Genomic DNA, 284,175 nt, shown 5'->3' with positions numbered 1-284,175 from the left:
AAGAAAAAGTTGTTCTTATACTGAAATTAGAAGGATTGTAAAAGGAAATTATTATGTGCTAGAGAACCACTTTGACGTGTTTTGAAATACCCACAATGATGTATGAAATGTTATTTGTCAATCAGAAATAATAAAAATAACTTATTTTTATTATTTAAGGAATGAGTTTAGTACACTTCATGTCCTTTGACTCATTGGTTCCTGTGCCTGGGTTGGTTATGGGTTGAACCAGGAGGGTACAATACAGATTTTTAAATAAATATTTAACCATTTTTTTAAGCTTTATATTTCTCCCCATTAATTTATTTTGGTGGGGAAAGCTAGGGATTATAACTAGAATATCTCAATTTTTCTAATAAAATTGAATGTTGAAAAAACCCTACTATGTCTGTATGTAATGCTGATCCTATTTTCCAGAGATTTCTAGATTTCTGATGAAAGCTGTATACTCTATTGGTGGAAAATACACACACACACACACACACACACACACACACATTTGTATACAATCTCATTGGGTTGAGGATGAACTCCTTAGTTAAGCAATCTGTGTTCTTGATAGAGACCCCTGGGGTGGAGCATTTACTCTCCCATGTCATAAATACAACCAGAAAACCCCCCATCCCCTGCTCTGGGCTTCAAAGAGTACATGGCCAAAATTCAGAGGTACAATATCCAGCAACAGCAGGCAGGCTCTGTGGTCCCCATTTACATTCGTATGAGCCTCTATAAATAATCTCTTACTCTGGAAAACTTATTTGGGACAAAAGACATAAATGGGAAAGGGGCAAAGATAGGGCAGGAAATCTGTTGAGAAGTTCAAAGGTTGACACCTTTAGGACAAGCAATTTTAGGATGACGGGTAGTTCGAACCTTCTCAGAGATGAAAGGGCACAGGCAGAACAGAAGAGACAAGTCTCTATGACTCCAGGAGGGCCTTCAGAGAAAAGGAGGTTCTGTTTTTCCATGTGTCTGACTGTTCTTTTCTAAGCCTAGACACTTAAGTGCAGACCGTCCACTTGGTCTGATGATGCTCTGCTTCTGCCAATTGTTAATGAATCTCTCCCACTTTCTAGAGGACACTTTAGCAAGTGCTTGGGGAAACACTGCGTGGAGGTTGTCATCACAGAGTCTCCTACAGCCCGCTAGCCACACCTTTCGATTTATCTTTCCCCGACCACTTGTGCTCCTCATAGATCCCAGATGTCAACCCAAACCAGCACTGAACATGACTCTGGGGCACCCATCAGGGTTGGTGGCCAGTCACCATGTGTGGTGAATGGACTAGGCTTTGCCCACAAGGAATAATGGGACAATGGGCTGGTCCTCCTGGCTCTTCAGGTCTTGGTTTCCCAGGTGTAAGATGAGGGTGTTCCCTTTTGATGTTAAAAGTCAATGATTTCTAATCATAAAGAAAACATTAAATTCTGTCTATGGATAAAACTACCCGCAACATTGTGAATTACCTTATTAAAAAGCAATAAAACAGTAATGGGAGAGAATGAGAGCCTTTGAGAGATTGCTCCCGTTTTTCTTTTCATTGATCGTACTCTGAATAGGGCAGGAGTTTATATCAAGAATCCACAAATAAAAGGAAAAGGAGAGAATGTGAACTGCATCCTAAGAAGATACAGACATGTGCAAAAGAGGGCAATTATTCAAATCCCACCAGTGCTTCAGGGTTCAGCTGGAACTTCCTTCTTCCTATGCAAAACCTGCTCCAACTGAATTACACTGACCACGCATTTCTCTGAGCACCCATGACTTACATTTTGTCTTTATTTTTCAAATCTGGATATGGAACCTGGGTATCTTCCCCTGCTATTTCCTCTTTCAGATTCTGACTCCCTGATTATATGAACAGCTTCTTTTTCTCATTATTTTCTCCACAGAGAACCTCGATAAAACATATCACTTAAAAAAATATATAGAAAAAACTTAAATTGAAAAGCAAAAAATAATTGGACACATGGCTAGAATTTTTGGTGGCAGCAGAGACAGAAGGGATTCTGCTGATCTGGCTGTCTCCTTTCTATGCATATCTAGGTGACTTCTGAAAAAGAGCAGAAATTCAAACCCTCCAATGATTTTGCAGATACTTATCGAAACCTCTTCCTGTGCTGAATGGAACACACAGAGAAGAATTCTGCCTACCCCAGTCCAAACAGCTCCATCTTATTCATAAAGAAGAGGAAGCTGCCCTTGGGAACATGAAAAATCACTTCTGACCCCATTTACTGCAAGAAAATGCCAGTCCAAAGCATGACCCTGGAGAGACAACACCCATGAGACAAATCTGAGCACAAAAATGCAGATGCAAAAATAATTTATTGTAAATGTTTTTAAAGTCATTCTCCATTAAAATTCTTCATTATATTCCAAAAAGTACAAATACACTAAAAGATTCATGTTTGACATGTAAAAAATAAAGAGGAAGAAGAAAAATTCACTAATTTAAGGAACTATCCTTATAATGAAACAATGAGTTGTAATACATGTGTCTTCTAGTTAAATAAAAAAGCAAATTCACATTATCCAGAATCCTGGCTCATAACAAGCTCAAGTCACTCTGGCACGCACCCATACATAGCTGCCTCTCACAGACTTCCACCTGTGGCAGCTAAGACACTGAGATACTGCAGCTAAAATATCTCCTTATAGGACCACACAACTGTTTCTCCTGGAAAATGTGTACAAAGGTATTTTTCTCCCAAAACAAATATTCTATACCTTCACAACAGGCAATTCTATATCCATTAAAGACTGATACAGTCCCTAACATTCCTCCTGCCCTCAAATGACAGACATAAGCTCTCAACAATTTATGCCAAAGGGACATTAGTTCTTCCTGTTTCACAGCCATTGGAGATAAGACACACCATCAATGCCTCAAGACACTGAGTCCCGCAAGAAGGCCAGTAACACAGGTACTACAAAGCACATGTGTGGTATCCACAGCAGAAGTTAAGCAATCTTGACGGTTATTTGATGGAAGTTTATAAAAATATAAAGGAGTGACAATGCAAAATGATGGTCACATGTTCAAAACCCACAAGGACTCATGTTTCCAAAAGAGGTGTTTAGGAGTCACAGGAAGAAGGAGATGTCAAATAATTAGTAATCCCTATCGTATTTCTGTGACTGTGTATGTAAAAGTAACACTGGATGATGTGCTTAAGGCTGGTCTGCTAAGATACCCAGATATTCTGTAATGGTGGGAAGAGTTGGAGATTTCAAAGAGCAATTGGTTGAGTCCTCCCTTGCCTGGATGCTCGCTTCTCCCTGCCCCAACACAGGCTGACAGGAACCTGTCTAAAACAAAGCACTACACCACCCTTGTGCTAAAGAGAAAGTATCCACACATGGGTAAAGAGAGCCAGAGCCTCAAGAACTGCAGCGCCCACACATCAAGTGACCTGCCTCCCCCCAACCCTCCCACCCATCTGACTTCCTGCTTTGTCAAGACTTGACCCAAGTGGGTCAGCGCTTGGGAGCTGCCTTGCTGGGTGTGGAGTCAGACTTCCTATCTGTGCAGAATCAGGAGGAAGGACAGTCTGGTCATTGTCACAGGATCTTTCCTGTAAAAGAGAATGAGTTCTTTTCTCTCCAAAAACTCAGAGGAGCACCTTCTGATGCAGACCAGTCTCAACCACTTCACTCTGAAAAGAAAACAACAGAAGAACAAGTCGTTACTTCTAAAAAAACAAGATTATTTTAAACAGTAATGGTTTTTTTTTTCCCCTTCTGGTTTCATTGAGTTTGAAAATAAAATTTTAGGTAAAATTGAAATGTGTGTCAGTTCTGAACAGAGAATGTTCACTCTCCAGTCGGCACACATGCGTGTGTGTCCACACACACCACCCTGGACACTTTCCCAAAGGTAAACAACATTTATTGTCTGCTTTTTTGGTTTTGGTATAAATCATGATAAATAAATTTTGAAGCAACATTTTGGATACTGAAGATATCTTACCATTTGGCTGTTCTAACCATAAGAACATCTCTAAAGGGTCAACGTTTTGAATCATGTTCCAGAGAGGGAAAAGATGGGACTTGGCTGAGCTGGGGGTGCTGATGGAGACCCTGGCAGAATACACAGACAGCTCCTTGCTCAACAGCATGGTTCTCTTCATGGTTTATTTTTTCTGTAACTTTTTCCAACTATGCTGTCAGCTTATGGAGGGCAGGGACTGACCTCCATCCACAATGTGGAACATTCCCACACAGAAGCAATACCGGCTGCGTGGAGGAGTGCATGGGTGGTTGGTTTGTACACTACAAGCTACTACAATGGCCAAACCAAATTCACCTGGCCCCCAAACTGTTCACCTACCATCCAGATTCTGACTTCTTTTCTACTTACCATAGAGCAAGAGAGATGCTGGATCAAGCCCCAGACTCTCACAATGAGGTACACTCTGATCATAGAAATCCTGTAGCAAAACTCCCAGTACAAGCTCCTCACTCATCCTGTACTTCATAAAGCCGTCATCTTCCCACGGAACCCCAAACTGCAGGTGATAGGTTGCTGTGGCGTTTTCACCACTGAAAGCCAAACCAGAGTCAGTCAGACACAAGCAGAATCATACTGAAATTCAGGAAATCCATCTTATCAACAATATGTGTTTAGTTCTTCATCTTCTTCCTCTAAACAATAGCAAAGGCTGTACTGTCCTGAGAGGATGTACTATCCTAGAAAAATCTTCCCTAGACCCATCACAGAAAGTGTGATACCCAAAGGACTTAAAATCAGCATACTACAGGGACACAGCTACATCAATGTTTACAGCAGCTCGATTCACAATAGCTAAACTGTGGAAGCAACCTAGATGCCCTTCAGTAGATGAATGGATAAAGAAACTGTGGTATATATACACAAAGGAATATTATTCAACATTAAAGAGAATAAAATTATGACATTTGGTAAATGGATTAGGTAAATCGATGGAGTTGGAGAATATCATGCTAAGCAAAGTAAGCCAATCCCCCAAAACCAAAAGGCGGAATGTTCTCTCTGATAAGTGAATGCTGAACCATAATGGTGGGGGGGGGGGGCGGGTATTGGGTGTGGAATGGAACTTTGACTGGGCAAAGGGGAGGGAGAGGAGGGGAGTAGGCATGGGGGTAGGAAAGATGGTGGAATGAAATGAACATCATTACCCTAAGCACATGTATGACTGCTCATATGGTGTGACTCTACATTGTGTACAACCAGAGAAATGAAAAGCTGTGCTCCATTTGTGTACAATGAATCAAAATGCATTCTGCTGTCATGTATAACTAATTAGAACAAATTTAAAAAAAAAAGAAAAAGAAAAAGAAAATGTGATCACAGCCTCCCCCCTCCACCTAGTACTCATCCCTCAGAGTTCACTGGCAGAGGCCATTGAAGGGAGAGACACGACCCACAGTTAAAGAATATGGCATGCTGGCATGTCCTCTGTCCCAACAGCAGCCTTCCACCCTCTGAGGCAAGTCAGGAAGCCTGGTCTCCGCTCCTTGCGTTTTTCCACCTGCCCATTCTCAATGCTACCCCCGCAAGTGAGGGTTAGAGTTATTCAGTTTAACATGCTCTTTATTAAACTTATAAAAGTGTTTAAGGTAAGGCCCATAGCTACCTACCATTGGCTGAGTGCAGGACCCCTGAACCACTAGGCTGCCTTGTGCACCAGCAGAGAACCACACCGCCTGTGTTTGTCCCCAAAGTTGGATTATTTTTTTCTGTTCCTTTTTCAGTTCCAGAGACCCCCCTAAAGCAAGATGACCAAGATTTCCTGAGGAAACTCCAATGAAGAAGAAATCCTAATTCTCTCATCTTCCTAGAACATATTTTTCCCATTTTCAGAATAAAATTAATCATAGGTCTATCCTCAGTTAATTAGTAGCTTATGCTGCTCTTTGACTCTGATTCAACATTTAGGGTTTTCACAGTTATTCTAATTGTTTGGTTCACGATGACCTACATTATGCAATAAAATAATTAGTAGGTGGTCACAGCTGAGACTACTACTCTAGTGCAAGTTTAAAGACATTTGAGTCCCACCAGCATGAATCAGCCACCGTCCTTGCTAAGCACATGCAGAGAGCTCCCTCTTGTGGACAGAGGTTAAACCAGCCAATAATTGAAACATTTCACAAAGTGGCTGACAATTCAGTCTGTAAACTCTACTATGGCCAAGTAGAGCGCCAAACCCTGTAGATGAAATGAATAAGACAGAATTGGAACTCTGAAGAAGCACAGTTTCAAGAGTGTCACTCAACTCAGGCTGAAATATGCACTTGCAAACTCTAATCCATCTACCCTAATTTGCAGGTGCCATTACTTATCCTCTGATCTCTGCCCTTTAATTATGATTAATGGTGGTCAGTCAGCACCTTGACAGAAAGCCACCCTGCATGCCGTGGGCAAGGACTTGGGAGGGCTAATGAAAAGGTCCAGAGGCGGAATTTCAGAAGACCAGCTGAATGAAAATTTGGACTGCCTAAACCAGCCTGGCTAGCCCATCCTTGTCCCCCATGTCAGGTAACTAGGTGAACTTACACTAGGCTGCATTTTGAGGGGAGAATTTTCAAGGAAGCAGTGAATCCTGTGAGCTCGGTCCCAGCAGCCCACCCACCTCTGGAGTGCGTCTAGCAGCTGATAAGCCAAAGGGCATTTTCCAGATGCCTGCTGGATCAACCTTGACTGAGGTCAGAAAACCCCAGAGACATGAATACATAAGGCAGGGAAGTGCTGTCTCTTGCCCGTGTGCAATAGTGTCCTTTTAGAAGCAATGGCTCTTGTGTCTCATTTCAACATTTTAGAAACTTTTCCTGGCTTTAGAAAAAACAAACATGTTTTTCAAAGATAATTTTTAAATCTAAAATACAAAAATACTTAAGTTTTTTTTCCCCCCAAACAACTTTATTTCTTTTTCTTTTTTTTTTCAAATTAGTTATACCCCAGATGATGTTCAATGACAGATTCTCTAACACCAAGTCTTGGCTAGATTTCAGGTCATGTTTTACTGGATTTTTTGACGGGTTTTTCCCACTGTCTATCTTTACTCTGATTATATGGTCCCAGCTCCTCTGGACCCATAACCTAGAGCTAGATTCCTGAAGGCTGTGTGAGGGTCTTTTCTCTCCCAGCGTTGCTTCGATCTTTGAATTGCAAGTGGGGTCAAGGGGATGGAGGAAAGCATGCTGGGTCTGATTATATATCTCTCCCTTTTCTATTGGCATTTAGTACCAGTGGTTTATGATTAAAGGGAACAATGTCAAGGATGGCAACATTAAGCAGCATGTGACTTGGGGGACAATTAAGAAAGAGAGAAGGCAGTCTGACACCACCTAGGTTTGCATACTTCAGATCCATTTCGGCCCAACCCCATGGTGTTACCACTGGCTTTAGATGCTTCCTCTCCCAGGTATCCTAATATCACAGTTTGGAAAATGTCTGGTTTTAGAGGGAGATCTCAATATGTAATATATCCTTTGATGGTCACATCCCAGAGACATCTCAGGAACAGAAGACAATAAAGCTTTGCCATGTAAATCTTCTTCAAATTATTTCCAATAGTCTTAATGATATAAAGTCCTAGTAAAATGACCTCTACAAACCTAGACCCTTTTGACTACATTCTAAGCATATTAAAGATCAGCGGGAAATTGAAAAATTAAAAAAAAGTGTATACACATGTGTAGTATATGTAATAAATACACAAGCATAAGAAATCACAACAAACTATTAATAGTGGCTAATTTCGTAGAAGGGGGTATGATTAATTATTGGTAGTAGTGCAGGAGAAAAGAGGCATAGGTTGACTTATCCTGTAAAAGTTACCTTTTTAAATTACACAAGAAGAATCTAATCCTGTATTGTGCTCTTCAAAGGAGAAATCCAGCATATGGATTATATCATTTCCATCACATCACTGAGATCTATTTCTCTTTCCACTCTTAATTTACTTGTGCATCCATATTTAAGTAGAAATGGTTTACCTGGGACTGGTTTTTCCCCTCTCCATGTGACCTAGTTGAGTTACATAATTAATCTGGGCTTCCTTTCTCTCGTTTGTAAAATTAAAGAATTGAGCTAGTTGATGCCCAAGGAAGTTGTGACACTTGGAAATTCTGTTATTGGTTCCCTTCCTGCTCTGAGGCTCAGGGAAGTCCTCGTAGGTACAGGATACCTGGGGTGAGCCAGAGAGGCAAGAGAAAGAGATCATAATGTTATGCTGCACACTCTTACCTGAAGTCCACTATTTCAACTGATGTGAAATAACGACTCAGAGATGGAGATTTACTGTACACATCTTCAAGCTAATCAAACAGAAAAAAAAAATAACATTATTGATGATTATCTTCCGCATCACTGGACAAAACAAAACTACCTCTAGATGAGAGATTCCACCCTAGGAATCAACCTATCTGGGCTGAGAAAGGGAAGGTGTTAGCCTATCACGAACAAAGGCTGAAGTTAGCACTCACTTAAAAGAGCCTCGTTGACAAGGCCCAAGTGACTCCACTGGAATTCTCAACTCCTCTCATGAGCAGTGATGACATCCTATGGCCTGAGTGATGAGGATGGCCAGTGGTCACAGCAGGAGCCCACACAGTCCCCAAGGACCATGGGAAAGAGAGAAAATCCCAAGGTGGGATTGGGGGTGCATCAGCATGGGCCACTCAGCACTGGGAATGTCACTGGCCAAGGGCTTCTTTCTCCCTTCTGCAGAGCTACATTGCAAGGAGCAATGGCTGTGATGGGCCACAGGTGTAGCACTGCCCCCTGCACAAAGGGATAAATCGGGGAGTGGCAAAGATTCGGAGATTTTATTTTATACATGAAATACTGCAAACATGAGAAAAAATTCTGACCTGTGTTCCACCTCCTAGATCTTATGCCTTATATTGTGCTACACAGATGCCCCTTAATTTATGATGGGACTTCTATCCTGATAAAATCCATTGTAAGCTGAAAATATAAAAAGTAAAAAATGCATTTAGTACACCTATACAATACAAAGCTGAGCCTTGTCTACCTGCACTGTTCTCAGAACACTCAGATTGGCCTGCAGTTGGGCAGAATCATCTAACACATGTCTATTGTATAAGAAAGTGTTGAATGTCTCATAGAATTAATTGAATACTATTCTGAGAGTGAAAAACAGAATGGGTGTATGAGCGTGCTTGCACACCATCATAGAGTAATCGGAAGAGAAACCATTGTAAATTAGGGACTGTTATTATTGAGTTCAGGCCTTTATTTTGGGAAACAAAATAGGGCTAAAGTGACTTCTACACCCTATTCAATTTTTCCCTCCTCTCTCCCCTAGTGCTAAAGACAATCCTGACAATTTTTCCTTGCATGTTTCTTTAAATTAGTACTTCCTTACATCCTTATGTAATAAGAATATATGATTTAATTTGTGCTTTTATTCAAATAAGAAGAGGAACCATATTCTACACAATCTTCTAAGATCTGATTCCTCCCACCCCTTTGTTGGTATGGAACTCAGGGCCTCATGCAAATGCTCTGCCACTGAGCTACACCCCAGCCCTGATTTGTTTTTGTTTTTTTGTTTGTTTGTTTTTGTTTGCTTGCTTGTTTTAAGATGTGTTCTCTCTCTATTGCCCAGTCTGATCTCAAACTCAAGTGATCCTCCTACTTCAGTTCCAGAGTAGCTGGAACTACAGGTGTGTACCACCACACCTAGCTTAAAACTTGCTTTTTCTTTTCTTCTTTTATTTTTTTCCACAAAAAATTACATTTGAGATTTATTTGTCAGGTACATCTCAATGAAGGCATTTAGTCTAACTCCTAGGTAGATTCCATCACAGGATTATACCAATGTATCTGTTCTACTGATGGTCTTGTGCATTGCTTCTGATTTTTTCCCTTATTACAAAGTATGCTGAAGCAATTGTCCTTAAACATTTCTGTTCATCTCTATTTGTACATGTAAGGCATGCCCAGCTGTACATGTAATAGTTTCTCTGGGCTACATACCAAGAAATGGAATTGCTGGATCGAAATAAATCTTGCCAAATTGCTTTCATTTTACTCTTCTCCCCACAATGTATACATGATTCCTTTCCCACATTCTTTCCAAACTTTTAAATTTTTCCAATTTAAGGAATAAAAAAATTGTGTTTCATATTGTGTATTCTGCTTTTCTTACTAATGAGTCTATTTTCCTGTGTTTCACTCTGAATTGCTCATTAGTCAGTTTCTTTTCCTATCTTTTTCTTGTCTCCCTAAAGTGGTTAGTTTTATGTTATGGATAAGTGCTGTTGATAGTATGTTACAGAATCTTTTCCCAGGCTTTGATTAGTCTTTTCATCACGTATCAGAGATACTAATCCTAACCTCACAATTAGGAGAACATGCAGCTGAACCCATGTACCTTGCATTCCTTCTAAATTTACACTGGAAGGTTAAACACCTTGGTCTCTAGCAGATTAGTTTTAACATAAATCAGGACTGTACTGAAGTCTGGCTACACTCCTGGCAGGCACCTGCCCCTGGGGTTGGAGTGAGACTACAGCCAAGTATCTAAGAGCACCACCAGACCCTCTTCTCCCAGCCTGATTTCAGCACAGGCATTGTTTGGGAAATCTCGACAGCATCTAGTGGTACATCTGTGCTGAACAAGGCTTGCCCAGCTGCACTGTTAAGGCTCAGTACCTGTTACTTTATCCAATAACAAGCATCAGAAGACACAAAGCAGCTGTGCCCAATCGGGAGCTCACCTGTCTCCTATCCAATTCCGGTGGGATCACACGGAGGCTGTGCTTCACAGCACTCTCCCATCTAATTCACACGGTGACAACTCAGTCGCTCATTAAGCACAGATCAGAACATTTGCAATGTGTTGTTTTAAATTTTTTTTAATTAGAGCTTAATGGTTATACACAGCAGTTGGGTTCATCCCATCAAACTCATGGAAATGGATTTCAGCTCATGATCCTCCCTTTTCCCTCCCCCTTTTCCTTCCGTCCCCCTTCTTTTGTTTCTCTCACTAGACTTCCTTTCGCTCATGTATTAATTTGTCTTTGATTGGTTCCTTATGTGATCTTACTCTTCCATCCCGCTTTCCTTTATTTTACTCCAGCTTCTGCATATGAGAGAAAACATTCAACCTTTGATTTTCTGAGTTTGGCTTAGCGTGATAGTCTCTATTTCTGTCCCTTTATGGGAAAATGCCATAATTTCATTCTTTTTATGGCTGAGTAGAGCTCCATTGTGTGCAGAGCTCAACACAATTTCTTAATCCGTTCACCTAATGATGGGCATCTGGGTTGATTCCATAATTTAGCTATTGCAAACATTGACTATTTGTACCTTTCTAATCTTGCTAATACTGTCTAATGGTCACATCCCAGAGACATCTCAGGAACAGAAGACAATAAAGCTTTGCCATGTAAATCTTCTTCAAATTATTTCCAAATTATTTATAAGAACCTGACTTAATAGACATTAATACATCTCCCCTTTTTGCAGGTTAAGAAACCAGCCTTCCAAGATATTAAGAAACCAATAGTACCTTCTTACTCTGCTAGCGAATGGTAAAGGCAAAATTCAATTGTATGGGCAGACACAAAATCTCAGCTTTACCACATTTGACCTCACTACTTAGAGAGGCTGAAGCAATGTAGGAGAGTGGCTCCTGAATATCAGGGTGGGAAGAAACGATGCCCTAGTGACACTAGGGGAATGGTTCTGGAGCTCACAGGAGATGGCTGTTGAGCCAGTCACCAGAAAACTCGGGAACTAGGAAAGCAGCTTTAGCAGGGATGCTAAATAGAATGAAAGACAGGAGGAAAGTGAGGATGCTATAAAGCATTAATAATATTAGCAATATTAAACAATTATAATATTTCTTCCTTTTGGATTGAGTTTCCTATTGAGAAGGGTTACGTCTATCATTTCTTCCAATTTTCTCTGTTCTCTCTCCCCACCACCTCCTTCTTATGCTAATTTCTAGAGTCTAGTACTATGCTTTGTTCTAGTAGACTGACTCCTACAATTTTTTTGTACTGGGAATTGAACCCAGGGGCTCTTTACCACTGAGCTACATCCCCAGTCCTTTTTTTATTTTGAGATAGTCTTACTAAGTTGCTTACTAAGTGAGGCTGACCTCCAACTTTTTTCTCAGCTTCCCAAGTTGCTAGAATTACAGGTGTGCACCACTGCAAAAATTTTTAAGTGTTCTAGCCATCTATTGCTAGTGTTCACACTAAGATTCTTTTTGCCGAGTACAGTCTCCTTCTATATTTAGGGCATATTTACATTTGAGGAGTTGTTAGTTACACTGTCCAATCTGGGCCCAAAGAAATGGAATAGGGGCTTCCCCAGCCTTTATTCGAGTGTCCCCCACTTTGTTCCTATGAGGCTTGGTACCAACAGAACTAGGAGACCAGTGAGCTAATTAGGAGAGTCTGACTCCATGGCTAAGAGGAATCACCCCTGGGTGCCTTCTCTAGGTTATTAGAGCACCATTGCTATTCCCAACCACGCCCAGGAGGATGCAGTGCACCACATGAGCAGCAGGTGGCCTTAAGCAGCATAACAGCCCCAGCTTTGAGGGAAGAAAACCAGCAATGGGATATTAGAAGGCCCAGAAAAACTGTTAAGAAAAGCAAGGGCAATGACATCACTTTCCAACATACTGGGGCATAATAAAGAATGCAAGTGTGGCATCTGTCCCCAGTTCCTGGCACAGAGTTCCTAAAACCCCATGATGACCTGGTAATAGGGATCCTGGTACATCTCTTATTCTAATCTTTGTTCTTCAGTCTCAGCTCCTAAACACCTTGGAATCTCCTGGGTGGTAGGAGCATCTTCTGTTCTAGTGAGGTGACTCTTGGTGAGCATCTGATTGGAGGCAGGTCACCAGAAACACCAAGCCAGGGTAAAAGCTTGGAACTCTCAGTACCTTCCCCACCACATGGACAGAGTAGGTCTAAAGAGTGATTAAATAATCCATTATGCCTGTGGGTCAAAGACTCCATAAAGATCCCTAAAGCCCAGGGTTGGAGAACTTTTGGTCAGTTAAACATCCACATTCTGGGAGGGTGGCATGCAGGAGAGGAGGGTTCCGCACCTCCTCCCACATAGCTGCCCTCCTCTGGCTTTTAATCTGTATTCTTTATAAAAACCAGTAAACTGAACTCGCTGAGTTCTGTGAGTTTTTCCAGAAAGGAGGAGTAGTGGGAACCTCTGAGTTATAGCCAGTTGATCAGAAGCCCAGATGACAAGCCCTGGATGCGTGATTGGCATCTGAAATAAGGGAAGTCTTAAGATTGAGTACTTAATATGTGGGGCCTATCCTAATTTCAGGTAGATAGTGGAGGATAGTTTGGTGTTGGAAAAAGCTCCCAGAGAAGTGTTCTGCACTGAATGGGAGGATAGAGAAAAAGTTCATTTTTCCTGTACAAATACTCACTTCCGTTTACTATCCATATTTAGGGACTTCTGGAATTTGGCCTAATGGAAGAGACAGGTTATAGACCTGACAATAAGCCAGTAATATCTTAAAGTTCCTAATTTTTGTTCCTGAGTCTTTTGGTTGGAAAGCGGGGGCAGGAGTCTTTTACCTCCCTATATGTTACTTCTGTCATCTGTAAATCAGATAAATCTAGAAAGAAAGTTTTTTGGAGTTCTTTTTGTGCAATTTCATTTTATACCTTTGAGACACGGCAAGTGTGGTGATTTTCATTTTTCAGAGGGAACTGGCTCAAAGCAATCTATATTTGCCTCCGCTCTGAGTGCCAAGCGCTATTTCCTTGCCAATGCATGATGATGAGCTAAAAGCATCTGGAGAATTTACTGATTTTTTGGGGCTCTGTACAGGAGATTCAGATCTAAAGTGCAAAAGTAACATCTAAAAGTTGCCTTTGACACAGAGTCCAGTCTATATCATGTGGTTGCTGACATTTTATTTCTGCTAGGCAAACGCAAAGCCACTCCATGAAAATAGGAAGCCAGGGGAAAGTAGCAAGAAGCTATTCACTCAATAACTGCTCTGGGAAGAATGTGGGAAGAAAAGACAAAAGGGAACCACAGACAACAGATATTAACATGGAAGAGAAGGAGAAAAAGAAACCTGGAATAATCATCACACACACACAGAAACTCCTGTGATAAAAGAAGCAATTCAATCTCATGCAGTTGTTCTGACACAATCTAGATGGAGTTGCCTCTTCAGAAGCTTCTGTAGGAATCAAATGGAAAACAGATAAAGAGGACTCTCTCCATTCCATGTAGCCATGGTAGAGCAGAATCATGGAGGGCAGGTTGATCTTGATTGGATTTTTTTAAATCAAAAAACTTCCAGAAGACATTTATTCTGTTTTATGGAATAAAATGTGGCCTAATACAAGAAGTGAAAATACAGCCAATTGAGATCTTAAACTAAATTGTTGCGATTTTGTCCTTTGACAGATCTAGCAACTATAAAACGGAACCAGAAGGAAAGTGTTGATAACTCTCGAAACCCCTTGAGGAATGCAGAAAGGTACCACTGGTGTCCTGGGGGTGCTCTCTACCTTCCTCTCAGACCAGATTCTGCTCTTTTTGTCATGGACCTCCTTTGGCTCTTAGGGTGCCAGGGTTAGTTTGTGTTGTGAGAGAGCCTTTAAGTTTTCATTTGTAGTGACTGGCCAAGAAGTCACTGGAGAAAGTTCCAGTTTTAAAGGTAACTAGTAAAAATTCAGACTTAAGGAAACTTTTTCTTTTAGGCTATCTATAGTTTATTGCAACCTGGCAAAGATTCGTTTTATGAACAAATATTGAAACATTTGCTTTTCTCCAGACTCTGGAAACTATTCGTGAATGTTCTTACATTTATGAGAACATGGCTATGTTATAAGTTCAATAAAAATTTAATCTCTTTATGACAGGATACAATTGGAAATACTGGCTTTGACCAGGATGTCATATTTAGGAATGTGCTTGGAATGCCTGGCTTCAAGGGTCCCCAGACTTACAGTGTGTGAGTAAAAGCTGTCACTCACTGACAAGCCCAGGATCCTCAAGATACTATGTGCTACTGTTAGGTACAGATAGTCTGAAGTCTTCCTTGGTTGGGCTTCCTAACCTGGAGGTTTTTAAAAGTCCAATCAGATATTCCTCGTCAAATGTACAATAAAACCAATTGTAAAAGAGCCTCTATGGTTATTCTAGATATATTTATACAAACAATTAGACTAGGCCCATTCTGCAAACAAATTGGTCCTACCTCAATTGTCTTTGATTAAAAAGACATTGAGGGTGATTATATAGAAAAAAAGTTACATTTCAGGAGAAAATCATAACAGACCTGTTATTTGATTGTAGTCCTGCTCACTGCTTTTTATGATCTACTTGTAGACTGGACTGGATTCTGAATTTTCCTAGGTTTCTGTAGGATTTAGCTATCACTCTCCAACTAAGAACAAAATGAAACTTGGGAGCTTGGCGCTGGGCAACTTGATATAAATTTCAAGGGACAAGTCTTGTGTCTGATATATAGGCCACTGCTATGGTATGTCCCCCAAGGCCCAGGTGTTAAAGGTTTTAATCACTGCCTATAGCATTACAGAGAGGCGGAGGAGGTACCTTATGGTGGGACCTAGTGGAAGGAAGTTAGGTAATTGAGGACGTGTTCTTGAGGGGGACTTGGGTGCCCCTTTTCTCTCCCTCCCTTTCCCCTGCCCCCCTCCTTTCTGCCACACACTCCTTATAATGGTATACTGTATAGCCACAGGCCCAAAAGCAATGGGCTAAAACCTCTGAAACTGTGGACCAGAATAAACCTTGCCTTCTTTTAAGTTGATTATCTCAAGTATCTGGCTATAGTAACACAAAGTAGACTAACACAGCCACACAGAGTTCACCAAAACATCCGATGTTCCCAATCAGAGACAATCAGACTGCAAAGTGGGAGTAGAAGTTGATATCATGCTGTAGGCAAGTTTTCCCAAGATATTTCAAGACCCTCTTAATTTCTCCTTGTTCATGTCAATCTCTTTCACTTTGCAGGATAATGTTATGGTCTGAATTTCATAATCAGTAGCTTTATGAGTAACTTGACAATGTCGGATCTGCCATCTCAAACACAAACCCAGGTCTTAAAAGATTCTTTGTCTACCAAACGAGGAACTTTAGCAACATCCCTAATGCAACCATTTGTTCAAATTGTCCTAGTGGTCTCTCTTAGAGTTGGCACTCTCTGCTATAATGTAACCCATCCTGGGATGCTAGGTGACAGAATTGCTGCTACCGCCTGAGCAAACAGGAATCTGTACAGTTACTTATACTTCCTGATACACATAGATACACATTGGATATCAAAGAGATGCAGTTGCAAAACTGAACAAATAGGCTAACTTGATTTAGACAGATAGGTAGATTCCTCCCCTGTCTCATTCTTTGATCTACTTTATTTTAATTGGTTTGGTTTACCTGGACCCTGGCTAAGGAGCATACTTCAAACTCACGGATTATCTTTCTGATAGTCCTAATGGCAGTCCTTCTGATGTTTTATATCATCTCAAAAGTTTAAAATATTTGCATACGGTCATCTGTTGAACACCAAATGCTTTCTCTTTGGCTGGAATGACAAAAATTTAAAGAACTCTGTGATCATGAGATTACCATAATCAATAGATGGTGTGTTGAGACCAGAGCACAAAATGATGATAGCTGAGAGTGCTCATGCCCTCAGTTTTTATCACACTCTCATTTAGGTGTAACCCTGACAACAGAGGGGAATTCTTAAATAAAGTTACAGGACGCCATTGTTTTGAGCTAAGCTCCTGCATATACCAGGCTAAAATCAAAATAGTGTGTCATTCAGGTCACCAAGCCGAAACTAGACTGTTCATATCTGACCTTAAGTGAAATCCAGATTACAGAGATAATTAAATTTCCCAAACAGACCAGTTTCAATTAACATAATAATGAAGTTCCCTCCACCTTAGCATTAATCCTAACCCACACACAAAAAAGGTAACTTAAAGTAACCTAATGCTAACCAATCAGATATTTTCCTATTGTTCTACCTCTGTGTCCTCACCTTATCAGGAAAGTAACTTTGAAATGATAGATCCACTTTTGTTTTTGGTTTCTTCAAGCCCTTGTCTGTTTATAAAACCTACCACCTTTGCTCAGACCATTAGAGCACTTATTCTAGTTTTTATGGAATGAAATCTTTCCTATGGGAGACCAACTTCGCACATGACTGAGTTAACTCCCCTGCTTGGCGATGTGATGTAAGGCACCCATGCTGTAGACTGTCCCGCTTGGTGGAGCTAAGCTCACCTATTCCTTTGTATTATTACCCCTTGCGCTGTTTAGGGTAGAATCTTCCATGGAAGTGCCTTGTGTGTGTCCCCTTCTCTTACTCTGCCCTTGGGTGTGACCTACCCACATGTGTCAACCTGCTGACAGTGGACATCATGAAGATAGACTCGGCCCCCTGAAACCTGACCCCTTGCCTCATTTGAATAGCTTCTCCTCAATAAAAGGGGTCAGCTCGTGCTCTAGCTCTCTCTCTTCTTGCAGACCCTTAAGGTCAGAGGAGCTGTCACAGCGACCCCCGAGAAAAGGTATTTGTGTCTCTTATGTGGTTATTTTGCACAGCCCAGTCAGCCCAGTTTACCTGGAGTGACCCCTGAGCCTTTTAGTTGCGAACAGATACCCAGCACTTTCCCAATGCTAGAATTAAAAATAAAGCCAATTAACATCTTTAAAAAAAAAAAAAACTGTGGGTCAGACTGTGAACTGCGGGTCTTTGACAGGATGGCCGAGAATGCCCCAACCAACCCTGGTGATCTGGCTGCAGAGCCCCATCTTACACAGAAGGCTCGTCCTCTGGCATTCCTACCCCATAAATGAAGCCGCCATCCATCTACCCAACCTCCCAACCAGGAGATGGGAATCAGCTCCCCCCACTCCCATCTAATCCATTCAGTCTTGTTAAGTGAGGATACCTCTTAGATCTCTCTGGAATCCTCCTCATTCCTCCTCACACTGCCCTAACTCAAACCTCCCTCATTTCTCAGCTGACTGGCTACAAGACCTTCTCACTGTTCTCTTCCTGGAATCTTTCTCCCTCATCACACAGAAAGACTAGAATGAAAATCTGACCAAGTCAGTCTGCTGATTGACGTCTTTCAGTGCCTTACAAAGGACCAGGAAAAGTTCGTGATCTGACCCCTACCTTCCTCCTCAGCTTCTCCCCGAGTCCTCTGCACGCAGCAGACACAGTAACCACTGTGCAGATTCTCAAGGTCCTGAGCTCTTCTAACTAGAACATTCCTACCTTGTATTTCAAAACTCATCCTGAGAATCACCTTCTCCAAGAGGCTTACACACCTCTAACCTCTCCTCAGGTGGTATACCTGCCCCTCCTTTGTGGTACTAAAGCACACTGTGCATATCTCAATAATAGAACATACCTCAGGATTTTATGTTGATGTAATGGCTTCCTCTGCTTAGACTGTGAGCCCATTGAGGGCACAGACCACGTGGCCCTGGCACGTTATATATTGCGAGCACATATCAAACTTCCCAAACAGACCAGTTTCAACTAATATACAAATTGGATCTTCAATGAACACTACAAATTGGACTAGAACTGTTCTCCACTGTTCTCCACTGTTCTCCAGGACTAGAACTGTTCTCCACTGTTCTCCAAGATGCAGCTGGAGGCTAGCTAGATCTCTGCCCTTTGGCTTTTCACCATAGAAAATGCATTTCTAAGCATCCTTTTCTACCAAAATTCAAAGAATAATAGCTCCTTACTCTAAAGTTCTATGCCATTTTCTAGCAGAGTTCAGACTCTAGTGTTAAGAATTCAGTGAGCAATGTGTAAGACATAATTACCCTTTTAGTGAGCAGGTGAGGCAATTCCTCTTCTGCAATGCACTCTTCTGGAATCTTGAGCATGATGAAGAATGTTTTGTTTGATGATATCTCAAATATTTCATTTTCATCTTCATCAATATAAGTTACTAAAAAGTGGAGGGGATGAAAATTTTAAAAAGAGAAGTAAATACTTGACTAAAATAATAAACACTGATTCTGTTGCCTGCTATACTTAAACATAACAATGAATACTCATCAAGGATAAAGCTAAACACCAGAAATGCTTTCTCTGAAGAATAAAAAACAAGAGCTTGCTTCTGTTACGATTAAAGGTTGATTTGTTTTATGCCCAAAGAGGTTTAAGAGGCCATCAAATTCAGACTGGAGGAAGAGCCAGCGGAAAGAAGTGGAAAGAATGTAAACTTCATTAGGTACAGAGATGTAGGCTGGTGCTGGGAGATGGCAAGGGGTGCTGGGACACAGGAAGTCATAGCAACCAACTTCATTGAACCCTCATCCAGTGCTGTGTTATCAAAGATCAAGAAGTGATATCAGGCACAAGAATGGAGGAGACACTAGAAAATGAGCGTGTGAGCCCAAGCCTTAAAGTCTTCCCAGCAGACAGTGCCCATGAAGTCATTGCTCTAGCTTGGGTCCCACAGGAGAGGAATGTTGACGCACTCTATTTGCAGAAGCCAAGCCAAACTGAGCCCTGGGGCCAACAGGAGTTAAGTTTCTGGGACAATGAGCTCTGTGTTGCCTGTGTCCTAATGAAGGCTAACTAATTGATTTTTAAGTAGAGCCGAAGGAAAAAAAAAAAAGCACACAAAATCAGGAGCCAAAAGTTGGCACTCAGGTAGTCATTACGCTATGCACGGAATCCATGCCAGCCTCACCAGCTGGCCCCACACAAGGGACCACCACTCTGCCCTGAGAAAGGCGTGGGTGGGAAGAACCAGGTGCTCGTAAATGCTCCCCTCAAACCCCATGCTTCAAACATAACAAAATGAGTCTCTTTTACTGGACTTGGAAAAGCTATCGTGGAAGAAGTTCAGTGTTTATGAGACAGCAGGTAAGAAGCAAGAATCCTGGGACTTGTTCCCTGATGGAATTTAAAAACTGTAATGCCTCAGGAGCAAGGGACGTGAAGAGTTAACACAGCAGGCCTGAAGTGGCTCCCTGCCAAGGAATGCTTGGAGTTGGCTCCTGGCTGGTGTCTGGAAACTAAGATTTGGGGAAGGTTCCTACATCCTGGCTAAGAGCGGCCCACTGTGCCTCAAATGTTTGTATAAACAATGTGGCTGACGTCTCTTTTCTTTCTGGAGTCTGGAGATTTTGCACATGCATGCTAGACTGCCTATGTGATTAACTCTTAGTGAAAACTCTGGGCACTGAATGTCTAACGAGACCCAGGCGGTCTAAGTAGACCAGACTTCACATGCGTACATAACCTATTGCTCTAAGTAAGCAGGTCCCGTGCAACACAACTGGGGGAGAAATCTTTCCGGCTTGCACCTAGCTTCCTCTAGAGTTCACTGTAATAAATCTTTTTAATTCAAGGTACCATGTTGCTATACTAAATCATAGTCATTAGTTTAACTATATGCTGAGTCCTGTGAAATCCTAAAAAAAAAAAAAAAAAAAAAAGTCACTGAATCCAGGAATTAATTTTGGCAACTCCAAACAGAATTATCCCCGCATCTTTATTTGTTATAAACCATGTTTTATTTTACTTGACAATAAAAGTTGGGCCCTCATAATGGAAAATTTGCAAATAATAGGAAATTTTTGTAAAAAGGTAATTAAAAAAAAAGACTAGTTATCTAATCCCCACATTTTCTATTGTATATTTGAGGTTTTAATGAGTAGGTCATTTATATCCTGCTTTTTGTTGTGTGTGCTATTGTTGCTCATTTGTCTTGGTTCTTCTGTGGTTGCTAACATTGGCAAAGTCATTCCCCATGTGCATGAAAGTCCTTGCAAAGACTATTTTAATGGCTTCATAATGCTCAGAATAGGGTCATGCACTTTCTTAAATATGACATTTGGTGTTTTCAGCTCTCACTGTTATAAACACTTCCTCATGCAGTAGATAGCTCTGTACCTATCACATAGATTTCTGTAGCAGATATCAGTGCCTCAGAAAGGAACTAGGTGACACTGGAGGATAGATCAGAGATTCTAATAACTGCCAAACTCGGGACATGAAAAAGAGAAGCCAAGTTCAAAAAGAGGTCTCCAATATTAGCTCTTAGGACATATACTTAACTTGTAGCACCTAAATAATGAATCTGCATCAGGACCTGGCTAAATAGTTGTGTTTGTCAAAATTCAAATACTAACAACAACAACAACAACAGACTTACCCAGTCAGTAGAGTTTTTAATGTCACTAATGAGACTTAAGCTGGACAGTACTGTCCATGTACAGAAAATAGGTTTAAAAAATTCATAAAAACATACACAAGTATGTGGGAGAAGCATGTCAGCTCTTCAGTGGGAATATAAAACATGAAGCTGGAGGGGAGGCCTTAAATATCCGATGACATCAGGGAGTAATAGAGGGTTGTTAGAAGTCTCCCATGAAGAAAGTAGAGACTAGCATTTGCAAGAGGTTAATGTGGTGGTTACTGGTGGGATGAAATGGAACTGGGAGAGACTGGAAGCAGAGAGGCCAGTAGGCACTGATTTTGACTGAGAGTGGTAGGAAAAGGCAGGAAAGCAGGAAGTCAGAAAGGAGGGAGAAAAGCAAGGAAGGAGTTGGCTTTACAGGTGGCCAGACTCTATTTGAACCCCAGCCCCATTATTTATTAGTCCAGTGAATAATTCACTTAAATCTCTAAAGCTGTTTTTTCAACAAAAATATCAACCCCTGCATTGCAGGTGATGGTAAAGATGAGAACCAATGCCAATAAAATATCCAGCAGAGTGCCTGGCAGGATGCAGGACAATTGCTAGCATGATACTATCAAGAATGACAAATAAGATTTGGTCATTGTCTAGACATGTAGTAGAAGATATGAAAAAATGGTTCCAAGATATCCAGCCTAGATACCTGGAAGAAAAATAGCTACTGTATTAAGAATTAAGTGCAAACTCTCTGCTCTACATTTTATAGATATTACCTCATGTAATCTTCACATCAATCCAACAGATTAAATATTATTTTTTAAATTTTTTATTCTAATTTGTTATGTATGACAGCAGAATGCATTACAATTTATATTACACATATAGAGCACAATTTTTCATATCTCTGGTTGTATACAAAGTATATTCACACTAATTCTTGTCTTCATACATGTACTTTGGATGTTAATGCCCATCACATTCCACCATCATTTCTAAACCCCCCCTCCCCTCCCTTCCTCTCCCACCTCTTTGCCTTATCTAGAGTTCATCTATTCTTATCATGCTCCCCCTCCCTATCCCACTATGAATCAGCCTCCTTAATCAGAGAAAACATTTGGCATTTGTTTTTTTGGGATTGGCTAACTTCACTTGGCATTATCTTCTCCAACACCATCATTTACCTGAAAATGTCATGATTCTATTCTCTTTTATTGCTGAGTAATATTCCATTGCGTATATATGCCACACGAAAAAATAGCTAGTGTATTAAGCATTAAGTGCAAACACTCTGCTATATATTTTATAGGTATTACCTCATGTAATCCTCACATGAATCCAATGAGTTAAATATCATTATTTTTAATTTTAAATGAAGACTTTGGGGCTTACGGAAAATGCATATTTTGTTCAGGTCAATGAGCTAGAATGTCATAGGGTATAGGTAGATCTATAGACTCGGGTTCGGAGATCATTCTGCTTTATGAATATGAAAGTGGATCCAGAGGATTGAAGACTTGGCCTAAAGTTACACACCTTGGTGGGAGCATAGCTGAAGGAAACCTGGTCTCCTGATTCACCTTACAACTAACAGGCGAACTGGGGAGGAGCACATGCTCTGGTCTGAATGTTTGTGTCCCCTCAAAATTTAAATGTTGAAACCTAATCACCAATGTGATAATCACGAGTGATTAGTACTCCTATAAATGATGCCCCAAAGCCCTGTCCCATCCCTTCCACCAGGAGGTACACAGCTGGAAGGTGCCACCTAAAAAGTGGGCTCTCACCAGACACCACATCTATCCACTGACACTTTCACTTTAGATGACTCCTCACCCTCCAGAACTGTGAGCCATAAACTTCTGTTGTTTACAAGTTCATGGTATTTTATTATAGCACCCAACACTGACTGAGAAAGGAACAAAACTAGTAGTTTCATATGGATAATGATTGAGAAGATGGTAGTTACATCAAGGTAGAGATCTCTAGTAAAAATATCTCCAAAACTGAAGAAAATTGTGCAGATGTACACCTAGGAGTTTCCTCCTAAAGAGGAGATTGGTGATGCCCTGGGATTTCCAAGAGAAAGAATAAAAAGTATGAGAATCAAAAACAGTTGAAGATAAACCTCATGGACCCATAAGGCAGAGAGACCAAAAGCAAAAATAGCAAAAAAGAACTAAAGTCCAGGTGTTCTGAAGATTCAGAGGAATATAACGTAGTTGCCAGAACTGAAGGCTTCAGCCAGGACGGAAGAAAATGAAAAGGTTGGATTTTGTGTTCAGACAACTGCTAGTGACCTTGGGAAGAACAATTTGGGACCAATGGATAGAAGAGGTTTAGGAGTAAGCAGGAGACGGTATCCAACTACAGAGAATCTCTTTCTAGAAGTTCGCCAGTGCAAGAAGAGAGAAAAAATATATATATTTAAACCCAGTAGTAAGAAGCCTGTAGAAGATTGCTTTGAAGGAGAGATAAAGAGTAGAAAGGAACCTGACAAGGTGGAAATATCTACAGGTCTTTGGGAGAGAAGCCAGGCGTATTCTGTGAAGATAACAGGCAAAGAATTCGGTTTTGATAAGGTGAAAAAAAAAACAGAGATTTGAAGACAGCTGGAAAAGCAAAGAAATGTCAAGGTCGTGGGTCTACAGAGATGCTATCATGTTCCCGCCCCAAAGGACATTTGCATCTCAGAGCTTGCTAAAGCTGTCTGCCTAGGATTTCCTCATGAGTCACCAGACTCCAGGGGGAACTGCCCTGTGAAGACTGTCAGTCTTCAGACAGGCCAGGACCACGTGATAGCAAAATATACAGCTCTTATTCTCAACTGAAAGGTAAAATGAATCCATTCAACACAGAGTCACTTAGAAAGTCCCTGCTTACAACTCAGTACCACAGCATTTCTTCCCCTGGAAGGGCCTATAAATTAAGAGATCTAAAGGATCAGATAGGAATCTGTCATGCTGGGAGGGATTACCTGAAGGCTCCAAGAGTGCTGTAACTTGTTATCCTATTTTTAAACATCCATCTAAGTTTTGTATTAGTAAAAAGTTGCTCAGGGTCTCTCTCTGCCTAAAGAAAGGAGAACTCACCACCCCCCAGCCCCCACCACTTGAGGATGCTTAACTGGTTCTCCAAATTATCCAGAAACAAAATTACTTTGAGAGAAAGAGGAAGGTTTTAAAAAAAAAAAAAAAAAAAAAACTTTACCCTTGACACGAAGAAATTTTAATACCTGGGGGGAGAAGGAGAGAGTCCATTAATATTTTTTCCCTACCATGCTGGTCTAAAACAGGCCTCCACACTCAACAGGATAACCTGGGCTCTGACCATAAAATTGGCTGTTTAAAAAAATGTCAGCATCAGCTCAGTATGGAGGAGCACTGGCCTCTTTTCCCCAGTGTGTACACAACAGGTACTCCATGCCTGAGTTAAGCCATGACCCTGAATCTGCCATCCCAATGGCGGGAGTGGGGAGCCCAGCCCAGTGTAAGCAATAGAGGTGCACAGTCTGTAGATGATCAGCAACAGTAATAAGACTGGCTAAGGTCTTATTGCTTACTTAATTTCTTAAGGTCACCTCCCCACTAAATACTGTGCCCTAGGTACCCCACTGTCCCCTCCCCAACTAGTTACCCTTCTGTTCTGGGGTGCATTTAATGCCGTGTTCTGTGTCAGCACAGTTATCACCAGCTCTGTCTGCCAGTCTGTTGGGGGATTACAGGGCCTAGAGACAGGAGATTAAGGGGTTTGGAGGAGGAAAAGCAGGAGGCCAGTGGCAAATAGAGTTGCAGAGGAATCTCAGTCTCTTAATGAATCCAGACAGCCAGAGGCACAGCCCTCTACCTTCCCAACACTGACCCTTTCCCAGACAACATATTCCTCCCAGTACCGGGGAATTCTGCAAGTATTTGATTCATATCCATGGATTGGCAATTAGACAGCAGCTGAGTATTGCAGATTATCATCCCAGAACTCCCAGAGAGCTGCTTTTTAGGGGAGGCTGGGACTATCACAGAGGGGAGCCTCTGTTCCACCACTTGTTAAGGTATTGCATCTATCCTCTCCCCACTAAAATTTCTTCCCTGAATTTTGACTGAGTGGCAAAGTGACCTCAATATAATCTTGAAATCCTAAAAGTAGGTTACAAGACTATTTTTTAAAAAATGATCTCAAATTATTTTTTAAATGCAAGAAAGCAAAAGACTTCAAGAAAATATAACAAAATATTACTAATATAAATGGGTTTTATGGGTAACTGAAAAGGTTTATTGTTTATTGTTGTTGCTGTTGTTAATTCAAAGCCTTTTAGATATGATTTTTTTTTTTTAGTCTGCCATGACTCTCTCTGCAGGCCTGAACACCTGAAGGTTGAGATGGCAAGTAAAACTCACACAGCATTAACATATGTTAAAAGACAAATTTACAATCAAACTAAAAAGAAAGTTCGCATTACAAGTGTTCAAACATTCTTCTCTGAATACTATCCTATGATCTTTCATGTCTCCAGAAAAATTGAGGGAAATGTAATATCTATCTTTGCAGATTATTCTTTACGAGTTGAAGAGATCAGACAATTTTAAGAATTGAAGACAAATTTTTGGATGTTATGTTTTAGAATCCTAAATAGTAAATCACCAAGATCTGCCTTGTTTTAGGACAGGGATGCTACCGGATAAAATTAGTAAACTTCCAAGGTTGCACCAACTAGTTGGGATAGGACAGGACTGAGTGACTCAACCTCAGTTTCAACATCCACACATGGGAGCCCATGTGAAGAGAGAAGGCCAAAGATTACATCCAGACTATGGTCCTCAGCATGACAGAGGAGATTTGGCACCTCTTATTAACTCTTCCAACTTAAAGCCAGCTCAAGGCCTAGAAGAATCATCCATCCCACCTAAAGAATGCCTTAAATAACTAAGTAGACAAGGAGCCTGCCTGAGAAACTCAGATGTGGGAAGTTGGCTGATGTCATCAAAGTTTTATTATTCCTTCAGGGACTATGAAACCTTGGGCAGAAGATTAAGGGGACAACAGGAGGTTGAATGGCAAATGTACCTCCTGAGGAAAATTCCTAACAAGCCCCTGGGAAGAGACTCAGGAGCTCTCTCTCCACTTTTGCTCTCATTCCATAGCTTGACTCCACCCGATTGCTGGCAGAGGCCAGATCCCACAAAGGTAGATTCCAGGTCTAGATGTGCCCCTCAGAACTGTCACCCCATGTATAAAAAAACAAAACTATTGACTTCTTTCCTATTTTGAAAAAGAATTAATTGCCCATTGGACATATTTATGCATCATAAAAATTTTAATAATATCATTAACCATATCAATTTGGTAATGCCCTCACAGGCTTTAAAATGGTGTAGAAGACTATATCATGAACCATTTAAAAAACATGATGCTAACAGAAAATTTCTAATGACTTGCCAAAATTATCTTAATATTACTATTAAAATTCTAAAGGTACGCCATGAACTTTAAAAAACTTGATCTTAAATTATTTTAAAAATGCAAGTAATAAAAAGACTAGAAGAAAATATAACTATTATTAATATGAATGGGTTTTATCAGTAATTGAACACGTATTATTTTTTAATTCAAAATAAATAATAAAATAAGAAAAAATATGTAAAGCATATCATTCACAAGATATAATTTCTTTTATACATGCATAAAACAAATATAAAGTTATTTCTAAAATAAGTTAAAATGACAGCTCATAGACATATAGATCCATAGTTCTTTTAAAACTCAAATTCATTACTCAATATATTATCATTATAAAAATATATCAAATATACCCAGTGAACTTGATAATCATTTTTATTGGACACATTATAAGAACAAAAAGAACTTTCAAACAAGCAAATACTGAGATGCAAAAACATGTAAATTAGTGTAAGTTAAAAACATAAGAAACGTCTTCAAGATCTAATGGTCAGAATTCAAAGCAAAATACTGCTCTCCATACTCCTTCTGGAGTTTATGAAACAAACCAACAAAATATAATAAAAAACAAAAGCATGCATATCTTCCACCAACTCAATCCAAACCAATTTTCAACTCATGTCTTAAGTAGTGAAATAGCAATGAATACAGTTTCCATTTCAGATTAGGTCACAAGCATTAAGCAAAAATGTGTCAACTTAGTCACGTTGAAATCCTCTTACCTCCACTAAGACATAAACCAATGATGATCACTATAATGAGACCCAGGAAGATGGAGGTGATGACCATCCACAGTTTACACTTGCCAACCAACTTCTTATTGCAGGAGCTCCAGGGACTTTCCTTCTTGGCCTAGAAAGCAAAGTGAGACTGTGAGGCAGTCATCTGATTCAAACAAATATTCTCCAATACCTGTTAGGGTCAGCAACACAGAAATGAAGGCAGCAGGATCCTGACCTCAGGACCTACACTCTACTGAATCAAGTTTATGAAAAGATATATAGGAGGCAGAATGGAACCTCACAAAGAAGTTAGCAAGAAAATACTCTGGGGACTCTTGAGACACGGAGGATAGGCAGGATTTTGAAAGGTGAATTTTTTGTTTTTACAGTTTTTTAAAATATATTTTTAGTTGATCCATAATAATTATAAATATTGATAGGGTTCAATGAGATAGTTCAGAACCTGTGTACAATATGTAATGATCAAATCAGAGTAAATGATGTATCATATTAATCATTTATCACTTCTTTGGGTGGGTATGTTGGGAATACTGAAAATTCTCTCTGCTAACTATTTTGAAATATACAATAAATTGTTATCAACTGTAGTTATCCTACTGTGTCATACAGAACATTAGAAAGTTATTCCTCTGGTCCAACTGCATTCCTCCTGCACCTGATAACCACCCTCTCTCCCCTGCACCTTTCTCAAGCTCCAATAATCATTATTCTACTCTCTACTTCTATGAAATCATTTTTAAGCTTCCACATATAAGTAAGAATGTGCAATATTTGTCTGTGTGAAAGATGGACTTTTGAAGGCATTCCAAAGGCAAGGAAGAGCAACCATGGTGTTGATTCGTAATGGAACTGGCCAACATATTCCAAGGCTTGGGATTAAATTAGAGATAGTGAAGGGCTGGAGGCTATGCCAGAGGATTTGATTGCTGCCAGAACAAATTGTATTTGATTTGGTATGCACTGGTGACCTGTTGAAGGTTTTGGAACCCAGAGCTGAGTTGAAAATTAAGAGGAAAATCATGTATCATTGAATTGGATACACCAAGAAAAAACTAAAAGGTTACTCCTGTAGTCCAGATGCTACACAAAAAAAATAAATAAAAATTTAAATAATTTTTAAAAAAAGGTCTGTGAAGGAAAATAAGGATCAGACAGAAAAGGTACAGAGGAAATAATCTGCAACGTGTAAGGCAGAATGTAGGGTCAGAGAAAATAATCACAGCTGCTTTGGTTTACTGAGCACCTGTGTCATTTCACTTAATCCTAACAACCCTTCAAGGTATGCATTGGCCTGTTTCAAACATGCAGTTCAAGGAGATTAGGCAAAATTAATCCCTGGGGAGTGTCACAGCAACACTCTGGCACCCTCCCCTTTGTGTGCAGCCTCCTAGCATGGCTGAGTGGAGCTTCAGATCAGGAGCATGCCAGGCTGCCCTAGAGGGGCCCATCTGCCCCTCTACCTGCCCCTAAATGGTTCTGTGAGTCTTCTGCTTCCCACTGCACCATTAGGGAATTTCTACATGGAAACCATGGGAAATGATAGAATATAGACAGGAGAAAATGTGTTTCTGCATTTCACGCACTTGGATTTCAATCTGAGGAACACCACTTACAGGCAGGGGGCGGATACTTTGAGCAAGCCCAGGAAACCTGCAGGCCCCAATGTCCTCCACCTTAAAATACAGACGCTTCTCCATTGATGATGAGGATACACCCCACCAAACCTATCATAAATTGAAAACACTGTAAAAAACACATCTAATACATCTAACCTAGCTGAGTACCACAGGACTCTGTAAGTATGAGTTATTCATCATCATGATTGTGATCGTGTGGCCGACAGAGAGCTGCCGCTGCCCAACTTCACAACAGAGTATGATCCTTGCATATCATACCAAGAAAAGATCAAAAGTCTAGTTCATGTTCCCACCACCAACATATAGGATTCCTTTTTCTCCACATTTTTGTCAGCATTTGCTATTCGTTATTTTAATAGTGATCATTCTGACAGGCATGAGGTGGAATCTCAATGCAGTTTTGATTTATAATTTCCCAATGCCTGAAGATGTTGCAATATATTTTCATGTATTTACTGGCCTCTTGTACTTCTTTTGAGAAGTGTCTGTTAAGATCATTTGCCCACTTTTTGAAATCGGTTTACTTGTTCTTTGGATGTTAAATTATTTTAATTCTTTACATATTTTGGATATTAATCTTCTGTCAGATGATTAGCTGACAAAGATTTTCTCCCATTCCAGAGGTTGTCTCTCCATTCTGTTGATTGTGTCTGTGTGGAAGCTTTTTATTTGATGTCATTCCATTTGTTAATTTTTGCTTTTTATTTCCTGAATTATTGAAGTTCTATTCAGGAAACTCCTGCCTGTGCCTAGATCTTGTTTTCCCTTGGTAGTTTCAATGTTTCAGGTCTTACATTAGTTCTTCAGTCCATTTTGAGTTGATTTCTACACAGAGTAAGAGAGAGACCATTATGGAAAACAGTATGCAAGTTCCTCAAAAAGTTAAAACTAGAACCATATGATTCAGCTAAACCTACTCCTGGGTATACACCCAAAGGAAATGAAATCAGCATACAAAAGAGACACCTGTTTATGTATCTTTATTGTGGCAATATTCACAATAGTAAGTTACAGTATAAACCTAGGTGCTCAGCAACAGATGAGTAGATAAAGATAATATGGTACATGCAAACAATGGAATATTATTCAGCCATAAAAAGGAATGAAATCATATCCCTTTTTGAGAAAATTAATGGAACTGGAGGTCATCACATTAAGCAAAACAATCCAGACCCAGAAAGACAAGTATCTCATGTTTTCCCTCAATATGGAAACTATAACAAAGAAAAACCAAACAAAAAAATAATGATCTGAAAATAGGAAAGTAGAAAAGGGACTATTAGGGAAGGGTAAGGAGATGGGTTGGTAGGAGTAGGAGTGGGGAGGTCCAGAGAAGGTAATAGGGAGGGTGGATATTATTAAAGCACAACGTATACACATATGAAAATGTCACCATGAAACCCATTGATTTGTTTAATTAACATGACTTACTATTTATAATATTTTTAAAAAAGGTCAAAAGTCTAAATATAAAACCCAGTTTCCGCCGAAAAATCCTAAGTGTAATATTAAGTCAGATAATGTTTTGTATGTAAATACAAAATTTAGCTCACAAATCTGAAAACTAAAGATAAAATACACAAAACATATGCTAGACCAATATTAAGCTTTTATTTATGATTTGGATCTGGAATGTTCCCCAAAGTCTCATGTGCTGAAGGCTTAGTCTGCAATGCAGCAGTGTTCAGAGGTGGGGCTTTTAGGAAGCAATTAAATCGGGAGGGCTCTGACCTCATCAGTGGATTAACCCATGGATAGCTGAATGGACTTCTGAGAGTTGGTATTAACTACAGGCCGATGGGCCACAGTTAGAGAAAGTAGGTCGCTGGGGGCATGCCCCGATGGACTAAATTTTCTTTCTCTCTGTCTCTCCTTCCTGCTGCCTTCCGCCATGATGTTTCTGCCTTGCAGCAAGTTGATCAAGAACTAAAACCTCTAAAACCATGAGCCAAAATAAACCTTTCCTCCCTGAGTTGTTCTTGTCAGGTATTTTGGTCACACAGTACTCAACCAAGGGGAGCAATCCCCTCTCAGAGTGCCCACCTGTTCTACAAAGCAGCAGCAGGCACTCCAGGAGGCTTACGCCTGAACTGACACTTGTTTATATTCACTCTTATCCTTATTTTAATGATGGCCATCACAAAGGAAACCGTTGGTCCTCATTAGGAAGGACTACATATCAAACGTCCTTACTGAGAGGTCCCCCAGCCTGGCTGCACACTAGAATCACATGGGGAAGATTTTCACTGACACATACCCAGGCACCAAGCAGATTGGACTGTCATTTTAAACCTTCCATAGTGAATCAACTGTTTTAACAGAATTGAGACCCCCCCACCCCTGGTCTGAAACTTCCTACCCACTATTAGGAACACTTCCCAGAACACGTGCTGTCCCCATACCTCATCTGATGCTGCCGCTGATTGTGCTGTGTGGTTTCATGTTCAATTGCAAGCAGGATGCCCTTATCTTCCTAGGTAAACCACATAAAGGGAGGGGCAGTTCTTGAACTTCCCCATTCTTATGTTCCACAGTGTACCTCCTACAGGTAACAGGCACTTAATAAATGTGTGCAAAAAATTTAAGAATGTACTTTGAGAAATTCTAGAAGAAAGGTCAAATGGCAGACTCCTAAGCACTGGTTCTTGAACCCAGTGTGTCCTAGGAGGATGAGGGCAATGAAGGCCCTGGGAATCTGGACAGAGGAATAGCTCTTTAGCTAAGTGTTTGTGGAGTCCAGGGTTAGGGCCACCTCTCACCCTGACTCAAGTCTGAAGAATTTCTCCAAAGCCATCAAAGAAAGGGCTCAAAAAGGCACACGGAGCCAAGAAGTCCTGGTATAAGGAATCCTTGACCTCTTGGGACAGAAACATATCTTCCTAGTTACAGAGCTCTAGAATTATCCCAAGCTGTGTTTTTTTTATTTTAACAAGAGGCAACCAGGCCATAAAGATTAGCACAACAGGAAATGACCTCAAATGAGCTAAAAATGAGTGCTAATCATTCTTGACACCCACATTTGCCTTCACTGTGCTGTTCCTTAGAGGTCATAAATTGGGACTCTGGCAGTTTAAAAGACCAAATACTCTGCCTTCCTGGAGGAACTTAGCTAAAAATTACACAGCCCTCCTCTGTAGGAAACTCCTATTACTGCCCAGCCCAAAGCTGCCTTCCTACAGCCTAGCACTCTTCCTTGTCCTCTCCACAGCCCTGATAAGGGGACCACTGATGGCTCTCCCCTGCATGAGTGATCTTCACAAGCTTGAAGTCATTAAAAAACAATGGTGTATCAGCCACTTCCAACCAAACAATAGAGTGCAGTGCTTCTTGACTGTTTGCACATTAAAATCGACCCAGGGATCAACATCTGTTAGAAGTGCCCCTGGAAGTTTGCAGAAGAACGTGTGATACAGTAGGTACCATCCTACATATGCTCAGTCTCTGCCCTGAAAAGGGGATCCCAAGGTCATACTGCCTCCTTCTCTGGCTTTTCATTCTCTCCTCACCAAATTCTAGGTCATGAGAGGTCACAGGCAGATTCTCCACAGGTGCCTTCCCAAGATGCTTACAAATGACACCTTGCATTCTATTTGCATTATATGGCTCCAAAATTTGGGCATCTTTCCTCTGAACACTCTCCCAGATATTCACATCCCTCTTCCTGTAAAAGTCTAAATATGTGGCACTGGATTCTGGAAAATGGCAGGACTACCTATCTCTTTGATCCAAAAAGCTCTTCTTTTTTGCTCAAGCAGAAGCAGATACATAAATCAGGGAAATTTTTCTTAGTACATAGGAAAATTATGCTTATTTGGGTGGGGAGTTACTGAGGATTGAACTCAGGGGCACTCAGCCACTGAGCCACATCCCCAGCCCTATTTTGTATTTTATTTAGAGACAGGGTCTCACTGAGTTGCTTAGCACCTTGCTTTTGCTGAGACTGGCTTTGAACTCATGATCCTTCTGTCTCAGCCTCCGGAGTCACTGGGATTACAGTGTAGACACCATACCTGGTAGAAAATTGTGCTTTTAATCTTCATTGTGACATTTAATCTACTTTTTTTTTAATCTGAACACAAAAGAGTCATTTGATTTTTGTCCTTCAATGAACAGATTATAGTAATGGGACTGTCAGCTAACCCAAGTAAGTATGGCTTGCTTGCCTCAAGACTATCAATGTACTGGCTTATTATTATTCTAATGATGCTACCTCACTAATAATGTCTGAGATTTCTCAGTCAGAACTCCTCTAGTGAGCTATGCAAGAAAACCAGTGTCACTCTGTTACCTACAATCTATTTTTCACTTTTGTCCCAATGATACTGACATGTTTATAGAGACAAGAGACAAAGTGAAGTTCAATGGCTAATATTCCTTTTCCCCAAGCACCAGACTAAGAGAAAGTTCTTTATACTGCCTCTGTATAGTCCCCTAGTCCGGCTCTTCCAAGTAGAAAGATACCCATGATATAGAATGTCCTCCTCCCAGGGATTCCTGAACTGTTCTTTACTCCCAAATCCACTCACCCATCCACCTGCAATTCCCTCATCCATCAGACATACCACTCAGCTCCTCATATTTTACTTAAATTACTTAATTATGAGGGATCTAACTTATAGAAATGAGTAACACTATGATTTATAATTTTGGCAACTATAATTGAGTATAAACCATGTTATATTTATACATTTAAATTCTGGATAAATAAATGTGATAGAAACAACATATATCTGACACCTCAAAAACCTCAGAAATGTCAGAAACACCACTGAGTGAGCCTGAGTGTTTTGGTAACTTCTCCGAATCTCCATTTCTTCACTCAGTTCCTTTATCTGTCAAATCAAAATGCTGACACATGCTTCTTAAGTTTTGTTGTGATAATCAAATACATTCATGTCACAAGTATTTTGTACATAAGAGTTGTAGAACATATGCTTAATGAAAATACATGGATTTCAGCTACAGCTCAAAACTGGAAATCTTAATACAGAATGTAAACGCCTACACACAAAATCTTAAGTGTGTGAACTTTTCACTGTGCTAGCCAACATTTAATGACCCCACATGAATTGACTTTTCTAGTTGAAATACACTTCAATTTATTTTATTCTATAGAACCTGATTAACTAAAACACTCTAGGGTTTTTTTTTTTCTTTTTTCTGTCCTTTCTAAAGTTTTAGCTGTTTAAGTATTTCTAGAATGCCTTCCAAGTTCCCATATAACACTTCACCTGCACTCCATTCTGTCAGTCAATGTGGTGTTCCTATTTGGTGACCTACAAAGCTAAATTACAAAGAGGTCTAGGATATCTGTATATACCTGACTAACAAGGAAGCCATTAAAACATGAAAAGGCAATCTCTACAAGGTGGGTGTAAGTGCTGATGGCCTACATGGATCGGGCAGGTTCTACTCCTCAGGGGTTGTTCACAGACACACCAGGTTTCCAGAAGCATGGATATTACCATCATTTGACAGTCCTGCTACATATCTTCTATTGGTGAAGTTGCCACCAGAGCAATCTCAAACCAGGAAATCTTTGGGGTGAGCTGGGTCTAATCAACATAAGACAAGTATTCCCAATTCCCTGCCCTCAAGGATTCTTATACCAAGTCCACCCTTGTGGCCACTTAGGCTAAAATTAAGCCATCTTTTCCAAACTTCATTCTTTTGTGGTCCCATTTCATTTAAACACATGCTACCAACTTCCTCTCCAGGGTACCTATAAAAGCAGTCCTTCAGTGCACAGAACTTCCAGGAATCAGTGCGGCACAAAAGCAATGCTTTCAACTTCTGAATTTCCTATGTATCCCTAAACTCAACAGTTGGGTAGCCTCAGGGGTGGAGGTGGAGGAGTGGAGCCTAGGAAGTTCAGTTTTAAGCTATATATATGGGGAATTCCCTGCATGGTGTAAAACACAAGCCAATCTCAGGGGTTAATCAGAAGATTCAGAATTCAAACTGATGCTTTAGAGTATTTGACGTGAATGAATAATGTTCCCATTGCTACTAAGGTTGAATCACCAGGAGATTAAAAGAGGCAAAACCAAATGAGGCTAGTCTAGTCCTTTGGGACAAGAACTTTGAAATTATTTCCCTATAACTAAAATTATTTCATCCCCACCCCATCTCCAGGCCAGCCCCAGCCCTTCTTGCTCTTGCTGCTTTGCCCCTTCCCCCTCCCCCTTATCTGTCTTCCTGTGGAATCAAAAGGCCGGCTGAGCTGGGAGAAAATACACAGTGTGTGGGGGATGGTAAGCCTGAATGGGAATGTGAGGAGATTTGGGAGGGAGAGGGGGAAATGATGAGATGGGAGCCCTGGAAGGAGTTAGGAGGGAGACGGAAGAGAATCTGGGGGTTAAAAAAACAAACAAAAAAACACCTAGAACTCATTCTCCCTCATTGAAAAAAGAAGGGGTAAAAACTAAATTAAAACTTGCATAACTTTTTAAAACCACCTATATCTCTGGAAATGCTCTCCTTGAAGAGAGAATTCGTAAAGTGCCATCTGGGTCGCAAAGGCCCACCTGGGTCACAGGTGTCAGAGGGGCCTAAGGGTCGCGGAGCAGGCGGCGCGCACCCACCAAAGGCCATTGGTGCCGTGGCGCCCCATTCAGAATATTCCAGTGCGCGTGACTCCGGTTCCTCGTCGGGGACGCCCGGGAGCTCTCTGGAACCCTGACACTGGGCGGTTGCCAGGCTACTCTCCCGCGATCACGCCGCCGGCGCGTTAAGGGGACCTCACCTGGTCTGGGCTGGTGTCCTCGGCCGAAGCAGCCAGGACCTGGAGGGCTCCATTGAGAGGCGTCTGCTCGTCCCGCTGCTCCTGGAGCACCGAGAGCTCCAGGTCTTCTTCTGAGGATGCGGGCTTGGCCCCTTCCATGGGCCGGCTGAGAAGAGCTGAGCGGCTCCGCTGGGAGGCCAGACCGACACACCTGCGGGTGCAGAGTCCGCGGTGGCCTCCCGGGTTCACACTCCACCCAGCAGGCGGGGAGCGCCCGCCAGACCTCAGGCACCGGGAGGGCAGGGAAGGGGAGGGAAGGGGAGGGAAGGGGAGGGGCGAGGCCGGAGAGTGGCGGCACTGGGGCCTCGGGAGGCTTTCCTCGCTCCTGCAGGGCAGAGCAGCTCTGGGACTGTGCCCTGCTGTGGGCTCCCGAGCAGAGGAGGGCAGTTTTTCTGGTTTGTTCAGGGCGCTGTCTGCTGCACCTTTCCCTGTTAGAGCCAATGATTAGGAACCGATGGACTGGCAGCGCAGTTGGGTGAAAAAAGTTTGCCTTCTCCCCCTAGGAGTGGCCGTTGCTGGGGCTTACACCAGCCCTGGCTGCCTAGCAAAAGTTCATTCATTGAATTAAGAAACAACTATTGAAGCACCTACGTGGTGCTAGGTTGAGAGCATAGGAAGACGAATAATACACACACTTCCTCCTACAAGTTCAGAGTCAGGCATAGAAACATTGTAGAAAGAGTGGTAGTGAGGACTACTGACTCCAAAACCAGTTGGCTGAGTTATTTCCAACTCAGAGGGCTCCCAACAAGGAGATCCCAGTGCCAGAGTGTCCTTATTTGGAAAGTGGCATATTAGTTCCTGCCAAAAGGAATGAATGAGTGAATATAAGTAAAATACTCAAAAAATCTTCAGAATGGCGGCTGCACACAGCAAGCACTCAAAAATGTTGGAGATTATTCTTTATCTTTGATGTGGGAAGCCACAGACGCCCCCCCCCAAGCCTGTGAAATAAGCAAATGCACACATGTACAAATGTATGCACAACCTCCTCCACACCCAAGGTATAGTGCAAGACTTCCAGCTGGAATTATGTTTGCTAAGCATTGGGTGTTTGTCCAAAGACCCCATCTCTCAACTTCTGTCAGACCCACTTCGCTTCCTCCTCCATGCTACCCCCACACAGGGAATCAGAAACCATCTATGTCAGAAGATATTTATTTGTGTTCAGAAGTCTGACACCCTTAATGCCTATGTTCAGACACTTTGCCTCAATGTCCTGTTTATAGTGGTCTGGCGCCTACTGCCAGAGCACCTGGACTTTGGACTCTACCAGCCTGCTGAAGTGGGGCCTGCTAGCTGCAGGGAATTCAGGCTAACCTGCTCTGACTTGGTTGTCTGCTTTAACAGGCAGATACCAAGGAAGCAGTCTGAATTTTTCAGACAGGGATTTTGAATAGGCTTTTTAGAAGAAAAGTTGAGGAGAAAACTGAGGCACCCAGGGACTAGCAATAGCAATTCTTCTGGTTGTACATAATGTAGAACCAGTTGTGTAATCATATATGCACATAGGTAATAGTGTCCAATTCATTACACTATCCTTCTTACCTCCATACCCCCACCCCTCCTTTCACTACCCTTAGTCTAATCCAAAGTACCTCTGTTTTTCCTTAGCCTCTCATCCTGCCATTGTAAATTAATATCCACATATCAGAGAAAGCATTTGGCCTTTGGTTCTTTGGCATTGGCTTATTTCACTTAGCATGATATTCTCTAGCTCCATCCATTTACTGGCAAATGCCATAATTTCATTCTTCTTTAAGGTTGAGTAATATTCCACTATGTATATATGCACCACAGTTTCTTTATCCATTCATCTGTTGAAGGGCACCCAGGTTGGTTTCATAGTTTAGCTATTATGAATTGAGCTGCTATGAACATTGATGTGGCTGCATTACTGTAGTATGCTGATTTTGAGTCCTTTGGTGCTAGGGTGAAGTTTGCATTTTCAGCCAGTTTTTTTTTATTCTAATTTGGTATACATGACAGCAGAATGCATTTCAATTCATATTACACATATATAGCATAATTTTTTTATGTCTCTATTTGTACACAATGTCTTACCATTGGTGTCTTCATACACTTAGAGTAATGATGTCCATCTCATTCCACTGCCTTTCCTACCCCCATGCCCCCTCCCTTCCCCTTCCTCCCCTTTCTCATATCTAGAATTTGTCTATCCTTCCAGGCTCCCCACCATCCCCATTATGCATCAGCATCCTTATATCAGAGAAGACATTCGGCCTTTGGTTTTGGGGGATTGGCTTACTACGCTTAGCATGATATTCTCCAACTCCATCCATTTACCTGCAAATGCCATTATTTTATTCTCTTTTAATGATGAGTAATACTCTATTGTGTACATATACCACAGTTTCTTTATCCATTCATTTATTGAAGGGCATCTAGGGAGGTTCTGCAGTTTAGCTATTGTGAATTGAGCTGCTATGAACATTAATGTGGCTGCATCACTGTAGTATGCTAATTTTAAGTCCTTTGGGTATAAACCAAGGAGTGGGATAGCTGGGTCAAATGGTGGTTCCATTCCCAGTTTTCCAAGGAATCTCCATATTGCTTTCCATATTGGCTACACCAATTTGCAGTCCCACCAGCAATGTATGAGTGTATGAGTGTGCCTTCCCCCCCCCCCCCGCCCCGCACATCTTCGCCAACACTAATTGTTGTTTGTATCCTTAATAGCTGCCATTCTGACTGGAGTGAGACAAAATATTAAGAGTAGTTTTGATTTGCATTTCTCTAATTTCTAGAGATGTTGAACTGTATTTTTGTTAGATTGTATATCTTCTTCTGAGAAGTGTCTGTTCAGTTCCTTGGCCCATTTATTGTGTTACTATTTTTTTTTAAAGAAGGTTTTTAGTTAGAATCCATCCCATTTATTGATTCTTGATTTTAATTCTTGAGTTATAGGAGTCTTATTAAGGAAGTCTAGGCCTAATCTGACATGATTGAGATTTGGGCTTACTTTTTCTTCTATTAGGCACAATGTCTCTGGTTGAATTCCTAGGTCCTTGATCTACTTTGAGTTGCATATGGATTTTCAGTTTTCCCAGCACCATTTATTGAAGAGGCTATCTTTTCTCCAATATATATTTTTGGCTCCTTTGTCTAATATCATGTAACTGTAATTATGTAGGTTTGTCTCTGTGTCCTCTATTCTGTACCATTGGTCTACAAGTCTATTTTGGTGCCAATACCATGCTGTTTTTGTTACTATAAGTATAGTATAGTTTAAGGTCTGGTGTAGTGATGCCACCTGCTTTACTCTTTTTGCTAAGAATTGCTTTAGCTATTCTGGATCTCTTATTTTTCCAGATGAATTTCATGACTGCTTTTGCTATTTCTATGAGGAATGTCTTTGGGATTTTGATTAGCATTGCATTAAATCTGTATAGTTCAGCCAGGGTTTTTGAATAGGCTTTTTAGAGGGAAAAGTTAAGGGAAAAACTGAGGTACCCAGGGACTAAGAATAGCAGAATATACCTTTGGGTATAAACCAAGGAGTGGGATAACTGGGTCAGATGTGGTTGATTCTATTCCAAATTTCTGAGGAATCTCCATACTACTTTCCATAGTTGTTGCACCAGTTTGCAGTCCCCTGGCACTGTATGTGTGTACCTTTTCCTCACATCCTCGCCAACATTTATTGTTGCTTTTATTCTGGAGTACAGGTTTTGAAGGCAAGCAAAACAAGGATCAAATTTATACTCCCACTATCTATGTGTTCTTGGGCAGGTTGTTTAGTATCTATCAGCATCTTTCCTTATTGTAAAATGATCCTTACCTAGTGGAGTTTAGAGGATTAAGTGAAATTATTAAAGCAAAGCATTTATTCCTGCACCTAAAAATAGCAGTCTTTATAAATTCTCTCTTACTTTTCATGACTTTAAGTACTTTTTAATTAATAATACCCACTAACAGCCAATCCTTAGCACCCAGCACTAACCCTTGATTCAATATATTTTCTTTCAATATTGATTTATCTTCCTGTCCTGGATATTTCCCTGGTCACCTAACACTTGCCGACACCTCCCAATATTACCTGAACTACTTAAGCTATTATTTGAAACCAGATCCTGTTTCTGGTAAATGCCAATTTCTTAATCTCAGACAACTGACCTACAATGCAAATGAGTGTTTCAACCTCTCCCTAAGGATTTTTTCCATCCTGCCAGCTTGACTCCAAACTAAACATTTAGAATGAGCTAGAAAGAAGATACAACTGGGTTTAGATTAAAGAATTCTTGGTGAAAGTTAAGCATTTGTGAATGAAGAACCAAGATTGTTTTCGCAATTTTTCCAGAATTTATTTCTATGGGGAAGATTTTTAAAATGTATTGTTACTTCACAAATATTTATCTTTAATATAGTTTGCAATTAATGTTGATTTAATTGCTTTAGGTATTCAAGTTTCAAATTTAAATGAAATTAAAAAGTATACTTTTCAAGATTTGATAACCAATGTAAGATTTTCAGTTTTGGTTTTTTTTTTTTTTTTTTTTTTTTGTCATAGTACTCTGCCTTCTTTCTTTATCTCCTTTTGGAGGGAATAATTTCCCAGATAGTTAATACATATAACAAAAAATAAAGTAACATCAAAATAGTAACATGAATGCTCCAAAGCATCTCATTTATTTTAAATAGATCTATACCTCCTGCAAACACAATAGACCACACCCATATATTGAAGATGGCAAATAGTATTACTCTGAACATGGACAATTGGATCAATCACTCAGACCAATCAAGCCAAAGACAATTGAGAAATAATTGGCTGTTTTATGATGGTTCATTTTATAATTTTCAAGGCACTGGAAAGGAGGGCTTTGGTACCTACATATTCTCCCCTATAATATGGCACAAAATGTTCCTGTCTTTGCTTATGGGGGACATTCCACTCTGCAAACAAAATCAGTCTTGAGTTCTGCCTCAGTCCACATCTTTGCAAGAATGAAGTGGATAGTGCCATATCTTTCAGGTTCTAATGACACCTATTTTGGCATGAACTATTCAAGTAAATTAGGTTAGTGTTTATCAACCTTCCCACCCACACACACACACACACACACACACACACACACACACGGTGAGGAACACATACACTCACATTGAATCAGTAAGTGCCCATATTAGTAGTACATATCCCTGATTTGAAAAACTCCCCCTGATGAATCTGATAGATCATGATAGATCATGCTGGCCCTCCTCCACACCCAGATCGAGATCACAGATTTAGACAAGTTTTTGATTATTTTGTGAATAGCAATTCTGTACCTTAGAAATGATCATAAAGTAAAAAGTACAACTTGCCTTATATACAGGTAATAGCCATACCAGGCAAAATAAACCTACATTATGGGAAATGTAAGCCTAATTGCTATCTTTGCAGTGGATTCAATAGCTAAGTCCCTCACTGTGGATTCAGTGCACACTTGAGCCTAGGAATTGCACTTTCCCATAGCCAGTATACTGAAGCCTTAGGGACCTATTCAGAAAGGTATCACCAAGATGCTTTATCCATAATCTCAGTAAAATAGTTCTTTGACAAATAAAAATATGTTGTGTGAGCTGGGAAATATTCATGTTTCAGAGAAATCATATTCATATTTCAGTCTTTTATCTGATTTGGGGATGACACATTTTGCTCTCTCTCCTTTAGCTGTTGCATTAAGATTTTCTAAGGTTCTCAAAACTCCCTTTGACGATAGGATTGTTATTCCTCCTTTGAACTTGTCCCAGGATAAACAAATCATATCATTCTTCTTTTTTTCTGCTGTTTCACCTGTTTGGTGGTACTATTAACTATGGTCTCTATTAGTGGAAAGATTATTATGAGATAAAATATGGAACCCTCTACATCAAAATAAATCAAATTGAGAAGGTATTGAGAGTGTACTGTAGACTTAAGACTATACAAGGTATTATAAGGCTTTGAAAGTAAAAGAAAGTCTTGACCATTGAGTTTTATGAAATAACCACAAGCTAGATGATGATTCTTCTGAAAACTTCCACATGTACAACCAACATCCAAAAATCCCTTTTGCTTTTCACTATTGACCAACTTCCCACAATCTCTTTGAATTCCATATAAGTGCTTTCAACCCAACTACCACAATACTTTATTCCATCATTTTTGTAAAGTTTTCTAACCATCAGTTTTGTTTGTACACAACAATGCCATGTGCCATGGCTGGAATATGTCTGTTATTATATGGTTAGACAAAACTGAATTGGATAGCAATAATATAGGTACTTATTCTGTCAATAACAGCTTTGTTTATATTTATGTTTAAAAAGGATATATTTTTCTGTGCATTTAATTTCATGGGATTGCTAATGATCAAGTGTGGGGTTTTTTACAGGAATTCCTTATTTCAGCAAATCATGTTTACCTCAATACTTGTAAACATTTGTACTTGAACAGGAACATAAAATAAAGTATGGACAACTAGAGATCTCCCTCATTTCTTACTTTATTTTAGAGACTTGGTATGTGACAATACTTTAGGTTTCTCTCAACCTTGAATCAATGATGTCTTGATGCCTTAGGATGAATATTTTATATGCTTGGGGTAATTTTTATGGAACACATACTATATATCTGTCTTTCAATAAATATCAGATGTGTGCAATCTAACATTTTCAGTTGAAAAATTGCATGACATTTTATTGATAATTATTGCATTGTTTTAAAGAATCTATCACATAAATCACAGGTAAAAATACAACTAGTACAATTATGAAAGAGAAGGGACATATTTATGAATCCAGGGAACAAAATTCGACACTCTTGTATAAACTCCAGGAAAGTTTGCTCTTCCACATCCATGACCCCAGCTAACAATGCCAGTCAAAATCCATTTTCCATCACTTTGTCTTCGACAAGATAAAGGTCCACCGGAGTCTCCCTAAGTCAAAAATAATGTTAAGTATGAAGACATTTGTCTCATGATCATCAAGTTCATTGTTACTATGTCTAATAGATTGTGTTCAGAATTCCCATTCTGATATGTTTTGTTTGGCTGGTCACTATGCAGCCTAGGAACCATCAAGAAATAATGTGTAGTGCTCGCTTCAGGAGCACATACACTAAAACTGGAGTGATACAGAGAAGATTAGTATGGCCCCTGCACAAGGACAACAGGCAAATTAGTAAAGCATTCCTTATTTTGGGCTAAGGAGCTGAACAGACATTTCTCAGAGGGAGATATACAATCAATCAACCAGTATATGAAAAAATGTTCAAAATCTCTAATAATGAGAGAAATGAAATAAAAACTACTCTAAGATTTTATCTTATACCAGTCAGAATGACAGTTATCAAGAATACAAGCAACAATAGGTGTTGGCGAGGATGTGGGGGGAAAAGGCACACTCATACATTGCTGGTGGGACTGCAAGTTGGTGCAACCAATCTGGAAAGCTGTATGGATATTCTTTAGAAAACTTGGAATGGAACCACCATTTGACCCAGCTATCCCACTCCTTGGTCTATACCCAGAGGACTTAAAATCAGCATACTACAGTGATGCAGCCACATCAATGTTTATAGCAGCTCAATTCACAGTAGCTAAACTGTGGAAACAACCTAGATGCCCTTCAATAGATGAATGGATAAAGAAACTGTGATTTTTATACACAATGGAATATTATTCAGCATTAAAAGAGAATAAAATTATGGCATTTCAGATAAATGGACGGAGTTGGAAAATATCATGCTAAGCAAAGTAAGCCAATCCCCAAAACCCAAAGGCTGAATGTTCTCTCTGATAAGTGGATGATGATGCATAATGGGGGAGGGGGAGGGAGAAAATGGAGGAACTGTGATTAGGCCAAAGGAAGGGAGGGGAAGGGAGGGAGCATAGGAGTAGGAAAGGGAATGAGATGGACATCATTACCCTAGGTACATATATGACTGTGCATATGTTGGGATGGTACATCATGTACAACCAGATAAATGAAAAGTTATGTTGCAATTGTGTAAAATAAATCAAAATGCATTCTGCTATTATATATACCTAATTAGAATAAATATTTTTTCTTTATTTATTTTACATGACAATAGTGGAATGCATTACACTCATTATTACCCATTTACAGCACAATTTTTCATAACTCTGTATGTAAAGTATGTTCACGCCAAATTATGCCATTGTACATGTACTCTCTCTTTTTTTTGCATTATAATTCTTAATACACATATATACCACAATTTATCATATCTCTGTATATAAGGTATGTTGACACTTGAAACTGCTAATGTCATTGAATAAGTTTAGATATCTTCTTATAATAAAAATACTACATTCATTTTTTAAAAACTTGATTTTTAAGTCTGAGAATAACATTATAAGATTCTTGCACATGCTCCATACAAAGAATAGGTGGCAGTAGCATTAAGGGCTAACATTTATTTAGTGTTCTCTATATTCCAGGCACTGTTTTGGGTCATTTGATCCTCACAACCACCTTATGGTTATCTTTGAAGGGTGACTTCTATCTCTGGGCCATGCAACTTCAGCAGCTGGATCATGGCCACAGAAGAAACACAAAGCCTGTTTTGTTTGGCAAGTCCAATGCAGCAACCCTAAGAGCCACTGTTAGACAGTTTTCATAGAGAAAATACTTCCTTTTGAGAGTCCCTTCTGATATCTCAACTTCATAAAGTCAGGACTCAAATAACTAAAGATTTAAACATAATTCCTACAGTTTAAATCCTTTAGTATAATGTCTGACTTTTATTTTTCTATTTTAGGGAGGGTGGGAAAGTTACAACTTGCTTAAACAGCAGTCTAAATGTGCCCCTACATCCCAACTTCACAATTTTACACCTGATTAGGTAAATTCTGACAGGTTAATAAACTGGGATCTTTATTTTAATTGATGCAATACCAGATCTACTAATACAAATTTAGTGCATAAGCTTGATGACTGTCTGGAACAGGGATATGTAACTGACCAGCTAAACCCTAAAACGGTAACTTTAGCATTAGAGAGCCATGGGTTCAAATCCCAGCCCAGATATCTGTACTTGTTAGCTATATGACCTTGGGTCATCTATTTATCCTCTCTGCCCCCAGTTTCCTCCTCTGTAAAATGGAAGTAAAAGAATGAATTGAATGAATTTACGTAAATGATGTACCATGGTTGCTAGTCACAAAGTAGAATCTCAAAAGATAGAAGTCAGTATTATAATGAGTTTTGTGGCATCATGGCTGAAGTTGTGGAAAGATATGGGAACCGATCCTGCTGTCATCCTTACTCTCTTAATCGTCTTTGGTGATCATGGACATAGATTTGAAATCATAGGTTCAGAGAAATATCCCCTCCCTTGCAAGGTGACCTCCAGCTGAACCACGGCTAGAGGTGGCTACCCAGAGGGCTGCATATAAGTGTTCTTGTCACCTCTCCTATTCCTCTTCTCTTCCCACTGCCACCTGCCTATGCTTTAGATGCATGAGTAAATTAAATCCTTGTAATTTCAGAAGTTGAACAGCTCCTGCTCCTAAGGAAATAGGCAGTAATCCTGAAACATAGTGTGCATGTGTGTGTCATTTTTTGCTTTGCTTTTTAATTATAAAGAAATTGTGACAGACTTATGGAGGCTGACCTCACCAAGTGAATGCTGGAAGAAGATATGCAGGGATTACAAACTGATTCTATAAAACCAGTTTTTTCGGCACCTTTCCCTGATCTTAGGCAACTAGGTCATAATTAATACCTCAGATGAGGTAAGGGGAATACCTGCCCTAGTTATTCCCCAGAGTTGCATGGATTAAATGTGAAAGCATTTATGGAAAACACATGTTGAGCAAGAGGAAGGTAGGAGGACTTACTTTGCAGGCATCTCTTTTGCCAGACATCACTCCTGCACAGAGCATCCGTGAAGTGATGATCCCGTAGGTGGAAACACAGAGAGTCTGATCAATGAGCTCTACCTCTGCTTGCTGCAAAACAGGGGAGCCTTTACTATCTGGAAAACACGTTGGAGTTGGAAATCACGGTAATGGTAATGACTACATCTCTTCAAGGTTTCATTTGAATGATAACTCAGATTATCTCCTTTAACCCTCAGAGCTATTCTCGGAGATGAACTCTATTATTATCCCTATTTTGTGATGAGGAAAAGGAATCTAAGGAGATAAAAGGACTTGCCCAGTGGCATATAGCTAGCAAATACCAACAGGATTTAGACCCAAGATCTGCCTCCCCCACCTAAACCACTGTCCCATACTCCTTCATCTCCTGCATTTAGAACGACCGTGAGTCAACAAAGCTTAGTACCAATATTTACTGTTCAAGAGAGCTCCTTAAGTAAAGGAGCACAACTGACATATGGAAGTCTCTGAAGAATCATAAAAACAACTGTTTCTATATAGCTCTTTCACTTCCCTTTAAACCTGTTTGGCTAAGATGATACACACACATACACACACACACACACACACACACACACACATACACACACATGCTTATAAAAAAAATGGGTATACAATTCCCTTTCTGATATTGAAACTGAAGCATGGAGCATAGTAGCCTATCAGAGTTATAAGTATTCAAACACCTAGCTGCCTTCTCTCTCAGGACTCTGAGGCCTCAGCAAATAAAATGAAGGTGAATCTTACTACTTCAGTAACTAACTGAGGACAGTGAGCATTTGAGAAGCTGCTCACAGTGAATCTTTAAACAGTGTCAAAGCAAGCATTCAGGGAAAATTCAAGAATCACAGACACTGTCCTAAACCCTTGGATAGGCTGCAAGGGAATCCCAGATGACTGGGAGGTCAAAGGAAAGTTCTAGCGGTAACCTCTGGGGACATGTACATGAAGCTTTGTATTTTTCTTCTCATAATATATTCAGAATCAACCATGAATCCTAGTTCATGGAAAAATCATGGCAGGATGAACATACAGCCTTCCCTAGCATACTCCCTGACTTGGGTACATATTGGAAAATGATGCTTTTTTTCTGGGTGGAAAGGCACAAAAAGGTATCCCCTCTGAGTGGACCAATTCTAGGTTGGTGTAATGCCCAATCCTGGATTAGCTAAGGGCAGGCTGGATTTCTTTCTTCACTTTTATCCCTTGGCCAAGAGTCCTGGTGCAGGACATACCTGCAAAATCTTCTACATGGCTGTCTGAGTTGACAGTGGAGTGTGCATACATAAAGGTCCTCTCCTTTATAAAAATGAATCACATCTTGGAATAAAAGAGAAGCCAAGGAGGAACTGTTCTTATCTAGTGGAAATCACAGCATCTCTTCAGAGTTTGAAAAGAGCCCATGCTATCTAGTCAATTCTGCTTTTGTTTTAAGATTCCCTCTGTCTCCCTGCTTCTTCTAGAGCAGATGGAAAGAATCATAAGACGGGGATGAAAATAGTCTCCTCCAACCCAAACTTTCAGAGTTGTCAGGAGGCCCAAAGAAGATGATATATACAGATCCTCTCTGGGAACCCCAAAGCACAGCATCAGCACAAGTTACTCTCATCCGTGTGGAAGGCCAAGCCCATTCATTCACACACGGACCTGCCTCATGCCTTCGCCCCCAGCCGGTAACCCAGCACTTCTCCCCACTGCGCACTTTCTGGCCAACAGGAGGAATACAGATTGGCTGAATGAGCTGTTTCAGGGTCTCAGGCCAGGCGACACTGAGCTGTAGCAAAGCAATATCATAGTCGAAGGTCTGACTGTTGTAGTACTCGTGGACCACAATCCTTCTCAATGGGGATATAAACTTGGCATTCCCCTGCACATACATCCCAAGGTGAGCCGTCCACGGTGTGGGGTCTGACAACCTGGTAGAGAAGGAATGAAGCACCAAGTTAGCAGTCTGAAGAGTCCTACACAGTTTAGAAACAAGCACTAGACAGAGAGATGAGGCTGAGGAAAGGAGGTCCTGACTTTCAGTGGCTTTATCTTAGCCCCTGACTCTGTCCAGAAGCATGGCAAGAAGCACAACTTCTCTGCACCTTCTTTGTGTAAAACCAGAGATTAAAAACAACAAAACAAACAAATAAAAAAACGGTCCCAGGAGTGGCCAATTATAACTATGTTTCAGAAACATTCTAAGAAAATTTTCTTGCTACTGGTATTTCACAGGTCATACACAGGTCAATAATGTTTATAACTAGAGTTAATTGGTAAAATTCTTCCTATTCATTCTAACAATGGCATCTGATGGAAACAAACAGGGCCAGTAATATGGTGATCTGGGGGCCTTTCTACCCAATTCAAATGATATCAATTTCAAGACAGATTAGAAAATGAAGTGTTTACCAGTACAATGAGAAGAATGGGAAGTTATATTCCATGTACGTATAATATATCAAACTACAGTCTACCATCATTTATAACTAAAAAGAACAAATAAAAAGTCAATGTAAAAAAATTAAGTGCTTTAAGCAGAAATTTAATGAAATTCCTTCTTGCTGCAAGCTACCAGAACCTCATAGCTGCTGTAGCTGCTTAAATATGACAGTCAAAGGTACCAAACTCCACCCCCATGATCAGTCCTTCCAGAATTCTAATGTTCACCCTGCCCCCTACCCTGCACAGAGTCACAGAGGGGATTGTAGTCTCCATGTGTGGCTTTGATCTCACCCTGGGGCAGCCAAAGAGAAGTTCAAAGTGAAAAGAATATGAAAACTCTTGGAAAGAAATAAGAACACAGCAGTTTCACAGCATTTAAGATTAATGATCAGAGGTGAAGCTATTTCAGTAATTAACATGATTCCTGTAATTTATTGGAAGAGTATATACTCAAATTGTATAACTTAGTCGAAATCTCTTAAAATTCAGAATATGAAATTAGTTTTGTACCTAAGGTCCAGTAGATTTAAATAAGTTTAAATTTCAAGTTAGATCACTTTTTAAGCTTCTCTTTCACCCTTAGCTGGAAGATCTTCTGTCTCATAATAATCCCACTGGCAAAGATAGACAGAGCCCCTCCAATGCCAACCCTAACAGACCTTCCCAGGATCACCCCCAATGCAAACAGGGATCCCCATATTCCAGCCACCCTCCTCCACATTCTCCACACAGCCTATTAGGTCTGCCCATCTGACTTGAAAGCCCTCTCTTTATTTCCTCAGTCTAGTAAAAACTATTCATTCTTGATCTTTCCTTTGTGTTCTTTCTTTATCTCAATAATACCTAAAATAAATAAAAACTATTTGACACGTAACCAGTGCCCCCATCCCACCAAAACAAACAAAAAGGTAGCCCGATTGAATTGATTGGTTTTATTTTTTTTCCTAGTAGGGGCTTCTTCTCATATTCAGGGCAGATGTATGGTCTGTTGTCAGAATGTGCCACTCAAGAGTAAGGTTTGGGATACCCTACCTGTTTCCATGGAAACAGTGGGCCGCAGAGAGAAGCCACTCCCTGGAGATGACGGAGGCGCCACAGTAGGCAGATCCAACAAAGTGGAGGCTGACCTGCCATGGCCAAGCCCCCTCCTGGGAGTCAGTGCCCCCGACGACTCGGTGGACAGTGGACGAACGCCTGCTACAGCCTTTGGTAGAGAGGAAGGGTCATGCGATTTAAGGCTGACTTGAAGAAAAACTGGAAATTAGGTCAGGTTCAGTGCTGGGTTGGGAACTGAGTCACCAAGTAAGCAATTTAAAATCGCCTGCTTATCTAGAAAGGAATTTTATGGGTCTGTCTGAAACCAGCACCAGCAGACCACTCCTTCCTTCCAGAAAACAAGCCCTAACAGGAAGTCTCCATACAGTAATGCATGCGGAGGCAGAGGGATCCATAGTAACAGCTGTACTGATACAAACAACAGCCCTGGTGTTAGGTGGCTAGATGGGGACGAAAAAGGTAAGTTCTGATATAACAGAATTGATAATGTGTTTGAAGCTGTGCTAATCTAAGAGAAAAATTTGTAAAACAAAGATAAATTAAAGCCTAAGACAAACTAGTTATCAGAGCAATTACTTTTAGTGTAATTTACTTTTTGTGTAAATAGTATCGATAATGATATATAATTAACCTGCTGCCACATGGCCAATTAGAAGCCACATGACTAAAAAGAACACATGGCACAGAACAGTTAGTGGGTTTTGAATCAACAAAGAACCAACAATTGATATTGTTCACAAAGTAAGATATAAGCAAAAATCCTCCAGAAGCCCACTTTTTCATTTGTCACAGGCTATTTTACTTAAGACCTTCTTCCTTCATTAGTGTTACTAGAAATTGAAAGCTCTCTTTGGAAACATCTAGTGTAGTGATGCTTAGTATCAAGAAAGAAGATGGAGAAATAATTTCAGACTCAGCTCACCAAGATTTACTATTATTTCCTGGTCTGTGGTAACATCTGCCAGGGGAATTCCATGAGGAAGAGAATAAAAATGGAAAATGGGCAAACCAGGTGGGAAGACAGGAATCAGAAGGAGCAGCTTTTCTACTCACTGCAACCGACTTCATCACTTCCATCTGAACAATCCACGATCCCATCACATTTTGCATTCTGTTTCCTAAAGCAAATATTATTGCCACACTTAAAAGTTCTGTTGGTGCACGGAATGCCTAAAAACGAGTGAAAGAAAAAGCAGTTTTTTTCTAGCCAGAAACATCTGAGTAAATGACACTGATCTTTACAAAGGATGGATTAGCCACAAAATCTCTATTTGCTGCTCTGGGAAAAACTAGCAGAGAAATGGAACAAACCCACAGTGACCTTTCAGAGCCGCTGAAGAAGGCAGGCAGGCAAGCACTTCAGCTGAGAGTCAATCCAACTACCTGGCCTTCTTCCCCTGTAGGTGAGTGAGATGCAAAGGCATTGGCTTTTGTAGGCCACAGCCTCTTTGTTATTGTGTCTTATTCTCCAAGGAAGGTCTTTGGGCATAAATCACTACCACATCCGTCTTTTTATGTCATCCAAGAAAAGAAAAATAGACAGATGGCATGAATTCCCACACATTTGTTCACAACTCAGGAGGTTTGCATTTCTGTAGTAATTACAATTTGCATTTCTGTCCCTTCATGGTCTCTGGCAAGTTCCTCTACATCAGATCCTCAGTATCCTGCAACTTAAGTAGCATTAAAAACAAGGAAGTAGCTGAGTACAGTGGTGTACGCCTGTAATCCCAGTGGTTTGGGAGGCTGAGGCAGGAGAATCACAAGTTTAAAGCCAGACTCAGCAATTTAGTGAGGCCCTAAGCAACTTAGCGAGACCCTGTCTCAAAATAAAAATATTTTTAAAAAGAGCTGGAGATGTGGCTGATTAGTTGAGCATCTCTAGGTTCAATCACTGGTACCAAAAAAAAAAAAAAAAAAAAAAAACAGCAGGTAAGCAATGAAAATCTGCCAGTATTCACACAGTAACACACACACACACACACACACACACACATAGCACAAGTCCACTCCTGTTAAAGTCACCAACTTTAGTCACTCATTTTTTCTAGGACTGAGGAGCTTCCCCAGACAAGGGATTTTCAGTGCCAAATCTGGAAAAGTTTTGGGGACTCTGGGACTAATGATTGCCCTGACTCAGCAAAGGCATTTTGGTTCTGATTTAGGAAGCACAACAGAGCACGGGTCCCTTCTCACTCCGAGTGCAGTTCTGCTCATCCTGGCCATTCTCACAGTCCTTGAAGCCATCGCAGACCAGAGGGCCGTGCTGCCTGGAGGAGCTGGTGTTGCAGGCAGGTTTAACAGGCACTGGAAAGAGAAAAGACACAAGGCTTGTGAGCCTGGGACATCATCTGCCTTCTCCCATGACCAGGAGTGTCCCTCTACAAGGACAAAATATTAAGATGACAAACTAGAGAGTGATTTTTCCTCAACAGCAGCATCTTCATGAGGAAAAGCTGATGTTTAAACTTTGGAGCAAATCCTAGCACTTGAGTTTGTCAGATCTGATTTTTGCAATTGTGTTGAACTCTGATGGTTTGTTTATTTAATTACAATTAAATGCATCTGAAGTAATCTATTTTCAGAAAACAACAGAAAAGAAGGAGGAGGAGGAGGAGGTGAAGGAAAAAAAGAAGGAGGAGGACAAGGAGGAGGAGGACAAGGAATGACTGTTTTAAGTCACTGAGTTTTTTTTTTTGTGTGTGTGTGTGTGTTGGCAATAGTTTATTTATTGACCTAATCATGGGGCTTTAATGGGTATACATGCAGAACTTCTTCAAGTCACAACAATTAGGTTGTATACTGCATTTGTTCTATGTGCTTCCCTGTATTTGCATTATATTTTTCAATATAATGCTGAAGAAAAAATGAATATGTTCTTTTTGTGTTTTAACAACTTGTTTCTCATAACTTCCTATATTTTTAATATTAATACCAACTATTAATAAGCAGAAGTAATAAATTGCCCTCAATAGCTTTTTGAAAATTATTTTTTCCTATTAGATACCAATAACAGTAGAGTATATTTTGATATATACATAACATGGAGTATAACTTATTCTAATTATGACTCCATTCTTTTTTTTTAATTGGTTATTCAAAACATTACAAAGATTGCAGAATCACATCGGTTACACACATTTTTACATAATGCCATAATAGTAACTGTTGTATTCTGCTACCTTAAGAGCAGGAGGAAAAGATTAACATTATACAGAGTCATGAGGTGGGAGGAAAAGGGAAATTGCATGGAAATGGAAGGAGACTCTCATTGTTATACAAAATTACATATAAGAGGTTGTGAGGGGAATGGGAAAAAAAAACAAGGAGAGAAATGAATTACAGTAGATGGGGTAGAGAGAGAAGATGGGAGGGGAGGGGAGGGGGGATAGTAGAGGATAGGAAAGGTAGCAGAATAAGTCACTGAGTTTTGGCATAGTTTGTTAGGTAGTGATAGATAACACTATTTACACTACACAGACTGTAGGTGGACACTAGCAGCAACAATGGCCCTGACAAGTTACGTCTAAGAAAGTCATATTCAAAGCCTGAATACCCACCACAGAAAAGTTCATCACTTTCATCAAAGCAGTCATTTACTCCATCACAGCGCTGAGCCTGAGGGACACACAAACCAGAGGAGCATCTAAAAGATCCAACAGGACAAGCTATAAGCAATAAAAAAAAAAAAAAGAAAAGAAAGAAAAAAGAATATGTCATGTGGGTCCTGAAAAATCCCCAGACCACATTAGCAAAGAAACATGAAGCTTTAAATGATTAGGGATTTGACAAGGTAGCAGGAGTAATTATATAATATGTCCATCTAAATAAGGCTGTGGGTAATGACAAGCCAAAAAAGCAGAACCCAAGTGAACAAAAAAAGAAAATTAATTAAACAGGAGGTCTGAGTAACCACTGCATCCAAGTCACCTTCAAAATCAAGTGCTTTCCTTGCATGCAAAAAGGCCTGGATTCAATCTCCAGCACCACAAAAAAAAAAAAAAAAAAAAAAGAAAAAAGAAAAAGAAAAAGAAAAAAAAACCTCTGCCTTGACTTAGCTCCACAGCACTAATACAGACTTGAAGCATGGGAAAGCTGGAAGACATATTAGAGGCCAGCATTCTTAATGTGCAGGCTTTAGACTTTCTGGGGGATTACAAATGGGATGCTGCTTTCTCCAAATTGTCTGTGATCAAAAGCATTATTCTTCCTCTTTAATTGCATTTTCAGGTGATCTGTGTTCCAAAATATAAGAGTAACCACTGATCTACTCAAGTTGACCCAGAGAGATTAGTGCCAGGCCTCAAAGCCAAGACTCCTGCCTCCTACTTCACTATCCACTATTCTTTCCTTTTCAATCAGGCTGCTCATAAAAGATCCACTCCCTCTGTTGGCTTAAATCACATTCTAAGCTAGTATATGAATATTGCTGAAATAATAAATCCTTCCTCCCTTGTGTAAAAGAACAGTGGGAGAGTGCATTATAGGTCCACCTCTGTCTCAATGGCACGTGGTGGAGCCGGTGAGTCAGGGGGAATAGTCATAGTTTGAAAACACAGAAATGAAATGACTAGCTCTTCTTGAGACCCTGCTGGAGATTGTAGTATTCTGAGCATAATATTCCAAATAAAAGCAGGATATTGGGGATTGTCAGAGAACAACAAGGTCTAAGTTCCTTTCGCTTATGTCATATCTTCATAAGTTCCTCAACGAATAACTTTTATACTTCCCCATTTTAAATGGGTCTAGAATTTCTTGAACATGTCCTTATCTACACTCCAGCTCCAATACTTCCCTCAAATGTTTTCTTTTCTATTAGCCACTTCCTGGTGGCTGTTCCAGCAGCTCTACCTTCTGAGTGCTGTTATTTGAATCCTTTCAATCAAACAGCTACCCTTGTGCACCATAGACCAAAATGAATCAAACTGTAGGTCTCAGATCCTCTATATGTTGATATGAACACAAAAATCAGAAAAATAACAAGCCAAAAAACGGACTTGTCCTGTATTTCAGGAATAATGTAAGAAGTTATACTTCAGTTATAAATCAGTAATGTCAAAAATATTAAATGATTTCTCTGCAACTTAAAATAAAGCAGTAAAACATAATTTATGTGTGTGTGTGTGTGTGTGTGTGTGTGTATATATATATATATATATAAAATTTGTTTTTAAAAATACATATATAAAAGGAAATAACAAAAAAAGAAGCTATACTCATTCCTGAAATATTTGAGGTTATAAGTTATAAAGCATTGGTGACCATATAATAACTTTTTTTCTTTGAGTACTGGGGATTGAACCCAGGGGCACTTACCCACTGAGCCACATCCAGCACTTTTTCTTGAGACAGGGTCTCACTGAGCTCCTTAGGACCTCTCTGATTACTGAAGCTGGACTTGAACTTATAATCCTCCTGCCTTAGCCTCCTAAGTTGCTGGAATCACGGGCATGTGCCACCATGCCCAGCTCACCATGTGATGACTTATTGAGGTTTTCTAAGGATCTCGTTGACAACCAGGCTTACGTTGACTGATGTTGTAACTGCCGTATTCTACCAACAGTGGCTTGTCCGAAAGCCTTGAACTGCACTGGAACTGAATGTGAACCAGAGGGCTGGGCACTCGGAAAATCGTGTGATGATCCATGTAGGTGCCACAGTACCTGAGGAGACAGGAGTAGGAGAGGACACACAGCTTGAGGTTTCATCAACTGCCTTCCTGTTGACAGTAAATTCATCTGTACTGTGGTCACTGGATTTCCTAAGCAGAGATGCACTAATGGTAGTATCGAATCCATCCTATGCTATGTGGCCACAATCTAGTAACTTCTCCCCAATTTTATCTTCTGCTAAATAGAGCAGTAAGAGTACTACCAACACTCACAAGCAAACTATGAATTTAATTCTTCTAGGCCCATCTCCTTTCAGTGAAAAACAAAAATAAAACATGAAATAAGAAGGTCTTGCCCACAGACCTCTGTGCAGAGCAGAGTGGAATCTCTGAGTTCAGGTTGAAAATATGCAAAGAACTTCATCAACACTTGAAGCAAACGACTATGCTATTTCCATCTAAATCAAAATATGATATGCACCTCTGTGTTTGTCCTTGGTAGAATTTCCAAGAAGTAATGTCTCTACACAATATTTCCCTCCCTTGATTTTTTTCTTACCTCTCATTACTTAATGCCACCAGGGTTCCCAAAATTCTTTTGGGAAAATAATCCCTCTGGTTAGTAATTTTGCTACATGAGCTCTGTGACCAATGGAGTAGGAACATTATTATACAGAAGGCCTGTGAGAAGTCCACTGCCCTGTTTGGGCAAGGCGTTTTCCAGTGTGAAACCTCTAGGGTCTCCATGGGAGCAGCCTCAAGATTTGGGGTAGTACTGTCCCCTGGAACTTGTGAATGCCAATCACTCTAGGCCCTCAAATCAGTTGGGAACCTCGAAAGCCCTTTGAATCAGACACCTGCATTCTAAAGCACAGATAATCTGTGATTTTAGGGAGGAAAGCATTCTCATGTCATTCAGGAAGAGTCTCTTGCAATTGGCTGAAGTTGAGGAACTGATGGACTGATAAGCCAGTCCCTGTTATATAAGGAAGAGATAGCAGGTGTAGGTGGCCACCTGGCCAAGTCGGAGCCAGGTCTGAAAGGTTCCTGAAAGCCAAGCCAAGCTTTGGGGATCAGAATCTACTCTAATTGATCATCTTGAGATGGTCACACCATGATCTAAAGACATGATGTGTTTTGTGTGTGTTCTCCACTAACATCTAGGGTTTTCTTCCAAAGATGAGTCCTACTTAGGCATCTTAAAAGGGAATTAAGATGAAGGATGTTGGCCTCCATAGTTGGGCTGGAGCTTAAAGGGAGATCCTATGCAATGGATCATGATTAAGGCTTAGAGACTTAGAGCTCAAAAAGTGAGAGATTGGAGAAACACAACAAGAGTCAATTTATGTATCCAGACATATAACAAGTCAGGAACAGACATAAGTGAAATAATTTGTTAAAGTTCAAAAGCAAGTAAGTAGAACCAGGATTTGAACACAGTTGGCCTGAGGTTATACTCTGGCCACTTTCTAGAACATCCAGTGGCCTTCTCCTTGGGCTTTGCTCTGCTTTTCCTCTCTAAAGGCATCCAACTTGTAGGGTGACCATTATTTCTTTGAGGTTAGGTTCTCTGAACTATTTGAGGAAATCCTTAGTCTTTCCCCATTCCTTATGACTCTTTCCACCTTTCTCTTTACAGCCCCAATTCCCTTAGGCTAACTTCTCAGCAACGGGTCTTATTAATTCAATTAGAGCCTTCCCTTTCCAGTGAGAAGAAAGGATAAGGAAAGGGCTGGCATTTTAAATCCTGAGGGTATAACTAACATGAAATAAATCTGATAGGATTTCAGCCAGCCTACAGACTACAGGAAGAACTGGCCTTTCAGGAGAAGCATTGGGGCAGAGTGCTTTCCTGGTATTGCTTGGGAGAAGACCCTGCTCCTACCTGCAGTCACACATCCTGGACTGTTTCTGCTGTGACTTGGGAGGAAAAAAAATAATAATATTTCTTATTCAAAGCAGTTTAGTCACAGGCTTATCATACAAAAGATGTGTAAAGATTTCTATATTTATTAAGCAGCAAAAAGCAGTACCTGTGAAGCCTTGGGGCATGTTCTATAGTGCTTATTCATTAATATAATTTCCAAAAAAATCTCGTTATTTATATTAACATAAATCATATTTTTGGTCTGTTGTATGCACTATGTCCTTGAATGCTTGCCCAAACACAAACCCTTATTGAGAATTATCATCTTATTTACAAACTGAAAATCAAAGATATTAAGTAATTTGCCCTACTTAATATAGCTACTAAATGACAGGGCTGGAATTTGAAGCCAGGTCTCCTGTCTCCTACAGAACAAACCCTTCATTCAGTTACACTCCCAAAAGGAATACTGGCTACATTTTAAGAATGGATACAAGAACATTTTTTAATCTGATAGGGCCTACTCCTCTGAAGACAGGATAGATGACTATTTTGCAATTTGTGTAAAGGAACTGAAAGAAGGTGATTAAGGAAAAGCACTTAGGGAAGGTTTCATTTATGAAATAATAATGAGCAAAAAATTAGCAGGCAAAGCCTTCAAACTCACAGGATGCTTCTCTGAAAAGTGAAATGAGAAGCCATTCTACTGCCAAAGCAGGGTGTCCTGTATTTTGAATGCTAATTCAATTAAATGGCTATTAAATACCTATTATAGTTTCAGAAGCAAATAAACAACACTAACAAGCAAGGAATAAATCAGAGCATGTACCTCAGGGAGAGCATATGCTTAGCTTGCATAGGCCCTGGGTTCAATCCCCAGCCCAAGGGAAGGAGACAGTGACCGTGGGGACTACTAGGTTGGTTCAGGAAGCCAAACCACCTACATTTCTTTGAGATTTTTTTCTGGTTAGCCTCAACCCATTAGCTAGCCTTCAGACCAAGCCAGGTCAATCAGGCCTCTATGAACAAAAGGAATTGGCTATCTTTTGTACCACCAGAACCCCTATTTATTATTTTCTCCAGTAGCTCTAGAATTTGAATATTTTATCTGCCAAATACTTTTGTAAAGCATGCACTATACACATGGAAAGTCCACAGAGTGGAGGTGAGGCAGAAGCCATGTCTTTAGATCAACTTTGCCCTGAATCCTGATTCAGTCCCTCAGGAGTGACAGTCCTTGTGCAAGTTTCTTGATTTCTCTGTCTCTCAGTTGCCCTCTGTCAACAGTAAAGTGGAAACTCTTTAGAGATAGACAAATCCTCTCTAGCACAGAGGCCACCAAGGATTCATCAGATTCCTCACATACGAAAATCACTTACATGTGCTCGTTGATTTCCCACCATCCATGCTCGCAGCCTTTCATACTCTTCTTGGTGATTGAATAGTTATGGAATCTCAGGGCTATGCCAAGAGTTGACAGAGGGGTCTGTGAAAAACAACATCAAGTCAAAAAATGCTTTAGGCAAAGGACGAATCTCAGGCTAACATTTCCTTGCTGGCTGGGTATTTATTGTTTCAGGGGTGTTCTACTCCTGTGCCCTGTGGCCCCTGGTGTGGTACACCAGCTCCCCTGAACAACCAGGATGGGAAGAAGTACAGGTGGAGAACAAAGAGGATAGCCACCAGGTGCTCAAGACTCAGCTTCTGGGCCCATGAGGTGGGACACCATAGGCAGTGTCTCTGGGTTTCAGCCTGCTCCAGTTGGATGAGCTTAATTTTGCAGACATTCACCAGTTACTGAGTGTAAAGAATGTCCTCTGTTGATGAAAACAATGACGTGGCTTATTAAAGTTTCATTCAGATCCTGTAGATAAAAGAGAAATGAATCAGCTTCCTCTTCATATTACCTGGGTATTCCTAAAGACTGTCACTGAATCATCTGGGTATTTTCTGAAAAGGTCAAGGGAGCCAGACTGCCTGCTTGTGAGCAAACATGCACATACTATGCCACGACACAACTGGCCTTTTTATTGTACTGTGTAGTGTACGTACACCTTATGTCTGATATGCCAACGTTTTAGTTTTCACTTTCACTTTGACCCAGGAATTATGGAAGAGAGGATTTTTATGTTTCTAGAGAGTTGAATTTTGGCTTACCCATTTTCAAGTTTTCTAATTCCATCTTAATTAGAAGAGAGATTACAGTTTATACTGTTTTTTAATTTTTTTTAAATTTCTTAAGGATTTGATTGTGATCCAATTATGAATGTTCCGTGGTCCCTCTGCTTATTTTTATTTCCAAACTCACTGGTATGGCCTAATAGCTTTCCTGGCCCTATTTACTGTTGTGCACTATGTCTGAATCATGCAAGGAAAGTGAATTAAAATCTCTTACTTAAGCCTTGCCCACTTCTCTTTGTCTTTCCTATACTTCTTGGCTTGTGTGTATTGATGCTATATCATTCACTGCATAAATAATCATCATAATTAGATTTTGTGGATCACCCTTTTTATCTTATAAGTTGCCCTTCTCCTTACTTTCAAACCAGGAAATGTTGTGGCCCTGGTTTCAGTGTTGCCAGGTACTAAGAATGAATACTGTTTTCTTTTTACTTATCCATACCTGGTACAATCTTGCCCATCCTTTCTGTTCAGTTTTTTTGAGTCATTTTTTTTTCTTTTATCTTTTGAAAATGACGAAGTTAAGTTTTTAGGTAGTACTCTTGCAATTCAATCCTACTGCCTTTTTCTTTACCCATTGACAGTTATTACCGTGACAGAGTTTTTAGTCATGCCATTATTTTGTGTTGCTCTTTCATGTGTGTGTATGCATGTCTGTGCGTGTGCATGTGTGTCTCTTTGTTTCTGAAGTACATTTAAATGCAGGAAGCCGCCCTTCACCTCCCACATTTGAGAGGGAATGAATCAGGCACTTCGTTGATCTCAATTAAACACCACAACAACTCTGTTAGGCAAAGAAGGTTGATTTCCATTTTAAAGAAAAAGAAAAAATAAATAAACCCACATAACTAATCAAAGATAAGTAACTTTCCCAAAGTGAGAAAAAGCAGACCAGAGATCCAAACCAGTCCAGCATTTCTTCAAGGGTCACTCTGTTCACAGTCTCTCAAGCTCTAGGAAACCAATGTGGGGGACACACAAGGAATAGGACTGTCTCATGTTCACCAAAAGCCCAGGGCTCATGAGAACACATGTCAAATTTTTTTTTTCCAGCCTTATCATTTGTTTGTTTATTCACACACATAAAAATGCAAATTGACAGATAATAAGCATTTTAAGTAACAGGTGTAGTATCTGCATATAACCTAGCCAAATCCTCTAATGTACTTTAAATCATCTCCAGATTACTTATAATATCTAATACTATGTAAATGCTATATAAATAACTATTATACTATTCTATAATAGTAGAGAATAATGACAAAGATAAAGTCTGTCTATGGTCAATAAAGATGTGGATTCTCTCTGCCGTTGGTTGAATCCACAGATCTGAACCCAGACATGGCTGCTCACTGTGTATATGACCAGTTTGTTGGTAGGTTGTTTACTTATCTTCCCTAACTGAAAGGTAGTTTCCATAAGAGCAGAACTTTTTTAAAAAAAAATTTTATCCAGTTTCATAGGTCCTCAAAGTTTAAAATAGCCTGAGAACTTGACCCAGAGAAGTCATTCAATAATGTATTGACAAATGCAAACCACATATATTTACCACTTACATCTAATTGCTATGCTATATAATAATGATTTTATATACACTGACTGAGCAAAGGTAACAACACTCTGCCCTGTCTCCATGATACTATAAAAATAAAAAAGAAAAATAATTTTTTTTTAAGATTTAAAAAATATTGTGGGGTTGGGGGGAAGAAATGTCCCACCTAGCACAAGAGGGGAGTTATATGCACTTCATATAAATTTGCTGTTTGTTTTGCTTACACAAGTGAACTATATATTGCCTAATCTAATTTTTTATTTTTATTAATTACTATTCTGATGAAGTAATTAATAATTGCTCCACAATCTCTGTTATAATAAAATAATTGTTTGATCCTACAAGCAGGTCTTTACATTTTTAATGAAAATTAAAAAAAAATAAATTGGAAAAATAGCCCACATTTGTTAATAGTATGTACTTTGTATAAAAAGTGGGCTGAAATTACAGGAAAATTTAGTTTTCTAGATAATATATTTCAGTGCAGTTAAATTTTATAAAATTAAGTGATATTATTCTGTAATTTAAAAAGAAAATAAAGGAAATGAAATTCTACTAAAAATAGGATAGGAATATTTTTCTAATATACAGGCAAACTAGGCTACCTGAAATTTCCAGGTACACTTGCATTTTGGAGGATAGTAGCTCGGGTAGTATGGACTTGAAATTTTCCCTTCAAAGCCAGTGGTTTCTCTGACCAACACTGTGTTTTCACACTCTGAAAAAGATGTCCACACACAGTGATTTGCAGCTGTGAGGCAATGGGAAAACGTACTACATTAATTTATCTAATTACAAATACAAATGCACAATTCTTTGATTAAAACTATGGTATATTTTTTGAACTTTTTTTTTTAAAAAAAGAAATAGCACCCCGCAGATTTAGTTAAAACACTTATTGTCAAATTCCAAAGTCCATGTTGGTTGCCAAATCCTACATTTTGACTACAGATCTGTAGGATGCTGTTACTTTCTTTAAGAACATACTTCTGCAATTGGAGGTAGCAGCAGCACCAGCAGCTGCAGCAGCAATCCCTCCTAAGAAAACCAGAGTTTCATTCCACACTCGGGCTTTTTCCAAGCTCTAAATGGTAATACTTTCAACATCTTTCCTTCGCTATTTCAGCCATAGAGGAGGTGGTTGCTCCCTGAGTGTGTTACCTCTATGATATCTTTCAGTTTTCTTGTGTCCTTTTTGCCTTTTTTGAGTTGCCTAATTAACACCTTAATGCTAAGCTGACAGTTCACTCTGTCCTCTTCTGACTGGGCCCCAATTCAGGGTTCCTAATTCAACCAGCATTATAACAGCCTCAGGAAGGATAAGACAGCATCATAACAAATGTTTCCAAAAGCAACTTTTTTTTTTTTTTAATTAGAAAACACTTACTTTGTTCTGGAATGACCTCAAAATACGCCCGGATTCCTGATAGCCTCCGTATATAAGGAGACTTCAGTGTCACCAACATGAGATTGTTTGTAGAAACAAATGACATCAGTGTTTTTGTGGGTTCACAAATTCTGAAACCAGATAACAAAACAAAAACACATGAATAGCAGACTATTGGAAGTGTGGGACTCCACCCAACAGTAACTGCACACATTTCCAGAGTCATTCACAAGGTTTTTGTGAATTAGTCCACCAGGCGGGTCTTCATTAACCAGTGGCCACAGGATACTACAGATGGAACCAAGCTGAAAAAAGATACAGATTGTTTGTCTACAAACTACTACCAAAGAACTCTCCTAGATGGCCCTCCCTGAGCTGTCCTTGAGAACAACTTAGTGTAGAGGCCATATATATAATGGCTATGGTCATGGGCTCTGCCCCAGGAAAAATGGATTCAAAACAGCTCCATCAACTAACTGGATGAAAGATGCCAGGAAATCAAGCAACTCTATCCATGTGTGTACCATTTTTCCTTCCATGAAATCGTAATAGTAATAATAATAGTATATTCCCCATAGCACTGTGCTGAGGAGTGGAAGAGATAACAACCAAAAATATTTGGAAGATGAAAAGAAACTAACAATGATTGAGGAATGAGAACCAGTGGCAAACTTATTCTTGCATAGAGTTTGAACTTCTAATGGAAACATTCATTACCAAATATAAATACTAATACATACATAAAGCACTGTGACATATATTTTTTAAAATAATGAGAATCATGTACCCAGTGAGTAATGAATAATAATTTGTTAATAAAGCTTGTCATTATTAGTCTTTCAAATATTAAGTACCCTTAAGCAGGTATCTACTATTAAGTGAAAAATATTAGGATACGGGTAAGTACATGGATATATAATTATAAACATATATTAACTAAAGGATTTATGCTAAAATGTAACAGAAATTTGATCTGGGTAATGAGATCATGAAGTACTTGATATTATTTTCTCTGGTCTCATTTTTCTACAATGAACATCTGGAATAAGAAAAAAATTTGTTTAGCTATGTAATCATAGAATATTTATTGTCATACTTGATTGAAACAATAGACTTCACTGTTAGTATAATAAAAATAAAATTAAACAAATATCTTATATTTCAGATATTGACTGAAGTTCTTGCTGTACTGATTTTGAGAGTCTCGTGTGCTACAAGTAAAAAATATTGAGTCTGATAGACTCTAGCAAGGATACTACTAAAGTATCAGGAATACTAAACAGACAGTCTTTGACTTCATGAGTCTACACAAAAATGTTCTTTGTAAAATTTCCAGGGGAGCCCATAGAAACCAAGATTGTGGAAAATCTTTTTGGCTGCCAACAAGAGTACCTGCATTAAAGAGGTGGGGGTGAGAGGGAGAGGGAGGGAGGGGTTGGAGGGAGAGAGAGAGAGAGAGAGGGATAGAGACAGCCTGCGTGATACCTGTACAAGATGGTGCTCCGAATTGGCAAGAGGGAGTCATAAATGGTCAGGGAGTCGGTGACACAGTTGTCAGCTTCGAGTTGGATAGACTCAATCGAGAGACGAATCAGACAGCCCACTATGGCCACCAGTTTGAAATGACACATGAGCCTCCCTGAGGTGGCAGAAATCTCCAGAGGGTAGCGGAGAGACAGATGATCTGCATACAAGTCCTGAGAGCAGCCTTTGTCTGTGGAGACAGTACTTTCCTTCTTTCTTTTCCTTTTCTGACTTTCTCTCTTTCTTTCTTTTTACTTGTTTTTTAGGAATGACTTTTCTAGAAATTTTTATAGAAGAGCAGAGAGCAAAAGAGGTCATGGTGGAGGACATCTGCTGTCCTTGTCAGCAGAGTCCACTCTCCTATCTTCTGGTAACACCACCCAGATTTTGCTCTGAGAAACTGTCTCTGCATTTCCTGTACAGTTTGGTTGGGGTTAAACTCACCCCTAGCTCCAGAGATGGGTACGTGACCCAGACTGGCCAATCAAAGAAATTGCTTCAGGAATGGGCATATCAGCCAATCTAGATAATGAGCTTCAACCCCAGGACTTCTTGCAGGAACTGCAAGGAAATAAGTGTGAAGGAATTTTCCACCACCATTGAGAAAATGATAAATTATAAGCTTGATCTACTGGTGATCTCATTTTTGCTACTACAATGAAGAACATGCTTATTAAAGAAGCCTCCACAGAGGAAGGCAGAGATGGAGTCCTGGTGTTTTATTGTAATCTGGACCAAACCATGCCTAAAGTCAATATATTCCACATTTGTCCCAGTTATATAAGCCAGTCAAGTTACTTTTCTGTTTAATCCAGTTGAAATATACTTCTGTCACTTGCAATTTAAAAAGTACTAACAAACACCTCATTTGAAAAGGAAAATTATGGTCAAAAAAGATACTAATCTGGGGGACAAGGAGGTACCACATGAAAAAATTTACCAGATCCTATGGTTGAAGAATAATCTGACCGAAGCCCAGCTGCATTGAAAAAGAGAATAGAAAGAGACTATTAGTCCCAGAACTTTGTTTTATTAGAATTTTGCTCAGGAAAATTTATTTTCAGTACTTCTTGAGAACATTCAAACCCATTTAGGATTGTGCTTGAAAATAATCTGGTAGGGGATGGGTAAATTGTAAATAGGTATTTTAGATTAAATAGGGTAGACAAGAATTGATAGTTGTTGAAGCTAAGGATGTATGAGAATTCATTTTTCCATTCTCTTTACTTCTGTATATTTGGACTAATTTAGTTATAAGTCTTAAACATTTTTTAACGGTTAAGAAAGCAACCAAATAATACTTAATCTTATGACTGAAATAGTAAATGCAGTGTAGAATTATCCACTAGAGATTTTTTATGTAACAAACTTTTCATTTATCAGCAACTTATCATATGCCTAGCATACATATATTTGTATATGTGTGTATACATATGTGTGTGTGGGGGGGTGTGGTGTACGATGTATACTTTGGAAACTTAATTGCTATATGTTTTGTTCCCAGTTCTATTGTTGAATCGCTGTACTATACATAATATTTGGCAACTTCTTTAACCAACATAGCTCTGATGCCTTTGGCTAATCCTGTGCCACTGGGATTGTAGAAGAGACTACTTCATTACATCTCTGGCTATGATAATGGTCCTAAGGAATGCTATGGGAAGCAATGCTTAAACACAAATTACCCAACAATCACCATTTAGTACCACAGAGTCCATGTCCACAGCCAGCCCCTGCAAGCTCCCCACAGAAGTTCGGTTTATAATGCTCGTCTGGATGGAGTCCTTCAAGATGGCTGCCACACAGTCCTCACAGAAGATGTGGCCCTTGGCATGAGGCATGACAAACACAACCCAAAAGTGGACAAGGAGGCCACCTTTGTTGTTGCTGCTACAGGGGAAAAAGAGAGATGTTCAAGGATATCTCTTAGGAAGTAGACTTTCTTAGGAAAGAGACCCAACTGACAGATTCAAAGACAATAAGCACATCCTTCAACTGAACCTAACTCCCTTCTTTAGGTAGTCATTGGCTCCTATTATGGGGATTAGAAAGAGAAAGCATCCCATTATATATTCTAATTATTATGTTAGAATTCAAATCTAGAACCATTACTATACTATTTCTGTGGATATGAATCAGTATTTGCTGCCGTTAAAAATAACAGTTTTAACATGTTTGGCACCTGGCCACATTTGATACAGTGCCAAATCTGCTTTATCTCATTTAATCTTATGAAAAAAGTCTTAGTGTTTTTCCAGTTTGACAGATGAGGAAATTGAAGCCAAATACAATTCACAACCACACAGCTAGTTAATAGTAGTAGAGAAATTAAGCCCATTTTTATTTTCAAACTGACCCCAGAGCTTGAGTTTCTAATTGGATAAAGACTGGATATTTTATAAAATAAACATAAGAGAATTTAAATAACTTGGTAAATGAAAAGTTAAGGAAAATGAGCTGCTTCACTCCAAGATTCCTCAGTTCCTTTGTGTGTCAGAGTGGACTGTGAATCTCTGTAGATATTTTGTAAGTGGTAGGAGATGGGATATAGTATATGTCTCACAATTACTCCTAAAAATTATTGTACATAAAATCTTTTAAAATTTTTTTCTCAGGGCCCTGAGTTCAATCCCTGGTACAAAAAAAAAAAAAACACTCTAATAATCATTTTTTCACTGAAAATATTTTCAGAAATAGGGTCCATGCTTTATTCTTGCCCCCACCATCCACTTAATATTGTAGCCATGTTCAGGGCTATTTTGCCTGGAGACACTGACATAGGGATTCCAGCCCTGAGGGGAATGTGAAATTTGGTAGATAAGGAGCAGGGCAGAGGCTGGGTCCTTAGTTGTGATCATGGTAAGAACATACAATTGCCCCTGAGAAGTTGCTTGAGAACAGTAAAATCCCAATCCTTCCACAGAGTTGAGGGGAACTTAAAACATTGAAAGTTGAAATCCCCAAACAGAAGACATAAATTACCTGACATCTGCAACCACAGACTGCTTATAAAATTTGGAGAAGGCAGATGTTGTGTAAACAAAGTTTACCTGAAAAATAAAATAAAAATAAAATGAAAGTATCCTAATTCTTTCAAGCTTGGCTTCCTATCACAGTACTCTGTGTGTTGCAGGGCCACACTCTGACAGCTAGCAAGGAGAAAAGCAAGCCTCAAACTAGTGGTCTCTAATTCCAAACTCAGACATTATCAAAATTAATCAAGACAAATCCCTACGTCCTGCAGCAATCCTTGGATTACCTACTTTTATTCTGCTGTTTAAGAATAATCGGTTATGCCCATTTATTTCTCTATTTAAAGAATCTAGTCAAGTTTAACACCCGTTATTGTTTCCAGAGTTAACAAACCAAACTCATTTAAGTACATTTTTCATAGATTTGATGAAACCTCTTTTCAGTATTTGATTATTCTTTAAGGACACATTTTCATATTAGCCACTAGAGGGCGAAGCACACCATTCCCCTTCAGAACCGTCTCTCTTTAAATGCGCAGCCCCTTTAAATCAATCTTTTTGCTCTCTTAGCATTTCTAAAACCAGGCTCATTCTCTTCTCCCAAGTTTTCTCCTCTGTTGCCTCTCCTACATAATAGCAAAACCACCTACTTAGTCGCCCAAGGCTGGAAAAAAGTACCTCAAAAAATTATATGGCACAATGGTAAAAATAAGAGCTCTGAAGTTTAAAGTCACTATGCAACACATTACCTAAATCTGCTGGACCACCGTTGCTCTTTGTTTTGTTTGTTTTTCCCTTTGTAAAGGAGCGATCAAAATGCCTGCCTCCTTGGGATAATTTGAGGAATAATTGGTGCACAAGTACCAGAGATGAAGCAATTGGTAAAGTACCCAGTGTCCAGAAGGCAGTCAGTAAATAAGGGCCACTGTGGCTGCTTGCTGTCTCTCTCTCCCCCTTCCTCATCCTACACTACACCGTGGCTGTGCATTGCCTCTGCTGGGCAACCCCCTCCATTTTGTAGAAATAAAATTGGCAGAAACTTTCTACGTGGCAACGTGTGCCATAAGCCCTGAATTTCTATTGAACAAGGAATTACCCTTTGAAGAAATCACCTAAGAAAGTAATTAGAGATGCACACAATTTATGTAGCATAAAAAATGCTGTATTTTCCATTGTAGCAAAAAATGGAAACAGCTTAAACACCCAATAAAAAAGGATTTGGTAACTCAGAGGCAATTAGAACATGTGTTTTAAAAAGAATATTTACTAACACAGAAACATGCAAAGTAATGTTAAGAGAAAAAAAGTCAAACTGTAAAACTGAATTGTCATTAAAACTGCAGTATGTGTTATCCTCTATGTCTATGTAGTCCAGAATAAAAAGGGGCTTTATCTCTAGTAAGGACATTAAAGGTTTTAATGTTCTTTTTACACTTTTCTGGATCTTTCAGGTTTTTACAATAAATATTTATTAATTCTATAATGAGAAAGGTTTTTTTTTTGTTTGGTTTGGGTACCAGGGATTGAACTCACTGAACCACATACCCAGCCTTTTTTTTTTTTTTTTTTTTTTTTTTTAAGGAGAGAGAATTTTTTAATATTTATTTTTCAGTTTTCAGTGGATACAACATCTTTATTTTATTTTATGTGGTACTGAGGATAGAACCCAGCACCCCACGCATGCCAGGCGAGCGTGCTACCACTTGAGCCACATCCTCAGCCCAGAAATAAGATCTTGTTGAGTTATTTACGGCTTCGCTAAGTTGCTGAGGCTGGCTTGAACTTGCGATCCTCCAGCCTCAGCCTCCTAAGCCACTGGGATTCCAAGCCTGCACCACTGTCTCTGGCAGTTTTGCTTTTGTTTTTGGTTTTTTGTTTGCTTGTTTTTTGTTTTTTTAAAGTGAAGGGATTGCTAATGCACCATGGTGGCATAAATGTGTAAATGATAGCATTAACTAATATGTGCATAACCTCAGATATGGAAGGCATTTCAAAGATTACTTGATCCAATTTCTTTATTTTGCAGATGAGAAAAATAAAAATTGAGAGAGCCACTTCTTTTTACATTAATCAGAGGGGAAATGATTCTATTTTATAGAAAAAATGCCCATGTTTCCCTCTGACAGCTTCCTTCACCCCCTGTCCTCTACTTCCCTTAACCCAGCTCACCTGTGACACTGATGACCCCTACCCTATCCCTCAACCCACCTACTCCACTGCCTTCCCCACCCCCAGCACCTCACCACTTGCTGGACGGTCCCCGCCACGGAGAGAAATTCCCTGGACTCCTTCTGCCGGTACTCAGGAAGAAACTCAATGTTGGTGATACGAAACATCCCAACAAAATAAAAAGCATCTTTGCTTTCTGTCTTACCTATGAGAGGAGAGAAGGCAATTAGGAGGCTTTCCAATCAGTGTGGCCACAGGCATCATTTGATGGATGTCAGTATGAGGCTTCCAAATGACCTCATTTTAAGAAGCTGCATGCATTACTGGTTCATAGCCTGTGATGCTCTAAATGTACTTAATGACACCTCTTCTATCAGCAGCAAATCAACAGACCTCTTAGGATGCTCCATTTTTAGAATCTGCTTCTGGAAAATACTTAATGACTTAAAGATTGAAATCTATACATCTTGGAGTCTCTAAAGTGTTGAAAAGCACATAGAAAATTTTCATGCGCCCCAAGTCTGGGGAATGTAGGGAGGTTAAAAGTTGACACCATCAAGCTCGTGGTGAAAAGAAGGGAAAGAACTCCAGTCACTGATCTCTGGAGCTCTCTCATTTGTCCCCCAAGTGACTTGTGTAGCCCGACATTCTAGGTGCTGGGCCAGTCTTCAGCTCTATCCAATACATGGGAATTCATCCTTCCCACAAGCCACCCAGTGTGGCCTTCAGCCCAGTGTGGCAGGTCACTCCTGCTCCAATCTTCTGCCCAGTGAGGACTGTGGAACTGGTATTCTGCCAGGCCAGAAACTGCAGGCAGGAGGGGCAAAGGCAAAGCTGTTGCCTCTGTGTTGCTTTAGGGCAGCTAATAAAGAGCAGAGGCTGGGGGCCATGAACACCTCTCCTTTCTTCCTTTCCTCTTTGCTTCCCAGGTTTTGCTCCTCCTGGGCAACCTTGCAAGCTCCCGGGCCCTGGCACTTTTCTTTCCTATGGCATAATTCACACTGCAGCAGAGCTGCTGCCTGCTTGTCTGCCTCCCTTTGTGAGCTCTGAGGGAATGCACAGTAACCTGTGTATTTTCCTCTGCCCCCGTCATGCAGTCAGTGCCTGGCTTGGCCTTGGTGTCCAACAAAAGTTTGCTTTTGGAAGGGTGGTGGGGAGGGAGGTGCTGGGTAGAAGAAGAGAGAAAGAGAACATCCCTGTTAGCACAAGGCCCACCACACCACAATGCTAAGCAAATGATGGCTGAATTAAAAAGAAGATGATATCTACAGAGTGGCAACGAGCAACCTTCCTTGTAGGACCCACCTGGGGTCACTTTGGACCCAAGCAGAATAGTGAGGCTGTGGAGGGGTATTCAAGCACAGGGCAAGGGCAGGAAGCCTGAAATCCTGCCTCAGATTTGTTCTTTTGGGTTATTGACCTTGGGGGATCATCTTGTTTCAGTCGGTCTCCCACAAAAAGCAAAAAAATGTCTTTGGGTTCGTTTTATTTTTATCAAGAACTTGCTTCTTAGAAGTTTTTTTTTTTCTTTTTTTCTAGTTGCAGATTCTTTAAATTTGAGTTAAAACTATGAATTTTTAAAATTCACAATATCACCTTCAACCCCAAATGTGGTGTTGTTTCCTCCACACACACACCTATCAATGCTCCAGTTCTGTGCAAACACCAACTGGGCATCCAATAATTCATTTAATTCCTACACTAGCTATCCAACGAGAGTGTCAGACCCCACAGGTTATGGGCTCATTCCCACAGGACTGACACCACTTTAGATGCCAACACAGCTTCTACAAGTTAGGGTTTCCCATGACCCCCTCAGGTGTGATAATTTGCTTTAATGACTCACAGAAATCAGGGGGAAACTCTACTTATTACTGTTGGTTTGTTATACAGGATATTATTTAAAAAATGTAAATAAGTAGCCAGGTCAACAGGTACAGCACAGGTGCTTCTGTCTCTGTGGAGCTGGGGCACGCCTCTCTCCCAGCAAGAGGACTTTTACCAATCCAGCTGCTCTCTGCACTGCCTTTTGGTGTTGTTATGGAGGTTGCATGCTGTAGTCATGATTGAGTAAATCATTGACCATTAGTGACTCCATCTCCAGTCCCTCTCCCTGTCCCATCTTTGAGGGGACAGAAAACTATAGGCCCCTACTCACACTTTTGGTTCCTCTGGCTTTCTAAGGGCTTTTCAGCCATGAGTCATCTCATCAACACAATAAAGACTCTTAGAAGCTCTGTGTTAGGAACTGGGGACTAAGATCAAATATTATATATATATATGTAAAAAAGATGCTCTGATCCTACCTAACACTCAGAAAATTACAAGAGTGTTGGAAACTCCGAGCCAGATACCAGGGGCAGAGGTCAAATACATGCCTTTCATTTTATGTCATTATGCATGTTCATTTTATGAATCTTCTATCAACTATAGAATGGGAACTTTAAGACAAGTCAATACATGCTATAATCACTGAGCTGCATGAGTAAATAGAAGAAAGAGCTGTTGCCACATCTGTCCAAAAGGATCAGATTGACAAAAACACAATAGGGAGAAAAAGATGCGTGTATAAAATGGAGCTCAGGAAGCTGCAAATTTAAGGTTGCCTAGAAACAGGCAGTGGGTGGTACGAGGAAATGAAACAGCTTGCATTCCATTCGTTTTTTAAAAGCAATAAATGCATTGTATTTTTTAACTACTCGAAATCTCCTCAGCTTCCTCCTCAGCCTTTCCCATCCTATCTCCCATCTCCCCTCTTGCTTGTGCATGGGAGGAAAGAGGTGGTGGTAAAAGAAGAAATGGGTTTCAGTTCTGGTTTCTTTCTCCTTAAAAATTCTCCACATCAGCTTTGGAAATAGTGTGTCAGTTTAGGAAAGAGGAAAATTCCATCAGAAACCCCGAGGGCAGGTTAGGCCTGCTTGGCTGAGCAGAACTCACATCACAAGCTTAATCCCAGAGGGATACAGACTTTCACTTACTGATGTACAGCCACAGAAGTGTCCAGGCTATGACTGCTAGGACAAATAAAAATACTGTGAAGAGAATGATTTTATTTTGGACATTCCAAAAAGGCGCTCTCTTCTTGGCTGGCTTGTTGGGTTTGGCTTTGCCAACCGGCTTTCGTGGTGGGCGTCTCCCTGGCAGCTTCCCTGGGACACTGATCACCTGAACTGATATGTTGGATATCTAAAAAAGAAAAGAAAAAGAAAGATATATTTTCAGTTAGAGGTAGTCGAGAGCGTAAATGGAATTCCCCAGTCAGGAGATCTAGGTGCTAAGAGGCCTAACTGTATTCAGGCAAATTATTCCTGTAAGTGTAATAAGTGGATTTGTACCCAGTCACAGGATGAAGATGAGAAAAACTAGATCTGGGTGTGGCAGCCCACACCTGCAATCCCTGCTATTTGGGAGGCTGATGCAGGAGGATGGCAGATTTCTCAAAAAACAAAAGGGACTGTGCTGAGGGCCATTGCCAAGTAGGAATGATGCATCGAAATTTCTTGCCAGCGTACCCCATGTTAAATGGACTTGCCTTGGAAATCCGCTGTGACCTTGCATGTGTGTTTGAGAAAGGTGACCCTGCTCAAGGACGAGGGTGGATCCAGGTTTAAGGTGTATCCTGCAGGTTTGAGGAAGTATCCCGCTCCTTGGGTTTAGGGCATTCCCTGTTTAAGACAATCTGGGCTTAGGGAAGTTCCAGGTTTAAGGTTATTGCTGCTGGGAATAGGGCGTTCCTGCTGCCTGAGTTCCTGTTGAGTTCTCGTGGAATTCAGAAAGTAATTGGGACGTGAATTGTGCGGGAGAACTTGGATTTCCCCAGAACGTGTGTAGAGGCCGGTGTGAGTTCGGGAATAAAGAACTGCTGTTTGAATCTACAAGGTGTGTGGTGGCTCGTGATTCTGTGCCCAGCCAAGACTGCGGCAGGACTGGAGACATATAGTTCAGTGGTAGAGAGACCCTGAGTTCCATTCTCAGTATCATACCTCTAAAAAGACCAAAATAAATAAATAAATAAATAAATAAATAAATAAATAAATAAAACAGAAAAACTAGACATTATACAACCCTGGTACAATGGCTTCCAGATCCTTTCCCCAGCTCTCCAGCTACATTGAACAGCTGCTGTGGAACCAAAGCCTGAATATCATGGAGCAAAGCAACTAAGGGATCTAAAGTTCAGGGGTGAAGATAAAGATTCTGTGTGGGTAGATTCATGTGCATGCACAGCTCTCTGTAAGACCTTTAAATGTCTATATTATATTGCTTTTCTCTCATAACTAAGTTCTTTCTGGATGGAGGCAGGATTGAAAATAGTAATATAAGTGAGATCCTCACAGAAATAAACGGATTTCCTGTCTATGGCTTCGTGACTGAGAGGTAGGCATGAAAAGTAGAGAGGATGCCGTGGTTGGGTAGGGTTGTGGAAGAATATGCGTGTCTTACCGTCACCAGGGCTGAACTGGTTGGTGACTCAGTGTTTCAGTCATAAACAGAAGAATGATTTTAAAATACAGCAAAGAATGAAACAAAGAACTTGTTAGAAATAAAAATTATTGGTTTAGATGTCCTGATGTGCATGAGGGACAAAATGCATCATTTAACTGTCCCCTCCTCCTCCTCTTTTATTTTCTCCTCTACCTTCTGTCATCTGATGCTGTGAATTTGTTAATAATGTAGAAGAAAGTTTAGCTTCTTTGACAAAGAGATTTATACATGTCAGGGTAACTAAACGCCAGCGATGAAATAACTTTTAACCACACATTCTTTTAGAGGCAACAGTCTAGAACATCAATGCTGAAGAGATAACCCCTCTTTTGCACTGCCTTTAGTTCTCTCCTTTTTTTTTTCTTACTCTTCCTCACTCTTCCCTTTAGAACTTATGTCTTCCAATCTTATTCTTTTCAATTAATGGGATAATATGTGGCCAAGTACACTCTGAATTATTCATGGCTCCCTCATTCTATTTGCCAAACACTCTTGTCAACCCTTGCAGTGAAAATGTTGCTTGAATCCCTCCTGGAGAAATTGACCTAGACCAAACTTGCTTCACTGTGCTGCAGGAGTGAGGTGGAATTTCCACAGAGAAAAAAATATTCCCTTGAAAGATGAGTTGACTCTGGTATCAAGCTACTTTCAATCATTCCTCCAAAGAAGTAAAAGACAGAGGTGCAGAGAAATGTCGGTGCACGTAGAACTCTCAAGGCCGAAGTTGGATCATTAAGTGCAAGAACACATTATAGATAGTCTCAGTTAGCCCTGATTAAATTTTAAAGTGGAATTTGTATAGAGATCAGTACCATTTCCCTGGAGTTTTAGAAAAACAGCTGCTAATCGATTGCTGAGTACAGTACTTTAAAACAAGCTCACATTTGTAAAATCCATTACGTACCATAAAGAGATAAAGGATTGTCTTTTTGTCCCCTTTATCTTTAGAAAGTCACACAACCTCATTTCACTAACAGGGTCAACAGTAAAGGGCATTTAAGGCTGAGGGAAAGCTTCCCACACTCTACTTACTTTCAGGTCAGCTGGTTTGGATGAAGCATCACCGTTTTCTTTGTCCATTTTTAGGTGCATGAATGTGACCATCTAGCAGGGGTGTCTGCAAGCCAGCTTTTACCCTCTCCTGTGCTCAATAAGAAGAACGGACAGGAACTGTCACCTCAGTCAAGCTAGCTTTCAGAGGAAAGGAATCAATTTACCTCCACCAGGTCTAGTTCAGAAACTGAAGCAGCTTCAAGGCCACATTGTGAATGTTAAAGGGACCTAGCACTCGTCTTTCCACCCCAAACCAAACATGTTAATGTAACTCCAGTATGAGTAAGGACTCTCAGAGGCCAGCCCCAAGGCAAAGTTTCCTTACTAGAAACCCAGTCCAACAATGGCAAAATATTGAAAGATCATTGAAATTATTACTGGTACCTCCTACAATCTGCCAAGAGGTCTAATTTGTGATCCTCAGCACCTGATAGTTCTTGCCTGCTCCAGAGGCTGCCCTCTCCCACCTGTTCTCCATGCTCCAGCCACTTTCTTAGAAAACTTTCTTAGCAGGCTTTTCCTCCATTTTTCTCACTTTGGTTATGCAGTCCTCAGTAAACCCAGAGACCCTTTCTTATACAAATCCCCTATTCCCATCTCTCCCATTCTTCCCATTATCAGTCTGAATTACATCCAAAGATAGGAAAAGTAATCCTCAGGGGCAATGTGGGATTTTCCCTTATTGCTAGTACATTAACACATCATTCCCTGTGGGCACTGGGCATCAGTGGAAAGCCGATCAGTCGCCCTTTAAAGTGCACACACTGGTCTGCTAATCAGGGCACCAATTTGAGTATCAAGAGCTGTGTATAAGGAAGCAAGGAAGAAACTGGCTTAAAGTGGTAAAGACTAGGTGAGCTGCCTGAAATTGGATCTAACTTAGAGGAGAAAAGAAAAACAAAAGAATTATGACATGCAGTGACATACTTTTTCTTCTTGGGTTTTGTTATTTATTAGTGACATTTGACAGAATGACTAAGAATGATTCAGAAAATTAGAAAATATAAAAGTAAAGTTTCTTTAATGACTCACCATTTCAGTATTATTTCCCTGCTACTACAAAAACAAACTCACATTCTATTAATTTAGCAAAATATGTGTACTAAGCAGTGGTTCCTAGCCAAGACTCTCCTTAATCCAAGTTTAGTCAGGAACCTCTGAGCCCTCTTTTCAACTAGACTTCATCCTTGGGCCTCCTCCTCAGCCAGCTTATCCAGGTATTAGCAAGAATCCTGTAAAGTCAGTTTAGCAAGAATCCCCCTCCCTTGATATCTTCTCTTAGACTTTCCATTTCTGATCCCTCACTTTTCCATTTCTGATCCCCTCACTCTGCTTATTGGCACTAAGTCCCCAGGTGTCTTTGCTGTATTTGCAAATGAGCTCAGCTCTATACTGAAGTCTCTTTCCTGTATTGCAATCATACTGAATATAATTTATCTTTACAGCCTATAACTGGTGTTCTGTTCTGTTTCTCTTTGACACAACCAAGAGTGGGAAGTGGCAACAAATAATAGGAAATTGTACTATATGTACTAAAGGTAAAAACAATTATAAAAACAATTATAGCCTCCTTTTTATTATCATGCCCACAATTCAAAATAATGTGAACAACAAAATACTCCTCCATAGAGGGGAAAAGGCTTTGATTAGTGTAAGTAAGTTCTAAACAACAGTGCCATTATAACTGGGGGCTTTTTGGTTGGTTTGTTTGCTTTGTGGTACTGGGGATTGAACACACAAAGCCTCAAGCATGTTAGAGAACTGTTCTATCTCCAAGCCAGAGCCCCAGCATTTTCTTAATACATATATAAGCTTCAAATGAGCACATTCTTATACTACTGTTATTTTAATAAATAATGAATGTCATATAGAAGTTAATTTGGAGAACTCCGAGTTGTGCAGTTTTTCTCCAATGAAAGAAGACTCTATAATACCTGTTCATTTCAAGAGCAAGCTTCTAACAGTCTAGAATCATTGGCATCATTTGAACTTACTTAAGGCTGAGTCCTTGTCTCCATAAGTCCCCATAGGATTCCATATTCCTGCATTTCAACAGAAGACTCGAAATAAACAATCACAGCACAACCCTTGTGAAGACAAACAGAATTTTGACCTTCCTTTTCTGTCTTCCATGTGCCCATTCAGTGTTAATTTGTATTTAAAATTTAATACAGTTTTACAGAGCATGAAGTGCAAGGCTTACTGGTTTTATATGTAATATTTATTTTGTTAATTTTACTTTTAACAGCATAACTATATATACAAAGTTGAGTAAAAAATATCATTGTTTCTTTCTACCTATTATAATCATTCATTTTATTTTGTGATTCTTGCTGAACATAATTTTACTATAGAGAGGAAGAGGTTGTTGAAAAGTTAAACCAGTAGAAAGGAATGGCTCTATAACAAAGCAAGTATAACATATAATGGTAGAATTTAAGTGTTGGTAGAAGCATTTATTCTAGAAAATCCTTTCAACAGTATGTTTGATTTTCTTCATAATATGTTGGTGGAAAACTGATCACCTCTGAAAGTCAAATATTCTAGATAAGTCATTGATTTTAAGAGATGATGGTAAAGAAAGCTGGGATGTGAGATAAGAAAGCTTGTAAAAGCTTGTTGGGCAAGCATGCATTGACCTCCTTGTTGATTTTACTGGTCTGGAAGTTTTTGTACAGATCCCTTTAATCCCAGAACAGATGACCAAAGACAATCACAATAGCCAGAAATATAGGTTGGTGTTTCCCATCATAAGCAGCTCGAACGTCAGTGGAGAGCTTTTTATTCCTTTTTCAGGAGCAAAGGCCCCTGTGTTGAAGGAAGTGGGGCAGGTGTCTGCCAGTGGGCTGGTTAAGCAGATTACGTGCAGTGACCTGGATCAAAGGAGAAATCTCTCTCCACTGGATTCAGCAGTGGTCACTGAATCAAGACATTTAATTCAACCTATGAAAACATTGAACATACTTGACCTTCTGTACTGAGGCTAGTAAAATGTGAAGACCTGGAGGGAGGTCCAAGTTTGCATCTAATATAAGCAAGGCTCTAAGCTCTTGCACAGAAGGCACTTAGCAGTGGGGAGTGACATACCCTGCCTTGCTGCAAAAGAGGCCAGCCCTAAAGACACTGGTAGGTGCATCTCTGCTGCTCAGGATTTGCTTCTCCCTATGATGATAAATAACCGCCTGAAAAGTTGCCATCTGGTCACTACTCACCAAAGCTCTCTATAGAACAAATCCTGAGGAATCACAAGATTCTGCAGGTTATCCTTGGTGTTCTACCATAAACTGGCACACAACTATCCTAGCTTCTCTTTCCCTATTGACTCACAGGAGCATGATGTTAATCTTTTGTGTCAAAATACATGGATCTTTTTAAAAAGCAAAATTACAATAGGGCATCTTAGATCTGGACAATTGTCATATGGCCTTACAAAGCTTTCCTCCTCTGTATCTGACCCACATGCCCATTGCTGCTAAATAACTCTTTCTGAAATGACTCTAATGTCATCTCTGTCCTTTACTAACAATTCCCCTATCCTGGCATTTGAGATCTTTCCCCAGTATGGCACATAGGTAAAATGTTCCGTCAAATTATGCACTTCTGATCTTCATTCCTCCATGTATTCATCAATCTATCTGTTTACACACTTACTACATGCTTACTATGTGACAGATGTCAAAGATCTTTTTAAGTAAATAAAATATATCACTCCCCTTAAAAAGCTCTCCAAGACAGGGGCAGACATGTAAGCTGCTGATTTTAACCTTATATAATGAATACTATCATACAGATGTGAACAAATATCCTGGAATCATAAAGGAATGTGATAACAATAGCCCTTTCTCCTGAATCCTGTGCCTCCTATCAATGCTACTGTCTAAATTGAAGCCAAATTCCACATCTTAATTGTAGCTCTCCTGCAAGGTTTTGAACCCCAGCCCACAGCATTCTGTTTTCCCTGCTAACTCACAACCTTTATGGCATATCCTTGAACTTGGGATTTGAATAATATTGTAGTAATGTTATAATAATTCTTCAACCACTATTTGCAGCATCTTATTTGGCTTATCCTGTGTATATGCAATCTCCAAACATAGTGCAGAGCTCCTTGATAACAGATCCCTGTAAAATCCTTTCACTAAAACACCCTTGGGAAGTGGGTCAGGAATGAGATTCTTTTCAAGAATTTGTTGTGCCTAGGATTTGATTTTACTTTATTTACAAGCAAATAAGTTAGTCCTTTACTATTCCGTAGGTGGTAGCTAAAGATAACCATCACAGGGAATGAGGATATGGCTCAGTGGTAGAATACTTTCCTGTCATTTGTGATGCCCTTAATTGGAGCCCCAGCACTGAAAAAAAAAAAAAAAAAGAAGATGACAAGAGTCGTGAGTCTCAGCTTGTGTTGGCTCCCTTCTCGCCTTAAGTCCCATGGGGGCAGCATGATATAGTCCAAATGCTGCTGCACATATAGTGGGTCCACTTCACAGCTGAGGAACTCTGAATTTAGGAAATCCACCATTTTTATAATGAACAATAAGCAAGCAGGCCCATTGTCCAGGATGGAGATACTAGCTCATCCCCAAATGATGTTCCCTACTAACACATCCCAAGAAACAAACAGGAAGGATAAGCCAGGGTACCACATTCTTGGCATGCACAGTGTATTAATTTCTCAGGGATGCCATAACAATGTAGCACAAACTGGGGACTTAAAGCAGCAAAAGGGGACTGTCCCACAGTCTTAGAGGCTAGAGGTCTATGACCAAAGATGTTGTCAGGGCCGTGGTCCCTCTGAAACCTCTGAATCCTTCCTTCCTCTTCCTTGCTTCTGGTAGTTTGTAGCAAGTCACAGTGTTCCTGGGTTTGCAGCTGCTGCACTTCCATCTCTTCCTGTGTCCCCACAGGCTATCATCACTTGGTGTCTGGTTTCTTCTTATAAGAACATCAGCCACATTGGAGCAAAGGCCCCTCTTCTCTAGTATGACCTCACCTTAACCAGTTACATCCGCAATGACCCTATTTCCAAATAAGATCACATTCAGAGATAGTAGCAATTAGGTTTTTAATGTATCCTTTTTGGAAAACACAATTTTAAACCCATACTCCCTGCCCACAGCCAGCCCTCTGGGAGTGTGACAGACCATTGCAGGATTGTCTTTCTCGTCTTTCTGGACAGAGTGAACTTGCTTCCAATGGATTGCACTGCAGACATTGTAAAACCTGGTCACAGACTGGGGTGACTACAGTAGCATTGTGACTATTTTATCCAGATGTTATCCTGAAATCCCACCCTATCTTTCTGACTCTTTCTTTCTGTGATGGGGAGGGGAGAGGATGTTGCAGTATGCCTTAGTCATGGTCCAGGAGGAGTCATGAGTCCATGGTCAATCATATTAAAGGACAGGACAAGTTAGTCCTGTTAGACCAGTAAAGGCAGAATAAAAAGTTTGATAGCTAAGTGCCATTTTCTTTATGATTCAGTTGACCTCCTAAAAAGCTCTCTTTTTCTTTTTTAATTGTTTGATATGGGAAGTGTATAAATAGTTGGCTGGGTTAAGGGACATTGGGGCAAACTATCCCAGAGCAATTCTACCTCATATCCATAACCAGACAAACCCTAGGAGGCCCAGATTGACCCTAAGTACACAGTAGTCTCACGGAAAGCCATCAGCGCACTGGGCCCCTACAGCCTCTGGCATGCAGCAGGAGCTGAGCTGGATCAGTGCTCGATGAAGGAGTATCTGATGCTTGGATTGCACTGACTGCAAAGGCCACCAGATTACAAAGGCATATTTTTTGAAAATCAGACTAATAAGAAAGGCAGAATAGCGCTGGGAAAGCAACATAATGAGAGTATGACAGTTTTATTTTATCCTTTCTGCTTATGTCAGAAAGGATAAAATAAAACTGATGAATGAAAATGAACCTAGCATAGAGAAATGTGGAGAAAACTCAGGAAGAAAAATGAGAGGAGGAGAAAACAAAGGGGCAGGACTCAGTCAATCATTGTCAATGTGCAATCTATAGCTTGCATTGTCCTGGAGAGCAGGCCACTTCTCAGCAGTCGGGAGTCTAGGGCTGCTGTGCTTGGCAGGTACATCTCCAGCAAGCCCAGCTCAGTCTTGCTTTCAGGGCTCTGAGCTTCTTTGGAGGTCAATGCCTCTTCATACCAACTTTTCCACAGACTATGTGCATGTTTTAGAATCTGAAATAAATACTATTCAACTGCTTGCTCGTGACCCCAAATCACCCCAATTAGAGATCTCAACAGCCTTGATGGAATTCACAAACAGCAAATCAGATAAATGCCTGAATATGTTTCCATCATTTCTATCAAAAACTCAGATGCTTGAGATTAAAATCCAGATAAGAACATCAGTGGTGAGGAAATGGTATTCTGACTCTATCCTTCCCCTCTCTACAAGATAAAAGTATTTCAGAATTGAATTAGTTTTTTTCTACTAACAATGGTTTTGGCTTTGCTACCTTACCCACCTTGATTGGAGAGTTATATAGTGCTAAGTTATTGGGGGTGGTTGTTGTTGTTGTTTGTTTCACTTTGTAACTATAGCCTCAGTTTTGTTCCAGCCAACACATATAGTGTCTGTGTGCAGTTTGTGTAACATTAGCTACTAATTTATTTTTTATCTATTTCCATGCGCATCTCTATTTAATCAGGCTTACTTAAAACCTTCAGGTATCTGAGACAGGTACTGATCTGAAGAGGGTCTCCTGACTGTCTCCTTACTACTGACCTCATGAAAATGATAAAATGTGATTGGTTAAGTTCACAGACCTAGCGCCAAGAAAAAGGCTCCTTCCCTGGAATTTTACCGCTTGCCCAACAGGTTGAGTAACTGACTTTTGGAAGGTGTCTGCTGACATCCTCTCACTTTCTTCTCAAGCATAAAGGGCATATGAGTAGATGTTCCTGCTAAGTGATCGCCCAGTGCATCAATTTGCTCCAATGAACTGGAAAAAGTTTTATCTTAAAAGGTGTTTTTGCAATTCCATCAGTTGAATCTCACTAAAAAGTCTGCGATAGCATCCGCCCACAGTTAGCCACAGCTGCTAAATCCCCTTACTCAGAAATGAAGGCTTTTTAGACTCACCCATAAAATGCCTTAATGTTCCAGCAAAATAGTAGAACTTGGAATCGGTCCACAGCACTGGTATCAGACTGTGGGAGTCATATGCCAAAGCCAGGCAGCATGCATGCAAAGTTAGTGGGGTTTTGCTTCCTGACTCCTCTTATGACAAACCTACACCAGCTGAGGGAATCTCTGTTTCTTCCAATAACCTAAGGGAAGGACAATGCCTGGAATATAGCAGGTGTTCAGTAAATCTTAGTTGGGGTATATTAATTAGGTTATTAAGTAATAATAACCATCCATTTTACTATGAATTAATGAATGAAACATTGCCAAAGACCTCTAGTGTCACCATCCTTCTTCCTTTTAATATAAAAGGGAGAATTACAGACTGATTTGCTTCTCACAATTAAATTTTGTGCCCAAGGAGAATACTTTGTTCATCCTACCCTAATCTTGGTCCTAGTTAAAAGATCTCAAAGACAGAAAGATTTCTGTAATATCTACACAGCAATGCAGAGATAATTTTGATCCAGAACCATATGCTAAACATTCAAATCTAAATAAACTATATTAAATATTGATTTATATCTATCTATCTATCTATAGACACCACACACACACACACACACACACACACACACACACACATACACACACAGGTGCTCTGAATCCAGAAAAGAATTAAATTCATTCTTTGAGCTGGGTCCAGAGAAACACACACATCTGTATTTTCCTGAATGATAGACAAGCAAACTCTTCACCATAAGTTCTTACTGGGAAAGATAAAGTTCTATGTGTCTTTACCTGTGTATCTCCCAGAACCCTACAGTATGTCTAAGGTGCAGAAGGCAGCATTGTGTAGAATTCATAAAGTCTTGGGATGATGATGTTCAGAGCTCAAATCCTACTTCTCCCTCTTACTAGCTATGAGACCTCAAACAATCCTTTAACCTCTTTGATCCTTACTTTTCTTACCTAGAAAATTATGTAAATACTCATCTTGCAGGAGTGCTATAAACATTTAATGATAAGTATTAGTCATGAGGGTCCTATTTTTAAGGGAACTAATATCCTTTAAAAGAAATTTCAGACAGTTGTCTGGTCCCTCCTTTTCTTCCACCCTGTGAGCACAAAACATTAGTTGCCTCTAAAGGACATAGCAACAGGGCAGCTTCTTGGTGGAAAAGAGCCACTCTCATCAGACACAGAGTCTTCTGGTACCTTGACCTTGGACTCCTCAGCCTCCACATCTGTGGGAAATAAATGTCTTTTATTTACAAATTACCCAGATGAAGGTATTTTGTTATAGCAGTCCAAAGTGAAATTCCCAAGTCATTGTTTTTCCCTGTAGTTTGTTATGAAACAGGATTTCTTCACAGGCAGATTGTTATTTTGCAGTCTGAGTGAGAGAAGATCATGCCATTATAAGACTGTTCCAATGTTCTCTCAAAGAATTATTGATCCAAGACTGTGAGGCCAGAATGGATCTTTAACTTTATCTTACAGAAGGCCATCCAATATCTGTTTCATTAAAATAAAGGTCAGTAGGACAATATTTGCTCTAAACCTATTTGAATCATAGAGAGATTTATCCTTGCCCTTCAAAGTAGCTTTACCTTCTTAGCTCAGGGCTATAAAAGTCGTCATATTTATTTTGATAATATATTGTAGGCTCAGAACCCCATTAGAGCTTTGATTTCTGTGATACATCAATTAACCATGTTACCCTTCAGCTTTCTTATCTAAAATATTTAAGTTGAATTCTGGAAACAATATTTCTGTTCTGGTGCCATAACTTACAATCTTTGTTTTTCTTTACTAGTCAACCCTTCTGTCTTTACCAACCCTATTGACTTCATAGACTTGTTAATGAGCATGAGTTGCTCACAGATTTAATGTATGCTGTGGTAGACATAAAAAGTACTAGAATTTGTGGCAACCATCATAAAATTCTTTTGAAGTGACACCCAAATCCATTAACATCCCAATATGCACAGTGTCTTTCAAAATATTCACAATTTTTTTAGAGTGATAATTCTGATGAGAGTATAGAGAAATGGCCACACTTATACTTTGCAGGAGAAACTGTAAATTAGTAGTGTGAATGACAATTTGATAATATTAATAAAAAATGTATGTTCAGAAACTATGAAACTATCCTGAGGTGATTATTACAGATACACATCTGTAAGAATAATTCTCAGGGCCTTAATTTTAGAGGTAAAACTTGGAAACATTCTAACACACAACAATGAGGGATTAATTACATGAAAGATGATACAACCATTCAATGGATTTTTCAAGGAAAAAACATTCAATCCCTTCCACAACATAGAATTTTCCCTGTAGAAGGGATCAGCTTCTCTTTTGATCTTGTCAGAATATCCCCACAAGTCATCTCTCATTTCATGAGAAGATGTATGCTCCTCCCTTTCCCAGAAGCTTTAATGGTATACAGGTTGTGCCTGAGAGAAACTATCACACTTCCAAGAGATCATAACAATGGAGATGTTCTAAATAGGTCATGCTGATAACATATGCATTCTAATATGCTAGGATGATACACACTAAATGGTGGAAAGTGGTTATCCTGGAGGATGGAGTTTAAAAGGGTCTTTCATATTTCCTGAACTGTTAGAATATTTGTAAAAGTTATCAAGGGGCAAAACATCTTTTTGCAAAATTTTTTAAAGGGAAGAAATTATCACTGTCCCATTATACAAATACCTGAAACTAGAGTTACTGTTCATACATTAAGCATGCTAAATGTCATATCTGTGTTATTAATAAAGTGGCAGGAAGATAATGGGTACAAACCAACATCTATAATCACCATTTGCGTTCCAAAGGAGAATTGCCTCAGAGACCAACCTACTGTAGACCTATGTCACAGCTATTTATTGCAATACAAGGAGATTTCAAGTTGATCATATACCAAGAAAGAATTGATGTTAAGAAATACTCAGTTATCTTTCTTTTGTTTGTTGGGTGCCCATGTTAGCAAAGAACTGTTTTGACATGAAAATTTCAATTTCTGAGAAAGACTGACCACTGGAGGCGTAAGAGAATCTACTCAGTTGGCCTCTAGTCTGTGGCTTTATTGGCCACCAGAGGTGCATTACTGAGGACATTCAGGAATTACATGATGGCTGTTCAAGGTTTGCTCTCCTGTAATCACCACCACTTGCAATTAGAAAGGACACATAGCATGCTAAGTAGGTCTGTAATTTGAGGAGAAAGATTGCTGTTCTTAAAAAAAAAAAAAAAAAAAAAGGACTTGACGATAGTTTGAAATCCAATGAAACTATTATTTGGGGGGGGACTAAAATAGGTAAATAACCTATTTCAAGGACTGTCACCTGCCATTTGAAGTGGTTCAAATGCTAGAATGTTGGGGTCAGAGAATTTTATGTAAGGGGTCATGATGTAATTGATCTCATTCATCATGTGTACACTGTGAGCCAAACCCATTTGAAAGATGGCCCAGGATCTACGTTATTCTAGAGGCTGACCTTGACCTGTTTGAATATGGAAAATTAAGCTTAAAAATGTTTGAGGGAGGTAAGCACAAAAAAACTCTCAAAAGAATGATGTGTTTATTTCTGGCAATAATGCTACCATAATTCAAAGCTTTCTTTGTGCTTTACAGTTACTGTAGCATTGAACAATTTACAGTCAATGGGATTATTTCAATTTTAATGACTAATTGAATTAAGTTTTGCTAATTTGAGGCCATTCAATTAAATGTACTATCAACAATAGAGCTGTGATCTATTATGCCACTAAAACTTTCTGTAAATGGTAACTAAAGAGACAGAAGACCTGCAAATAGAAAACAAGACCTTCTGAAAAGTGAGCTCTTTGTTCCCCTTAATAAAAGACTCATTTCAGTGGCAGTTGTTAGTGGGAGGGATGAGATGCAAAGTGGAGAATTCTAACTACCTTCTCAGCCTAGTGTTTGATGGTGTCTTCATCTTTCTGCCTGACTTATCAAAGAACTAGAAATGGGACATTCCCACTGCAGCTGGTACAACCCTACAGAAGTCGCTAGCTATAAACAAGTATTTCTGGTTCTGTGATGTACAGGAGCCTTGATCTTGATCCCTGGGTTGAGAAGTCGATGTATAAAGCTGAGAGCTTGATTTCATGATGTGATGGCAGACCTACAACCATACCACAAAAGCTTTTGTGTGTAAACATCAAGGTGAACTCTAACCAAGCTTTTGGCACAAATGCTGATAGAATTTGGTCTTTAAAAAGAAAGTAACAAATAATTTTTATGCTTTCTGTTAAGATCCTGACATTTAAGCCTCCCTTCTAGAGATTCAGGATGCAACAAGACCTCCAGACATGAAAGCCAATGTTTCTTGCTCAACTCTACCCAGGAAAAATTTACTTTTTTTCATTAGTTCAAAGGTCCAGGCAGCTTGGGAAAAATGGTACAGAAACCAGATACATTTCCATGATGACCCAGGGTTCTTGAGTCCCGTATATTCCACCAGACATTCCCTGACCATCCCATGGCAGAGAACTTTGCCTTTGGAAGGTTCAAGTGAATGTTGCTTTCATTAGGCCCTTAAACTTAAACAAGCAATTAATGATACAAGAAACCATCAAGGATATTCTTTCTATTCAACTAGACTATACATTCATTCAATGAAGAACCATGTCAGGTATTTTTTGTGTCTCCCAGTTTATCATATAATTCCCTAAACATAGTAGGAACTCAATAAATTCTTACTGATTGATTGACAGGGATGATTTTATAGTCAGTTTCATATCTTTTTTTTTTAAGAGAGAGAGAGAGAGAGAGAGAGAGAGAGAGAGAATTTTTTTTTAAGATATTTTATTTTTTAGTTATTGGCGGACACAACATCTTTGTTGGTATGTGGTGCTGAGGATCGAACCCGGGCCGCACACATGCCAGGTGAGCGCGCTACCGCTGAGCCACATCCCCAGCCCCAGTTTCATATCTTTAACTTATAGATGGTTTTTGCTGATACCAAAAGAGTTTTTAAATAACTAAATAACTAATAATGCCTTAGGAAGAATTAATTCGAGGATTTGCAGAAAGGTCACACACATATAAAGAAATAAGCACCGCTCCGCAAGTCTGAAAACAATTGAATTTAAATCCTGTTCCAAAAATTAATTAGCTAAATATTCTTGGGTATGTCATTTCACTTCTGGTCACTAGAATATTATAAATAAAGCTCAGGACTTGGAATTGGCAGTCTCTCCATGTCTTTAAAATAGGAAAGATCATTCTCATTCCCCAGCAACTTCCCTCTCCCTCCCACTTTTCTCTCCCAATATACTTGCTCTACTCTATACTGATCTTCCTTCTGTTATTACTATTACTATTTTAGTTTGTGCATTATAATTATGTGTGTGTGTGTATATGTGTATAAGTGGGAGTCATTGTATATTCATACATGGACATAGCATAATTTGGTAGATTTTGTCAAATTATGTTAAGTGCACATACAAATATGGCATAATATTATTGTGTATAATTATAATGCACCAATAACAATAATAATAAATAACAAAATAAAAGAGGAAAAGATAAATGGGACACAGTTTTCAGTTTTAATAAGGGCTTACTTCGTAAAAAAAAAAAAAAAATGAGTTCCCAAAGAGCTCATTCAGTTCAAAGAAGCAAAATAAGAGAAAAATTCTTCATTTGAACTGATTTTCAAAATATATCATTGGAGTTGGTTAGCTGCTATTTTATTTAGATTTTTTTCCATCTATGGTCCCAAATGAAATAGATCTATACTTTTCTTGTCCTTATTGGGTTTTCTAATCAATGCCAAATTATCCCCATAAAGTGAGATGTATTTAATACAACCTCTATTTTCTAAACAGTTACTTGAACTTACAGTATCTTTTCTTCCAAATAAGATAATTTGCTTAACATACCTTCACTTTTTCTTTAGATTATTTCACATGTGACACATATACCATATTGTTATTTTCTAGAATTTTAGTTTTGTGTTCCTACAGATATGATTTTTATCTTTATTTTTTTAGTCCTTATGTATTTAAACAGGAGTGAAATTTTTGACTCATTTTCTTATCCTCACTTCCTACATCAAATAACATCTTTCTGATCATAAGTTTTCTTATAGGAATACTTAATCTAATTGTGTTTTAAAGAAGATCATTGTTAATATTTCTGCTTCATTTTTGAGCTTAAAGAATTAATTAAACAGAAAATCCTGTGTTTTATTTTTTTTCACCTTTAATGCCTTGAAAATATTACTCCACAAGCCCAGGGTTACTGTTTAGAATTCCAAAGTCAATCTGATTCTTTCTTCTTATATGTGGTAGCCTTTACTCTTTAAAAGCTTTGGGAGTTTTCTATTCACTTTTTTTTTTAAATATTTGTTCTTTTTTGATATACATGGCAGTAGGGTATATTTTGAGATACTATATTTACATGGCATATAACCTATTCTAATTAGGATCCTGTTGTGGTTGTACATGATGTGGAGTTTCATTGGTAGTGTACTCATATATGAACACAGGAAAGTTATATCAGATTCATTCCACTGTCTTTTCTATTCCCATCCTCCCTCCTTTCCCTTCATTCCCCTTTGTCTAATCCGATGAACTTCTATTCTTCCCTTCTCCCCACCTTGTTGTGTGTTAGCATCTGCATATCAGAAAGAATTCAAACTTTGGTGTTTTGGGATTGGCTATTTCACTCAGCATGAGAGTCTCCAGTTCCATTCATTTGCTGGAAAAAGTCATTCTCTTTTATGGCTGAGTAATATAGTCCATTTGTGTGTGCGTGTGTGTGTGTGTGTGTGTGTGTGTGTGTATGTATAATAAAGATAAAAATCATATATAGAGAGAGTTTTAAAAAACTGTTCTTGCCTCTCTCTTTTTATTCTAGGAAAGTCTCAAAATTATTTCTTTAAATTTTTCCTCCCCTAATTGATTTTTCCTCTCTTCCTAGATCCCAATTATATGATTATTAACTCCTATTTCTAATATTTCTTTTTTGTTTACTCTTTGTGCCTGTTATCATCATTATTAATATTTTTGGCTGCTGGGGATCAAACCCAACCTCATGCATGATAGGCAAACACTGTATCACTTGGCTACACGCCCCCATCCCTGTGCCTATTATCTTTTGTAACATGCTTTGTTTGGGTGCTTCAACTTACTAACTTATTCTTTGCATCTTTCTGCTACCAATCCTAACTATTTGTTTTATTTTTGTTGAAGTTTCTCATCTCTGGTTGACTTTTTCTTTGTAATGGATTGTTTCATGTTTCTAATATTTTCCCTTCTCATTATTTGAATGTTATTAGGTTTATTAGGTTGACTCTAAGTGATTCTTTCATCTGATCATGACAGTGCTTTCACTCTTCAAGGGTCTTCAGTTGCTACCCGTGAACTCGTATTTCCCTGAGGTCATCTGCAAGCGCAAAGTGAAGAGAAAGGAGAAGAATCTCAGGCCCAAGTTCGGATCAATTATGGTGATCTGGGAGAGCTGAAAAAATATTGAGGCAGGGATTCTTTGAAATTACAAACTGGGCTCTTTACTCTCTGTTTATCGGCTGTCCACCACTCACAGTAAGCCTTTGCCCTGGGGCTTCAAATTTGTCCAAAGCCCATCTCTAGGATGCAGTTTTCAAATAGGAATGAAGGGGTGGGAACTGGAGTGGCAGGTGGGATCATGTTGGGAGGATTAAGTGTCCAAGTGCTGGCAAGTCTACCAATGTTCTATTACCTGCTCCTCACTCCAGCTGGGCTCCAGCTCTGCCCTGGATTTGGCAGGCTGCTTCCTACTGGGTCTGAACTGTTTGGGCTGTTTTCCTGACTCTCAGTGTCTCTGGTATACCAATGGGGGAGCCAGGGCAGTGTGGAAGACAGGACAAAGGATAGCGGGAATGTTTCCCTAAACCTGTCTCCTCCTTGATGGTGGCTCTCCCAGACCTCCTACCCTCATCCCAAACCTTAGCACCTTCTCTCTCTCTAGGAATGTCCTCCCAGTGTTATTTCATTTTGGTATCCATCAACCTCATTTTCTTACTTTTTGGCAACACCAAGGTAAGGTTTGAGGAAAGAATTGGCCACCATGTTGGGGTGATGTGTTGGACCATTCACCAGCAGCTATCAAAGGGTCTCAGGGACTCCTCGAGGATACATTGAGAGGCATCTCATGGAAGCCTAAGGAAACTTAGGACTGTGAAGAACAGTCTGAAAAACTACTACTGCCCAAACATTTAAAGAGTAACAATGTCTCTAGTCTTATTTATATGCTAACTCATGACTCATTATATGAATAAAATTATAAATTATTGCATTAGTTTCTAATAAGTTTATTTTGTAGGAAAGGACAATATAAATCAAAAGTCCACAGCTTATCTGCCCTCTTAATTTTCCTATTCATGAACAACAACAAAAAAAAACCTTGAAAACTTTCCCATCATAAGCAGATCTCAATATTAGGCAATATTCAAGAGTGTTAGGGGTTTAGACCCTATAGATGACTTTAGGAGAGCAAACTACATAGCCCATAACTCTTAGATGACGAAAAAACTATAAATGTCAGCTCAGACCCAAGATATTATCTGTAGCAGGAATATTAATGAAGTGAAAACTGCTCATCCATTTCACCATTTATCCACTCATCATTCAATAAAAATCATCCATCCATCTGTCCATCAGCCACTCAGCAGGTGTTTCCTGGGCACCTGTATAAGAGATCCTTAAGAACTGGGGCTTTGCCATGTTCATTCCTGCATCCTCTACAAGGTCTAGCATAATAAGCACGAAGTAGGTACTCAAAAAAATATGTGGGGGCCAAAGACCTTGTTCTTGAACTCACAGCTTTAAGCTCTGTGGTGGGCAAAACTATTTCTAAATTTTCTGCTGCAATTGCCAATATAAACAGTATACTGGAGAGCTTCCTCATAGCTAAGCATATTTCTACAGCTAAAGCTTAATTCCATCCTAGGTGTCTCTTGAATTTAAGAGAAATCAACCCAGTCTGCAAAGTCCCAAAGACACAGAGTGAACCGAACACGTTAAGACACAAGACTAATTTGTTTATTAGGTGTGTTCTATAAGTTGACCAGGGAGATTTTTGGCAAATAAATAAATAAATAATCAAATGGGGACTTCAGGGCACAGAAAGAGCTCAGTAGGAGGAAGGAAGCGAAGTCCTTGCATAGTTCTAAAAAGAACAGAAGGTGGCAGCAGTAGGCAACGTGGATTCTTGGCAGAAATGCAGCACTTGCAGAAACCAGGGAGAGGAGGCTTTGAGAAAGAGGAGAAGGTCAGAAGGTGACTGACTACCTATTTCTTTTTCATAGAGACTGTGGGGTGGAACATTGGTCCTCTCTACGGGGGGCAGGATGCGGCACCTTACATGATCTGCCTGGGCATCCCATACCCAGTCATGCCTGCCTGGGAGGCTCCCTTGTTGCTACCCATTTGCAGGCCAATTACGTTCTGCCCCTGGCGAAGCTGCTCCTCTGAAAATCCTCTTCGATTCTGCTGAGCTTTCCTGGATGGGGAGAGTGAGATGGAATAATGTCATGTGACAGATTTCAAAGCCTTGTCAAGATGTACAGTTAGAGGGGCTCTATCTGAGATCATCCAATAGACCAGCAGGCCCACCCTGAGCCAGGACCTACCCCAATTCTTGCCCTTCCCTGAGGCTTGGGCCCCTATCCTTAGAAGCCCAGATGTTTTTCAGAATTTCCAGCAAAGAGAAAAGGAGAATCTGTGGCTGCCTCCCTAGGGAACTGACTTTCATCTTTCCTTCTTTTTTTCCCCTTCTCCCCACTCTCATTTATTTCTTCTCCACCATTTTCAGCCATCTCATTCTGCATCTTCTCACGGTTACCTCCGCTCTTCTGGAACAAAGTTAATGCTTCTTACAAACCATGCCATTAACCCCCTTCTACCCTTCCTGCACAGGACCAAGGATTCATGTTCCATTTTAAAGCTGAGGGACCTAGGAGTTAACAAGGGCAAATGTCTTACTCTAGGTCAGAGGTCTGAAGACTTTGCTAAAGAGCCAGGTAGTAAATAGTTTTGGATTTGCAGCCACATACTAATAATGCTGGATCAATATTCAATGGATCAATATTGAGGAGATTTTTCAAACCAAGGTCATTTAAAATGACACAAGCTAGGGGGCTGGGGATATAGCTCAGTCAGTGGAGCACTTGCTTCCCATGCACTAAAGCCCTTGGTTCAATCCCCAGCATCACCAAAAAATAAAAAATAAACAAACAGTCAATTCATCTTTAAAAATACGTTAAAAAGTGACTTTAAAAAGTGACATAAGCTGGTACATTTTTATAACTCTCATTGACAAGAAAAGGGCATTAGGAAAATTATTTACCAATTATTTGCTATGAATAAAGCTATGCAACTTAACTTCCCACCTTCCCTGTCCTTACCCTACCTCCAAAAGAAAAATCCCCCAAAAATCCTTTTAGTAATCTGAGATGTCCATATGATTTATCATCCAGACTTGGAAAATTTGGGGAAGAGGGTGTTATTATTAATGCATTGGAATAGCAGATATTAACCAGGACAGTATTTGGCAAACAGGATATATTTAACTTTCATTAAGTACACAAAGAAAAATAAAAAGAGGGAGGAAAGAAGGGAGGGAGGGAGGAAGTAGGTGAGTGAGTGAGTGGGGGGTGGAATACTCAGGGCTTCTCAGGTCTTAATAAACCAAGTACAGACATCAAACTGCTTCTAAAAATGACCATCCATTCCCACTGATCCTCAGGAGAGGCATCTGGCTGAGCAGGAGGATCCAGGTATCTAATAAGAAAGGCCCTACTCTCTCTGCCCTGGGTAGAATGCTGGGGAACTCAGTTGTGGGCCAGGAGTGCTTGTTCCTGGGGGTTCTGTATACAAATGGCCCTGGGGAGCTCCTAGGCTTCTGATCCTCTCTTTAACTGTCTGCTGCAGGAGGCAAAGAAGGAACTTTTACCTGTGGAACCAGGATGGCTCTCCCCGGTAGCAGCCATCATCCTTGGTGACTGCAACACTGCCTAGAGCCATCAGGGTCCTCTGCACAGCTGCCATGTCCTTCCCTGGAAGCCAATGAAGAGATTAAAGCCAAGTGTGTGTCAGGGCCAAGGAATTCTGGAAGGATGTAGCTGCACACCCAGGAAAGAAATTCTGATAGGGAGCTGTGGATGACCACATTCAAGGGGGAAGTACTATCAAACACTTACCAAAGTGATCCTAAGGTGACCAGTCCCAAATTACTCAGAAAGGAACACAAACAAGCCTGATTAATTATTCTCCACTCATATCAGTTACCTTTCCAATCCACTCGTACTGGCTATAGGAATAAACACTCTGAACACCTGCAGCTCAGATCTAGAAAGGTCCCTGTCCTAAGCAGAGGACCTTGCCTTGGTGGGTTCTACAAGCTGCGGGAAGGAAAGTCCTCAGGAGGGGCTGTCAACTTGGTCTGCAGAAGAGCACTTTCCTCAGGTTAGAAAGAGAAAAGAAAACCACAGAGCAAAGGACTGGATGGAATGATTCTGCACCAGGCACCAAGTGGGCTCCTCTCTTGTGCTTTATCTGGGTTAAAAGCATCTAAAAGCATCCATGTTCATCAAATTGAGCATTCACTTGGCTCAGTGGGCCGGAGGTCTGGCAAATGGAGAACAGCAAATCCACACAGAAAGCATTCCATGTGACACAAGTGAAAGGCCCTCTATTTTGTGATGGGTGAAAGGAAGAAAATGGAGACAATAAATCACTCACTTGTGTGAGAGAGGAGAGCAAAGAGACACATGAGGTGTGGCCTGCATGGGAAGGACAGCGCGGCCACCAGAGGAGCCTGTGGAGGAGGCAGTTGGGCCCTGCAAGTCAGCCTGCTCCTCCCATCCTTTTTCCTTTCCTCCTTTCCAGGTGACATGCCCTAGGCTGAGAGAGATGCTGCTGTGCAGGTCACCTGCTATTTAGAAAGCAGATCAAAGGTCTGTGCAAGACACCAGTGTGGAATACAAGAGCTTGAAAGGCACTTGGTTAAAAAGGAAAGGAGCTTTCAGCCTGGCAGGGAGCTGGGAAAGTTAAGGGCAAATATGAAAAGTCCTTCTTTGGACAGAGTGAGCCATCTGTGGTCTCTGGCCCGGCTGCTGCAGCTCAGTCACTGGGGAATACAGAATTACAGAGCAAAGGCAGATGGAAAGTGAGAATGGAGTATGAACTGTAATAAAATAAACAATAAAGGCTCTCACCGGAAGTTCAGTCCAGGATGTGCATTTACACAAAGAGAGAGCAAATTCTCCTTCCCTGGCCTCTCTTCCTCCACCCCCACCTCCCGCATTAACCACAGGGTGATTGTCTGGATCCTGGGGAGGCCTGTGGGACTGGCTGATGGATACAGGATGAAATGCTGTCAGTGGAGAATCCCCAGATTCAAGGAACAGCTGGGGTGGTGAATGGAGTATCTGGGCGGCAGATGGAAGGGGAAGGGCAGAAAGAATACTAGGAATTAAGAGAGAGGAAATGCAGAGATGGTTGTGCATTTTCTTCCACAGATGAAAAGCATTTCTGTAATTGTCACTGTATGACAGAATGCTTTTTTTTCTTTAATAGAACTGTAGTAATGACATTTTAAAGACTCATTCTGGGAAAAGATAGGGAGTAGGTTTGGTCTTAAGCACAGCATTCTAAAAGAGAATGACAGAGCATAGGAAGGCTCAGGTTAGGTTCTACCAATCTTCTCCACTCTGTTCAAAGGGCACACAAGAAGTCTGTTTCTGATAGTTGGAAAGACCTGTCCTGAAATGTCCAGATCTGAGGAAATGTGAAGCCTGAGCAACTCAGCCTTAGCTGCCACCCTGCAGCCATGAGGGATATGCAAGCTTCCTTCAGCCACAGGAGTCTCCTTCACCAGGGGCGAGCTAATTAATGTATGCAAAACATGAACCCAGAAGGGACAGGAAAAGCTGTTCCAGGCTAAGGAGAGATGACCAGGAACCTAGAATTATACCACCCCCACCCTCATTCCAGTAGAGTTAAAAAGGAAGTGATTACCTGATGGAGGCTGTAATGTACAGGTTTCTGAAACCAGGAGGGGGAAACATTATTACACAAGAACAAATCAGAAAGATATGCCCTTAAGAAAGGTCCCAAGGCAGGAGATTTAATATCAGTTATAGGGTAGATGCTTTATTCTGATCATAATTAACCCCATGGAGTTGGGATTATTTCTCCCCATCTACAGATGGGAAAACTGATTCAGAGAGGTTAATTAGTATGCCCAGAGTCACCTGACAGGTCAATTGGAGCCAAGCTGTAGCTTGGATCAGCCTGAATGCAAAGTCCACTTGACCACATGCCCTCTCTTGAAGGGCCCCCTTGCAGGCTAGATGGGGAAGCATGTTCCTTAGCAGGAGCCAGTGATCAGGGATGATGGGAGGGGTCACAGTGTCTGCTTCAGTGCCAGGCCACAGGGAATGCAAAGGAGATAAAACCAGGACACAGGTTTTGGGCTTCACAGGATCAAATGCATCAACCCCAAATAGCCATAAGTTTTGGAATGCTTTCATCTGGAATAACTTTTTTTTGTATCTTTACCCAAATAACATTAAAGCAAAGAAAAGCTGTTAGAATCAGTGTGCTGACCAAGTGAATTATTGTCAAGATTTTAACTAATATTATGACTAGAAATCTGCCATCTGTGACCAGTTCATGTCTAGCTCATTGTCTCCTCAGGACTAGCATACTCTCTACTAGAGGCTCCTTGTGGAGACTTTCACCACTCCTGGGCTGATGAGACAGTAAGAGGGCCTTTTTGCAGCCTGACCTCTCTTGCCAGTTCAGAAGCCCTGTCAAGTATGTACTGTTAGATGAGAGGGGCATGAAGAAGGAGTTGGGGCCACTTGTGGAGGCCGATTTCTGTAACCAGGTAACAAAAAACTGAAATGTACGAAGAATCAATGACGTTTCAGAAGACCTGTGAACAGTGCTGGGAATAAAACAACAAAAGCTAAACTGCTTGTATCAAAGTATAACATCTGCCTTGTTGTGAAGCCTTCAAAACCACGCAAGTATAAAAAATGGCCATACACAGTTGATTCAGAGTAGATTCCCAAGCTTCTTGGCTTCTTGGGATATGGGTGGGGGTCATCTTTTTAAAAATATGAATATTGAGGTTATTCTCTTGAGAGACTAATTTGGCCAGTAGTGGGAGTCTACATTTTTAATAAACTCCTCAGGTGATTTAAATCATCAGGCAAGCTGGAAAAAAAATCTGTTCTTTCTTTATCTTTTTTTTAACCTGATGACTTAACAAAGCATCAGAATTACCTAAGCATCTTAAATATTCAGGTTCTGGGGCAATCTTTTGAGATGATTCTGAGACAGCCAAATGGACAGGCAAGCATTGCTCTAATACTTTAGTTTCCAATTTCTTTAAATATCACAATGTCCAGCATGTCATAAATACTAAATAATATTTGTTAAGCAATAACTTCTTTCACAAAGTCGAAAAGCAAAACCTATCATTAGAAGGGCTTTGACCCAAGTTGGGAGACATCCAGAGCTCTGGCGACTTAGTATCATGTTGCTCCCTGAGATTGTCCCTGGATGTTTTGCTGGATGCTTGTGGCTCCTCAAGTCAGCTTGAGCACCACTATTCAAGGCCATTCTTCCAAGAAAATAAAGGAGAAAAATAGTCTAAAAAAGGACAAACCAGAGATTGAGAATTTTCTAGATGCAGCAGAAATTAGATTGAGTCTTGATGGTGATCTAAGAATAGACCACTAACCATAAGAAGAAAAGTGACACAGGGAAGAGGAGAGGCCATATTAACACTAACATCTTGGGATTTTGATCAGTCTCTGTGTTTTTTTCCAGACCTCTGTCATAGGAGGAAGTTAACATTAGACTTGAAATTTTTTTAAAATGCTGGGAGAATTGGAAAGGGCTGTGCACTATATAATTCCAACTACATGACACTCCGGACAAGGCAAAACTAGGGAGAATATAAAAAGATCAGTGATTGCCAGGGTTGGGGTTGGGGACGGATAAAAAATGTACCACAAAGGATTTTTAAAACAGTGAAAATATGCTGTATAAGACTACAGCGGTGGATACACATCATTATACATTTATCCAAACCCACAGAATGTACAACAGCAAGGGTGAACCCTAGTGTAAACTGTGGGCTTTGTGTGATAATGTAGTGTCAATATAGGTTTGTCAATTAATTACCACTCTGGTAGGGAACACTGATAATGGGAAGCTAGGCATTTGACGGGCAGTGGGCATATGGGAAATACGTATCTCTTAATTTTGTTGTGAACTTAAACCTTAATGAAAGAAATAACCTTTAAAAAACTTAAAAAGGTTGGTAGGATGGATGGTAGCTCTTTCTCTCACCTGGAAAATCTAAAATAGAGTGTCAGGTAGCAATGGACACTTATTTGACAATGGAGAATTCCTCACTTCACATTTTATCACAAAGTAATGTTACTCCAAATACAGTCATGTACCCCAGACTATTAAATTGTAATGTCTGGGGAGTGGGGCCAGAGGTTCTGCATCATAATGATCCAACCCAAGGATTCTTACTGCTGGTAAAGTTTGAGAGACATTACCACACAGATAGTTTAACAAGAATTTTGTACTCTGAATTTTTTTTACTTCTAAGGTATCTTATGCATATCTTTGGAAAGAAAAAATGAGAATGATTAAGAGAGAAAAAAGGCAATAGAGAAATCACTTGGGTAGGAAAGTTGGGTGGGCCATGCTCTACTTTCTATTTCTCCTTTTAACACTGAAAACGAGTCTTAAGTCAAATTTGTATTTTTCAGAGTTACTTCTATTTTATATCAGTCTCAACCCAACCTTTTGCCTCTTGGAAACTGGATTCCTAAAATAATATTTCTTGCACTTACAGAGAAAGCCATAAGTGGAATAAAAATCATTTCTTATTTCCCTGAATAATAATAACTTAGGCATAGCTCTCGGTTTTACACTCAAGGTAGAGAAAATACTGCTGTTGTCAAAGGAAAAATGCCAAAGGGTAGGTTGTATTTGTTCTGTAGGTTTTATAAATTTCTGTTGCTTTCCTCCCCAGGATGGTGAAATAGGGAAGGATAGTGGTTCTCAAAGTGGGGTTCCCAGGCCAGCAGAAGGTGCATCACCTGCAAATTGGTAAGAAATGCAAGTTCTTGGACCTCACCCCACAGTCAATACCTCAGAAACTGGAATTGTGACCTACCAATCTGTATTTTCCCAAGATTACCAAGTGATTCTGAAGCAGGTCAGAGGTTGAGAAAAATCAAATACGATTGTCAGCAGCCACTTAGAACAAAAGCAATGAAAGCTATGCTGATAGAAAAGGAAGTGTCAGGTAGCAGGTATTTGTGATGCCTCAAGAACCTCGCAGCATCCCAAAATATCTCACACTGGGTGGAATGTCTCTTCTGCTCTTGCTGTTGAGGAATGGCACATATAGTGACACCTCGCAGAAGAATATATTTTGAACCTTCCAGGCTCTCCACTTCCAGTGTAAACCACAACCCTCAACTCTGAGTCATCAACGGAAGGGAGCAGGAATGACAAAACCATGTAAGCCAGGGTCCTCATCAGTGAGTTCACTGAGAAGAATAATTGGATTCGTTGATCTTTAAGCCTTGCCTGCTCTGACATTCTAGAATTCCTTATGTTTAACACCTGCCAAGTGGTTATACAAATAAACAAGAAAGGTCAGTTACTGATGGGCTAATGGTAGGGGAAGAGAAACCAATGTTTATTAGGTGTCTAGGAGCCAGGCACAGTGCTAAGCTTTTTACACTTGATCCTTATAATAAATCTACATGGGAGACACTAGACTTGTTTACACAGAAGAGAGCAGAGGCCAAGCAACCTCAACAAGGTCACGCTGCTGGTATTCAGCTGAAGAAGGGTTTCTATCCCTTCTTACTCCCAAACTCATGCTGTTCCATTGCTGGGTCTGAAATTGGCCAAGCTCCAAGTCCCGGGGAAAGATACCAAAAAAGCAACGACCTCTGAGAGACAAGTCAATCAAATGACTTGTGGAGCGTGCACCTTCCTGTTTGGAGGATGACCCATGAAGGATCCGCAGATGGGAGAGAGGGCAAAGGTCAAACAGGCCACCCTGTCAGCTCCTGTGTGTGGCCATTAATTTAGTGTAAGAAGAGCACCTTTCCAGCTTCATTCCTTCATCTCTTACTTGCTATTAGTCTAAGAAAGGACAGGACAATGACATGAATAATTCTATGCTGCCAACACTTCATACACTCTACTTTTTCCAGGCAATATTCTAAGCATTTCTAATGTATCCCTCATTTATTCTCCATATCAACCCTGAGAAGTAGGTACTATTAGCCCCATTTTACACTTGAGAAAACTGAGGCATAGAGGTTAATTAAAAAGCAGTGAGGCACAGATTTGAACCAGGAAGTCTAATTTCTGACTCAGGGGTCTGTACTCTCTTCTACCTTCCAGGGTAAGCTTTAACTGCAGTCTTTCTAATCAGATCCTGTATTAGCACACTCACTCTCATGTGTTCTCTAACACACACACACACACACACACACACACACACACACCCCTCCCTTTCTTGCTCCTCTTTTTCTCCTTTCTGTTCTCAGAAAAGATGGTACAGTCTTACCTACAGCACACTCTCCTCTGTGTCATAGACAGCTCAGCTGACTCCACCCCATCTCACCCAGCATCCACAGCAAATTGGAAAATAATCTGCCAGGATACTTACCTTCTTTAATCCTAGAGAAAAACACCCCAGTCTCCTTCCATTCTTCAAAACTGTTCTCCCTTCTTCTCTATCACCAGAAGGAACTGGTCACCCCAGCTTCCTTTAGAGGGGACTTCAGTAGCTTTAGTCTACAATGCCCCTGTGATCAGGTGTTTTCCTGGACATAGAGCCTTGGGTTCCTTTTTGAAAAATCTTGTATTCTGATTGTTCCCAAGTCAATTCCAAATATTTCACCTCAAAGGGGCTTAAGGATGATAGATGTATCTGGGGCCCCTGCTTCTATAAATAATTGAAGTCTAAACAAGAAAGCATTTGGCAACATTTGACTTCTGCAGTTTTAATGGTTTGCAAGAGAGGCAGCCTGGAAAGTCACCAGGCATCTCTGGGCAAGCAGATCCTTGCTTAGGAAGAAAAGGTCAAGCCAGGAAAATGGGGGATTGAGAGCAGTTGAGTATAAAATGCCTGCAGAGGAGGAAGAGAAATGCCCAGGAAAAGAAGGCTGGGGCTGCAGCAGCCATAACCACCACGCCATGGCTACCACAGCCATGGTGCAGGGAATTGGGGACAGTAAACTGACATATGAGGATGGAATTAAAACCTCCGTCAGAGGGTAGAATTGTAAGTTGAGTGTGGGACTGAACAAAACAGCTAGTCCAATAGCTGTGTATACAACTTGTACACCTTCACATGAATGCAGACACACAAAAACATGCCAACTCTCTGTTCTGCAACAGCCCTTTGATTTCAGCTTAGTCATCGCAAAACTCGTGAGTAGCATCCAGCTGTTGAGCAAGAACTCTGGCCTTGCTTGCTAGATCCATGATTCCCCACCCACCCTGCTTCTCTGTTCAAAGAAACCAGCTTTTCCATCTGTGATCAAATATATCGTAACCAGCTCTGGCCAGAGCTTCAAACAAAGGTCCTGGGAAATATCAAGAGTGCTGTCCAAATCATAACCTATCTCCCTGAACCTCTGACCCCCACAGAGGCCTCTGGCGTCATTAAGAAACTCCTAAGCATCTACCTCCCTGTTGTCTACACTCTCAACTCTCCCCAACCTTCTGGAGAGTCTACATAGAGTTCTTCTAACTACCATCAGTGACAGCACCCTTGGAATGAATCTCTTTCCTTCTTTCCTTTAAAAGCTGATCCTTCTTCTGTGCTGGTGATAGGACCCTTAGTGTTTCTTTTTCTCTTTTTCTAGAAGAATTATCCTGGGGCCAAATGTCCACAGCCCTATCTCAGGCTACCACAGTCACACCTCTTAGTCTTCCTGATCCTTAAGGAGAATCCCACACAGGGGGCTGGAGCAGGTGATGTAGACCTCCAGCAGGCTGTTCATTAGGGATCATTGCTCCCCACGCCCCATTCCTCTTGCGGTGAATACCTCCCCCGTGTAAAGCTCACCTTCATGGTCTTCAGGCAAAGGGGGAAGGGGAGTAAAGCCTCCTTAGTAATGTAAAAACAGGAAAGTTCCCTTGGGATCCCTGACTTCTACAGACCTCTCAGTTTACTACTCATACATACTTCCTGCACTTGGAGGGGGGCTCACCAGGTCCCTTCCATCCACACTAACTCCCCCCTTCAGTCCCACACAGCTTTGATGCATCCTCCTCATTGTTGTCATTGTCATGATCATCATCAACAGCAGCAGTGGCTAGTCACTATTGTGACTCAACAGCATCTTCATGGTGCAAGAGAAGGAAACTAGGCTTCCTGGCCAAAGAATGCCTTGGAAGACTAATTAAGGCCCTATTCTTTGGCATCAGAGGGCCTGTGTTTGAGTCCCAGCTCTTCTAATTACTAGTTCTCGGACAGACACACATAACCATGGACATACTTCAACACCTGTGAAATGGGGAAATGAAAAACACTTACCTTATAATTTTGTTGGAAGAAGTGATTGGCATTATTCAGTAAAGCACTTATCCAAAGCCTAGTGTACAGGAGAACATCAATAACCCTTAGCTCTCTTTATTAACTCAGGAAACTCATCATGGGTTTGATCTAGAAAGCAGGCACCAAGGCTGGACCACAGTACACAGGAATTTAGAGGCAACTGTCCATGAAGTCCAGTAACCTGGCCTGAATTTTGGAGTATCTGAGTTTTTAAATTAATGGCAAAAAAGCAAAGTAAATCTCTTGGCATCTTAGGATTTTAACTACTTATCTGTCAGGGAACATGAAATGGTCTAAGTAGGTAACTGAGGATTACGGAGGTAACTGTTTATAACTTGTTTGGTAGAGTGCTCCTCTGCTAGAAATCTCTTCCAACCACCCTCTGAATACCCCTTAAAATGCCTTGCCTTTTGATCAGAGGAACATTATCCATTTTCACTGTCAGCAAAGCCATTTGGGTCACTAGCCTGGGGATCCTATTGGTCAGGCCATGATGATGGCTAGTGACAATGAGCACGTGAGAGATGACTAGTGACAATGAACACGTGAGAGTCAATCTGGCAGTCCTGCTTACACTGTCCATATCTCTCAGTGCCTCGGGCAGTCCTCAGTTGAGAAAGGATTCAGCTACACGCAGTTTTTAAAGGGACACTAGGCCATGATAGTGTCTCCATTCACATCATTTCCCCAATAAAGGTGGAATGCTAAATGTGTCTAAGAATGCAATTTGATTTTTATGCCTTTGTAAGATTTCCTCACCAGGTCACTTCACAAAGGTGAAAGAAAAAAAAAATTGTCACATTCCCTGTCAGCAGAACACCTATGTGAAAGGTATAGTCACCAAGCTCCCAGATAATTGTTTAAAAGATTCAAGTGCTATTTATTTCTCGGGTTGAATGACAACATTGCACCAGATGGCTTTGTCTGTAAGCCTTGCTGCTGGTGAGTCAGAAGCACACTGGCCCCCTGCCTCCCTTCTCCTCCAGGAGCTATGATTTGCTATGGGAGGGCAACAGGAATAAAAGGCATCCATGTAACCATTTTTGCTTCCTCTCTACGGAGGATTCTGTTTACGGCACTAATTCTCTGAGATCCTTTGCCAGTGTCCTCAGGGTGTGCATTCCTAGAGGAAAGTACCCCTTTTGAAAGAGCATCACAAAGAGGGAGGCTAATAGGGCTGCTGAGAGCACTCCCCACACACCCACAGGCACAGGGAAGAACATCCTGAGTGGCTTTCACAAAGAGATAGGGCAAAGGGGAGGGGTGCGAGGTGAGGAGAACAGACCCAGAGGTTGAAGGGCTGTTTACCTTCCCATAGATCCACCGTCTGAAAAATGTCAGTGGTCCTGACGCCATAGATCTCCGCAGCTTTTAGGAACTGGGAGATTTGCTCCATCTGCTTAAAAGCCATCTTTGACTCTGAGATCTTAGGGATGGGCTCTTGTCCTGGTGGATATAAACTGTTTATCAGCTTGCACAGGACCTGAAGGGGGTGGGGTGGGGACACAGAATCAGTGTTTCCCTTTGTAATCAATATCATAAATGAGAAGTGAATCCCTCCCCCACAATATGCACAGCACAAGGCACAGCTCACCAGGTTTGGTAAGAGCAAGTCACAGGCCCCAGGAAAGCATGGGTTCAGGGTTTTGCAGTCAGGCTTCCACACTACACCCCCAAAACTCAGATCGCCCTATTCCCAGGGCTGCACCCCACTACAGAGAGCCCTGCAGCCTATTCCCTTCTTATTCCTCCTTGTTCCCTTTTCAGGACAAAGGAAAGAATATTTACAAATAGGGAATGGCACAAGGTGATGAGGAACATGATTCCACACTTTTAATGAAGAGATGAGTTTATGGTTTCTGTGGGGAGGAAGGGTGGGTTCTGATCTGCCCTGTACCAAAGACAGATCAGAATCAGTTTTCAATAACTCATCCCATATGTGTTAATGATGTATAAAAGAACTGAACTTGAACACTGGGTGGTATCTTTACCCAGACACCTATAACCCAAGTCCTGGGCTACTCAACAAATACGTGGAATAGCAGTTATGTAACAGTAAATCACAGCTTGCAAGAAGAGATGGACTTGTTTGATTCAGTTGAGCCTGTGGTCCTCAAATCCCCAAAACACACATGACAGCATTATCAAAGAAGGACTCCCTTCAGGTTCCTGAGAACCCATCCATCCACAAATGACCATTGAGCACCTCCAGGGAGCCTGGTTCCCAGAGGTTGGGAAGGAGGCTACCCCCACCCCCATCCTTTGTTTTACTGTGTAACCAGCAGGTTCCCCTGGGGGAAGTAATGGCCCAGAAGCACTGATGCACCAAGAAGGCTGCAGAGATCACAAGGAAATATTTATCTCTATTCTCAATGGAAAAATCACGAGGGCCTCAAATTTGCCGACAACTCAGAAGGAAGCTGTGAAGCTTGGATAGATGGGGAAATCCTCAGAGCCAGCTAGGGAATTGTGCAGGGAGCATGAATTTTCCAACCCAGAAGAAATAAAGGCATCCCTATCCTTCCCGTGAGAAAGACTTGGCAACAGCAGCTCCTCCCGCGACCTCGCATTGAAAGAAAGAGCCCTGGGAAGGGTTTTCCTGCCCACCACCCCAGCCACAAGATCGCTGCCAGTCTTACCGTCCCGTCCATTAACCATTTCTGAAAATGGGTCCTGCCGGGGGGCGGGTGCTCTATGTCCTCCGCGCACTGCAGGATGATCCAGTCCACCAGCTTGTTCTCCAGGTCCGCGTCATACTTCTGCTCGATTTTCTCCTGTACCTCTCGGCTTAAGCCATAGCTGGGGCCCCTGTTAGCCATCTCTGGAAGAGAAGAGAGGACACGCGCGGCATCCACACAATAGCAGCCGCAACAGCGCCCGGGCTCCCTGCGAACAGGTCTGGGATGCGGCTGGGCGGCCGGGGCCCAGCAGCAGCGAAACGGGCAGAAAGCCGGGCGTGGTTTAAATGAAGGAGCCAATGAAGCCAATGGGGTTTCACCTACAAACGGGAAAGGAAAGCGCAGCCACGCTCCAGTGACTCTAAAATAAAACCTCGGCCTGTCCAGGGGGGCTGGAACCCCCCCCCCCCAGTCCCGCCTCTCAAAGAGACGAGATGATGTATGTACAGGGACTCACAATCGAGCCTGAACCCCCAGGCAGTGAGGGGGAGGGGTAGTGGTCGTTTCCTCCACTTCTCGGTAGCGCTTTGCAAAGACAGCGATGGAGAGAGCGCAAAGAGCAGGTAATTAACAGGCCCGGAGGAACGCTGCCTTGACCTACAGCTGCGAATGCTGCATCGCCCCTGGAAGAATGGCACGCTGATTTGATTTTCTCGGGGTTGACGGGGGTCAAATCAGGGCTGTTGCTAAGAGCCCTCCAAAAGCCAACCCTCTCCTGTGTCGTCGGGCAAACCAGCCAACCTCCCTCCCGCTGGGAGCTCCTTTCTTGGATGCACCATTCTCCCCCCTCTGGGAGACAACAATTGTATGCTAGATCGGCAAACAGCTGCACGAGAGGAGAAGGGCCCCTAGGAGGGTCCCTTTTGCTAACTGTCCATCTGGCAGGAATAGCCAAACCTCTTTCTCCCTGCCCTGACGTAACAATTGTGTGGCAGGGCAGGATGAGAGAAACTGAGAGCTGCAATCATTTATTTCTTCAACTGTCAGCCCAGCTTCATCCAGAAACTTCCACGGTGTGGAGAACTGTTGTGCCTCCATCTAGTTTCATTCAAGAGCTTAATCTTTTTAGTGCTATTTTAGAGTAAAAGACATTAAGAGCAAGTTTTATAAATTCGCGTCCTATACATTCTTAAGAATGAAAGAATTTGGTGGAGTGTAGAAACATCATCCGTTTATTTCAATTAAGGACCATAAAGGCACAACTGAAGACTGTTGGTGGTAACAGAATATTATATTTGCATCAGCAAACAGACCTAAGGATAAATCATTTGGTTTAAATTGGCCTGAAATTATTGTAGCAGTCAAGGGGCTTGGCATTTTGTCCTCCTAGAGTGTAAGATGCTTGAGGATAGATTGAGTCTCACTGGGGTTGGGTAAGTCTCTGGTACTTTTCATGCAAAACCCAAACAAAACAAAACCATTAAAAAAAACACTCAAATATTTGTTCTTTGGTTCATTTCTTCATTGAACAAATATTTACTGAGTGCTCAATTGTCATAATACTGGACTGGAAAAAATAAAGCATAATTCTGGTTCTAGAAAGGATTGATAAATTGAATAAAACACATTAGAAACAGCAATTCTGGTATATGAATAGGACGGTGATCATTGTCCTTGTGGAAAATTGATCAGAAGCCATGCAGAAATTAACTTTTCAAATAATATATGTATTGAGAAAAATCTTCTGATGTCTGAGGTCTGGAAAATTTAATTACTTAGATGATATGTGAGTGGTGTGCCTGAGAAAAGACTTAGTGGTCAGTACTTGAAGACCTAGAAGAACAAACTCTGGGAAAGACAAGAGTGTGAGAAAGAACCAGTAGCCTTTAGGAGGTTTAGAAATAGATAAGAGAAAGTTTAGAAATAAATAAGGGAAGGGCTGACTGATGCAGGCCTTGATACTGCATGGAATTTCAGTGAAAAAAATTCTAAAGAATTCCAGACATTCAAAACTTAGGAAGAGAGTTGAGAGAAGGGAGCTCATCAGCAGAATTACAGAAATCACTATTTGCATCTTGGGTGGCAACAATAAGGTTAGTACCTACCTGGGACTCAGGGACAGAGGCTCACACAGAAAGCATATATCTTTCTCCCTGGCTGGAATTGCTCTAAGGAAAACCTTGGTTTGATATACAAAGAGGGATACAATTCTAAAGATGCACAATTGCCTCCCCCCACTTCATCTTTTGTATCCAAAGTTTCCTTACAATAACAGAATAGCTGAGGTGCTTTAAATGAATGTTGAACCTATGATTCTGGAGAGGATATAGTGGCTGAGGGGGACCACATCAAGGCGTAGGTTAAATTATGTGCAGAAATCTAGAGGGAGGAGAGAGCAAGAGAGAAGAGAAAGAGAGGGAGAGAGGGGGGAGAAAGAAGAAGAGGGGGAGAGAGAAAGGGAGAGGGAGAGGGAAAAAGACGGAGAGGGAGAGAGGGAGGGAGGAAGGAAAGAGAGAAATGCTTGATCTCCTGCAGGGAAAGAGGTGTGACAATGGAAATTTTCTGAATACCTACTAGCATTATAGTTTTTTTTTTTTTTCTCAACAATTTTTCAAGAGCTCATATATGTATCAGATACAAAAAAAAAAAAAAGAATGAAACATAAAACCTTGGTTTAGCTGCAAAGTTAAACTTGTAAAGAGTAAATGCCAGGTACTCAGGTTGTTACAATTATTAGAGGAAGAGGTCAGGGAACTAGGGTTTATAAATGAGATGACTTTAAGTATTGAAAGAGGAATAGGCATTTGCCAGGTAGATGGGGTGAGGAAAAAGGTCTATGAAAGGTAGCTGGAAAAAGGCAGCTTAATTAAGAAGAAAATGTTCTAGTACCAATAAAGGAGAAGATTAAAAGGAAGTGACACAAAAAAAGTTTTCAGGAATTTTGAGAACCAATTTTTAAATTCAGCGGTAGTTTTGCAAGTAAATTATATGTACTTATTCTTGCTGTTTTACAAAGTTTAAATACTCAAGACCAATTGCTTGTTGATTTATTTTGCTATACTTTCTTGTTACCTGTGTTCTTAAGAATATTTGTGCTGATTGTCTCTATATGGTATAAATACTATGTAACCGTGTGCTAGTGGGAATTTCTTCTCAGTTTTGTATTCAGAGATGTCATGGTAGTAGTTTCAAAAATCTCAATTTATGCCATGGGTGTTGGCAAATGCTACAAATTTGGGTTCTGTTTTATTTATTTTTTTCCCAGAGCTAATTGTTAAACATTTACCAGATTTGCATGGACTTATGTATCATGCAAAGGAGTTGGAGATTTTTCATCGAGTAAGAAAACCATGAGATATGATTTGGGTAAAAGGAGACAGACAGAATGACTCACAGTTTAACTTTTGTATAACAAAAGTAGTGTCATCATTGCAAAAGGACTCATATGTAGGATGATACATAAAGGGGAAAAGATAATAAGGTTGGGATTTACTGTATTTGAGAGGCTCATTAGACAGTTGGTTTTATGAGTCTGGAGCTCAAGAGAGCTGTAGGTTATAGGAATATACTTGAATCATCTGCATGTAGGTAGTAGTTAAAACCATAAACATTGGTGATATTGCTTAAGATGAGTAAGTAGCATGAGAAGACTGGCAAGACCAGAACTGAAGGGAATATTAAAAGCTGTACAAAGAGAAGTTCACAAAGGAGTTGATGTGGAATGTCGGAGATGTCTGAGGATAAGCAATGTCAAACAAATCTCAACTCAAAGGTCCTTTGAGAGAAAAAAGTTGGCATATAGGCTGAGAATTTTACTCTACCACTGAGCTACAGTCCCAGCCTTTAACAACAGTAAGTTGTATCAAAAAGGCATGGACAAACCAGGAGTTGTGGCACACACTTGTAATCCCAGCTCCCTTAGGAGTCTTGAGACAGGAGAATCAAAAATCAGCCAGGCAACTCAACAAGACCATGTCTCAAAATAAAATTTAAAAAGGGCTGGGGTGTGGCTCACTAGTAGAGCACTTGCCTGGCCCACAGAAAGCTGTGGGTTCAATACACACACACACACACACACACACACACACACACACACACACACGACCAAGCACTGAACTCCCTGGAAAAAGGAAGAAGGGAATGAGTCAGGAAGGTCTTCACAGAGAAACTAACTGGCATCTAATCCTCTGTTGTTCAAGTCAGTCAAGAATGAAGACCAAACTGAGCTGCTGCTTTTTTGGGGGGAGACAGGCGGGGGTTGACGTTGCTGGGGATTGAACCTAGGGTCTCAACACACTAGTCAAGAGCTCTGAGCAACATCCACAGCCCAAGCCTTTTCTTTTCAGTTTCTTTTATTAGCAGAAGCAAGTTAAGCTGTCAGTTAAAACCTGAACAACCAAGAAAAGGAAGATAAAACAAGAAAGGATATTTTCCGACAAATACACATTTGGTTTAAAAAACTGCCTGCATTTTATTCTACTTATATTCTGTAAACATACTATCACATTTTTCATAAACAAAGTTATGTATTCTGCTTGATTGCTTCCAAACCAAAAAGTTTGATGCACAGTTAATCTTAACAAAGGTGTACATCAGCCCTCTGCAGCCACAGTTCACATATTTGAGGATCCACCAAATGCACACTTAAAATTAGCTGAAAAAAATTTATGTAGTACTGAATATGTGCAGACCTTTGTCACTATTTCTTAAAAAATATAGAATAACAGCTATTTATATTGCATTTACATTACACTAGGTATTAGAAATAATCTAGAAATAACTTATGCTGGATGGCATAAGTTATATGCAGATGCTGCATTATTTTACATAAGGAACGTGAGCATCCTTGGATTTTGATATCCTTAGAAGGTATTGACACAATCCCTGTTGCAGAGAAGGGAGATTTAAATTTTATCTGCCTTCTTTCCTCCTCTAGAAAATAAGGGTTCTTTAGATTTTTTTTTTTTAGCTGTTACAAATTCAATGAATAGTAGATATGGACAATTTGGAAACTGTCCTGGAATTTATGAGGTGAGGTACTTCTCTTAACCATCTTCATGCTTTTAAAACTCAAGTCTTGTCCAGAACTCTTCTCTTCCTCTCATCCACACAGAACTCTCTATTGGCCGCTTGGAGAATGATATACCATTTGTGTCTGGAAATGTTTCCAAGATAAAAAGATATAGCAAAAACAAAATATATTATTTGGCCTTAACCTTCCTTTTCACGGATATTTGTCTTATTCCTTTCCATTGCACATGCCGAAATACTTCAGAGGAATCACATCACTTTTAAAATAATACAGAAATTCCAGAGGATAAGGCACACAGGGGTTGCTGGCTGTTCATGCAATTCATGTCACTGAATACATAGGATGGGGCAGTCGGAGTAGTTTTGGAGGAAAAATAGAAAATGTGGGAGGCCAACCTCTCATGTGACTGAGTTAACTCCCCTGTTGGGCAATGTGGCATCAGCACCCATGCTGCTAGACTGTCCCACTCTTCTAGGGTTCAAGTGACTTCTGTCTTCCTGCATGGGCATGTCTTCCTACAGCCCCATGGGTGGAGCTATGTTCACCTGTTCCTTTGTAAAATAACCCCTCGCCCTGTTTAGGATAGAATGTTCCATGGAAGTGCCTTGTGTGTCCCCTTCTCTTACTGTGCCCTTGGGTGTGGCTTACCTAGATGTCAGTCAACCTGCTGACAGTGGACATCATGAAGATAGACTCAGCCCCCTGAAACCTGACCCCTAGCCTCATTTGAATAGCTTTTCCTCAATAATAGGGGTCAGCACATGCTCTCTCTTTCTGCAGACCCTTAAGGTCAGAGGAGCCGTCACAGCGACCCCAAAGAAAAAGGTATTTGTGTCTCTTGTGTGCTTAATTTGCACAGCCCAAAAGTTAGCCCAGTTTACCTGGTGTGACCCCTGAGCGTTTTAGTAGAGAACAAAAACCTGGCAAGAAAAACCACAACAGTAATTAACAATGTACTGGAATACACTAAATTTCACCTCATTTAGAATTTGTGATGTCAACCTCTGCAAAGCTGAATTTTATAATAGCTTTCTTTGGATTATGAATTTCCCTTTTTTTAACCACTGAATATTTGAATGAACACCATAAAAGTAACATTTTAACTGGGATCGTTGTATTAAGAAAGTCAAATTCAGTTCACCTTTAGTAGCCCTACCCTTTTCTTCCTTCCACCACGGATTATTTGTGCCCATCATTCTTACTGGACTGTACTCTGTACATAATACAAATAAAATAAAAAGGTAGTGCTTCCCATGTGTTTGGCCTTATATCCTATTATCTAGGTTTATGTCACTTTACAGGTGAGGAAACAGGGTTCAGTGATACTAATTGCTCAGGCATAGAGCTAGTAAATGGAAAGCCATGATTCAAATCCATGCATGAGTTCCTGCCCTTAAGCACTGATTACTGCCTCTGCATAATTATGTACCTCTATTTATACTTACTCCATTTTGCAATCATGTTTAACCTCAGAGAAGTCTCATGGGAAGAGACCCTTTCTTATTTTTCCCAGTAATCTTCATGCCTAGCAATGTCCAACTGACTCAAGAACAGCCAATGTCACTTCTGTCAATCCACAGCACCAGGCACTATGGCACACAAATCTTTTTTATTATGATTTACAGTATACAACACAACAAATGGATCAGAGCTTAAGTGCATCTTTCTGTGTCAGGCATCCTCAATACCACCCCCAGGTTCAAAAATTTGCTAGGACTCACAGGATTCAGTATGTAGTTCTAGTCACAGCTATGATTTACTACAATGAAAAGGACACATAGCTAAATTATCAAAGGAAAAAGACACATGTGATGAATGAAATCTGGGAAAACTAGGTGCATGCTTTCAAGAATCCTCGCAGTGGAGTCACAAAGGTTGAATTTAGTTTGCCAAACAATGAGTTTTTATAGCAGCATGTGAAATTTTCTGCCAGGAATAGATCAATATTCTGGACTTCCAAGTGTTCAGCACAAACCGAATTTTGTGCACAGTTTAGGCACGGTGAACTGCTTCAATCAGATGTGAGAATAGTGGGAGCTCCCTGAAATTCAAGTTCCTAGAAAACAGCCATGGGCCAACCAACCTTCTAAAGAAGGTCTCTAGAGATAATCAGTCTGCTCTTAACACCTTTCTAAACAGCAATTTTATCCAAAGCTTTTTCCTGCAATGCTTATAAATACTGTTTCTTAAAATTGTCCTTTGAATCAGTTTACTATCTTCTGACTCCCTCATTATCAAGTTAAATTTTAAGTCTTTACACATGCTCATTTCATGAGTCATGTTGTCAACTTTATAAAAATTTTACTTTGAAATAATCCAAACAGCAAAAGTCAAGTCTAGCCAAAATTAACAGCTAAAAACTACCAACTCAATATTATCAAGGCTGACTACTAAAAAAGTTACACTTTTTAAAAAACCCTTTTTCTTGCATTTTATATTTTTCCTCCCTGATTCTCTACACTTCAGAAAGCCCTTTAAGTGGCAATCACTCGGCTATTTGTACTTAGGGCACAAATTAATAAAAAGTATTTCTGCAAGTGGGCAATATTAAAAAGATCAATTTTCTCTTTAGTTTTTACCAATCATAATATATATATATAAATGCTACATTAAGATGAATTTCCCATTTAAATAAATGACATGTAGTCAAAATTTAGAAATTATTTTATATCACTGTAAAAAGCTGTGAGCCTTTAAAAGACTAAAAACCTTAATTTTAAATTCAAATGATATTCTTATTTTTGAACTTTCTTATGCTTTAGACATTTCAAATTTATTTCAATAAACATCTTCCTATTTTTTGTGAACTGCATTTTAAAATCAGAATTTTATAAATTTCCATTTATAAATGTGGCAAACAAAACCCAAAATATTCAAATTTTATTAATAATAGAACATAAGAATTGGCAAGGCTAACATATACATAAGGAAAGTAAACATCTCTTGAATAAAAAATAGGAAATATTTTAACGGAAAAAAGTCAAAGATTGAAGGAAGAAGAAATTTTTCTAAACAGCAGCTGGTACTTCCATCACAATGTGTACTATTTGTGCAAAGACATAATTAAATAAATACTTTTCTGATATTTACAAAATAGAGGTAAGAGGGAAAAACCTACAGTATAAGGGTCTTTGATTTGCTGTATCGTTTTCAATCTTCTGAATAATTTACATACCTATTAAAAATGTGATTCTAGTGAACTATGTTGAAAGCTTATCAATCAAGTCATCAATAGTATAAACAAGAAGTTGAATGTCTGCTTTTTCCTTCATTCTATGATCACTATGTTTTCGGAGGATGACATCTACATCTTTGCTGACTACTTGGTCAGCAACTTGCATAGATGTATGCCAAGGTACGATGTCATCCTTCATGCCATGGAGTAATCTTATAGGGCAGTTCACAGGAATTGGACTATGTAACAAGCAGTGGTGTTCTGCTTCCTTAATGAAACTGTACGGAATGTGATAAAATCCTTCTTCATGATATTTTGATGGCATGGACCACACACCTTTTATCTCCACTTCCTTTTTTACCTATTGGGAAAAATTAGGAAAATAAAAGCAGGTAAGTAACATTAACACATGCAACAGGCTTTGTCTCAGGAAAGCAGACCTTGCATAAGAGGACAAAAATATAACAATAATAATTATCAAAAATTAAATATTATAGGGCTGGATTGTGGCTCAGAAGTAGAGCGCTCGCCTAGCACGCATGAGACACTGAGTTCAATCCTCAGTACCATATAAAAATAAAGATATGTGTCTACCTATAACTAAAAAATAAATATTTAGAAAAATACTATGTGCAAGGTGGTATGATAGGTACTTTACACATATTATTTCATAAGATCTTGATAAGAATTCTGTTATCATTCCATTTTTATAAAAGTAGATATTAAGGTTTAGAGAAATCAGAAATTATGTTTGGAGTTCAAAGTGAATGTTATGGCTATGAATCAAATTTAGATTTATCTAACTTTATCATACTGCTTAAATCAGTTATCACTTCACTCCAACTGAAAAGGGCAATAAGAGAAAAGTACAATAATTTCTAGGAATCAGTCCAAGAATACACTTATATTTACTTAAAATCAGATCTTAGAATAAAAGTTGTTTAAATTTCAAAATTGTAAAATGAAAAGAAACCATAAGAAGTATGTAGAATGAGTATGGAATACAGGAAAAATCCAGCATAGAATTAAAAATGAAAACTAAGACAGAAATGAACACATGTTCATGCAATTTTAGGCTGAAGGTAAAATGTATAGTTCTTACTTTTCAGCATTTTAGAAATGAGAAAAAAAATAGCTTGATTTGAATAACACAGAAGTCCTCCAAATACTTCCTGAAAAACTTAAAAATATAATTTCTAGGTTTATTCCCTTAAAATGAAATATTATATGTTCTATAAATCCTTTTGAGAATTTCTAATTTTGAGATTATAATTTATCTTATTTTTTCAAATTAAAAATTAGAACTTTCAATGTATAACATATACTTATTAATCACAGCATATATAAGCAAGTACACTGAAAAAAATCACTATCCATAATCCTACTTCATGGAAATAACAATCCTTTTTATTCTGACTTTCAGGATTTTTATGCACTTGGTTTTTATATATGTAATATGTAAAATATCCATATACAATTTTCTATAATGCCTTATTAATTTACTATTATTCCTGGGTTTTTCAAAACTCTATAGTTTTTAAAGGCTGCAGAGTAGTCTACTATGATCAACTTAAAATAATTAGCTTGACCATTCCCATATTATTATTCACTGAATATCTTTAAAAGAAAAGATCTGTACATAATATCTGAAAGCTGTGCTTCTCAGTATGTCTCCAAATGATTTTAAATTAATGAAAATTCTATAAGATAAAAAAATATATGAATCTATTAATACATGGGGTTTTCTGTAGTAAAACAACATATAAACCAAATGTTTAAAAGAAAAATGATATTCAGTCATCTTCAAGCAAGATTGTTCATTAATTTGTATATTTCAGTAATTAAAACTTAGTTCCATTGGCTATTGACTGATACAGAAGCTAGGCTAATTACTGAGACACTGAATTAATAATATTCACATTACGCACCCTGACCCCCAACTATCTGTTATCTACCACTGAATTAAATGAATATATTTCAAGAACAAGTTATTAACTTCATAAAATATTTCATGTCCCAAACTCTCAAAAACAAAAAGTTCAAAAATAGCAAAAACAGTATTATCCCAAGAAAACATTCAGTATATGTAATTTTTATACCAAGAAGAAATTATCATCGAGGCAATGTGATCTTCAGAAGCTTAGATTCAAAACAGCTGTGCATCCTGTCTGAGGAGATGATTAGCAGCAGTTATGAGAGAGATGAAGTTCCAAGACAAACAATGAGAAATGTTGAGTTTAAAATTCCCAAAGTCAAAAACGATGTAAAATTCTCTCCTGTTCTCTTAACATTGTTATGGCTAGCTATTTGTGTGGAAAAGAGACAGTGGTCCCAGTATCCCTGCTCTTTCCTTTTACATGCTTATAAATCAACAACTTTGCTAATGTGATCTAGAATTAGCAAATATATGCCCTGATCTTCAGACTAGAGGTCTATACAGTCATTAGGGACTATACACCGCATCCTCATGCTGAGTGATGTGGATACACGTATACAAAAGCAAATGTACATAGATCTTGTCCTATGTACTACAAAATAAAAATGTTTTTAACTCCCTTTCATTTTGCCACATTTTTGAGATAATTTATGAGAACTGTATTACTGAGTCAAGTAAATGGAGTCAAGGGTCCAGTGTTTAGATGCACAAAATAGTAGGAAAAGCATGAGGACTGAGCAACAACTATGTACAAGTGTAAAAAAAGAAAAGAAAAGAAAGAAAACATTTCAGAAATAAGAGCTAAGTGCAAGGAAGATGTAATTTTAGCCCTGATAGGAAATAATATGAGGAATCTGACTAGACAGACAATATTTCTTAAGAAGCTAAGAACTTGAACTAAGAACAAACTTAGAACAGATATGGCACAGATTGCAATGCAGAACTTGAGGTAAAAGTCAATGACATTCTACTATTCAATACTACATACTTTATTATCTTCTTTTTCTTTCTTTCTTTCCTTCTCTTTCTGAATTCTCTATAGCAGTGGTTCTCAAATTTTACTCTGGTGGCCTGTTAATACAAATTACTAGATCCACATCCTCAATTTCTAATTCATGGTAAAGCTCAAGCTCAGGAATTTGCATTCTTATCAAGTTCTGAGGTGATGACTATCTGCTTGACTGGGGAGTGTACTTTTAAAACCATTGTTCTTGATTGTTTTTTAGTCTTTAATTTCTATGCCTTGACCTGCCAGGAGCTTAGTCCCACATCTGAAAATTTAGGTCTCTAGGAAAAAACAACCCAGGGAGAATTCAATTAATTAGAAAACACATAAAACTATACAAAAATAAGAACCTACTATTCATTATTTAATTTTTATTGTTGAAAATAAATAATATGCTTAAACATATGGCCAAGAACAGAATGTAATAAACTAGCTATCTTGACAGTTATTTCAAAAACCTCATTTGTATCATGATCTGCTAAAAAACATGCTAATAACAAAAAGCCCCTCTTCCCCCTGCCTAAGAATTTGGAGTAGAAAAAGAATGCTACTATGTAACTAGTCCAGAATGACAAATTTTATCTGTATGCACTGATTTTTGGCTGATGTCTGTCTGTCCCGAAGATCTGAGGCTGCTTTCAGGCTAAAACAAATTTTAAATTGTTTAGTTCAGTTTAAAACAGTAGTGGGAATAGGTAGTACTTACCTAAATGCCACAAAGTTAAGGAGGCACAAAAGTAGTTCATGATATGTGATCCAAACACATAAATGTGATTAATAAAGAAAGTCTTCTTACTTAGTGAGACCCTGTCTCAAAATAAAAATATAGTAAAAAAAAAGAAAAAGGGCTGGGGATATGGTTCAGTGGTAATGCACAATGTGTCCCTGGATTCAACTCCCAGTACAAAAAAAAAAAAAAAAGCAAAGAAAGTCTTCGTAAAAAATAAATCACAAAGTATGATTTTATTATTAATGTGGCTCAAATATTTGGAAGAATGACTTGAAAGGAACTGTAAAGGAAACCTTAAGCAAGAGACCAAACAAACTTTGTAAAGAGACCATACAAAAAAATCAGGTAAGATAAAAGATGAGCCAACATGATGTCAAGTGACAGATGATACATAAACCATTATTCAAAAAAAGATAAATTAGAAGAATGATAGGGTTTACCACTGGGTTTACCAAAGTGACCTGTGACTCACCTCAACAGGAAGCTGATTAAACTGTGTCACTAGGCCATCTGCAGCTGTAGCTACACCAATAAGAGCCACGACCTTATCTGGCCGTGCAACTGCAGCATGAAGCATAAGCCATCCACCAAGGCTAGATCCAACAAGTATCTAAGAATAAAATTATATTACCACTTTAGAGAGGAATGTTTGTAAGGGAAGTAAGTAGTTTAATATAAATATATGTATTTTTTTCTTCTATATACACATAGCTACCAGACTTTTAATATTTGGCACAAAGTAAAATTCAATTATAATTAACTCTGTAGAAATATTAGGCAAAAATTTTGAAAATAAAATTCATACAATGAAAAGTAAATTGTTATTTTTTTTATTAGAAAGTTAAAAATGATGGAAAATGTTAAATCAAAATTGTTCATAAAACATTGTTAAACATTTAAAATATTAAATTTTCATATCTATCATGAGAATATAATTTATAATTATCATCTTTAATAAAAACAGTCACCTGTGGTCCTTCAGCTAATTCATCAATTATAGAAAGTACATCTTTTCTCCATTTCCCCACTGTGCATTCTTCTGATTTGCCATCCGAACTTCCAACTCCTGAGTAATCAAACCTGAAAAAAAAAATACATTTATATCTAAATGTTTATGTATCTCTGTATATCTGCTTCTTTAATTTTGAAGATGGTACATTTATTGTTATTAAAATATCAAAAATATAGTGAAAAATCATAGTATATATATTTTAGCAAATTGTATTGGCTTAACCTTCAAATATCTTCCATTTCCAATCACCTCCTTACCTGCTCCACAGCTAGCCCAACTCATTATCACCTTTCAAATGGACTAATAAAAAATCTTTCCATAAATCTCCTGGTTTCTATTTTCCACTTGCATATTCTAATCTCCACATAGAAATCAGAATGACCATTTTAAAACAAATACATGTGTTACACAAACCTTCCAAAGGCTTTCTATAATCTTCAATAAAACCCAAAGTCCTTACCATATTTTGGACCCTGACCAATTTTCCATTAGAGTTTTTTTTATTAGAAATCTTATCTCTTACTGTTCTTTTTCCCTCCCTCCCAACTGTATTCTCTCTTCCTTTACTGAATTCAAGGAACACAACATCCACTTCCCTGCCTCTTCAGCTTTCCTTTCTACATAGTATATTCTCTCTCCAAATATCCATCGAGTTGCTCTCTCACTTCATTCAGGCCTCTGGCTCTAATATTATACCCCCAGGAAAATTTTCTCTGGCTGTTCAATCATTAAAATTATGCGTCTTTCATCATTCTGTATTTCCTTACTGTTTTATTTTCTTCATAGCACTTATACTTGACAGATAAGACACTTGATCATTGATTTGTGGCCTGTCTTCCACACTGGAATGGAGGCTTCAAATGGGCCCACAGTTTGTTTTGTTTACTCCCGCTTTCCCAGTGTCTAGATCAGTACTTTGTAAGTGGTAAATGTTCAATACATATTTGCTGAATTCATGGTAAGGAAGGAGATCAGAATCAAACTCATCATGATGAACCTATACATTTCTCCTTGTAACTTTCTAGGTATCCAGGGGCAGTTTATATGATCTGTAAATTTTAATTCTCCCTTCAGGTCCCAATTAAATAAATCATGAAGTATCAATACCATGCCCACAGATTATCTTAAACCCCAGTCATATTAAACTTTTCCCATTTCCCAGACAAGTCCTTTCATAACTCTGAGCCTTTGCATGCTGTTCTACTATTTACAAAGCCTTCTTTCCCTGCCCAAACTCCTTGCTGTTCTTTAAGTCACATCATATAAACTTGTTTTTCTCTCTGCGTTCTTTCAATAGATAGAGAAACCTCACTGAATTTAACAACATCTACTAAATGAATAAAACTGGAAGGAAAAAGAAAAATTACTTTATTCAAATATCAAAGTTTTCTTGCTTTTCTGATTCTGAAAATCTAGTGAAAACTAGTGAATCTTTGTTATTAGAGTATATGAAATTATTTTATTATTAATTTTATTTTTAAGTGATAAAAAAAAAAAAAGAAAGCTGGGTACGGTGGTGCACACTTGTAATCCCAGCAGCTCAGGAGGCTGAGGCAGGAGGGTTGCAGGTTCAAAGCCAGCCCCAGCAAAGACAAGGTGCTAAACAACTCAGTGAGACCCTGTCTCTTAAAAATATACAAAATAGGACTGGGGATGCAGCTCAGTAGTTAAGTGGCTCTGAGTTCAATCCCCAGGTGCCCAAACAAAGAAACAGAAATTTACATTTTCTTTATGTTTGAAATTAAATGACTTCATATCTTTGGGAAATCTGAACAAGGCTGTTACTATAGTCTAAAACATAGTTATTGTTCCATCATCAATCCAGGGTACCCAGAAGATCAACTAAGGAGAAGAGTGCACTGGATTTCCTTTCTTCCCTTCTTGGTGGGCAATGAGGTATCATTATATGCTGCATCTTTTACAACTACCTTCCAAATATATGGAGAGGATGCAAAATACTTGTGAAGCTCCTTAATGAAAAAAATATAAGCATACCTCAGAGATACAGCAGGTTCAGCTCCCCACCACCATAATAAAAAGAATATTACAATAAAGAGTCACACAACTTTTTGGCTTCCCAGTGCATATAAAAGTTAGGCTTATGTTATATGGTGGTCAATTAAGTATGCAATAGCAGTATGTCTAAAAGAAAGTACATAACTTGATTAAAAAATACTTTATTGCTAAAAATGACATCTGAATTGTAGGAAAAATGATGCTGAAAGACTTGCTTGGTGCAGGGTGGACATGAACTTTGAAGCTGTAAAATATGCATTAATACATTTAGTGATGCTAATAGGTTACAAATAAAAAATATATAGCTCCCTCTTGCTGCATCTTAATCCAGAGACAAAGGATACTAATTCAAACAATTTAGTATTTTTAAGACTTAAACAGCAATATAACTTTGTTCTAGCAGCTTCAATTTTTCAGGGGCATAGGCCCAAATTAAAAATACCACTAGAAATAATTATGAGAATGCTAGCCTGAACAGCATGTGTGTGTGTGTATGTATATGTGTGTGTATGTGTGTGTATATATACATATATATATACATATATGTGTGTGTGTTTCCTTGAATTCTGATGCAATTTTACTTTACATGCAATGTGATAAGACATTATGAAACCATTTTCACATGGCCATATGTACCATTTCTTATCTAATAAATTAATCACTTCATCTTAACATCTAAATTTTATAGTGAGAATTACAAAAAAAGTAAATTGAGGATAAAATTTCTTGTAGTAAACTAAAATGCAATCAATAGTTAATAGTGACTATACTGTAATGAAGTTTGATAAGGTCAATTTAAAAAAAACCTGATCAAATTAAAAATTTTAGTAAGTGGGCTATACTTTATAGTTATTGTTCCATCATCAATCAAGGTATAATTTATATTAGTATATCATCCAAAATGCAGAAAATTCACAGTATGTCTTAGAGAGAGAGGAACAGGTTATAGTTCTCACAGGCTCAGCTGAAATTTAAGAATCAGTAAAAAGGTGATTTGTTAATTCAAATTTGGGTGGGGGTCAAGAAATAGTAATAGCAATATTTGTGATATGATATTCTGCTAAGGGCAGCCTCCCTCCATGGACAGAACTTCCCTCTTATTTAAATCTTGACTACTTTTCAGTGCTCCAGGTCTTTTCTATCCACTTCAACCCTCAGTTTTCTCTCACCTTACATAACTAAGTATGTTGCTCTTTTTTTTTAACATTTATTTTTAGTTATAGGAGGACACAATATCTTTATTTTATTTTTATGCGGTGCTGAGGATCGAATCTGGTGCCTCACTCAATGGTAGGTGAGCACTCTACCTCTGAGCCATAACTCCAGCCCCAGTATGTTGCTCTTTTGACTATCACATTCTGATGAGTATTTCTGCCTAATTTCCTATCTGAATTGTCTCCACCCTGATTGAAAGAATCTTAAGGACAAGTACAATTTTTTATAATTCTTATTATTCAGCACCCAGTATAAGGCTAGAGACTATTTTCAAAAAAATACTTGTCTTCAGAATAACAGTTAAGTTGGAAGAGATTTTAAAGAGCTCTCACCATGAAAATAATTCTGATAAATTGCTGGGAGGGAAAAAGACTAAATCCATATAATTTATATAAATTCTGCTAATAGGTTGAACAGAGAATATCTAGCTATATTTTATAGAACTACTGGATATTAGTAAAATTACTTTAAAAACTTAGGTGAATAGATTTTTGTACAGTTAGTGCTAAAAAAAAAAAACCCTCAGAAATTATATTTAACTTAACCTCCTTGTTTTGACAAAATTTGGTTCAGTGTTTATTGACTGACTTGTTTGTCACCATTACTGAAAGAATTTACTTTAGAACTCCAAATTCTTGAATTCCAGGCTAATACTCTTTTGACTAAACCATACTCTGCTATTAAATTAGATAATAAATAAGTGACTGTTACAGATAAACTTGACAACAAAGTGAACAAATTATTTTATTAATCTAATTGCTGGGGTGAAAAATTAGGAAATGTAAAATTAATCTTCAGTTAAACACCACCAATCCCTATTTATGCTTATAAATATTAAGATTCAAGGACTGAAAAAAAAGAGAAAACTCAGCAAAAATGTGAATCATAGAACACTAATTTTACAATACTTTTAAGTACATAAATTACTTTTAGTTACTTTGTGTTTATGTGTGTGATGCTGGAGATCTAACATGGGTTCACACTGAAGTATACTAAACACTCTTTTGCAACTAAGCTACAACCTCATCCCTAAATACACATTTTAGAAGGCAATAAACAGTGGTCAAATAAATCCTTGTGTCTCCAGGGGAAAACCACAATAAAATTAAAAGAGATTACAAGAAAGCCAACTAATATATCTGTTTTTGTTATATATCCTTTCCTACCACTATTGTCAGTCAGCACAAAGACCTTTTAAAAAGGTCTTTAAAGGTTGCTTTTACAGTCACCCTAAATCACAAGATGAAAGTTTACAGACCATTAAAATAAATTAATCTAGAAAAGTGTTGGCATTTATTTCAATTGATTACAGCAGAAGTAATTCTCTATCACCATGCTAAATAATACCAATGTTCTCTGAAATGTTTTGTTCCTACCTTATACAGGCATGACCTAGAGATTTGCAAAACTCCTCAATTGCCATTGCTTTTGTACCATTCATATCAGAACGATAGCCAGGAATGAAGATAACTCCTGGACTTTTGCCTTTTAGCCTCTTATAAGCCAGTTTGGGGAGGTCTTGTCGATTAAGGAAAGAGACTGATGTCTTCTGTCTGCAAACTAAACAAAGTACAAAAAGCATAAATTATAATTTCTAAGTACATTTTTTTGAAAATCATATATAAAACTTTACCTTTCTTAACTCATTGATATTAAATACCATTTCATTTTGATAGGGGAAAAAACAGACTAAATTAACAAGTACTAAATTAATTAGTCATGGCATCTTTGTTTTAAACTGTGTCAAAACCAGTAACTTCAAGGTCCAATCTTCCAAATTACAGAATGAAGTAGAAATTTCAAGTAAATAAAAGAGATACATCAAAAACCATTTTCCTATTGCTGCTACATAACCTATCCTCAACAGTGTTGATAAACATTAACTATACTAGTTAAAACCCTCTTTTCAGAGATTTTGTCATCTTTTTTATTGTTTGAGAAGTTTCACATCCTCTACTCTTTGAATTGCAAATATTTTTGGAAAGATTTCTCATAGGACTCTGCAAACACTTTGTTTATTTGTGTTGGTTTGGCTTTTCATGAATGATACACACAGGTATTAGAATAATTTAATTAGAGCAGCACAAATGGTGAACTTTACAAAGTCAGTTCATTTCATTCTTTAAAAAACGTTTTCCCTAAAATAAATCAATATTTGATTAAAAAGATCAAAAGATATAGTATTTAACACACACCCCTCTTTCTCCCTCCAAAGCCATTACATTTGTGTACTTCCTTATAATGTGGGGTCCTCCCCCACCCCACTAACCAATTTCTTTTACATTAAATGGAGCTTCCGCCACTTTCTTGCAGCTAGGGAAAACCTCTCAGTTCCCTCCATATATGCCGTGAAAACTTTCCCCATTTTGGATTTGTTATGTTTATTTTTAAAAAAGCTTATTTGAAGGCTTTAATGCTCTCCCTTTTACATATAAGCCTGTTTCAAAGTTTCAATATATAGAGAAATATGCCCAATTTAAAACCTTTGGTAAAAAACTGGGCCAGTTGTTGGTCAGCAATTGTATCAGCAATAATTGTCATCTTCCATTTCCTCAGTTAAGCACCCAAAAAACTCCTTTCTCTCATCTTCCAGTTATTATATTGGCTGCAGTTATTATATTGGCTGCATAAGAATTTCCCCAAGACAATTATAATTTATTTAAAGTGAATATATTCTTAACATCATATCCATTAATCATTTTTGTACAATAAGGATTAGCTAAAAGCTAGGTACATAAATGCTCAAAAAGTATTTACTAAACAGAAGAGTATACCCTTAATGAGCTTAATGAACGGACATTCTATACTTGGCTAGTACTTACACATAACACATACTTTTCGTTGTGTATAATTAAAGTTAAATTTACTATGTAAGTTTAACTTTTAAAATTAGAAACAAAAGCTCTCTACAATGACCAATTAATTACTATCCTAGATACCAAGCATCTGACAGCTATGTGATAAGGGTCTGAAAAGACAAAGGACAAAATTCAACAAGACTTTGTGTGTGTGTGTGTGTGTGTGTGTGTGTATGAGAGTCTCTGTGTTTGATCCAAAAACGTGTTTCCTTTGTAATAATTATGGCTCCCTCACTGAGTGGGAGCATCAAGAAAACAACACTACAAAATTAGGATTAAAGAGTGGCAGCTACACTTTTAAAAAGAACATGCCTCATATTTTAAATGTTTCAAGTCATGGGAGGGCAGGTCTAAGTATTTTAAATCGTAAAGCCCCCAAAGCGAGTAATAACCAAGTGCATGCAGAAAAAGCAGGCAAGTAGAGGGCAGAAGCTCCTGAAACTGCAGGGAGTAAAAGGCCTTGGACCCGGGCTTCCAAGAATACCCCAGGGCTCCAGCAGGGCTCTCCTCACAGTCTCCACCAGAAATGTACAAAGCGCCTGGAGGGCTAAGAAAAAAGGTAAAGCGCTTTTGAACTGAGCGCCAAAAATGCATTGCACAGGAAATGACCGAACGCCAAGTGTTCGCGTTCGAAGGAACGCAGCTTACTCTCGCCTTTCGGACACTAACCTGGGAGCCACCGGGGCGCCCGCTGGGGCTTCCGTGGAAGTAACGCGCTGAGGCCACGGTGTGGGCCAAAGGAGACGGCTGCCCAGCCCCAGCTCCGACAGGGTACCCAGGCAGCCACAGCCGTCAAACCCACAGCCGCCATCTTCCCAGCTGTCCCTGCGCCCAGTCGGCTTCTAGAGAGACGCAACACGCATAGCTCCCGGGCTGCGCATGCCCAGCTCACTGGAAGGCGGAACTTAGTAAACCTTGCTGCTCAGCTTTTTCCCCTCGGAAGAGCGCGCATGCGTAGAGCATCCGCCGCGCATCCCGTTCTTTATACTGCATTGATGTTTCTTCTTTAGGAAAATTTGCCTCTAACAGTTTGGAATACTTTGAGTGACCTCGAGAAGCTGCCTTCTCAGCTGGCTGCTGAAAGCTCGGAGAGGAACCATATCCGGAGTTTCTAGATAGGAAACCCTCTTATGGTCCGGAGGACCTTTGGGAGAGGAACCAAAAGGCTTGGTGCATCCCAAGTTCCCGTGACTTCCTGACAGTTTTAACCTCCACCGAAAACGCCTCCAAGATGCGACCTTAATCCTGATGTGTAAATCTCTGATGTGAAATCAGACATCTTCTGGTTCCCTTGCCCATTTTCAACTCATAGTATTTGTTCTAGTTTTTCATGTTCCTGCTGAATGATTGAATTATCTTGACCCCCGCTTCTTCCTATGTGGAAGAATAACGTCAGCAGATTAAATCATCTAAATGGAAGAATAGGATTTAGAAGAGTAGATAATCTTTGTAGAATATTTTATAATCCAGGAATAGAAGGGAATTTTTAAATTAATATTTGAAAACCCCAAATTATACAGAAAAATACATTTGATTGTATATGAATTTAGACATTTTTAATGGCAAAAGATACATTAAGTCCAATGAGAACCTAGGAAAAAACTAGGCTTTACAGCATAGATACATTGATTCTACTCAGTTTACTCTTAGAAATAAGAAAAACAATTTCGATAAATTGACCAACAGCTATGCATAGGCAGTTTATGTAAATAAACATGTCTAATTGAAAAAAAATGTGAATTTAAAAAATAACATATCATTTTTTCCACCCCATCAGAGTGGCAGAAATTTAAAAAGGGCAACTATTTGCAAAGATGATGGAAACTATCATTTATGTATTATTGCTGGGAGAGTGAAATGCTAAAATCTTGACAAGTAATCTGGCCACATTTAATACAATTTAAAATAAGCATTATTTTCAATGCCCTTTGGCCCAGTGCCCTCCCATTTGTGAGTACCTTATTGAAAACAAGAAACACAAGTCCATTATGATGCATGCTATCTGCTATCTACTACAGCACCATTTCTTGGAGGCAGACAAGGGAAAAAAAATGAATGGACCATAGAAAAAATGTTGGATAAATTATACAAGTGTTTCTGGACTAAAACTCTTGACATCCTTCAAAGTAATTCCTGAGGGCCACAGATATCAACCAATAAGGCCTTCTCTAATATTTTTCTGCTTAAAAGTCACTTAGTTGGTGTAATGCTTTGAGGTGAAACCACTTGACTATTTTTAGTTATGAAATTTGGAGAAATGACTGGTACCAGAGCTAAAGGCAAATGTTGTATATAGTAAATCCAGCATGTCTTTGGGGTCTTAAGAACCTGTCCTGTTAGAATAGAACAAACTGGAAAAGTTGGATAAATAGAGACTGAATAGATCTCTTTCTTAAAAGGTATAATGTGGGGGTTGGAGCCGTAGCTCAGTGACAGAGTGCTTTCCTAGCATGTGTGAGGCACTGGGTTTGATCCTCAGCACCACATAAAAATAAACAAATAAAGGCATTCTGTCCTTTTACAACGGGAAAAAAAAAACAGTTGTAATATCTCCCAAATTGGAAGGACACAGAGTAAGGACTTAACTTCAGGACATACTACACAAGATGTTGAGCTATTTTGCTAGTTTTCCATTAGGCTACAAAGGGACTGAATTACAAGGTGATACCCAAGGAATGTCACTTCACCATCCCGAGTATTTTAACAACAAAACACTTCTCTTTTTTGTTTTTGGATAATTGCAAATGTTTCCAATGATTCCTCTTCCTTCTTTCCCCTTTAATTTTTCAGGTCTTTTGGTATTTTATGTGCAGCAAACTAGTGGCAACATTCATACTCCGAAAAATGCTGCACAGAAAAAGCAAACCTATTAATCATTTTCTTTGTTCATCCTAACCTAGCATTTCAGGAACATTTGTGGCTTAAGACAAGTGTAAATACTTTTCCTGACAGTGATGGACTTGATATTGACCAACTTGTTTGCATTCTGGCCATCTACTGTCAATGTTGCCTTCATTAACAACGGTGTGAAAGAACATATTGTTGAGGGCAGTTTCTCTTTCAGAAATCTGCTATCTTAATTTAGAGGGACAAATGAAGTACTCATCAAGTAAAGTCCCAAAGCTTTCCTTCACATTTGCATTTTTTTCTTGTTGGATAGAAAGATAAGTAAACAGAGTCCTGGAAATCCACAGTTATTACTGCCTTCATGCGAAAAGACAATAAGATGTCAGAGTTTTTAAGTTTCATCTCATTTTGTAAGCAATAGCAATGTGGCCAGAGATCCTTCCAATTATTAGTTTTCAAGCTAAAAATCATAATGTTAGCACACAACAATCTTTATGTGGATTCTACAATTGATTTTTGCTGATTAATCAATCTCCCATCATGTTGTAGGTAGGTAACTTCTTAATCAAAGAGGAGTTTACTTTCAAATGTGAAATCAGGTCAACATTTTAATCCAAACTCAATACATTTAACACACAAATTTAAAAGGTTTAAATCATGCAAATTGATTAGAATACCCTTACAATCCTATGGAGATAATACAGTACAGAAAAGTTTTGTCTTCATATTAACCAACAAAATCTCAACAATTGCATTTCAATCTCTTAGATCATTAATCAGTTTAAAGGTGATCTCTTTAAAATCATATTTTAAAAATATCTTCTACAATCATGATTTTTGTCCTTCATTGTTCAAGTAAAATCTTGTGTCATCCAGTTGCAAAATCTTATTATTGGCAACAGGTACATATGTATACAGACTACGTTGCAAAATAAAAAAGAAAATTGTACCCAATCAGGCCTGACGGATTTTATAGACACTTTTAAGCTAGTCATTTCCCCTTTGTAAGTTATGTCATTGTTTTCTACTTCTATTTATTTGCCATGTCTGGGAAAGAGTACATTCATACTTACAAACACACAAAACATGGAAAACTAGATTAAATGGCATCCGAAAAACCATTATAAAAGAGACTTGCCTGAAGTCATTTAATTCAACAAAAATTAATTTAACTCCAAAAAACAAAAGCTAAGTAGAAGAAATACATAATAAACTATTATAGAGAATGTTAAGTGAACTTTGCTTGCCTTTTTATAGAACTACACCATTTCTGTAAATAGGTATTTTAATTATTCTGTTCTTTGGTGAAAACAGAGCTATGAATTCAGAGTTAAGTCATGAGAGGCTGCAGTTAATAAGTATGCTCCATAACAATCCATAAAGAAAATATGTTACTGGTTGCCTTTACTCTCAGCATTGGGAATGGAGAAATCTTCAGCAAAATAAGTTCCTAACATCAAATGTTCTCTTTATTTAAAATTGTTCAATATGAGAGAATGTCTGTTGTCTACAGGGGCTTTTTTTTTTTTTTTGAAACACACAGCTATTTTTTTATTCTTTTATAATAAATGGTTTACTATATATGTTTCATAGCTTATACTGATGATGACATTGCAATGACAATTTCCACGGCACTTAATGGCATCAAAATATCATTTAAAAATATAGAGCAACACCAAGTGCAGTCACTACTTGAAACTACTACTGTTAAATAGAAGTCATGCCAAGTCTTTGGTTTTGGTGCAGTACTTAAAAATTAAGGCAAAATTCTTAAAGGACATTCTCCTCCAAGCCCTTATTTGCTTGTTTTTATAAAATGCTGTTTTTTAAAAAGTCAGTTGATTACCAATAATGTCAATGGCAATGATTTGGATGCTAAAATAATTCCATATTTCCAAGTACATATATACAGACATTTTGTAAACTGTTATTCATTTCACCAAAACCAACAATTGGTAAAAATAGTTCATATGAAATGTTCATATATGATATTTATCAAAATAGTGTTTCTCACAGGAACTTTAATTCTTTTGCTATGTATGATCAAACTTTGAATTAAGCTTCTTCTTTCTTTTTACAAAAGACTTCCCAATAAGAAAAGAGTTCTGAGCATGTACAGTTAAAGGAGGGGTGTGTCAGGTCATTCCATCTGAGATTGCATATGGCTTCATTCTTGTATGGGATTATTGCAGTCTGCCCTGAAGTGGACGATTTCTTCTATTCACTACAACAAGAAGTGAGTATATCCTTCTGCCCCGGTAACTATCACATCCATCCAGATCCTCATGGCTTCGGGTGATGGGGCCACCATATAATAGATTCTGTCATGCGTCTTGACACTAAAGGTGAGTAATGGATTAGGGCTCTAAATTCCAAAAATAAAAAGAATGTCAAACAAGCATCTTGAAGTTATAACAGTAAGTACAAAGACATGTGTGAAGGGTTCTTCCTCATTAAATGTTCCTTCTTATAGAAATTTATATTTTTAATTAACTATAACTCCCATGCCAACTCCCAATGCCTTTCTCAGGATTGACCATCTTTCTGGTCTTTTCGCACATGATATCTCACACAGAGCTAATTACTAGTGATTAGTTTATAAAGCTTGGTACCTAGCTGGTAAGAGGTACATAATAAGTGGTGGCTGGTATTCTTAGCTCTATTAAGATCTTATTAAACTACCATTCCCCTCATAACTTCTTTCCCTTTCAAAAAGAAATATCCTACTTATTTTAATGTTAATTTTCCAGCACCATTCTGATCATATCTATTTGTTATTCTGGAATAAGTAAATTGCTTAAAATCCAAAAATATCTTTTCCCAGATTAATTATGCATTTGAATTGTATCAATTTAAAAAACTGATGCTTACCTTATTAGCATTCTTAAGGTGATCATAATATACTTCTTCAATGGCTTGAAAGTATATTACTCCTTTTAATTTAGCTTCATGCTTATCTGCAAAGACAGATTGAAGATCACCACTGATGGGCAGGAAAAATGGTAAACTCATAATTATCACCACTAACATATTTACCTACCATTTGAATTATCTAAGATTTATTAAGATAACCTGGGCTAGTGCATTGGCCTGTTATTTATGAAGGAATAATAATAATAATAACTGTCACCACCAAAACCCATGAAATTCCCAGTTCCAAGCCAAAGAAGCTCAATGACTTGGTTCAAGGCTCTTCAGCAAATTAGCAGTCAAAACAACAAGAACTACTGACTATTAGGTGAGCACACAAAGTAGAAACATTATTGAAACCCATACAAAATTTTTCCCACATTCTCCAACATCTTCATAATGGAAATATTAACATGCAGATTGGTTATAGTGAAATTTTTGAGTGTTTTTATTTATAATTTAAGTAATATTCTACTTATATCTTTATCAACTTGTCCAACATGTTTCATTTTTTTCTTATTTTGAACAGTTTCTCATCAATAATTTATTATCCTTTCAATGCAACATTTTTAACTTGTTTCCAAAGATTTTTTTTTAGATTTAATCATAAAAACAAACTACAAAACAACAAAAGGCTCCAATGAACAGCACCACTCTGTGATTTATTAAGTTCTTGAAATATTTTATAATTTGAACTCTACAAAGATCACAATGCATGTGAGCCTATTAAAGAATTTTAAAAGCATGGGTCAGGAGGCAAGGAAAGAGACTGTCACACCCAGTTGGTGGAAATACAATTGAGGCAGTCCCTTTTGGATGGCAATTGGTAGACAAACACAATTAAAAATGCAAAAACCCTCTTACTCACTAATTCTACCTTAAAACTTTATTGTGTAACATCTACTTTGTTATGGCACACTGGCTACAGGACATCTGCTTGAGATTTAATAAGGTACTGATTTAATTATAGGCCAGCCACACAATGGACTCTATTCGGTCACTAAAACCACTGCAGCCTTTGTGTATACGGACAGGAAAGCACTCTTGACATACTTTTATGTGAAATAGGGCATGAACAAAGTGAATAATTTGTTACCAAAAGGCACAGAAGAAAAAAGAATATATACATATAACAAAGCATATAAAAAACAAGGACAGGGGCTAGGGTTGTTGCTCAGTGGTAGAGTGCTTCTCTAGCAGGTATGAGGCACAGGGTACAATCTTCAGCACCACATCAAAAACAAATAAATCAGGCATTGTGTCCATATACAGCTAAAAATATGTTTTAAAAAACAAAGACAGAAGGTCAGGACACCTCTGATGGAAAAGAGTTTTTCTTTCATTATATAGATTTTATTTTATTTTGAATTTTTTTTACTAGATAAGTGCATCTTTTCCCCAATAATAATAAAAAAGAAACAACAACAACAACAAAAAACTCATCTTAAAAAATAGTGACTCAGAGAAATTCCCCAGAAAATAAACTTAATATATTTAATTACATTTAACCCAGAACTATTTGATAATGGACTATATCTTTGTGTTTTGCTCTTCCTTGGGAAATACTGTTTTTATTAATACCCATGTTCAGTGGGTTTCAATCAGTTTGAATGAAAGAGAAGGTCAATGTGTCCCTCAAACATTTACCACGGAAAGGCTCCTGCAACAATCCATGGGAATACAGTGATACCTTATTTTCTCAAAACAGATACAAAATACAATCTGGAGATAAAAGTACATCTTGTCAGTGTTTCAAGCAGACAGCAAACTAAGGAATGAAACTTCTGTTTGTAGGGCACTTCCTCTGTGGGAAAGCCCTCTGCAGAACAGAAGCCTCTCAACCACATGGAGGGGCAAGAAGATCAATGGTGCTACTGTACATGGACCAGCAAATGCTGTTATTCTTTCTCTCTCAACAGCACTATTCCCTCAATTTTCAGACATTTGTTTTCTGTGCTTCAGCTTTCTTTCTAGACACTCTGTTTTAAGGTACAGGAGGCCAAGGACAAAGGCAGGATCATGAATAATGGAGAGAGCTGGGACTTCAGCCTTCAGCACTCACACTTGCAGCTTCTTCAGGCATGCAAGGGTCACGCGGGGACAAGCTGAAGGGCACTGCTCCTGTGGGGTCAGGTCCAGCCTGAGCAGCCATGTGGGGGACTAGATAAGGACTGCTCTAAGCCTATGCTTGTTGGTGTTTGAATGTGGTATGAATGTGGTATGAATGTGGTATGAATGTGGTATGAATGTGGTATGAATGTGGTATGAATGTGGTATGAATGTGGTTGGGAGTGGACAAAGCTGATGGTGATGGCTATGAACAGAGCCTACTGGGAAGCATTTGTCCCACTAGGTCTCACTGATCATTTACATCTTATGTAAGTATTAGAAAGCTGATGAAACGGAATTTTATCTGTTTGATGTATTAGCATTCTGAGTAGTCTTTCATATACCAGAAAGCTTTGGATATTTTTTAAAAAACTGAAAAACAATCACCAAAAGTTTTGATTTGGAAAGTTGCCTTTACATGGATTAGAAGGATACAAGTTTGAGAAGCTGGCCTGGGGACCGAGCCAGTCACCTGGCTGCTGAATGAAAAAATGAAATAAAGTTGACAAAGAAGAGAAGTATGGGAGATGGAAATGTCTTTGAAGTTCTTTTAAAGTTTTATTTTTGGAAAATTCTGGGTGAGGTTGTCTAGCATGCTGCAAAATTTTGTTTGTGCATTTTTGCCAACAAGAGGTGGGATTTCTTACTAAATAGGCATCTTTACTACTGCACTAACTGAGGATAGCTGCTCTGGATTTTTATAAAACCCAAGGTCAGAAAGCCCTGGGGAGGCAAAGCAGGCACCTCCCAGGGACAGGCCATGTTCTTCAACCACTGACTTCTGAAATAGCTGGACCCCACCCAAGGAAGTCCCTTACTGAAAGGCATGCACTCCTGCCCATTTTCACCCCAATTCTAGGGCTCTCTAAGCCAGTGTGTCCTTCACTGAATTGAAGGGTGGTGGTTTTTCACACTCCTCCTTACATACAGTAACCTGCACTCACTGGTTGGCTTAGATGGCTGAACTGTTGTTTTACATTTTTTTCTTTTTTCTCCCCCACTACCTTTTTTTTTTTTTTTTTTTTTTTTTTTTTTTTTTTTTTTTTGGAGACAGGACCTTGCTAAGTTGCTGAGGCTGGCCTCAAACTTATGATCCTCCTCCCTCAGCTTTCCAACCTGCTGGGATCATAGGTATGCACCTTGGCACCTGGAAGTTTTACATTTATTACACTAACACAATTTACAACAACTCATAGAGATGCTCATGACTGCTGATACTGTCACTCCAAAGCATAATATCTGGTAAGATACCTGTCCTCCTCAGGTATCTGGAGGAAAGATATGGAAAGCAGCTGGAAAGAGAGTACAGCTAGACTTTTGCTAATAATTGTACATACTTCACATATGATCTAAGAGTAAATAAGAGGCCAGTTATATTAATAAGTATATAAGTAGGCCAGTAATACTAATATTTTTGTATTTATATAAGATTCAGTAGGGTACATCTCTTATAATCCAGCAAGTGAGAGTCCAAAAATGCTTTATGGATTTACTTATTCACTAGTTCACAGAGGAGCTTTACTCTCTGTACTTAAAAGATCATATTAGTTTGTAAACATTAGCTGAATGACTGTCAGCTAGGGCTGCTTAATTGTATGTGTTAAATAAGATAAATGGCAATCAATCAATCAATAAATAAATAAATAAGAAGAAACTTATTTTCTGGCCTTGTGGTTCAAAGGCCAATATTTAATGTTAAAAGCATAAATTCCACTTAATATGTGTTTGGTTTGCAGTTTATTGCAGAACTGGAATGGACTGATTCACACTTTATTAATAATATTTTTATTTGAGAAAAGGAAATTCATACCACATTGAATTATACAATCTAAATATAAAATACGGTACATCCTCCAAGCTAATGTTTCCATTACTCTTATTACTTACCAACCTGTTTATACTGACTCTCAATTGCCTTTCCTCTTTAACAGAATATAGAATATTTTCTATATTTTTTGAATATATCACTTCAAGTTTTTTTATCACCCACCTGCATAATAAGAAAATGTTCTCTTATTTCGATCAAAAACAAACCAACGTTTTTTCCAAGTTTTAATTTTTCCACCCATTTTGATGAGGAATCCTCGACAGGTCTTCTCTGTGATGGATACGTGATAACAGGTGTCAATATTGTGGCCAGCAGTTTCTACGTGGCTTCGCAAATCAAAGTCTTCCTTCCGGACAGGTAGATAACGTGTCAAGGGACGAGCCTGAAAAACAATGAAACTCATTCCAAATAAGGCTAAGTATTTTTTTTTTCATTAGGTTATAGATGTTTAGAAGCAGAAACTAAGTAAAAGTCTAAGCTTTAAAGTGCCCATATCATTATGAGAGCTTAGGATAAAATGCTTATCATTTGGAGACTGAGTAGTGGATATTATTTTGAGCACTATGGAAAGGGTAGGTAAACTCAGACCAATAAATCCTACTCCTTGAGGTGGGCAGATGGGAGAATGAAAAACTGTCATTTATTTTAGCTTAAAAGAGGTACTTAGCTCCTAACAAACACAGGGAAATGAAGCATAAAGCTATTTGGGTTGTTTCCTGCAAATGAAGATTCCTCCATGGGAAGATTTCCATTCTCCCTGGCACAACCTAAACAATAGTTCTCCTTAAGTAATTCCAGTCATGGCATGACTGGTTGAACACTATTTAATAAGTACAACCCCCAGAGATCTTCCTAAATTATAAATGTCAGCTTATCTACACTTGGAAAGAAATTGAAGGAAAAAAATGTATGTTTTGAAAATGAAGCTAAAATAATGTTAGAAGTCAAATCAAAGCTGGACCTAACATAAGTTATTCAGAACTAGAGGTCAAAGGGAGGTATTAGATGTTTTTCATTTCACTAATAGTGCAAAGGCTTATCTAACCAAGAAAGATAACCTAATATAACCATGGGTAATATTTATGAAATGGTGTTCTATTTTATCCTGTTAAATAACTCTACCCCTTGGCCCTGGGGAGATGATGTAATCATATACTTGGAGGCAAAAACTTATAATCTGGATTAAAGTAGAATTGTGATTATTGGTTTGGCACTGGATACTAAATAGGCATGGATGACCTTCACTGCAAAACAGAATTTGGTAGGGAAAAGTGAAATAAACAAGTTTTACTTTGTATTTTTCTTCTGTATTTTGCCTTTGATTCTGTGGTTCTTGACTGTGGTTGTGTGTCACAACTTACTGAGCCCTTGGAACACACAAAGCTTTAAAGAGTCTTTAACTGCAGTACTATCAAATTGCAAGTAACTAGCAAGAATAAGGGAAACGATGTTTTTTGTCTTTGAATTTTGTATTGACATTGTATTTGTTTTCAGAGGCTAATGCAGTGGCATTTTTCAAAGTGGATCAAAAAATATTCTTTTAAGTGTACTCTGGAGAATGGGTGGAAGAAAATATCCTCTCCCATCAACATGTTCCATGGAAGTAAAATGTCATTTGATTGGTAGTTACCTAGAGGTTTTGAAATAAAATATTTTTGCCCACTCACAGATACCTTTCATCTGTTTTTGCTCTTCAGCCTTCAAGAGCGGTGAAGAAAGGGGCACCCCACACAGGATGGCTGTCTTCTACGAAATGACCACCAGGGGGCAACCCATGCTTATTCATTTAGATTTACCGACTAACCTGTGCCCTTTGTTTCTCCCTTATTTTCACTTCCTTCTCTATTAACTTCTGCCTCTGGCTAGTTTCTTCCTGCAATCGTTTTTCTAGGAGTTCTCGGCGTCGTTTTTCTTCTTCCAGAGCTCGTTTTTTGGCTTCCATTTCCCGTTCCTAAATATCATGATGCAGAACAATGATTATTTTAAGACATCCTGGTTATACCTGGATGGTTACAACCAATACCTAAACAAAATTCTATCAGATAATTTTTGGTTTGCATTTTATTCTCTTAAAATATATAACCCAGGTTAACACAACCCATACTCACTTCAGGCATAGCTTCCAAACTCATACACAGAAATGCAATCATTAAATTTAATTAACACATCTTGATCTTAGGTGAAAATCCAGCTTGTGACTATATGGAGTTATTGTGTATCCATGACATAGCTCTACCATCTTTAATAAAAAGTCTCACAAAATGTCCCCCAACTCTAGTCGTGGGGTTTAGCCTTTCTTTGGAGGGCCGTATTCTAATTGAAGGTCATGGGTCTTTCAATTCCTCTTGTTACTCCATAGCTTCCTGGCTGAAGGTCACAAAGGAAGCACATAGGGAAGTTAAAAAGGAAAGGAGGTGCCCTCTGGGCAGGATGCAGAGGCATTTAGGGGGATTCCTAAGGAAGTTTGGGTTCTGACTTGAAATATAATCATAATGCCTTGGGATTTTTAATATTACAGCCATGTAGTTAGCACAAGCTGGGAAGGAAGGGAGAATGCATAAAGACAGACATTCTTCTCTGTTCCTTGGCAAAGTCATCAAGTGTCCATCAAAGGAAAACACACTACAAAGCTCCATTTCAGTTTATATCAGCACTATATGTACTTCAAGTTATGGGAATTGCAGTACAGGAAGAGTCTTAGAAACCAACCCTCTAACACTTTTACATTTCAGATAAGAAAGGAGACTGAGAAGACTGAGTGACTTTTCAAACATCACGGCATTTATTAAGGCTCTTCAAGGAGGAGTACTTCCTGATATGGAATACAGGGTTCCCTGCACCAATTACCACATCGCTGACCTCTGGCACTTAGGTATTATACTTACCCTGGATTCAAGCAGCCGTGTCTTTTCGGCATGAGCCTGTTTCAACAGCCTCTCCATTTCTTCTATTCTAGCAATATTTGAAGTACTGGCACTGAAACAAACACAGAAGCCTTTTAAGAATATTGGTTCTGACTGACATGTCTCTCTGACAGACAGACAACATTCATACATACACACACACACACACACACACACACACACAGTCAAGGGATGTGCATGACAAAACCCGATCGATCATACACAACTTAAAGGATGTTCCTTACGAGTCATTTTTCTGAAGAGGCAAATCAATTCAACTTTGAAAATTGTAGGTGACACTGACTTATCTCAGTTTAGGGGATAAAACTAGGCAAGCAAAATAATTCCAATGTAAACTGCTTTGCTCATAAATAAATAAACCAAAGCCAAATCTTGCCAGGTGTGACTTCAAAACATATCCTTCAAAGTCTAAAACTGATAGCCTGTGGTAGGCCCTCCCACTGGTTTAATGTTCAGATGTCCACCTAATAAGACTGTCACCAAAGTTCTACACAAATGACACCTAACGCTTGAAGTCACTTTATTCAGTTGCAGAATATGTGTCCCCAGCTGCTGTTTGTTGTGTCTTTCTACTACTGGACATTTCACTTCGTAAATGATGATGCAAATTAAAATATGACATCCATCGATGCAGCAGCTGGGTGGCAGCCAGTTTCACGAACACTAACCTACCCAGGGTGTGAATGAAGAAACCCACAAAGGGATTCAGGAGCTTCGAAAGAAATACATCTTGGAAGAGACGTCACATGAACAAGGAAAGGAAAACATTAAAGAGGGAATGACACACGAAGAGCTCAGGGAACTCAAAGAGAAGGAAATAATTGGAAATGTTTAACCCGAGACACAACATTTTATTTTCACTTGTTTACATTTTTCTTAATTTTTCTGGGAAGGATGAACATGGTCTGGGTCACAGCCTCTTTACCCTGGTTCTGTACCCTGGGGAGCCATTGCTGTTCTTGTGCCTATGTACCTTGAAGTCATTAAGGGCCTGTCATCTTCCTTGTCTCTCTTGGGCACAGACAGGCTTTCATGTTTGTGTCTTCATAGCACAGAGCCTGGTATGAGCCAGGATCAATGATTGCCAGGATCAATCATTCCACAGTAGCATTACAGAAAGAGTTAAGGGACAGTGCACATTCGCGCAATAATGAATTTATAACAATGCATGTTAAAAATGAATAAGCTGAGCCCTCTTGGTCATAGATGATTGTTAGTATAATATCCCTAAGTTATATTTTTGATCAAACCAAACTTAGGATGACTCAAATCCAGGGCTAAGAGTTCTTTTGAGGAGATAAATGACCACAGTATCACAGGGCAATGGCTTCTCTTAAAGTCAGTATCGTCAGCTCCATTAAAAAACACACTCTTGGAAGAGAGAGAGCAACTGGATTCTCTCAGGCTTAACAACAAGGCTGGCTTCTTAGAGTGACTTTGGCCCAATTGTTTAGGCAGGTGTTTTCTCCTGAGAAAGAGAATCCAGTAATTTCTTCTTTTTGTCATTAGCTATTGGGAGAGGTACAAAAGAGTAAGTTTTGTTCTTTTCAGCTAGTAAGAATTTAAGGAAAAAAAATCTTTAATGCTTGTGCAGGATTTCTTATTTTTTCCTTCTTTGACAATATCTGATTCATAGACGAAAAAGGGACAATTTCATTGGCCCAACTGAGAAAGCTGAAGATATATAGTGGTAGGCCATGTAATGGCACAAAATTATACTTATATTCTATAGAACTAATTGGGACATCAGATATGTATGTTTTGTGTCTCCAATTAATTTGGAAATTATTTGAGTTTTATTAACTCTCAGTTTTAAAAACTCACCAATTAAAAAAAACCTCACCAATAGACTACCCTTATTTGTTCCAGTTTTATACAATCTATACTATTTATATTTCATTGTCTACCATTTTGTTTTCTTGTTTCATTTCTCTCAACTTTATTGTATTTATATATGTATATCTTATTTATTGTATATATACATAGTATATATATACTCATAAATAATTGACAATGGTATAGATTTGTGGTATAGAACATATTTCGATATATGTATACATTGTGAAATGATTATCATGACCAACAACATACCCATCACTTCACGTAGTTTCCGTGTGTGTGTGTGTGTGTGTGTGTGTGTGAAGATGCACTGTCCCTTAATTCTTTCTATGATGCTACTGTGGAATGATTGATCCTGGAAAATACTTGTGCCTGGCCATGATAATTGTCCACATTTGCTTCACACAGTACTGCCCCAGTTGTACTATCACAGGTAGCCAGTCCTCATGGTCAGAAATTACTAGTACTGTTTATAATGTTCCAAATGTCCAAAAATTGAGGACAAAGTAAAAGATTCCTATGAAAGATTAAAAGTAAAAGGAAGAGAGAGGAGAATTGGTATTTCTCGTTTGTGTCATCATCTGCCTTAAAATATTCATGTTTCAGTAAAATTAGCTTTTATCCTTTAGTATGATAGAAAATAATATAAGTACCAAGAAAGTAATAGGAATTAATATTTGGAATGAGTGTCATGACAAAACAATCTCAATAGGGAAGTTCTTGAAGACTGACATGTAGAATAATAAAAGACAAAAAAATTGCTGTGTTGAAGATTTTTTTAAAATTATGCATTAAAATATCCCCAAATTATAAGTCTATTAAAGAGGTAATTCCATGCTGAAATTCTAGTAACATAAACTTGGTCTTGTGGTTTATTATGTCACAAAAAGCTTTTCATAGAGTTATAGAATTACTCAGTTGTGGATAATTTACCTCCACTTTTTGTTGAGACATCATTTTTGTGACTACCAGAATGTTCCATGAGCTGAACATTGTTTTTGCTTTTTCAGCACCACTACTTACATTGTCAACAAACACAAGGCTCAGAAAATAGGTCTTGGGTCTTAGAAAGCTAGCAATTGATAGTCAATTCTGCACAAATCCTTATTTTGCTAATATTATTGAACTATCTTCTAGAACAATCTTCTGAAAGCCACCTGCAATGACACCTGTTATTGCTGTTGCCTTGGTTATCTTCCTAAAGCCCTGACTCTGTGCTTGTACTTTCAGAAAATGTTAACAACCAGTATGGACAAAGGCTCAGAGATCTGAGAGTTTCTTCCCTCACAGCCAATAGTCTTCTGTGATGGGTGTCAGAAGAGAATGGAGGGAAGGCAGGGCTGGATTCAAGATGCCAGGACCTGCATCTGACTTTACTCAGGAGGTAGCTGGGTATTGCTAAAGCTTCAGAAGAGGAGAAACCCTGTGACCAGCTTATATTTATGTGTACCTTTGGTTCCAATTTTATAATACTACTTTTGCTTTCCTCCAAAGTATGAACACAAATGTGAATAGTTAAATTCTCACCAAATTTTAGTGTCCAGAACAGCGAGGCTTTCCTTCTAACAAAACTTAAGGATAAAAGACCTCTAAAGCTCTGACTCTATTGTTGGAATTTCTTTCTTTATTTGTTCAAAAGCTGTGAAAATGAACTTGGAGTCCATCAACAGAGGGAACTTGATTTTGAAGCATAGTACAAAGGTGAACTCAAACGTAAATAAAGTAGGAAAATGGACTACATAATGTCTGACTGGCTAAGTCACACAAGGTTCAAAGGTCACCCTGACCCCCAACTCTCTTCTGCATTTGATTTTGTACATATACAATGTCCCAAACTGATGATTTTAGGCTTGAAAACAGAAGGTGCTTTTCCAAACCAAAAATCTTACCCATAAAGAAATCTTACCTAGAGATATTGTCGGGTGAGCAGGCAGAGATGCTGGTCTCCATGCTGTCAGAGCTGTCCAGGCTCAAAGTGTCAAAGGCCTGGTCCTTGTAGCTGTGGTCTGGATAATGGAAACTATTCAAGTACACATTTGACTCAGATGCTGTGCGGTTGTAAAATTCGGATTTCTGCCTTTGTCCTTCACTCATCTGCTGGTGATTATAACCTAAGGGAAAATCCATGAATATGTAAATAGGCCTCATTTATCAGTCTTAGAATCTCATAAATCTAGAGGCTCAAGACAGCAACCAAAAACATCTGCATACAAAGTTTGAGCCCTGTTCGAATTTGTTTTGAAGCCAAGAAGATCAAAGAAACAACATCATGCTCAGTGCAAGCAAGAATTTCAAAGAAGTGGTCTTGTGAGTGACTTTGTCAGTGGGGATCACTTGGCACTTTCCTATCTCATTCCTACGATTCAGTGCAACTGAGAATAACATATCAGTACACACACAACTACAAAGAAACAGAAAACCAGAAATGCAATTAAAGACCTTGAATCCTCTAGAAATAGTTGTTTAAGTGAAGGCAAAGTGATGCCAAGTGACAAGCAACACCAGGGTTATGGGGCACTTGCTTCTTCAATGGCATTCACATTTCAGGGCACTCAGGTCATAAAACAGTAGGTGGATTGTTCAGGTGTAGGCTTTGAGAAACTCACATTTCATGCCAGGTCTAATGTTTTTAATCTGGTTAAGATCCAAACTGTGTACTTTTCTCATTCATATTTTCTCTCTGTATCTGCCTCTTGTCTGCCAACTCATTCAAATGGTTGGACTCCTCCTAAATACATTTATATATCGAACATTCTTCTTTTCTAAGCTTAACAATCAGCCTTTAACTAACTAGTGATAACCACTTGAAAGATGAAGGCATAAATAGGATCAAAAACACCATAAATAGAAGGCATTTTCTTTACCCTGATACTCAAACATGTGGCATATTAGGTTATTGGTTTTATCTTGTGTTATTGCTTTGGCTTTCTCACCAGTAGGTAATTTCAGGCATTATAAATCAAACCATCATCTTTTCAATGTTCTAGAATACATTCAGTAAGTAGGGATCATGATGATGAACACATCTCTAAATTCATCAAAAGGTTTTTCTCTGCAGTTTGAAATCTCTCTCTCCTTGGTTAAAGAAATGACTATGTGAATATCTCCCCTTGTTCAGGGAGTTAATGCCAATTAAGAGTTTACAATTGGACTATTCAAATTTGACTCTTGTGCTCTATTTACCTTTCAATGAGACTTTAATCAGTGATATATGGTGAAAAGTAGGCAAAATGACAAAAAAAAAAAAAAAGAGGAGGGGGGATAATTCCAACAGTTTCCTTGGCAGTTGATTAAACATTTCCATTTAGAAACAGAAGCCACATCCATGATGTTTTAACAAAGCATTATCCATCCCAAGTTTCTGTAAAGTCATTTTAGTTTCATGCAGAGTTTTCATGCCATTAGTATTTGGAGCAGCTTTAGATGTCTAGGTAAAAATGTTATTTCAGATTAATTCATTTCTTGGAAAATGTTCTCGTCATTTAATCTGCCATCATAATCATGGCAGATTATGCGTAGGTATATTCTAAAGCCACATATCACTTAGCCAAGGGAAGTTGCAAAATATAAAAGCACACCATGAGAGCAGATACAATATCATTAATAATACTGGTTAATGCATAAATGATAAAATGAAGCCAGTGAATTCCTAAGCGTGGAGCTCGTGCTTTTTGTTGTAAAGAAAGACAAATAATTCATTACTCATATATTTACCTTTTACACTTGAACTTTTGGAATTACTAATTGCGCCTTTTAAATTGTTTCCAAATATTCATTATAACAAGGAGGACAAAAAAAAAACAATAACAGAAATTATTAAAAAGGTTACACATGTGTGTTTCCTTATGATTTCAAAAGAGTCTGTGGCATTGAAAATTCACATCAGCACCAACTACATGGAAGACATTTCCTTGTTTTAATATGAAAAACATATCCCTAAAAGTCGGCCATGAAATTTAAAACATGCCAGAATTATTTCCCTGGCAATGACTGTGCCAAGACCTCCCATTGTCCTTCAGTTTCTTGTAAAGAGGAAAAGCCAGGGGGAGTCACCTTGTGGCAAAGCAGAAAGAGGGTCTGTTTCTTCTTAAAGCAGCTATATGTCCCTCCCTTAGCTCTTCTAGGGTTGTGGTTTTCATTGTAGTTTTTTTTTCATAAATATCAAAGAATAAGAAAGCAAAGTTATAATTTTCAGGTGAGAGAGTAACCAGTAAACTACAAGGACTTGAATCTTTCAGACGGTTCATGAGGGGCAGTTATGACCTAGTGCACCGTGTTCTATAGACTGTGAACACAGAATCCCCAGACCAACTTGATATTCACCGAGGTTTAACTCTGTTTGAAAGAATCTTCTAGATATTCAGGTGGCAGGATAAGCCACTTCTATTTTCATTTCAGCTTAAATGGAAAAGCCTATGGCTAATGAGTCTATGTTTTCTCAGAACAGGATTTTCATTTGCCATACGTCCAACGTGAGCAGCGATGTCCCCCTTACAGAGCTATACATTTCTGCCAATTGGCAGCACTTCAGTGGTAACAGTGAACCCAACTGTCACTTGGCTTGACCTCTTCCTTATTGAACAAGTTTTTTAAAAAGTTTTACCTACCATTATAAATAAGGGCCAGGACCTCTCTTCTGGGATCCTGGAATTGTACTTGTATGATCATGAAGAGCTGGTCTGGAAATTCAGGCTCTGGCCCAGCCATGCAAAAGCATTGGTCCTTTCCAGAAAGGAAACCTCATAGAAAAGCTTGGAGCTGAAGGAAGGTAATTGGTAGGAGCCCAGGAGGCACCACTAGTGCAGAAAGGAGCTCTGGGATAGCCATAAACTGGGCTAAGCATCCACCAAGTTAGCTCTGTCAGGGAGGACAGGAATGTCCTGCTAACCACAGGATCCCCATTTATTTAATACATGACTGTTATAAAAAAAAGTCATTGAATGGTGTTTTTATTCAGCTGTAAATTCCTTATATTAGTGGCCAGATATGGAAGTGAAATGCATCTACTTTTGGGGGCAGGACAACAGAACTAGACTGGGAAAAATGAGACTTGTCATTTTTCCAACCCATGTCTACTTGAATTTTGTTTTTATTTTTTGATTATATAAGCAAGAATAACATTCTGCAACAACTAAGAAGGAAAAGGGGCCTTGAAAATTCCCTAAATTCTTGCCATCCATACAAATATAGTGCTTAAAGGGGGTTTATAAAGTGAGAACTGGTAATATCTGAGGCTTGTCTCATAGCATACACTAGGAAACAAAACAACTCTGCTCTCTTCCTTGCCCAAGAAAGCCAACAAATTGGATGTGTTAGGTCCATTCATTATCATTACCATTATTGCTAATGCCAGTCTATATGAATTCTGGATAAGTGGACCCAAAGGGCCTTTTGGAGTTAGCCATGTGAGATATAGAGTCTTGCCAATATATTCCAAATGTGTGCTACAAACTTTTACATGGTTATCTAGGTCTTCACATGAAAAATGAGGTGATCTGAAATTGTAACCTGGGCTTAGAAGGATAGAATGAGCCAGATTTCCAACACTTCAGCATCTCATAGCTCACCTGCTAAGGAATTGATTCTTCCTAATGACAATCCACAGCCAGAAGAAGATACAGGACAAGTCAGGAATGGATGAGGAGAAGGATGGAGAAAGGGAAAAAGATATAAGATCAAAAGGATGACAAGACAACAGGAAAAATATCCAACACTTCCCACATGCAGTCTCTGATGGTGTTAGTAACAATACCTGAGCAACACAGGATGATGTTCACATTTCTAGATTAAATCTAAGTTTACAGAGAAAACTCAAGAAGTTAAAAAAATTCTTAAGATACATGCATAGTTAGTCAAAAAGCAATTTTAGAGGGAAAAAAACATTTTACCCTTACACATCAACCAGAAAACAGGAAGAGCAAGAATAAGTTACATTTACAAAACAACTCTTTTTTCCCCCCAAGCAGACAATAGCAAGTAGTTTTTAAGAGATAGGTTTGAAAAATGTCATTCAACAATCTGAAGCAGTCCATCAAGCTTTAATGACAAGTCTTCTAACATCTTACATCTTCCTAATTCCCCTCTGTAATAGCCAGCTTGATTATTCAAGCCAGTCATGTAAGCTACCCTAGTCTCTACCAAGTCTTCTTTAAAACAGGATTAAGTGGAATGAATAAGTAGGAGCTTCTTAAATCCTTCTGTCCCACCCCTCACAGCCTGTCTGATTTATTTATACCTGGCTTTTTATAAAGGAGATACAGCATATTTTAAGCTTAGCTTATATACATCACAATGCTCACTCTTCTCTTTATATAGATCCTGAGCCTTACAAATCAGTGGTCTCACAGCGCCCGTATTTCCTGCATGGTCTGACCTTATGATAAAAGGCCAAGACCAAGAGGATCATGCAGCTGCCTGTGAATGAACAGCAGCTGCCCCCAGCATTATGTTTTTGTGAAAATATGCAACATTTTTTTTCTCTATTGTGTCAAAGGAATAATCATTAGCCTAAAAATCCACCATTGTAGAATTTAAAATCCACTCATTTCTTAACGATGACTTGACAATGACCTTTCTATATTTGCTGGAAACAAAAACAGCACACAAGGAAGTTGTCATACCTTTCTTGGACTTTCCTGTATTTAATAAAAACAAAAGGACAAAGATTTCATTCATTCTAAAGCTTACAAAGGAACAATTGATAAGTTGTGCAAAAACCAAAGACCATTACAACCTCAGGAGTTGGGTTCCTCAGCTCTCAGCTTTTAACTTTGTTTTCAAGATCTTTGTGGGAGTCCCACTGTCAGCGCCTTGAAAATGATACTGATGTGGGAAGGCTTATACTTACACCATAGTCCTTGATGCATCCATTATGAATAGCAGCAAAAAAATGGTGCACTTAAGTTAATTGTGTAGGTAAAAAGCAAATGATAAAGTCTACTAAATTTCAGTTAATCAAAAGGTGCTAGGTACAGTTGTTTATCAAAACCCTAGAGTTTGAATTGCATTTGCTATTTTAACAAAACCAATAGATGCTAGTGAAACAATCCTAAATGAATACAGGATTCATTCCTCCTGATCTCTGTGAGCCACCTGTATGGGTTCTGCTGCCACTTTTACCATGGCAGTGGCTGTGAGAACTACCATCTCTGACCCACTTCTCTAGGTGGGGGAACCTGACCCTGGACTCACAGGACATATCTCCTGGATCGACACAGGTATGATGGTATTCTATTTCCTCAGAAGCTGCCCTATCCTTGCACACACTCTTTCAGCAGAACCCCATTTCAGAGCTGCAGCAAAGACTGACGCTGCTGTCTTCTCAGGTGCACAGAAGACATATCAGTGATAGAGAAGCTCACAAAAGATAAATCAAACACAGAAGATTTTGCAGGTCGCACATCCATCATATGACATAAGAAAATTGGCTCAGTTTTCCTTTAAGAAACTCTCATGAGGAGTCCCATTTGTTGAGGGAGAACAGAGATAAGAAAACAAAGCTGAAGCATTCCTTCAGTTTCATAGTATTTTCACAAGAATCTGCAGACATGATAATGTTAATAGCTTTTCACAGAATTAAATCATTTGTGATCCCACCCTCCATCCTTAGTGCTCAATCTTTCCTTAAATCACTCTAATACAAAAAGCACATGAACATGTGAATAGTTTTAGTTGGTGTCATGGCCAAACCAAGCTTTGACATTTTCAGCCAGTGGAAAAAATACATTTAAAAAGAAGTTTATTAATAGTACAGAAAAATACTTCAACAGAAAATAGACTTGACCCACAGGTTAACAATGATACATGAGAGCTGAAATAGAAAGACTCATTTATGTTTATTATTTATGAATGTTAAGAGATATTTTAGCTTATGAAGAATTATATAAAAAATAGAGAAGGTCAATCAAGTGTATTTTATTTAAATATCACCAGTGTAAACATCTCTGATACATATCAACCTTTCCTGAATCTATGGCCTCTTAAATCACTTCTAGTGTGAAGCACTAGTAATAAATAATTTGAAAGCCTTGTTCAAATATATATGTCATATAAACACATACATACATAATCACATGTATTTATAAACTTATTTACATATATGATTATGTGATATATATAGATATATATATTATATATACTTTTTCTCTGCTGGTGGGAAATCAGTGATTATCCCCCAGCACCACAGCAGAGTGGCCAAGCGGTCAAAATTGAATTTCAGGGGCTGGGGTTGTGGCTCATGCTTGCCTAGCATGTATGAGGCACTCAGCACCATAAATAAATACATAAATAAATAAATAGGTCCATTGAAAACTAAAAAAAAGAAAAAAAAGAAAAAAAAAAGAATTAAATTTCAGCCTGTTCAGAGAGAGTGGTTTCAATCCCATCAATGCCTGAATGTGTGTGGAGCCAACGCCTGCCATCCCGCCAGCTTTCCCATGTACATCCTGGTCATACTGTCGGGATATACTGCACTGACCACATATTGCTGAAGTCATCTGTTTTGTGCCTTTTCCCTCACTAGACTATGCATTTTAAGGCAAGGATGGTCATTTATTTGCATTCTTGGTACCTAGAATTCTTCTGCTCAAATGTTAAGACCATTATAAATCTATCTCAAGGAGGAGCTCACTTCTGGAACTATTTTAGAGTAATTTCTTCCAGCCTCATGAAGACTATTTTAGACTCTCATAAACACACAATAATATTACAAAGAAAATATGGGAAGAATCAAAGTCCATCTAAAACAGAGTGACTACATGGTATAAGAGCTTGAGCCTACATTAAAGGCCCAGTGAAATTCTGCTGTGGGCCACCAGTGCTCTATGTTATGTGTCAACTCAGTGACTTCAGCTCAAGGCTCATTCAACATAGTGGCTCAGCCACAAACCAGGAGAGTGGTCTTGGTTAAGCACCCTGATTATCTCCCTGGATCTCAGCGGTTTCTCTTTTCTTTCTACCCATCAAATGAGAAGATTAGTAATTCTCTAGGGGTCTTTCTGGTTGGAGAGTTCTATTGAATTTATAAAGTACAATGAATATGTTTAAAATGGATCAGCTTTATGCATAAATAGGAAAAATCATCTTGATGCAATGAGAATATACATATATCCCTCCTCCAAAGTGAAACATTGAAGAGTAATGTAATTCCTCCCTGAGGAATTCTAATTCTAACGTGGTATTTGATTTAAAAGACACTTACCTCTGAGCATCCTCCGAGATTCTGAGTCTTTGGTCATGGTTGCCAGCGAGTGAGGGAGCACACTGCCACAGCTGTTGCTCTGTCCCAGAGGCAGGTGAGCCTGTAGGAACCAGGAGGGTACACTTCAACCAAAATGCACACCAAATGGTTCTTCAGGAAAAGGCCACATCCCTGTTTCCATAGCTCCTGTCTAAATGTGGAGGGCAGAGAGGGTAGGCTCTTGTATCCTGTTTATTGATGCTAACTGGTACAGGTCAGCTGCTGTCCCTCCCAAGAAGCTCCATGGCAGTCTCAACATCACAGCACTTCCTCTGATGGCAGCAATTCCACGAGTGAAGACAGTGGGAAGAAGACACTGTCTGCAAGTTCTTCATGCATAAGGAGCAGAGGGCAGATGCAGGGGCAGGGATGCATGCACATCATGCACAAGGACAGCGAAGATTTACATTTGTTTTAAATGTACCAATTTCCATCTGCCTCTACTATATGTAGGTTGAAAACTGGAGAAACCTACTGATACTTCACTGGTTTTAGCATTCTCTTTAAAGAGCAAATTCCTTTATGTAAATAACATACATCTGAGATACCAATTTATAAAATAAATCAAAACACAGATAAGTCTGCTTAAGGGCAGGAGAAGGGTCCGAAGTCTTTTCCACTAAGGATTCCCTTCTCATTTGTCACTTCTTCTGTTTCTTCAATTGACCCCTTGGACACATCAGCAGTATGAGAGGGAGGGTGCAGGTGTCAGAACAAACAGGTTCACATTCTGGCTCCACTAGGTAAGTCACTTAGCTTCATTATACTTCAAGTTATCCATATATACAACTGGAATAATAATGAATCAGAACCCCTATTTTATAGTATATTGCTGGGTTTTAAAATGAGACAGTTGACAAAAATAAGTTAATCCCAGGGTCAGGAACTTAGCAATAACCCAATAAATATTTAATGCTATTATTCCTGAAACCCAGAGCCTCTCATTACTAAATCTGGGATGCAGATTTGAGTGTCCATCACGGGAGTAGAAGTCAGCCACACCACCTGTACTGTGGTGACAGAGAAGATCCTGGACCATGTTCTTTTATCCCAGAAAGTACAATTTCAAATATCTTCTGAACAGAATAGAAAACCTGATTTAGTGGTGATGTCTGCCGAACAAGCACATTTAATGGTTTATTATTTAGCACTGTTCTTAAAGGCCTTTGAACATGAGTGAATACAAGGAGAAGACTCACGGATTGTGAAGCCCGTGGCTCTTCCGTGTCCTACCTTTGGGGTGGAGCTTCTCCCCATTGTGGCACTGCTGAAATGTGGGGAGATGGAAGGTGTGGTTTTCTTTCGAGGCAAAGTGTCACTCAGATAGAGGCCTTCTTTATGCTGTTTTTTCCTTTCTTCCAGACTTCTAAAGTGCTTTAAATGCAAATGTAAAGCAAAATAGCAAAACTTGACTAACTGAAACAGATCACTAAAAAAATGAAGAATTATGCATTTAAAAAGAAGTTTTGGAATTTAACACAGATTTTTTTTTTAAATTATTGAACTTATCCTTGTGTTCATTACCAGATTTGGGATAGCTTATGATAAGATAATAAACACTGGAAGAATTTGTAGCTGAACCTAGAATACATTTTACAAATCCACCTTTTACTTCTAGAGTGCTTGCTACTTTGAGGCTTCAGGACAAGTTATGAATTATTATGATGGCCACCACTTGAATGGCAGGGACAGCCAGTGGCCAGAGCAAGTAAACGGTTTCTTCCCTGATCTGTTCAGATGGGTCTATGTGATGGACAGATCCTAAAGTGAGGGGGACAAGACAGGGGAAGAGGAGGAGGATGAAGAGAAAGAATGAACAATTGGAAGGTGTCTGAAAGTGGTAATAATTTCAGTCACATAAACACACTCTAAATCCATATAAAGATCCATGTAAGGTTTCTTCTGCGTTATTCTTATATTTTAAAAGATCTTGGCCAAAGAGATCTTACAGTAATCCCGCATAATTAAAAATCCTACCCTTCTTTCTTTTCCCCTAGATTTCTAAGGCAAGACTGTGTCAATTTGAAATTTATCCAAATTTTTCTTGGCCTCCTCCCCCAGATGTCTTCATTAGTAACGTGATTTCTTAATTAAAGTTTCTTTAGGTTTGATCATTTTAATACTGTGTTCAAGCTTTTGAAATATATAAAAATGAATGAATGCCAATTATGACAAATTTTAACTTTAAAATTATCTATTTATAGTTGCTAAAATCTACTAAGAGTGTACTGTGTGCTAGGTTAACTGCTCTACATGCCTTATTTCATTCAACTCATAACATTCCTGTGAGGCAGGTTCTGCATACTTGTTTTACAAATGAAGAATTTGGGAGGCAGAAAGGTTCAGTAAACTTGCCCAAGGTCACATAGCTGAAAAGTGGCAGAGCTAGAATTCATGGCCAGGTAGTTCACATTTTAATAATAAAACTTCATGGTTTGGTTAATGCATGCTCTACATTTTTGTTAGATGACATCAGAACACTTCAATCTTTTTTTCTGCTATGACCAAATGTCACAAATGCCAAAATTCAAAACTTCTCAATATCTCATAATGGTACCTTAATAAAATAATAAATAGGTAACAAAAGCCATTGAAAACATAATCTAACTGATATTTGGCAGAAAACAACAGGTTTGAAAACTGTGATTGTCTTGCTACCAGAGATGTCTTTTAACCTGAATGAAACTATTAATGCAATAAACATAACATCAAAATTGGAGGCATTTAGTTCTTCATTCTTCCTTCTACATGTCACCTGTTTTGATCCACTCTTTTCATCAACTCTTTTTTATTATTTTTATTGGTGCATTATAATTATATATAATAATGGGATTCATTATGCCATATTCGTACATGCACATAACATAATTTGATCAATCTCTTTCCTGATACCTTCCCTTTCCTTCTCTCCTCCCTCTCCCAGATCTGCTTGCTCTGTTCTACTGACTTCCTTTCTATTATTGGTGAAATGATTTCTCTCATATTAAAGAAAGAGGGACTGGGAGGGAGGGAGGGAGAAAAGGAAGGAGGGAGGGGGAGAGAGAGAGAGGGAAGAGAAAAGAAAATTTATTTAAAAAAGAAAGGGGGACCTCATTAAAATACAAGGGAGACAAGAGAGTAGAGGAAGGGGGTGTAGAGGGAGAGAGAAGGGAGAGCATGAGGAAGTCTTGGGAAACAAATCTACCAAATTATGCTGTGCTCACATATCAACACACTACAATGAATCCCATGTCTACATATAATTATAATGCATCAGTTCTTTTTTATATCAATTTAGGAGACAGTACCCTGAAGGAAGTGAGGCAATACAGGATACAATCTTTAACAAATGCTCATAGTAAAGGAATGTAAGGAAATGTAAGGACTTGGCATAGCAAACCAGGGCTCCTATACTTTGAGGAACTAATGATTAAATAGTTGAGATGGAGTCTTGAAACAGATTTTTTAAAAATAACTAAGAATTAATTTACATGTACACATACTAAAATGAATGCAATATAATAACAAATTGTTTATTTAAAAATATGCTCAATAAAAACTGGTTTTCCATGGACCAAATGCTCCCCTGAAATGTGACCTTGGACAAGATGCTTAGCTATTTAAGCCTCAATTCCCTAAATTCAAGACAGATCTAAATCTTATTTCAATGCATTGTTAGAAGTCTCAAGAGATATTTATAAAGTGCTTAGCAAATTTTGGTATATAGCAAGGGAATGAATTCTATATGGTTTCAATAATACATACCAAAAACATTTGGTGTTGGCAACACAACAATTATATGATGGATTTTATGGAAATACCTATTAGCATCTTGAGAAAGACCTAGAAAAGTTGTAATATTTTGCAATGGGAAGTGAAACATAAAGATGTAAAATTTTCCAGTTGTGGATGAATAAGATCTCAAAGCTTTATAATAATCCCAACACCCTTAGAATAGACAAAAAAAATCTAAGATAAAAGCAGAGAAGTATGAATCCTCTTTTGGAAAAGTTGAAGAAAGATTCCACATAAGTAACTTTGTCATCAAGGTAAAATTCCCACACCCTAAATACTACTCCCTAATTACCTGTGGTTCCTGCTGCTGTTGCCTTCTGTGTTTCTTAGCTGGTAGAGGAGGAGGTGTGTCATTTAAAGGGAAAGGATCAACAGGTGGAGCCATGACTTCGGGCCAAGGGGTTGATGAAGGTTGAATGACAGGATGAGGAGAAAGAGTGGAAGGAAACATAAATCCAGAACAGACAGGTGGTCTTTGCTTTATAGGAGAAAGAAAATGTATACATGTGTCCACATGAAATGAAAGGAAAAAGACAAAGAAATGAAATTGAAAATCTGTTCTATTTTGTTATAAGTTAATCAAGAAGTCACAAATGATGGACAGTCTCTTTCAGTTCAGAGTCTTGTTAAAAATCCCACACTACCAACAAGCATCTCGAATCCTTAGAGGGCATTGTAGTTTACTATCATGGGACACTCCCAAGAGTGCTTTAAAAAGGAATAACATTAAAAAATGTTCAGATTGCAAAACAAAATAAAAAACAGAATCAAACTGAAAAGGTGATTCAAACCAACAATTGTAGAACGACTTCTTAGTTTCTAAGAATACCAGACTGGGTTAGAGTGCTAAGGCATTGAGCTCATTTTTTTGACATTACTTCTTCTAGTCTCCCCCCCCCCCCCCCCCGTACCTCATATTTCATGGTTTCTAGCATTTTTTGTGATGGAGGAAAACTCCCAAATCAGTACATTTTATAAACTTAACATCGCTCTGGCCCTCTGATCAAATAGACACGTATCTGTCACACACACTTTCATTTTGCTTATTCTCAGTTAACCGTGGGTTAATTTTTGACATGAGGAAAAGCAGTGAATGAATGAAATGTCATGCCAACACACCTCCGTACTCTGCGGCTGGCTCACCGGCACAGCTGAGGCGGGCTCAGTGACAACAGCATCAGCATCAGCAGGGAACTGAGTGGAAGGGGACAGATTCGTGGAATTGCCACATGGCTCATTAATTTCACTTACACTGAGATAGCCCTAAAAGGAGGAATTCAGAAGTTAGACACACAGAAAGCAAAAGCTGAGGCATGCGAGAGTATTAATGTTCCCAGTACAATGGAGTTAGCTGAGAGCGGCACAGCCAGCTATCTGGGTACGATCAAATGTTTCATCAAGGAAATAATCAGCAATTAAAATGGAATCATGGTGTTTTAATCTTGACAAATGGCATTGCAAACATTAAACAGAAATTTTCTGGTGAAATCAGAATGACTGTATTATCAATAACCCAACACCTTCGAATTCAAAATATCCAGAGGCATCAGGATTCGTTCTGTGGATGGAATGAGGTTGTCACTACACATACATTGAAAGAATCACACATCAAAAAAATCTGAGGTACAAAATTGACAATGCAATCACTCACTGCCTGATTCAAGAGCCTTTTCCACAAATCTTCACTTTTAGTATTGAACCTGCTTAGTTCCTGATGAGCCTGCTGTTTCCTGATGAGTTAGAAGGTCAATAAAAGTGGGCTGAGGGATACTGGGTTTACACTAAGAAAAGACTTATAAAACAGTAATTCATTTGTAATGGAATTCAACTTTAGAGCATCTCAATCATATGAGAATAAAAAGGACACTATCTTCTCATTCAAGTGAATACAGATACACATGGGCACACAAACACACACATACAACTCTAAGGTAGAGTTGCAACTGGAGGATGTTTCAATTCAAGGTAGTTTCTCCAGCTCTCAGTTCTATCCCTAGGACAGAGAATTTCCAATTACTTTCAAACTCAATAATTAAGTTTTGATTCAACTGAAAGAAGATATATGAATTAAACTTTCTGAAAAATCAGAACTCCTGAATTTTTATTTGTGGAAAAGGCACCTGTAAATTATCATGTAAAGGAATTACACAGAGCACTTATGATTTTTGCCATACCAATAAAACAATCTGAAAAAAGAATAAAGCATAAAATAACACTCCTTTAAAAGCAAGTTAAATTTAACACTCAGTGTCTTCTATTAGCCCATCAATCCTTTCAAAAAGTGACTCTAGAAAAGATATGGCATTGTGATGTGATGCTGTTGAAATGAAAAGTCCAGGAAGGAAATCGAAGTTTTTACTGAGAACTTATAGTTACAACAAAGTGGGAAAAAAACTAGAATTGACTTTTTTATAATTCGGCTCTATTAAAGTCTTCCACTTCAGAAAGAGCCAGGTGTAAGATTAAACAGAAGAAAGGAAGTAGTCAACAAAGTTGTCAAATTCTATTTTGCCTGTGATAATGAATCAAAAAGAAAATTAACAACATGGAGCTATTCTTCTGCTCAGTTGATAGAGTGTTTCAAAGCCAAGATACAATTCAATTCAATACAATTCATTGCTTCAAAAATGTATGCTGCTTGTACAGCTCAATTCACGATAGCAAGACTGTGGAACCAGCCTAGATGCCCTTCAATAGATGAATGGATAAAAAAAATGTGGCATTTATATACTATGGAGTATTATTTTGCATTAAAAAATGACAAAATCATAGAATTTGGAGGGAAATGGATGGCATTAGAGCAGATTATGCTAAGTGAAGCTAGTCAATCTTTAAAAAACAAATACCAAATGACTCCTTTGATATAAGGGGAGTAAACAAGGACAGGGTAGGGACGAAGAGCTTGAGAAGAAGATTTACATTAAACAGGGATGAGAGGTGGGAGGGAAAGGGAGTGAGAAGGGAAATTGCATGGAAATGGAAGGCGATCCTCAGGGATATACAAAATGTCATACAAGAGGAAAGGAGGGGTAAGACAAGATAATACAAATGGAAGAAATGATTTACAGTAGAAGGGGTAGAGAGAGAAAAGGGGAGGGGAGGGGAGGGGAGGGGAGGGGAGGGGGGATAGTAGAGAATAGGACAGACATCAGAATACATCAGACACTAGAAAGCCAATATGTCAATCAATGGAAGGGAAACTGATGTGATACAGCAATTTGTATACGGGGTAAAAGGGGGAGTTCATAATCCACGTGAATCAAACCGTGTAATATGATGTATTAAGAACTATGTAATGTTATGACCAATAAAAAAAAATGTATGCTGCTTGTAAAAGCTCTTTTAAGGAGTTAGGTTATAAATATCACTTCTCAAAAGTAGGAAAAAGGAGAGCGGGGGAGAGGGAGAGAGAATATGAGTATGAAAGAGAATGCAAAAAGACAGTAAAAAATCAAAACAGAAGTCAAGTTTGCTTAGTAGATAAAAGAGGAAACAGCTGCTCAATAAGCACTAGTGGCAGAGATGCCCCAAATAACCAAAAACCAAATGTATGTTTGAAACCATGGTCTGCAGAGAAAAAAAAAAGACCAATTCATTAGTAGAAAAGGAACAATTTTATTCTTCTATTGATAGATAAAGCATTGAACCTGCTTAATTCATTCGGATGCCACAGACCTTCAAACTCACAATGCCCAGGTCAAACTCCAAATCTTCCCTCTTAAACCTACTCTTTCTCCAGAATTTCCTCTTTCAGGAAAAGGTACTCACCATCGACCTCACTATTCAAGGTGCAACTGGCATCATCTCTCCTGACACTTCCCTTTATTTACTTCATCCATACACATAATCTATCAGCAAGAACTTTCAGCTCTACCTCTAAATATATACTAATCCAACTCATTTTATCCACCTCTCTGCTGTTGCTCTAGTTCAAGCCTCACCATCTCCAGGCTACACAACTGCAATCATCTTCACGCTAGCGTCCCTGCCTCTCCTCAACTCCTCATGATCCAGTATTCTCTAGTAGTCCAGAGTGATCTTTAACATAATGTCACCTCCCTTCTTAAAGCCACTTGAGGAGTTCCCATCACACCTAAGATAAGCTGCATTTCACCAACATGACTCATAAGGCCTGTTCCTAACCACCTCCTTGACATTATCTTATGCCACTACACTCCATTTACAAACCACCCTTTGTTCATAGAACCTGCCAGTTCCATGTTCTGAATAATGGAGAGAAACTGTAAAAATAATAATCTGATGAAATGGTCATAGAAATATTTTTTTTAAAAATGCTTCTGAAGTACACACTGAGTCACACTTTTATTGTGATGAGCAATTTACTTCATTCACCTACAAAAAAAAAATCTTTTGTCTAGAAACTCCTAACTCTGCTGTCTTTTGATAAGTAACTTATAAACAAAAGCAAATTTTTTGGTTATGCAAAATTTTATGTAGAAGCTAACCTTTTCCTAAGCTTGTAAATGCAAATAAAAGAAAATGATTTCTTTCTTAGTCAGCATTATAATTTTCCAAATCAGAGCTAAAATATTCTACCCATGAGACAGTGTAGCTTTATGGAGGACATTTGGGAAAGAGAAGTGTTGGGGACTAGGGAACAATAGATTAAGGATAAATACAGCCTACTGTAAACAAAGGTTCCCAATTCAGGGGAGGAAGCAGCAGAAAACATGTGGTGGGGGAAAGAGCTGAAGAAAAGAAAGAAAGCAAACAATCATCTTAAATGTTTGGGGACATTTTCTTGTATAAAATTGCAGAGAAAGAGAAGAGAGGGGAAGGAGATTGAAAGGAGGAAAGAGAAGAAGGGAAGACTCATCTTGGTCTAGATCCTAAATATTTCAAACCTCCAAGTTACTCCACAATGTCAATTCCAAGCAAACTACACACACACACACACACACGCTCACACTCATGCACAGTGAATTGGACATAAAGATTATCCCTGGAATTCTCAAAGCACAAATGATGAGAGGCAGGAAAACCATCCAAGCACTGGGTGCTCGTTTACATCTCTTAGGTTAGTAATATTTTTGTCCCTCAGCTTGTCACACAACACTGAGGCACAGCTCCTCTTTTCTAAGATGCTATGAGTGGACAGGTAGAATCACGGCTTACCTCTTTGAGCGTACTGGGGTTAACAGGAAACCCTTTTCCCCCAGAAAGGCTGGAGTATTTCTTTTCCAAATTACAAAGATTTTCCTTTTCCTGAAGGAACACAAAATTTGTTAAGCACGGAGTTGACCTTCGGTACCACAGAAGCACAGAGATTGCGCAAGAGATGAACACCAGAATCCTGCACTCTCCTCCCATTTCCACCTCCCCTCCTCACACTCAGTCAGAACTTCCTGTTAGTATATATCTCACCTTCTGCTAGCTACATGATGCTTGAGTTGTTTTCAATTATATTTAGTTCTATTACCTTCCATTCAGGATTAATTTTACAAAGTGTAAGCATATTTAAGAAAAAATAAGTCGGGTGTTCTAGTTGGACCAAAAATGGAGGGAGGAACACCAGAGGGCCTCTCAGTCCTTGTCTTTTGTATATTTTCTAAGATTATTTTTTTATCCTCCTAAGTAAAAGGTAATCGTGTACCTTCTGGTGATGTAGCATCACAATCCACAGATAGGTTTTATTTTGGAAACCTTATGGTGTTAGCTTTTGAAGTTGGGTCTATGGTCCACTTAAATTAATCCAGTATTAAACAAACTTTAGGAAAACTATTTATGGGTCACATTAGTTCTGGTGGTATGATTTCCATACAGTGAAATACACAACTGTTAAGAAAATAATTTGATTGATGGGAGGGAAAAGGAAGGGACGTGAGGGATAGAAAATATGTAGAATGAGACAGACATTATTACTGTATGTATCTATGTGACTACATGACCAATATGATTCTGCAACATGTACACTCAGAAAAATGAGATGTTATATCCACCTATGTGTGATATATCAAAGTGCATAAATGCATTCTACTGTCATATATAACTAACTAAAATTAAAAAATAAAAAAATAATTTGATGGCTTCTAACGAATGGATCATCATAACTAAGATAAAGAGCATTTCTATTACCCAGATGTTTTCTTATGCCCCCTTCCAGTCAACCCTACCCATGAGCAAGCACTCTTCCAATTCCCATAGCTTTACGCTAATTCTGCCTGTTCTCCAACGTGACATAAATGAGCCATACAGTATGCATGCTTCTGTACTGCCCTCTTTTTCTCTGTGATGTTGTAGCAGTGGTAGTTCACTCCTGTGTATTGGTGAGGAGTTCTTTATCTGTGCCCCTCTCGATAGCTACTTACTTTGTGTTTCTAGTTTCAGTTTAATATAAAAAAAAGTTACTTCAAAAAGTCTTGATACATTTTCTTGGTAAATATATGTTTTTATTTTTAGTGTGTAAATAGCTAGGAGTAGAGTGGCTGGGTCAAAGGGTGGGTGTACAGTAAAAGTTATAAAATAAACTTTCAAGGAGTTCTCTGAAAAGGCTGTATATTTCACACTCATATCAACAATGCCTCAAAGTTCCAGTTGCTTCATATCCTTGCCAACATGTGAAAGCTTCACTTTTTCACCTAAGTCATTTTAGGTGGTACAAGATGGAACCACATTACTGTTTAAATTTATATTTTCTTGATAACTAATGATGAATACTTTTCAATGGGACTTAATGGCCCTAAGTATATATTATTTTGTGAAGTGTCTATTTAAGACTTTTGCCTGATTTTTTTAAAAAGCATTGATATTTATTCTTTATTGAGTAGTAGGAGTTTTAGCATATTCTAGATTCAAGTCCTTTGTCATTTCCTGTAAGAAATCTTTGCTTTCACCAGATCATGAAGATATATTTGTATTCTCATGCTATCTTCTGGAATCCTTATCATGTTAAATTTTTGTTCTCAAGTCTGTCATCCCTCTTGAATTAATTTATATATGTGATATGAGGATACAATGTTTTTTTTTTTTCCCCATGGTTACCCAGGTGATCCAGCATAATTTGTTGCAAAGACTTCCTTCTCCTATTGAATTATCTTGGAAACTTTGTGAAAAATCAATAGACTGTATAATATGGTTCTATTTCTGTACTCTAGGGTAAGTTCCATTGATCTAAATGAATATCTGGATGTCTGCACTATATACTATCTTAAATACTGTAGCTTTATAGTAAACCTTGAAATCAGGTAGTAAAAATCCTCCAACTTTGTTCCTCTTGTTCTAAACTGCTTTGGCTATTCTAGGCTCTTTGCATTTTCATATATAGCCAATTTTCACATTTGTGGATGTTACATTCTTTACTGTTGCCACAAACACTAAATTGTTTAAGTACTGAACCACTGTTCCTTCAGGAAATTCAGGGTTAAGTTCCTATGAGCCTCTGGTCACATTTTCATAAACTGATCAATAATAACTTTGTTTTATATGTGTCTCTCTTTGAACACACTTTCTGTAGTATATGCCCTTGATGAATTAACATTTAACAAAATTCAACAGCATTATTATGTAACTCATGCAAGCAAAACATTTAACACATGTATTTTCTCCTCAAGACACAGTAGCCTTCTTGCCCCTAGGAATACTAGAAGCACTTAGCACCATGCTTGGAAGCCATTTGAAACAGCAAAATCACCAACTAAAAGGAAAAAAAAAAGGGAAATCACAGCCCTAAAGTGGTCTACCAGAAGGACACTTGTTTACAGTATGAGAGATGGAAGGGGGAGATTGGATGCTGCATCGCTCAGCCCTGGCTGGGAATATGCATGTTGGGTGATTCAAAACTTCCACTGGTCTGTGTATGTCTATGAATAACTGTAAAAGGGCTACAAGTATAGATTTTGGGATTACAAATACATTTTAACCAAAAGGTAAAATCACAAATGTGGGATCCATGAAATAATGGATTTGTATATGTGATATGAGGATGAAGATTAAGCCCAGCTTGTCAATTGCTACAAAAATACCTGTTGGGATTTGATTTGGATTAAAATGTCTATAGGCTATTTTAGGAAAACAAAAATATTAATACTTATGGTCTATGTATTTTACAATCTAATTCTCTTTTCTGTATTTCTAATTAGAAACTGTCATATCTGTGATTGTGCTTACCCCTTTTTAAAGACCTACCACTTAGAAATTTTTTTCTTTGCTCTTTTTTTTCCTAAAACATCAACAGCTATTTAAATGCATGTGATGCTAATTTGTTATACCTTTGAGTATTTGCACAAAGAGTAAAGTGGTCATAGGGAAGCTGATGGCAACAGAGTTTACCCCCACAGATCAGGGAAGGGGATTGGGATGGAAAAGTCTCCATTTATAGATTTCTAGCTGCTGAAAAGGCAGGAGGATAGTGTCAGGAACCCGTAAGGGCTGCATAGACACCCCAGGCAGATTTATACCAGAATCATGGACCTTAGGGACTTTCTGAACCTAGACAGGAATGCTCATTTCTTGTAGGTAGGAATGTGCATGTCACAGTACAGCCTCTTTCCCTAATCCTCATTCTGGATTTAGTATTCCTCCTGTATCCCATTCTAGGTCCATCTGATATTTCCATGAGCCAAAACATTATTTTCCTAGGTAGTGGCCTGCATGCTTGGCTCAACCATGAGACTGGACCCATCAACTTTTATGTTTGATGAAATTACACCAGGAACCATGTCAGAAAGTCAAGACACAGGTTGCTTTTAACTGAGTTTAGCTGAAGGACTCCCTTTGTCACTTTAGGTGCTGGGACAAACAAGGACATGGTTCTTTTCTTGAAGATGATTTTGCTACTCCTCTAACCAAATCACCTGGGGTGTCTAATAACCCAACTAAGCCAACCTAACTCCAATGTGACATTTTCCAGGAAGACACATGCACAAATAATTGGAGTTCAAAACATTAGTGTAGCTGAGCCATAATATTTGACAGCAGTGAAAAGAATATTTTCCCTTAAATCTACCCTAAACTTGTGTTAGAATATATTTTAACTATTTGATGGAAAATATGATTTTTTTAAGAAAAGAAAATAAGGAAAAGTAAAGATTTTCTGCTGAATTTTAACCATGCAAGGGATCAGCTTACTAGTGTGGAAAATTAAATAAAAATGTACACAAAAATCTTCCTTGATTCTGAAGGCTTTCACTTTTAAAAGGCATTTACTTTGAAAGAGGCAACCTTCCCTGAGTTGGAAGCTCTGTTATATTATAACCAGTGCTGAACAGGAAATACTTACTCTTTGTAGCATCATTATTAAATTATTCTTTTCTTTTACAAAATGGTCTTGTTCTCTCTGAGCCTGCTGAACAATGTGATTGGCTTGTTTTTTCAGTGCAGAAATTTTTTCCTGTAGGAAAGAAGATCATCATAGAAAGGTGCCCATTAGACATTCCAAGGTTTGCCAGTCTGTAGTGGGAAAGGGGGAGAAGGCCTTTACCATTGAAATAATGGTGACTGCATTTGAGTAGGTGATAGGCAGTTGGTATTACCTAGAGACAAGGAGGCATTTACTTTGACCTGCCAAGTTCAATGTCTTTCTTATGGTTAACACAGTTCAAGTGATTTAAATTCTATTTGAAGAGTCCAGAAATCAACAGGAAATCTTGATTTAGACTATCAATTAATTTTAAACGTCATTTGGGAAGATGACTGATTGGGAAAAGATAACAATGGCATTTCTTATTTAAACTGAGTTGGAGAAGTCACTTTTTCATCCTTCCCTCAATTTTATCCTTCAGTGTTATCAGGTTAGAGTTCTGGGGGGTAGTTCTGAATTTTGGAATAGAAACTAAATTCTGGACAGGACAGCTAAGTGTTGGGTGGAGTTAGTAGTAATCTGCATGGTATTTGACTGAAACGTTTCTAACAATAAATAAGCTATCTGCAAGTTTGGGGAACTATTTAGCAATGGAAACAGAAAATTCCAAATTAAACTTTGTTCATGGAATTATTCTGAATTTAGTTACTGTGCTTTAAATAGGAAGTAATTTAAAATAAATATCCGAATTCCTGATTTTCTAGACTTGGTTTTTACATAAAGATAAAGTTGGGTATTATTCATGAATACATCCACAACATTATGTAATGATGACTGTAATGTGTTCAGAGCCCCATTTACCATATATATGGCAGGCTCCATAATATGCTAAATATGATGGGATTAAACACACAAAGATATTCAGATACAAAGACACTCACATACCATAGCTATATGAATGCTATTTACTGTCACATAGGAGGAATATATCTTGATTTTTCACATTAAACATCACCTGGGAAAGGTACCTTTCTAGTGACTATGTTCCGCTGATATTCAGCCACTTCACGCAGGAGCTGTTGGGTCAAGTTCTCCTTTTCCTCATCCAGACGGCTCTCATGCTCAAGCTGCTGGAATTCTAGGTCTTCAAAGTGTTTGCTTTCAACATCCAACAGGTCAGCATCCTTTGGAGAAAAGGGAATGAAAAGAAGACACACCAGAATGGCTGCAACCTTCTTAATATTAAGAAACGATTATGAAAAGTCATAGTCCAAGATAACTTTAGATTATAACATGGACCACGGTTAGAATACGATGATCCTCTCATTTGGAGTTGAACTCCAGAGCAGTGCCTCTGCAGTGGAACTGAAGGGGACACCACAGGAAAGAGCAGCATTTATTTTACCTTTTGTTTTAGATTGCTCCATGCTTTAGAAATTCTTGCTTTAAATCTACTAAGCAGCTTTAAAATGGATAGTGAAGTATAAAAAGTATTCAACAAATAACGTAAACATTATCTGCAGATCAAAGGTAAGCTATAATTTCTCAAGCAAATTCTTCTTTTTTTTCACAATTTTTATATAAGGTTTTAGTATGGAGATTAAATAATTCAAAATTCAGCAAAATTCAGGCAAGAATTCTCTAAGTAGGATTCATATATCCAAAATGCACACAGCACAATGCAGTAGATTGTGAGGAGTTTTATTTTCTTTGCTTAATAAATATTTTCTAACATTCATACCAGTAGAATAGTACATATACACAATTTTAAACTTATACTTTGAGCATGCATGCAATAAATATATTTATAATATAGGTTAAATGTTTTATATACGTAGGGTATTCATGCTCAAATAATTTTTCTGGAGGAATAAGCAATCAAAATCATTTGGACATGGATTATGGGTGATAATGATGTACTATTATAGGTTCAGCAATTGTGAACCATTGAACCATTTGAATGGAGGAGGCTGTGCATGTGTGGGGCAGGGGCTTATGGGAAATCTCTTTATCTTCTGCTCAATTTTGCTATGAACCTACAACTGCTCTAAAAAAATTCTATTAAAAAATTTGGAGATCAAATTTTCAAAGTAGCCTTTTATAAATCCATTAAAATCACATAAAATTTTTTTAAATGGTTAAGAGTAGAACAAAGCTTTTATCAGGCACAAGTTCAACTAAAAAAGTTAAGCACTACTACTTTAAGAATAATCTTTAAGACATTTAAAGAAAATCAACATGAAAATCAGATGGCTTTGAATAGGAATTCTTCAACCTATGAGATACTTGAAGACAGGAATGCTGTTTGTGTATCTGCATTCATGCAAGAGATCACTACACATTATATAAAATATTCTCCAATACACTTTTTAAAATAAATTTTAAAACACCCATTTAATTTTAGAGTCTCTGATAGAATAATAAAAGTGTTATGTGTAGATGAATTTTTTAAAAATAAAAATTTTAAATAATCTATGGGCAAAAGGAAGAGGTAGCTGGGCTATGTGGCTCTTAGCTCTACATAGCTAAAATAATCAGGGCATTTCATTATATTTGAACCCTTAAAGGGAACTGGAAAATAATTGTATGGTAAATTAGTTCTACTTTTTAAGTAATGACAAATTAGGGTTTTTAATCAAATGGAATATATTTCTATCTTCTGCAATGAATTATATTCTAGTGATGATTCATAGAAGGGCTATTAGCTACCATGCAATTACAGTCAACACTATAGCAACAAGGCTATTATGTTAACACAGACTGTGTGTTCTCCAATTTTAAGAGCAGGAAAAACACAATTTGAAGAATATATTCAGCATTTCTTACACTTCTTTACATTTTATTTGGCCAAAAAGAATGTGGTCTTGATTTGAAGTTTTTGGTTGACATTTGCTGTTTATCAGACATTTCAAGTTTATAACTTCTAAATGAATGAATTAATGAAGGAAACTAAAAAAATAACAGACAACTCAAGCGTTACATGTTGTAACAAAATATCCAACAGTCTTGAAATAGTGGACCAGCTTATATATTTTCTTATATAGGCATACTCACTCAAGTTTTCACGTCTTTCATTTAAGCTTAGTTTGTGGTTAAAGAGTACTGAGATAAAAATTTAAACACTTTTTTGGTTTATAAATAATCTTCATCAGAAGTGGGCATATGGCTCACAATATACACACGTACTCTATGCTAGGCCTTCACCTATTCCACAACTGGTTAGCATGAGGGCCACAGACTCACTAATTTATCTGTAGTAAATATTTAAACCATTGCATAAAAATTATAGCACACTAGGCTGGAAAGCTGGAAATTAGGCCAAGCTCAGCACTTGGACTCTGTGATGTAATCATCTAACCAAGCCATCTAAACCATTCAAACATGTGTCTATAAACTTTGACTTTGAAAGAAAAACTATTTGGGAGGGGAATAAAAACTTTTAAAAGATTTTAGATAAGAATAAGAATTCAAAGAATGGAATTTGGGGCCAGGACTAGTTTAACTGAGACAGAATAATATATACAGGAAGCTCAAAGTACTTGAACAGTTGAATGAAAATTTTAAGTATAAACTTTAGTCACTGAAAGGACATTATAAATCTCTATTGACTGGCAAGCTCTGGGGGCCAGCATAAAAGGAACTAAAACAACCGCAATAAAGAAAATTCTGTGCAATTCCTTTTTTAAAAAAATTTTTTCCAGCAACTTTTTTTTTGGATAATTTATGTAACAGAAGTGTATATACAAGATCTTTGTGTTCTCTTTGCCTAATGGAGGAAAAAGAAGAGAACAGATGTGGTATGGCCAGGAGTAATTGTAGAAACAACCCCATGGTGGCTTAAGGCCAACTCTGGAAGCAAACATAAATGGGGCTCATTTTGTTAACCTTTCTCCATCTTCTGCTTAAAAGTCAAATATTTTACATGCTTTTAAAATATGAAAAAGACAATAGTTCAACCTCCTCTTTCTTATACCGAGATACTAAGCCTATAGAGGTTGAATGGCTTTTCTAAGACTGAAGGATAAATTGATTTTAAAGCCAGTGATAGGGTTAAGTGTTTTTCCTAATTGTGGAGATCACTGGGTAGAGTTTAAAAACAAAATCAGGAGACCAAAATCAACAATTCAGTCGAGAAATATCAAAAGTAGAGGAACATTGCCCCTTCCATGTATCTGTCACCTCCTTTTTACAGCAGGCCCTATCCTGGCAAATGACAGAGTCACTTTTAACATCAGCTTTCTTTTCCACACTGCCAGTATCCCGGGATTGGTGAGCCCATACTGACTGCATGCCAGTCATAGGCTATGAAGTCAACAACAACTGAAAACCATATTTTGACTCTAAAGCAATGATTCAGAGGTACAAAACCCAGTTCTAAGTCCAAAATGTTGCATGCACAAGATCATTTCATCATGACAGCTTAAGTATTCAAGAGAACATGAAGTTTAAGAAAATGATTTTCCTTCTGTTCATGTACTTTTATGCTATGAGACTTGCCACCTAATGAAGTTAATCATAATCAACTAAGTTTCGTGACATCTGGTTTAAATGCCTTTGGAAAAACTTGGTAATGAATGGTATTCTGAAGATTCAAAGTCTAAAGAGAAATAAGTGTGATACCACAGAAAGTTCTTAATATAAATGGGCTTCTTATGAAATAAGTAAGGTTTTACTGTTAAGCCAAGGGTCTGGTGAAGAGTTATGCTGGTCATCATCCCTGGAAAACAGAATTAGTAGACTTCAATATCAGTGGTAGAAGCTACCACAGTCAGTCATCTCTGCTAAGGAAAGGGGTCTTTATGATAATAATTTTACACTATGCTTGGAGAGGAAAGGGAAAGAGTCTTTGCTTTCAGTTAATGGAACAGACTGTCTGCTTTATTTCCTTTCCTCTTTTGCAGTCAAAATTCTTAGAACACATGAAAATTTATAAGTTCTTCTTCAAAATCTAGATCATGCATACAGTAATTATGCATGATAATTAATAACCTGGGTCCAGGTTATTAATAGAACCTATCAGCTTCTATTGGAAGTAACATTTATAAAGAATACAAATAATAAAAGGGCAACTAGAGGAAAGAAAGGACAAAATATAAAAGTACAATGCTGACCTTAAATGAAAAATTACAATGACTGTGTAAAATCATTAGCCATAAGGGAGTTGAAAAACAGTAAACAAATGTAAGATTCAGGTTTCCCACCTCTTCTGTTAAGTGGGATAAACAAAACAATTACCAACTGAAATACTTTTATAAATACTAGTCTTCTCCAATCGTTTTTATCACAAAATTTCCAGAGAATTGTGACACCAAGAGACAACAAGTTTTATCTTCTTACAGCAAGTTCATCTTTACTGACTAAAATGAGTAAAGAAGAAGACACAATTGTCACAACTTTCTTTGATTCAATACTGAAAGAAATAAATGTTAAAATTATAATGCTGATGTTTAACTTATCTACATTGGATATTTTACTAAGATGCTCTCAACCTCTGCAATACAATAGTTTTAATTGTGATTTTTCATTATCCAGTTATATTCTCAGATGTATCAGTGTTTTTGTTCTAGAGGTCATCTTGAACTTTTTCAAAAGTGTGTCAACTGACATTTTAACTCGGCTTATTGACAAGAAGGGACAAACAAAACAAATGAACTAGCCTCATTTTTTGACTCATGAAATCATAAATTGTTACTCACTTAGGACAAATTACTATTACATGACTCCTTTAGAGGAGTGAGACTTTTAATAACAGCTGCTCCAGGATCAAAGTTGGTTTGGGCTGCTGTTCAGAAGAAACAACTCAGTTGTCAAGCAAGTGTAAAATACTAAGTGGCTGTGTCCGTGTTTATAAAATTATCCACCTAGGAAGCTTCCTTTGCAGAATAGAAACAGCATGGTTGTGTTAAACACTGCAAACATTCAGGATAGGAGAATTAGTAGAAATTCTGGAAAACAGAATTAGTAGACCTCAATATCAGTGGTAGAAGCTACCACAGTCAGTCATCTCTGACTGTGATAGTTCAGGTTATTCAACCTGAGAAAATTTAAATAGTAATAAGTATTTTGAAAAATAGGATGCTTGTATAAGAAGATGCTGAGGACATTCCTAACGCCCTGTGTCTTGATTCTTGGTGTTTGACTGTTGTAATCATGCTAATGAGTTCCATGTTACTAATCAGCAGGAAGAAATAGAAAAGCAAAGCAATGGAAAGAGGTGAAGGGCAGATCATAATAGAATAATTGGGGAGAGAACATAAAATCCACTAAGGAAAAAAAAATCAAGGAAAAATAGTACAATACATCAGAAGGGGCAAGGGAGATGCTAGCTGATTTAAACGCTGCAATTTTGATGTCGGTCCTAAATCAGGAATGAGTTTTCTTTAGTTACAAAAAACAAATCCAGAAATGCTTTTGCATTATAAATTAGAAGAAAGATTCTAATAGGGAATATTTTAACTGATTAGTATGGAATAATATTTACTGTTAGCATGCATATTCCTATTTTAAAAGTATATAATGACTAGAGCTAAGAATTTATCCTATGTAAAGTAGGAAGCCATAGGTAAGTGGAACTTAATTAGGAGGGAAAAAAAGAAAAAAGAATAACAATGGGTGCATTCCTGTTTGCTACTGACCCTCTTCAGTTGTTGTTGTAACTGTTCCCTCATGGACTCAGGACAATTGTCCAGCTGGGTCTTCTGCTCGGAGTAAAGCTCCTGAAGCCTCTCTAGTTTTTCCCTTTCAGCATCAAGCTTTACCTTCTCCTGAAGTTCAGAAATCAGAAAATAGAATAGAAATTACCTTCATACCCCAAGCAGGGTGTTAGCAAACATTTCCAAGAATAACACAAACATACACAAACTCTAGATATTCTATGAATGTAGAAACACAGCTTGTTAGTGATTTCAATAAAGGGATATAAGTGGAAGTTAAGACAAGGGGACCCAGATTGTGCATTCTCAAAACAGCCCATTTAATTGGGTATTGACAATGACCCACCCTTCCTTCCTTCCCTCCTTCCTGCCACCCTGTTACAAAAGCAGGGAAGCAATAGTTACGATTGAATGTTGGTCCATGGCCAAAAAAGTACAAAAGAAATGCCAACCAAATTCAGAAGCTAGCCTTGCAAAAATCACTTGTCAGGGAATAGACAAGAAAAAGTGGGCATTTATTTACATCAAAGTACTATCCCATGGTTCTATTTGCTCAAGGTATTTATTTGCTAAGCAAGTCCTAGAAATATGTTCACAAGTCAAAGTCTCACTATGTGCACTAGTTGATACTGGGGTCATCTGATATAGTTCTAGCTATTTGAAAAGCTTTAGAAGTTTAAGCAATGAAAAAATCTTATCTCAGGGAGAGCATCCAATTCAGGGTTTGAGAGAGCTGGCACAAATGTAACACTGACAAAACAGCAAGGGGAAGGGTTAGGAGGCAGTTTGGACACAGCACAACTGTGACATTGTGGAAACATAGACTTCCTTAAAATGAATGGCATAAAAACAAAACATGAAAAACACAAACTGTGAAATAAAGGAGAGGCACCAGGAGAGAAAAGAGCAGTACAAGAAGGTAACACTAAATCCCTGCCAAGCCACACATGCCAAAGTGACCCTAGACACACTCCAGGATATATCAGGTCCATACTGTAGCACCATGCTTATCCTGACTTGGTGCCCACCCCTTAAATGGAAAAATAAAACTTCAATTCTTTTAGTGCCAGTCTTGTCAACTTGTGATGCTCTGAACACTTTAAAGCAAATTTTAGGCATGAGTCTCTCCATGTGCAACTCTTTCATCCCAAAGTAAAGCATTTTATGCAGCACTATGATGATTTGATGACCACCTTACTTTCCTTATGTTCCCTCTATAGAAACTTGTAGAAAGAAAACTAGCTTCTGAACATATCACAGAAGAAATTTTTAAAGGATAAAGTTCTAAAATAGCCCTATCAAATTATCCCTACTCTGATTTCTTAATCCAAATAGTCATGATTTCCTGTTAGCACACATTTGGATTCTTGACAATGAATCTAAAACTGTATGACACTCAATACCTATAATAGCTCACTTAAGCCTCCATTTTTTACTTAATTTTAAAATTTCCAGATTATTTGAAGAATATTTATTTAAGTTGCAGTTTTTCTCCCCAAATAATTAAGTCCAGAAATAATAAACTTGAGAATTCTGCTTCATATATAAATAAAAAATGATTCTACAACAATTTAAACCCTCTACAAAGAAAGTTTGTCCAATTTTTAATGGGAAGTTTGTTCAGTGTGCACACCTATTGAGCAAGAGCTGGAGAACTCAAGGGTTCAGTTAATGGGAAAAAAAGAATTCCAAAAAGTTAATCCATAGGAAAACTGATTATAGTAGTACCTCAATGTAATCATTTAGCCTTTGGTTTCAGAATTGTTTTCCTCTAAATAAAACCAACAATACAGAATACCTGTTGACTTCTGGCTAAGAAAATGTATTATTTCCTCTATATATGGACCAAAGATTGCCCGATTTACACAACAAGAGAATTTTATCCCCAAAGAGTCCGATTTCTAAATATGGTATCATCAGATTTTGCCACAATTTTAATTCTAAACAGGAAATTTAAAAATAAATAATCATCACAATTAAATACCACAGGTGGAAAGCCCTAAAGTTCTGTTTACAGAAAACATTGATGCAGTATTAGAACTATGGAAAGCCACTGCCCTAAAACATGATCTCAAACCTTGAAGAAATTACCAAAGTAGCACTCTGAGGCTTTCATTTTTTTTTATCATTAATAATGAACACAAATAAACAACTAATAAAAAAAATACCTCATGTTTACACAGTGCCTTCCTTCTGAGGCGCTCAAAGCGTTTCGCAATCCCATACAAGGGGGCAGTTAAGAGAATTATGCAAGCAAGCACCATGAGGCCTTCTGCAGCTTCTCTGTGGTTTTTCACTAATGCTGTGACCAGCACCTGGTCTCAGAGCAAAAGCTCAGTGGGGCCAAAGTGAGGGCAAAGGAAGTGAAAGGGGGAAGGATGCGAGAAGGACTAGTGGCAGGTGGGCTGCGTCATAAATCACAGAGGACCACAGAGGTGAGATTATCCCTGTGAGAGCCAGAAGTGGAACAACTTCCAGCCAGAAGGAAATTGATATTCCTCTCTTCTATTTATCATGCAGGAAGTTTTCAAAGGAAAATTAGCTGGAGGCAAACATTTAATTAGAGGAGAAACATCACTGTCTCTAGTGAAGGTAAAATACATGGATGAACTAGATAGCATTGGATGGTTTAGGGATTCTTGATTTTTACACATAAAATATGAAGACTGAGTGTTATTCTCTTTCTCCAGATTACAACTGGTAAACTCACCTATCCCAACTACTATAGACACAACTATAGATGAAATTTTCCAAACATCAAAGTAGGAGAGAACATCATTTTTTTTTTCAAGATTCAAAAGTGTACGTTCAGGAAATAGGTGGATTTAAATGCATTTTTAGTAGACTTAACAAATTTCACTTTGTTGAAGAAATATAAGTATAAGGAATTGGAGTACTGTGGAACAATACAGATGTACAAGGGGACATTAACAAAACAGGAATAGAAAGGGACTTCCCTAAAGACAAGCTGCTTCTTTTTTTGCCTTGCCTTGTCTTCCTGATGTACTGGCAAGTCCAGCTGGATCACAAACTTATTGTGAGATTCTGCCTATTTTGTATATTTAAGACTAATGTTCCTAAAGTTCTATAGCTATACATGGCCAATGATAAATTTCTCAGAGATAAATTAAAGTATAAACCAGTATGTAAAATCGTTATATACAGTTGTCCCTAAGTGTCTTTAAGGAATTTTAATTTCTGGGATTCCCAAGGATACCAAAATCTGTGAAGGCTCAAGTTCTTTATATAAAGTGTCATAAAATTTGCATATAACCTATATATAAATCTTTCTACATACCTTAAACCATCTCTAAATTGCTTATAACACCTAATACAATGTAAATGCTATATAAATTGCTATTATCCTGCCTTGTTTAGGGAATAATGAAAAGTGTATACATGCTCAGTATGGATTTTTTAAAAATATTTTTGATCCTTGATTAGTTGAACTGGTGAATGCAGAATCCAAGCAAACAGATGGCTCACTGTGCTTGCTTTCATAGTGATATGTCTGTTCATTTATTCAACAAAGATTAAAAGAAGAACAGAGGCAGAGAAAGGAGGAAATTTTAGCATTCTCCTTATATTGCACAGTTCTATTAGATTTGTGATTCCCAACCCTGACTGCACACTAGAATAACCTGAGGTTTTACATATACAATGTTCCAGGCACCTGTATTGATTGGGTCACAAATATGGAGCATAAAGACTGTCACAAGCATTCTAAAAATCTTTCCAAGTTTAACACCAGGTAGCCAGGTTGAGAACTACTGACAGCCACCAGAGATTATGTGAGTGACACAGCAATTATGACTTGATTTTTTTAATGTTGACACAAGACATTAATTCAAGATCCATCAAAAATTGTTCTTAGTGCCTAGTGCCATTTCTTCATAGGATAAAAGCCCTTTATTGCAAGTAGTATTCCAACTGTAAATTGTTTTACATTCAAATTAAATGCAGCTAGTAAATCAAGAGATGATAGATTTCAAGTTCAGATGCAGAGTGCCTGCCTGATGTAATAATTAGGAGTGGTTATAAGTTTAACCTAAATAATTTGAACTTATATCCAAGAATTGCCAATAATCTCGAATGAATAAATGTCCAAGGCTCATCATAGGATTATTTATTTTGCCAGATCTTTGGGTTAGAAGACAATAAATAAGTTTTCTCTCTTCTCAGTAGTATTCTTGAAGGAAGAAACTAAAATTTAACTTTCTGGCTCTCTGTGAATTCCAATGATACACACACACAAAATTCTTTAATACCAACATAAGAATCGTTTTATCATATCTAAGCATGAAATACTAAGCAGATGGTTCAAGGTTATCCTGAAAAGAGGCTTAACTTATTAGCTTGAAGGACTGCCAGGTAAAAGAGAGGACACCTTTCACTGAATTTGAATTTCAGATGAATAAGAAATGATCTTTTAATGTAAATATGTTCCAAATATTGTCTGGGACATACATATAAAAAAATCTTATTTTCTGTTTATCTAAAATTGAAACATAACTGTGCTTCCTGTTCATGAAACTCTGACTTAGGTTGGGAACAGATGCAGCAATGTGTTAAAATTTGTAGTCCCTAAGTCATTATTTTTAGGGAAAGTCAATCCAAAGTCCTCTCCATATCCTAATAATCCCTTTTCTTTAAGTTATTAAAACTTATGGAAGGCAGACATCCCCATAGCGTCAAAGATGAGTCATCTATTTTAGATCTGTAAGTACTAATTTGATTTTTTTCCCGTTTTTGCAGTGCTGGGGATCAAACTCAGAGCCTCACACATACTAGGCAGATGCTGTACCACTGAGATACAATCATAGCCCTAAAACTTTTTTCCCACAATTTTTAAAATTGGTAAATTATAATTGTACATAATGGTGGGATTTATTGTTACTCATTCATAATGTACACAATATAGCAATATAATTTGGCCAATATCTTTCACCAGTATTTTCCCTTTTTCTCTCATGCTGGCTTTAATTCTTTAGGATTAATACTGAGGAGTGGGGGCTGGGGATGTGGCTCAAGCGGTAGCGCGCTCGTCTCGCATGCGTGCGACCCGGGTTCGATCCTCAGCACCACATACCAACAAAGATGTTGTGTCCGCCGAGAACTAAAAAATAAATATTAAAAAAATTCTCTCTCTCTCTCTCTCTCTCTCTCTCCTCTCTCACTCTCTCTTAAAAAAAAAAAATACTGAGGAGTGGTATAGCTTGGTCATATAATGGTTCCCGGCCTAATCTTTTAAGGGACCACCATACTGATTTCCATAGTGGTTGTACTTTTACAGTCCCATCAACAGTGTAAAATATCACTTATTCTCCACATCCTTACCAGCATTTATTATTGTTTGTATTCTTGATGAATGTCATTCTGATTGGTGTGAGATGAAATCTCAGTGTAGGTTTTATTCACATTTCCCTAAATTCTGTGAAGAACTTCTAATTCTGTGAAGAATGTCATTGGTATTTTGATGGGGATTGCATTGAATCTCTATTTTGCTTTTGGCAGTGTGGTCACTTTAACAGTATTAATTCTGCTTATCTATGAATATGGGAGGTCCTTCCATCTTCTAGTGCCTTCTTCAATGTTCTTTAGTTTTCATTGTAGACGGCTTTTACCTCCTTGGTTAGATTTATTCCTAGGGTTTTTTATTTGTTTTTGAGGCTATTGTGAATGAAATTGCTGAAACTATTTTAAACAGCTTTATTGAAATATAGTTGATGCATAAAAAAATTTATGTTTAATGTATTGATTTTGATGATTTGTATATATGCATATACCATGATTTAAGGTTTAGAAGTGTTTTCAATTTCAGGATATTCTGAATTTTATGCAGATAGCATTGTTCATATTGCACATATTAAATGGTATTTCCAATGAGGTCTGGGGCAATACCCTTTAATAAAACATATTACTATTTCTGTAGCTACACTTATGAAAGTCAGTTTTACAAGACACTTTTTCTCCAAAATCTTTTCAGGTTTTGGAACTACAAAGGAAAGATATGGACCCATGTCAACAAATTGGGAATCCATTGTTTTTCCTTAAAGAGGTACATCCTTCTATCTATTTCTGAGGATATTTTTTCCTTTGGCTTTGACATTTTAATTACACAATTGATAAATGTTTACTGTAGAAAAAAAATGGCAAATCAGAACACTGGAGACTTATGAAATAAGCAACCATCAGAAAAAATAACCTCCATCTGGAATCCTCTTGATTTAATCCCCAAATCCCACGATATAGTTCCACTTCCTCTAGCCAGGGAGCTAACTTTGAAATGTAAGAAAGAGGCACGGGAAGGGCTGGGTCCTTGGCAAATGCTTTGCACTTGGGAGGCACGAACACTGGTTGAGGAATGTGGGCCAGGCTCACTGCCTTCCCCTGGCTCTGAAGGAAGCGGGAGGAGGAAGTAACAGGTACTTGGGCAAGATAGTCATGGAGAATACGGTTTAACTACTTAGTAATATATGCTTATGTAGAAAAACTAGGAAGTCAAAAATTTCAGACTTCACTTAGGAATATATCATATGGAGAATAATCTAACCTTCAGTTCACAGTTAATTCTGGGTAGCTAAACAAGCGTGCAGGCCAGAGTGACTATGAAATATCACAAGATATCCACATGAAGACATAAAATATTTACAAAAGGATGGTTCAAACTTTATGATTAACATCTGGGTAATGGAAAGACTTCAGTAAGAGGATAGAAGCAGAACCTTTCTTTAAGCATTTTATTTGATTTTGGCACAATTGACTTTTGATTTTTATGTGCTAAAGGAGCATAGATGAAACAGATAATCCAAACCTAGCAGAAACTGAAAAACTATTTTTAGTTTTGAATTTTTAATGTAGTCAGAAACAGACAACCTGTCTTATGAAAGAAAACCTATATAAATAGAGGTACATGTCTGTACTTTCTCAGAAGGTACTAAAATTGGGCTTTGCCCGTAGAGTGGGGAGTGGCAGTGAAGGGAAAACTTTGCCGGAACTGGGCTTCATGAGCTGGTAGCTTCCCTAACTCTGTCAACAAACCATTAAACTAAAACAGAAAACTAGGCCAGTGGTAACATTCTCCTCTCCTTTCACTTGATGGTCTCTTCACTTAGTGCTTCACTAAATAAACATCCCCTCTGAGTTTATGCTCAAATCAGACACTCATATTTGTTCAGGATTTATTCATGTTTATACTGGAGATATGGCTACTACCTGAGAATACAGCACACAGGGGGCATTTAACTTGAAGTCACATGGAAACAGGCTTAGTCATGCTTGTGACAGCAAAAGGCCAGCCCACAGAACCTCTGGTAAAATGTTCAATAAATATATAATAAAATACCTTGTCTATATTTGATGTTGTATATATAATTATGTCTATGGTTTGTATTTTATGTGACATAATGAATGGTAATCACATATAATATGTATTAATTTTTACCAAATATGTGAAATAAAACATTAGTTCCAAATCCACGAAAAGAAATAACATTAAAGACCATTGTCAAGAACCAAGGAAACACTGCCAATAATTTTACACTAAGATTTAAGTTCTGAGACTACGGGCCTTGTCTACAAAAAACTAGGGACAAGATGACAGGATGTACTATCAACATTTAAACTGGAACTTGCCCAGCAGGGATATCTTTTCAGGTTTTGCTCTTCTCATTCCACAGTTTATATCTGACCACAGCAACAGGTGTATGGAAAGGGAAACGTGATCCAAAGGGCAAAGGCCACTTCCTCCTTCTGTCTTACGCACTGGCTTGACTGGCAATGTGATTACAGGGCCCCTGGCATGTGCACTTGGGCAGCTCACAGCAGCTGTCCTGAAACTTGGCCACACATAGCTCTTTGGCAGGTGTTTGGCTCTGTGTTTCTGCAATGCCCAGCCTGGCCCAGCCGTTAGCAGGAGAATCCAAGGACAATATTCCCAAAGCGTACTAGGCAGTATTTTGGCACCTACTACAGGATGGATAAACAGTGGATCACAATGCCTTCTTCTATTTCACAGGCTAGAGGGGAAAACAAATATTCAGTACTCTCAAAACAAATGTAAATTATAAAATATGAAAAGTAAAAGGTCTGAAAAGAACAGCCGTGAGAATATAATCTCAACTAGAAAGATCTGGAAAAGCTTTTCTAAAAAACGGACAGGGAACCTTAGCCCTGAAAGCAGAGACAATGAAACCATGGAGTGTGGAGAAGGAAATCCCAGGCAGGAGAAACAGTGTGAAGGACCAAGGGTGATGGGATGGGATCGAGGATGGATCTTAGAACAAATAAAAAGAAGGCCAAGGCAAGGATGGTATGAAGTATGGGAAAGGTGGTGACAGAAAGACTAGTGACAGATTACAGCTGGGAATTTAGATTTACATAGGGTACAATGGGGCACAATCCAGAGTGTTATACTGAAAGATTTCTATTCTCTAATTTGTTTTCTTTCTTTCTTCTTCTCCATTTTTTTTTTAAATCACTATGATTCATTTGCTGCAAATAGATTGGAAGGGAAACATTGCAAAAGGACTAAAGAGACCTCAATGATTTAGGAAAGAATGCAGTTAGTGGACATGTGGAAACACTGAAGTAATTGAGATGTACTTTGGTAATCAGCTGTATGTGATGGAGAAAAGAAGTGTCAAGATCAATTTCTAGATTTCTGTTTGAACCCATCGGAGGGCAGAGATGCAATTTCCTAGACTGAGAAAACTGGACCATGACCAGTTTGGGGCAGGTTGTTGTGGGAAGGCAAGCAGAAAGTCAAGATCAGACTTTAGCTATGGATGCGTTCAATGGGAAATAACTGTGCGGTGTCTTGAGTAGAGATGTCAGGGGACTGCAGGATGAGTCAGAAGTTCAGAAAAGCATCATGAGCTACAGACATGTGTATGATCAGAGAGAGAAGAGTAATAGAAGGAAAACCATAAGAGGGTGATGCACAGAGCAAAGATGAGGAGGAGGGAGAAAGCAGATTATAGGAGCTGTCCCTCTAGTGAATGCTGCTCAGGAGTATGATCACAAGAGAACTGAAAAGCAACCTGTCGCCTGGGAAGCACTGAGGCCTTCCGTAGTCTTAAAATGAGAAAACTATTGGATTAGTGGAGGTTTAAGCCAACTGCAATGAAAAGAAAGGTTAATTTGGAAATGAAGGAGAAGAGAGATAGTGTACCCATAAAATTGTTTGAAAAGTTTATCTATAGCAAAAAGGGGAGAGATAAGGTAGAAATTTATTTTCATATTATAGGATAGTAGCTCATTTTTAAATGACCATAATTTTTTAAATGATACTGGTGGCATGACAACATCAGAGTGCAACAAACTCACGGGGTTTGTACAGAAGGACTGATTGAAGGCTTGAGAAAGTGGGATGGGATGGCACTCCTAGTACATCCATAAGGACTGATCTTTGATGAGAGGAGAGCACCTTCCTTGGTAGTGAGAAGACTGGATGCTTCCAATTTCTCACTGAAGCAGGTGGTGAGATCATTTCTAAGCCAGTGGGAGGAAAATGGGCCAGAGATTTGAAGAAAGTGAAGGTACAAAATAGCTATGTCATAAAATGGCAGAACAAGCTTATGTGAGAATCATAACCATGCTGCCAAGCAGTGCTGAGTCTCTATTTAAGACTGTTTTTCAAGAACAGTGTAACATCATCTAGCCCAGCCTTTGTTTCCACTCCCCTCATCACTTTCTGGAGCCCCTTACCCAAAGCCAGTTTCTACCATTTTTCACACTATGTGATGACAGACAATAATAATTCCACCTGCTGAGACCATCTAATCCCCCAACAGCTGCATGAGCGGGTACTATACTTTAGGCCCCTGCAGTCCTCTTTCCTTGCATAGCTTCTGTCAAGCCACCAAAACAAAACAGAAGGAATGGGGGTGGCTTCTTCGCCTGTTTCTGCTTATGTTCCTGGAGTTCTTCTCTACCTTGGGTCTGGAAAACATGGCAATTTCCTCAGGAAGTGAGATTTAGCATTGACTCAACTTGCGTCACTTTTTTGCAGAATTGATACTCATGATGGACAAATAGAATTTGTAGGCTGTGCCATTAGTGAGCTATACAGAGTCAAATAACTAGATGCGCAAGGCAGAGGATTCGCAGGGAGCGCAATACCTCATTCCTATGTCCCACAAACTTTTTAACATGACATAAACAGTAATACTTTACAGCAGCATTACTTAAGTAGTATTCACTAATATATGGTATTAATGCCACAGTATGAATACTAATGCTATAACACTATAGTATTGATATAATGCTATAGTATAGCTAATTTACTAATGCTACTGTATTAGTAAATACTCCTTGAATTAAGCAATACTGTTGTAAACTAATAAATGCCCAAACAAGACATCTGATGCCTCCATCAAAAGTTTCTAGCTGTATTGCTGGGCACATTGGCACATGCCTGTAATCCCAGTAACTTGGGAGGCTGAGGCAGGAGGATTGTGAGTTCAAAGCCAGCCTTAGCAAGAGCAAGTCACTAAGCAACTCAGTGAGACCCTGTCTCTAAACAAAATACAAAATAGGGCTGGGGATGTGGGTCAGTGGTTGAGTGCCCCTGAGTTCAATCCCTAATAATCCACCCCTCACAAAATGTTTCTGACTATATCAATGCAGAGTCTGAAAAACATAAGCTATTAAATGAATCCCACTGCACTGCAGATTTAGAAAACCAATCCTTTGACTTGCTGTGAGCTTCTAAAGAAAAACATACTGACTACTCAAATAGATTTTTTACTATTTCAAAGGCTGGAGGGAGAAAGAGCACACATGAAGTTTAATATGATGGATTGGAAGTCCAGCATGAGGAAGTAACCTCTTGAGCTAAAGCCAACCCCACAAAGTTTAATGTGAAGCTGTGCAGTTTAATTTTGACACGTAGGCAACCCAAAAATTCATGTGTAGTTTTTAATGCAACTTCCATTTCTGACAATATCATTTTGAGCTCATTCTTTGGCACCAAGATCAAATGCCCTTATTTATAGGCTCAAACACATAAGAGCCTAAAAAGGAAGTCACATTCAGCAGAAATTCTTTCCACACATGACCATTAGTATTTACTCAAATAGGAACATTTTACTTTTTCTCAGCTTAGTAGAGAACATGATGGGTAAGAAAAAACGTGCTAGAGCTCATTTGCTTTTTATTTTCTAAAATCAAAATTTTATTTTTAATATCAGGTTTAGTTAGCTGTAGCTAAATCATAATGAAAGAAATTTATAATATTCTCAGAGGGAAGGAAAAATTGAAACAGACAAACTAACATCTAGAATTCTAAAATCTGCAGGTAATTTTCCATATTTCCCCTAGTAGATATCAGCTAACATACAGGTTTGTGGCCCAAAATATATACATAAGACCTCATCCAAGCTAAGTGTCACTGTGTCTCATAGACAATTTTCACTTGGCAGTGTGTGAGAACCCCCTGAAAACTTCAACATATTTTTCAAAGAGCAGTGCACTTGCATTGGAGACAATAGCAAGGCAAGACAGGTAACATGAATGGCTCCCATTTATCTTTTTAATAGAAAGGAAAATAAAAAAAAAGAGGCAACCTTATTTGAATATGCCAAAGCCTACCTTACAGGGCAACAGTGATTAAGAAAAAAAAAAAAAAGCTCATTATACTTTAAAAAAAAGGAAAAAAATTCTTCTAAAAATGAAACAGAAAAGCTGATGGAAAAGTAAAAAGCAACTCACCTCAAATAGAATGAGCTGCCACGAAATATCAGGTTGCAAATCATTCATATGGGCTCTGCTTTCTCTGCCTCACCTGCCCAGTACCTGACAGTATTGTGACAATATGAGATCTAGAACTTTTCTATGGTGCTGTTATCTCCAGGAACATGACACACAAATCCAAGAATATGGTAATTCCATTTAGCATTTAAATTCACAGCTTTAACCATAAGAATTGCATTCAAATATAATTTTCTTTTACCTTGGTCTTTTCACCAACAATGTTCTTTTCCAGTTCTGCTATTTTCCGGTTTAGATGATCCAAAATCTCCTTCTCCTTCATAAGTTCAGTTGTTTCGGATTTCTGCTCTCCATCCAAAAGAGCACATTCCATATCCAACTAAGGACATAAAACAAAACTCAGAAACATTTCACCTTCAGGAATATTCTCAACTGCCCACTGCATTGGCACAGTTTAATAGATAATGATGTCAAAAAATACTACCATATCAACCAGATTGTAGGACACAGAGAGCACTCCAAAGAGCCCATGTGAGACTCAGGATTTTCTATATAAGAAAATTAGAGAGCCCAGAGTGTATTTGCTAAGAAATCTAGCCATCCTGTCACTTAACTTTTCTAGTACAACCCCCTTTCTGCTTACTTTTCAGAGATATTTTGCTATTTACTTAGATTCAAGCACAATCCACATTGGAAATAGCCTTGTCACAAACCACATTGAGAACAGCCTTGTCTTTGTCCTTAGGGCACAAGGAGTGAAAGTTACTCCAGCCCAGCACTTGGGCTCTGCATTCCTAACAATGCTGGCAGGAGGGGCTTCCAGGGTCTATGCACAAGATGACAGGTGAGCAGTCCCCTTACTCCTCTCTGGGGCTATTGACATCATCTGTAAGTGCAGACATGCAGATCCTCACCAGGAATAATTATGTGCTCTCACTCCATGACAGAAACATAAAATTGCCACTATCTTCTATTAGAGTTACAGAATATGTGCTATCTGCTCCCTGTTTCACAAATCTCTAGAAAGCTGGGTTTATGTCTAATTCATGTGTGGAACTGCCCTGTTGTGATAGTGTGATATATAACTCATAGTAATATGCTCAGAAAAATGTTGCTTAGATTTGAAGCTGAATACCTAAATATAGGGTACTTCAGATAACAGATTCTGTGATCAGACACACATAATACTAGTTAAGAGAAAGTTGGTTTAAAGCTCATTAAAGATGGCTTAATGTTTTTTTCTTATCTGATTAAGAAAAAAAAACAGAAAGAAAATAAAGGAATGTAGGGCACTTTTGCTCTACACATGGTACCCATTGAACAGATGCCTGCTTGTGTCGACCTCTATGTATTTGGCCTCTGAGAACTGTGTCTTAGTGAGCAGAAATGTTTTTAAGCTACAAGGGAAAAAGGAGAGGGTGAGCTCATGGTTTATACCTCTCTGGAGGATTCATCCATCTGGTCATTTATATCTTTGATTTTTTGTTCAAGTTCTTCAAGGTTGTTCAGAATTGTGATTCTGGCATCTTCCATTGTGGCTAACTCCTGAGTCCTCTGTTCTTCGCTTATCCCTTCTGGGGTCTGAAATTAATCAACACAGAAATGGGTTTCTCACACTATAATTTCCTGATTTGACTAACAAGCCAGCTGTAGATCTATTGTCTCACAACCTCCATGACCATGCAGATACTCAAAGCATCCCTGGAACAGTTTAATCTGAACTCTTATACATTTTCCCATAGAGGTATGCTATCCTCAGCAGCTGTGTCCTCAGATAAGCTCGAATAAACCAACCTCAATGCACAAATCCATATTATTTTAAAGCTAAAATAACTAAGTGGTTAAAAAGATAAGGAAGCTGTGGTATAGACAGATTGAAATGGTTTCTGCAATGTTACAGAGAAAATTTGGCACAACAGAGAACTAGAACTAAGACAGGACTGTAGACATCTTCCTCTGGGACCTCTCAAGCATGCTGTCCACCTCCATTGCAAGCTCAATGTTTTCTCTCATCTCCTATGGAAGCCTCTTGAATTTCTATCCAAACTGTGATGTCACTGCTAGGGTTATCTGCAAATGAGAATTCATGCTTTTTTAATTTCTTTTTCAGTGCAAGGTAGGAAAACAAGGGCACATCATTTTGGCAATTCCCCAAATGATTAGAACTTCACATTCAATGTTGCCAGCTAATGTTTCACTTTTTGTTATGGCACTATTTGCTGTCTTTGTTCTACAGAACTTCTTGTAGATAATGTTTAAGACACTATCTGGATACAATGGGTTTTATGACTGAAAATAGGACACATTCATTTATTTCATAAAATACTGAGTTCCTTGGCAAGGAATGAGAAACCCAACCAACAAATTAAGTGAAAGAGGGCATACATATAGTCTTGAAAAAAGTTAATGGCAAAAACTCAAAGAAGAAAGGAATATTGTGGATCATAACACACAGCTCAAATATGACCGCCTATTGTTTGAGAAGAGAAACGTAGTAAAATTAAAAGAGCCTCTTCTTCCTAGAATTTCAGGTTAACAATCTTGGGTATCACCTGGTGGTGTCTTTCGGACATGCCAGTATTGACATACCATGTATTTAATTCTTATCCTTCTTTGAAAAAGAAAGAATATTTTGAATGAATAAGTCAGTAATTAGGCAATTTTACAATTAAAGATTGAAAACATCGACCCAATTAATTATTGAAGACTAATTACTCCCTAATCCTTAAAAAGAATATTCAGATAAACCAAAATAACTGTTGAAATTTACTTATACCTCACTAGGTTTATTTAACTTATTTATCAATCCTGATAACTTTAAGAAAACATTCCATCATGTCGTATTTAATGTGTTCTTTACTCATATTCTTTTTTCTTTACTTTGTAGCTACTTAAGGAGATTAAATAATAGAGCATACAATATCTCAGGGTGGTTAGAACAAGGGAACCCGGTTTTTCCAAGCTTTGACATTTTGCTGGGTTTAATTGTCACTCAAGTCCAATATTTTATCAAATAAAACAACTGCTGACCTTTTTATCACAAACAATGGAGCTCATTGTCTTAATACTTGGGCGCTTATTTCAGGCTGTGAGGAATGCCTGCCACAGTGAATGGCATTCCAGAATCACTGACAGACATCCCAGCAGGAAAGCTCAGGAAGGCTAACATCCTGTTGGGTCAACATTACATATTAGGTTTCCACTTCCAAGGCGGTTTAAAAATATCTCTCTCAGTGGTGGAAGCAAAGCATTAAGAAAAGACAAAACAACTGAACAATCTGCAAAGGATAAACTTTATAAGTAAGTAGGGGGATAAAGGGATAAAGATAATAAAGAGCAGCCATGATGGGTATTTGCACATAACTAAAAAATTTTTAGAAAATTGAAGTTTCTAAAACAATAAAAGCTATTTATAGAAATACATGGCATCTAGGAAATATCTGTGAGATTTTTTTTTTTGGCTGTGTATAAGAAGGAAAATCAAAAGGCATTCTAAGACAGAATGTTTGTGATAGAATGAGGTGAAAACATTATAATCTTATTAATTAATCAAATAAAGAAACCCTATAGAGAGCCAAGGTGCAGCAGCCAATGAATTGTTTCTTTTATGGTGACAAAAAAAAAAAAAAGTGAAAATGTAAATGTAAGTTCATTTTAACTTCTTTGGGATTTTTTTATAGTAATGGATAGAAAACACTGATATAGTGACATTTTTAATAAGCACATTACACATACATATGCATCCTCAAATATGCCATCTCTGAGGTAATCTAATCCACACAGAGAAAGGTGAGAGATAGTAGGGACAAGATACTTTCCACTTGTCCCTTTTTGGGGCAGATATCTTGTTAGAACCCTCTTGCAACCAAAGGAGTTGGGGGTGCAGAACTTTCCACCATAGATGGAACAACTGGTCAGAAAGAGGAGGCGGGAGCTACTCCATTCAGCTTTTGGTTCAGGTGGTGGTTGGCAGGTTCACAATGGCCCTTTAAACGTAGCATATTTCCAACTCCTGTGCATAAGTAAGTGTTGGGTAAAATAAGTTCCAGAATGCTGAATCTCAGGCTTCATTAATAATGTTAAAACCTTCATTTAGTTAAATAAATTTAGAGTGGCTTTCATATTCCTCCCTTCCACATTTATTCCTGAATTGATTATCATGAATATTATATACTTCGTTAAGCAAATAATCCAGTGAAAAGATTACCAGAAGAAGAATATCCAAAACAAATGGTCAGGGTTTTTCATTTGTTTTGAGTCTTTTGTCTTTTTTCTTGAGTTAATATGTGCCTCCCTGTCTCTGAAAAGTAGTAAGTGAAAACTCTTTCCTTTAGACCTATCAGCCTCTCACTTGCATTATAAGCTGCTGCAGGGTAACCTGAGGTGCCCCTGAAGTTTCCTATCTTAAAGGAAGCAGGACTTATGTCTCTTGTAACAATGGATGCTGCTCTAAGCTTCAGAGGTCTCCTATTCCACAGGAGTATATTTGAGAAATTAAAAACATCTGTCAGGATCTGCCTGTTTACACATCAACAGCTTTCTTGTCAAAGCCTTCTCCAGAAGGAAACCTGTCTCCCAAAAGCAATTTCCAAGAGAGCACACAGCTCAATGTTTTTAACAAAATAGAGCAGATGTCCATCAAGGGAGAGATGTAGAAAAATTTAAGATGAAAAGTCAGTCACAGATTTCTAAGGAAGCCCAATGGCTGACGACAACAGATCACATTTTTCAACTGGGTCAAACACTTAGCCTGAACAACTGACAACTTTTGATTCTTCCATGTTCCATCCTTCTCCCCATCCTAACTTTCTAACAGTTTTAACTTTCTAGCAATAAAGATAGATGCCCTATTCAGGATTTCTCTCAACTCAGAATTAGTAAGGTAAATACAGTCATTCAAAGAAGGGATTGAAGTCCAACTGGATTTAATGGTCCAGAGTCCTAATGTATGTGATAGGAGGACTTGGCAGGCAGATAAGGACTTCTGACCAGGAACATCCAAGATAAGTCTTGCTGAAGTCAAACAAAAATGAAGAACAAACATACAAACTCCAGAGCCCCACAGACCCAGTGTGGAGCCCAGGCAGGACCAGGAGAGCCCCATCAACACCCTCAGAGGCTGCACTGCCCCTTTGAACACCCAATGCCACAGCCCGCACCTCCCAACCCCCCGACCTGACACTGCATGGCTGAAAGCAGATGTCTCCATCTTGGGACACCTTCATTGCCATCTTCAGTTGTGGTAACTCCCAGCTTGGAACACTGGCTGCACAGGTATCCATAGTCCCCAACTCACCCCTCCCCCTGGAAGCTGTTAACCTGGTGTAGTGACTGCGCAAAACAAAACATTTCTCCGAGACAGATTTGCAGACCCCTGAGCACAACCCACAAGACCTCCTGGGAGAAAGGTCTTTCATTTAGGAAGTAGAAAGAAAGAGGGTGAGTGAAATACAGTTTAGAGACTAAATTAGAGACTAGGAACTGTGAGGTCTACAGGCGATATAAGGAGATAAGACCAAGCACCCACATCACATGAGCGGGCCCCAAAGGAGATGCTTGGGGTGCAGTCTTTTTATCTGGGACCAACTGGTGCCATACCCCACTTCCAGGTGCCCTGCACCCAAGACCAACCCTTCCACCCTGGTAACCTACAACATCCTGAGGGTGGAGATACCAGCAAATAACAGAAAACACCACCTATTGGAGGAGAAAGGAAGCAGGAAAGATTCCGATATTGAACCAAAACAATCCTTGTTTCTTCTTCAGGACTTTTTTTTCTTTTTTATCCCTCTCTATTCTCCTGCCCTCACATCCCCAACATTTGTGAAACCAAGTGCTGTGCATGAATTAGGATACTGAGGATGGGGATGTCTGAATAGTATATTACAGTTGTATTGTATATTCTTTTATCTCCTGTTTTTACATTTTTAAATTTTTTTAAATATTTATGTGTGTTTTATATACTCTATTGTCTTCCCACTTACTTGTCTCCCCAAGATCACTTCCTCTCTCTTCCCCTGCTACTGTCTTCTTCAGATTTCTTTTTCATATGTCCTAAGATCTAATAACTCTATATCCTCACCTCCTACCCCCTCAACATCTTATCCTATACCTCACTCCCGGTTCTTTGTCCACCATCAGAAATTGTAAATCCTTTTGCAAACCTACTGTTATATTGTAGAAATCAATTGAACTCACCACTTCTGTATATTGTGACAAACTGTGAACGCCTTAATAGCAACCATTTGGTTTAAGGTTGTATATTAGGATCATTAACATTGTTCTTCCCCTCAAAGGAGAGGTATTGGAATCTTGCAGGGGCACTATAACCTAAAGTGTAAAAAAAGGTAACACCGCGGATCTGCAGTGCTAGAAGGAAAGACACACAACAACATGAAAAAAACAGGGAAGAAAGTGCCCCAAACAAATCAAGATACTACATTATTAGAATCCATGGCCAGCACAGCAGAAGAAATGACAGAGAAGGAGTTCAAGATGTACATAATTAAAATGTTCTGTGAATTAAAGGATGATATAAGAGAGCAAATACAGGCAGTAAAAGGTCATTTAGATAAGAGCTACATAAGTAAGTACAGGAAGCAAAAGATTACTTCAATAAGGAGATGGAGGTTACGAAAAAAAAAAAAAAAAAAACAGACAAAAATCCCTGAAATGACAGAAACAATAAACCAAACACACCAACTCCTCTGAATATGACTATGTGATAAACTGCTATCAGAATTTAACACCATGATGTTTCTCTCAAAGAATCAATGTGCACCCTTTCCTTATAACAAAAATTCCCGATGTGTCCTTTTCCGTTGTTATTGTTCTGTGGTCATAATCACCAAGAATTCAGAGTGGGACTTAATGGTAAGATTACTTAAGTTAACTAATTAATCCTATTTATTCTTAAATAAATAAATTTACCTTATAATTATGGCACTGTTTTTCCTTTTATTTTGGTGTTCTAATTTTAGTTTAATAAAATATATATCTTTTATTGTAAGCTCCTTCAATTCCTTTTTAGAAAAGAATGGGGAAATTTTTAAATTGTGCAAAAATACTTCCATTACTACCACTACTACTACTACTACTACTACTACTACTAATAATAATAATACTAACGATTGCCTTTGAACCCAATTTAGGAAATCCTAAAATTGATAAGACATTTTTAAACCAACTACAATCAGAAAACTAAGTAATAATTATCATTACAAATAAATGTTAAACTCTTACATGCAAAGCAAAACAAACATACAAACAAAAATCCCATAAAGTCAATGGGATAACCACTCATGGTGATAGCTTAATTTGCCTAATTTGCCTACAATAGCTCTTCTACAATAAAACACCGGACGAAACAATTTTTAATAAGTGGATTGAAAAATACATTAACAATTCAAAATGTGAAAATATGCCCTACTGTATGTATAAAGATAAATTTGAATACCTATCAATATGATGAATTGAAAAATTTTGATAACATGCAACTTTGGCCAATGTATGGAGATGAAAGTATGTTCATAAACTATTAGTGACACTGTCACATGGAAATATAGTTTTTAGAGAGTGTAATTTTGGAAAAATTGATTAAAATGAGTGAACCTACAGATGCATTTGGACAGTATGCAAAAAACAAACATATATATATATATATATATATATATATATATATATATCTCCTAGAATGTTGGCTGTGGATTTTATTAGCAAACAACTTGGAATAACCCACATGGTATCTTCAAAATATAGAATTCAATTTCACCATTAAAAAAATGGAGTAAGGTTGTGTGTACTAATATGCAAAATGCCCAGGATATATAGTAATAAGGATAAATGCATACTATCATGGGTGTGCATATGTGTGCCTATGTATGCCTATAATATGTGGTTGTTTGTGAACAGAAAATATTAGGAAGACAGGTGAGACATTTAACTATACTTATCTCTCAGGTGTACAACTGGGAGTGGAGAGGGAGAAACTTCATTCTTCTCATCTGTACTGAATATTTTTTACAATGTAAATTGGTTACTTATTTTTTACTTATTAGTAAACACTCTAATTTTCTAAACCTTATTCAGTTGATTATCTTTTACATTGATTTTTCACTGAAAATATTCTGGAAAACGTGTGTGATAAAATCTCTGGTTTCCAGCCAAAAGCACAGGCATATCCCTAGGCTCGAAATCCTGGTTTCTTTGCTACCCGGCATTACCTTTGGTAAGATACTTAGGTAGGAGGACTCGCTGGAAGCTTTCAGAAAGGCAGACTGGGGTGTTGGGGGAGTCCTGGTGAGGTCACCAAGCAGTTCATCGTTCCTGATGTTCCTGGGGGCGAGGAAGCTGGCACTGCTCTGACTGAGGCTCCCAAAGCCCGCCAAATCCGCATTGTGGAGAGAGCCCTTCCGGTGACACCTGTATCTTGTGTCAGGGCACACCAGGGCTTCTTCAAACACGGACTCCTCATCGGAGATCTGCAGCTTTTCAAGTTCCCTGTTGATTTTCTGCACATCTGCCACAGTCGTGCCTGTGGACAAGCGACTGTCAGGCTTTGTGTACTCAGCACAGAGACTGAGGATGGTCTCCAAACGCTGTCTTTCCTAGAGCACAGAGAGAAGGGCAAGGTCAACGAATTTGTGAGAATGGAGACAACTCCCAATATAAAGGCTGTCAACCCACAGACACTTGGCTGGAGCTGACTTTGCATCATCTTTTAAGGATGTATTTAAAGATCAAGATGAAACTGTTTGCAATGCCTGGTTTTGTCCTAGACACTATTTTGGCTGTCCTTGTTGATCTCTATATCTCAGGATTGACTCTAGTGCATATCTTAGCACTCGGGAAGCCATTTCTTATGACTAAATCTCTAAATACTCCAAAGATGTTTAAAATCTTCTCTTCCTATCCATCCTTTACCACCTTCTACTTATCTACCTATTATTCACTATTAAACACACAAAGAGAAAAAAAGTACTTAAAAAAATCTTCTAATTTAAAAGATACATCTCTATCTTGCCGGGCCTGGCAGTGCATGCCTGTAATCCCAGAGGCTCAGAAGCCTGAGGGAGGAGGATCATAAATTCAAAGCCAGCCTCAGCGTCTTAGCAAGGCCCTAAAGCAATTCAGCGAGGCCCTAAAGCAATTCAGGAAGACCCTGTCTCTAAATAAAATATAAAGAAGGGCTGAGCATGTGTCTCAGAGGTTAAGCATCCCCGGGTTCAATCATCAGTACCAAAAAAAAAAAAAAAAGATATATCTCTGTCTTCCTAATTTTCTTGAAGTGTTTCAAAATTTGAAAAACTTTTTTATGCCTGGTTATCATGTAAAGATCTTTTCTACTACTTTCTTATGTGAATAATTGAAATTATTTAAAAAGTACAAATGTTGCACTAAAATGACAATTCCACAATAAATCCAAATAGAGAGATATCAATGTAACTCAAATTCTAAAACCATTAAACATTTGATTCATTGAGCTGGAAAATAAAATGATAGTTCATTTGCTTAAAAAAAAATCAACATATAGGCCATTGATGTCTAAAATAGTCCTACGACATGCCCCCTTGACACATGCCTCATGCAGAACAGACATTGATGCTTTTTTATTTTAGGTAGATTAATTACATATTGTGAGCAATGGGAAGCAATTTACTAATTGCCTCTCATAAACCTAGACAGCATTGTTTGGGGTGGGGAACCTCAATATGTTTACCCTTCACATTAATTCTCATGCTGAAATGAAAAAAAAAAAAAGAGCCTAAAACAAAGGCTATCTGTTGTGATTCTATTTACCACACTGAAGGAAGACTCCAAAAGCCCTCCATATAAAAATACATTCCAAACTGCTGATCAGTAATAAAACAGGAAAATGTTAAGCAGCACTAGACAGCTTTTTTCATTCCAATTTTAGCTAATTTGTAAAGTCAAAATTCAGATGCAGTTAGTTATTTTATTAGTTGAGGTAGAAACAAGTAGAAAAGTCAAATAGGAACAGACCAACTCCCTAGTTACCATTAAACCTATTAATTAAATGACAAGTTAGAAGTCATGTAAGGTATATCTGACTTATATCTACCCTCTAAAGTACCCCCCTGAAAAAGGGGGCAATAGCTTGATCAAAGAGACCTTTAAACTAGTTCCCATAAACTCCCACCTCCCTTTCACTGCCTGAACTTCTGGACTCCAGCTGCAGCTCGGTCCTCATGGCCTCTTCCCAGGGCAGGCACTCATGGCCACACATCCTCAGCCCCAGGCTCTTCGGCACCCTGTCCATCCAGCAACCCTGCTGCTTATTTATCTCTACAGCTGCCACCAGCTGCCAAGCCCTACCCACCTCAGCTTTATGGGGAGGGATTGCCAGGATGCAACCTTCATTGCTTTGTTTTAAACTTCTCCAACAATAAAGAAAATTCTACAAGGAAATACTCGAACAACTTGCAAAAATGTAAGTGGGGAGAGGGACAGGAGCAAAAAGTTATCTTACCCTTTCTCCACAGCATCTGCATTAGAGGCTAATCTCCAAAGAACAGTTCCCTTTCTGGCATTTAGATAATTAAGTTGAAGCACCTAACCTCAGCCTTTATTAATCTTCATAGATCTTTATATGCATATATTAGTCTTGGCATGAATTACATTCAGGATTATCTAAAAGTTATCAGTTTCCATTGATCCAGTGAAGGCTGCTGTCTTCAAAAGCATGAAAGATACTTCTGCCTAGACTGGAACACATAGCAAAATTCCTCCCACATCCTTCCCCAAATAGTTTCTTTTGCTGCCAGGGCTATTGCTTAATTCCAAAGGGAATAAATGATCCTAGCCTTATGATGAATGCTATTTCAGACAGTGAAACGCAGTATTCAAAGGCTTGTGCACAGGAAGTTTGGTCTACTGGTATGTGTCTCTCTCTATTCTCATCACACCATTCACAGCCAGTCTGTTCAGTCCTGAATATCTCTCTCTCTCTCTCTCTCTCTCTCTCTCTCTCTCTCTCTCTCTCACACACACACACCACACACACACACACACACACACACACACACACACACACACACACCACAATGCTGCTCACATGTCTAAAAGAAATCCAGGCTGTGCTGAGACACTCTGGCCCCATAAAAGCTACACCGAAGAAAAATAAACTGATGTCGAAAAATACGTCAGAAGAAAGTCTGCAAGGCATTTCAGAAAGCACTTCAGGAAGCCTTTTAAGGAAAACCCGAACAGAAATTACCCTCCTAAGATAATACTCCCTTCAGCCCTCTGAATTCTGGCATCTTATTTCTTCTTATACATCATCTTATTCTGCAGCTGCCACCAGAATAATATCCTTCACTCTGTGACCCAAAAGAAGAGTAATGATTATGGATAAGGACTCTCTGAGAATCAAAGAGGGTGATGTTAATAATGATGCTGAAATCTCAAATACAAACTGGAATTGCTCTCAGCACTGAGATGCACAGCGTCCTCCCCAAAATTCAACTTTCCTTGAAGTTTCACCTGGAAACCTACAAATTCAGGAGGCTACCTTCTTTAAGTTCTCCAAATCCTACCCAGTTTCCCAAATCATCCATTTATTATTTTTTTTTTAAAGCTACCAGTACAAAGACTAAATACCCGCAAATGACCAGAAAACACTGGTGCTAAGGATTTAAGATTAGGTCACTTTGAATCAAATTAGTTAAAATATTAAAAAATTTGTGTTTCCCTTCTCTTCCCTCCATCTTCATATCCCACACATCAAAAAAAGCTTTGAAGGGGATTCAGATGTTAGGAAAAAAATACCTAAAAAATATTGCTATTCAATTGTTTTTCTCTTAGAGGTTAAAAAAAAAAATTGTGAACTGGGACTACGTTTTTGGACCTCAGAGCTTTCTTTCTTCTTCAGAGGCATGCATCTGACATTGCCCCACTGCAGCTACATAGCCATCCACATTCTGCATGCACCCTGTCTCCTATATCCAACACCAGTCCATCTAGGCCTCAGGACTGAATGTACTGAATAAAAAATGAATTATGTCCCGGGAGTTTGGAAGGGTGAGGGAACAGGATTGGGAGTTCAAAGTCAGCCTCAGCAACAGCGAGGCACTAAGCAACTCAATGAGATCCTGTCTACAAATAAAATACAAAATAGGGCTGGGGATGTAACTCAGTGCTTGAGTACCCCTGAGTTCAATCCCCAGTACTACTACTACTACTACTACTACTACTAATAATAATAATAATAATAATGTAGAGAAACAACTGTTGACACCTAAGCACATGTGAAATCTTTATTAAATCATTCTGTTGTATGTTGGGTCACTTATTGCATACAACAAAAGGTTGTAATACTTAGATATAATTAAATTGAAATTAGTTTTTTTTTTCTTTTTAAGACATGTACTGTAAGTATGGTTTTACTTTTCTCTTCCATTAACCCTAGGGATTCAATGTCTCCATAATCTTCTTTTTTTTTTTTAGATGTATTTGTATCCTAAAGTTATTCATTTGTGAAAAACCTGAGTCTTTCATGTTTAAATCCATAATCTTCTTGTTTGACAAAAAATTTATTAAGTTACTTGCTGCCTAGTAATGTGCTTGGGATACATAGTTTTTAAAAAGACATTAAAAAAGACAAATTTGTTTTCTTAATTTTTGTATCCACCATCAAGTCCTTAACAGGAGGTCCGAATAAGTGATCAGTTACAGAAACAATGGTAACAGTTTATGGAAAACCTATGGATTCACATATGGGGAAACAATACACAAAAATTACAGAAAATAAATTTGATTTGAGTCCTTAAGGATAAATATAAGTCTTGTGGTATGTTGGGGCAGTGGGTAGGCAGGGCATGTCCTTGAAGGAATCACAGAACCAAGGATACAGAATTGAGGAATGTCATGGTAGGCTCAGAAATCAGCAACTAGACTGTAGCTAGAGTGAGGGATTCTCAGCTAGGAAGTAGGATGAGGTTCCTATATAGAAATGGGCCACCTATCTTCCTCTTCAAGGAATTCCAACAGTTCCATATAAACTTTTGGAAAAAATTCCTAAAATACATCAATAAGAGTCATAAACCCTAGTTTAAAATGAGCGGCAGAATAAGAAGAGGTAGCAAGTGTGAAGAATTCCCAGGATTTCACCAACACATGCTGGTGTGTTAATCAGGTGGGATAGTCAGGAGGAAAAAGAAGCAATGGCTGAAAATCTTTTATGTGAGTTTATTTGGTTTTATAGTTAAATCCCTGGGGGTAGTAACTGGGGCAAAAAATCTCTTCTGTTGCCCATCTCCAAACTCAATGTGGACCTCAGACTTGCACTGACCAGTGAAATTTGAGAAGCAGTGTCATTCCTGCATGAACAGTTAAGTACATAATTCATTAAATGCCTTGCTTTGCTATGGCAAAGTGACCCTCCAGATGGTGCTGTCTCCATCACCCTGGGTCCCAAGTGAAGAGATGAAATAGAGGGCTCAATCAACCCACACTGGCTATGGAGTATAGGGGAGAAATAGATCTATGTTGTAATAAACCTCCAAGATACATTTTTCTTTTTTGCTTTTCCTTTTCCAACAGAAGAAACTCATTATGATTGATAAACTGTGCTTAATTTTAGGCAGAAACCTGGCTCAAAACTTGGAGAGGAGGAACTCAAGGAACCTCCTAAGGAAATCTCAGTTATTTACTATGTCATAAAGAATTCGGTTTCATCCAAACAGAGGCATGGCCTTTGCCTTTCACTTTTGGAAGGTGACCTAAGTCATAGTGAATTGGAGTCTCTGTCTAGCGCAGAGTTGGCTGCACCTGATAATCACAGGATGGGGGTTGGCCACCAGAACAATTAACTATGTGAGTCAGTGTAAAAGCTTTGGGCCATGGGGTATCAGTCAACCCGGAAACTGGGATCAACCACATGGGCAATCAATCACTCACTCAATCTACCGATCTACAAAACTATACATGAATTCATGATAAAAACTCTGGAAACTAGAACTAGGTCAAGCTTCGCTGGTGGGTGTGTACTAGCACACACCATGCCCAAATTTGGTGGAGAGATGCATCCTGATTGACAGAGTGAGGACAATGAAAGTATCACTTCTAGAACCCTCTAGACTCTGCCCTGTGCCTCTTTCCTTGGCTGGTCTCTGTTTCCTTTCCCTGTCATAAACTATAACCAAGACTGTACTACTTTCAGTGGGTTCTGTGAGTCCTCTAGTGAACAATGGAACCGGAGGGTAGTCTTGGAAACTCCTGAAGGCAAGTGTCAGAAGTGAGAGAAATATTGTGCGGAGACAGTATTTTTTAACCTTGTAATTGACCTTTACATTTACCAAACATTACCTCAGAATTGTTTTTCATCAGTTTAGAACAGATAATCTGATTAAGAATCTGTACATGAAAGTAAGAGATTTTTGTTGTTTGGCTTTACAAATTATCTTCAAAAAGGTCAGTTTAATGTTTTGCTAAGAACATTTTATCTTATGGACTGATAAGTCGGCCTTCAAGTTTTCAAGAAAGCACTTCATTCTGTACCCTCAGTTTGTACTGCATATGAGTGTGTTCCCATCGGTGGGGTTAAGCTAGAAACAGGGCACATCATTTTGGGGACTGCCTGCTCTGGAGGAAACTGTAGCTTAATGGTAAGTCACTAATAATGTGACAAATACTAACTTCTCATCAACCTTTCATCATGTGCAGATTAAGGTTTTTGATCATATACACCTGTTCTCCTCTGTACTAATAAATAACTATATATCAAGAGAGTAAGACATATACAAATAACTAGGGCAATGGATGCCACTCAGTGATTTTTAGTATATTGTTTCAAATACACTAAATATACCAAAACAAACAAACACCCTAAGGAGATAAAGGCCATCCTGCTTAAACTCCCAGATTTCCCTCTGTATCTGTCTGATCCTCCTTCCTCCAAGGTTATCACAGGGGCTGACAGCATGAGCTCTGAAGCCAGACTGCTTGAGTTTGGATCCTGTTCTGTAACTATCTGTGTGGCCCTACACAAGGCATTCAGCTTTTCTGTGTTCCAGAAACAAGGTATGTAAAAGAGGGGATAACTAGAGTAATGAAATAATAGAGATGTGGAGATTTCTCTCCAGTTTCCACAGTAACCTGGGGAGAAGGAATCTTTTCCATCTCTCACTGTCATTGGTCCCTCTATCCCCACCAACACAAACCACATATATTCCCTACAGCACAGGAAGGCCACTGGAGTAGCTTCTAGAAAATACTACCCTCCCAAATAAATCCATGCTCCCACCAGTGCACACACTTCATTCTTGACATAAAACTCAGGTTTCTATTCACATTGCCCCCGGCTCCACATTAAGCCTCAGAGGTCATGAGTATCTTACCCCAATGAGGCCATGCATCATCCAAATACCTGAGGAGCCTGTCACTTCCTACCTTTACTCATTCCCACAGGAAGACATTCAGTTCTTTTAATCTCCTCTCATAAATCTGTTCCTCACACACCTAATTGTTTCACTATTACTCACCTGTGTGGTGACATCTCCCTCAAACCCACTTGCCTCTACCTACTACTATTTCTAGCTGTGTTCCTATTTTAGGAGACACTTGTACTTGAAAAAAATAGATATACCTATGAAATAATATCTTTAATTTTAAAATATTTAATAAAAATATTTAATAATGTCATGACTTATATAAATCATATAAAATACATGTTTGTTTTTATTTTCATTTATGCCAAACATGCCCTGAAGTAATAGAACTTTGGTTTAATTGATCCTGTTAGCTTTTATCCAGTAATGTTTTCAAGGCATACTTTTTCTACCTACTTATCCCTAGAGTTCCATTAGGCAGGCTCAAGTTAATCTCTGGTCCTAGATATCATTTAGCTAGGATTCTCTGTATTTTATTCCTTTTTGTGATGCCTTTTTACATCATTTTGCCATTTAAAATCAACTGGCAGGCCTGTGGGTTATGAGATGTTCATTTAAAAAAAAATTAAGGTCAAAAGTGAACTATTTTTAAAATATTAAAAGATGCAGCTCAGTAGTAGAGAGCTTGCCTAGCATGTATGGGGCACTGGGCTCGATTCTCAGTACTGCAAATAAATATATGAATAAAATAAAGGTCCATCAACATCTAAAAAAAAAATTAAAAAGAGATAGCAATGGAAAGAAAATGCCAATTATGATTGGGGGTAAATGCACATCTCCCTATCAAAGCACTGGCTGTAAAGAAAGGAAATTCATGTGATCAACATGACTATTAGTTCCATATAACATCCAAAAAAAAGTGCCAGATGATTTTACTCTTAAGTGGACTGACCTTATTTCAGAAGAAAATCCAAAAGGTACCTGACTTTCCTCTGTTAAAGAAATTATGCTATTGCTCCATTTAAGAAAACATGACAAAAATCTAATAGCACCATCATCTGTTTACATTTTCACTTTGGCTTTAACCAAGTTTCAGAAATTTTCTTGTTTGTTTCTTTTGAAAGACCACAGTCTACAAAACATAATAAATTTAAATGGTTTTTGTTTTGTTTTGTTTTGTTTGAGAGAGAGAGACAGACAGAGAGACAGAGAGAGAGAGAGAGAGAGAGAGAGAGAGAGAGAGAGAGAGAGAGAGAGAATTTTTCAATATTTATCTTTTAGTTTTCGGCAGACACAACATCTTCACTTGTATGTGGTGCTGAGGATCGAACCCAGCACCACGCGCATGCCAGGCAAGCGTGCCACCGCTTGAGCCACATCTCCAGTCCAAATTAAAATGTAAAATTTAGAATTATATTTAATATTCATTTTGTTCAATCATGATCAGTGCATTAGAGAGATCATAATCTTTTTCACATTTGAAAATCTATCCTATTCTAAACCTACCCTACTTTTATTTAAAAAATAAGAATTTTTAAAATGTATAATTAGTAAGGATGTAGGAAAGTCTACATGTAACAAAAAAGGAGGACTCTAAGATTATCACAGGAGAGTGGCAAGCTGAAGCCCCAACCCTTCATATTTCACTGCTCATTAATAACTACTACCCAAACAACATATCAGTTGGAACAGTACTGTTATGTGATTTTATGAGCGATATATCATATCAAAAATACTATGTGTTAAAATTTTAAATGTATTTTACAAAGTTTTATGTATAGAAGGCAACATAAAAGATGGTATGTCTTCTTTCCAGACCTAAGAATAATGTCAGGAAACAAACCATATTTTTCTTTCTTCCAGAACAAATTGTAAAGGCTGACTCTGGCCTAACATGATTTAGGCCCAGACTTTGTGATCTGATAACAAGATGACCTTATGTAAAATAGCAGAGCTATTTTTTACAACCAAAAAAAAAAAAAAAGGATATTTTAAATATATAAGAAACTTGTTTTTTTGTTTTTTTGTTTTTTTTTACTTCTACTCAGCACTTTTTAAAACTTCTGTCTTTACTCAAAATTCAATTAAGATTCCAGAGCTGGGATATGATTTTAGCAATTTTGAATGAGAAACAGCAATTTACCCAACCCAAAGATTTTCAACAGAGCATGCCTCACAGAAAGATTCCCCCCCTACAGTGAATTAGACTTCACCAGAGCAAAGTTTTTGGCTGTTCCAAACCAAATTTCACTGACTTCGACTTCGGGGAAGATGAAGCTTACTAGCCATATTTTTTCCTATTCCTCCTTTTAAGTCCAGCTAGACCGTGTACATTATATGTAAGACAAATAAAAGAAGACTCTAAAAAGAGGAAAGAAGAAAGCAGATTAGCTAGGACCACAGAGCCCCAAGTGTGGTCCCTGCAATTTCCTTCTACTCAGATCTCCAGTCTCAGAGATGGAGGAGGGAAGCATAAAACAATGGACTCAGTTTCCAGATAACAAATTTGGGTGACAAAAGGCTACAGGCTGTCCAGAGTATGTTTGCAGGACATTCTCAAAATGACAAAGTTATGCAAATGAGAGCAGATCAGGGATTATTAGAGGTTAAGGGAGAAGGAAGTGGGTGTGTCTATAAAAAAACAACTGGGGACCTTGTGGTGTCTTGACTGTATCAAAGTCATACCCTGGCTGTGATGTGGTACCTTAGCTTACAGGACATTGCCATTAGAGGAAATGGGTGAACCGTATACAGGAACTCCCTGAACTGTTTCTAAAAAAAAAAAAAAAAAAAAAAAAAGTGACTCTACTATTATCTTAAAGAGTTTAATGTTTCAAACAAAGTGTCTTCTAATAGGTCTTAACCTGCACATTGAAACAGCTGAAACAAAAATTTTCCATCAAGAAAATGAAGAATTTGTTTCTATTGTAGTGAGTGTTTTGGATTCTTTTTATTTTTCTGAAAAATCAATCCTGAACCTTAAAAATATTATCCATGGCAAATATTCCCACAAACTTTTCTAGAACTGGGTAAGAAAATTTCACATTATTGAATCAACCAGAAGAGTCACTAAAACCTATTAGATGATAAGAATTTTAAAAAATAAAAAGCAAGCTCAATAAGTCACTTATAATTTAGATACACTGGGTATTTTGACAACAAATATGGGGATCATTTTACTATGAAGAATCAATTTCAATGCACTATTTTCAATTTTCATCTCATTGGCACATATTTTCCCCATGAACCTTATTCATAAGCTTTATTTCTTATTTTAAAACAAGTGTTTGTATTTTGATTTATCATTTAATGAAAGAATGAAATTTCTTCCATAGCTTGCATGATGCCCATGCCTTCTATATGTCAGCATTTAGCCTAAGGATGTGAAACTGTTGATTTTGGACACATCCCTAACTCAGAGCAGCCATTTTTAAATGTGTGGCACCATCAAGAGGCAACAGCTTGTACTGCCACAAGAACCCAGGATTGGCTTTCAAGTATAGAGAAGCCTGCTTTTAATAGCTATTGTCTTAGACTAAGCAACATAGACTTAATTAAGACTTTAACTCTGTTTCTCCCATGTGAAGTAATTAAATTATTATTCAATGCTATTTTTCTCTTTTCACTCCCTTTCTGCCCTTTTATCTCTCTGATGGAAAAGGAAGGGGAAAAAACATGACGACATCTCTCTCTCAGTTCACTGAGGACGACTGGCAGACCTAATTTGCTAATGATTAATTTCTTAATATTTAATGAACATCTACATATATGCAGGCAGTTTGCTGTTCAAAAGATACAGAGAGAAATTACTTGCTTTACTTTATAATAACCAAAGGTGATTTGATGATAATATTCTTCTTTATATTACCCAGTGGTTACAGATGTATTTTATTTATAAACAAAGGGAGATTGTTTATTTAGCCTTCCAAAATGGATAGCTTATTTAGGCAGTAGTTGGCATCATCCATCTAATCTTGTGATGTCCAATATATTATAATTTAACCTGTTGCTTCTCCTGATGTAAAAATAAAAAAGACAAAACAAATTACATACATGGTTCACATTTCTGGCTTGCATTATATTTCTGAGCTAGATCCTATAAATCATTGAAGCAGGGAGTGAAAGGGGAAAATGACAGGGAATGTTGGAATACTGACTGTTTAAAACATGAGAGGTAAGAGAAGGATCCACAGAAACAATTCCATTTAAGGATTAGACTAAATCTGAAAAATAAATCAATTAATGCAACAAAGATCATACAAACCTAGATTATAAAGACATTCATTATTTTAAGAAGTCTGGACCCTCTTCCCCTATTTGCAGTTTAATTGGCTCAATTCCCACTGGTACAACCATAAAAAAAAAAAAAAATTAAAACTGTAGTCAGGATGTAGCAAACGGAAGAGCCACATCAGGAAAGAGATTTCTTTCAAGTCAGACTGGAAGACAAAATACTTTTCCATACTTAAGCGTGCCTTCACATTTCAAAGACGTTGTTGTTAAAATAGGAGAGATCAGTAATCTGAACAACAAAATAGATTCTTTGAATGTTGACTGATGAAGAAAGAAATGCTGTGGATCTTAATAATTCAGCCCAGCTCAGCCAAAAAGGTTCTGAATGCCTAAACTGTGTTGCAGGCTCAGGAGTCACTAGAAAGTGTAGTTTCCTAATCCCAAAACTGACTGATACCAATCTGTAGATTCTTTGGTCTTTAAAATAGTATCTGCATCTGACCATTAAGGGATGACAGAACATATACATTTATTTCAAAAAACACCAAAATTTATTAAATAAACATCCTCGATTACACTTTCACTTAATTTTAGAAACACTAACTTTATGATCTGCTCAACAGTACACAAGCAAGATTCCAGGGCCTGCAGCCTTGGTTTTCATATAACCCCGTAGAGCACCAATTCTTATAAAGAATGTTACAAAGTTTTCTAAGTAAAGAAAATTTATTCATTTTCATATTTTCATTTTAAATTGAAAATTGGACAGGAATTTCCCTTTCTGGAACTAAGAAGGATGTAATTATGTCAACATATTTGCATTCTTTTGTATAGAGCTTCACTGTTGCCTGGAACCAAATGCATACTGTCTGGGATCTAGGGGTTCAACAACAGTCACAAATTAAGGAAAAACAAAAAGAATGTCATGATTAGGCATTGAAAATACTTACTTACTCTTCAAACACCATGTATACGATGCTTCTGATACTCTACTCATCTCAATAGGAGGTGAGTGTATAGCACCAAGCAAGACAGACATGATCCCAGTCTCTTGCAAATTAAAATTCTTTAGTTATAAAGTGCTTTCACAGGGGCTGTAAGAGCAAAACACCCTCCAAACAGCAAAGAATTGCTGACCCACACATTTCACCTATTCATACAACTACCATGGAAATATTAATTTGTGTCTTGAAAGAAAGCCAAGCTTATCTTTAGGGAATGCATAGTGATAGGGTATGTAAAAAACCAGAAAACCCTATTCCATGGTGCCTCATGAGAGCTGGCATCATATTACATGTTTGAGAAATAAGTATCAAGTGTGACCCTCCATAGTTCTAAATGGCGACACTGCTATTTGCCAAGGCACTGCAGATGACGGTCATCAGCCAGAAGGAAAATACTGGATTGCTACAATGCAATTTGTGGGAATCCATTGGTTCTCCATAATAGAACCCAGATGCTTTTGGCAGTTGTCAAATGAATACTCTTAACAGCAGCAGGGGTTGCTTTTTTTCATTTTCTCCTTTTCTGTTTAAAAATGACTTTTGCTGCCTGGACTATAATGTACTAGGTAGCCATCACTACCTCTATACTAGGAAGTATGCAGATATCAAATAAGGCGAATAAAAGAATATTTTTCTACTTTATAATGATTTTTCTAGCCTACAAAATATCTTATTTGCCAGAGTCAGCAACCCAGTCCTACTTAGAACAGAACTCAGAATGAGGGAGTGAAAATGACCACTGATGCCCAGATGGGTGCATCGAGGTCCATGGGCTTAAGGGCACTCACTTCACAGACTCAGCACCCTGCCAAGCCCTCCCTTGCACTTAGTAACCCTTACTTCAGGACATTTTAAATCAAGACTTGGTATCTGGTTTCTAAAATCACAAAACAGAAAATGGCTGGCATAATGACAAAAATATGAATTGGCAGTTGAGGGGAAGAGAAAAGGAAGAGAAATGAAAAAAAATAAACATCTAAAATAGCACAGCAGTTGGACGCTATTTAATATCAACTCAAAATGGATCATTACAATTCATTAACAGGCTTTGTTCACTAATCATGAACCTTGGAGTTTCATAATTATGGCTCCACCTTTAATACTAACTGCAATTACCCTGAGTTTTCAACAAAGATTGAACACGTTTTTTTTTTTTAAAAAAAAAAGAATCCAAATGAAACACTGGTATAATCACCATCAAGCTAAAAATACTGCAGATATCATGTTTAGTGAACCAAATCTCCCCTGCTTGTTTTCCTCATTAGGGAGTTAAATAAGTCTGCAGCATCTATTGATTCTATATTTATATAAGAGTAGTGTTTACTTTTTGAAAGTGGACTGACTGTGGAGCCAATTAAACTGCACTGCCCATGGAGTACATCTCACAGGCTGGGAGCCCAGAACATCTTTTCTTGGCTCCCAGAGTAAATCTCAAATGGCACTAGAGCTTTACCTTCACTGACTCACATTCTCTGCAGCTTTTCTTTTCATGACTCTGTGCCATTGTTTTTGCTTGGGAATTTTGGTCAAATTGCATAGGAATTCTGGTTGGCATACCACTAGAGTTATCCCCATTGGTGGCATGCAATGACTAGTGTTTTTTTTTTTTTTTTAAATGGTTTGACCACTTGGTGACCTGTCAGGTAGAAATGGAATCTATCTTTCTTAAGGTAAGAGATGACAAAGCATTTGTTTGTTGCTTTTGTTGTTTGGAACTTGTTTGGTTTCTATTTGTGTCCCAGATCAGAAAAATAATTTGTTCCCAATGGAAAAGCAACCAACCTTTTGAGAGCTGCAGGAGTGACATTTGTTTCAGTGTTTACTTTTAAGGTATGGTTGAAGCTGTAGAACTTACGCGACAGTCTTTGAGGAAAAAAAAAATCACTGCGTTTGTGTAAATATTTTCCTTCCTCCTGAGGATAATAATAAATTATAGAATAGCTCTGCTGCTCTGACTGGTTTCTAAAAATTTACAAGGATTTAAACAATTCCAACATGCCCCAAAATTCCAAAAAAATAAAGGAAAATTCTCATTCTTTAAATATTTTTAAGGAAAAGACCTTTCTTATTAAAACTGATTGACAACCTTTCTTTTTTTCCCATTAAAAAATAAGTTATATATAAAATAAATCCTTACACAAATCAGACTGACTCGGTAACTTGGTTCAAAAAAGAATTACACACTACACATCTTTTCTTTGTTTAATCTGTGTATAATTAATCCACGTGTAATCTCATCTTAAAAACATTTGGAACTTGTTTTAATACGAAAAGACTAGTATATCTGAACTTCTAAAATGCCTTATCTTAGTTTACTAAAAATATAAGCTCTCAAGCAACCAAAATCTTATATTATTTAAGTGAAGAAATCTCCTCTAATTAATATTTGATTTTGCTTCCCCCCCCCAAATCAGACAGATATCTTTTTGATATCTTATATCTAAACTATCTTCAAGTTTTATTAAATACTCTATATAATCATCTGTATAAGTTTTGGGTTTTAACCTTACAAAAGGAAAGCTGCTATAAATGATTAAGTTTGTTTACAATAGTTTTAAACTGTCCAACATAGGGACATATATGAAATAAAATGAGACATTCAGCGTTCCCTAAGATAATTCCATACAGGTAAAATACCATTATTATTAATATTATTAAAAAGTGCTCAAAATTATGTACATGTGTTACAGAAATGTTCTGCATAGACATTAGTGTTCTCACTGTAATATGCCCTTACATCAGGGGAAACACTGATTAAACAAGACATTAGTCTTATATCCTGATAAAGAATCTGAGCTCTCCACGCTGATACTATTTGTTAAATAGCCATAAATTCACCAGTGCTATTTGTTCTTACTTTCACCGCGTGGTCTCAGTGTCCTCTGGAGTTTGCCTGAAGACTGTGCCTAAATTGTGGGCTAGAATGTGCCTTCTACAAAGACAGTTTCAGAGCCTCACAGATAGGACCTTATCAAGTCCTCCTGACATTTCAGAAAACAGACCTGTGGGGAGAAGGTGCTGAGCTGACCTGGCCTTGACTAGAATGAGTTCTAGGAAGCTAAATCAGATTTTTAGAACTATTTTTAGTTCATAAATAGATGATTTAATGAAATCAACACAGTGGCCCAAATTGCAGTTAAATAAGAATTAATTACATAGGACTACTTGAACTGTTAATGGAAATCAAATTTCTAATGTGGATATGTGTTTTGGAGTATTATTGGTATTATTTTGAATCTTTTGTTGTAATGGGGAAACCCTCTAGCATTCATCTTCATCTATCTCCAACCTTTAATTTAGTTAACTCTGATTGGCAAACTAAATGAAATATTCTTTTTAGTGGGTAGTTTGTTCTCATTGACCCCTTAGAATTCAGGAACAAATATTTTTGAGGCACTTTACTTTTCAATGGCACAAACTCAATAATAAACAGTCCTTCTTTTCTAAGACAAATAACTATATGTACATGGAGTGTCACCTTAAAAAAAAAAAGCCTCATTTCATCAAGTATGACAAGCCCAATACTAAGGAAAAGGGATTATTAGAACTTAGTATTTGGAACAATATCCACAAAACTCTCACAAAAAGTTAAATCTGTTTATGACTTAGAGGGTCCCAACCTCATAGTCAGTAAGAATGGTCACTCTGGGTTGTCAAGAACCTTAGCCTATTTGGAAAATCTAGAGGTAAGAGAGATTTGCTAACATTTAAAGATTCTAAAGATTTTTTAAAGATTCTAAAACCCAATGTAGACACATTTCTTGAGTTTTGCTTTCTGTCCTTGTAATAGAATACTTAAGAAGATTTAAGGAAGATTTCTAGAGTGATAGAATCCATTGAAAATGTTCTCCCTCACTCCTTGATAAATTATCAAATGGAGTTATTTTTCTGGCTTTATTAATAATAGTTGATCAGCACAGTATATATCAGCTGTCAATTTATAAGAAAGTATTTATATGCTAATTAAAACTTCTGAATTTACATCAAGGAATCAAAGCTGCAAAACAATGCCTTTTGTGACTATGTATAATCTCTGGAGATTACTTATTATTACAATGGGAGCTATCATACCAGAGCCTGAATAACTGATTCACCTAAGGAATATCTAATTCTCTAGGGGTATGTATGTTTGTTTTATTCACTACTGTTAGTTGGGATATTTGAAAGTTCCTTAAAAATAGACCTTAACTTATCAAGAACTTCAAGTAATAGATATGATTCTCATTCTAAAATGTCCAACAAATTTTGCCCAGTATAGATGTCAATCATTTCTGCCCATTATAATCCAAGGATTACCATTTTATTGTACTTTAGAGTGTTAATGAGTTTGGGATGTGATTCAAACTTACCTTACTTTAATAATCCTATACTTTTGTAAAACAGATTTACCATCTCATAGCTTCTCTCATTAAGGAAATCATTAATGATTAATAAAGCAAAATGATCTCTGACATGTATTCATTTTAAGAGGAAAATATATGCTTAACAAAGAGTGGAAAAATACCATTGTTTGTTCTCATTGATTAGTGGGATGCTCAAGGGACATTTCCTCTAGTCTTCTTATTTTCAATATTAACCACTTTAAGTATACATTCATTTTAAATGATAAAGGATAACTCAATAGATTTTGTGAGTATGTGTTATGGAGCGTCACTGTGTGTGCTCAGAAACAAGGCTGGAGAATACGGGGTACATAATGTGCAGGAAATGCTGAGCACCATGACACACCCTTCAACTTTCTGGACAACTTGCCACAAAGTTCTAGACAACTTGCCAAATTCACTGCCTAATTCCTGATGACTCATGATTCCACCTTCTACATCTATCATAATCATACACCTGCAGATCTAACAATATAAATAATTCAAATACGAATTCCCTCAGTCTTAAAATTTTATACGATGCAAGAAATTTGGTAAAACTCACAACTACCGTTTGTTGGTAACTATACCAAATGTATAGTTACAAGGATTCTGAAGAGCCACTGAATTGATATTTAGGCTCCTACAGGCCTTCAAAATACCTACACATGCCTAACAATAGTGTCCTGGGAAAAGTAGAGATAGTGGGAGAGTCTAGGAAGTGACAGCAGTGGCTTGTACATGTGATATTAATCCTACATCCCCACGTCATTCAAGGCTTAACTTTAGATTCTGATCAATGAAACAGTGAGGCAAACAGAAAGATTACCAATCGCTCCATCTCCTGCTCCCTCAATCTTTCCTCCCTCTGTCGCCGATGATAATCCATGAGGTCATCGCGTCCTGAAATGGAGCTGATACTGCTTTTCCTTTCCCGAAGGACAGGCTGGGGGGTCCCTGAGGCCTGTCTGAGGCTGTCCAACTCAGTGTCATCGAAGTCCACAGAGCCACAAGAGAAGTTCCTCCTGGCCACGAACACTCTGTCTATTTCCACAGTAGGAAATGAATGGCTTGGGCTGGTCCCCGAGAATAGAGCCCTGTCAAAGTCATCAGAGGCACAGGAGGAGGTGGAGGCCAGAAGCATCTTCCGAGCCACCCGAGGACTGGCAGGTACACTGAGGGTGGAACTTGCATAAGGAACGCCCTCAGAGGCAGAGGTTTTATAAGGTAAAGCCCCTGAGCTTAGAGAGGAAAAATTAAGGTAATTGTCATTGTCTATCACGCTATGAGGTAGATCCTTTTCCCCCGGTGGTCTGGTTCGTTTGGAATTGCCAAGAGAATTTCTTGGAGGCAAGCTGAGAGGCGTCAGCTGGTTCTCTGTGGCTTTGTACAACCTGGGAAGCGATCTGCTGTAGGCTCCCATGTGGCTTAGGCTGCTGCCTGAATACTTCCTAGTTCTTAAACTGACATTTTCAGATGCAGGTTCCTTGTGTCGGGTTAACTTGGGCTGAAGTGCCAGGTTGTCCTGAATGTTCATTTTCCTGGCTTGCTTTGGGCTTGAAGGCATGCTAGCTGCCCCAGATCTGCTGATGGGAGGGGGCCCACTGTCATTCAGGGAACCACCATTCCACATGGCCAGGAGTGAGCCAGATGCCTTTCGTCCTTCCAGTCCTCCAAAAAAGTAGACATTATCATGGGATTTATTCCTAGAGCTGTATTTAGAATAGGGAGGTTTCTCTGAAAGTCTCGAGGACCTTTCAGTGTCCCGGCCAGTATAATGCTCAAAATCTGCCCTTCCAAGTGGATAGCCACTGAGGGAGTGAGTAGTGCTAAGTACGGGAGTGGGAGGCTTCATGGACATACTCTTGTCGGTTTCATCAGAGAATTGCTTGCTCCCCTGGATTTTGGTCAAGGAGGGGCTGCTCCTGACATTGGTGCCCAAAGGAGAAGGGCTCCTCTTAGCAGGCACGGGTTGTGAGAGGGTTAAATATGAACCAGAATAGTCTCCATTGGCTTTAAATTTCAGGCTGGAAGAATATTTTTTGGGGCTTAGGCTCTCCATCATATTTTGGGAATCTGTGTCCAGGGATTGCACTACAAATCCTTCCTCGGTGCTACCATTTTGTAAATCCAACTGCTTTTGCATGTGGCTACACTCTTCCATAATCTCGCTGGATTCTGTAAGGGAAAAAAAAAAAATAGAGAAAGCTTTATGTAACAAAACAAAACAACAAAACCCAACCCCCTGTGAGTCTACTGCTGAACAAATAGTCTTGGAATATGACCCAACCCAACGAAAAAACACAAACTCTATTTTTCTAATAACCTAATAAAATTGCACCAGAAAAATGAAGACTAAGGACCACTGATCAGAGATTTTTTTTTTTTTGTACAAAAAGAAAAATATCTCAAGAGGACATGATATTTGAGGAAAGCAAATTTCTTTTTCTAATATTTCTTTAGTTTTCAATGGGCCTTTATTTTCTTTATTAATATGAGGTGCTGAGAATCGAACCCAGTGCCTCACACATGCTAGGCAAGCACTCTGCCACTGAGCCACAACCCCAGCCTAGGAAAGCAGATTTCTAACCAAGTAATGGTGTGGGAGAGTTTCCCTTTGGTGTTCAAGTCCTTGGAAAACAACCTGCTCCTACCTAGAAAATGCCTAAAAGGACTCTGAGGTGGTTTTTCTTTTAGATTTCCCTGCTAAAATTATTAAGTGCTCAGAAGTAGTCCTGAGGAAACAATCTACATTTGGCAGAGAAAGAAAGTTTTGTGTTAGACACTGATCAAAAACATGAGGGTTAGAAGATAGCTCTTTAAAAGAGGGCTGTGGGAGTTTCCTTCTTAACAAGAAGACTTATAGTTCCTGTACTCATCACAAAGAGGCAGGTGATAACAGAGAGAAAGGATGTTCCCCACATTTCTGCTACATGGTCAGGACAGCATATTTAAAAACCTGAAACTGTTGTCTTCTTCAAATTCCCTGGAGTCCCAAATACACCACCAAGCTCATCTTTGGTATCAAACTCTCTCCCCCACCAGGAACATCTTTCTCCCTCTGTGGACCTTTCAGAACCTATCTATTCTTCAAAGTGCAGATCAGAGTTCTTCTGTCTTGTACAATCAAAATCTTTTCCAAAAGTTTCCTTAAGGATATGTTTTGGATCCTAGTTTAAATAACATTAAGAAACCAAAGTTCTAGGCTATGAAAATGTCTTTGAAGTACAAACTATTTCTGAAAATGAAAAAGGTTATATTTTAACTGATAAAAATATTGTTCTTTAATTATCAACAAAGGAAAAACACAATTTAAACATTCCTATTGAACAGATGCACTGTTAAGGCTGTCCTCCAGCTCTCTGGGATCTAAAGACACAAATTATTACATCTGTGGTCTATATGCGCAGTGTCACTTATGGTTAGTGATAAGTTTCATGTAATTGTCTCTATAAAAGTTAAAGAGAGTATGTCTAGTATTGCTATCTTATTTCCATCACTGCCTCCCATTATCCCGTAGGTAAGAAACTCAATTAACACAATTTTTAAAATTTTATTGCGGCTCACTCCCTCCCAGCTGCATATCAAGGACTTCACCCTGCTTGCTCAGCCTCAAGGACTTCCTGGGCAATTCAGGTTACCTAGTGAGGAATAACTTCTTACACAGGCTAAAGCCAAGAAACAGTATGGCTGCTTACATCCTGGTGATGATCCAACTACCCATAAAGCTGCAGCTTCACCAAAAAGATTCTGTCTTGGGTCCCTTTCCCTCTACTTCAAAGTCTTGCTTGGATGCGTACAAGCCTAATTTTTTTAAAGTATATATCAAAAAAAATTGAGGTTCTTCTCTAGATTTGTCTCCCAGCTGGCATCTGACCTTGTCATCTGGCCCTTGCCAAGTCTTTCATTCCTCAAGGCTGGTACCCTCTCTGTTCCCAAGACAAATGTCCCTTTCAGCATTTGTCTGACTACCAATTTTGACCTTGACAGCAACACCATACTAGTTTGAGATATAGCTCATCCAGCTCCCTTGGTGGACTGAAACTAAGAGGACCCCTAGATTTAGTTGCTTCTTTTCTGAACTAATTTATCTCCAGTTAGTTTTCTGTATTGAAATTTCAGCATGTCTTGACCAGTTTTCCCAAATTAAATATTTCAATATTGAGGAAAAAGGGAAAATTAATGGATTCCTAAGACTTTCTAGTGCTAATTATTTTAATGGCAAAAAATACCCTCAATGCCTAACAGGGAGAAGAGTTGAATAATCAACAATATATCATATGAGTGAAAAGAATGCAACCATTTAAAATTATATTTTGAAGAATATTTTATAGTATAAAATGCACTCATATAACAAACATTTTAAAGGTTCAGAGGTGGGGCTTTAGGCAGTGATGAGGGCTATAACCTCATCAGTGGATTAATCCATTTGATGAGTGCTAACTGTAGGCAAGTGGGCATGGCTGGAGGAGGTAGGGTCATTGGAGGTGTGGCCTTAGAGTATATCTGTCACTGTCCCCTTTCTCTTCCTCTCCCTCTCTCTTTCTCTCTACTTCGCAACTTCGATGAGTTGATCAATTTTCCTTTGCGGCATCCTTCTGACATGATGTTTATGGACCAAGCCTCTGAAAACTCTGAAATGGTGAGCCCCAAATAAAATTATCCTCCTCTAAACTGTTTTTGTCAGGTATTTTGGTCAGTGAGGAACAGCTAACACATCCACCCACACACAGGTGCTCAGGCCAAATTCCTGGGAGTCGTTATTGATCTCCTTCAACACTAGCACCTCTTTCTTCATAGTATCCACTAACAAACCCTGTCAACATCTACTCCTGACAGATTCTCAATCTGATCACTTCTTGCGATTTCCACTGCTGCCTCCCTGGTACAAGCCAGTTTCTTCTCTTCCTCCTATGCCTATTCTACAACAGCAGCAGTAACAATGGACTGGAAAAAGTTACACCAAAAATTAGTAGTATTATTGGGGTGGTGGTATTACCAGTGATTTTTAATTTATCTGTCTCCTACAGTTTTTATTTTTCATAGTTTATATATGAGTTATTTTTTTTAAAAGAGAGAGAGAGAGACAATTTTTTTAAATATTTATTTTTCAGATTTTGGTGGACACAACATCTTTATTTTTTTTTATTTTTATGTGGTGCTGAGGATCGAACCCAGCGCCCCGTGCATGTCAGGTGAGCGTGGTACTGCTTGAGCCACATCCCCAGCCCCAGACTAACTTAATATGTAATGTTTGAAGACTGCAACATTTTTCTTACTCTGCTAAAACATTCTGATAAAAATGTTAATTACACATATTTATCCATTTCATACTTTATGCATCTGAAAACCTAAAATATCAAATATAATACTATCCTTGATGTGAATAAAAGTAACAGAATGGTTACCAAAAAGAAAAAAATCTTCAGATGCTTGCTGAACATAGCTTAGAAAACAATACTAGTATGTTCATTTTTAAAAATTTAATTACTAGGATATTTTCTTATTTGAAGTGGTTCTGTTTATTGCACAGGGAAAAAAACCCCAAAATTCTTAACAAATAGATCTGGGTATTTTATTCATTAAATAGGTATTAAATGCATACAGCATATCAGACATTTATGCAGTGGGCATTCATTAGTGTTAGTCACTGATGTTCCAGTTTGCCTTTTTTCAAGAACATGGAGGGTGGCTCTTCCTCATCCCCATGAGGGTATGTGTGGCTACATTCTTCTTTCAATCAAACTTGAGAGAAGGAGACCTGTCAATTTCTAGCTGAAGCATCAGGAGCTGAGCATGGTTCACCATCTCCAATCCTCCTGTAGATGATTAGCTTCTAAACAAGTTTGTGGAGGCTTTTTCAGCCTACACCCCCCCACCTCCAAATGAGGAAGACATGCACCCTTGCCAACTCTGAAGATGATCTTCAGTTACTGAGATTTGGTCGTGTTTATTCCTTTTTTGTTACTCTAAAGATGCTATATTCACTAAGTGCTTGCTTACCAAGCTCTGAGCTAGGCATTTGGAAAAAGACGGTACAAGATATAACTTCTTGTCCTTAAAATGCTTACAGTCCAAAGAGAAAGTTGCACATAGGAGTAAATGATAACCATTCACACATGAATAAAGGATTGATCAACAGATTGGTAAAGAACATGGAGTCGGACTAATCCAATAAGAATGGCAGTCTCTGGGAGGTAACTATGGAAAAAATGACAATGAAGCCAAGTCCCAGTGAACCAAAGAGGATTGGCAGGTTTTATCCAATTGTGACATAAAGTCACTTTCACATCTAAAATTTTGTGAATCTAAGAAAATAAGTGAAATTCCAAGCCCACTTGAGGTGGTCTAACCTCAATGTTGGTAATTCAACAAGGCTCCTGACTATGACATAATAAAAACAAAAATTGTGTAAGAAACAAGCTAATTTCTGTATCATGGTTCTTAAACACCTAGGAATGTACCTCTCCTAAAATGAACTGTATTTAATAATCATGTGTTACTCATTTTAAATCTTTTTCCATCTTCACCACCTGGATCCTCATGGGAACAGAGCTAAATTAAATAGAAGAGGCATTCCCATGGGGCAAAGGCAGCAGGCCAGAGAGCAGGCAGAGCAGATGTCATTAGTCATAAGTCAAAATCCAAGCACTCAGCCCAAGCTCAAACTTTTACCCATTTATTACAGTAGTAGAAAATTCAAGAGTTTAACCCCTCATATGAAAATGCATATGTAAAACTTTTGATCCAGCAGTACATGATTTGGATATCATTTTAGATGATGAGATGTATTAATACACTTGAACCTGTTTGAAATTGCAAATGTTATTTCATCACCTGAATGAAATATTACCAAGCTCTGTCCCCTCTTTATTTGTACTAATAAAGCTATAGAATAGTAAACTACCACAGATTCCCTAACATTTGTCTTCTTCCCCTGCTTACACATGTCTTTTTCTTTTCCTAATAAAAATGTATAATTACTAGGGCAGTTTCATTTTCCAAGCAAAACACAATATCAAAATATTACAAACTAGTATAAACTGAAAGAAGATCGGTTCTATACTCTAGGAAAGAAACAAACAGAACATTTACAAATCCTAAGCCACATCTGAGAGACAGCCATGAGACATTTTTCAGCCATGCATGTTTATTGAGAAAAGTTACTGATGACATAGATGAAAGGACATGCCAGAGAAAATTTAAAGGGATATTCATCTTTGATACTCCAGTTTTTCATTTCAAACTCATTGGGCCTGTGAAGTACGTGCAAAAGGTTGTATATTTAAAGATTGATCATTAGGTACAGATGTGGAATTTATACATTCTCCCTAAGCTTAATTTCCCTGCCATTGCTGAACACATATACATATTTATCTGAACTTTGTATCTCTTGATCCTGCAAATCATTCAACCCAAAAGTTAAGAGAATCAGCCGGATCAATGTCTTTCTGACCTGATGAGTACATCAATGGTACTGATACCTCTCCCTTTTCTACTAGAATATTTTCTAGAATATTCTTTTCGTTTGAGGTGTGGCTGCATGAGTTGAACACCTAGAAATTGGAACCACTTAGGAAGTATAAACCAGTAACCACAAATGTACTTTGAATGAGGACTAGGGGAGTAGAGGCAGGAGAGTGGAGAACACCATGGAAAAGTTTGGATTTAAATTCCCTAAGCAAGGAGGAGGAAAGGATGTGATTACAGGCTGTATGCAGAATGCATCAGAGACTCCAGCTAATTTAGAAGAAAGAAGGGAGAGGACAGTGGGAGGTCAAGGAGAAGGCTGCAAAGAGGCCTCGTTGAGGTGGCAAACAGAACAAGGGGACGGCAGTGAAGAAGAGAGGTCTGCATTAACATGGGTATGCTTTAGAGTCTGTGGTCTTGGTCTACGCTGCTGTGTTTATTCTGGGTTTCCTGTACATTTTATGTAAACGAAGAAGAGGTCTCAGTGAAACTGTGATCCCTGCATTATGTTATTGTAGAAGCAAAACAGTTCCAAGGGATTTCATGACCACATGCACATCCAAAGAATGGTGAGAGAGAAGGGAAGAATGCATCTGGTGCCCATCTGAGAGAGAAGACAACGCTGGAAGTCTAAATAGGAAAGAAGTTAATGTGTGTTGAAAGGTTTGCATTTACTTTCCAATCCATAAATTGAATCCCTCCAGTACTCTTGTTATTTTATCACCTGAAATGTACATCATCTCATTGTCAATCAGAAAGTGTTAAAAGCCATGAAGAAGTCTCTGGAAGTACTAAGGAAAGTCACAGCACTTTCTTCCCTGGAGGAGAAATTACTTGAAAAAACCCACCTCAGGGATCATTTTCTAAAGTTTCGTTGGAGATTCTCTTTGATTTGGTTCAATTCTGGCATTTGTTTTAATATAATTCTACCTTTATGGCAGATGACAACATAAGGCTGCTCATCGATTCAGAATACAAATGATCAAGGGCGAGTTTACAGTACTGTGACTGACAAAACTGTAGGGATTTTGGCTTTAAGATAATGAAAACACATTCAAGGGGTAAAGTTTTGAAAAATAACACATTAAAACAAAGTTTGTGTTGTGTTGTATGAGAAGAAGGGCATAAAGTCTGTCCTACGTTAATTGCGATTATCCATATAGGGGATTTATCCAGGTGATTTGGGGGGATATCTAAGATACACCATTTACTTATCTTTTCACATTTCCAAGTGCTGAACCCTGCTTAGGATCACAGGGATACTAAAAAGGCAAGTGACAGGAAAGTTTCATGTTGTTGGAGAGGATGTATATTACAGAGGCAATTTTAGGGGGATGGATGTATATTATAGAAGCAGTTTTAGGAAAGATAATTTAAATGAAAATCTGGTATCAAAATGTTCACATTATAATAAAATTTGATTCTATACCCACATCCTTCCAGGGGCTCGGAGAGCTGAGAGGCTGCTTCAAATAAATATTCTGTGGCAGACAGTGGTGGATGCCTGGTGTTCAAAGCTCTCTCTGCACACTGGTGGTCCACAGGCTGGTCTCTTTCAGCACTGATGTTTACGATATGGCACTGTTATGAATAAAGCATGTGCTGATGACACATAATTGAATTCAGACCCAGCTTAGCCTCTCAGAAGCAGTGCCATTCTTCACATGAATTCTATGGGGTACTTCTGTGGCCACCAATGGCAGCAGATGGGGCCTGGGGGAAGCTTTTGGAGGACTGAAAGGGGAAAACTCAGAAACTTATTTAAAACCCAAACTCTAAGCTCTTGGAGAATAATGGATACAAAACACCCCCCCCCCCATCTCCGCTAATCACAGCATCCAAACATGAGGAGGAGGGGGCTAATTGGAAGATTCAGGAATAACCACTTCCTTCTATCCAATATTATTATTTCAGAAATCCAAAAGCAGCCCATTTTCCCCATCTCCTGTTCTCTAAACACTATCTTTTGTCAAACTCTTCAGCCCTTCAACTCCCCCTCTACAAATAAGCCCTCCTACTTTACAAATATTTCCCCTCATCCTCAGCCTCTTCCATCTCTGCAAACAAACCTGACCAGTCCACATATCCCCATGCGCATTCTGCAAGCACCCACCTCCCCACCCCTAGCAAATACTCCCAGACCTGCTCCTTCCAGTATCACCGCCCACACACAGATTCTGCAAGGTCCCTAACCCTGTGCCTTCCCACTGTCTCAATCCCATTTCCATAGAACTTGCTTTCTTCCTACCCACTCATGCAGGCTTCCTAACTTCTCTTCCTTTAAACTCTTCCTCTACACTTAAGCACCCAAGATTTTATATCCTAGGACAGAGAGAAAGACCACTTTGTTAACAGATACAGTAGCATTATTGTTGTTGTTCTTCTTTTTTTTTGAAATAAACAAAGCAACAAATGGGTTCCAGCTCCATTTTGCACCATGTTTTTGTTACTCAAAGATATGATTCTGTTTAAACAGAATAATTATTATCTACTAGACACATGTAGATAGGTTGATATTTTCTAAGGAAGATGTTTTCCATTCCCCAAAAGATCCAGAAAGAGCAGTTCCATGGTGAGAAATGTATTTTAATGGCAGGGTAAAGAGCCTATTTTATTCTTGCAGATTGAGCCCATTACAATAGGCAGCCATAAATCTTAAATGTATAGACACACACAGGCATACACACAGACAGTCACAGAGACAGACACATGCTGTCCACATGCCACAATAGCCTAAAATGCACAAAGGCTTTTTGTGACAGAGGTGACTCTTCTGTACCCAGACAAGAAGCAGCAACCTCAGGATTCACCAGATGTTGACAGTGATGCACAGCAGGCTAGGGAGAAAGGTGAAGGTCACCATATATTAAATGTTGATGTGATGTCTCAGGACAGTGAATATATGATTTCTTTCTTGGTTTTCTTTTCTTTTCTTTTTTTGTCTTTTGAATTTTTGTTTTATTACATTCTAAAGATGTCTAAAAGGAAAAATAAGGAAGACCATTAAGGAAAGGGTGGGGGAGGAGTCATATGAAGCTATAAGGAGGAGAAAGGAGCCCAGATGGGAGCAGAGAGTGACAGGAGATAATGAGAACATTGAACACAGATGGAAGAAGTGGGACAGAAAATAAAAAGAAGTTCCAAGTCCTTCCTGTCACAATAAGGGAATTCGACTAACCCCAGGCTACCCTTCCCTTCTGTTAGCCCTAGCTGTATTGAAGTCTAAGGTCTGTTTTAAAAAAGCAACTCCAGATGGTACCCAAAGGTTCCTAAAAGTAATCACCATCAACTGCAAAAAACATACATCGAATGAGGATCATTCTCTCCTGTGATCAGAGGCTATTTTTAAATGTCTAGGTTTGTTTTATATTAAGGATTCTTAAGAATCTTCCAAGACTCAGTGAAGAGGTTAAAAATCAATTATAGAAATTTTTAAATAAGTTTTTGAGCTAGTCCCTTAAATAATGCTTGTCTGTAGGAACTTTAAAATATTCTTTAGACAGTTCAAAGAATTTGACTGCTTGTTTCCTGTGATAATTCTCTGTAGCCAGTGAGGAAGGCAGGGAAGGAAGACAGAAAACAGAAGCAATCTTTTTTTTTTTTTTATAAGAGAGAGAATTTTAATATTTATTTTTCAGTTCTCGGTGGATACAACATCTTTGTTTGTATGTGGTGCTGAGTATTGAACCAGGGCCGCACGCATGCCAGGCGAGCAAGCTACCGCTTGAGTCATATCTCCAGCCCCAGAAGGAATCTTAAGAGAATTTTAGGTCATTAAACTTTCCTCCCACTTGCAAAATTCCTAAATTTGCCTAAATAATCAAGATGTGACATTTTTCAATTATATTCAAATTTGTGTTTAAACATTATTAAAGTAGTTTTAGCAATATTTTTAATATATAGTATTAATTCAGTAAGTTCAAGATTATTCAAATTAAAAGTATGCTGTCTCTTCTTTCAGAAATACAAAAGAGAGATAATATAGTTTGACATACACTATGAAGAATATATTTTTGAATACACCTAATTCTAGAATGTGGGAAACTCGCCGGGCAAGGGGGTCCACTCCTGTAATCCCAGGGACTCATGAGGCTAAGACAGGATTCTGAGTTTGAAGCCAGCCTGGGAAATTTAGCAAGATCCTGTCTCAAAATAAAAAAGAAAAAAGGGTAGGGTAACATATCCTGAGTTCAATCCCCAGTCCCACAACAACAACAAAATGACCAGTGAATTCAGTCAGCAAATAGCAAAGGGGAAGAAATCCAGGAGGGAAAGGAAACAGTTCTAGATTAAAGAGACTCAGGAGACACACCAATTAAATACAATGCTTGGACATGACTTTGGATCCTGTTTTGAACAATCCATCTATAAAAAACAGATGACAATACCAAAGAATTTGAACACAACTGGAAAGTAGATGCTACTGCAATCACTGCCTTTTTTTTTTTAAGTGTGATTATAATACATTTTTTAAAATGCTAATCTCTTATAATTCCATTGTAAATTATGGATGAAATACTAAGGTATTTGCAATGTGCTTTATAACAATCCACATTTTGAGGGAAAGTGAAGTATTACAGAGGGAGCAATATTAGCATATGTAAATTAATGTTCAAGTGGGTCAATGGGTAACTAGGCTTTCATTATCTTATTTTTAGTGCAAGTTTTAAATTTCATGTATATTGAAATTTTCCACAATAAAACATTAAAAAATATTATGCCTTCTGCTAGCCAATATTAATAAAATGATATCTATACACAGACATAAAAAATACAGTAATTCACTTTACAAAGAAGGACAGGGTCTTATTTGTAGCTCCTACATGACTTTTTAATTTTTTTATTTCTTTTTTTTTTAGTTGTAGTTGGCCCCAATACCTTTATTTTATTTAGTTAGTTTTATGTGGTGCTTAGGATCGAACCCAGCGCCTCGCACATGCCGGACGAGTTCTCTACCACTGAGCCCCAGCCCCAGCCCCTAGATTACTTTTTAAAAGCAGAATTCTAATCCCCTAGCATCTTGAACTATGTTACTTAGAAGGAATTTATTTTTAAATACCTGGGAGAAACTTGAAAGCAAATGTGCTATCAAGGTTACAGTAAGCAGGCCATTCTTTTTGCACACTTGCAAGATAGTTCTAGGTGGAGTACCTAATCAGCCCTGGGATTTCTTCAGAAAATTGAAATGTGAAAGTATTCAAAACACAGCCAAACGTTCCAGATTGTAAGGAACATCATCATCAAAAAGAAAAAAAAATAGTAATGCTAAAAAGCACCAACATCCATACACCACTTACATATTTATGATGAGGAAGGAACTGATAAACTTGTAAAGTTTTTCATTCTGTTACTGCTTGTCTGAAAGTGGAGCAACTCTTTAAGTAGGAAATTATAAATCCCTGTCTTCAGGGTTCTAAACAGTTTTAGTATTTAGATGAGGATTTCTAAATTTTCTTAAATAAATATTTCCAGATGTTTCTTATTCTTGACCAGTGGTACAATTCATTCCCAGGTTTAGGTGACTCTGCCAAGTCCCCCTTGAACCCAGAAAAGTCCTCCATAGTATAATGATGCCCACCAAAATCAAGGCAGACATGTGCTAGAGACTTGGAAGTCTTGAATATCTGCATGCACCATATTTCAGATACTTCTTTTAAATCAGATGAAAATAACAACAACAACACTTCTGATTCTTTGAATTCAACCAAAAAATAAGATAAATAAAGAATTCCAGGATCATTGGAGGTAAACATCCTCTATCTTTACCCTGAAACTATCACTATGGACTTGAAGATTTTTGTCCATGGGAGCAAAAATCTGCTGAGTTTTCCATCATCCAAACCAGTAGAGATCAAAAAACAATGGGCTAAATTTAATTTTAATCTATGCTGGTTTTCATAACTCTGGCCACCAGACCTAATAAAGGAAGTGGTTACATTAGGATGTTATTTTTATTGTAATGGTTAATCCAGTACAAAGAACAGTAGACAGGCTGCCAAGGACATGAGTCAGGACACCCATTCTAGCCCTGGTTCTGCCAGTTAACTAAAAGGAGGGAGACCTGGAGCAAGTCACTCCACTTCATCTGCCTTCTTCATCTTGTTTCAGAATGAGAGTAAACCTGTTTGAAGATGAGAGTAAACCAGATGTGTTTTTTCTCTAGCTTTCTGGACTTCCATGGATACAGGTTAAATAACACAAGAGTGCCCATTATATAGTGCAGGAAATGGAAATGACCACAGAACATAAGCATGTTTCAGTGATAAGGTGGCAGCTATTTAATTAGGAAAAGATTTCACTGGCACTGCTGACCATGACATTCCAAGGGCATGGTAAATTGTTGCAGCATAACATAGTGGGAAAAGGCCTGGTCAGAATTATGTTAATGTAATAGAGTGTGGATATTAGATTCAGCATGATATACAAGACGTATTTTGTCTACCTTCCCATGGCTTGAAATTTCCTTAACAAATCTTAAGCTGTTCCTGAAAACCTACTTCTGCAATGACATAAGCAGTGTGGCAGCCAGACATTACTTCCCAGTCCCCTCTGAGCATCCCTTGGCTATAAAGCACTATTCAGACTGAATTGGTCAAAAGAATGCACAATTTGGCTTTCCTTTGCCTTCACCTGCATTCGTGTAAGCTGTAAAGTGGTCAAGAAATGAATCTTGGAAAACTCTTGCAAACTTTAGCTTTTTTCCATAGGTTAATTCCGCAGGCATACTGCCATCTGGAGAAGTCACATGAAATGTATAAACAAAACAGTCTAAGAAGATCATCAACACTAGTTTCCACTAGCTCTAGGTTTAACAGTAAATCTTAGAAAAGAGTGACCCTACTTAAGGTAACAGTATCAAATACTGGTGTGCACAAACTTTTCTTCCTCTTACTTTGTAAAGAAAAGCAATGCATCTAATAAAGTCAAGCTATAGGCACTAAACAAACAGTTATATAAAAACCTCTAATGACTTCTCCACATAACTTAGCCTGTTAGCCTATATGTTATTTATCTGTTTCTTTATATAGCAAGCTATGACTTTTACTCTTGGGTTTCTCTTATTTATCACTAGCTGCCACACTGCTTTAAAAATCTTACCTTTAAAGCAGTTATAACACAAAGCTTCTTTTCAACAATGTCTAAAAACACCCCTCAATATCATAAAAACAGCTGTGTGCAAATTTAATCCCTAAAAGGTCAAATTTCTGGGTGACTCCGGGATGATTACTAAATGTTTATGTTGAAATGATTTGAAAATCTGAACTATCTCTTTTGATTCCATTTATTTTCTAAAGACAAGAGTCACATTAATCAAATCTCCAAAAATATTTTCAATAATTTTTTTTTGAAAAAATATTCTCTCTCTTCTCTCACCATCAGGAAAAAAAAAAAAGAGTAATAAGAATAGCCAGATGAAAGGTGGTAATAAAAAGGCTGCTAACCTCTTTAGTGCAGCACCTGCAGGGGGCAGGTCTCTTAAAGAAGTCATCACTCTGGAGTTATTTTTAAATACATTGCAGGCACTTTGCTTTGTAGTGTACCCATTGACCAGTTGTCACAATGATAGCTCCCCCAGCATCATTCAGAGCTCTGACCTCTCCCAGGAAAAGCTTACTAACAGCCCTCCTAAATTGTCAGAAACTCACAGATTTGAGGATTCGATGAAATAACAACCATAGCAGAATTACTTGGCATACAAGACTAGAACCCCCAATCAAAGACCTAATGTCTAACCAATAGTAACTTGAATGTGAGAGTACACATGTTTGCAATTGATCAGACCATATGTGCACAACTTTCTGATAATAAAAAACTTATTGAAGTAAATCCTTTCCATACACAGAGCTATTCATGAATATCATACTTAGCAGTCTCTCCCAGGAAATTAGCAATAATTTTGTATTTATATCATTTTCTTCCCCATTAGGGACACAGATGGAAGAGGAGACCCTGTGTAAGAGTAAGTACAGTTGCCCAGGAGTTAGGCTATTTGGTTTGTTTCGGCACTATCTAGCCAACTTAGTGGATTGGGGGCAAAAGTGTGAGACAGAAAGAATTTGTAAGATTCCTCTTACCCCTGAAGTTATTTTGTCCTATTTATTCAAAAACTAGTCAAGCTTGAATTGTCTTCAGATTCCTAATCCAAACTCTGTTCAACTGAATTCATCTTAGATACCCACCCATAGTTTATGAATTTTTCCTACAATTGCCCCAGACCATATTCATAGATGCCAGGTATCATTTTTTTCGTACATACTCAGGAGGCCTCTCTCACTTTTCTTTCTAAGACAACCCTAACCATTCTTGTGCTCTGCTCCTAATGGATAAGGAAGGCAGGGGTGGAAAATCTCAAATGTCCTGTTTTATACCTGGATTCAAAAGCAGCATCTGTCGTGTCTGTGAAACCATCTGTTGCCCACTTTGCCATGGAAAGGATGGTGCAGGCTTCAGGAGTGTCACAGGCCACACAGTGGAATTACCCCCTTCTTGGGGCTGATGCACCCGAACATATGCTTCACAGTTATCAAAGCTAGTGCCACCCCTCCCCCATCTGTAAGTTCATTTTCTTACAACTAAGAGTTTATTCTCTCAAACTGGGTCAGGCCCAGTTTTTGTTCATTTTTTTTTTCTAAATTCCCATCTGCCCAAAGACAGAATTTTAAATTTTATAATTCTGGATTGTACCTAGAAATATGCCCCTAATTGCCAGTCACTAATCTCTGGACACCTCTTCTATCAAATGAAAAGACTGAAGTTGGTGATCTCTGAGGCTCCATTGTGCTCTAACACTTCAAATTCCTGTGATTTAAACCCAACTTAGAATCATCAATAAGCTCAAGTTTTCCCATGTTTATGGTATACTGAGACCCTTAATGCCAAAGGCAAAGAATCTAGCAAAGAAAAGGCTTCTCTGACATGATCTCCTTGTATTGAGCTCCTACACTTAAATTTAAATAAGTTTCTTGAGGATCTAAATTAAATTAAGAACCCTAATCTTGTTAACATCTGCCCCTGAGGCAACACTCTAGTACTGGGTTTGGAGCAGGATGATTCTTTGTGTGTTCTGGGCAGGAAGTTTAGCAGCATCCAAGGTCTCTATTTGTTAGATGTTAGTAGTACTCCTTTGCTCCCAGCTATGACAACTAAAAATTCATTGATCCAGCATCCTCTGGGGGACAAACCCTCTTCCCCAAGAAAAACCCCTGCTGTAACACATAGCATCTTTAAGAAAAATCACATCCTTTAGAAGGGTTTTTTTTTTCCCCAAATGGATAACATTTACACAATTAACAAAGTACACCAATACTTAACAGATTATAAACCACGTGCATTTCACCTGTAAAACATACAAAGTCACTCTTTCCAAGTCATTCATAGAACTGCCTCCTTCCTAAGAGTTGAAAATTTGCATACCCTAACCTGGATTACACTGTAAACTAACCATAACATCAACTACTCTTTAAAAGCATTCAAAAGTAATCACATCTTCCACAGTAACTTCTCCAATGCATTCCAAAACTAACCCTGCTTACAGATTTCAAAATAAAAAATAGTGAAAAGCCAGAGTTTGGTATAATCATTTTGGTTTTTTCTTTACACACATACACACACACACACACACACACACACACACACACACAATAATACTTCTGGAGCAGTCAGCTTTGGCCAAAGTTCTTGAAAATAGGATTTAGCAAGCTTTTAGCCCAATTTCCTAAGTATCTTTCCTTCCCCCACTTCACACAGGAATGGAAGAGACACCCCCTGCAGCTCATCTAGCCCCAAAAGAACAGCAGCTGCCAGCTGCATGAAACAGACTAAAGCCTGCAAATTGATTGAAATGATGACTACTCTAAGCCAAACATCTCATTTTTCCATCTGTGAGAATGGCTGGGACTTACAAATCTTTGGGTCCCAGAAGGTGAAGGATACATTAGTTAACTGAGAGCAAAAGCTTGACTCCTCTGTGCTATTAAAGTTAACACCAGTTATTGATGTTTTGGAGATTTTGCAGCTTCTTATGTATATACAGTGTCTAAATTTCTACATTAAATGTATAAAGAAAAAGCCCTTTAAATCACTAAGTTGAGGATGTGAAAAGGGAGCCATGTATAGACACCACCATTACTTCTCAAAGAACCTCAGCTCTTTATTCAAACAAATATTTACACAATTGAGGGCAACGACACCAGGCATATGACTATTCTTTTAAATAGTGGGTTACTCCAAAGGTTTATTTATCCTAAACCCAACTACTCTGTTGCTATCCTACCAGGATCCAAGAATTCAAGTGCTCCAAGGGCAAAAGTTTAACCCTCTGAAACTTCCAACCTCGTGCAGATGTTTTCCAGCTGAATTCAGACAGAAGACAAATCTCAATCACCCAGGTTAAACCAAACTAGAAAGCTTAAAGTTACAATACTTGAAAATCTCCATCTGGAATTCTATACATCCATATAATGAAGGAAATGTGGCTCTCAAATATTTACACTAACAAGCCTCCACATTTTAATGCCTCTTCTCATCCCCTCCCAACTGCACCTGGTTGTGACTAGCATAGCATCCTACAACTCCAAAGAACATCAGAAGGAAGACTTTAGGACCAGGCTAGCCCAGAGGATTTCCAGTCTCCCGCAAGATTATCCACATAAAAAGCTACAGTGTCAGTCCTTCTTTTACATATGAAAGGTAAATGAGGAATCTCTGGAAGCAGGTTCCCAGTCCAAAGCTCTTTCAAACAGGAAACCCCAACCCTGGGAGGGACAGCCTGTCAGCCTTTTAATTTCCTGGCGGTGGCGGGAGTTAGCCAGGTCCTCAGCGCTTTAATAAGTGATGATTGCTAGTGCGAAGTTATTAAATGTACCAACAAACATTTCACTATTGCCCGCCGAACAGGGTGCTGGAGAAACAGAGGACTGAAAAGCACCTTAAGGTTTCCAGTCTCGCTATCTCTAAGGGGAGCAGAGACGGCTGCATCATAAAACTTTTCGGGGGATCTAAAGTCGAATTAGTATCAGAGGCTCTCGGTTGGAAAGACTCAAGACTGAGGCTCAAGCATAACTAGCCAGACCTTTGGAGACGGGAGGGGGATCTTTTGATCCCACTCCCCACACCATCCAGCTGCGGACCCTCTCTCGAAAGGATCTAACCAGAAGAACCATCCCTCTCTTCTTCAACATTCCAGAATTGTCCGCAAAAGTTGCCCCCGGCACCCCTAAATCCCTCCTGTTCCCTACAATAACTCTGGAATCATCGCCTTCACCTCTTCTCCACGACTCCCTCAACTGGAGGTCCACCCAGTTCCCCAGAGTCTTATACAATGGGGTTCCGAGTACCCTAAAGTTGCACAGCTCTGGCTCCGGCGACCCTGGCCCGGGCTTTTGTCCCTGTTGACTGCAAGAGAAGCAAAGAAAGTCTGCGCCCTGGGCGCCTACTCACGGTCTCATCTTTCTTCTGAGCTACGGCTCTCTGCCGGCCCCGCCACTCTGTGGCCTGGCCCTTGCCCCCGCCCTCCCTTTCTCCCTCCCTCGGGCCCTAGTCTCGGCCCCGGCCCCGGCCCTGGCCAGGATGCAACTCCAGTCACCACCGTGCGCAAGCCAGCCACTCCGGACTCGCGCTGCGCAGTCAGCGCGCCCCTCCTCGGTCCAGGCGGCCACTGCCTCCTCTCCGCCCCCAACCCTCCGCTGCGCAAACGGCAGCGACCAACTCTACGGCGGGGGAGGCATTGTCCCCAAAGAGCCGCTCGGGAGAACAGAACCAGCACAGCTCCTTGATCGCGGCGGACCGCAGCCCTCTCCTCACCTGGCGCGGAGGTGCAGCCAGGTCCTCTCGACAGGAGACAGGAAGGCAGAGTTGGTGCGCCACGCCACGCCTTGGTGCCCCCCCTTGGGCCGCCTTGGTGGGCTCCGCGCCTCTGGGTCCCGCGCCCCGGGCCCCCTTTCGTAAGCACAGCGGCAGGCACCGAGGAATCCAGCAGTGTAGTAGAGTACCCTCGCTGCTCCAGGGTACTTTGCTGTCGGGGATTTTTACTGCTGCCCCATCATTGGGCGCCACCCTTCAAAGCCGAATTCACCGCAAGGTCGTACAGACTTTTGGAGGCAGACTTTCTTTATGAGCTGGAAGAAGGGCGGGAGAGTACACGTCCCGGAGTGATGATTTCCTCACCCGGTGATGAAGTTTTGCTGGGGAAACTCCAGGTGACCACACCTCCTCTAGACATTTGGCCCCCGGGTAGGTTTACCTGATGCGTCAGAAAAGCAGCTGTGCAATGACTGGCGAACGACCTCAGGCAAGGGCTGAAGTCTGGAGAGTTTAAAATTCATTCATACTGATTGCCTTGCAGTCGTTTCTCTTAAAGTTTCTATATTTTCTGACATTTTTCTGAGCTGCAGTAACCAATGAAAACAACGCTAATGTGAACGTCCTCCAGCAGTGCGTCCTCAGAAGGCAATAAAATGGACCCAGAGCTGCCCACGGTCCACCTCCGCAGGCGAGAATGCAACTCGCTGCCAAATTCTGGGCCAGTCTCTGGGATTACAGGGATGAAAGACAACAGCCTTAGAGGAACTTACAACCGCAAGAAAACACAACAAACTATTCAACTTGGGACAGTGTGGCATTTAGGTCATTTAGCTCCCAGAAACAATTAATTTCTAGCATGGTAATAATGGTAACTAATGCTGCAGGCCAGTTAATAAGCTTCTGTATATTATATGCAAAGTACCTGTCACAGTGAGTAGACTTAGTAATCACTTAACAAATAGCTTATTTCATATGCTTGTCATCTAAGCAAGTAAAAGCCCAGCTTATAATCTCATGAAGTACCTCACCTACAAGCATACTTTAATATATTTTTTCATTTGTAGAAGGACACAATGCCTTTATTATATTTATTTTTATGTGGTGCTGAGGATCGAACCCAGTGCCTCGCACATGCTAGGCAATCGCTCTACCACTGAGCCACAACCCCAGCCCCAAGAATGCTTGATATTTTATAGGACATTTTTTTTTAACTTTTCTGAGTTTTTGCCCTACAGAAATATACAAGGATCAATTCAGTGGTTAAAGAATCCAGTAATTCTCTTACACATATAAATTTTCCCCTTTCATTGGATCATCCTCATCAACTTAAATGTGTTATTTTTTCTCATCTTAAAAAACAAACTCTGTTGTGTCCACTTCCCCCTCCAGCCAGACATTTGCCTCCCCTCCTCCCATACTTCCCCTATCACTTTTTTTTCCTGTTCAATTACAGCAAAACTCCATTAACAAATTGTTAAGAAAAGCTGTCTTCAACTTCTGTCTTCCAATTTACATCAGTTGGGCTTTGTTTCTACTATGTCCCTACAATTGTTCTTGTTGAAATCAAACTATAAAAGATACAACAATAAAAGATTGTTTCTTGGTCTTCATCTTACTCAAGCAATTAGCAGTTGATCACTTTCTCCTTCTGGAATCACTTTTACTTGACTTCTGTTATACATTTCCATGGTTTTCTTCCTATCCACTGGATAGGAAGGAGGGTGCCCTACTACACTGCTTCTTATAAGTTTCATTTGTTTCATTGGAATGTTCTGAGTTCAAACTTGGGACCTCTTGTCTATTCTTGCTCCCTTGGGGATCTCATCTCATAGCATTAAATACTATCTGTATGTTGATTACTCCCAAATTTTACCTCTAGCCTGAATTCCAGGCTCCTGGCAACTGCCCACTTGGATGCCTATTAAACTTCTCACACTTAAAATTTCCACTGAAATTCCTCCCTCAGTCCTTTAGTCACAGAAATCATCCCCACATCAGTTTTTAAATTTTGTCCTTGACTTCTCTTCTTGCCAATCCATCACCAGAGCTGGGCAAAGGACCTAACTCAGCCAAGTCATTTGAGTGCATTACTTATCCTCATTGAGAAACAAATTGCTATTCTCCAAACTCCTTTATGGATAAATGTGATAATGTCAGTACCATTCTTTGCCCAGGGATAGATAGCACTAATAGTGCCATCAAAAGAATGGTCTCCAACCACAGTCATTCTTCTGTGTAACTGTTTCTTATTGATGACATTGACCATGACATTGTACTTTGTCCTACATAAGTTGAGTTCCACATTGTGCACTCCTTTTATAATTTAGTAGTGGGGTAAATTTTTTCTCTGTTAAAAAGATATATTCTTTCGAGTTGGGGTTGTGGGTTAGTGGTAGAGCTCTTGCCTGGCATATGTGAGGCACTGGGTTTGATCCTCAGCACCATAAAAATAAATAAATAAAATAAAGGTATTGTGTCCATCTACAACTAAGAAAAATTTTTTAAAAATATCTTCATCCATTTTCACATTGGATTTGCAGCCATTGTTAAGGAGAACTCTGTTAACCAATGCTTCCCTTTGTATCTTAATGTTCAGGAGGCTCAGTTAAACTTGCTATTCAATTATTGTGTAATGGTAATAAAGATGTTGCTTTCTCCTTTTAAACATCTTAGATGTATTTTTATTCCCAAAACTTATTGGATATTTGGATTTTACTCTGTGTTCTCAAATATATACTTAAATAGATGAAGTATAGGTAACACATTAGCTATTCAAATGAATATGAGAAAATTAACCAAAATACAATGGAAATCACTTTAAACTCCCAGGGATACAAAAAGGCAAATACCTCAACTTTGTCTCCTTAACAGGTTTAATGATTATCCCCACATGCTGCTTTATGTTTAAACTATTACAAGACTGGCTCTCTAATTATACAGCTGATTAATTTCTGCATCAAAACATTCTTTGTGCCTTGTCTTCAATCTTTTCTGTGAATTTATTTTGCAGTCAGGCAGGGAAAGGACGATAAATGTGATGTGTGAGTATGTTAAGTGTGTGTATGCATTTGTGCGTGTGTGTGTCCTTCGGATTAACCTACCCCCACTGTCTTTATCTGGCTCACTTTTCTTTTTTTTTTTTTATTATTGGTCGTTCAAAACATTACATAGTTCACTTGAGGACCTTGAATTGGTCTTCTTTACCTGCATAAAGAGCTTAAAACAAGGAGTTTTCTTTGTAAGTTATCTGCTTAAATAGAGGGGAAAAAGTCCCTTCTGCAGCAGTGCTCCTCAAAAATGCAGGGATCTCAGCTTCTCTTCTGTTAGTCTTTATTTTTCTTTTTATCTGACTTTTACCATCCTTCCACTTATTTCATACCTTGATTTCAAAAAAAGATGTTTTAATGTATGTGCTTGTGCACACATGTGCATGAGCATGTGTTTTGAGCCACCTGGGGTAGGAATAGAGGTGCAAATTTGATGTGTCAGGTGTATGTGGACCTCATTGCCTGAGAGACTTCTGACAACTCAGAGCAGGATTAGAATTTAGAACATGAGGAAAGTTAAAACAAAGGCCAATTTACTAAGCACCTACTCATTTCTGTACAATGTGTGAGATGCAGGGAAAATGGCGATAAAAGAAAGCATTTTAATGATGTGCCTGTCTTTGAGGAATTTACTGCCAAATATGTAACTGGAATGTGATAATACAATATAACATGTACTATAAAGAAAAAATACAAATGACTTCAGATAAAAGTGCATGTGTGCCTCTGTGAGTCCACCAAGGAAGACAATATATATATATATATATATATATATATATATATATATAACAGTCAATATATATATATATATATATAACTGTTATATATATATATATAACAGTCATATTGAAAGAAAAGGGCTTTCTAGGTGGAGGAAATGACACGACCAATGCTGGAGGACAGAAAAGCCAAGGAAGACTGGGAAATGTGAGTAATACAGCCTGCCCAAGCAGACAGAAGGGAGGTGCAAGAGATAAGACCTAACTAGCTGAGGCCAGACTTGGGGGGACCAGAGAGACAGGGGTTTGAATGTTCGATTCCATGTCTAATACCATTTTAATTATGTCATTTCCTTGCTCTAAACTTGCACTGGCCCTTCCTTGCCTGACAAACACCGGAAGAACCAGTGGCTCTGCAGGAAGCAAAACCTGATTCTATAAGGCTGGGAAGCAAGGGAAAGATGAGTAGGAAGGATAGTAGAATGAACCAGATATTATTACCCTAGGTACGTACATGATTATATGACCTGTGTGATTCTACATCAGGTACAACCAGAAGAATGAGAAGTTATACTCTATTTATGTATGATGTGTCAAAATGCATTCTACTTTCATTTATAACTAATTAGAACAAGTTAGAAAAAAATAAAAAAGAGAAAGGGAAAGATGAGCTTTCGCCATAAAATTTAGAGACTCCAATAAAGTCGTACTGATGGTGTTTCCTATGGTAGACAAGGAATCTCTCCAACAACTGTGTTCATGAAAGCCCCAGGTAAGACACTGAATCTCCTCCCACTCCTGACTGCTATTCTTTCTTTCATTTTATGGTGACTCCAAAGTTAAAGATCCTGCAATTCTCACAGAAATAAATAAAGAACAGGTAACTTTAAATGATTGGGTCAAGTGTTAGAGTGGAAATTTAGTGACAATACAATTAAATGATTGCCCCCAGAGTTTCAGGCCTACTTGTGTGAGCTTTTTATTTCATTCATTTATTTATTTATTTTGGTTACTGGGGATTGAATCCAGGGTCACTTAACCAATGAGCTACATTCTCAGCCCTTTTAATTTTTTATTTTGAGCAAGGTCTTGCTGAGTTGTTTAGAGCCTTGCTAAATTACTGAACTGGCCTTCATCTTTCTGTTTCAGCCGCCAGAGTCTAGGATTATAATAAGCATGTGTTGCTACGTTCAGCGTGTGACATGTTTTCTTTTCTTTTTTTTTTTTTAACTCTTCCACATTATGGGGATAATTTCATTGGTTCTATCAGGGATTTATAAATACAACTAATAAAAACATCATTTATGCTGGGCATGGTGACACACATCTATAATCCCAGCAATCTGGGAGACTGAGGCAGGAGGATCACAAGTTTGAGGACAGTCTTAGCAAATTAGTGAGGCATAAGCAACTCGATGAGACCCATTGTCTCAAAATAAAATATAAAAAGATCGGGGAATGTAGCTCAGTGATGAAGTGCCCTGGGTCCAATCCCTAATATCACTAAATAAATAATTGACTGGGAAGATAGCTCATTGGTAAAGCATCCCTGGGTTCGATCCCCAGTGTCAAAAAAAATAAACTCCAAACAAAAAAAAAAAAATAAAAAGAAAGTAGAGATTTATTGTTAGTCCCTAATGAGTTCAAAATGGATGATGGAAGAATTTATTTCTGATACAGGTAGTGATGTTTATCACTAGTACAATGCTTGTAGACTCATTTGAATTTCTGGCTATCTTCATGAACCAAGAATTTCTGTGAGTTATAAATATGCCCTAAAGACGATAAAAATTCACTTGCTGTGTTGTCTAAATGAGAACCCAAAGAAACTCTATTTAAAATGTCCTTCTCTTATTTTTTGTTTCCAGATTTCAATTCTTAAGGTATCAGCATTACCAAGAGTGATATAAGACTCTTCAGAACTTTACCATGGGCATATGGATTTACTTAGTATATTTTCAGTGTTAATATTAGAGTTAGCCTTACACAAAACTTAATCTAATAATACACAGGAGGAAAGTTACATATATTGAAGTGAATTTGGTAGTTGAAAAGCAAATATAGATATGGTTAAAGTCTACGCTAGGATTATTGGCCCAGCTTTCTGGGGATTTTTTTCTGATTCCTCTAAAAAAATGCCCAGGTCAGGGCTCCCCAGCCCTTAGGCCACCCCACTTCACATATGCAACTGAAGTGCTGGTAAAAGGAAACTTCCTAGGAGAGTCTCACTCCTCACATTTGGTGAGCATTGATGAGCAATGTCAACACAAGTCCCAGTGTGGTTTGTTGTTTTCCTCTTGCAAAAGCTAGTTTTGTCCCACATGCAGAAGTTATCAAAGTGGCTATCCAGGTGGAAAATTCTTTACACAGGCAATTTGGAAGGATCCATATCAGTGGAGAGCAACATTACCCTTGATGAATAATTCACTAGCAATTACTTTTCAAAAGACTTTTAGCTCTCCTGGGCTGCTAAGAGTATTTCTGGTTAAATCCTCAATGACTTTGTAAAGAGTTGAATGCTTTGGTACTATTGTAAATAGCAGTCCCTTATTTTCCATTCCAACTGCCACAATCCTCAGTACAAGAAAGGAGGACCAAGGGGAACACACAGAGGAGGGTGGGGATCACATATTGCACACCTCCAGAGGGAAATCCCTCGACATAGCAGACCCAACATGTCCAAATCATTCAGCTCCTTCTTTGTTATATTCTATGATTATGTAAAGATCACCCTATATATCCAACCCTCCAAATCTGAAAAATGTATTTAGTTCCTCATGCTTCCTTAATCCCTATTAATTCATAACTAAATCATATAATCCTATAACTTTTACCTTTTTTATTTTTGAAGTGCTGGGGATTCAACCCAGAGTTCTGTACATGCTAGGCAAGTGCCTTTCTACTGAGCTACATTCCTACTCCTTTTTGCCTCTTAAAGATTTGTCAGTAATACTCTTTTCCCTATCTTTTATACTTTCATTGATTATGTAATATTTTCAAATCCCACTGCAAAAGATGACAATGAATAAGCCCAGGGATCATGGGGATATGGATCCTTTTTAGACCTGGGGCTGGAGGGATACTGGGTATGTTGTAAGCAAGATTTACCCAAGGCAAAGGAAGGTAGAAGAGCCATATCTTAGAGAAAGGGTATGAAAGCATCAAACCTGAGACCCTGTGCATTTGAACATGAGAAGTGATGGGGAATAAAGGAGTTGCTCATCAATGGCTCAGTACTTGAAGCTTGTGTTACGGTTGGATGTGACGGCTGGGGAACAGGAGTAGCCAGACATTGGCAGCTCCCAAATCAAGTTTCTGGTCTCAACAGCACTAATTAAATTTTCAATTATTTTATTAGCTTCTCCATTTTCCCACAAAATTCTAAGCTTTTTGAGGGCAGGGATTTTTTCCCCCTTATATTCCCAGTGCAATAAGTTGTATGTGACAAACTATAAAATAAAATATTTGTTGAGGACTGGGGTTGTGGCTCAGTGGTAGAGCCCTCGCCTAGCACATGTGAGGCCGTGGGTTTGATTATCTCAGCACCACGTGAAAATAAATAAATAAAATAAAAGATATTGTGTCCAACTACAACTCAAAAAGAAATATTTTTTAAAAATATTTGTTGAATAATTACATAAATTGGCCATGAATACTGAAAATCTAATCTTATCACTTCAATGCTTGGAATTCTTCAGTGACGCCTCAAGGACTTTAGGATAAAATAAATCAGGAATCCTCAGGTTAGCAAGAAAACAAACAACACAAAATAAATCATCCCATTTTTGCCAGGTTCTTCCGAATAGTTTACCTTTTCCTCCCTCCTCTTTCTACAAGGAGAAAACATTTCAATCACAACAAAGGACTCACAGTTTACCCAGCAATTGTTAATTCAGGAATCACCCTCTCCAGAAAGCTTTGCCCAGCTCCATGCCCAGTTTTAATCAGGTGCCAAAGTATTTTCATTGTCATTTCAAATTTTCTCTTTTACTTTTCATGTGTGCTGGAGATACACAGGCTCGATGGACTGCCCACAATAGAGTAAGACAATTCCTCAAAAATCAATCTGTGTGTGTGTGTGTGTGTGTGTGTGTGTGTGTGAATATAAAATATACGTTTCTGGTTTTCTGGAGAACCCTTACATAGGAGCTTCCTATTTTTACTCTTTGTGTCTAGAACTTAGCATAATGAGTAAGTGAAAAATTAAACTTACTTCGAAATCACCCTCCTTATTAGAAGAGGACGCTGCAGGGCAGAATCAGCTGATCATAGGGAGAGACTAATAAATTTGGCTGAAATCAGATCCCCAGCATATCCCTGAACCTCCTACTTACTTGTTCATCTTATACATAATAAGAAATAATAAAGAAAATCCACAATTTATAAATCCATTTATTCTGTTTGATTGTCAGCAAACATTTTGCAAAGATTTCAACCAGCACCACGCACCTATGAATTGGAAGCAGTCAAGTTGGAGCCTTGTCCCTCCTGGGAGGAAACAATAGGATCTGTTACAGCCTAAAAACTTGGGATCTATCTTTGTGCATGCCATCCCACTCATTTTATGTGGGCTTTGCTTTCTAAATGACCAATGAGCCACTGGAAAAGACCACTTCACACCAGCTGCTTTCATCTTCCAGTCCCCTCAGCATGACTTCAGTAAGATATGGAGCAGTGTCTGTGGGGGAGCTGGCGACTAGAGTTCTGGGCAGGGATTGCCAGCCTCAGGCTCTTCCTGGTACTTGCTGGACTCCTGAATTTGTACTAAAAATGCCAGCTCATTCCTAGTATGTATTGTGGAGTAGATTCTTGTAAATATGTGCTTACAATCTCTGGGAATGAAGTACATACTGAGAGAGTTCTCACCAAAATGTTGTGCATCACCAACTCCATCTTCCTTGGGCTCCTCTCTCTGGGTATCTTCCTCTTCCATCAGGGTGTTGTGCTGATGATTCTCAAAGGAGACACTGGGGCTGATACCAGTCTGTATTTGGCAAGAAAAGAGAGGCACCATGATCAGAAAGCTGAAAGCTGAAGTGACTTCTGAATACTGAAGGTCAACAGAGCTTCATCTGTTGAACACAGATGTTGAATGTCTGGGAAACACGCACTCCTTTTGAAGTTGAAAAACAGATATCTCTGTTATCTCACTGCTAACTCTCCTTTAGAATGAGGAAACTTAAACACCACCACCATCACCACCAACAAAAGCACATTTTTAGATGGAATGTTTACAGATTAAAAAAACAAACAAACAAACTCCAACAAATAAGGATAGAAGTTCCCTTTTATCAATCCTAATGGATGTCTGAAACTGCAGAGAGTATTGAACCCTATGCATACTATGTTTTTCCTGTATCTATGATAAAGTTTAATTTATAAATTAGGCATAGTAGATGATTAATAGTATAATAAAAATGGAAGCGTATAATAAAAATTTATGTGATTGGGTTTTTTTCTGTGTATAGAAATAACATATTATAGATCTTTCAGAAATTTCAGCATATGATTTTTTTGCTTGCTTATTTGGTCAAGAACATTCACCTTTCCACTTAAAAGGAGCATTTTGTGGCCTGTCTTTGGCATATCTCATATATATACAGTTTTATTGATATATAATTTATAAACCATACAGTTTACTCATTTAAAGTGTAAAGTTCAATGGTTGAACTTTAAATGTAAATATATATATATATTTATCCATCAGATATACTGCATATCCAAATTGCCAGCATCAATACTTTCGCGTTATGGGGCCTTTACTAAGTAAAATAAGGGTTACTTGAATATAAGCACTTCAATACAGTGACAGTCAATTTGACATCTGAGATAACTGCTAAGTGATTAACAAGTGGGTAGCACACACCCTATGTATACAGTGGACAAAGGATGATTTATGTCCCAAGCAGGATGAAGCAGGATGGTATGAGATTTCCTCATGCGACTCAGAGAGCACAGAGTTTAAAACTTATGAATTTTTTATTTCTGGAATTTTCTATTTATATTTTCAGAATAAGGTTGACTGTTGGACACTGAAACCATGGAAATTGAAAATTTATACAAAGGAGAAATGCTGTACTACTGTGATAGACAACACACAGACTGAAAGAGGGACCAGTTTCTTGGACTGGCTGTATTTGCTTGGGGTTTTTGTTGCTCATTTTCTGTTTTTCATCCTATCCTTATTATTTACCAGCCACCCTCTTAGGTGTTTTGTCATTTTTGTTTCTTTTAACTTTTACATAATCCCATATTACGGAGAAGGATATTGGTTCCAGTACTTGATTTTATCTGTTTTTATCATAGCCATCTTAGTGGGTGTGGAGTGGTATCTTATTGTGAAACTGATAGGCATTTCCCCAACAGATAACAATGTTCAGCATTTTTCATGTGTTTATTACCCATTTGTATATTTTACTGAGAGAAGTAACTAGTTTATTTGACCATTTTGAGTTTAAGTTTTGAGTTTAAGAATTCTTGATATCTGCTAGGTGTGGTGGCACACACCTATAATCCCAGTGATTTGGGAGGCTAAGGTAGGAGGATTGAAAGTTTGAGGCCAGCCTGAACACTTAGCAAGACCATGTTTCAAAATAAAAAAGGCTGGGGATGCAGCTGAAGAGGAATGTGGTAGCTTAGCTCACTTTCTCCCATTTTGAGAAAAAAAAAAATTTCTCGTAATCTATATTCTTTAAGTCTATATTTCTATACTTGGATACTTGGATACTCTGTACTTATATACTCTACGTATGTAAAGTATATAAATATATACTATAGATATATTCCAACTTGATATGTTCAAAATTGAATTTTCCTTTTCATTACACATTGGCTCCATTTCCTGTATTTCTATTTGTAGAAAATGATCCCATAGTCAATCACTTACCCAAATTGCATCAGACTTTCCCCTGTTCCCACCTGCCAGTTCCAGTAAATCACATTGGCCTGATGAGTTTGCCTCTCACATATATCACAGTGTGTGCCTTGCTCTCTTAACAAAATGTCCTAGTTTAAATGTTTATTGACATCTCTCCTCTGAAATTTTGTATACACCTGTAACTGGTATTTCTACCTCCAATTCTGCTACCATTAAAATCCATTTTCCTTAATACATCAGGAACAGTTTAAACAAATCCTGATATGGTTTCAGCATTTGAACTGGAGATGGGAACTGGAGATGGTCACATCATGGGGTAATGTACATTACAGGTTTTGTGACTTTTGATAACCCAGTCTTCCTTAGCATCTAGCTTATTTGTAAAATGGAAATGAAAATACTTCACCTTAAAGTCATTATGAGAAGGAAATGAGAAAATATCTGGCCTAGTATGTGCTCAACAACTAGGAGTCCATATGGCGATAGGACCACGTCATCTCCTGGGGCATTCCTGAATCTGAGGAGAATATTGGGCACATGAAAGCTGTGGGATGCCCAACTGAAAGCCAGAAACTCCTTTGGGAGCTCTGGAGTGCATGGTTTCATTTATATGAACTGTCTAGAATAGGCAAATCTTTAGACATGGAAGGTGGACTAGTAGTTACTTGGGGTGGGGGAGAGGTAGAAGAAGGATAGTGGATGTAGTTTCTTTTGGGGGTAATGAAAATGTTGAAGAACTAGATTCTGGTACGTGGATCTATATGTGAAAACCATTGAACTTTACACTTTAAATGAGTAAACTGTATGGTTTATAAATTATATATCAATAAAACTGTTTTTAAAAGGCAGCTTCACAGAGGACTTTTAGGTCAGTGAAAATATTCTGTATGATACTATAATGGTGGGTCCATATCATTATACATTTGTCAAAAGCTATAGGATGTACAAACCAAGAGTGACCTCCCAAGTAAACCATAGACTTTGGGTGATTTTGATGGAACAACAGTAGATTCATCAATGATAACAAACATACTACTCTGATGCAGAAGTCGATGGAGAGGAAGATTATGCATGTGGGGAGGCGGGTGTATGGAAAACATGTATAACTGCTCAGTTTTGCAATGAACTTAAAACTGCTCTAAAATTTACTCTTTAAATAAAAGATGAGGTCTGAGGAAAGGAACACTGCGAAAGACCGGAGAATAACAATAGCCATTTTATTTAGTACTTAATGCCAGTGTTTTATCTATGTTGTCTCCTTTCATCTTCATCACAGATCCATAACTATTAGGTACTTTTTCCTCATTTTACAGACAATACAATTAAAGCTCAAAGAAAACACAAACATCTGTTCAATGTCAACAAGAAGAAACAGACAAAAATGTGACTAGGTGTGGTTCAGTCTCGTTCTTGATGCACTGTGAAGTTTCCCATGGGCTATGCTTTTCCTAATAAGTCCAACCTCCTGGCTTCAGCACAAATACCAGTGTCTAGGCCCATCTGTTTTCCCCAAGCACTTCCACAATATTCTTAGTGAGAAGGCTTTCATCTCCACTGTCCTGGTAAGGAGTTGTGGAATGAACGCACCTCTGAATGGGCGCTTTCCTTACCTCCCCAACACTGGGGCTTCCTAGAAGTATGGCTCCTGCCTTGTTTGGGGTGACACCCTGGTGCTCAGAACCCTAAGAGATACAGTAGTTGAGAGCTAAAGGAAGGGAATTTGCATCTTTTCAACTTCTCCTGTTTGAGGAGTTTATGTGTGAAAAAAAGAAAAAACACTGATCTCAATGTTCATATAGAGACGATGCTCACACTCACCTTCCTCCTAAGATGATTCTCAGAGTTTGTGATTTCCACCCAACCTTCCATCTTTCCTCATCTAATCCTGGCAGACACACCCCAATAGCTTTTGGTATGTGTTCAAGACATTTTATTTTTCATTCTTTTCACAATTCCTCCTTTTGTGTCTAGTTGACACCCATCAAGAGATTACTACTTAAATTCAAGTCTATAGTCTAGAATGAGGTAACAATAAGAGACAAAATATAAACCTGATTCTCTGAGCTTCTCTTCTGTGGTTTGGTAGTCAGAGCAAAATGCTGGAGGCGGTTTGAGTATCCCTGAGGAAACCACAGCACCTACACACACATACACTCCCCCCACCAACAGACACACCACTTTATTATAATGTGAGAAGTAGCACAGGGTGTAGCTCAATGGTATAACGCCTGCTTAGCATGCATGAGGTTCTGGGTTTGATCTTTATCACCAAAACTTAAAAAAAAATAATTTTTTTTTTTAAAAAGGAAAAGAAAAATAGTGCTTTATAGTAAAATATTCCAATGTTTATGTGGGTTTACACTGTATCAGACACTATACTGAGGTCTTTACAGGATATTTTACCATTTAACTCTCATGCAAATATTTGTGATAGGTTTTCATATCTGAAAGGTTGGGTAGAAGAGGAGGAATAACCTCTCTAAGGTCATGGAGTAAGAGAGGGATGAGCAACTCCCTCAAGGTCTATGTAACCCTAGTCAGGTCTCCCCATCTCTATATCACACTGTCCCCTTGTCCTTTCTGTTGTCACCAAGCCCCCCTTCCAGGAGGCTGTTCTCCTAACAATAGTACCAAGGAAATGATTCTACATGTAAATAGGTTTATAAACAACCACCCTGTATCAATTTAAAAATGCTAAATTAAACATTAGAAAACAAAATCAAACAGGACATTAAGAAAATACCATGTCAAAGTAAGATTTATTTCTGGAATGCAAGAATGATTCATATGGGTAAATCTGTTAATACAAATACCATATTAGTAGATGTAAGAAGAGTAATCACATGATTATCCCCAGATGCAAGCAAAACAAAGCAAAACTTTTGACACAATTCAATGGCTGTTTCCGGCAAAAACACTAAAAAAAAAGTATTAATAGTAAATAAATTAATAGGAATTGACTCAAATTTCTGAAATACACTGATTCTTCTTTTGTTTCTATTGTTGGTACTAGGGACTGAATCCAAGGGTACTCTACTACTGAACTATATCCCTAGTCCTTTTTATTTTTATTTTTTATTTTGAGACAGGACCTTGCTAAGTTGCAGAGGTTGGCCTGGAATTTGGAATCCTCCTACCTCAGCCTAGCACCTTGGTCCTTTTAAATCCAGAAGTATTTCCAATAAGATTAGGAAAGAGGCAAGCATATTCATTATGTTTGCTACTATTGAACAGTATTCTTGAGGTATTACCAAGAAATAAAATCATTTCCAGAGGACACGCTGGTTTACCTAGAGAACCTGAGAAAAATCAATGATAAACCAGAAAAACTGCAAGAGTAGCACAAGGAACAATTTCTTTTTCTGCAAATGAGTTGTGAAGATAGTGTTCATCGCCCCTGAGTACTTTAACATACAACCCTTCAGAGAAAGATGTTCTCCAGATAACTACAATACAATGATCAAATTGAGGAAATTATTGCTTACACTAACATTGAATTCACGAACAGCATTCAAGCTTAATTTATTATCCCAATAATTTTCTTTATAGGATCCAATCTAAGAACATGTGTTATATTTAATTGTCATGTCTCTTTCGTCTTTTTTTTCAGCCTGTAAGAGTGTACCGTGGGGCCTCTCATACACTTATTTATTCTCATTTCCACCAGAGTAGAACCAGAGCTGATGGAAAAGGCCAAGACTGACCACAAACCAAACCCATCCTGCCAGACACATAAATTAATAATTGCTTGAGTGTGCAGAGAGACATTAGGAAGTGATGTCATGCTTTTATCTAATTGTACCATAAAAGCTTTGAAGCAGTCTGTAAAAATGGGAATATGTTAAACTATTCATCCTTTGCTGAATTCTTCCTAGGAAGACTGCTTACAAGAAAAGAAAAAAAAAATCTTGGATTTCCAAAACAGTTCTAAGAAAATCTCTTAGGTTAGGTTTAACAGTATATCTCTTAGGCCAGTGTATTTTCAGGTCTGGCTGGTTTCCAAGTCAGTTAAGGAGACTGTTCTTACAGTAAATTTTAAACAGGCATGCAGAGAGTCCAACTTGTATTAACAAGAGTTCAAAAGTTCTAAACTGACTCTGCCTCAAAATTCAGTTGGAAATTCTTAGAAATCTGTTAGATATTCCATAGGGTGATAGTTCAAATTTCTTTATATGTAAAGCTGACAACTATTTTTCCATAATTACATAAATTTTCATCCACATCAACTGAAGAATATTTAAAGCATAATTATCACATAGATCCCTCTCATGCTGTTCTCTGATAAATTTTTGTTCTCATTACATTTTCTGAATAACCTACCCAGATACATGAGCAGATATTCCTTATTTTTTTTTAAGTTTAGACAGCTTTCTTGAGCCAGTGTAAAGTATCACATCCAGAGTTTGTTTTTTAATAAAAAAAATTCTAGATTTTGTTTTAAGTGCCCAGGATCCATGTTTTCAAAGGTCACTCAGTGTAAGCACTTATAATTCTTGACATTCTATGTTCAGATCACCTTCTTGGTGGCAAAATTCCCCATCCCCCAACAAATACCTTCTTTGTGGAAGCCAGATTTTGTTGTTGTTTTCTTTAATGTTTATTATTATTATTATTATTATTATTTAAAACAGATTGAAAAAAATGGTGGGGAGAGTTTATGGAAAGAGTCAACTCCTCTCCTGGGTTTCCAGGGAGTTTTTAAAAACACATTTTTCTTAAGTCTATTTTAGACTTTTTGAACCAGAATTTGCATTGCGGTCCCAGTAAGTTTCATTTTAAAGAAGTTTTCCAAGAGAGTCTGCTGTAATGAATTTAAAGCTGACTTTGACAAATGCTGAGAAGTTATGTTCCATAGAATGAGCACTAAAAAATTTAAAGGGTTTGGAAAATTATATTCCCTTCTTAACAAACCATGACATAATTAATATATACATTTAATATGTATAGATGCTAAAGACATATTACTTAATTTTGCTTAATCTAGCATTTCCCAAATTTGAATGTAGTACACACTTTATTTTTAACACAAAACTACTGTATAACCCTCCAAACACAGACATTGTGAAAGATTGATATAGAAAATGACAATTTCCATGTCATCCCTCTTTTATAACAGATCAGCAATGGATGATTTGATGTTAGGTAATTCAGTAATGAACATGACTGAAGTTGTTCATAAAACTGTCATACAAGGTTTCTTAAGGCCCTTGTGCACAGTGTTATTCTATGGTTTTTCCTCTGATCGTTCCTAAACTTCAGATGTTAAAACACAGACAACTGATCATTGGTTAGTATGCATTGATTGCTTACCCTGTGCCAGATCTGTTCTAAATACTTTGTAGGCATTATACCATTCAATATACAGTCCTGTAGGGTAGATCTTATTATTAAAGGATAATGAGGCCCAGAGAAATTCAGTATCTAAACCTAAGAAAGCACACAGTAAGTGGTAAAATTGATATTACAGACATTAAATCCAGCTGTTCACATGCAGAGCCCATTAACTACTTCATTATTCCACATGAGTAATGTAGATTCCTTGTCAATCTCCTCCACAGCCAAGGATTCCCTTGTCCACCAATACCTAGGCTCTGTCCTTGACTCTTGTTCTCCCTTCTGAGCTACAGATAGACATCGCTAACAGCTTGTTAGTCTTCTCAGTGGTACCCGAAATCTAAAACCCAACATGTTTTCAGGAGAATCTCATCTGCCCCCTAGAAAAGACCTCTTCCTCTGACCATCTTCTTTTCATTTGTTCATTTATTTCTTCATATAACAAATAATGAGCATTCTCCTTGTGCCTGGCACTCAGCTCTGACAGACATCCAAAGGTGAAAAGAACTTTTGTTCTTACTTATAACTTCTGTTCATCTCATGACTCTAGTGTAAACACATGCTTCAACATGTCCTCTTTTTCCATGACATCCTTCTGGGTTCATCGTCAGCAGTGGTTTTATTCTCCAGTTGCTCTTAAGCCATATCCATTTGAAAGGGAGCTTGACTGTGCCAGATTACCTTTCTGTGACAAGTCATTGGCATGTTCACAGGTGCCATGGCAGATTGTATTCTTAAAAGGACTCCACATGCTTCTTGCCATGTGTTATTGGAGGACCTCCATCATAAGATGAGGTCATGTTTCTCCCTTTGGATCTGGGAGGGTCTGTAAGTACTGTGGACAAAATGCTACATATTTTTCAAGTCAAAGTACAAAATAACTTCTTTCTGGCCTTTAAGGGGTACTTGCTCTAGGAACCCAGGTCCCATGCCATAAAGAGGGGAAAGACTACATGGAAGTAGCTACTTAAAGGTGTTCATGATGACCCATTGAGGTCCCAGATGACATCCAACACCAACCTCCAGAGGAGTAAGGGAGCCAGCTGATTCCCTCTCCTGGCCTTTGAATGCCTCTGGCAAAGACAAGATGTTTCTTAACAACCTCATCTAAATTGCAGGTTTGTTGTCATTATTTTAAACTGCTGAGTTTTGGGGTGTCTGTTCTACAGTGATAGCTAACAGAAAAAGTGCCTCCCTTTGTTTTAACTGGTTGGTACCAGGATAGGGTCACATGGCAAAAAGCAATGCTTCCTGAAAGGAAGTGCAACCATACTGTAGAAATGGATCCATATTGGCCTTATGATGGCAGGTTTTAGAGCCAGTATTTTTAAAATTAATTAATTTATTTTAATTAGGCATATATGACAGCAGAATTCATTTTGATTCATTGTACATAATTGCAGCACGACTTTTCATTTCTCTGATTGTACATGATGGAGCGTCGCACCATATATGCAATTACACATGTACCTAGGATAATGATGTCCATCTCACTCCACCATCTTTCCTGCCCCCATGCTCCCTCTCCTCCCTCCTCTTTGCCCAAAGTTCTTCCATTTTTCCCATGCCCTTTCCCCCATTATGGATCAGCATCCACTTTTCAGAGAGAACATTCAGCCTTTGTTTTTTATGGATTGGCTTACTTTGCTTAGCAGGATATTCTCCAATTCCAACTCCAACTTAATTTTGCTTAATCTAGCATTTCCCAAATTTGAATGAAGCACACACTTTATTTTTAACACAAGACCATTTACCTGTAAATGCTATAATTTTATTTTCTTTTAATGCTGAGTAATATTCCATTGTGAATATATACCACAGTTTTTTTATCCATTCATCTATTGAAGGGCATCTAGGTTGCTTCCACAGGTTAGCTATTGTAAATTGAGCTGCTATAAACATTGATGTGGCTACGTTCCTATAGTATGCTGATTTTAAGTTCTTTGGGTATAGACTGAGGAGTGGTATAGCTGGGTCAAATGGTGGTTCCATTGCAAGTTTTCTAAGGAATCTCATACTGCTTTCCAGAGTGGTTGCAGCAATTTGTAGTTCCACCAGCAATGTATGAATGTGCCTTTCCCCCCCCGAAATCTTCGCCAACATTTATTGTTGTTTGTATTCTTGATAACTGCCATTCTGACTAGAGTGAGATGAAATCTTAGAGTATTTTTGATTTGCATTTCTGTAATTGCTAGAGATGTTGAACACTTTTTTATAGATTTGTTGATCAATTGTATATCTTCTTCTGAGAAGTGTCTCTTCAGCTCCTTAGCCCATATTGGGTTGTTTGGTTTTTTGGTGTTAAGTTTTTTGAGTTCTTATATATTCTGGAGATTAATGCTCTATCTGACATGTGTGTGGTCAAAATTTGTAGAGCCAGTATTTTATTACAGGATTGCTGATTGTCTCTCCAGATGGATTCACACTGATGTTTCTAAGAAAACACTTGCAGAAAAGCCCATTCTAGCTTGTTAACCCTAGAAATACGCCAAGAATACTTCTTTTACCTCCCTGGCTTTAAAAATTATTTTGGTATCTCACTAAATGAATTTTATCTACAAAGCCCAATAATAAAAATTTTCATACATGTATTCCTTTAAATCCCATTCAATATTTAATATATGTTGTATTAGATAAGTATAAATGATATCTCTGAAATTTTAAAAAGTATATGCAAAGTAACTTGCAGAAGTTTCTCCAATACTTAATTACTTTGCTAACTTCAATTTTCTTTGATTTATTCTATCTCCTATAGATTCTTAGTAGATAGAAGGATTGCATAAAATTGTGTTATGATGGCTTTTTCTCTCTTTCCTGCATGTCTACCAAATAAGTCATAAAGCGGGGCTGCCCAAGATACCATGCCTTTCATGATGACAACAACATGCTCAAGAGTCTGGGCTGAGTTGCTTCTTTTTGCCTCTTTCCTTATTCATAACATTGATAAACAAAGGATTGTACACACCAATGAAGCTATATATATTCTTTGTTTAAAGTCACTGTTTATCGATCCTTATGATATCTCATAATTTAATAGAAACGTTTGAATAGAAGATGAAGAATTTTATGTTGTTTTAACTTTGTCAGTCTTTTCCAACCAGAAATGCCAGCCTTGGTTTCCCTGCTTGTTATGCATCATATGCTGCCAAGAAATTGCAAAGTGACAGTGGAAAGTTCCTTTAGAAATTACTTCTTGCTCCTGTTATTAGTCTAATAGAGGCATGGAAACGAGGAAGAAGAGAAGCAATTTCGGGTTCTGGCAATCAGAGAGATTGTGGCAATAGAGAGATTGTGGAGAACTGCTACCAATTTTAGTAGCTTTATGTGCTTCATTTAGTATAGCTGGGGATGGAGGGAAACAAAATTAATAATTCTCCATAACAGCTTAGCTAAAAAGTCAAAGTTCATATTTGACCTTGACACTGAATCTTTTAATAATTAGGATCATGTCTAATCCCTGTTTTTTAATAGTTCTGTCACTTTGGTGATGAAAATGTTGAATGATATGAAATAAAAAACCAAAAACTACACAAAAGTATCATGCATTTAGAATCTAATGAAACAGAATAAATAGTCTTCCAGAATTCAGATAAAGAAAAGACAAGTAGAAATATTTGAAATATATAGAAATATAAGATGCCAGTGTTTCACTTTCTTATCTTTCTTTTCTTTCTTCTTTTTTCACAAAAAAAGAAAAGAAAAGAAAAGAAAGGTGCAGGAGTCCAGAATAAGAGAGAGGCTGCTTTGATGCCTTCATTCAGGAAAGTGAAACAGTCCACCTCTGGTCTGAGTTACTTTTCAGTGTGTGATTTGAACAATCCATCCAAACCCTTTCATCCAGTTCTGCTCTTTACCAATTATAGGCCTTTGTGCGATGGTGAAATATGGGAGAAATGAGGGAAGAGAAACGGCCCTCTTGTGGGTTTCTATGACCTTTTGTCATTGGTATCTTGGCTCTACTTAATTCTGATGACAAGAGAAAGGAAGTTTCTTAAACTCTGGATGAATAATCACTTAAGAACTTGCAAGTGAGAAAAAAACATTGTAAATATTTGTCTATGCTCCTTTGGTTTCTCAAACAATCATGTTCCCTTTTCTTTGAGAGTAGAAGATGCAGATTCTGCTTAATTGGCAACTCCAGAGAACCACTGTGATGTCTTCACCTTCATACTCTACAGCATTTGGCACCTCACAGTAATTCAATATGTTATTTGCTAGGTTTAATTGGATGGAGAAAAGAGGGAGGAAGTAGAGTCCTTTGCAAGCAAAAACAATTTCTAAATCTTTATAAGAAGTTAGTAGCTAAGTTTCTTGCTCAATCTGCATTCAAAGATCAACTGGATGAGAATTAGGGGAGATCAGAAGAGCCATGAGCAGATCTGTGATTTGGGGGTGTCTTTATGATCCAGTTTTCCTGTTACTTGTGGGAAATATCACAACATCTAAATCAATCAGAGGGTGAGGATGCTAAGGGTGGGGCAGGGCAACTTCCTTTGGCTCCATGCTTACAATTCTGTGGAAATCAGTCTCTGTAACCCTCTTGGCCTCTTTCCCCTACTTGACTAATGCTGTCCATGAAGAGAGAGGGCTGTGTATTGGGAAATATACTGGGTCCTCTAGCTGGCAGCTAGTTGACCTCAGAAGTTAGTTACTCAGCTTCTCTGTGCTGTTTAATAGAGGTAGCCCCTGTGAGGGGGTGGGCTGTGACAGGTGGGTAAGTCCACCTCTTACTGGGGTATATATTTGGGAAGTCCTCAGTCATCATACGCCTAAGCCAAGCCCTTCTTCATTAGCTTTATAGTAATAGAGATGACATTTTTAACTCCATATGCCATATTTTATGTCTATTCCTTCATTGTTTTCGAACTTGTTTAGGAAAAGAAAGCTATTTCCTGGCCTCCTCGATCCCTATTAAGGGTGCTAAGTCTCATCAACTTAGAAATACTTACTGAGCCACTAGAATTTGCTCAGCACTATGGCAAGCCCTGGGACATCATTTGTTACTTCACAGTATAAAGTGCTTATAAAGCAGCTGGACCTGGCTTCCCAGTGGAAAGACAGATTGAGTCCATTGCTCAGTTTTTGGGTCTTTTTTAACTGAGTTATAACCCAGTAGGTTGGCCAGGAAGTACTGGGTGAAATCATAGTTAAGACTGATCAGGATCCTTAAGTCAACCTTAAATTCATTCCAAACACAGTTGCTTACTCTCTTTTAATAGAATCATATACTCATGAAAAGAGTTCATAATGCATTTGGAAGTCACAAAATAAACTGTTCATTGTTTTTATGTAGAAAATCAATTTGGTATCTCCTTGGTTAAATTTTAAGTCAAATATTTTTACATTACCATCATACAGATACATTCATACAGAATAAATGTTAATGCTAACTTTAAATAAATAAGTGTCCTGGAAAATATAATTTAAATAAAATGGAAATGTTATTTATGATACATCTTTTGCTATGAATTTTTCATCCAACATTCAACAAATAATAAGCACCAATTGTGTGCTATGCATTTATTTTAGCTTTCTGTTGTTGTGACAAAATACCCAAGATAATCAGTTTAGAAGGAGGAGTAGCTTACTTTGGCTCAAGTTTTGGAGGCTTCAGTCCATGGTTACTTGGCCCATTGCTTTTGGGCTTGTGGTGAGGCAGAACATCACAGTGGGAGTATGTTGCTGAGGAAATCATTCACTTCATGGAAACCAGGAAACAAAGTGAGAGACAAGAAAGGCTCAGGGTCCCCACATCCTCTTTGAAGACATGCCCCCAAGGACTGCATTTCATTAGGCTTCACTTTGTATTGTTTTCACCCCCTCCCAATAGTGCCACAAGCTGGTGACATTTTAAGTCTTTAACATAAAGGGCTCTTGGGAGACACTTCATATCCAAACCGTGGCAGCACTATTTCTTTGAAAAGCATGGATGATAATGGAATGCAACTTAAATTCACTGCACACTGCAGAGTCTATCTCCATACCATCATCCTGAGGTCCCTTAATATCCACTTTCAGAACAAATAGCCCCAGGGAAGGAAGGCAAAGCATGTACACTATGCAAGCGAAGCACTGAATTTTAAATTGACTACTTTTATTTTTTGGAAATGTTTGGATTGTGTTTTTTTCCCCATCCATATTAATAAGATAAAGTTGATTGCTTTAGATTAATTTAACATAGATATTATAGCTATTTATCTAGAATTGTGAATGATTCCACATTTGGGTTGGTACTGCTCATTCCAAACCTTACAGTTTTGAATAGAAACCACAAAGTGCCATGATAAATAAGTCGTCTTTACCAATGAATGGACCTGTGCTTGTTACAGGTGAAGGAACTAATGATAAAGGGTGATTCCAAACCATCCAGCATCATTCTCAGAGGTCAAGAAAGAACCCTCTGACAGAAGGTCTGAATTCAGCCAACTAAATTGCGCCCTGCCCCCGCTCCACCCCATCACTACATGACCATACCTCCCTTGGCAAAATTGCCAAAGGAATGTAGAATGGCAAATTCCTGCCTTGCTATCCTGGTATGGAGCAAAATTATGACATTATGACAGTAAGCTCTGGGCTTTAAGGATTTCCCCCTTTGCTCTAATATTATCATGCCTTCTTCTGCCCAGAACTGTTTATATTTGAGGGGAAATGCAGGGTCCAATTCTTGATTTAGTAGCCAAGATACCTCAGTGCTTCGGTAACAGAAGGAAAAATGGCACCATTATGCCTCAGAAAACTAAGTGCTTTCTGCATTCGAATGAAGAGTACATGGGTACACTTGTCTCCAATATGACCCTTGAATAATTGGATAATTCCAGCAAATATTATATTGAAGAAGTTTTATGTGGTTGGTATATTTTTGAGGCTTTATTTAAAAGATGATTTAACATGACAATCAAATATTTATAGTGTATTCATGTAAGTCATAATAAACATATTAATGACAAAGATGAATAAAATTAAATGTAACACAAATTTCATTTTGAAAAACTTTCTTAAATTTAGTTTCTTATCAACAGAGAACCTGATTGCATTTCAGTCTTCCTTTCCTTTTTTTACTCTCTTAAAGACTGAGCCAAAACTTGAGAAGATTCCAGTGGACAAAAATCTTTAAAATAATGTAGCACTTAAGGAGGTACTTAAAACAGGAGGAGTGATTTGTGTGCTCTAACATTTTCTTCTCCATGCCTGGTCAATATGATTTTCTTACTGTGTGTGCCTTCATGAAGAGTTTTAAAAGGTAAGAATTTTTTGGAATAGTGTTTTCCAGTCTCTCAGAGATCTCCTGGCATGTGTAAAGCCTGGGTTCAATGTCTACCACTGCAATCAATCAATCAATCAATCAATCAATAAGATTTCTGGCTACAGCTGTTAGAGAAAACCACAGCTTTCTGCATATTTGCCTAATTGTTCTATAATGATTTTAGCTTATTCCTTAGATTATAGAAATTTATGGGCTTCTTCAAATCTTTTCTTTATCAGCATGTCTATTTTCACACCTATACAATACTGGTAATGTTAAAAGCTAAAAACAAACAAACAAACAAACCAAAAATCTTTTCCTTAGAATAGTCATCATTTGAATTTAGGCCAAGTACTAAATTCTTAGTAAGCAGGTGGAGTCGTCAAGGGGTGACAGGAAGGTAGAGAGTCTACAAAAAGAAATATAAGGAACAGTTCTTTCACAGCTATAAGAACACTTGCAGGTAATTAAGTTGTTATGGTTTGGATATGAGGTGTTGCCCAAAATCTCACATGTGAGACAATGCAAGAAGGTTCAGAGGAGAAATGATTGGGTTGTAAGAGCCTTAACTCAATCAATGATTTAATCCCCTGATAGGGTTTAACTGAGTGGTAACTGAAGTGATAGGGTATGGCTGGAGGAAATGGGAATTTGGCTTAGGTGTATATTTTTGTATCTGGAGCAAGGATTCTATCTCTCTTTCTGTCTCCTGATCACCTTGATGTGAGCTGCTTCCCTCTGCCACACCCTCCTGCCGTGATTTTCAGCCTCACCTCAAGCCCTGAGGAATGGAGCCGGCCTTCTATGGACTAAGACCTCTGAAACTGTGAGCCTTCAAATAAACCTTTTCTTCTCTGCAATTGTGGTGGCCGGGTCCTTTAGTCACAGCAGAAAATAAAATAAAATAAAATAAACATGCCTAAAACATAAGTATGTATTTGTTTATAGCTAAAAAGCCTAAATTTACCAGAGGCTTTTCCACATAGGACATATTTTTAAATGTCCAACAAAATTTAAATATTTTTAGGATACTCTCATCACAAGTCTATCAAATTAGCTTACACCATACAGAAAGTTATTGTCTTGTGTACTGGACCTCATGAATTCACTGGACTACAGGTTCATGGACCCAGATGCTTTCCATCTGTGTTCTCTGCTAAGATTTCATTGTAAGGACAGCTCTCCTCACAATTGCATGACAGTTGACAACTGAGGTCAGGCTGCATGCTCATATTTCTACTTCCAATGTAAGGGAGGCTTGTTTCTAAAGAGTTCTTAAGAACAAGACAGCTTTTCTCCTAGAAATGCCTTTTAGATTTAGATCACATGCCCGCTCCAGAACCAACCAGGGGGAAAATGTTATGAGATAATCCTTTAATAATCAGGACACTGAGGGATGTGGGATGAATTAGAAAAAGATGGATACTTGCTGGGCCTGGTGGCACATACCTGTAATCACAGCATTTAATGGGGGAGGTTGAGGCAGGAGAATTGCAAGTTCGAGGCCAATCTCAGCAACTTAGCAAGACCTTGTCTTAAAATAAAAAATAAAAATGACTAGGGATGTAGCTCAGTGTACAGAATCCCTAGGATCAGTACCCAACTTAAATAAAAAAGAAAAGATGTGGATACTTGGCCAAAAATGTTGAAGGAACAACGGAAGAAAGGACAATAGATGCTGAATATCCACTATAGAGTTTCTGGAAGGAACATAGTTCCACCATAAGCCTAAGACTTAACATGTGCCTTTCTGCTATGATGTTCTGCCTCACCTCAGCCCAGAGCAATGGAGTCAGCCTATCGTGGACGGAGCCTCTAAAACTGTGAGCCAAAATAAACATTTCTTTCTCTAAGTTGCTCCTATAAGCCATTTTGTTCACAGCAACACAAAGCTGACTCACACAAACGGGGTGACTTGAAACAACATAAATTTATTATTTCACAGTTCCAGAGGTCTTAGCAGACTGCACCCCTTCTGAAGCCTGCAAGGTGGAATCGTTCCTTGCTTTCTCAGCTTCTGGTGGTTTATAGCAATTCTAGGTATTCTTTCTTTGACTTGCAGCTGCAGCACTTCAGTCTCTGCCTCCATCATCAGGTGATGTTCTCCATTTAGTGTGTCTCATGTCTCTTCTCTTTTTATAAGGACATATATAGTATAATATAGTCATATTGCACCACAGTCCCACTTTATTCTTATGTGACCTCTGCTTAGTTGATTATATGTGCAGGGACCCTATTTCCAACTACAGTCACAATCTGAGGTACTCCAACATAACTTTTGGGGGATACTAGTCAACCCATAACAGAAGATCACATGGAAGTAAAGGCAGTGGGGATTAGATGGAGACAGATGAGGAATTCAGTGTTTCTGAGCGGCATAGATAGATTCAGAAATTGGCCCAGGGGAAGTGAAGAAAGTTGTCTGAAATTCATCAAGTTAGGGCAAAGCAGCTCGAGAGCTGGGGGCTGCAGAACCAAACACCTGACCTGGGACCCATGTGGGAAGGACAGTCAGACCTCAGGTGGGCTCTGCAGCTCCACTGAGGACAGAGGAAGGATTGAGTCATCAAGGGAAATTCCTGAGCCCAAATGAGCTAAGAGTAAATATACTACAAATTATGAATTTCACCAGCTGCAGCCTTCCGTTAGCAGCAGATGCCAACAAAATCATCTATCCAGGGAGCAGCCCCAATCAGTCGTTCCACAGAAGAGAACAGCAAAGATCTGGCCAGCAGAGCATAGATCTCAGAAACATGCCTTCCCTCAGCTATTTGCAGGTGCACTTCTTCTACAGTTAGACATCATCTTGGAGATTAATGGGGAGAGGGAGTTGGGTTCTGAAAGACTTGAATATTTTTGTGAGTAAGCCAAAATGAGACCAAGTGGTCCATAGACAGATAAAGGTTCAGGATTGAACTGAATCTCTTATTCCTCAGCAACCCTCCCCTCCCCAGTTTCTCCCACATACAGCACTGTCATCCACAGGAAAGGGGACTGGTAAGGATCATCAGCGTGGACCCAGGGAAATCTGGAAAATACGTTTCTCTACACCTCTCAATGGTATATAAATCCAGCATATGATTCTCCATTATTCAATTACCAGGTCATTCTAAGGATTCAAAACATGTTAATGCAAACAGATCATAATTTTTACATTTGTCTCTAGTTTATATTTGCAGTGAATTTCTCTGTATGTGTGAAGATATAAATAGATAAGACTTTGATAGATTTATGAAAGGCCGGCAGAGTATTTGGTGAGTGTGGAAATATAAGAGAGAAACATCCTGTAGATTCTGCTCCACAGAAGACACTCTCAGAGGCCTCTTGAGATCAGTGAGTAGGGGCATCCCTTGGCTTAAACCCTTATCATCTACAGATGCAGGTTTTTACAGTTTAGTGACAAACTTCTTTTTTTGCAAGCACTATGATATGGTGCAACTTCACTTGAAATTTTTGATTGAAATATAATATTATCCAGAAGTTTTAAACATGACAGAACAAACATTTTCTCAGACACACCAGCCCAGGATACAAAGGGTGTGCAAATTTTGGAACACCTTTTCTACTTCCAAGTTTTCATCAGTGAGAAATGTAACTGTAGCTCTTTTAAATGAAGACCGCAGGCCTGAATAAAAGGGCTGATCAGGGTAATTCACAGCTCCTATTCTTCTCCCTGTCCCTGAGGATGTCTGACTTGAAGATGCTGTGGAAATTGCCTTAACTGAGTACCTCATCATCACCTTGTGATCTCATGATCACTAATATTACTAATACTGCTCCTTTGGCCATCTGGCACAACATGTCAAAGGCTCAGACCAAGAAAATAAGTTGCTTAGCACTTGAGAGGCCCTTTTTTGTTCTTATACTATCATTCCATAAAGCTGGTATTTTACTTCAGTAGATATAATTATGTGTGTAGTGGCCTTCCCTATCTTCAGATTCTCTCTGTGGGTTCAACCAACTGCAGTTTGAAAATATTCAGAAAAACAAATTACATCTGTACTGAACATGAACAGAGTTTTCTTATTATTTCCTAAATGATACAGTATAATAACTATTTACATAGCATTTGAATTATTTTAGGTATTGAATGTACACAAGACAATTTACATAGGTTATATGCACATACTATGTCATTTAAAGAAAGGATTTGAGCACCCAAAGGTTTTGGTATTCCTAGGGGGACCCTGGACCCGATCCCCTGTGGTTATTGTGCTAGTCAGCTTTTCATCCTGTGACAAATACCTGAGAAAAACAACTTAGAGGAGGAAAGATTTATTTTGTTATTTTGGCTCAGGGTTTCAGAGGTTGCATTGTATGGTTCACCCAGCTCCACTGCTCTGGCTCTGAGGCAAGGCAGAACATCCCAGTGGAAGGGCATGGTGGAGGAAGCTGCTCAGGTCAAGGCAGCTAGGAAACCGGGAGAAAGAGGAAGCTGTCAATGACAGGAAATACCCTCCCTGGCCACTCGTCCAGTGACCTACTTCCACTAATCATGCCCCACCACCTACAGTTTACATCACCTTGCAGTACTCCATTCAGCCATCAATGGATTAATCCACTGATGAAGGCCGAGCTGTCATGATCAATGACTTCCCAAAGCCCTACCTCTGAACATTGCTGCATTGGGGTTCAAGCCTTCAACACAGAAGCCATTGGGGGACATTCTGGATCTATAAAAGATGCCTAGGTACAACCATTTACATGTGTTTTATTCCAGGGCTAAAAAGAGGATTCTTCAAGGGCAAGGACTATGTCTACCATGTCCTTATTTATAGTGCTATCTGGCATTATGTGATCAGTAAATGAAGCAAAGAATAAATGAAGAAACTGAAAGTTCTGGTGACCTTTGACATTGGTCCCAAGGAGGAATTTCAACAGAGTAAGAGAGCCAAGAATGAGAGAAGAGTCCAAGATCGGATTAATCTCTCTTAAGTCAGGCTTCTTCTTCTGCAACTTGCCAGTGTTTCCTAGAGCTCACAGGAAAGATTCTGTACCTTGACTTTGGACTTTCATTTGGGGTTTTCAGGGCAATTGGATAAACTCCCATCCTTTAAAATATAGTGAGCAAATTCCATAAACCTGAGGTGGTTTGGAGACTGCTCAAGAGGATTTTCAATTCCAGTAGGCATACAGACTACTTTATATGTCCATGGAAAGCTCCTGAGCTCCCTTGCCAGCCCAGGAATAGAGAGGAGTCTAAGAGCTACCTCTTCCAAGCCTGGCTTTCAGTCTTTACAAGAAGAATAGCTGCTTCAGTTCTGGCAGATCTGTTTATTTTTAGTGTATCTTTGGTAGTTCAAACTTCTTGAGTTTCCATTTTACCTTTAAATCAGGGCAAATGGCACTTACTGTCTTACACTTAGAATTAGGAGTGATGTATACACAATACACCCGACAGTGGCACATATAATTAGTGTTGAACACATGCTACTATCATTATATTTGATAGTCCTGCTTCATATCTTATATATTTCTCTTTTCTTTTTGATTAATTTATATCAAACAGACGACATAATTCCTGTGGTTTCTAATATGAGTGTCTATATAGCACAGAAAATTTTATTTGGATTCTTAGAATCCTTAGTGAACCCAAATTTTTACACACACAAACACACACATCCACACACACACACAAACACACACCCAGATGCTTTTTACATATATCTGGACACTTTTTTTCCCCCCTGATGCAAAGTATAAAAGAGGGAGAGAAAAGCTCCATATGAAAAACCAATACCTAACTTTTCTCCCTAAGGGTCTGGCCTTGACGAGTAGACTGGGAAGGTAATCAGCATAATTAAAAGTAACCTGGCTTGCTTTTATTTATGGAGCTTGACATATCACCCCAATTTGCCAAATACTGGATTTCCTGACAAGTGAAATTCAAACTCTTCCTGTGGAAACATGGTCATGCCTAGTAAAGCTGCTACCCCGTGGAGGTTATATATCTTTTCAGTACAGAACCTATTTGCCTGCCAGCAGCCTGGAATGGAAATGAAATCTGGAGTTTCTAGTCATTAGACAGCTTGTTGAGCCTGTCCAAGGTTACTGAGATTTTCCAAGGTAGAGTAGTAAGATGGACATGTTCAAATGCAACTTTAAGGTAATAGCACTTGGCAAGCAAGGTCTGAGTGTTTTAGAAGCATTACCTGCTATCGTACACACAAAAATGATTAGCTGTCATGGACTCTATGATGTTTAATTTAATGTGTCCTCTAGGCTAGATCACTGTACTCATATACTATTTAGTCAAATGTTAGCCTGTATGTTGCTATGAAAAAGTTTTCTTTTTTTAAAAAAAAAGAGATTAACATTTAAACAAGTAGACTTTGAATAAAGCAAGTTCCTCCATAATGCTGGTGGTCCTCACTAAATTAGTTGGAGGCTTTAAGAGAAAATATATTGATTAGCCCTTAAAAGGAGAGAATTCTGCCAGACTTTGGGCTTGAGTTCTTCTCTGGGTGGCCAGCTGCTAGCCTACCCTGCATGTGCTAGTCTTCATCATTGTATGAGCCAATTCCTTCAAATGAATCCCTTTCTTTTCTGTCTCTTTCTCTGTCTCTTTCTGTGCCTCTATTTCTTCCCCCTACCCTCTCTCTGTTCTGTCATTCATCCTACTGCTCCCATGCCCAGGAATCCTGAATAATACAGAGTCATTGCACATTCTCCACCATACGGACTTGAAACCACGGAAGAGCCAATCTCTTGGGCTCCCAGGACACGTTTCTTGGACTCTTAGAAGAATCATGAGTCTGGTTGGTCATAAAAGGTATGTAAAATCCACCACAGTGGTGGGTCATATGTTTCTTTCTGTCTTGTCTTGAGAGAAATGCTAAAGACAGACCTAATTAAGCTCAGACTAACACTGGAAGCTCAGAATCCTTTCCATGTAAGACCTAAAAGCAGACTTTCTCTGAGGTCTCAAGGGAAAGAGAATTTCACAGCTCTTGGAATTAAACTCTGTTCTGGAATTGCATTCTCCCAACTAGCATAGTTTGGCTGCTGAGGTCTAAAGGCAGAAACTAGCCTGACTGTGGAATTTGTTCTGGTGATATGCTGCTATTTTAATTGTAGAGTGTGTTAGTATCCTGACAACTCTTGGTGTTGATAAACTACAGTACCACTCTTATGCAGTTGTTCTTTGTTATCTCTAGGGGATTAGTTCCAGACTCTCCCTTGTCTCAGAAAAGGCCAGTGAAAGAATCCATGACTCAAATAAAGATTTAGACTAGCTGGCCACTGAGTCCTCTACCAATTCTGTGATTGTACATGCGATAGCTAGAGGAGGAAGAAAATGGTCAGCACCCTAAATATGCAAATGCTCAAGTCCCTTATATAATAAAATAAAATCATATTTGTATATAATCTGTGCATACCTACCTGTATACTTTAAATCATCTCTAGATTACTTATAGTATATAATATAATGAAAATGTTATGTAAATAGTTTTCAGACTACATTGTTTAGGAAATAATGATAAGAAAAATTGTCTGTACATGTTCAGTTCAGATGAAATTTCTTTAAATATTTTTTTATCCATAGTTTATTGAATCCATGGATCTGTAGCCTAATAAAAAGGGACCTTTACTTGAGCAAAAGGACCCCTGCCATGGGGTCCTAATTATGCTCCTCTGGTGCTACTTTCCTGAATTTTCCCTTCTTTTTTCTCTCTTCATCTTTTCCACAAAGTAAGGACTCTAGAAGTGGAAATCCCACACTCAAGATTTCTGGTCAGGGCCTGTGAAAATCTGTTCTCCATAAGGTATATGTCTATGTCTGAGAGGTGGACATGGCACCATTTTTTGCAGTTAATATGTATTAAACTTATAGCTGTGGACTAGCATGAGGTACAATATATAAGAGATAAAACACAGGACGAAAGGTATCTGGAATTGAAAAGAGTTTCAGACTGTGTCACTATGTCATACACTATTCCAAGGAGTCTGAGAAGTCTAAATTTTGTCTAAATGTTGTTTCTAGTACTTATTAAGGTATCTTTTTCAAGGTTAGAAGATAGAACATATTTCCTTGATCATTTTAAAAACTGACTTTTAACTTTTAAATATTTAGATATATAAGAATATGGGTTTCATTTATACTCTAGGGCATCTGTGTCAATCATTACAACAGTGAAGGAATTTTTTTTTTTTTTTTTTTTTTTTTTGTAGAATCAAGTTTTAAACTAGCTGACCACTAAGTTTCTTGCCAAGTCTGTGATCCTACATGTGGTAGCCAGAGGCAGAAAAATATGGTTAGACCCCTCTTTAGAGAACTCAAGGAAAACAAAGAGAAAGAACCTCAAGTCACCAGGGCAAGGATGGTTTGACCTTAGTCCAAGTTTCCGTTGGTTAGATTTTCAACTTGAACACTACTCTTCTTCAAAGCTTCATGATTACTAAAGCCTACAAGATATTTCATATCATTCCAGATGTGGTTGCTAAATTAGGTCTTGCCAACTTTACTTGGTTTCCAACTCAATAATTTGATAAACATGAATTCATCCTCAGAATCAAAATATCAGTCTCTGTTGACATTTGTTTATTTTAGGAGTAAACTGATAAAAGAAAATCAAAATGAGCCATGGTATGAGGGTAGGGTATCTTCTGAAGGATAAACAGCATTGGGATAAAGAAAAATAGTGGGTTTATTTCCTGAGAGGAAATATAGTATATTCATAGAGATGTACTAATAATATTTCTAGGACACCCACTTTGGTTTTTTTTTTTGTTATTTTAGCCAGCTTCTCAAAATTCCTTATTGCATAACTTCTAAAAAAGAAAAAGGAAGGGAGAAAGAAAACCTAAAAGTTGAAATGAAGCTCTCGATGGAAAATGATCAGTGTTGTAGGATAGCTCTGATTCTGTCATGTACTATAGATTTATATAGGTCTTCCACTTCAGATGAAAAGTGAAGTATTATTGAATTCAGATTGGTTGTATCCCCTGATTTTTTATGGATTCTCCCACAAAACAACTGTTTAGAATTTTTCATCTTTAAGCAAAGTATTATGGTGCACTCCTGCAATTCTAGCCACTCTAGAGCTGGAAGTTGCAAGAAGATTTACATCTGAGACCAGCCTTGGCAACTTAGTAAGACCCCATTTTGAAACAAAAAATAAAATAAAATAAAATAGAAATGCCTGGGAATATAGTGTGCCACTAGGTGTAGAGTGACCTTAGGTTCAATACCCAGTATTGTTAAGAATAAAAGAAATTATCATATTTAAAGTTAGGAAATAGAATGGTGTTTATGGAATTTTCTCCTCCCACTGCCTCCCAATTTGTATGTTGAAACCCTAAACTCCAATTAGAGGAGGGCCTTTCAGTGATATTCTAATATTGTAATTCCAGCTTCCAGAACTTTGGGAATATAAATTTCTGTTGTTTAAACCATGATATCTTATTAATGGCAGTCTGAACTAAGACAGATGGACATAAACATTGCAAGATACATTGGAAGGAAAAAGCAACAATACCTGTGAGATAAAACTCCAACTTTGAAGAGAGAACTCATCTTGTGTAGTGACAAAGGTTTAAAATTGTAGTGGTGACAGGGCCACAGTGTAGAGTTGATGGCAATTTTCTCAGAATTTATCCCATCTAGGCTGGGGTCAGGCATATGGAAAATGATATAATAGACACTGCATCTCTGGCTCCCTATTATTGGTTTCACTTTAGTCCTAGTGAAGCTCCCCCTGACAAGGGCATTACCATGAAGAGCTTAGACTTTGCAAGACCCAATTTCAACAGTGATAGTGTGTGACATTGAGAAAATATGGCAAGAGTGGTTCGATCAGACTCTTGTCCTAAAGAGTGGAAGCAGGGCTATCTGTCTGGAATAAAATCTATCCCTAGAGCTCTTGGACAATGCAGTTAAGTAGAAGACTAAAGAGTTGATATCAATGGAAGAAAAATGGATTCAGTATTAAAAACCCATGGACAGAGTCAAATAAATAACAGGACAAAATTATGTGACTATATTTTTTTTACATAATTGTACCAAGTTTAGGAATTGAATTATGCCATTTATTCAACATATAGAGCCTCCAAGATCCTAGTAAAATCCTACAAAGGCCACTATCTCTCTCTCTTTAAGGTCACCATAATTCTCTCTAATACTTTACTGAATAGAAACACACACACACACACACACACACACCATAGAATTAACTTTTTTTTCAAGCAAGTGTGCTTTCCCAAAACCTATTCGTAAGAATCAACTTATATTTAACAGGAACCACAACCTCATATTAGTGGCTTTTTCATAAGAGATCAATCTTAAAGATGAGTATTACTGTATAAAAACAAAGAAAACTAAACAAAAACTAAGGTTCTGTAACTCTTCAAAGAAGAATTAAAGGTCAAAGGGTCGGAAATTTAGCTTGACTTTTACTTATTAACTTAAATAATATATTACTATCCTATCTTCTTCCCCAAGAGGCATATTACTAATTAAGTGAACAGAGTTCACTATCCTTTCTACTCACTCTGATTTAACACTTATAACTCAGTTAGCTATTACTAGTTTGAGAATTTATGTCCCCAGCAGTCCAAATATTCTAAGGCCTATTTTCATATGCTGAGTTATCTCCACATGGGGAACCATGGTCCTAACTACAATTAGCTATGAGATAAAAATCTGGAGAAGAGTAATAGTAATGCTAGAAAATATGGAAAAGAAATTTGGTTAAAGTATGCATATTTTTCTACAGCCTTAAGAGAAAGTGGCACTTTTATGATTCCCCTCAAATTGCTAACAAATGATAAAGAGTAGCTGTTGTATTAATTCCTGACCCTTCCCTATACCTACAAGACACCTGGTATGGAACCTTGTTTACAATTTTCTGTTTAAGAGATGTTAAATTAACTGCTCTTCATGTGGGTAAATAACATGAGACATCAATGTACAGAATCTAACATCATGGAGTACAATAATTTTTTGTCATAATCTTATTCTAAGAACTGCTTGTAGTTTGGAGTGGTGGTGCATACATGTAATCCCAGTAATTTAGAAGGTTGAGACAAGAGGATTGCAAATTCAAGCCAGCCTCAGCAAGTTAGGAAGGCCCTCAGCAACTTAGTGAGATCCTATCTTAAAATAAAAAAAATAAGGGCTGGGGATATGCTTAGAGGTTAGGTATCCCTAGGTTCAATCCCTAGGTACCAAAATATAAATAAAAATAAAAAGGGCTGGGTCCAGTGGTTCAATCCCCTACATTCAATCCCCAGGTCCAAAACAAACATACAAAAGAATTGCTCTGACCTGTCCATAGTTTTTAATCCACTGAAGAGTTTCTCAAAACTTTAGCTATTCATTTGCTCCCTTCATGGTTGCTATACTATACATTACCTAGACTACTTTTTTCTTTAAATCACTCACTTTTTAATCTTTAAATGAATAAGTATATTACTACTATAAAATAAATAGAAGGAAATAACAAAAATGAATGTACAGAAAGCCTGACAATCCATTCCCTCTAATATTGTTGCTTGCAGAAGTTATAGCTGGAAACTTACTCTAGTTTCTTTATTAAAAAATTTGAAATACATGAGGGACGTGTTAGAATAATGACAGAAGCACCTCTCAGAGACTTACTCCTTGATGTAGACAGAAAAATAAAGAATTGAAAAGGTCATCATTTGTGAATCGTTGTTTAATGTCTTATGAATTTATCATTTAAAAATCATCTCTCTCACTGTGGACAACAGTGATTCCTTTAACAGTCATTGGTTTGAGCCTAGTAGTTGACTTAGAATACTGGATAATCTATGAACTCACCACAAATTACATTAATTAGATGTGGCTGGGAACCAATTTCTGCCCTAGGTTTTTCAAAGTGCAAAACAAATCTAAATGTGACTCTCTATAGTGAATGATAAAATAGGCATACACAAAGGGTTTGAAAGGTGGTGAAAACAGTGTTCATCCCTAAAAGGCCCAGGATCTGTTCTCTATTCACAGAAATGCTGTTCTCTGATTTAAGGCATGGATTTCAAGTGTTATATGCCTACGATTCACCTAGGGCTTAGATGTGCATTCCCAACTCTTCTCCCACAGAATCTGATTTGGAAGGTTTGGATGAGGTGCCTAGAGATTCTGATGAAGTACAAGATTGCACCCCGATGAACAAAAAAGAAGGGGAAAGTAGGTTTCAACTTGCGAGCTGGTAGCAGAAGAGGTCAGACGGCAGAGGTGGAGCTGGTGTCAGAGTGTAGGTCCAGGGGTTGCCTCAGGAAAACACAGAAACTGAGAGGTGAAATCCTGGACAAATGTGATCTTACCCTTTGGGTGGGCTTCAAAAACTTTCTCCTACTACCACAGGAAATTAGGTTAAAGAGAAGTGTCTCCAGAGACTTGTGAAACGATGTGTGCCAATCTTTAATTCTTCCACGGCTCAGAAAATGTTCAGGCTACAGTAGTAGCTTTAGAAGTTAAAGAGAAAATATATTTTAAATTGATATTTGGAATAGAAGAGTTGATACTTAGAGGATTATTACCTTAAGCTGGAGCATTTGTCCATTTTTAAAGTTTTTTTCTGTAAATTGTTATAAATAATGACAACCTTTTATTTGGTACTTTATATATTTGAACCTCATTGTGTTAATCAGCTTTTAGGTGCTGTGACCAAAATATCTGATAAGAACAACTTAGAGGAGGGAAGATTTATTTTGGTTCGTGGTTTCAGAAGATTCAGTTCATAGTCAGCTCCATTTCTTTGGGCCTGAGATGAGGCAGAACATCATGGTGAAGGGTGTGGCTGAGGAAAGCTGCTCAGCATCAGGCAGCCAGAAAGGCAAGAGAGAGAGAGAGAGAGAGAGAGAGAGAGAGAGAGAGAGAGAGAGAGAGAGAGAGAGAGAACAAGAGAAAGAGAGGCTGAGGAGAAGACAAACTCTTCTTGGAATGTTCCCAGTGAACTACCTCCTTCTATTAGGTTCTGCCTCATGTTGGTGCATTGACTATCAATGGATGAATCCATCAAGTGATGTTCTCCCTCTCCTCACCAATCTATATCAAGAAAGGCCAGGTCAGTTTGCCTTATAGATGAATTTCTAAGTTCTATCAATGTGCTGCTTCCTTCACTCATTCCCTTGTTCATTTGGTAGGGACGGGGTACTGGGGATTGAACTCAGGGCCACTTGACCACTGGGCCACATCCCCAGCCCTATTTTGTATTTTTTTTTAAATTTAGAGACAGGGACTCACTGAATTCCTTAGTGCCTTGCATTTGCTGAGGCTGGCTTTGAACTTGCAATCCTCCTGCCTCAGGCTCCCAAACTGCTGGGATTACAAGCATACACCTCCACACCTGGCTTATTCATTTTATGGACTGCTGACTATGAACCAGACTAGACCAGATGGTGGTGGTGTCATTAGTGTACCCAATCCTGCCCTTAGGGAGTTTGGAGTCTAATAGAGGATATTAAATAAGTGATAAAAATGGTGTTATAGGAACTATGAAAAGGTAAGCTATGAAAACACTTCACCACAGGCACAGAGGGAAATGTGTGACAGGTTTAAGATCTGAGTCATGAACAGTAAAAGTTACACAGGTCTGACTCTGACAACTGAGGACATCTGGGCCCCAACCTGGTTCAGACTCTTCTTTGCCAGCATGTTGGTGGTGATTAGAGCTGGGACCGTGGGTGTGCCAGGGGAAGCTTTGTAGGAGGACTGCTCTATTTTTAATAGAAGAAGTATTGTCAAAATTATAAACAAAAAAAATCATGTCTGAGTATGAGGGATACATAAAGCGCAATTCTAGCTACTGGCAGAACTTCTGCCACCACCAGTCTGCTGATACGTTCCAAAAACCATTTCAGGATCATGTCTCTCATCCCATTCAAATGTTGAAATTTTCCATAGGAAGTTTTGCTTACCCATTAAAGTTTCCCTAAAACAGGAGTAGGACTAGCACACTAGGTGTTTGTATGTTGGAGGCTGGGTGGTAGTGTTGGTGTGAAAAGATAGGTGGCAAAGACTTCTGTCACATGTTGCCCCGGCCATCCTTGCTGAATGCAACTTCATAGTGGGTGTACCTTGGTACATTACATTTTCTTTCTTTTTTTTTTTTTTTAAGAGAGAGTGAGAGAGGAGAGAGAGAGAGAGAGAGAGAGAGAGAGAGAGAGAGAGAGAGAGAGAATTTTTTTTTAATATTCATTTTCTAGTTCTCAGCAGACACAACATCTTTGTTGGTATGTGGTGCTGAGGATCGAACCCGGGCCGCACGCATGCCAGGCGAGCGCGCTACCGCTTGAGCCACATCCCCAGCCCCAACATTACATTTTCTGAAGCCACCAGTTCTCAATCCAAAACATCTCCTTCTGTCATATTATTCATTTCATAGTCATAAAGAATATAGAGCTTATTTTATTTCTTATTGTATTCTTCTCCCTCCCTTTGCTTTGTAATTTAACCATAGTGACTACGCCCAGTGGTCAGTATCCTTTGGGTGTCAACATCTGTCAAGGGTAACTTGGCTCAGTTTCACCTCATCTCCTTGTTTTGGTGCATTCAGAGACCCTTCTCTAATTCAGTAAGTTCTCAGACTTTCCCCTTTTCCAGTATGAATCATGAGGTTAGCTCTCCTGGATCTGGGTGGGGTCCTGTACTAGCTTTGCCTTCTTCAGTTCCTTGGTTCAGGAATGAACATATGTTGGGTCAAAACTCCTAGATTTTTTTGTTGTTGTTGTTGTTTATAATTTTGACAAGTGGTTCTGTGAAAAGGATTTTAAGATTGGTTTTGTTCATATTCACATATCATTTATAACACATTTAATTGGTTTTTGTTAGACTTAAATTTATATTTAAGGAAAATACTATTATAAATGAAAACTGATAGTGTGTGATAAATAGATCATATAAAATAAATACAATGAAAACAAAGCATTTCTTTTTAATTCTAGCTATAATTTTAAAAAATTACTGTGATTCAGAGGTCTAGTTTATTATCTGCTAAAATGTTGATAAAGACAATTAGCTTTGAATTTCAACTTTCTTCTTTTGTAATAAGAAAACTTGCCTTCATCTTCTGTGATTCAGTGTCATTTTGTGTTGTGTCTTTTGTCCTTTGAGACCTCAAAACAGATTCTCATTTGCTTGTATATCCACCTTTTGGAAAAGCCCTGGTTTGGTCCATCTTCTGGGCTGGGCTGCAATTGGGTATGTCTGAAGCAGACTTATATTCATTTCAGATGGTTGCACTGTGGGAGACCAATTTAGAGACCACACTCCCTTTCAGCTCGTGTGGAACATTTTTAACAAAATACACAGAATAAAAAGAAGTTCTTAAGTGGATGAAGAATAGAGCAATCATAGGTCTTGGATTTAGGTCCCTGTTCACTTATAAAAGTGTTTCACTCTTGTCAATAAAATTATATGTTCACCCTAACTAAGTGGCTTTATTTAGTTCAAGAGCTGGTGGCAAAGAATATGAAAGCTGAGCTAGGTTGGGACCTCAACCTATGCTTTATAGTTTTTCCAGTTGCTTTATAGTTATTAGCAATGCTTGGCACTCTTCCACTCTTCTTTCCTTTTAGGTCTTCCTTATCATTTAAAATTTTCAACTTTGCATACATGCTGTTTTGGACTTTTAATCATAACATTTACATTTTGATAAAAGGAAAAATTTGTCATAAAACACTGGCCTGATAGGTTTGCTTGAGCTTTAAGCCACAAATTTTCCTCCTTTTCACTTAATTATTTTGCTTTTGTTAAAAGATTAACTAACAGCCCCAAAGGGAGAAAATCCAAATATACTAAAATATGCCTTTTTTGTCCTCTTGTCTAAGAATTCTGAGCTTCCAAAATGCCAAATGAATTATTGTAAGCTTTTTAGTTAATTTTAGTTGAAAATAAAACTTTTATGTATTTACTATGTACAACATAATATTTTGAAATATGTACATATTGTGGAATGTTTGAACTGAGCTAATTAACATGTATTATCTCACCTATTTATCTTTGTGTGTGTGTGTGTGTGTGTGTGTGTGTGTGTGTGTGGTGAGAACACTTAGTTGTGGTTCAGTGGTAGAGCTCTTGCCTAGCATGTGTGAGGCACTGGGTTCAATTCTCAGCACCACATGCGAATAAATGAATAAAATAAAGGTCCATCAACATCTGAAAAAGTATTTTTTTAAATCAGTTATTTTCAAGAATGTAATGCTGCTATTAGCTATGAGCAGCATAAGTTCTCTTGAACTTGTTTCTCCTGTCTGACTGAAATTTTCTTTTGACCAACACTTCCCCAACCCCAGGACATATTTTAAAAATACTTAAATGAAAAATTTCCATTCAGCAGGAGTCCTTTCACTTAAACTATCATTACATGCTAAAGCACTCTGCTAGATTTAGAAAATGGCTGCAGGCTTGGTCTTCCCTGTAGAGAAGCTGTTAGTCTACAGGGGCATAGACAGAAAGTGGGCATCACAAAGCAAAGCATTCTGCAGGCTTTTGTAGTGTTCTCCCGACAGCTCCTTTATTGCCCACATACCTCACCCCTGGTTCATGGCTGTCCATCCTTCCCCCTTGTTTTCCCTCTCTCCTTACTCTGGCATAAGAGTTAAAAATAAATGGAAAATGTTAAAAGTTAATTTGCCTGACTCCAAGCTATATTCATTAACTTTCTCAGCAGAAAAGCAAAAAACAAGCAGTGTTTGATGGTCCCCCCCATCAGTGTCCTTCTCTCAAGGACCAGTCTTTATGAAGCTGCTTTGAACAGTGGGGTAACACTGGGCAAAAGGGACTGTTCCAGGAGGACCCACCCTGAGTGAACTCCTCCTGAACCTGAAGATGGCCTCACCGAGTAGAAGGCAACTGAGAATGTCCCAATGAGGCCATCATTCTGCCCTCCTTCACTGATTCCTTTCAAAGTTTAGGGGTTCCATCACCAAACCCCCTATTTTTTTAGTTGTAGTTGGACACAATACCTTTATTATGTTTATTTTTATGTGATGCAGAGGATGGAACCCAGCACCTTGCACATGCTAGGCGAGTACTCTCCTGCTGAGACACAACCCCAGCCCCCAATACCCTATTTTGAAAAAAGAAAAAAATCAGTTAATTGGTTCTCTCACTGTATCACCAAATATACTTTGGTTTTATTATATAACTCAGAAAACTTATTGGTCCCCTTTTGGAGTACCAAGTACTATTCTTGTAAGGCACTAAGTTTCATATTCTTTGGAACTTTTCACAAAAACCTATTCCATGTACAGCACCCCTACCTGCAAGGAAACTGTGCTAAGCTCCACTCACATCAACTGAAAACAGTGATCACAGGAGGGTGCCCTGGACATACAGAAGATGTTTGAAACAACTGGAGACATGCCAGGAGAGAATATAGTGTTTTAACAAATATCTTGCCTGAAATGCATTGACAACCTTGGACATCATAGAAGCCCTAGGGATTTTTTAGATATCTGAATTTTATAATTCAGTTTCCGAGACATCCTAAAGGCAGGGTTGGTAGCAGGACCAGAAGAAAGAGACAGAAATTCCTGATAGAATTTCCAAGTAATTTTCTCTCCCCTTGGGGCATTATTTGGACTTATACATGGGAGGTAGAAAATGACCAGCCTATGCAGGATGAAGGTTGAACAGTGAACCCTGCTCGGGCGTCATTACTTCCTTCCTCCTGGACTTTATCACGTTGGCATGTGTGGGCCAGTGTACTTAGCAGGAGCAAAGATGTTTGTTTTTAAAAAATTTCTACTGCAGATAAGTTAGGAATGTAGGCCTAATACCACGCTTTGCTGGGGTGAACCTTAAAAACATACAATTATAGGATCTGAAAAGCAGAAGGGTTTCTAGTTCCCTGTTTCTCAAACTCTCTCTCTCTCTCTCTCTCTCTCTCTCTTTCTCTCTCTCTCTGTTTGTGTGTGTGTGTCTGTGTGTGTGTGTGTTTATCTATTGATTACCAGTATCACAATCAACAGCGTGTGAGTAAATAATGAAAATTCCTGGGTTTTGCCAGAGAACAACTGAATGATAGTATTTTGCAGGGGAAGCTACAGATCAGAAAACCTACATTTTAAATATACTGCCCAACTTATTTCTATGCACATCAAAGTTTGAGACACACTGGCCTAATCCTCCCTTTCTTTACTGCCAAGGAGACTGGATCACTTCTCTAGCAAGGCTAATTCGTGTCAAAACATGAATGAGGCCATAGTTCTTCTAACCCCAGTCCTATACATTTTTCCTTATGCTTTGATGAAGAGACTTAAACTTTATTATAGGAACGATGAGGTCCTGTTTTGTGCAAACACTAAGTCTTGAAAAGCTACCCAATGAAGTAAAGTTTCCAGTTTTGCCAGCACTGTGATTTTATCAGCAGAATGCTAAAGGGAGTACATTCTTAAAGAGGCTTTAACTGGCAAGACCAGTTGCTTATCCCCCTGGGAAATACCCTGATGACTCAGAATGAGACACCTTCTGATTGAGTCTCTTCTTGCATTCAGTCCTGTTTTACTCCATTCTATTCCATGGTAACCTTGAAGTACAGCTGTTCTTACAGATACCTCCTTTTTATAGCAAAGATGTTTCCACTAAGGGTTTCATAGGGTGTGTTTTTGAACCATTCAGCCAAGATGGCAGCTTCTTGAAATCCCCTCTGTTTCTACTCCCTGAGCTGCTTTGGTGCAGATGTAGCCATACACCCTGACACAGGCCGAAAACATTGCCCATTGGGACCTCCCAGTAATTTCACTTAATTTTGTATTACATGCTGGATATCTTTGCAAAATTAATTTTGAACAAAATGGTCTACTGTCAAAAATAATGCATTTGCAAAATATCTATTGCTTTGAAGATTAAAATGGATTTCCATGTTTTGGAAATGTGAGTTGCTGTATCATTGCTATGGACCAAATGTGCCCCAAATTTATACTGTCCAATGGGAGTATATTTTAAGAGAGGATTTTTAGAAGTATTTAAGGTTAAATGCGGTCCTAATCCAATAGGATTGGTGGTCTTATTAGAAGAGGAAGAAAGATGGGCTGGGGTTGTGGCTCAGCTTAGCATATGCAAGACCCTGGGTTCATTCCTCAACACCACATAAAAATAAATAAATAAAATAAAGTTTTTCTGTCAAACTATAACTAAAAATAAATAAATTAATTAATTTTAAAAAAAGAAGAGGAAGAAAGCTGTCTTTATGTACATGCACCAAGGAAGGGCTATGTGAGCATAGGGTAAAATGGGGTCTGTCTGCAAGCCAGGAAGAGGGCATCACCAGGAACAGAACAGACTGGCAGTCTGACCTCGGATTTTGGTTTCCAGAACTATGAGGAATAAATTCTGTTCTTTAAGTCACATAGTCTGTAGTTTTTTGTCAGGATAGTCTGAGTAGATTAAAAATAGCCCTGGTTTCAAGCCAGGCACAATGACACATGCCTGTAATCCCATCGGATCAGGAGGCTGAGGCAGGAGGATTACAAGTTCAAAGACAGCTCAGCAAAAGTGAGGCTCTTAGCGACTCAGTGAGATCCTGTCTGTAATATATATATATATATATATATATATATATATATATACATATGTATATATATATATAAAATAGTTGGGGATGTTGCTCAGTGGTTGAGTGGCCCTGAGTTCAATCCCAGGTACCCCACCTTCACCCCAACCAAAAAAAAAAAAAAATTCTGGTTTCAGAAGTACATATGAAAATTCACAGTAGTAAGGCCCGGATAGACTCCTTCCTAGAACTCGTATTTCTCATTTGCTACTCTTAGTTTTCTGTTCGTGTGTGTGGCCTGCATAGAGAAACTCCCATGTGGCCTTTTAGCCTCTAGCTTCTGGGGCTTCCTTTGGCATCAGCAATGACATGATACACTGAAACCTGCCTTTATATATTCTTTCTTAAAAAAAAAAACTTAACAAAATTGTAAGCATGCAATATTGTATTGCTAATTATAGGCACAGAACTCTAGAACTTACTCATCTTGTTTACCTGGAACTTCATACTATATTGTATTCTTGCGGCAATATCTAACCTCTTGGGTGTGTATTCTCCCCCTGACCACATTTTGACTCATTCCCAAACCTCTGCAAGTAATGTACAATAAACTCAATGTGGCTCTTCTTTTAAATAAGTCGTTTCATTGACCCATATTTCTTTTGTGCCACCAGAAAGTAGAAGTCCTGTGTGACTGATAGATCTGCAAGGCCATGTCTTAAAAATGAGAAAGGAAACTATTTTTTTAAAAGATATTTGAGGGATGAAGACCTGATATATAGTTGTAAGTTGGCATTAAAGAAAGAGAACCCATCTTAAGAAAAGCAAAATCTAGTGAGCATGTGGGCATCTTTGGGAGAAAAGAGAGGGAAATGAGGTTTGTGTGGCTGGGAAGTGGCCCATTTCTGCTGGGGGTGGACTCTCTAGAATTACTGACATACCACAAAACCACAGGCTTGGAGACAGCATTCTCATAAGGGAGAAGGTTGAGCACAAGGTCACCCAAAGGCAGAGGAAAATATTTATCTTACTATTTAGAGTTGTTTTCCTTTCTTTAAACAAACTATCCTTTAATTCCATAGCAGGAGCTTTGTTCTGGCACTTCTAATTTATAAGCACACTAATATGTATTTATTAGTGATTTTCCCAGGAAGCCACAGCATCACATGAAGGCTCCTAATCATTTCACCGGGTAATGATTAATGTCATGTTACAGTTTTGCAGTACTATTGCAGTACTATTGGTGAATTAATAAATCAATCAACTAGAGCTCTGTCTGCACCTTATCAGTAAAGTAACAATCAATGAATATAATTATTTCTTGATTAATTACAGCTGTCAGTTCTTTCTGGGACATATGAACTGAGCCATTGCATTTCTTGGGTAATATCATTTAAATGCCCTGCTCCAAGACCAAATATATCATTTATTTGTTATTCCAATAATGTAAACAGTTATCTAAACCCTCTTTTTAGAAGATTTTTAGTGCTAGTAGAAGGTCCCTAAATAATGAATGTGCTCATTATTATGTTGATCATGAGAATAACAATATTATAGTGATTGGAAAATACCTTAGCATTCTTTTTTTATTGGTTGTTCAAAACATTACAACGCTCTTGACATATCATATTTCATACATTTGATTCAAGTGGGTTATGAACTCCCATTTTTACAAATTAAATGAAAACCAAAGAGAATAGAAGACTTGTCCAGACTTCATGAATCTTTAAGGATTTTAAGTTAGAGCAAGAATTGGTGCAGATATGATTTGTCTTCTTGAAGTTACTATTCATGAGAAATGTACTTATTGCTTAAGATTTAAATATCCAGCTCTGATTGAGGGTTGAAAAGAGGCAGCACATATAGAGGTAGATGACAACTCTATTCCAAGCAGAAATAACTAATGTCATTCATATGAAGCTCTCATGCTTCCTTCGGTGCACAAACATCAAATGTTGTTAGAAAAATGAGAAAAGATTATCAGTGAATAAAATATCTGGATGGAGACAGGCAGGCTCTGTGGTTTGATTTTTCTAAGATATCGTGAATGGTGTACTCTGAAGATGTTTTAGACGAGAATTGGGAGCCCATTCTCTAATACACAGGGAAAAACAATATAAAATTTTAATTCAGCCATGGATTCTTTACAATGGTTATACATTAATATTGCCAAGGGAAACTCAAAAAATCTCCCTTGCCCAGGCATCTCCTCAGGCCAATGAAATCAGAATTTCTGGGCTGGGGCTGAGGCACTGGTGATTTTTAACATTCTCTGGGTGACTTTAATATACATCTGAGGCTGAGAACTATTAGGCATAAAATTAGGGGAAAAAAAAAGAGCAAAATGTAGCGTTCTCCCAACAAAGAAAATAAAGCAATATTCAGTGAACTAAGTGCCATGCGACTGGCAATATCTTTTATATGTGGTTCTCTCTCTCTCTCTCTCTCTCTCTCTCTCTCTCTCTCTCTCTCTCTCTCTCTCTCTATCACTGAATCAGGGTTTAAACCCTAATCTTAAATTTGGTAACTTACTACACTCCCACCTAAGTCCTTTGTCTTAATGAAATAGGATTTCAGTTTCCAGCCAACAGAAATGATCATTTATGAAGTTTTTCACGTTCATGTAGCCCTGTGTCATGCACACTGTGAACTTAATTTATTCTTCACAACAGAGTTATGAATTAGATTTTATTATCCTCATTTTATGTGAGGAAAATTGAGCTTCAGAGAAGTTGAGTTAGTTGCCTAAAATACATCACTAGAGATGACGGAGCTTCTGATAGAGTGGAAGAGGGGACAGTCTGCCAAAGAAGAACTTTCTGGATTGATGAGTGTATTCTAAACTAGATTTCAGTGACGATTGCATATACGTTCAGGCAAAATCATATAACTACATTTAACAGTGGGAGAATTTTATGATATAAAAGCAACCCCAAATTTTGATGGTTCAATTTAACATTTTTTTCAACTTTGTGATGATATAGAAATGTACACCTACAACCGACCCATTTTTCACCTGCAGAATTGCATTTGATAAATTATCTGAGATATAATGCTTTATTATGAAATGTGTTTTGTGTTAGATAATTTTTTTCCAACTTTAGGCTAATGTAAGTGTTCTGAGCATGGTTAAGGTAGGATAGTCTAAGATATGATTTTGAGTAGGTTAAGTATGTTAAATACATTTCTGAATTAGGAAATTTTCAATTTATGATGGGTTTATTAGGATGCAATCCTGTTAAAAGTCAAGAAGGGCATCAAATGAAGACTTCATTGAATTTTATAGTGGCTTTCTGACATTGGTAGTTCATCCAAGAAGGAAGTTTGAAGGTTGTTGTGTACTGTTAACAATTGTCTTCCTGAAATACTTTGATTATTTATGAAAAGTATCTTTAGTAGAGCTGGATATAGTTTGTGTTGGGAAAAATTAAAATAAAATAATCACAGTTTAGTGATGTTCTCCTATACATATCTCAATTATATGCAATAAGATGAAACTGGCACAAGTTCAAATTTTTTGCACTTTCAGGGATTAAAAAACCTAGGGCTTTTTACATGCTAGGTAAGTGCTGTACCACAGAGTCCATTAGTCGTAATTTTAAGAGAAAACTAGAAGTTTAATTGGGGAAAAATCTTGATATCCAAATAGGGTAGGTCAGTTTGTTGATTGACATAGAACTCATTTTTGGAGTTCTTATATTTGTGTTGCAGATAATCCAATAATGTTTTCTTTCACAAGCTTAAAAAAAAATCTCCCAACAAATTTTAATACTTTTACAACATAGAACATGCATTCTGAATGGTGACAGTAGGTATGAAAAATGTTTTATTCTTTTTAATGTATAAGTCACAGTTATATATACAGTACTTAAACAGATGTAATTAAAATATAATAACTTGATTCTGCTATTAAATTTTATAGAGAGGAGGACAATCAGAAAAAAAAGTATAAAAAGTCTCTTTAGGGGTATGATAATGACAAAAGTTAAGAAAATGGAATAGATGAGAGGACAAGTAGTTTCAGGGAGCTAATCATCTCAATTGTCTTCAACTGATTATAGGAATTTAGTCTGGGATTTTTTCCCTCTGAATCTCCCTACTCTGAAGATCCTGCTTGGTCTAAAGTCATTAGCTTTGGAAAAAGAATGAAGAAACCTAAGATTCATTTAAAAATATTTGTAAATTGAAGATTTTTATTATCTCACTTTCTTTTAAAACAACATTATTGGGGGTGGGGATGTATGTCAGTGGTAGAGTGCTTGCTTAGTACATCTGAACCCCTGGGTTTGATCCCTAGCAAAGCCAAAAAAAAAAAATTCTTTTAAAACAGTTTGTGGAAAAGATATTGTCATTTCTTTCTTTATTTATTTCTTCCTTTCTCTCTCTCTCTCTCTCTCTCTCTCTCTCTCTCTCTCTCTCTCTCTCTCTCTCTTTCTTATAGATGAGGAAACTAAGGCCCAACAGATTAACAGTTTTACATTCTACAAAGAATACATGGCAGCTTCTGAGTGTAATAAGTGACTACAAGAACCTGAGTTTGATCTTAAAGTCCATGACTTCCCACCCACCCTGCCATACCCTACCCACTGATGGCTAATTGGTGAGGTGGTGTCCCATTCAGTTACCTTGAGTTCACTGAAAATTGATTCAGATGTTTGGGTCAGGATTTGATGTGTTCCCACAGTTCAAATTCCAGGGATGACAAACTGGTATGGTGGGGTGTCACTGAGATATCCCAGGAGTTCTGCATGGGGCTGGGAAGGGGCAGTCCCTTCAGGGATCAACCAGATGGGAATTTACAGGAATCCAAGAGGTTTGGCCAGAAGAGACCCAATCTCAGGATTGCAGAGAGCCATTAGTCACAACTGTACATTCCATTCCATATTGGTCAGTAAAGGAGAAGCACTTTGATCCCAAACAAAAGTTTGAAGAACCACATAAGTTTCAGCTACTTGTCTCTTCTGCTTCACAATATGAAGGGAGATCTTTTGTTCGCCATACTTCACTCCTAAATAGTGCATGCAATAAAAGAATGGTTGCTGATTTCAAAATTAGAGCACTGGCCAAAAAACTATGAACACAAAGCCTGCATTTTTCTTTTTTAAAAAAAATCTTGTGCTAAGAGATTTGTCAAAATCCTTCACACATTTTTAGAGTTCAACTTAACTCTAATTCTTCACTTCAGCTCATTGGGGCTGTTCTCAGATTTGAAGCATATGTGCAATTTGTAAACTGCTTTTTGTAGACAGGAACAGGAGTAGTATGCAAGTTACAAAGGTACTTTCTATATTTCATTCTCAATGGGGCTTTTTGGAATTGTTTTTCATTGCAGTAACACGTTCACTTTCTTTCTAAGGGCACCTTAGTGCCAGTGATCACCATTTCTTGGTGTTAGCTGGTATCATATATCTGCTTTTTTTTTTTTTTTTGGAACTTCTATTTTTCCTTTCTTTTTTTCCAGAGTCAGATTGTCATTGTAACTCTGATTAATGATCTACCCTTTGGGAGCAGGACCTGAACTTTGGCTTTCCCTTTAAGAACAAAAGTACATGTTTCCCATCACCCTGCTTTGCTAATACTCTACTCCAACCTCTGGGCAAAACAATTAAGTGCATGAAAGACTGCTTGATTCCTTTAAAAGGAAAGAAAGGAGGATATCAAATCAGAAATTAGAAGATAGAGGTTTAAGTGCTATGGTCATTTCCTTGTCTGTAAAAGAGAGATAAAAATGATGTTTGCCTCTCTCTAACAAAGGAGTACATGTGAATACACTTGAACTTTCACTTATTATTCACAAGGAAGGACAAACTGTGATTGTTACTTCACAATTAGTCAAGTTAATAGACGTAATGTTTTTCCTGAAGGACAAATACCAAGCATTTCACAAGAGGTTACAAGTCATCTTGCTCTGTGCTAGTCTGGAAATTCATTGGACTTGAGAAAACAGGAAATAAATACTCTAAGGTCTCAGGGAGTATTACAAAGGCACAATGAGGTGGGGGGTTGCTAGTTATTTTGATCTTAAAGCAATACCTGAAGAACGAGGGCTACTTGGGTGGTATCTAGGATGATAGAGAAAATGCTTTTAAGCTATGACCTGCCTATTGCTTAAAATATAGAAGCGGAAGGTTCTTGCCCTTGCACTTTCTCTCCTCTGATGTATACTGTGCTCCTGGCAGGCCAGAGTCTGAGGAGGTGATGTGCAGCTACCACTGGGTGTCTGTTCTGGTCCAAGTGGTTTCTTGGATATAAATACAATGCTGAATTGAGCTTTATCCCTGTTGTCCTTCTACAAATTTGGGGGCCATAACTTGATAAAACCACAGCTAGAAGCCAAAACTTTTGATGTTAGTTTTAAATTCACACTTCACTAGTGATGTGATGTGGTTTTCAGCAATTTACTTGACTCTCTCAGTCTCAGTTTGTTGTTTAAAATCCATTTACTTTCAACCCTTTTAAAATGTGCAACTCAATGATTTTCAGTATCTTCACAAAATTATGGAACTATCATCCCTATCTTGTTCCAGAACATTCTCATCACTCTGAAAACACACAAACAAACCCCTATCCAACAGCAGTCACTTCCCATTCCTCCCTCTGCCCAACCCTGGACAACCATGAATCTGCTTTTTGCCTCTCTGGACTTGTCTATTCTCAACATTTTATGTAAATGGAGTCATATAATACATGGTCTTTTGTGCCTGCTTTATTCCACTTGGCATATTCAAGGTTCATCTATGTTGTAAAACATATATCACTATTTCATACATTTTACAGCTAAATAATACTTCATCACAATTGATTATTTTGTCATTTTTTATCTTATAATTTATCACTCATCCACTCACTATTCATTGAACACCTACTGTAAACCAGCCTTGTCCTAGAATCTTTGGACACACTGATTAACACTTATTACATAAGTAAAGGCACAAATTTTTAACTAATATGTATGGAATAAATATGAGCTTTTCATATTCCCTCAATTAAAAATAAAATTGAGGTGAATGGATTATTTTTTATTTTTTTGAGAGGTCTTTGTCCATATAAGAGGCATGTAAGAGAGTACATGTAAGCTGAATATACCAGTACCTTTCTTAGAAGCCTGTTTTTTACAAGACTTTTTCTTATTGAAATCACATTGTAAACTGATCTGTTTTTTATAATATGCACAATTTAAAAAGAGAAAAACAGAATTCATGACCTACCTTGTCACTTAAAAGCCTGGGTAACTTAGCTCTTTGAACAACTGGCTCAGTGCAATTCTGTATGTTTTTTAAACACAATTAGACAATTGTATGTAGAAAAAATTCAGGAATGCTAACTTGTATACTTAGTACAGATATTGACAATCACTGTTGATTTTTTTTCCTAAATCTGAATAGCATAGGGCATGAGACCTCAGTTCTTGTTTAGATTCTGCCTCTAGTTACCTCTAACAGATATAACTAAGAGAAGGGAGTTCATATTAAAGAGAAAATACCATTTTAAATAAATACCTTAATAATTTCACTTCAGAGTTGTGGTTCAGATAATTTTTACTTAATTTTACTTGATTACAGAAAACAATAGGAAAAATAAATGCAAATAAGCCTAGAACATACAAAACCTTCCTACATAATGATTTTATTTTAAGCTTTTTTTTATTTGCTTACTTTTTAAGCTTGATAATAACAGACTTTAAATTTTCAGTTTTGAAAAATTTGAATACTCGCAGATTTAGAATATTTTCCGCTTCTTTTCTTAAAGAGAAAATTTGGCCAGTTATCAGGACCAAGCTTTTACAAGCTCACTTTGCTTTCTATTCCTCAACAATTGAGTGATCATAGCTGAGGGACTTTGGGCAAATCATTTCATCTTGCTAAAGATTAGTTCTGTTGCCTGTAGAGGACTTTAAATGTTCATTCCAGTTCTATAATGGTATAATGGTGGAGAGATGTCGTGGAGGTTGCTTAAAATATATTTGTCAAATTAAGAGAGGTATCCCAAAAAATGCCACATGGAGGCTGGATTGAAACACACACACGAACACACACACACACACACACACACACACACACACACAAAGGGTAGCAAATATAACAGCAAGATATTGATGCCTTTGTCTCATCCTTACACATGAACTGAATTGTTTATAGGTATGGCAGTCAACAATAACAAGAAACATTGCTATGGCAATGGTTGAGTCTCCAGTTACTCAGTATCTTATGAGAATTGGGGTAAAGGATGGGGCTGCTCAATAATTTACTAGGATGCACATGTGTGGGCATGTGCATGCCTAAGTAGAAATTAAACTGTGGAAAGTTCTTTATTCATTAATTTTCCAATGTCTACTGTTTGTCAGGCACTGGAGGTGGTCAAAACTGACCAAAACATATACTGCATAAATAATCACACCAACAGATAGTGACAAATTAGAACCTAGCTAGGAAGGCCAGGGTTACTTTTTTAGAGTATGGAGACAATGGAAGCTTTCTCTGAGGAGGTATTATTTGGGTAAGACATGATGTGTGAACAGGAAGTAGCTAGCAAAAGAAGATTTCAGGCTGAAAGAGGTTAAGCCTAAGGTAGAGAAGAGCTAGATGGACTTTAAAACCGAGAGTAACAGAGAATAAAGATGGGAAATTTGTATACTTTGTAGACCTTAACATAGATTTTATTTTTTAGTATTTAAGAAAGTAACACGATCACTTGTGTTTTTAAAATCCCCAATTGACTGGTCTATGGAAAATTCCTTAGAAGTGAGCAAGGGTGGGTCCAGGGAGATTTGTTTAAGGGGATATTATAACTGTCCACCTAAGGATGATGGTGGTTTGAAGCAGATGACGGCCCAGGCACTGGAAAGAATAGATTGATGTTGACATATTTTGAGGGTAGAACCAATGGGACAGTTTCTGAGTACTTCTGGGATTTTATTTGCTTCTTAGATTTTTTTGTTTTTGTTTTTGCTTTTTTTGGGTACCAGGTATTGAACTCAGGGGCAGTCAACCAATAAGCCACATCCCCAGCCCTATTTTGTATTTTATTTAGAGACAGGGTCTTACTGAGTTGCTTAGCTCCTCACCATTGCTAAGGCTGGCTTGGAAATTGAAATCCTCCTGTCTCAGCAGCTGCTTGTTAGTTTTTAGATTTCATTTACCTCATCCGCACAGGTCTTCTAGAAAAATGTAGGATAGATATTGTTTATTGCTCCTTTCCCCTCAAGAAAACAGGCCTTTGCTTATGAAAACTAGGCCATCTTGGAACACTAAAGGATTGTCTAAAAGGGAAGGAGCCCCAGGTGTTGGACAAGGCACAAGTGGGAAAGGGTGTGGGGTTTCCCAAGATTTGTAGGTGTGTGGAGATATGTGGCTTTATCAAAGACATGCTTACTTTCAAATACATATGGTTGGGAACTAGTTCTTGCCCCTGAGTGGCTTGCTAGAGATGGCCGTGTTGATGGAGGCATCATTGTGGAGACCTATGTGGAGAGTCCCGATGAAAGACTTCCAGCTCCAGCTTACCATGGTGAGAATGGAGACAACGATATTCAGATGGACCACAGGGCTTGGAAATATCTACTTCAGAGACAAACTGTTTCTAGTTAGGATACATCCTCTGCTCAGCCATCTCCACACTCACATTGCCTTTGAGAGGAAGAGTGGGCTCTTAAACATTACTGAGATGTAGTTTCCTATGATGGGAGGTTGGAGGCCTAATTAGGCATGCTTAATGATTTTTAAAAATAAATAAATCTAACCATGTCTGAGGGATGAAGAGCTACTCTTATTTGTTTCTGAAGCTTATGGCACAATAAACAGAATCCAGACATTATTTGCAATTTTTCATTGGTGATAGTGGTAACGAACTGGTTGTTTTCAGAACAGCACTGGAAATGGATTTTGAGAGAATGTAACTGAAATGAGGGCTGTGGCTGGAGTGAATATGAGAACAGCTGGAGAACATGTGGTCCTCTCCTCTTCCAGGTGCCATCAAAGGCAATGGGGGGCAGAGGCATTCCAGATGGTTCCACCCTTGCTTCCTATATCTCCCATCATCAGATCAAAGTGGGCAGCTCTTAGGCAATGATGAGCATGGGGAGGGTCATCAAACACCTTGCCACTTGTGGATCAGGAGTAGAGGCTCCATGGCCCAGGTGACTCCTATCCAGTCACTTCAGATTTATAGAACAATTTGGGACACAGTGAACTTTTCATCCTTATACATTTTAGTGAAAATATAAACTATTTAACCTTTCTTGAGGGCAGATCTAGTGATGTCTGTAAATTACCTCCAAATGTTCATGTTGTCCCTCTCCTCATTGGATTTCTGGTGCACCAACATGAATTAATCACAATCTTGGCTTATCATGTGCACATGGTCTGCATCTGTTTGTTTGCATGCTTATTTGTTTTTAATAAATTCTTAGAATGTACCACCCAAAACAAATGCTCAAATCTTGATGATAACTGACATCTGTCCATAAGCTTTCTACATTTCATCCCTCTATTTCCCTCCTGAGTTGAGCTAAATCTCATTATATTCCTCACTCCATGCTTTCCATTTTATGTAAGACAGAAAATATATAAAACTAATAAAATACCAAATGATATTTGATAAAAACAGTGATAGGAAAGAGTAAATTATGTTTGTAATATAATAGCATTTTCTTACCATTTCATAGATTAACAATAAGCAAGTCGGATACTATCAATTGTCAGAGTCGCTGTAAATGCATGACCTCTGGAAGATAAGTAGCAAACTTTTCCAGGACTAGAAAGTTAATTCTTTATCAGAGGAGAATCATTTACCTGGGCAGTTTGAGTAAATCTGCTTCAGTGATCACAAATGAGGTATATGGAGCCTGTCTGTGGCTGAATGACAACAGAGTGAGCCCTAATATGACTCTAAGAGGAGTCTCTTTGTTGGCCATTCTGTAAATGGAGAAAGGCCTTTGTTTAGGAGAAGCTGAATATCAGGGATTTTCTATGTGGTCTTTGCAGTTATAAAGCCTAAAGTATGGCCTATTTCTGAACCGAAACAAATATTAGAAGATCAGACTTCCACCTCCTGTAGCTGACTAACTGTATAACGCCTTTGAGGTAATGATACAATCCAACAGCAGTTGGAAGCCTCTGTACCCAGACAGGCCTCTCAAGCCCATGGAGACATGATAGCACCTTCTGTGGTGATGGAACTCTATTCCATAGAGTTCTGAGGGTGCTTTGGCTGCCGACATGTAAAAATCACAGATTTCACATTATGACGGTGGTAAGAATCAAAGAAGTCATGGTTCCTAAAACTTTTCAGGAATTCAGTTTTACACTCTTCCGTGGCTAAAGACAAGGGTCAAACAAAAATGCTCAGGCACATAGCTCCAGGGATGGTAGCTTGACCATATCTGCCCAGTGGTAGCCACTATTTATCATTCACTTACTACAGGTTAGACCCTATATGATTTGAGCACATAATGTATTTCCATGTGCTTTATGTAATTATTAACGCTCTAAGGTAAGATATCACCATTACCATTTTACAGATGATAATATGCATCTCAGGAAATTAAATAACTTTCCTAAATCCATAAAGTTAGTAAGGTAATTTGAACTCAAGAACATCTGAATCCAAACCCTGGACTCTCATTCACTACCATGCATATATGGTAAACTATTTGACTCTTCTTTTTTTTTTTTCTTAAATGGAAAACATATCTATAGCAAAACCATTTTGTTCTCTTAGAACTAAAACTATCCAGACAGGAAGATACCAGTCAATTATGTAACCAAATAAATGGTGCCTCCTTAATAGTTGGTTGGACAAATGACTACCTGGATCCCCCAAAGAGCGTATTATTACACTTAAAGCACATTATTACACCTAAGAACATGGGCTAATAAGAAGTTCTATTGAAGCCTACAGTCTTTTCTTCAAAGGAACTCCTAATCTGATGCCAGGAATCTGAAAGGACCTTGAACCATAGGCATAATGTGTTATTTAACAGAACCCTCATCAATTGGCCAAGAGTGAGGAGTACTGTTTTGTTTTTAACAACTGCAGTGATAAAACTCAGTCTCCAAAAGAGTCATAAAGGGATATGATGTGTGACCTTCGTGCCCCTTTCTTACCAGTTTGACCCCAGCAAGGAGAACTGGCCATAGCATTTCCGACCCACAGTCCTGCAATGCTTCCCTCTGCTGTGTGCCTGCTGAGTGCCTTCCCATAAGTCATATTTTTACTCTTTAAAGTATCCCTGTGTATAGGTTCAGCCATTCTAAGTTTCCTGCCTCACTTCAGACTCTTCACAGAGAAACACAGATAGATGGGAGAAGTAAACAAGAGAAGAGAAAAGCCAGAGGGTCCTTCGAAGAGTCTTCTTTTAGGGAGCATTCAACTAATGCCATTTAAAATAATATTGGCATGTTCTTTCTCATCCTGGCCTTCTCTGCCTTTGGAGGATGAAGGTTTTAACATTAAAGAGCAGGACTGCATTCATAAGTCCCAGCCTCTAATTCTGATCTGGATTGAGTGTATGACTAGGCCAATTTTAGTTGGCTGTCACAGGAGGATAACTGGCACATCTACCCCCTATGGCATTCCTAAAAGATAGAATAACCTCTATCCAAAACCCATTGAAAAGACATTGACAAGAAAGTCATCTAATAGTTTTCTACACTTGATAGTTCCTGTGCCTGGGTTTCTTTCTCTTATTTTAAAAGCATATTTAGTTTGAAAAGTCCTACCAATTCCCTTTTGGAAAATTGTGACCTTCCTGGGTTAGGATGCATGAGGTGATGACCTTGGTTAAAGTGAAGAGCCTGTTTTGTGATCAGAAGCCTTGATCCATTTCCCACTCATAGTCCCTTGCAGTCTTTGCCAGATCAGAAGATTTCGTACCATCTATTCCTAGTATGTTTACTGAAAAAAAAATTATTGATTTATTCTCAAAAGTTTATTTGGGGGGCTTAAAAAGTCTCTATTTGAAAACTGTAGAAAAGCGTTATTTGGTACAGCTTCACTTTGGGGTTCTATTTTAGAGAAATATATAATTGGGTTGGATCCATCCTAGAATAGGCTGGGGGGTGGGGTGGGCTGCCAGTGACTGAATGTTTGTATGGTCCTTTCTTCCCATCTGTGGCTATGGAATGCCAGAGGCCAGTGTCTTCCTTGAAGTGTTGTGCACCTGAAGGAAAGATGCAGGGCTGGAAGCCCAGAGAAGAGAGGAGAGAAAGACTGTGGAGTTATCCAATGCTACCAGCCATGGCATTGGAAATGAATAGAAATAAACTGAGCACTCAGATTCCAACTTAAAAGTGTTCTTATCTGGGGCATGTGTGAGGCCACTACCAACCACCCAGGAAGGCTAGGAAAATAGTCTACAGATGACAGAGTGGAAGGACCCCTCATTTTCAGCATTTGAAATTCAATCGAAGGACAGCATACAAAAAGAAAAAGGAATCTCTTACTTATAAAATAATCTGCTCTGTAAAGAAATTCTGATCACATAGCATGCTACAGAACATATGGTAAGTCTCCCAAATGGTGAATTAAGCTTTTTTAAACAGGGAATACATTCCCCTTTGGTTTCCTGAAGTCATGAGTATCAGAACTGTAAGCTAGAGTTTCTTAAATTACCTCTGGTGTATCTACAGGCTAAGTGGACTATTTACACATCATATGAAACTAGTTGAAAACAGGAGAAGCAGGATATTCCTGAGGAAGGAGAGAAGCACCTTTGTTCCAAAGCATGACACCTTGATGGATCATGTCCTTGTTTTTCTCGTGTTGATTCACTTCAGTCCATCAATTCCTTAAATACTTTACTCACAAAGAATGCTCCAGAATTGAGAAAAAGTTGCTATGGTTCTGAAAGAGACATGCTGGCCTTTGCAAGACTTAGTCTGCCATGACATAAACCATGGTTTAACCCTCTTCATATCCAAATAGTCCTTTGAAAGATTTATTTATTTTTGCTTTGAGGCAGTATCTGCAGCATTTGCATGGTGATCTGTGAAAAGATGGTATTAGCTTTACATTTTTAAAAATTGTATTCAGTGCAATGAATAAGTCCAGTGATCTAAGTGTGGAGACTATGGTTAATAATGTAGTATTGTACACTGGAAATTAGTAGGGAGGGTAGATTTTAGGTGATCCCCCCACATACACACATAACAATGTAAGACAATGAATTTGACTATTGTAATCATTTAACTATGTATGTATATAACAAAATATCATGTTGCACACTTTAAATATATAATACAATTGTACACAATCTTGTTACTATTTATTGTGAATCCTGTTTTTTTTTTTACACTATAAATCAAAGGTCATTATTCTGTTGGCATCTTTTCTCTAGGCCCAGGAAGAATTTTTTTCTTTTTCTACTGGGAATTAAACATGCTAGGCAAAAGCTCTATTGCTGATCTAAGCCCTTATCCCTTTTTGTTTTATTTTTTATTCTAATTTGTTATATATGACAGCAGAATGCATTACTATTGATATTATACACATAGAGCACAATTTTTCTTATCTCTGTACACAAAGTAGAGTCACACCATTTGTGTCTTCGTACATGTACTTAGGGTAATGATGTCCATCTCATTCCACCATCTTTCTGACCCTTTGACTCCTTGCCCTTTTTATTTTGAGACTAGAACTTGTTATCCTCCAGCCTTAGCCTCCTGAGTAGCTGGGATTTTAAGTGTGTGCCACTGTGTCCAGCCATTGTCCAGAAACTTCCTATCTTTGCTTCCCTCCATTTCTGAGAGAATTCACTAAGGAGAACTTTAGTGAGCACAGAGGCCTGGCTTGACTTGGGCAGGTCTTTGATATAGGAAAGGATTTGTCAAGTATTAGCTACTTAATGTAGGGTAATGGTTCTTAGGGTTCTAACCCTGTCTCAGGAGTATCAGTAACATCAGGAAACAGGCTAAATATGCAAATTCTTAAGCCCTGCCTCAGACTTATATGAATTAGAAATTGGGGTGCAGTCTCCATGCTTGTTTTAACAAACCCTCCAGACCCTGTTCCAGGAATATTTTTCTCTCTCTTGGGCTGCTGCACACCTGGAGATGTGTTTTTCTTTGAAACATAGTAGCAGGAGAAACAATCACATGGGTCGGGCCCTCTTGAAATGCTCTGTAATGACAGTTTCTGTATTTTCCCTATCTTTCTTCTTTTTCAGGTTCTATGAGGTTATTCTTAATGAAACAAAATCTGGAGTTTTACAATGTGGAAATCTGAGGGCTTTGTATTTTAAAAAACACAATATGAGAATCCTTCCCTGTTTACAGGCTCTAAGAGACAGATCACATAACTACCTCCACAGAGGAAAACTTTAGATAACAAATAATCTGTTTCCCAGCCATCACTTGTAGCAGAGAATCAGTGAACTTTATCATTACAATCACAGACCAAAACATGCTTACTCCTCAAAGATACAGATTACTCCTCACAGATACAGATGTGTCTTTGGATCATCCTCTCAAACAAAAAGTGTCTTTATTGGGCACGTTACTGAGGCACAGAAAGGGTATCTCTTTGGGTTTTATTTATATCATTCTGGGACATCTTAGATGAGTCAGCCACCATGGGAAAATGTCCATATAAGGTAATGGGCAGAAAAATTGGGGGATATTGTTCATGTTTTATTTGGTGGGGGGCTCCAGAGGCTTCTCTAGTTTTATACAGGGAATTGTAAGTGAGCCTCTGCCTTAAACTTAGATGACATTGCTAAGCATTGTTGTTATATAGCTACTGGTTAACCCTAATAGAGAGGGTGTGGTGGGCCAGCCTTCCTTCTGATTTATAAGCATGTGCAATGTATAGAGCTGGAAAGATCCTTAGGTATTATGTTGACCCTTGGTCTGAGACTTGGACAGAATGCATCTGTCTCTGATACTATGGCAATTAGAGTCATCCAACACAATTATCACATGGTAGCCTAATTGTTGGTCTACTGTGCTGTCATTACTTTTAAATGGTGAGATCTTTGGAAGTTCAGACTTCATTTTAATCTCTGGTACCCTGCATAGTACATGATGCAGAACAAGTTCTTACATTTTTTTAAATGAATGTTGACTCTAAGAGCCTCGGATTTAACCTCAGGTTATTGATTTCAGAGGCTCTCAATAAGATAGGGCATTAAAATGACCAGGGTTTATGAAAGTAGGCATTTGAGTTTCTATTGGGAAACCTGATGATGTAGATTATCCCATCTATTTATTAAACAGAATTATAGTGTCTTTGGTTTTGATGGGACCCTTCAGTCATCTACTAATAGTATTTTAGTTCAACTCTCTCATTTTAGAATGACGAATTGTAGCCCAGGAAAGATAAGTGGTTTGCCTAAGGTTCTGCATTCTGCTAGGGGATAGGGACTGGGCTAGAACGACAATCTCCTGGTTAGTGTTTCTTTCCCTGTATTGATGCTTCTACCTTAAGTTTTTTAAAAGAATTCAGACCCAAAACTTTGAAAGAAATAAGAGTTATTTATTAGTTAATTTTTACTCCAGACAGATCCAATTACCAGTAATGAAAATGTCAACACGTTGTTTTTGAATAGATCCCATTAATATAACAGTCATCTCTTTAAAAAATGACATAACCATTGCTTTATATATTTTTTAATCAACCATGGAAATCTAGAATTACAGAACGAATCCGGTACTCCTCCATGGCAATTCTTCCTAAATCTGAATACAATTTTCATCATCAACATAACTCTTCTCCAAGCAAAACATTCCTTGAATTGGTTATCAAAAGGCATGCTTACTAGAACCATAACTATCCTGGTTGCCTTTCTCTGACAATCCTGCAACTTATCAGTGACCTAACTTGATTTTAGGTGTGGTCTAACAAAGAGAGAATATAGCAATAATATGGGTTTGTTGAGGAAGCTTAAAATTATATCAATTTGTTTGCTTGTAGTTTTAAAATCAGTATTTCTGATTGTGATTTAGGTGACTTTAAAATTCTAGGTCTTTGGACTGGGGACATAGCTCAGAGGTAAAACAAATGCCCCATATGTGCCAGGCCTTGGTTCCAATTCCCAGCACCAAAAAACAAAAGATCACTAGGTCTTTATTTTTGAGGCAGGACAAGAAAAAATTTCTGTCATTTAATATTCATAAATCAATTTCAGGTGGATTAAAAGTATGTGAAAAGAAAATTTAAAAATACTAGAGAAAAATATCAGTTTTGTTTAGAGATTCAAGAAGCTATTCTGAGCATGACCTCTAAGACATATGTCAAATAGGACAGACTGCTAAATTTTACTAATAAAAATTTAAATCTTCAATATGGAAAAAATAAAGAATGTTGAAAAGTAAGAAAAAAACAGAGGAATACATTTGCAAAATATATGATAGAGATTAACAGATTAACATCTCAAGAGCCCTTGAAAATAGACTAAAATAAATAATATCATTAGAGAAATGGACAAAGAGCATGAACAGGTGAGTCACAAATGAGGAGATAAGATGGTTCACAGATATATGATGAAAAGTACCAACACACTAGCCCCAAAGGTGCCTCCAAATTAGACTGGTAAAAATGAAAATAATTACCAATATCCTACATACACAGTATCTAAAAATCAAGCTTTCTCATAGTACCTGAGAGGACTATACATTTATTTGTTTTGCTTGTTTTGATATGTATGATAAAATCTTAAGAAAATAATAAATTTAGTTCCCCAAATGTCACTGTTTCTAATTTCCCCTCAGAGAAATACTACAGATATGCTCAGTGTTATTGCAGCACAATTGTAATATTAAAAAAAAAGGAAAAATAAAATTCTAACAATAGGGAATTAGTTGGTAATGTGCAACATGTCTAAGATATGGACCATTATTATTTTTCAGTTATAAAATTGGTGTTGTAGAAATACATTTACTTCATAATATAATGAAATGAACCTATATGCTAAAAAATACATGATGTTTTTAAAACATGCATATGTATAATACATATGTACTAAAAATCTTGGAAATGCTAGTTTTAATCACTCAAAGTCGTTTAGGCTATGCTGCAGTAATAAGTAATCCCCAAATGTCAATGATTTGATACCATATTGCTCATACTATTTACTGATACAGGTTATGAAAGAGGGTCTTTTCCCATTATTCCTGGAGACACAGACATATGGAAGCTCCAGAAGCTGCCATGACCACTGAAGTAAAAAGGGTGGGGCAACTTTCACACAATGCATGACACTTGTGGTATTTTGTTGTTCAAAGAAAATCAAGAGATCATGTCTCACTTCAAAGGGAGCAAGAAGTGTGATCTTCCATGAGCTCAGAAGGACTGCATTTTTGCACAGCCCTAATGACTACCACATTCACCGTTGTTTTCTTCTATCTGTTTGTTTGTGTTTTCTGATCTTTCTAAATCAACATGTATAAAATTTGATTAAGAAAGATTACTGTTAGGACAGATGTCCTTAATCATGTGTTTGCGGAAGGCTGGAGATTTTATTTTTAGTGCCTGTTAAAATATTTCTCAGTCCTGATCTTGATTCTATTAACCAACATATTTTCCCTCCCAGTTTGGTGCTTTTGGCAGTTTTTAAAAATGTTATTTAAATCATCATCAACATGATGCCAGGCAGGGTGAGCATTCCAACATGCCAGGGAGACTACTCCTACCAAAGGACATAGATTCACTCAACAATTACTTTTAATATGTTCATCAGGTTGAGTCTGAATTCATCCAACTGTATTTTCATACAGTCTTCAGTTTCTCATTTGAATCTTAATGATAACAAACCTGTGAAGACCCTTGCTAAAACTGAATCTCTTTGGTATTCATCTGATGCAGTATGATAAGTTTGGCATCACTTATCTCCTTTGGATCAAGACAAGCTTTTATGGCCCAAATGCTTATGAATTGACTATTAATATTCAATTTTATACTTTTGCAAGTGTTTAATGGCAAGATTATCAATCTCTAAGTCAGAAGGGTTCTGAAGTACATTTATATTTATTCAGGTTTCTCTTCCTGGATGTTCCCTGATAGATCTGTAAATTTGTTCTAAACAATCTCCATCTGGAGACTTAAATACACTTAAAGATATTTTTATCTCTTTACCATGTCCATGTTTCTGTTTCTTCCTAACAATATTTGTACAATTCTTTCAAAGAACTTGTCACTACTAAAAAATAAAAAAATATAAGTAAATTCTAGGCCCAACTGGATATTTTAGAATGTCAATTGAGGCTGTGTATTTCAGAAAAGAGTGATAAGCAAAGGTAATCAAGAGTTGGCTCTTCTACCATCGCCCAATAGAGAACTTGGATATATTCATTGGAGGGCTCCAGGAATCTCTTTCAGAACAAGATTTTCTCATGACCTTGTTGCTGAAGCCACAGATCTCAGAACTCCCGAAAGTACAGTTTCTAGAAATAAACATGTAAAGCAAGAATTTTTAAAAATGTGAAGCACAGAGAGTTTTGGAATTTTATAAAGTGCTGTCCTAGAATAGCAACTTGGAACAGAGGAGAAGAAAGAAGACAGGAACAAAGAAGAAAACAAAAACCAAAAGACTGGAAGTAAGACAAAATTATATATAAAATAAGATCAGTATTTAAAGACTAATTCCAACTATACAATAACATGCAAATACCTATATAGAAACACACACACACACATATATATATATATATATATATATATATATATAACATTTCAAAACTTTTGTCCTCTAAAATAGCCTGAGAACAAAACCAAAGCTCTATTTATCACTTCATATGGGCTAAGCACATGTTCAAAATGGTAGGAATGTAGAGAGGGTTGTTGCCCTCATGGAATTTATCACTGAGCAGAAAGAGGATTCCTAAGCAGGAAGAGAAGTGTGTTTAATACTCTCTTG

The 284,175-nt window shown here is 38.2% G+C and overlaps 5 protein-coding genes and 1 non-coding gene across 6 annotated transcripts; 1 reads left to right on the top strand and 5 right to left on the bottom strand.

Moving 5' to 3' along the window:
- Positions 1-3,654: 3,654 nt before the first annotated feature.
- Positions 3,655-35,900, bottom strand: C2H3orf52 (chromosome 2 C3orf52 homolog). The gene is made up of 6 exons (XM_026395045.2): positions 35,763-35,900; positions 27,360-27,489; positions 18,854-18,981; positions 8,234-8,304; positions 4,364-4,545; positions 3,655-3,659 (listed from the first exon to the last, which is right to left on the bottom strand). The coding sequence occupies exons 1-6, from the start codon at positions 35,898-35,900 to the stop codon at positions 3,655-3,657; spliced, it is 654 nt and encodes a 217-aa protein (XP_026250830.2).
- A 6,656-nt stretch (positions 35,901-42,556) lies between these two features.
- On the bottom strand, positions 42,557-74,011 carry Tmprss7 (transmembrane serine protease 7). The gene is made up of 18 exons (XM_026396084.2): positions 73,964-74,011; positions 71,425-71,632; positions 68,521-68,651; positions 66,288-66,355; positions 65,002-65,195; positions 64,246-64,284; positions 63,267-63,495; positions 61,782-61,912; positions 61,000-61,112; positions 58,041-58,147; positions 54,710-54,846; positions 52,744-52,851; positions 51,380-51,490; positions 50,237-50,353; positions 49,160-49,331; positions 47,345-47,613; positions 45,656-45,792; positions 42,557-42,727 (listed from the first exon to the last, which is right to left on the bottom strand). Exons 1-18 carry the CDS (start codon positions 74,009-74,011, stop codon positions 42,557-42,559), a joined length of 2,490 nt encoding a protein of 829 aa, XP_026251869.2.
- On the top strand, positions 42,885-42,991 carry LOC113188271 (U6 spliceosomal RNA). The gene has a single exon (XR_003301521.2). It is a non-coding gene; the product is annotated as a U6 spliceosomal RNA (small nuclear RNA).
- A 16,457-nt stretch (positions 74,012-90,468) lies between the features above and the next one.
- Tagln3 (transgelin 3) lies at positions 90,469-103,653 on the bottom strand. Its single transcript, XM_026395931.2, has 4 exons — positions 103,378-103,653; positions 102,047-102,221; positions 92,063-92,165; positions 90,469-90,610 (listed from the first exon to the last, which is right to left on the bottom strand). Exons 1-4 carry the CDS (start codon positions 103,555-103,557, stop codon positions 90,469-90,471), a joined length of 600 nt encoding a protein of 199 aa, XP_026251716.1. The 5' UTR covers positions 103,558-103,653.
- A 5,804-nt stretch (positions 103,654-109,457) lies between these two features.
- Abhd10 (abhydrolase domain containing 10, depalmitoylase) lies at positions 109,458-123,156 on the bottom strand. The gene is made up of 5 exons (XM_026394775.2): positions 123,006-123,156; positions 120,855-121,038; positions 116,204-116,315; positions 115,708-115,845; positions 109,458-111,924 (listed from the first exon to the last, which is right to left on the bottom strand). Exons 1-5 carry the CDS (start codon positions 123,145-123,147, stop codon positions 111,589-111,591), a joined length of 912 nt encoding a protein of 303 aa, XP_026250560.1. The 5' UTR covers positions 123,148-123,156; the 3' UTR covers positions 109,458-111,588.
- A 2,617-nt stretch (positions 123,157-125,773) lies between these two features.
- Phldb2 (pleckstrin homology like domain family B member 2) lies at positions 125,774-221,129 on the bottom strand. The gene is made up of 22 exons (XM_077795339.1): positions 221,108-221,129; positions 203,204-204,552; positions 185,652-186,035; positions 178,867-179,010; positions 177,671-177,808; positions 165,700-165,828; positions 160,093-160,248; positions 159,044-159,154; positions 154,942-155,031; positions 150,925-150,999; positions 150,098-150,283; positions 147,265-147,405; positions 145,993-146,092; positions 143,414-143,428; positions 142,361-142,381; positions 140,508-140,543; positions 138,700-138,904; positions 134,916-135,006; positions 133,835-133,981; positions 132,193-132,412; positions 128,055-128,140; positions 125,774-127,548 (listed from the first exon to the last, which is right to left on the bottom strand). The coding sequence occupies exons 2-22, from the start codon at positions 204,536-204,538 to the stop codon at positions 127,408-127,410; spliced, it is 3,951 nt and encodes a 1,316-aa protein (XP_077651465.1). The 5' UTR covers positions 204,539-204,552; positions 221,108-221,129; the 3' UTR covers positions 125,774-127,407.
- Positions 221,130-284,175: the final 63,046 nt, after the last annotated feature.

This window comes from Urocitellus parryii, chromosome 2 (genome assembly GCF_045843805.1).
Source record: "Urocitellus parryii isolate mUroPar1 chromosome 2, mUroPar1.hap1, whole genome shotgun sequence".
Lineage (NCBI taxonomy): Eukaryota > Metazoa > Chordata > Mammalia > Rodentia > Sciuridae > Urocitellus > Urocitellus parryii.
Note: the sequence above shows the minus strand (reverse complement) of the source record. Positions and strands in the feature narration are given on the sequence as shown.

What these genes read in the sequence shown, in the direction of transcription:
- C2H3orf52 (XM_026395045.2), bottom strand. Translation starts at nt 35,900, where the DNA reads ATGGAAGGGGCCAAGCCCGCATCCTCAGAAGAAGACCTGGAGCTCTCG. An exon ending in AGGACACCAGCCCAGACCAG is followed by an intron (nt 27,490 to 35,762) that starts GTGAGGTCCCCT and finishes TTTGCTTTCTAG; the next exon opens with GCCAAGAAGGAAAGTCCCTG. An exon ending in CTCACCTGCTCACTAAAAGG is followed by an intron (nt 8,305 to 18,853) that starts GTAATTATGTCT and finishes CTGTTTGATTAG; the next exon opens with CTTGAAGATGTGTACAGTAA.
- Tmprss7 (XM_026396084.2), bottom strand. Translation starts at nt 74,011, where the DNA reads ATGGACAAAGAAAACGGTGATGCTTCATCCAAACCAGCTGACCTGAAA. An exon ending in TCTGTGGTTGCAGATGTCAG is followed by an intron (nt 65,196 to 66,287) that starts GTAATTTATGTC and finishes TTTCCCCTGTAG; the next exon opens with CAGCAACAACAAAGGTGGCC. An exon ending in CAGTTACAACATCAGTCAAC is followed by an intron (nt 52,852 to 54,709) that starts GTAAGCCTGGTT and finishes TATTGCTTATAG; the next exon opens with CTTGTCCTGTTGGATCTTTT.
- Tagln3 (XM_026395931.2), bottom strand. Translation starts at nt 103,557, where the DNA reads ATGGCTAACAGGGGCCCCAGCTATGGCTTAAGCCGAGAGGTACAGGAG. An exon ending in GACGGTGGATCTATGGGAAG is followed by an intron (nt 92,166 to 102,046) that starts GTAAACAGCCCT and finishes ATTGGCTTCCAG; the next exon opens with GGAAGGACATGGCAGCTGTG. An exon ending in GAGCCATCCTGGTTCCACAG is followed by an intron (nt 90,611 to 92,062) that starts GTAAAAGTTCCT and finishes CTCCCCATCCAG; the next exon opens with GAAAGCTCAGCAGAATCGAA.
- Phldb2 (XM_077795339.1), bottom strand. Translation starts at nt 204,538, where the DNA reads ATGGAAGAGTGTAGCCACATGCAAAAGCAGTTGGATTTACAAAATGGT. An exon ending in ACCTAAGTATCTTACCAAAG is followed by an intron (nt 179,011 to 185,651) that starts GTAATGCCGGGT and finishes GATTAATTTCAG; the next exon opens with ACCCCAGAAGGGATAAGCGA. An exon ending in AAGAATCAATTCCTTAGCAG is followed by an intron (nt 140,544 to 142,360) that starts GTGAGCTATGAG and finishes ACAATTTAAAAG; the next exon opens with GCGCAATTAGTAATTCCAAA.
- Abhd10 (XM_026394775.2), bottom strand. Translation starts at nt 123,147, where the DNA reads ATGGCGGCTGTGGGTTTGACGGCTGTGGCTGCCTGGGTACCCTGTCGG. An exon ending in CTAGGTCATGCCTGTATAAG is followed by an intron (nt 116,316 to 120,854) that starts GTAGGAACAAAA and finishes TTTTTTTTTCAG; the next exon opens with GTTTGATTACTCAGGAGTTG. An exon ending in TTAATCAGCTTCCTGTTGAG is followed by an intron (nt 111,925 to 115,707) that starts GTGAGTCACAGG and finishes TTTTCCCAATAG; the next exon opens with GTAAAAAAGGAAGTGGAGAT.